Source organism: Mastigoproctus giganteus, chromosome 10 (assembly GCF_048544385.1).
Source record: "Mastigoproctus giganteus isolate SK-2022 chromosome 10, ASM4854438v1, whole genome shotgun sequence".
In the NCBI taxonomy this organism is placed as follows: Eukaryota; Metazoa; Arthropoda; class Arachnida; order Uropygi; family Thelyphonidae; genus Mastigoproctus; species Mastigoproctus giganteus.
In genome coordinates this window covers 163,397,825-163,686,182 of record NC_143584.1, presented here as the reverse complement: position 1 = coordinate 163,686,182, position 288,358 = coordinate 163,397,825, and the positions used below count along the sequence as shown (strand labels likewise).

Sequence of the window (288,358 nt, the reverse complement as noted above, 5' to 3'; positions counted from 1 at the left end):
TTAGAACTTCCCTTGATTGATGTAACAACATTTTTACCCTTTTGTTTCTTACAGGGTTCTGGTTTTTCCCCAGACTCGCCAGAGAACACCCCTTCTGCATCCAAATCCCCAACTATCTCCCTACTAGATTCTGTATCCATAATGTATGTTTTGTTTAAAGAAAACAGTACCAAAATTCTCCTTAATCTCTAATAAGTCCTCTTCTTCCTGTAATAAAATTTCTTTATTTATTTATTAAAGGGATCCTCTTCTTTTTGACTGTCCTGTTATTCCTTACACTTACCTCTCACCTACAAAAAAATCTGGTTCAAAATATATATTTTTTCCAATGTTAACCAATGGGTAAAAATCAACATAAAAGTTTTGATTTTGCCTAAACCCAATTTCTGTATCTCAGCTCCTAATCACCAGATGGGGCTGGAAAAAATCTTGAAAAATAAGTAATTTGTTGGCAGCACCACTCCAGTAGAATCATTCGATTGATTTTTTACAGAAGCGGCTTTCGTATAGGCACATGAATATCAAATTCTTCAACTCCAGCCGCACATTTCGGTTGGAAATGGGTATTTTTTTTTTTTTTTTTACTTAAAATTGAATGTTTCAGTCATTTGCTGCACACTGGACCTTCTATTCAATTTTGACGTGCAGTTCGCTCTAAATTTCTGAGGTCCCATTCTTTTTGCCGCATTTCTTCCTTTTAGAGCTGCATTCTCCTTTCGACTTATGGTCACTGTATATTTATTTTTTGAGAGGGTTGCTTTCGGCATACCAGGATTTCCTTTCTTTTCTCAATTGTGATTCCCGCTAAACGTACTCCAACAATAAGTCCTCTTTGAAAATCGGTAATAAGAAATGTCCTCCCCCATAGTCGGACCGAAGAACTTCAGGAAAGCACACAATATTTATCAGATGCCATGCGGCAACTTACAATTGCATACTGTACGTTTAATTATCTGTTGGCATGAATTGCAAGGTGTTTCTAATTTTTTGGCCAGTGTGTGTATAACGTAATTTTGGAAGGACGATACGTAGTGGCTATCCATAGATTAATTATGTAATAAAACACCCTTATATCACGTGAATAATTTAAAGTTTATTAAGTGCTTATGTCCTAAATTATACTGAACTGTTACAGAGATTGTTTCAAATCTTTGCCGGATCCTATCATCAGACCAATACATGAGCGGATAACAGCTTCTTACTCCAAAGCTATCAAATTAAACTGGTCCATGTCAGTTTGTCAGCTATGGAGTGAGGATCACTTCATGCATTGGTCTAATCGGAGGATCTGGGAAGGGTTTTTAAACGTAATTTTTATAACATTTTAATGTACAGTACTTCATTTATAAGGATTTAATGTGTTTAAAAATGTTTTAGATGTCTCTTTTTATTGAATGGGTGAAAGAGGCAATTTCATGTTTTCATGTTGCAAACAGTTTCCCCACAAACACGCTAACCATACTCATACTCTATGGCCACCTTCCGAATTTTTAATACTAAATAAAAAAAAAAAAAAAAAAAAAAAAAGAAGAAGAAAGAAAGAAAAAGAAGAAGAAAAACAACGAAACCGACTACTCCAATTATGTTCCTTTGTTTTACATCTGGAAATAGCAAACATTATGATATTATTCGAGAATTATCCACAGATTATTCTCAAGGATAATCTTTTGACTGTTTATAATCGCTAATTTGTTTCGCGTAGTAACCCATTCTTTTTGCCGCATTTCTTCCTTTTAGTTTTCAGGTTTTTGTGTACTTACAGAATGCTATTTTTGAACAGTCACACAAAGTATGTATACAAATCATATAGCAGAGACGTTTACCTAAACGTAAGGGTGTGGTTATAGGGTGACATGCTTGGACATAAATCAGCACATACATTTCTAGTTCGAGCCCGTACGCTGCCACAAAAACTGCACAACGGCCCATTATTAAATGCTTCTTTACTGCTGCTGCAATAAAACGGTCACAATGAAATTAAACTCCTCTTGCTTCGATCGCAACAGGGTTATAAATGTGAATTTATTCATTCAGTAGAATTTTAGTAAGTAGTACCAAATTTCTTGGTGCGGGCTCCACACATTGAAAGTATAATCTTTACTCAAAGGAATTTGTATAACAATATCATTGGTTTATTTCTGCAGTTTTCAGAGTGCACTGACTGTTTCCTAGTGGGAATTATTTGTTGTTCAGAGAGATAGAGAGAGAGAGAGCATTAGTTTTTCTAGGGGAACCATAAAATACAAATATTAAAAATAAACTAAAAATAAGTTATTTAACTAACTGTAAAATATTTAGCAAACAAATTCACAAAATCATATGAAGAAAGAAAAAAAAAAAAGAAAAAAGTGGGGAATGAAGGGATCCTCTTACCAAGAGAGGCTTAAGTTGTGCAAATTGTAGTGGCTGGAGACTAGGCACCTGCGCGGTGATCTGATTGAGGTGTATAAGGCCTTGAATGGGTTGAGCACACTGAATTCTGATGGGATCCTTCCACTTGTTCAGATTACGAACCTAAGGGGGCATAAATTCAAATTAAGAAAAGACAGATGTAGAATAGATGTGCGGAAATTTGCCTTTAGCCAGCGGGTGATTAATTGCTGGAGCAAACTTCCATCTGTCGTTGTGGAAGTTGATAGGTTGAATAAATTTAAGGAGGAACTGGACAGGCATTTGGAGGGAATGGTGTGATTTTTTTTTTTTTGGCTGATGCTGCATAAGCTCATACACTTGCTTTCTTGCATCACATGCCACTACTACTACTACTACTTCCGCTCATCTGTGAAGCTATGCGGTACCAAAATTGTGCATAATTTTTTTCTAAATCTTCGTTCATTATTTGACGCATCGTCTCCTTATTCATATTCAGCTGATCATCCATCATTATGAGAGTCAAAAGGGAGATCTCTTGCTTCAAATTTCAAAACTTTTACAACTCTGTCCTGATTTCAAGGGATTGAAGGAAGCCCACTTCTAGAGTAATCACAAACATCCTCATTTCCATTTTTGAATCGTTTATACCATTCAAGGCGCTAGTGGGTGGCACAGTTTGTATACTTACCATCTTCCCCACACCGGGTGGGAAATGTTTGAGTTTGAATCCCGTCAACGGCCTGAGGAATTTTTCTCACCATGTTGCTGCGTTATTTGGTTTCAGGAGAGGGTAACATGAATTTTTCTCCCGTAAACTCAGGTTTTACATCCAGCGAAAAGAAATCGACCACAGAGCACAAGCAAGTTACAGACGCAAAATGGCCTAATATACGGCGCAAAATGGCCTAAGTTGCTGTAGTGCCTAATCCCCTACAAAAACCACCGAGACTATACCATTCAAGCATCCTGATATGACTTAACGTTTTCACACCATAAACAGTTTTATAACATTTTTTACGTGCCCGTTGAAGATTTTCCCAGTTAAAAGCAAAATTTGATATTGGTCCTTTGCTCCATTGCAAAATCGTGACAAGGAAAGTTAACGCTACTAAAGAAACTGGTTGTTTCTTGCAACCCGTCAGCTTATAGACAGTTTGTGTACCACCATCTGTTGGATAAAGTTTGAATTACGACATACCACTTCCGTTTATTTTTAAATTCATCGAACATGACTTCAACAGCACCAATCCGGTTACTTTATCACCATGTGTGCAAGGAAGTTGATGGTAGAGGCTTATAGCCTAGACACCACGGCTGAATTAGGTGGTCTCGGATGAGGGAGGGTTTCACGGTTTTTTCCTGTCAGAAATTTGGATACTTCATCCTACGAAACAAGAATACAAGCAATTTACAAACAGAATAAAGTGCTGTCACATCATGGCTGTAAATTACTTTAGCACAAAAAACAAAACCGTCAATATTCCAGTCAAATCTTGAATCATTTAAATTTATTTGATGTAAATAAATACTGCTACTACTATTTGATTAGATATGCGTCATAAGTAGATTGGCTCCTGAACGTTAGTCATGACCAGATATTCCATTACAATCAGAATTTCTGGTTTGTCTAATATGAAAATTATCAAATCAAGATATACGCGAGTATTGATAAACTGACATTTGAATGACAGTATGAAAACAGTTTTAAAATATACACTGTATATATTCGTACATCAAGCTAGTTCGTGATATTCAATTTTACAATCCACACTGATCCGTGGCAGTATAGCGGCTTCTTCACTTTCATTCGTTATAGAGGACTTTCGATTCGAATCCTATTGAAGAATACATGAGTTTTTAAAGGTTTTTTTTTTTTTTTTTTTTTAAATCAAGTCTACAGTTAGTTGATCTTAGGTGGAGAGTGTAGAGTTTTTAGTCCTTTTAATTTTCGTGATTTCAACTTGAAATAATATACTGATGAAAACCAGACGTTTGGTGGTACATTCCCACCACTTCAATGATTGCTGATGTTGCTTCCCCGTTATTATTATTACTGGCCATATGGTGCAAGGAAGTCTGGGGCTTATGCTGCATCGGCCAAAAAAAAATGTCCCTATCACCTTAAGAGAGAGAGGAATCACCAAGAAAGGAAAGAATGATGATATCCAGCTCAGGACCCTGGGTGTGCCAAGCCCATACTCACCAGTTGTGAGCCCCTCTAAAGAAGGAAGTAGCTAAAGGTTTTACATATGTGATCTGCGATGAAATGGTAACAACGTAGTACGAAAAGTCTGATTTCCATTTGTATATGCACACAAACTGGCCAAAAAAAAAAAAAAAAAGGGACAAAAAACCTTTGTATTAAGAGAGTCATAGGCGGAAGAAACGCAAATTGCGAAAAAATACAAAATGCAAGGAAAGCTGTGACATGGGTTGATGATGTATTATTTCTTTGAGTGCAAAGGCTGTTCGACTATTAATCTAAAGCCAGAATGCAGAAAATGCATGATCTATCAGACTCTGAAAAAGGTCGTATTGTGGCTACAAGTTGAGCAGGAACCACGATTCAAGAAACAAAAGACATAACTGGTTTCTCAAAAGCATCCAACTCAAAGATTTTTAATGGCCAGAAAGCAAGTTCTTCCACATCTCAAAGGTGTAAATATGCAATAGTTCAAGAGCGAAGCCGTTCTACTCTAAGGACTCTACGAAAAAATAGAACATCCGGTGTGCAGCAAATAACATCTAAATTCACCCAAGCCTATAACTGCTCTCGACCGGTGCCAAGCGCAGGGAACTGAAGAAATTGGGCATTGGTGGCAGTCGCCTGCCTATTCAGAAGCCACTTGTTTCAGAGAAAAACAGAAAAACCCGATTGGAGTGGTGCCGACAACGTCGTGATTGGACAATGAAACAATGAGAGAAAGTCATGTGGTCAGTCGAATCATGAACAATCCAACCATTTGGAGGTGGTATCATGGTATGGGGAATGTTTTGTTGGCACGGACTGGGTCCGCTGACACTGGTGGAAGTCGAATTTCATCCAGCGAGTACCTGAACTTTGTATCAGGTATACTGCGACCTTTAATGTTACACTTTTATCCCGAAGGTAAGGGGCATTTATGGGTAAAATGCTGCAGTGCATCATGGCAGAATCATAAAAGAATGGTTCCTATATGCTCCAGAGAGCTATTCGGCAACGAAGTCCTCTTCCTTCAACTTTGTTGCAGCTAAGCAATATTGTGCTGGAGGAACAGTTTCAATTCGACCAAAATGTACTAAAACACCTTGTAGAATCCATGCTGCGCCGCACACTTGTGTTATTTGAAATAAATGCGGCCCGATTCGAGACCGAATATAGATGCGTGTTCTTTTTGGCCAGTGTGTGTAATTTCCTATTGGAAATAAGCAGATATTCAGATTTCACTTATATTAAACGGGCTTTATTCCTTTTAATTTATATCTATGTTACCTATTCAATGATCTACTAGGAACTCTCCTCTCTGTGAGTTATTGCGAAAACATGATACCGGTTCGTGTTTTCGCAATAACTCACAGAGAGGACAGTTCTGTTAACATATATTTATACATACGTTAACATATATTTATACATACAATTATACAATAGACGACAAACCAATAAGAAATAGTTCATATTAGAATTTAAAGTAATATTTTTATTTCTTCTGAAAGAAAATTTCGTATTAGGACCAGCCGAATTACATCTGTGTGTATAATGTCTGTAAATTGCATGTGCTCTCTGGTTGGTTTGCCTGTTTTGCTGGAAAAGCGACCTCGCCTGAAAGCGACTAACTCGGTCAAGGAGTGAAATACGCCCATAACCCCAGGGACTCACATCTGGTTAGTATGGGCTTAGCACACCCAGGGCCCTGAGCTGGACATCATTATTCTTCCCTTCCTTGGTGATTCCCTTTTATCTCTCTCTCTCTCTCTCGGGACAGTTCAGAAATTTTTTTTTGGCTGGTGCAGCATAAGCCTCAGGCTTCCTTGCACCATATGGATGATAATAATAATAATAATAATAATAATAATAATAGTTCCTTGCGTTGGCTGGATTTGAATCCAGTGCCTTTTCCACTCGATGTGGGGAGGACGGTGATTATAACCACTCTTTTGTTCTGTAAAAACACTTGTATTTAGCTACATTGCTTTTTTTCAAAGCCACTAACGTTGAAATTATAAACGAATGTGCTGTGTTTTATCCATGCCTTGAATATTTAACAAACGTACTATAAGTCAGAGATTCTTAAATTTCTGATTCTAGTTTGTAGACCTCGTGGGTAGCACAGTTTATGGGTCTTTTTTATGACGTGGCTGAGTTACTTGGTTTGAGGTGGGAGTAGTATGGTCCCCCCTGGGAAACTCGGGTGTTTCTGCCAGCAAACAGCAAATTAACCACAGAACACACGCAATTTATAGGCATATTATATACGGCAAAAAAAAAAAAATAATAATAAATAAATAAATAAAATATTGGTAAGTTTATTTATTTAATTATCCAGAGAGAATATTGCAGATTATGGGCACAAAAATTAGTACTTAAGTCTTTCAGATGAAATCATATTTGTAATATAAGCACAAACATAAAAGTTTACCTGAGCCTTTATGTTCATCCTTTTTCAGTAATAAACATTTTCCTTCCGAAGTAGCTGTAATCTCTGTTCGTTTTGTCTGCAAAAGGCCATCCATCATTAAAAAACAAGTGAAACGTAAACACTGTGTAGCATATATTTTTTAATTACTTAGCAAAAGTTGTTTTATATATAACAAAATAGCAGAAATTCTACTGATGAGGTAATGAGGTTTATCAAATTTCAAACAGAAGTTTTTATCGGCTATTGGTGATAATATCAACTGATAATTCTAAAATTACCTTGCTATCTGAATACAATTAAAATAAAGCATATAAACAACAAAAAAGTTTCAGATTATTTCATATAAAAGTTTATGACAGAATAAGTAATAAACAGAAGTACACACTTATACTTGCTAAATATCATAAATAGAAGAAAGCTATAAGTGATACTTGGGGTAACATACTTAATCACAAATAACCATACTGCGAAATCGAGCTCGCACGCTGCCACAAAAAATTCGCAGTCTATTTTTTTTTTTGCTGTTGTGAAAAACAGTTGGGAAAAACAGTTACACAGAATATGTAAACTCATTTAACTATCGTATGGCTATTGATGTACAAATTTTTTTTGTATAACAGAAACAAATATTTCACAGTGATTCCAGTATGACAAGTGGTTCCCACCACTTGTCATCTTGCCCTCGAAAGATCTAAATTGAGGGGCCCATCAGGCTCTCAGCTGCCCACATCAACGCCAGAGCTTACACTTGGTCATCACGCAACACAGCGGCAACCCCAAGGCAGAATGCGCTGGTCCCTCAGGGACTAGTAGTTGTTGGTGACTCCATTGTCAGGGAAACGGGAAACATCCTTTGTAAAAAGGATAGGTGGAACAGGACCAGGGTATGTCTGCCAGGGGCAAAGGTTGATGACGTTGTAGAGCAGATATCATCTTTAAGGGGCACAAAAGGTGATATAGTTGTACACGTTGGCACTAATCATATTAAGAGTAGGAGACCGGCAGAATTACTTAACAAGTACAGGTCATTGATGAAAAAAAGCCGTGAATTAGGGTTGAATTTGAAAGTGTCTGCAATTCTGCCCAGACACAATAGGAGGGAGTATATGATGACAGCCTTGTCGATCAATTCGGCCCTGGAAAGACTGTTCAAGGCTCAAGGGATAGAATTTTTTTCAGCCTGGACTGTACATGTTAACTGGAGAGACTGCTTCTACACGGATGGGATACACTTAAATAGAAAGGGTGCAAGAATATTTGCTGATGCTATCGAGGAAGTGTTAGGTGGGTTGGAAAACTGATAGCTTGGGGGGATACAAGGACTAATAGTTTAACAGAAGCCACAGGCAGAGGTGAAGGTGATTCTTGCACAACTTCTATTAGAATAAGTAGCGACCTGGAGCGAGGGGTGTTGGGGGTTTCAGGGACGAATGGCAGACATCGTGAAACAGGTGGGTATATGGGATGTGTTAGAGTAACTAAAACTAAGAATAGGTGCATGTATACTTGCATGTATACCAATGCTAGAAGTATAGTAAATAAATTTGATGAATTTGAAGTGTTGGTCAAGACATCAAAGGCGGATATAGTTGGGATATCAGAGACGTGGTGTCACACAGATATAAGGAATGCCGACCTGGAATCTGGGGAGTACAATGTGTACAGAAAGGATAGACAGGATAGGAAGGGAGGAGGTGTTATGCTGTTAATTAAGAAAAACATAAAATCAAAAGAAGTGCATCCAGTTGATATAGATGAACAGTGCACTGTTGAGTCAGTTTGGTGTGACATAGCACTGCGAAAGCAAAAATAAGAGTAGGAGTGTGTTATAGGCCTAATGACTTGAATGAGTACAATGAACAATTGTACAGAGAAATAGAGTGGGCTAGTAAATCGGAATGTCTTATAATGGGGGATTTTAACTTCCCAGATATTGACTGGAACTTGTGGGTTGGGCACTCACACACTAGTCAGACTTTTGTGGATTTATTGGATGATTGTTTTCTGCAGCAGCATGTTCGAGAGGCAACCAGAGAAAGTAATACTCTTGATCTGGTTATCAGCAGTGATCATTCATGCATTAGGAATTTGCAGATAAAAGAACCACTAGGTGGCAGTGATCACAGTGCACTGACGTGGGATTTACTTAAAGATTTAATTACCATCAGGGGTAAAGGAAAGGGTTTTTGCTTCCGTAAAGGCGAGTACAGTGGTCTCCGACAGTTTTTAAATTCTGTACAGTGGGATCAACTGACGATGTTACCAACAGAAAATTCTATGTGGGAAGCATTCAAGGAATTAATCGTGGAAGCTACTAAAAGTTTCATACCTACTAAGAAATATTGTTCAAGGTTTAGGCCTAAATGGTTGTCAAATGAACTAATGAGACTCGTAACAGAGAAGAAAAATGATGGGATGCATATAAATTATCAAGCGACTCAGAAGCCTATGGCAGATATAAGTTAATCTGTAATCAGGTCACAAAGGAAGTTCGGCAGGCGAAGGCAGATTACGAGAAATCCTTGGAAAAAGATGCTAAGAAAAACAGCAAGGATTTCTTTACTTATATAAACTCTAAAAGGAAGGGGATGAATCAGATTGTTCCACTTGACATCGATGGTTCGACTGTTGATGATCCTGCTCAGATAGCAAACAAACTGAATGAGTATTTTGCATCTACATTCACACATGAGGAATTATTAAGGTTTGAAAATGGCAGAAGGTTATCAAATTGTAGCAGGATACTTAATGATTTTGGAATAACTGAGAGCAAAGTGGAAGAGAAATTGTTGAAGTTAAACGTAAGAAAAGCACCTGGGGTGGATAGGATCTATCCAGTTATATTAAAGGAGGCGGCAAAGCAACTAAGCAAACCCTTAGTCATAATTATGAGAGCGTCATTGGACTCAGGGGAGGTTCCCACGGACTGCAGATGTGCAAATGTATCCCCAATTCAGAAAGGGGGATCGAAGGGTGACACGAGTAATTACAGACCATTATTTTACCCGGAACTTCTGTTCCGGGTAAAATAATGGAGTCACTGGTTAAAGATGCATTGCAGGATCATCTAGACAAGACTGCAGCAATAATTCAAACACAGCATGGGTTTGTTAAGGGAAAGTCTTGGCTGACAAATTTGATAGGATATTATGATGTGGTTACAAAGGAACTGGATGCAAAAAATAATTTTGATATATATTTGGATTTCAGGAAAGCTTTTGACACTGTTGCGCATGAAAGACTATTGTACAAATTGTAGCAGAATGGTATTAAGCGTAAGTTGCTACAATGGATAAAAGGATGGTTAAGTGGGAGAAGACAGAGGGTGGTAATCAATGGGTGCTACTCTTCTTGGACTAATGTTATTAGTGGTGTCCCACAGGGTTCGGTGTTAGGTCCACTGTTGTTTTGTATATTTATCAATGATATTGATGAAGGTATATCAGGCTTAATGTCGAAGTTTGCAGATGATAGAAAGGTTGGCAGGGTTGTTAATGACAGTAATGGCAGTGTGCTACTGCAACGGGATCTGTAAAGGTTGAACAGATGGGCTGAGAGGTGGCAAATGAAGTTTAACATTGACAAATGTAAAGTACTACATATGGGAAACAGTAACCCCAGAGCAACGTATCAACTCTGCGGTACTACACTGACAGCGGTGGAGAATGAAAAGGACCTGGGGGTAATTGTGCAGGCAGATATGAAGTTCTCTGAGCAGTGCAGACGAGCTGCAAGAGTAGCTCATGGTGTCTTGTCAATGATATACAGGAATTTTTCTAGCAGGGATAGAGACAGGAGATTTTCTAGCAGACAATCATCCAATAAATCCACAAAAGCCCTGCTAGTGTGTGAGTGACCAGCCCCCAAATTCCAGTCAATATCTGGGAAATTAAAATCTCCCATTATAAGAGTCTCTGATTTACTGGCCCACTCTATTTCCCTGTACAGTTTCTTATTATACTCATCAGAGTCATTAGGCCTATAGCACACTCCTACTCTCAATTTTGATCTCCCAATGTCACACCAAACTGACTCAACACTGCACTGTTCACCAATGTCAACTGGATGCACTTTCTTAGATTTTATGGGTTTCTTAACTAACAGCAGAACCCCTCCGCACTTCCTTTCCTGTCTATCCTTTCTGTACACCTTGTACTTCCCAAATTCTAGTTCTGAATTCCTTATCTCTGAGTGACACCACGTCTCTGATACCCCAACAATATCTGCCTTTGATGTTTTGAGCAATACCTCAAATTCATCAAATTTATTTACCAAACTCTTAGCATTGGTGTATACGTAAGTATACATGCACCTGTTCCTATTCTTAGATACCCTAACACAACCCATGTGTTTACTTATCGCGCAATGACTCCCAGCAGTTTCCAGGCTGCTGCTAATTCAAATAGAAACAATGCACGAATCACTTTCACCTCTGCCAGTGGATACTGTTAATCTATTAGTCCTTATATCCCCTAAGCTAGCAGTTTTCCGACCCACCTGACACTGGCTGTATAGCACCAGCAAATATTCTTGCACTCTTTCTATTTAAGTGTATCCCATCCCTGTAGAAGCAGTTTCTTCTGTTAACAAGTACAGACCAGGCTGAAAAAAAATTCTATCCCTTGAGCCTTGCACAATCTTTCCAGGGCCGAATTGATCGACAAGACTCTCATCATATACTCCCTTCTATTGTGTCTGAGCAGAATTGCTGACACTTTCAAATTCAACCATAATGCACGGCTTTTTTTCAACAGAGACCTGTACTTGTTAAGTAATTCCACCGGTTTCTTCCTCTTAATATCATTAGTGCCAACGTGTACAACAATATCACCTTTTGTGCCCTTAAAAGATGATATCTGCTCTACCACGTCATCAATCTTTGCCCCTGGCAGACATACCCTGGTCCTGTTCCATCTATCCTTTTTTACATACCATGTTCCCCGTTTCCCTGACAATAGAGTCACCAACGACTACTAGTTCCTGTTGGACCAGCGCATTCTCACTTGGGGGTAGCCATTGTGTTGCGTGATAATCAAGTTCAAGCTCTGGCGTTGATGTGGGCAGCTGAGAGCTTGATGGTCCCCTCAATTTAGATCCTTCGAGGGCATCCACCCTGTTCTTCAAGCTTTCATATAGGCCCATAACAACGTTGAGTTGTCGCCTGATTTCCCCACACTCCTTACATCACGCACACGCAAAGACATTCCCTTTGATAATATATTGTCCAGTACCTGATTGTCCACAAACATCAAGCAAGCATTGCATTTTAAAAGGCTGTGATTCAGAGAGCAACGGCCCCTCCTCAGTTCTTTCCTGAGCCACAGCACTCCCATTAGCTTGAGACTTTTACTTTGCTGCTCTGGTCTGAGTCATGTTTCTCCCCTCAAGATGAAATTAGAACCCAGATCTCTGTCACATGGCGTGAAAGATCAGCAATTATGACAACTGTGCTAAACAGCTGCAAGAATGAGTATAAAAGAAGGATTGCACATTTTATAATGTTTCGCAACAATGGTTCATGAGCTGGATATCATCATTCTTCTCTTTCTTGGTGATTCCGTTCTACTTCTGACTCTTGTTTTCTCTATCTCTTTCTCCAATGGAATTTTTCTGAATTTTTTTTTTTTTTTTTTTTGGCTGGTGCAGCATAAGCCTCGGGCTTCCTTGAACCATATGGCTAATAATAATAATAATAATAATAATAATAATAATAATAATAACTACTTGTACAAGAAGCTCACCTGCATACACAAGCACAAAGTACAACAATAATAATAAACAAAGTGTAACGTACTACAAGTACGAACCCCAGGCAGTACTAGAGACCCCAACCACAAGCTGTACTGGAACCACGCCATAATAACGGATAGGACAATCCCGCACAACAGACCGGACATAACCCTTGTGGAAAAGAAGGAAAAGTGTAACCTATCTGATTGACGTAGAGGTACTCAACACTGGCAACGTGCAGACCCATGGAGAAAAAATCAGGAAGTACACGAACCAGGAAGACAGGAGATCAAAGAGATGTGGCATATGCAACAAGTAACGAACATCCCAATCATCGTGTCAGCCACAGATATGGTGACATAGACCCTACATAACAGCCAACAGCAATGGGTCTCCCGGCGAACACCTACAAGGAACTCCAAAAAGTCGCAATCCTGAAGGCCTGTACAATAGTCAGAGAGTTCCTCGACCAACAGTAACACCTGACAGAACAACCACTCTGTGTACATGGTAGCAATACCCATCACGAGGTGGAACCCCCAATCAGGGAAAAATAATATAAGAGCAATAATAATAATAATAACTAGCACTCAACCCGCTATCCACCATGCTTAACGGCAGCAAGTATGGATATAACCTCAAAAAACGAAGAAAGAACCTGTACACCCTAATCGCCTGATGTACATGGACGACATCAAGCTCTACGCGGGAACCGAGAAGGAACTCCAGCAACTACTACGGATCACCGAACAATTCAGCAAGGATATCGGGATGGAATTTGGTCTAGACAAATGAAAGACCCACGCACTGCACCAGGGAAAATTAGTCGGCCAAAACTACCAGCTGCTGACTGGTAAAGAGATCGAAGCTACGACAGGAGAGATCAACAAATACCTAGGGATGATGCAGGCTCAGCAGTTAGACCACAAGGAAATCAAGAAGTGCTTGACTGATAAATATCATCAGACTCAGAAGCCTGCTGAAAGCAAAATTGAACGGAGGGACACAGTGAAAGCCATAAACACCTATGCAGCTCCAGTACTAACATACTCCTTTGGGGTCACACATTGGACTAACACCGAGCTAGAGGATATCATCCGAAAGATAAGGACAATGATGACCAAGAGCCACCAGCACCATCCGAAGTGAGCAGTAAAGAGACAAACTATAGCTCGGAAAGAGGGAGGATGGGGCCTGATAGAGCAAAAGAAAACAGCGATAGTTAACCTGAAGGATTACTTCGAGAACAACGCAGCACCACTCCACCAGGCCATAAGGAAGATAGATAAGTGGTACACCCCACCCAACCACTGAGAGGAGCCCACTCCCGCCAAGACAGCGCAAGAAACGAAGCTAGAAAGGACAAAGACGACACTCGATACCAGCCACTATAATGACCTCCATCGATATCAGATCGATAACACTGCTTCCAATATATGGCTCACAAGCGGGACGCTCTTCCTCGAGACTGAAGGATTCATTCTCGCCATCCAATATCAGCTAATCAACACCAGAAACTATAGAAAATACATCGCAAAGGCGCCCGGAATGTCACACAACATATGTCGACAATGCCACCTGGCCTCAGGAACGATCCAGCACATCACAGGGGGATTCAAGGTGATCACCCAGACTGAGTAAGCTCGTAGACACGACCAAGTAGCCAGGATAATATATCAGAAAGAAGCTAGCACGGAAATACCTGTTGACCAAAGAAAGTGTACCATACTACAAGTACGAACCCCAGGCAGTAATAGGGACCCCAACCCACAAGCTGTACTGGGACCCCGCCATAATAACGGATAAGACCATCCTGCACAACAGACCGTATATAACCCTTGTGGACAAGATGGAAAAAGCTACCTACTTGATTTACATAACGGTTCCCAACATAAGCAATGTCCAGAAAACTCATGATTAAAAAATTAGAAAGTACACGAACCTGAGACATGAGGTCAAGAAGATGTTGCATATGCAAGAAGAAACGACCATCTCGATCATCGTGTCAACCGGCTATGTTGGGTCTCTGGCACCGGTAGGGTGCCAGAGACCCAACATAGCAGCCTAGGAGCAATAGATCTGCTAGAGAACGCCTATAAGGAACTCCAGAAAGTCGCAATCCTGAACACCTGTAGGATAGTCAGAGAGTTCCTCGACCAAGAGTACCACCAGACATAACAATAACCATGTGTATTTAATAGCATTACCTGTCTGGGGTGGCGCATTATAGCCTTAGTTGCTAATGTGCCAATAAAACCTAACAAACAAACAAACAAAACCTGTCTGGGAGTGTAATCCCCCAATCAGGGAGAAATAATATAAAGCAACAGCAATAATAATAATAATAATAATAATAATTATTATTATTATTATTCTCTGATTTTTTGTCTCGACAAAAAATCAGAGAACAGGAAAGTACTTGGACACATTGAAGCAGAACCTCCTTGCACTCAGCAAGAGACTACGCTGATACAAAGAGAGCTCCCAGAGGAAAATAAACAACCGAATCATCGATGAGGACCAAAGAGGCTTCTACAGGAATTTCGGAGAAGATGGGAAAGAAGGGAACGGACCACCCGAAAAGAAGACGATTGAGGAGTTCTTGTGAAACATATGGAGCAGGGAAATAAGACATATCAGCCGAGCCACCTGGATAGAACTAGAACGCAAGAAAACCAGATCGCCTGTTTTACTTCTTCGGGAAAAGAAGTAAAACAGACGACAAGAATTCTCACAACTAGCGAACTGTAGGAATAGACAACGTCCGCAACTAGTACAAGAAGCTCACTTACACACACAAGCACTTGGCCGAGCAGTTCACTCGGGTGATAAGGCACCCAGAGACAATCCCGAAGTTTCTCACTCAAGGAATCACATATATGAAGCCTAAAGACGAATATACAAGAAATTCGGCGAAATATAGGCCAATCACCTGCCTCCCAACAATGTACAAGATCTTGACCAGCTGCATATCAGACCACTTGGAGAGTCAGAACATAATGGCCGAACAGCAGAAAGGTTGCAAGCGGCTGAGCAAAGGATGCAAGGAACAATTAACCATAGATGCCGCAGTTATGGAAGAAGTCTACAAGAAGCGCCCCAATATGTACACAACTTACATCGATTACCGCAAGGCCTTCGACTCCGTGCCTCATAGCTGGCTAATAGAAGCGCCCCAATATGTACACAACTTACATCGATTACCGCAAGGCCTTCGACTCCGTGCCTCATAGCTGGCTAATAGAAGCGCTGAAAATCTACAAAGTCAATCCGATAGTGACAAACATCTTAGGAGAAACGATGGTACCACCTTTACGGTCGAAAACATCACAACCAGGCCAGTCCCCATCAGGAGAGGAATCTTTCAGGGAGATGCCCTGAGCCCATTGTGGTTCTGTCTAGCACTTAACTTGCTATCCACAATGCTCAACAGTAGCAAGTACAGATACTAGCTACTGTACTTGCTACTGTTGAGCAGTAGCAATTACAGATAAAACCTCAAAGAAGGAAGGAAGAACCTCTACACCCTCAGCCACATGATGTACATGGATGACATCAAGCTCTACGCGAGAACCGAGAAGCACTTCCAGCAACTTCTCCAGATCACCGAAGAATTCAGCAATGATATTACGATGGAATTTAGTCTAGACAAATGCAAGACCCACGGATTGCACCAGGAAAATTAGTCAACCGATACTATCAGCTGCAGAGTGGTAAAGATATCGAATCCATGGCAGAAGGAGAGGTCTACAAATACTTGCGGATAATGCAGGCTCAGCAGTTATAACACAAGGAAATTAAGGCCTGCCTGACTGAAAAATACTATCAGAGACTCAGAAGCCTTCTGAAAGCAAAGCTGAATGGAGGGAACACATTAGGGGAACACGTTCAAGCCATAAACACCTATGCAGTCCCAGTGCTAACATACTCCTTCAGGGTTATAGATTGGATTAACACCGAGCTGGAGGATATCATAAGAAAGGCAAGGACAGTGATGACCAAGAGCCGCCAACATCACCCGAAATCTGTCGTTGAAAAACTGACAATTGCCCGGAAAGAAGGAGGAAGGGGCCTAATAGACCTCATTTGGCAACGGAAGACAGCGATAATTAACCTGAAGGATTACTCTCATAAACACACAGTAGTATTGCACCAGGCCATAAGGAAGATAGACAAGCGGTATACCCACTCAACCTAAGCGAGGAGTCCCCCCAACCAGGAGGAACAAACGAAGCTAGAAAGATGAGCAGAGAATACACTTCATGGAAGACACTACAATGATCTCCATCAAGATCACATAGATAAAGTTGCTTCCAATGCATGGCTCACGAGCGGGACGCTCTTCCCCGAGACTGAAGGATTCATGCAGACCGTCCAAGACCAGGTAACGAACATCAGGAACTATAGAAAATACATAGCCAAGGAGCCCAGAGTGTTCGATGACACATGCCGAAAAAACGATCCAACAAAAAACGACCTGGCCTCAAAAACGATCCAGCACATCACCGCGGGATGCAAGGTGATCACCGAGACTGAGTACAATCATAGACACGACCAGGTAGCCAGGATAATACATCAGAAGCTAGCAAGAAAGTACCAGTTGTTCGAAGAAAGTGTACCGTACTACAAGTAAGAACCCCAGGCAGTACTAGAGACCCCAACCCACAAGCTGTACTGGGACCGCGCCATAATAACGGATATCACAATCCCACACAACAGACCGGACATAACCCTTGTGGACAAGAAGGCAAAGGCTACGTATCTGATTGACATAGCGGTACCCAACACTGGCAACCTGCAGAAAACCCATGGGGAAAAAATCAGGAAGTAGATGAACGTAAAGCAGGAGATCAAATAGATGTGGCATATGCAAGAAGTAACGACCATCCCGATCATCGTGTCAACCACATTTGTGGTGCCAAAGACCCTAAGTAACAGCCTAGCAGCAATAGGTCGCCCAGCGAACACCTACAAGGAACTCCAGAAAGTCGCAAACTGGAAAACCTGTAGGATATTCAGAGAGTTCTTCGACCAACAGTAACACCAGACATAACAACAACCACCCTGTGTACTTGGTAGCAATACCCGTCACGAGGTAGAACCCCAATCAAGGAAAAATAATATATGAGCAATAATAATAGTAATAATAACAATAAATGTGCAAGTGAAGATGTTCAAGTGAAGTCTTTTTATTGTTCATGATGTATAAATTCCAAGAATGGTTTCACTTGAGAAGAATAAGAAAAAAAAAAAATATAATAAATAAAGAAATAAAAATGGAGGAACCCGTTGAAGAAATTCGCGAATGGCATATGACGTCCATCTCAGTATTAGTTCTTTGGAGAACATTATGAGTCGGCTCGCTCAGGAGTTTTTTGTATAACTGAAAAAAATGAGAAGTTTCACAAGAAAAACTGTTCCAACGACTCTCGAGAACGACTATCAAGGCGTGAAAAAAAACAGTAATAGTTCTTTTCATCCTGATGGGAAGTACATAACCCGGCCGAAAAAAAAACAAAAAGAAGATACGAACCTTTATTCAGTATCGAATCTGGTCACCTTTGTTTCGAATAACAGCAAATGTGCGGCGCGTCATGGATTATATAAAGTGTTTTAATGCATTTTTGTCTAACTGCAACCATTCTTCCAGCAAAATATTGTGTGGCTGCGACGAAGTTGAAGGAAGAGGACTTCGTTGCCGAATAGTTCTCTTGAGCATGTCCCATACATTCTTAATAGGACTGAGATCAGTGAATGTGGTGGTCGGGAAAAATTGGAAATCCGTATCATTTTCGGAACCATTCTCGCACGATTAAGCCACGATGTACTATTGCATTATTACCCATAAATACCCATCACCTTCGGAATAAAAGAGTTACATTGGAGGGTTCAGTAGATCTGATACATAATTCAGCTCCTCCTTGGATCACATTCGACCTTCCACCGTTATCACGGTTCCAGTCTGTGGCAACAAAACGTTCCAATTACCATGATACTACTTCCAAGAACTTGGGTTGTCTTAACAAAAGCAAGCATGGTTCATCACTTCTTGAAATTCTACTGCACTATCTGCTTACCATCAGTGCTTAGCATCACTGCACTCTCTGCATATCATTCCTGTAATTGTGATTCGTCTGACCACGTGACTTTCTTTCATTGTTTCACTGTCGATTCATGACGTTTTTATCACCACTGCAAGAGGTTTTCTGTTTTTTATGAAACAAATGATAGTCATAGTCTCTCATGACGTTCCTCGTAGGTGTTAGCAATAAATACAATGCGAATCCCTCAATTCACTCTGATTCTTGCAATTGATGCTTACTATAGTTATAGTAGCTTATTATTACTCACTGCAGTTGCAATTGTTGCTTAGTGCAGTTAGGGGTTGGACTGCAATATGTGCCTGTAACAGGTGCCACAGTCCAACTTTAGAAATCGCTAGCTAAAAGTGAAAGAAAGGGCCCAAAGTATTTTAGACGTACCTATATACAAAGGTGTAAAGTGGAAGTCCTGCCTCCATTATACATGAACTTGTGTATTGAATGCGGGACTTGCTATTTTCATATTTTCCCGAACCATTTCGCAATGACTTGTGTATTGCATGCAGGAAAGTCAATGATTAATCAGTTAATGTAGCCAATGTAGCAACTAAATTGAATAGGTAATTTTCATCGATCTTTACAGATGAAAGTCCTTTAGTAGCGAGAAGCAATTGAATCAGTCAATCTGTACGCTCTGAAATTAGGGATGTGGAAATTACAGAGGCCAGTTTACTAGACCTTTTGAGCTTAAAGATAAGTAAGGGCCTTGGGACAGTTACATACAAATTATTTTAAAGGAAGCAGCGAGGTTATGCAACGAACTATTAAGGCTTCATAAGGGCTTCATTATGTTCAAAGGTCATTCCCAAGGATTGAAGAAGCGCTAACATATTGCCAATCCATAAACGAACACTTTGTTCGTTCCACGAACAAAGTGAATTACTACACTTCACTGAGCATTTCACTTATTTACTGATCATATACAGTAAATAAGTGAAATGCTTATTTACTGTATATGAGTAAATAAGTGAAATGAAAACTAGTGTCAGAGTCACTAGTTTTCATGTACTAGGGTTACTCAATAAATAAGTTTTCAGGTATCTCGTAAATCACACTAATTTATTCACATAAATGAGAGCTATATTGAAAATTAGTGACATTCTTCTATTTCTCCTGATAATCCTAGTAGTGATGTGAGTTATTGGTCATTCGCAGCAACTGCACAAGGCCTGTGAGGATGAAGTGCCATCCAGAGTAAGCTGATGGAAATGTATAAAGAAGACATCATGTCAGAGGAAATGGTGTAAAGACCTTGTGAGCTGTTCAGTGAAGAAGGGTGAACCAATCTGTGCGATAAACATGGAAATGGCCGACCATCTGCCGCTAGACAAATGCCAATGAATCGTATGATTCAAGACAACAGGCAGCTTAAAGGGCTGCTGCTGTTGTTGTTGTTGTTGTTGTTGTTGTTGTAGGGCTTTAGGAGCATTTGCGACTAAGGCCACGTTACTCCGTATATACCGTCTTTAAATTGCGTGCGTGCGTTCTGTGGCCAGTTTTCTGTTTACTGGAAGAAAACCCTGAGTTTCTGAGAGAAAAAAACCATGCTACTCTCGCCTGAGACGGACTACCTAAGCTACGTTGTGAAAAAGGCTCATACAAATTCCTCACGTCATCAACAGAACTCAAACTCAGGTTTTTCCACCCGGTGAGGGGAGGACGGCGATGCTATCAACTGTTACCAACGAGAGCACTTAAAGTGTGTGAAGTGGCCAAACAAATGGGGATGTCCATTAACAGTGCCCATATCATCGTCCCTGATGTTCTGGACTAGACGAAAGAGTTAACAGGATAGGTGCCTCTTCACCCAACTCAGCCCTCATTATTGCAGTAGAAAAACCCCTCAGCATCGCAGTAGGAAAATCCCTCAGCATCGCAGTAGGAGGATTGAATGGAACCTGAAACACCTCATATGGTTATTCAAGGATGATAACGCCTTTCTGCACACTGTTCTTAACAGGTGATGAGAGCTCGTGCCACACTTCACTTTTGGATCCACGGCCTTGTCCAGGTGGTGGAAGGATACGGGGTCTCCAGGGAGAAAAAGATTTTAAGATGAACCACTCTCAAGGAAACATCATGCTGACTATCTTTGGGGACAGTCCTTGTGGTTAGCAAAGTGGTTATAATCAACATCTCTCTCTCTCTCACACTGAATGTAAAAGGCTTGGATTACTGACCCGTCAATAACTCGAGGAACTTTTATGGGGATTTTTGACTACGTGGCTGAGTTAGTCGGTCTTAGGTAAGGGGGACAAGGTGTTCCCTCCCGGACACTTGAGTTTTTCGTCCAGCAAAACATGTAAACCGAACAGAGAAAATATGCAATTACCAAAATAACACACACATGGATGGGTAGGATAAAGTGTTCATTGGGTCCTAGGGGGTTTCCCTCATCTCCTCGTTGTGTACTCTGCGTCATAGTACTCTGTGAAGGTTATAGGTTTAAAAAGTGTAAAATGAATGTTAGTGCTGTGCAGTGTGATATGTTGTCCCTCTGACCATTTAGCCATTGGGCCCCTGGTATAACCGCCCGTTGCCCATCCTTAGCCACGTGGAGGCAGGTCAGGCAGTAGAGGGATCGCAAAAATACTAATAGTACTCTGGCAGGCCATGCTGCCAAATTTCAGGTTTAAGCGGCAACGACCTAAGTATAAAAAAAAAAAAAAACGCGCATTAGGTAGGGGTTGTAGACTGGAAAAGGGGGGGAGACAGGTAGAGATATGGGAATGATAGGGAAGGCAATCCCAAAAGTAAATGGAGACAGGCGCCACCAGGCGAAAGAGGGTGGATAGGAACGGGAGGAGTTAGATACCATGCAATAGAGCATGATATAGACCGCCATATGGTGAACAGATAGCAATGCTGCAGTTTTCAGCCAGTACCAGTGGTTGTTGTCATTCATGGGACATGGTCCCGTCTGAGATGACCCATGGATGGATAACGTTTTCTCCAGTAATTCAATGCTGATGGGATTCTTCCTCTTGCTCAAACGTCCTCGTGGGTAGCACGTTGGTAGAATCGCTGCCCTCCCCACACCGGGTGGAAAAGACTTGAGTTCGAGTCTGGTTGAAGATGTGGGGAAGTTTTACGGGCTTTTGTGACAATGGGGCTGAGGTAGTCGGTGCCAGGCTAGGGGAGAAACTCGCGTTTTTCTCCACGTTAAGGAGGTTATAATTCCATTATATAAGGCAATTGTGAAGATACACTTGGAATACTTTTGCAGCCTCATTGCAGTGTTTATATCTGTGTGCAAGAACAGAAGAAGAACCTTAAAAAGATATTGAGCTTTTTGAAGAGGACCAAAGAGAGGCAAGGAGCTGGTTTGATTGGTTAAAGGGCCTCCATATGAAAAGGGACATCGAATATCGGGACTACAGAGCTTCTAACCATGAGAAGAAATTGAGATTTATGAAGCTGTGAGAAGAGACATTATAATGAAGGATGATGAAAATTTCACAGTATGAAGCGAAAACCAGGAAAAAGGAGCTAGGGTGTATGAATCCAAACGAGAAAGAATTGTGCATTGGAAGATTGCAAGAGTTTTCCTTTAAACTCATGATATGATATATAAACTCACTTAAGATGAAGAAAATATTTAAGAAAAATTTCCACCGCAGTCAGCACCATTCCTTGTCTTCTTAAACGAGTAGAATGAAAACAGGATAATGCCGCCTTCACCATGATAACACAACTCTGATAACAGGTTCTTTGAAATCGGTAAATTTTATTTTTTAATGAACAATATTCCACAGAAGAATTAGAATAAAGTGTTACCACTTTTATTTCACACTCGTCTTTCTGAGCTTCTTTCTTACCGTCGAATTGTCCCAATGTGGAAATGAATTCTACATGAAAAAACGCAGGACAAAAGAGTAAGAAATTGAATGGAAGTAAGTCTCTACACTGGAAGCACGTGATTATAAATTGGCATGCCTGGAATTTTGTAATCTTGTTATGAAAAAAAAAAAATGTTTGTTATAAACAAAATGAGATCTGTGAAACATAACTGAATTTTTAAACTTTCACTTGGTCAGAAATGGAATCGTCGCTACGCACCACTTTCAACCGAATATGAACGTGCACCAATGTAATGGAAGTACAGTTGGTCGTCGACTTACGACCGACTTCCGTTCTGACTGACAGGTCGTAAGTCGATGTGGTCGTATGTCGGCCATATATTTATTAACAGTATTTTTTAACCTTTCTAATCTTTTTATCATCTTTATGATTTATTTTTATAATCTTTTATTTTTCATTTTAAGTACAGTAATGTTTTTATCTTTTACTTAGCGATACTGAATATACCTTCGTTTCTACACCCAGGCTCTCTCTCTCTCTCTCTCTCTCTCTCTCTCTCTCTCTCTCTATGAGGTTAAATTCAAACGTACTCTACATTTTAATTGGTTTATTATTCATACTGTTTATAAAAAAACAAAACTACAATCTATAATTATATTGTACATAATGTACTGTAAACACAAAAATACAATCTAAAATTAATGTAAAAATTAATACAAATGAAATTTACAAAATCAATTTTCAATCTTTGCTTGTGCTGGGTTGTGCATCGTCAGGGCCATGTTCTTGGGTTGAGGTAGGAAATGTTTATTTATAGAGACATTATGCAAAGAAAATCTTTTTTTAAAAACGCTTCAACCACCCCGTACTAGCCTGAAAATCTTCTGTGTAATCGTCTCCGGCGCGTGATTTTAAACTGAAACAAACTTCTAGCCTTTGCTTGCACTGTGTGAAGGCTCATGGGTGTATTTTTTTATATTAAATCTTCCATCCACATAAACAACAATTTCTCCATTTCATGGATGGATTCCTGTCGTTGTTTGGTTAAAATTGTAGACTTAATAAGTGCAGATCCTTTCACAGCTTCCCGAATTCTTTCTTTGTCCTTAAGTATCGTCAATACCGTGGAATGTGATAACTTCAAGTCACGTGCTATCGTATTCACTTTCTTTCCGCCTTCATACTGCTGGATAATTTTCATTTTACACTCTAAATCAATAGTTTTCCTTGACTTTTTAGCTGGCGTATATGTAGATGAAGTCATTTTCCTTTTACTAAACATTTTATGCGTATTTCAGTAGAATTTTAATTAATACACCACACGCAACAGATACTTGAAAGCGACTGGGTGTATGTGAGAGAGAGTGACTGGGTGTATGTGCCTGGTGCTGTCTTCAGGCCTCCCGTCATCGATTAATTAATTTATTATTATTATTATTTTTTTTTTTTTGTGGTCGTAAGTGCGGCCGGTCGTAAGTCGCATAGGTCGTAAGTCGACGACCAGGTGTATTCTAGTTTATCCTGAACAATGAAGTTTAAGGCAGTGTCATCAGTTGTCCTTGAGGTTGTCACAGACATTCTCTCAGATATGCCAGACAAGCTGTCTGGCATATCCTGACATATACTTGCTACCTGGGAGTCTAAAACACTGATGGAACTGATATTCGGGTGACACTCAAGTCAAGTGGACCAAATTTCGGAGAAGTCCGGAAAGTCTGTGACAGCCAAATCCTCTGCTTGCACCTTCATGATGGTGGGACTGTTAGTAATCCTGAGTATAACCTCCATGCACAAGTACATGGTGGGTGACCACCAAGGTGTGAACCAACGTAAGCAGAGGTCGAGGTGTGGCGCCCAAATCACATGGAGGAACGCCGCCCCTCTATGTTACCAGGCAGTACTGGGTGGTAGATGACTCTCATCAACCGGTGCAATACCACCACTGTGCTTATTGGAGGCTTGAAGCCGTGGAACCCATGTTTAATCTCTAGAGCTAAGTTCCATTCAACCCTTCCCTATCTCTTCCATCATGCAGTATGATTGATGACTTTTGAGGTTATGATGAACATCGTGGCGAGATCCAATATTCCTTACATTTCCAGGGTACAGCTCTAAAACGGTGTTCGCAGGCCGACCGCTAGTTAGTACACCAGACCGAACCTATTGGTAACTCTCTAGGAGGCTTCCGGATCAGTTAGTGTATAATCTTGCTACCTCTACTCTGCCAGATAGTGACCGGAGGGAGTCCGAGTAGTGTGTATGAGGGGAGCATTGACGAGGCCACGTTATGTCAAGGATCTGGGTATATTCTTACCATGTGTACGCCATTTCCAAAAATTTCATTACTTACTACAGCATGTCCCACCCACTTTTTTCTTACTATTGAATACACCATGAATTGTCAAACTAATAGAGCAGATCTTATCTGCCAAAAGATCTAAACCTCCCAAGAACTTCCTAATTCATTTCACAAATATACGTGGTCTCAATTCTAATCTCAACGATGTCCATTTCGACATGCAGTCTGTCAAACCCCATGTACTTTTTCTGACAGAATCTCAGTTATCGGTTGATTCAACTACTGCTCATCTCAGACGCCCAAATCATTCACTGTATGATTCCTTTCGCCTCAAAGGTAATACTTGTGCATATGTCCGTTCTGATATTCCCTGTCAGAGACTTGGCAATTTGGAATCTCCTCTCTTTGATCTTCTCTGGCTTAAAATCCCTCTACCTCATTGTGTCAAATTCATCTGTTGTCTCTACCGTTCTCCCAACTCCACTAATCACTTGGAGCTCTTTGACTTCCTCTCTTTGCAACTTGACTTTCTCCAGTCCAACTTTCCTAACAGTGAGGTAATTTTCCTCGGTGATTTTAATGTTCACAACTCCAGCTGGCTTCCGTTTTCTAGTCCCACCGACCCAGTTGGTCGAGATGCTGAGGCTTTTGCAATTACTAATGACTTTGCACAGATTGTTCATTTACCTACAAGAATACCGGACAATCCTAATCATCCAGCCAATACGCTTGATCTTTTTCTCACAGACAACTCTTCTAAGTATATGGCCGAAGTGAGAGGTCCTTTAGGCACTTCAGATCACAACTTGGTGATTGTCTCTTCTCCAATGGAACCTTTATCTCATGGCTATTCCCAACCTCTTGTTGTTTGGCATTACAAGAATGCAAAAAACGGATGACCTGCGAGACTTCTTTTCTTCTTTTCCTTGGTCAGATTACTGTTTCAAAACTTCTGATTTCAACGTTTGCTCAGATCGTGTCAGTGAAATTATTCTTGCAGGAATGGAATCCTTTATCCCACACTCCACTTTAAAATCTCGTCCTTTATCTAAACCTTGGTTTTCCAATAAATGTGCTAAGGCTGTTCAAGAGAAGAATGTTGCATATCGTAATTGGATTGTTTCTAATACTTCAGTTTCATTTTCTGCCTACACCAAAGCTCGCAACAATTGTAAAGCAGTTATTAATCAGTCACAACTAGAGTTTGAACAGGTTAAGAGTAGAAAACTTGCTTCTTGCCCTAATGGTAGCTGAGCATTCTGGTCTCTTCCCAAAGCTATTGGCCGCAACTTTTGCCCATCTCTGCTCCCACCTCTGTCCAAACCAGATGGTTCTGTTGTCACTTCAACCAAGGATAAAGCTGACCTGCTAGCATTGCATTTTTCTTCCAGCTCATGTATTAATGATCTTGGTAAAACACCTCCCATCATTCCCAACACGCTCCATTCAATGCCTCCTGTGGTCTTCCGTCAAAAGGATGTCAGAAGGATTTTGACGAATCTTGATGCTAAGAAAGCTCCAGGTCCTGATGGTATTTCTCCGCTTGTTCTCAAAACCTGTGCTCCTGAACTTACTCCTATTCTTTGCCGCCTTTTTTCACTTTCTAATTCCAAAGGTGTTTTTCCTTCTGCTTGGAAATTTGCTCATATCCAGCCAGTTCCTAAAAATGGTGACAAATCCCTGCCATCCAATTATCGTCCCATTGCAATTACTTCTCCTCTTTCTAAAGTAATGGAGAAATCAATTAACCGCCAACTCTTAAACTACCTAGAAACCTTCCGTCTGATCAACGATCGCCAGTATGGATTCTGTCAGTGTCGATCCACTGGTGATATTCTAGCTCATGTTACCTATTTATGGACTAATTCAATGGAAAGGTTCGGTGAAACACAAGTAGTTGCTCTTCACATCTCAAAGGCTTTCGATCGTGTTTGGCATAAAGGTCTTCTAAAAAAGCGTCCATCTTATGGTTTGCCAACTGTTTTTAGTAATTGGTTATCCAGTTTTCTCTCTAATCGCCCACTGAGGGTGATGGTAGATGGCTCTCTGTCTTTTAACGTCTCCACTAATGCCGGTGTCCCCCAAGGTTCAGTTCTTTCCCCCACTCTTTTCGTCTTGTATATTAATGATCTTCGTCCATTGACTGGAAATCCTATCCACAGTTTTGCCGATTATAGCACATTGCTTTCCACTTTCCATTTTGAGAAACCTCTTCCTGCTCAATCAGCTTCAACTTATCGAAAATCTGCTACCAATTTCTTAAATGCCGATCTTCAGGTAATTTTCCAGTGGGGCAAAGACAACTTAGTTGATTTCAACCCTTCTAAAACTCAGTCTTGTCTTATATCTCGCAAAAAGGATTCTTCTGCTCCTATGCTTATCTTTAGTGACACTCAGATTTCTAGGCAAAATGATAAATCTCTTTTGGGGATTATTCTGACTTCTAATCTCTCTTGGCACAAGCACATTACAAATATCGCTTCCTCTGCATCTAAAAAACTTGGTTTTTTTCTCTTTCGCTCTCGGCGTTACTTTTCTTCCAAATAGCTGCTCACTCTGTATAAATCGCAAATCCGCCTTGGCATGTAATATTTTTCCGAAAAACCCCTCTCAGGCTTCTTGATTCCATTCAGAAAAGGGCAGTTAGGTTAATTAATGATTCATCTTTAATAGAGTCTCTCCACTCGCTGTCTCATAGACGTACTGTTTCTGCTGCATGCCTCTTCTACAGATTCTTCAATAGGCACTGTTCTTCTGAATTAGCTTCTATAATTCCCGCTCTCTCTTTCAAAACAGTCCGAACACGTGCCACCACTACCAGCCAACATCCATTTACTGTCTAACTTCAAACTGACAGAACCAACTTTTCATCTTCCTCGTTTATTCATTCAATTGCCGTTTTCTGGAACAACCTTCCTTCATACGTATTTCCTGAAAATTACAGTCTACAGAAGTTCAAGTCCAATGTCAACAAATATCTTCTTTCGTCTTCTCAACCTCCCACTCAAGCACGGTACTAAGTACTACAGGTTCTAATACCTCTCGTGTTTGGGGTTTACACAAAAAAAAAAAAGTAGGGAAGATAATGATGACTGTTTTCTTGAACTTTCTTCTTCATTTTCTTTGTGAATTTTCAATAATTTGGAGATAACGTAAATGTCGCATAGTATTGAATATTTCTGAAAGAGCTTGTGGACTTAGTTTGCAGAAACGGTCTGAGCGACTGACATGTGGGGTACTGATGTTGCATGTCAATGCCAAAGGTTGCATACAGCGAGTGCAACCCAAGAGATCATTCTGATTTCGGTTGGGAACTTTACCATTCTCTTTACAAGATCTGACCACGTACCTAGAGATTTTCATTTTTTTTGGTCCTCTAAACAACAGTCTGGCACACATTTATCTGATATGAATATTGAGAATGATGCACATTACCGGTCACGACAGGATCACCTTACCAGACCAGATTTATCAGGATGCAGTGGCACCGTTTCTCTGAGGCCCAAGGTCATAAAAGGTAAACTGCAGCCATTATCTGCACTGCAGCCATTATCTGCATTAGCCATTATTTGCACCTCCAGTTGTATTCTTTTTGATAAAATCTATCTAAATATTTGATAAAATATTTAGATAATATTATTTCTTTATTTAGAAATAATTATTACCTTATTTAATTTAAATAATTATTTTTTTAACCACTAATAAAAATTACATTTTGTTGAAATGCGCCCCTAGGACCGTTGCGCCCTAAGCAACCGTGCACCCTAAGCGACCGCCTCGGTTCGCCTAATGGATGAGCCGGCTCTGCCGAGGTGACTCCTTGTATACGAGTTTGCTGAGTTGTGATTTCATCACATTTCAGCTGTTCATTTCTTATTCGATGGGGCTGGAAATCCAATCATTGCAGAAATCTGTTCTCAGGACCGTACTTACACTTTTCGGAGCCCGAGGCGCTAAACTCTTGCGGGGAAACCTTTTTTTTTGTAGACCACAGTCTACAAAAAAAAACAACAAAAAAACAAAAAAACTTGCATATATAAATATAATTAGAAAAAACAATTATTTTTACTGATCTGTTTAAACAGAAACGTTGTGATACTGCGAAATATAAAGAACAGTACTGAACTCTGAGTACTCTGTGTCACGCATTTAGGTAATAGAGCTGCTGCTGTAGAATGCATGAATTAAAAACTAAAGGGACATTCCACGATTTACCATATCCGTAACACATTTACAACTGACTCCCACATACTGTACCGAGAAGTCGCGCTGGTCAACTTCTTTCTTGTATTATCCCGCCCTGTGTTCTACTGTTACACCCTATTAGAGAATTAGGGGAGAGAGAGAGAGAGAGAGAGAGAGAGAGAGAGAGAGAGAGAGAGAGAGAGAGAGACTTCTTTCCTTTGTTCTGGAAATTATTAATCTGTAGGTTCCCAGAAATGAGTCATCCACTCATCCACACTTTCAGTAAATTTGATGTCTCTGTTAACTGTTTACATGGTAGGTACAAATGAGCCCCAGAGCGTTAAAAAAAAGAGAAAGAAATCGCTTTCTTTTTTTAACAAGATTATTTTAATTTAGATTACAGAGGCCATGCGAGCCCACCCCCCCCCCCCGTCTCATATTCCTGTTCAGAACCCTGTCTGTTCTGCTTCTTTGAAAAGGGAGAATAATAAGGTTCCGTTTTTAGTTCCTTTTCACAACAAGAAAACAGTATCTCTTCCTTGCTATGTAAAACTTTACTTTTAACGTTTGACACGCTAACCTTTTTACAGACTATACAGTAGTTCCAAAACAAAATTATCATACTTTCGGCTTCCAATATAATCTTTTATATTGGAAAGCTTATATTGGAATTAAAGAATTAAGAATTTTAATATAATCTTTTTACATAATGTATTACGCGTCACCTACAACTGTCGCCAACTTTCTAAGCATAAAAAGTTGGCGAGAGCAGTAATTTTGAAAGCACATAATTTTTATCGCAAATAAAACTTATTGTCTAAACTTGAAAACATTACAACCGAAGTTAAATAGATTAAAATACACTTTTCGAACAATAAAGCTTTTAAACTCTTCTAAACTTATAAAAAATGTTTCAGTTCAGATCGAAAATTCTATTACAGTACTGTACAGTATTCTTATTTTATTGTTATCGAACCATTATTACTAGATATTCTATCATTTTCACAATTTATCTGCCAAGTGCAAAACTTCTCACAGTTCCAACAACTTTTAGGTAACGATAATTCAGCAGATGTATATAGCAAGTTATCGCGTGCATGAGAAGGTTTTTAGGTTATTGCATGCATCCGGGGATGGAACTTGTCACGGTGCCCAGTAAAATTGATCGTGGACGGAAGAGGGGAAGAAGTGAAGGGTGGAAAGAGTTTAGTCGGAAGGCATTGCTGTTATTCCGTGACATACTGTTACTGGTAGTCACTTATATTTTCCTCTTTGAGCGAAGAAAAAGAATTAGGCCAATTAGGTTTCGGCCAAAATCGTTAATGAGGTCTTCATAATCACGAGCGTATGTTTTCCACATTAATTTTATAAAGCGTACAATAAATCGAAAGGGTTTCTTTTTAAGCATTCCGAAAGGTTAATAGCAGAAGTTTGTGTGTAGTGGAAGGGATGGGAAAGTGAATGAGAAAACTCATGTTTAATTTATGACATTTTCCGACAATATCCTGCTTACCCATGATGCCTTGGACCTTCTTAGAATTTAAATAAACCTCCTTTCCACGTTTTTTCTTCTTTTTTTTTTTTATATATTCCGTACCCAACGGTTGATTACTTGCGTCACGAATGATAAGAGGGTGTTTCATGAAGTTTTGATATACGAGTAGCTCCATTATTTTCTGAACAAATTACAGGTCGATAATTTTTGTAACTTTTACAGATTTACTTTCTTCTGTTATCTTGTTTTGTATAGATGGAAGATTAACGAACGAATTTCTAGAGGAAGTATTTCACAGTGCTAGTCGGAGAATTTGGTGTATATATTTCATCATTGTTTTTTTTTTTTTTTAATTTTTATGACGAAATTTCGCTTGCAGTCATATTGTTCCACTTTCTTGACCACTGCTCCCATCGTTCAAAATATCTTCCGGTAAGCACCCACTAATTCAGAACAAGAGACAGTGCAGCAGTAAGAGGTGATAAATCAAACACGAGAAAGTTGCGTAGACAGAAAGAATAAATTCATATAAATAGAAACCATTATACATTTTTTAGGAATTTTTCTGATTTTCTTTCAAAATAAAACATCCAAAATACGGATAAATCGGTGGAAACGAAATTTATAATTATTATATTTAAATAGAAGTCTTCTTACTGATAAGATTAAAGATATACATTAAATAACAGTAATTTTCTTAACTCAGAAACTGACAATCGTTATACTGCATATTAGCTGGATCAAAATTAGCAAAATTCCACAAACGGCTAGTTGTACTCCTGAAATTTGTGCAAGGGTTTATAATTCGTCGATGAAGTGCAGGGTACATGCGTCTTCTTGTAGACGCTACAACTCCTCTTTGCAATTTAGCCTAAATGTGTATTAAAAAAAGATTATTATTTCTCCCTGATTAGGGTCTCGCGTCGGGTATTGCTTTCAAGTACACGGGGTGGTTGATGTCTGGTGTTACTGTTGGTCGAGGAACTCTATGACTATCCTATAGGTGTTCAGAATTGCTACTTTCTGGAGTTCCTTGTAGGTGTTCGCAAGGAGACCTATTTCTGCTAGGCTGTTATGTAGTAACAACCATCCCGATCATCTTGGCATATGACATATTGTTGCATATGACACATCTCTTTGATCTCTTAGGTTCGTGTACTTCCTGTTTTTATTATTATTAATAATAAAAAAATTATTATTATCAGCCATATGGTGCAAGAAAGCCTGAGGCTTTTGCTGCAACTTAAAAAAAAAAAAAAAAAATTCAGAGTTACCCTGAGAAAGAGAGAGGGGAAAATGAAAATTAATTTCATTCAACATTTCAAATACATGAGAGAGAGAGAGAGAGGGGAAGGAAAACAAGTGTTAGAAATATAAGGGAATCACCAAGAAAGAGAAGAATCATGATATCCAGCTCAGGACCGTGGGTGTGCCAAGCCCATACTCACCAGATGTGAGCCACTGGGGTTATATATGCATTCAATATCAAATGGTGATTGAGTGGTATCCTGCATTCTTGGTCGTACACGACCCATTACTACCATAATTATTCGAAACTAACAATGCAAAATAATGTGGCATTCCGATGGATTTAAAATGATTTTAGAAATATATTGAAATTACAGGTTAAATAATCCTATTTTTTCTTATAGATATCGACAGCATGTACAAGCTTCACAAACATTTTTTTTTAACCAAGTTAAATGTAAATATCATTTGATTAGAGAGTTAGCATTAGCACTGGTATGGGCACATGGCGCAAGAAAGCAAGCTTATACAGCATCAGCCAAAGAAAAAAAAAAAACAAAAAAACTTCCCATTTCACTGATCCATTCATTCCAAATGTTTGTCTAGTTCTGCCTTGAATTTATTTAAGCTATCAACTCAAGGTGTGGCCTGACCATTGCCTTATACAAGGGGATAATCACCTCCTTATCCCTGCTAGAAAAATTCCTGTATATCATTGACAAGACCCCATGACCTACTCTGGCAACCTGTCTAGAAAATTACCACCAGGTCTCTTTCATTCACCACTATCCTGAGTGTAACGCCACCCAGTTAGTACATTTCTCTAGGGTTACTGCTACCCATATGCAGTACTTTGCATTTGTCAATGTTAAACTTCAGTTGCCACTTCTCAGCCCATCTACCCAACTTTTCCAGATCCTGTGGCAGCAGCATACTGTCATTACTGTTATTAACAACCCTGCCAACCTTTGTATCATCTGCAAACTTTGACATTAAGCTTGATATACCTCATCAATATCATTGATAAATATACAAAACAGCAATGGGCCCAACATCGAACCCTGAGGGTCACCACTAATAATATTAGTCCACGTAGAGCAGTATCCATTGATTACCACTCTTTGTTTTCTCCCACTCAACCATCCTCTTATCCATTGTAGCAACTTGCCCTTAATGCCATACAGTTCCAATTTGTACAGTAGTCTTCCATGTGCAACAGTATCGAAAGCAGAGTTAACTAATTAATATAATTTATTTTATTGTGATTTTTTTTCTATTAAGATATGACGTGCTGTTTCATCTAGATATTAAATTATGATATTGTACTCTATTATTATGATGTTTCATTTTATGATATTTCAATATGATTATTTTATTATTGATGTGCAGTATTCGTAATCTAATCCAGAATTTTGCCGAATTTAGTGTAAGTTTGCGTTGTGTGGTGTTGGGTTATGTTGGTCTGTTGTACCTTCGGAATTTGGTCACCAGGGCCCCTAGTGGGACTCTGCGTTTCCGTCCACCGCCTCGGGGAGGCAGCCGGGTAGAATAGGAAAGAGTTCTCTGGCAGGGGCGAACCCTGGACTGTGCCTGAGCTTCCCAGAGAGGGCCTTAGTAAAAAAAAAAAATAAATAATAATAATAATAACACGCTAGAGGTAGAAGATGTGAAGAGGGGTGACCGTGAAGGGAAAGGAACAGAGCAAGAAGATTAGGATGGGCGATAGGAAGGCATTTCGCCACATGATAAAGGAACAGAAGGGTACCCCTGTGGAACTAGCCAATCCTTCACGGGGGGGGGGGACTGTTAAGGAGGAGTGAAAGGTTTGTGGTAGTAGTCCACCAAGCGAAAAGTGAGGGTGGGAGGTGGAGGGAAAAGAAGATAGGTGTTTGGGGATTAAAAGCATAGGGGTGCGTTATGTGGGAGGAGATCGCACTGAGGGCAGTGTTTCTCTGTGTATTTTCCCACAACGTCTAGATCAACTGTAGCAGTGTAAGTATATCCCACGCCATGCTACAATAGAAGCACATAACGTCACAAGGCAGGGTGCCCTCCACTGCAGTCCGATTCGGGAGGGAACCTGCCAGAACAACACACACAAACCATTTATTCCTCTCAAGTATACAGCAATCATATTAACAGTTACACACTTTTTTTATATACAGTATACTTATTTAGGGGAAGATTGGTTACTAACAGTACACAACACTCAATCACTCATTTAACTTTTCATCACCCACTCAGACAGGATACAGGTGCCACCTAAATGAGGATAACTATCAAGACAAGCGTTTTTTTTTTTTTTTTTTTTTAATCGCAAAACGTTCTCTCAGCCACCGCATAGTTTATTCAGGTGACCACTGCTTTTATTCACGTTTGTGTAGCTTAACATGAGGAAATTTAACGCAATTTTTTATAGCATACTTATTTAGTACAACAGTCGGCATATATCCGACATTCTAATTCAGTCATCATTCACACACAGCTTATTCCTTTCATACTAACAATACCCTGAATAGCACTTGGCACACACACTTCATAATTTTTTTTTTCAGGTTAAGTAGACTTATTTCCCGCCCCGCGAGCTACACAAATTTAAAACTAGAATCAAGCTGATGTGCATACATACATACACCTACTAACATCATACATACAAGCATATCTGCGTGCAACACACGTACACCCACACCCACACCCACATTCATACTAACACACAAATATGTATATATGCACATTGCATGCATATATATATATATATATATATATACATATATATATATATATATATACATATATATATATATATATATATATATATATATACATATATATATATATATATATATATATATATATACATATATATATATATATATATATACATATATATATATATATATATATATATATATATACATAGGAATCTCACATACATATAATTTACTCATATACAATTTACATGCATACCCACACGCACATATACAATTTACATACAAACACCCATACATTCATACAAACATGTATATATGCAGAGTACATACATACAATTTACATGCATATTCACACATATATACAATTTACACACATACTCACATGTCCATACAATTTAGGGGGGTCCCCGGTATCCGAATATTCATTATCCGAGTCCCCGCAGTTACGAGAATTTGAAAATTAAAGAATTAAAACCTTTTCCCCTTGAGAAAATTGACCAAGCACTTGAATATTTTTTGTGAGAACGATCTTCTTCATGATCGTGCAACAAATGTTAAGCACGAAGTTAAAGATATTACTAAATGCTACGACACAATTTTATCTGAAAAAAAAAAAAAAAAAAAAAAAGACCAACAAACAAAAAACGACCAACTCTGGATTTATTCTTTATACGTACAACTGAACAATAGTGTGACTTCAATAAACTTTACTTAACCTTACAATTGTGTAACATATTATAATAAAAAATGTCTAATAAAATAATTTTCTCATTTTTCAGTTCCTTCATCCATATTTTACTATGTGCATTTGTACAAGTACATAATAAACATTACTATATAATATCGGTGTAGATACACCATATCTACTCATCCTTCACAACGAGTTGTCTATGTATTGCACTACCTCGAATAAGTAACGCTTCACTTGCAATACCAGGGTACCTGCCCACCTACCGATGAAAAGCCAACTGGCTTTGAAACGGTGCCGTCTGGGTGGTGGCGCCCACCGAGAATAAGTAACAATAGTCTTCTCTATTAGTGAAGCGTTACTTATTGGAGGTAGTGCAATACATCGGCAACTCGTTGTGAAGGAAGAGTACAATATGAGATACAGATGAAATGATGCTTTTCACACTTCTATCATAGTTTTTCTTTAGGAGTTGTCTATGGTGTATCTACACCGATATCATACAGATACAGAATCTTAAACTCTTAAAATATTATGCCTAGTTGCATTTAATTTTATTTAAATAATAAACACTAGGAGGCTCTGCCCACTGCTCGCTTTGCTCGCCAACACCCGCGCACGCTTTTCTATGTAATATGTAGAGTTATGAGAGTAAGTCAAATCTTTTCTACCTAAAAGACACACCTGTCGAAATGCACTGATCGATATCTAATCTAATCTAATATATAAAAGAAAATAGAAAGTGTGTAAAAAAAACTATAAAAAGGAAAATTGTGTAAATGTTGAGTGAATGAGAGTTATTAATAATTGCATGTTCTATCTTAGCCACTTGACTGGACAGACTGATGGCTATGCAGGCCCTCAGGGGCCTCATGATTATCCAAGCTGACACCATGCTGTAGCTTTTTCTAGCTGGCATAGTGTGGGATGCTGACACTGGCTATTTGGGTAACCGCCAGGCCATGTGGGATAGAGCTGCAAAAAGCACTCTCCACCATAGGATCTCTTTCCCTATGTTCTTTTATTCCTACCACCTGGGGTGGTTGAGTCTCTCCAACTTTCAACTCTGTTGCTGATGAATCCCTAATAGATTTGACGAAACAATTTAAGGTAGATTTTTTTTTCTATATCTATGATGTAGTGATCATGTCCTAGAGGAAAAAGTTATGCACTTGCATAACACAATAACTTATTATTCAATTTTATATAGCAGGAGTGGCCTACTTAATTTGTGATGTGATCTATTTTTTCCTTCAAAATGTGCCGCGATCTACCATCTCAAAAATTACATTGCACAAGGTGCACAAATCGAGGGATGATTGTATATTTAAAATTCGTCGTGATCGACCGAAATTAAATCCGCGATCGACTCGTTGGCCACCCCTGTTCTATAGGATGTGCACAACATTAAAAACCTTTCCAAAGATGAACTTTTAAGAAAATGCTTGGATCTACAAGAAACGCTGACAAACTCAAATGACATCAAGCAAATAGCAGCACTTTCTCCTTTAATAAATTCGGACTGGACACCATTAGATGTGTTGCGATTTATTTTACCTAATGATTTTGCTCCGGATATGGCAGTTGCATTGAGAATTATGTTAACTCTCACAGTATCTGAAGCGGCTTGTGAAAGAAGTTTATCTAAATTGAAAATTATAAAAAAATTATTTGAGATCAACTATGTCTCAAAAACGACTGACTGGACTGGCAACTATCTCCAAAGGGCACGATGTTTAAAAAAAGATCAAATTTGAAGACCTACTTCGCAGGGGCGGCTCGTAACTCTGATGTTTGGGGATGCTGCGTCTTTAAGTTACATTAAATTGCCTTGGTTATAAGATATGTAGACATATACAGTAATAATAATAACAAGCAAGTTAAAAATACTACAAAGCATTAACTAAACATTTACCATTAACAGACTTGAACTTTTATTTAAAAACAAAATCCATTCTTCGGTTTTTATTTAATTTTATTTGTTGAAAATAGATTAATAACTTTTTCATTCAAGTGCACTGTTGACCAAGCATTTCTCTATTGAAAGCATTGCTTGAGCATTTAGCCTTTCCTGATTCATAGTGCTCCTTAAAATTTTTTTTATTCTTTTTAATGTCGAATGGCAACGTTCGGGCTTTGAAGTAGTCATCGGAATGGTCAAAAGAACTTTTATGAGTTTTGTAAGTTCACCAAGAACGTCAACTAGATTATTTTCTGAGATAAATTTCAGCAAGGCAGTTAATTTGCAATAATTGTATAGATCATGTCTGCCATAGAAAACTTGTAATTCCATAAGAAGTTTTTCTCTTTCAATCATGGGATATGCCTCAGTAGTCTCCCGTACCTCTTCCATGGGCATTTTCGTACGAAAAATAACAAAGTTCTCCTTGTTAAACAATTTAGCAGCAATTAATTGCTTTGTAAAAGAATATCTCTCACCTATGTCAACACTTATATAGTCGCATACTTCCTTCGCTTCTATCAAGAGTGTTTTTGAAGGATTTTCACAGTACACTGAATTCCTGATTTTTAGAATGGCATTCTTAAAGTTTCTTATATATTCATGTATTTTAACTGCCTCAATTTCTTGAGATTGCATTTGATTATAAATAACTTCCACGTGAGGCATTATCTGATGGAAGAGTTCTAACCAGAATTCGAATTTTTCATTACTCAAGATGTGCAAAATTCCAATTGCTTCTGAAATCGTCTTATCTGCGTTTGCTGTCGCCTGTAGCTCCTCCATGCACTTTTTAAGGATTCAAAATTTTCATAAACGCTGTTCACGGTGCGTATATTGAAGGTCCATCTTGTAGGGGAAGGTCGGGCAACACGGCTGTCCATATGCTTTCTGAGAACGGAGAGACGCTGTGATGATCTCGAGAAAAAAGTTGGTATCGACATGAGGTTCGCAAAGAATATTCTTAAATCCCGTCGGTTACTATTTGCTGCATTTCTCATCATCAGATTCAGTTGGTGTGCATAGCAGGGAATAAAATGTACATTTTTGAACACTTCTTTTGTTTTAGCCTAAACTCCTCCTTTCTTGCCTTTCATCACACTTGCGCAATCAAATGTCTGAGCAACCAGTTTTTGAGTATTTCCTTCGAGGATTATGTCTAACTGATCTAGAATGCACTTCGATATTCACTCTGCCGTTTGGTTTTCCGGAGTGAAAAAATCCAAAAAAAACGCTCAAAAATGTCTCCGTTCATTCATATCTCGGAACAATTACCATTTGTATATGTTCTGATGATTTGTATATCATCCGTTGTGTCATCATCCATGACAGCTACGAATGAAGCTTCTTTAATTTCTCTTTTTATTTCATCCCGGCATATTTGCAGAAAATAGTCAAGAATATCATTCTGAATAGTTTTTGAAATGTCTTTAAATGCTGCATTACTTTCTAAATGGTTATTTAAATTGGAATCTAATGTACAAGCGATATTTATTAATCCTTTCAATACTCCTGGATTTTTCGAATCGTCTTTTTCGTCATGTCCACGTAAAGGAATTTCAAATTGTCCACAAATTTAATGCAGTTTATTATTTTAGATACCTCACGATTCTTGGTAACTTTTCTGTTATGTTTGCAGATCTAAAGTCTGTAGGCCTCACTAAGCTTTTCTTTAATATTTACGCTTCCTAAAAGCGATAGTGAAATTACATTATCAATATGTTTCTTCGAACTCTCATGTTTTAGAGTTTTTTCTTTCATTCTGTTTATGTTTGTAAACCCACTTTTTGTCCACGTTAAGTCACCTCCGAACAGTAAACATGGAATATAAAACAATGCATTTTTACCTTCGCAATCACAAAGCCAACTTTTCCTTTGGTACCATTCAGTTTTAAAACTGCATATATATATTTCTTATTATTACTTATTCCCCGCTGAGAAATTTTAATCTTTGGTGTGGGGCAGCCTTCATTTTTAATCGCATTTTTTTCTTGGAGAGATAATTGTGAAAAACTAAGTTGCTGAAGTTTATTCAGTCACATGATTTATTTCATGGGGAAGCATGGAGGCCATGATCTAATCAAATTTCACAAAATCGTGTGTCGTAGAAATAATGTTTACTTACACATCATCTCATAATATATATCTTCAACTTACCAAGTTCAAGCTCAATTCGCAATTAAGCTGTAATCACATAATTACACTGTTGAATGTTAAGAATTGGCTTAACACTGATATTATTTAGTTACTTAATGGTAATTCGGGCGAATAACAAAAAGACACCAACATTGTGGCTACACACCCATCATGGTCAACGATGAAATCTTTTTTTTTTTTTTTTTTTTATGTAAACCCCAAATACGAGAGGTATTGGTGGAACCTATAGTACTTAGTACCGTGCTTGAGTTGGAGGTTGAGAGGACGAAAGAAGATATTTGTTGACATTGGACATGAACTTCTGTAGACTGTAATTTTCAGGAAATACGTATGAAGGAAGGTTGTTCCAGAAAACGGCAATTGAATGAATAAACGAGGAAGATGAAAAGTTGGTTCTGTCAGTTTGAAGTTGGACAGTAAATGGATGTTGGCTGGTGGTGGCACGTGTTCAGACTGTTTTGAAAGAAAGAGTGGGAATTATAGAAGCCAATTCAGAAGAACAGTGCCCATTGAAGTATCTGTAGAAGAGGCATTCAGCAGAAACAGTACGTCTATGAGAAAGCGAGTGGAGATACTCTGTTAGAGATGAATCATAAATTAACCTAACTGACATCTTCTGAATGAAATCAAGAAACCTGAGAGAGGTTTTGGGGGGCACTACCACAGATGTGGGAACAATATTCCAAGGCAGGGCGGATTTGCGATTTATACAGAGTAAGCAGCTGTTTGGAAGAAAAGTAACGCCGAGGGCGAAAGAGAAAACCAAGTTTTTTAGATGCAGACGAAGCAAAATTTGTAATGTGCTTGTGCCAAGAGAGATTAGAAGTCAGGGTAATCCCCAAAAGAGATTTATAATTTTGCCTAGAAATCGGAGTGTCACTAAAGATAAGCATAGGAGCAGAAGAATCCTTTTTGCGAGATATAAGACAAGACTGAGTTTTAGAACGGTTGAAATAAACTAAGTTGTCTTTGCCCCACTGGAGAATTACCTGAATATCGGCATTTAAGGAATTGGTAGTAGATTTTCGAGAAGTTGAAGCTGATTGAGTAGGGCAAGGTTTCTCAAAATGGAAAGTAGAATGCAATGTGCTACCATCGGCAAAATTATGGATAGGATTTCCAGTCAATGGACGAAGATCATTAATATACAAGAAGAAAAGAGTGGGAGAGAGAACTGAACCTTGGGGGACACCAACATTAGTGGAGAAGTTAGAAGACAGAGAGCCATCTAGCATCACCCTCAGTGAGCGATCAGAGAGAAAAACTGGATAACCAATTACTAAAAACAGTTGGCAAACCATAAGATGGAAGCTTGTTTAGAAGACTTTTATGCCAAACACGATCGAAAGCCTTTGAGATGTGAAGAGCAACTACTTGTGTTTCACCGAACCTTTCCATTGAATTAGTCCTTAAATGGGTAACATAAGCCAGAATATCACCCGTGGATCGACACTGACGGAATCCATACTGGCGATCGTTGATCAGACGGAAGGTTTCTAGGTAATTTAAGAGTTGGCGGTTAATTGATTTCTCCATTACTTTAGAAAGAGTAGAAGTAATTGCAATGGGACGATAATTGGATGGGAGGGATTTGTCACCCTTTTAAGAACTGGCTGGATATGAGCAAATTTCCAAGCAGAAGGAAAAACACCTTTGGAATAAGAAAGTGAAAAAAGGCGGAAAGAATAGGGGTAAGTTCAGAAGCACGGGTTTTGAGAACAAATGGAGAAATACCATCGGGACCTGGAGCTTTCTTAGCATCAAGATTTGTCAAAATCCTTCTGACATCCTCTTGATGAAAGACCACAGGCGGCATTGGGTGGAGCATGTTGGGAATGGTGGAAGGAGTTTTACGAAGATCATTAATACTGACACAATATAATAGCGTAGCTTAATTTAATTTATTAAATTAATATCCTAACTATTTTAAACGCACCTTCATCTGCTCCGCCTTTTAACCTACGTTCCTCACTATTATATTGTGTCCGTTATAAATGGTACTTTAAAAGATCTACAGTTTTCGAATGATCATTAATACATGAGTTGGAAGAAAAATGGGATGCTAGCAGGTCAGCTTTATCCTTGGCTGGAGTGACAACAGAACCATCTGGTATGGACAGACGTGGGAGAAGAGATGAAGAAAAGTTGCGGCCAATAGCCTTGGCAAGAGACCAGAATGCTCGGTTACCATTAGGGCAAGAAGCAAGCTTTCTACGCTTAGCCTGTTCAAACTCTAGTTTGGACTGATTAATAACTGCTTTACAATTGTTGCAAGCTTTGGTGTAGGCAGAAAATGAAACTAAAGAATTAGAAACAAGCCAATTACGATATGCAACATTCTTCTTTTGAACAGCCTCAGCACATTTATTGGAAAACCAAGGTTTAGATAAAGGACGCGATTTTAAAGTGGAGTGTGTGATAAAGGATTCTATTCCTGCAAAGAATAATTTCACTGACAAGATCTGAGCAAACGTTGACATCAGAAGTTTTGAAACAGTAATCCGACCAAGGAAAAGAAATCTCGCAGGTCACCCCATTTTGCTTTCTTGTAATGCCAAACAACACGAGGTTGTGAATAGCCATGAGATAAAGACTCCTTTGGAGAAGAGACAATCACCAAGTTGTCATCTGAAGTGCCTAAAGGACTACTCACTTCGACCGTGTACTTTTTTTACTGACACCACTTCGAAGGGTTGTCTGTGAAGAAAAGATCAAGCGTGTTGGCTGTATGATTAGGATTGTCCGGTATTCTGGTAGGTAAATGGAATCTGTGCGAGGACATTAGTAATTGCAAAAGCCTCAGCATCTCAACCAGCTGGGTCAGTGTGACTAGAAAACAGAAGCCAGCTGGAGTTGTAAACATTAAAATCAAGGAAAATTACCTCATTGTTAGGAAAGTTAGACTGGAGAAAGTCAAGTTGCAAAGAAAGGAAGTCAAAGAGCTCCAAGTGATTAGTAGAGTTGAGAGAACGGTCGAGGCAACGGATGAGTTAGTTAGTTAGTTATTTGGTTTTTAGGAGCATTAGCAACTAAGGCCATATTGCTCCGGGATATGCGGTGGTCATTCTCTGACCTTTCCGCATCCTACGTATTTGGTGGTGACGGGCTCGAACCTCGGTCTAATCAAGAAGCGTGTGCTACGCACTGCTGCTCCTTCCCACCTGGCTACTGAGGCGCCACACAACAGATGAATTTGACACAATGAGGTAGAGAGATTTTCAGCCAAAGAAGATCAAAGAGAGGAGATTCCAAATTGCCATGTCTCTGACAGGGAATATCAGAACGGACATGTGCACAAGTATCACCTTTGAGGCGAAAGGAATCATACAGCGAATAATTTGGGCATCTGAGATGAGCAGTAGTTGAATCAACCGATAACTGAGATTTTGTCAGAAAAAGTACATGGGGTTTGGCAGACTGCAAGTTGAAATGGACATCGTTGACATTAGAATTGAGACCACGTATATTTGTGAAATGAATTAGGAAGTTCTTGGGAGGTTTAGATCTTTTCGCAGATAAGCTTGCTCTATTACTTTGACAATTCATGGTGTATTTAATAGTAAGAAAAAGTGGGTGGGAAATGCTGTATGAAGTAATGAAATTTTTGAATATGGCGTACACGTGGTAATAATATACCCAGATCCTTGACATAACGTGACCTCGACAATGCCCCCCCCCCACATACACACTACTCGAACTCCCTCCAGTCACTATCTGGCAGAGTAGAGGTAGCAAGATTATACACTAGCTGATCCAGAAGCTTCCTAAAGAGTTACCAATAGGTTCGGTCCGGTGTACTAACTAGCGGCTGGCCTGCGAACACCGTTTTAGAGCTGTACCCTCGAAATGTAAGGAATATTGGATCTCGCCACGATGTTCATCATAACCTCAAAAAAGTCATCAATCATACTGCATGATGGAAGAGATAGGGAAGGGTTGATCGGAACTTAGCTCTAGAGACTAAAAATGGGTTCCACCACTTCAAACCTCCAATAAGCAGAGTGGTGGTATTGCACCGTTTGATAAGAGTCGTTTACCACCTAGTGATCTGCACCGTCCGCTTTACAGTGACTTTAATTCGTTTCGCCTATATCTGGTAATTGGTTGCCAATGGCAACTAACTACCAGATATTCACTGGAATGCAAAATGTGTGACTGCCTGGCGCACAGTGAAGCCTACGGTTAATTAAACTTCAAAGTTGGAAACGATTTCATGTTTTCATTCGTTTATTATTGAACTGATTACTGGAAATAGAGGATATGCATACTATATGCGGGCCCTGTTAATAAAAATATTCATTGCGTTCTATTGTTTTTCACAAAATTTATATAACCCCGTTCACCGTACAGTATATCTAAATTTAAATATCTGGGGGTGCTGCAGTGCCTATGAACGAGGTGCCCCTGCTACTTCATGATTTTGCCTCTGTAATAGCTCGAAAACAGAAATTTTGTAAAGATTTGCGTGACTTTTACATTAAGTTTAATGTAAATATATTTCAATTTTTGCTAAACTTAAATAAACTGCTATATTTCAATTTTTGCAAATGATAAAATTTTTTTATCATTTGTGACATTTAATCTTATTATTCTATGTATTACAAAATGGTTACATCAAGCCTTTTAATTATTACTTACATGAAAATTCAACACAAATTTGAAGATTTACATCAATGAAAATTTATATAAACTTCATATTAAATTATCTGTAAATATATTCGCTCTTTTACTTTCGCGTGTAGTTTTAGTAATATTATTATAAAATTATGTATAAGGTAAATAATAATTTATTCAATCCACCCCTAAGTTAAGGTGAGGTTAAGCGAACGTTTTCCCCTGTTAATCCAACCTCAAAACGTTCACCTGACTTTAAAATAACTAAACTAACCTATAAAGAAGAATATATATTCTTCGTTTGCCCTAGGCACTGAGCCTATGGTGATTAATAGGAAATCCGGTCCTGTCTCCAGGTGCCGCTGGAGAGATTTTACTGAGTGGTTCGTTGGACAGGTAGTGAAATATTAAAAAAATGTAGGATTATTTTGATTCACTGCCTCTTCGAACTAATGGGTGAAAAGTCATTTCCAGTTGGATACACATCTTTGAATGCCAGACTGTGCAAAATTTTCAAAGTTCATAATACTCCATTAGCCCTTGGAGGAGTAAGATCTTTTTCCCTAGGTTTCAGATTCTTCTTAGGAGGCAGATAAGTAATTGCAAGCTTGTTAGGCCTAACTATAAATAGTAAAATCAAAATAACGAAATATACTCATCTGTGGATGGATGTTTGACACCACTAGTACTTTGAGTTAGTTAACTATGGTTTACAAACACTATTCGTGATAAAACTACTTGTTTCACTGAAATAAATAAAATTTACACCAGAACAAAATCCACCAAAAGTTGATCACAGCACTTCCGAAGCGCCCTCTTGTCGAGTAGTCATACTGCAATAGAACACCTTTTCACAGCAAACCTCTGTATTAACTGCAACTAGTAGATTTAAATAAAAGAACTTCACAAAATACTGAAGTACCAAACTGACAAAAAATTGGCGTTTGGTACATCGTTGTTTTGTGGTGATGCACTGGAGGATTACAATCATTGGAGGAGGAGTAAACATACACAAAATGTGATTATCAGAGTATTAGTAAAAAAATAAATTCTAAATCCTGCGGTGCCGTGTTTTAATTTCAGGTGGCTTGATCAGGATAACCTGTGCACATGCCTGTTAAACTCTTAGTAGGTTTAAATTTCACTTCCAACATTGCATCAATATCTTGTATTATTCACGGTCTTTCAACTTTTCTGATAATGCTCGGGAATCGGCTTGCTGAAATACAGAAACATTAACAGGAAGAAGAATCCACACTGCTGAATTTTTTGGTTGTTGGGATTTTTCCACTCCTTGCTTTGGGGCTTGTAGTGAGACATCGTTTTATCTCCCACAACAATTCGCCATATGAATGCCTTTTCAATGACACCACTTCAAAAATTGATTGAAAATCGCAATCGATTCCATTTCTGTATATCTGTGAGAAATCTGGGGAGCCACAGCGCAAACATTCTGTGATAGCTGAAGTGTAATCTTCCAGCAACAGCAGCAAATAATCCGATTTTTTTTGAATAGGCTTTAACTCGATCAACACTGTGCACTGTTGTTAAAGTCGTTGGATGAACTGAATTGTCTTCGCGAACTATGTGTTCTGCTACTTTAAACCTTTCTCTCCTTATATGAGGTGTGTTAAAGTCTTCAAATTTATTTCTCATAAAGTACACAAGAGGTGACACTTGCCTCACTTTTGAACATAGTCTCCTAGAAGCTGAACACATTTTTCACAGCTGTTCTTCCAAGCAGTGAAAGCCGCGCCGAAGCTTTCTTTGGCACATTGGTAAATGGCAGATGCAGCTGCTCGTCGGCCAGGAAATCTTCCACGAAAAGCATCCTTCATCGTTGGGTTGCCCCATCTAGCGATGACCGACGTACATCTTTTACGAATCTGTCAAATTTACAACAGAAAGGCGAAGTTCTGCCAAATCTTGATATAAGTCCACCACTGTGGACAGTGAGTCTCTCCCCCTCTAGCCTTGCATGAAAGTCTACATATGGTAATGTCTTGGTAGGACGTCCATATCCGGTGTGAAGTGGTTTCTCCATCAAGACAATGCCAGGCCCCATATGCTAATATTGTGCAGGCAGCGATCACTGCCATAGGTAAAGTTTTGCCATATCCTCCTTATTCACCACTTAGCTGTGATTTCTTCCCATTTCCACGTCTGAAGAAAGCCCTGAAAGGCAAGTGTTTTGCATCTGACACAATGCTTGCAGAGCCACAACAGAAGCACTTGTTTTCAAAAAAATGGTCTGCAAGCATTTAATGCATGGGTATGACTATAGCAAAAGTGCGTAAAGTTCAAGGGGGAGTATTTCAAGAAATCCACAGAAGGTTCAGACAATGACAGTTAAGATAAGATCTTGCACCCGTCCACAAATTAAATTATCATTCCAAGTGTATTGTTTAGGGTGCTGCAATCAATGTGGCATACTGCATGTGCTGCCACGCTAGCTCCAAAAACATTCAGAATTGGCAGTTCCACACATACCTATACTGTGATTATTGATACCCTATAACTTGAATGCACTTTTGAACCCTTACCCTGCTTATCACCAAAATCTGATTTCATTGTTCACTGACAGAAAACAGCTAGCCTTTTTAGGAGCATTAGCAACTAAGGCCATATTGCTTGGGGGACATGCAGTGGTCATTCCCTGACCTTTCCGCATCCTCCGTATTTGGTCAAGGGCTCGAACCCCGGTCTAGTCAAGAAGCGTGCTACGCACTGCTACAGAGTTGCCAGGCAACACACCGTGGATTTTATCTAACAGTGCAGTAGATATGGCTTAGGAGCACATACTGATGTGGAATAGCTTCAGAGGCAAGACAGTGGCCTCAGATAGTAAAAACTTGTGAAAATAAAAATACATGAAAACATTCATAAAATTTTGTTCTTTAACAAAATCTCTATGATTTAATAAAAGATACATATTTTGGTCATTTTTGTTAACAAAATTATACTGAAGTAAATGAATAACAGATGGCAGTTCTCAGCACCTACGAGTTATGAGCACATGCAAGTTCAGCAAATTCCAGGGGTGCCTTGGACAAGAAAATACCTGGATCTAGGGCAATATAGAGAAAATTCCACCCCCCAAGTGAGCATTGAATTTACAAATCACTTGTTTCTACAGCAGACTGAGGAGTGTATGTTATTGTATGCTAACCACATATATTATGGGAGAATTTAATCCTGTTGCTGGATCAAAAACAGGTTTCTGAGGGGAGGAGGAAAATAAACAGTGCAAAAGAACCAGCAGCAAATAGTCGATTCCGGTTATTTGGGACACATCGGGACTAGTGCATTTTGGCCCAATTAAGCAGCTGCCCCAATTACCTGAATTTTCACGTAAAAATACAATGGACCCCCGCTTTACAACTGGTTTCACTGTAGAAATTACGTTACGATGGAGTCACCACAGTCAAGTACCGTTCACTATACGATGCGTAGTAAGCCCGTCATTGTGATCACGTTTGTGAATTGAATTTTAATTTTATTAAACAGCAATTCTAATTAGCGAAAATAGGAGGAATATTATACACAGGCAATAAAAGTAAAGATACATTAATCACAAATTTACCCTTTATTACCTTACCAATTAAAAAATTAAACATGTAAAAATCGGAATAATTAATACGTACGGTAATATGTACATACTATCCAGTTGACATTTCTGGTCACTGACATTTGTGGGTGGGGGTTAAAATTTAAAACAGTAAAAAGATAAGCAATCAATAACAAAGAACACAGTACAAATTGCAAGTAACACATGTGCAAGTGAGAACGGAGTAACAAGTTACAAAGCTTTAAAAATAGAAATATGAAGAGATTCTGAAAATTAATTTTTTATATGATTGAAGATTCCATGGAAGTGTAAGCACATTGCACCATAATTCACAGAATTCCAGCTATCAGTATTATCGCAAATTCAATAAGATCGAGTTTACTATCCGTTTATGATAGATTGCCCTTACAGAAAAACTCAGTAAACAGGTGACTGCTAATTGTTTTATGGTTGTGACCTCCAGAAATCCGACTGAACGGTCGGAGACAATCGTAGGGTCATTTTCAGTGCTGCGGTCTCCTACCCCAATCAAGCGAAGTAAATCCAGGCTATTTTTTTGATTGGGTTCTGTTTTTTAAGATTTTCCCCGATTAACCGATGGCCCAAATAACCGGAATCCGCTGTATACGAATATTCCATGTGCTCTTTAACAACCAATACAAACCACCATCCTGTGATGACAGACCTGGAGGTATGGCCCTCATTGTGCTACTTAACTCCCTTCCATTTCTCCTCATAATAATACCTTACTAACCTTTATTTTTCCAAAATTTAGTTATTGCTTTTAATGATACAAACATTTTCAATTAGACTATCTTCTTGGAGAAAAAAAAAGTTTTACAGTATAATATATATATTTTTTATCTTTCAAGTGATTTTGCTACATGCTTTTCGAAGATCATAATAAGGACAAAGGAAGAATCCAGTCTACCACTGTTAATTGAAAATCTTCAAAATTTTTTTTGCAAAGGTAAAGAAACTAAAAAAAAAAAAAAAAAAACAACAATTTATAAATTACTAGAACCCTATTGGCAAATTGCTTTCCATTAAGTACTTACTTTACTGATCTGAATCATTACATCAATACTTAAACGTATCATGTTATAGTCTCTTATGCCAGCACACCATCAGTTTATCATTTGTTACTTGCATATCACGCAATCATTCGTTATTACAACATACAATGTTTTTATGCAGCCCTCGTGTGAACTGTATATATTACCAAAGTGAACATTTGGTTTGGGGCTTTTCTTCAATTTTTCAGTCAGACATTCGAACATTCCTGATGGGCAGTTAGTTGCATCAAGTGCCGAACACTGTTAAATGTTACCCAAAAAGCATAGAAGATATGTAGCTTTTAACTTTGCATTCAGCAGAATGCAAAGTTAAAAGTTACATATCTAGGTATTGGGGACTTGCTTGATATCATACTTGGTACTTCATTTACAATTAATTGTGTAAGTGAATCACGGTTCCTGACTTTTATACAATAGGATATGGGAGGAGTGCTACCCTCCCTTTGCCCTTGTATAAGTCTGGAACTGCAATTCATTTAACAGTATAAGTTTTGTAAGTGAATCACAGTTCCCAAACTTACCATATCTTGCTGCTAAAATGAAAATATACATGTTATAAGTACTAAATATAATATGAAGCAAGTCCTGATACCTGACATTCCCCCATGGGGCCATATTTCTTGGTAAAATTTTGCAGTCACTGTATTCAAAGGTAAAAACAAACTGATCATACTGCAATTGTTCTCTAATGCCTCATGATGATCAGAATACCCAACATCCTGCACTATCCTCATTCCACAATGCTGTAGGTTATCTGCTGTGCTGATAGTCTTCCAAAGATTCGTGAACCTGTGATGTCATTTTAATATCTTCGGCCAGGACACTGTCACACACCATACGAAGTACCTACAATGTTTCCATTACCAACTTTCTTAATTGCTGGCTAGTGTAATGGCAACCAAAGGAACAAGTTTGCTGACTAACACAACCAAATGTTACTGTACAGTAAGTCCCTGACCTACGTAAATTTTTTTTCACTCAATTTTTTTTAGGATCGTAAAATTTAAAACAGTAAAAAAGAAAAAAAAAAGCAATCAATAACAATGAACACGGCACACACAAATTGCACAAGTGAGAGACTGAGTAAGAAAGCAGGAATGAAGGGGGACACATATTTCACCATAATAATGTAAAAAAACCCACAGAATTCCAACTATCAGTATTAACACAAATGCAATAAGATAGAGTTTACTACCTGTTAACTAACAGAAGATATATCATGAATGATGTTACCATCCTGAACAAGGTAAATATTGGAAGGTGGTTTTTTTTTTTTTTTTTTTTTTTAAGGAGCATTAGCAACTAAGGCCATATTGCTCTGGGAATATGCGGTGGTCATTCCCTGACCTTTCCGTATTTGGTGGTCACGGGCTCGAACCCCGGTCTAATCAAGAAGTGTGTGCTACGCACTGCCGTTACTGCCCACCTGGCTACGGAGGCGCCTGTAAATATTGGAAGTGATCACAGAATGGTAAGATGCACACTTGATATAGATGTAAGAAAAGAAAGGAAAAAACTGACTCAAGTAAATAATACAAAGGTCTTTCAGATAACGGAAGAGGAGAAAAAGTAATATGTACTGGAACTTAAGAACAAGTTTGAGCTTCTGCACTGTTCAGGAAGAAGATATCGACGAGGAATATTACAACTCTCTGAAAGTGATAAAGCCCAAGAAACCTGTAGGTAAAAAGAAATCCAAAGAAGAAAAGATTAGTCAAGAAACACTTTTCATGATTAAACGAAGAGTAAGATAAACACTTAACAAGGAGAAAATTGAGTATACTGACTTATGCAAAGCCATTAGAAAGAGACTCAAAGAGGACATAAGAAGATTTAACACAAGAAAAGTAGAATAAGCATTAAGGGAAAACAAAGGACTTAAATCAGCAGCCACTGGCAGTAACACAGAAAGACAAATGATACTGAAAGTGAAGAATAGCGATGGTGTACTTATAAATAGCAGAGAAGGCATAATTCAAGCAGCAGAAGACTACTATAGAGAATTATACAAGGAGTGAGGGAATGATGCCAGCAGTGGGGAAGATGGATCGCAAATTAGTAACACATATGACATACCTGATATGCTGGGGTGGAACATGCATTGAAGAAAATGAAGAATCAGAAAGCCACAGGGGAAATGAAGTTACTGTAGAGTTGTTAAAATTGGAAGAGACATAGCACAAAAACTGGCAAGACTCTTCACAAAATGCATTAGAAAACGTGTGATGCCTAAGGAGTGGAATAATGCAATCATAGTTTTGCTGCATAAGAAAGGAGATAAATCAGAAATTGAAAATTATAGACAAATTAGCTTGTTATCCCATATCTACAAGTTGTTCACAAAGGTCATTACTAACACATTAGAAAGAATACTTGATGAGAATCAACCGAAAGAGCAAGCTGGCTTTAGGACGGGATTCTCAACTATGGATCACCTACACGTAATATCACAGCTAAAGGAGAAAGCAAATGAATATAAAACACCATTATGCCTGGCATTTGTGGATTATGAAAAGGCATAGATACCTCATATATTATGATTTTGAAGAAAATATATGAGAATGCTACCTCCTTTATTAGACTAGACAAAGACAGTAGAAAATTTAAAATTGAGAAAGGAGTTCGACAAGGAGACACAATATCTCCGAAGTTGTTTACTACTGCCCTTGAGGAAGCTTTCAGAAGATTAGACTGGTTGCAGAAAGGAGTCAATATGAATGGAGAGTACCTAAACCATTTACAATTTGCAGATGACATTATAATCATAAGCCACGATCCCAAAGAATTAGAGGAAAATCTTAATCAGTTATGCAGAGTGTAAGGATTTTAGACTAAAGATGAAGGCTAAAACAAAAGTAATGATGAACAAGTATTCCATAGAAAGGGATATAATGATTGAAGGAGCAGTAATTGAAAAGGTGGAGTCATATACTTATCTGGGACAAGTTATTAGCTGTAATAACGATAAACGGCTGGAAGTCAAGAGAAGAATAAATTTTGGATGGACAGCATTCAGGAAATATGGTCACATACTGAGGAGCAATATCCCAATTTGTCTGAAATGTAAAATAATGAACCAATGTATACTACCCACCATGACTTATAGAAGTGCAACTTGGGCACTCACCAAAAGAATGGAAGAGAAGCTGAGAACTACACAGCGAAGAATGGAACAAATTATATCGGGAATCAGACTGTTAGATAAGAGACACACATGGATTAGGCAGCAAACTCAAGTAAAGGACATTCTTATCAAAACTAAAGAACTAAAATGGTCTTAGGCAGGATACATAGCTCGAAGACATGAGGACAGATGGACTAAGAGAATAACAGAATGGTACCCAAGAGGAGCTAGAAGAAAACGACAGAGATGGACAGAAGAAATTCATGAGTTTGTGGTTAGTAAATGGATGGCCATTGCACAAAACAGAAGGAACTGGAAAGTTACTGGGGAGGCCTTCATCCTGCAGTGGATTGAAAATGGCTGATGATGATGATGACCTGTTTATAATAGAGTGTACTAACAGAAAAGCCCAATAAACCGGAAACTGCAAATTGTCTTTATTGTTTTATGATACACAGAGTAATACTACTTTGTGTTTGATAGTGACCTCCACAAATGTGCTTTAGTAAAATGTGAGCTCGTGTGTTTTCACCTTAACCCTGTGAAGTTCTTTATAGAAAATTTCATTTTGACTGTTATCATGGTACCAATTAAGAGTATAAGTGACAGCGGTATAGTAAATACCAAGAAAAGAAAAGCAACTGATTTGGATCAGAAAATTAAAATAATAAGGATGTATGAAAATGGTCAAACACTAACAAGTATTGCATGGAATTTAAATTTGTCGGTGTCAACAGTGAACACAATCATAAAGGACAAAGACAGAATAGGAGAAGCGGTGAAGGGATCGGCACCAATGAAATCAACTATAATAACAAGGCTACAAAACATATCAGTTTTTACAGTACAATAACATGCATTTTTTCCTTCTTCTAGGTTTTCTTTTCTTTTCTTATGTGCCACTCCAGCTACTTCATTCCTGTCCCCAGATAAAGTTTTTAATAGAACTAATTAAAAATATATAACTATTTTTCTTCATTCTTCTGAGGATATTATGTGGTTTTTGTAATTTTGGCATATCAGGGAGTTACATAAAACTTGACTTATGTAAGAACTTTTTGGGGCTAGATTTCCATTACCAAATTTCTTAATTGCTAGCTAGTGTAATGGCAACCAAAGGAACAAATTTGCTGACTAGCTAACCTGGCACAATGCCTCTGTATTTGCTTCTTTCATGGAGCTTTTTGGAGCTATATAAGCCTTTTAGAATGCTGGCAAGCTCAATTAAAATAACTGTCTGAAAGTTACAAAAAAAAAAAAAAAAAAAAAGTTTTTGCCGTATTCTAGAAATGAATGTGTGTCTTACTAATTCAGCAATTAAATTTTAAAAAAATACAATAACTATAATCTATATTACAAATTTCAATTTACAAGAATACATTGCTATTAAAATTAGACTGCTATGGCTTCATAAACTTGAGAAACTTAAAATTTAACTAAGGATCTGGACATATAGATACAGAGAAAAAACTTAATACTGTATAACAATTAATTTTCATGTCCCTTGTTAATGTTAGTAAGTTATGAACTGCAAAGTTATAGTGCAAATTATACAACAAGTGAAGGTCCACATTTCATGGATTTATAAAATGAAATGCATTTGTGGAAAGGACTGCTAAATATTTACTTCACTTTTTACTTTTTAATTCAAATATACATTCATAAGATCACAACAGATTTTAATAACAAATACTCTTTTATTTGCAACCAAAGCAACAGAATCACAATGTATTCAAGTCACAAATGCAAATATCTGCCTCTCCCTTCCTAAAACAATGATATATGATTAAAGGCATGAAAAAATTATTCAGACAAAAATGATGACTCATGCTATTATTCTCAGCATTTTGTTATGTATATGGAAACACACAAATGAGAATGAGGTTTATAGACAAATGAAGAAACCACGGGGAAGGAAAAGCTAAATATCATATTACACTAGATATTTCTTTCCTGCCTTGATACACATATATACATACACACACGCACATGCGTGTGTGTGTATGTGTGTGTGTGTGTGTGTGTGTGTATATATATGTGCATATATAGCCATTTCATACACTGGTAAATTAAAAGTTTTTTAATTTTTTTTTTCTTTCTTTTTTTCTTCTTTTTTTTTTTTTTTTTTTACTAAAAGATATGATACAAATTTTGTAGCACTGAAATACTGCCACAAAAAAGAAAGAGTGCTCTGCTTCTTCCAAAACTGGATTTCACATCAGGCACATGGCTGTTCACGTTTTGTTCACTTTTGGTTATTGACTTTTAAACAAAGTACTTACCCCAGAGTTTAGTGGTTTGGCTAATGTGAAATATATGACACATGAAATACAAAAATGAACATTTAACTACAAGGGCAATAAAAACTATGTTACATTTTTTTTTTTAAAAGTCTTTAACACCACTGCTATCTTACATTAATTTTTGTCCTTAGTCACCTTTTTGTTTTTCCAAACAAAACAGTGCAACTTCTGAAGTATATTTAATTCCAGTTGGGAGGTCCAGTCCTGTTTAATGTTACTTTTTTCCAGGAGTTAAAATTTTCAAAATCCTGGTTGTTGCTAATTTTACAACATTATGTAGCAGTACCAAGAAGTTCAACATCTATTTTTAATTTTTCTTATCCATCTCTCATTATAAATATAAAAGATATATATAAGCTTGTCTATGACAGAGGTCTCGGATGTTTTAGTTTGCAGATTAAATAGTACAAAATCCATTATTAATAGTAATTCTGACTTCTTAATATCCTGACTGCTTTCTTTTGTTATATCTGCTAATACATATCATCAGGAAAAATAACAAGTACAGATTTAACTCAACCAGCCATCCCAACAAAGGAGACAGCTGGAGCATATTTTTCTTGAAACAATCTGCTGTCACATAGGGGAAAGGGGAGAAAAGAGCAGCATGTTTCATACTAAAAGTAGGAAAGGAAGTTTTTGTAGGACCTCACTTTTGTGTAAGAATCTTCATTTAATTTAGGTGGCAGATGGCAATGTATTTGTTTCAACTGTTCCTTGTGAGAGACAGATTCCAGGAGATGTAGAGATAGTCAGTGTATCACTTTGTGTTTCTGTAACTTCACCGGCACTCCGTAACAGACTTTCAACACCCACTCCCACTTGTCCCTCTGGCATGATAGGAAGTGTAAGATATGTATGCCTAACTTCACCACCTTCTTGAGAAGTGTGGGCATTTAATGCCACTGCCATGCTGGTGTCACCACCTGTAGAGTCCTCTGAGGTCAGAGTGATTCCTCGTGGAAGAGTTAAAACTGTATTACCCCCTTCTGTTGCACCAATAGGAATGAGCAACACTTGATGTCTACCATCTGATGTTGGAACATTTAAAACTGCTGCACTGGCATATTGTTGATCTCCTGAGAGTTCGACAGGAATGGACTGGCCATCACCACACTGCTCATCTGTTACCATCATTACAATTGGAACTTGATCTTGAGAGTCTTCAGTTTCCATAGAAACCATGCTATTTCCTTGCCTGATCTCTATAGGTTGGGATGAACCGCTCACATCTGTTCCCATATGTACCGTTGTATTAACAGGATCTTGATCAGTTGTCATAGAAACTATTTGTGTTACAAATTCCTGTGGTGCTGTTTGTTGAACAATACCATCCACTGAAAATGGATCATTTTGCTGAATGCCAAGATTACTGTTAGTTGCATCTGCTTCTGTTCCCATAATAATGGCTTGATCATTTTGTCCAGGCATAAGTATAGTGTGTTCAGTGGGCGTTTGTGCTACAATCTGATCAGCAGATCCTTGTATAACAATTGTTTGTTCAGGCAAAGTCTGGTCTGATATCTGTGAAGTCTGTATATGCTGAAACTGCTCTTGGCTAACAACTTCAGTTAGGTTATGTGCCGTTAATCCTCCACTGTTATCACATTCACTTGTAAGTTCATGCTGCTGGGAGGAATCATGTAAAACAGGTACTGACATTCCTTCTACATTCATTTGAGAACTAGGAGTTATGGAAACTGTAACCCTGCCTGGACCAGCTGCTTCAGCCACAACTCTTGCCAACTGTTCAGCAAGATCCTGTGAAGATACAGATACTGAGTTGGCTAATGTCTGTTGTGCAGAACTCACAAGTTGAGCTGTGTCAATAGCCATCTCATCTGCTGTTCCTTGAGGAGCTGTCTGTACTATAATTTGATGGTCTTGTCCTAATACTGTTGTTCCAGTTGTAACAACAACTTGACCTTGTGAATGAGTACTGTAAAAAAAAAAAAAAAAAAAAAAAGAGAGAGAGAAAAAGAAAAACATTATAAAAGAGCATATCTGAAGTTATACTGTTATCAAAACTACAGAGCTAGAAAACTATGCTTTTAGATATTATTAAAGAGGCCTGTGCGCTCTGGATTCATTATTACTATTGTTCATTATTGTTCAAACAAGTTTAATATTAATTGGAAAACACACATATATTAAATTAAATACATACAAAAGCTTTCAGTTAGTTTGTCAACCTTTATCAGTCAAACTGACAGTTAAGAGTGTGGAACATGAGGAAGTGTACTGCCAGTCATGTATATGAACTGCGTGATGTGATGGTTAATTGTTGAATGTTGAAGCCTGTGGCTGTGACGCACATGAACGTTGCCAACGTTTGTCATTCATCAAAATGGTTGCTTAAATGATAGGATGGACACAACATCCACTGCTCCTGTTGACTGAGGTATTAGAGCAAGTGATGTTCAATGACTCCAACCAGGCGCATCGTTGGTAGTGGTGGGACCTATCTACAATCACGACATCGCAGTGCGGGTCAATGTCTGGTGGGTTGACCAGAATTGTTTGGCAATGGCCGAGTGTTCTATATCCGCTAATCAGATGGCTCTTTTGTGTTCCGAAAGATGTTTTCCAAGCCATCTCCCAGTTTCTCCAATGTAGCAGCTAGTGAGTCACTGCAAGAGTTGCGGTAGACTAGACCACTTTGTAGTAAAGTGGAAACTGGTGTTTTCACTTTAGAGATGAGGGGTTATAACTTTCTGCCTGGGAGTTGTACGCATTTTATCTCATGTGATTTTAGGACTCTAGAAACCTGTTGTGATAGGTTTGGGTAGTATGGGATAAAGGTACTTGTGGTTGAGTCATTACCTTGGATGTTCCTGTTGGTCGCTACGTGGTCATGTGTCTGTAGGTCACACCTGTCAAGGGTACTGGTGGGGTAGCCACACCTCGCAAGATCCACCTTGACTTTAGAAATCTCGGTGCACCTCTGATCTACAGAACTAGAATGGGTCCAGGCATGGGTTAACAAGGTTCGTGCAGTGGGAGGAAGATTGCTGCGTGCATGTGCTGACGATATTTGATCATCAGCACACGCGCGATATTTGCCATGACTGAACTAACTGGGGAACCCATGGCTGTGCCGTGCACCTGATGGTAAATAGAGTCGTTGAACATAAGAAGTATTAGAGGGTCATGCATTTACGAATGTACCAGATCCCATTAACTTTTGGTGTAACAAACTGAACCTCCTTGGCATCACAGATAATCCCACGTGTGCGTGTGGTTCCCTGGAGACATGGGATCACATAATGCATGAATGTGAGCACTATGAAGATCTACGTGGACACCTGATCACACAGATACAATTCAACCCCAAAAACCAGGAGCATTATCTACTGGAGAATGAAGTAAATTACAAGCTATTCTCTAAATTTGCCCAGAGCCTCTATGGCAGACAGCAAACCCTGAGCAACCAGAACCAACATAGCTCACTGCTTGTACGACCACAACAAGCCGTATTGACCTGCGGAATAACCAGCACAACAAAAACAGGAGTCTGAAATCCCTATTTCCCCATTGTGACTGAATCCAAACATCCCGACTTTCACTCCTAGACAGGCCATAGGGCCTGTGGAGAAACCACGACTACCAAAGCCAAGTCCAACCTATAGCGTGCAAATCACTGTACACACCCAGGATGGGTCCAAAGCACAGAAACGAACATGTAAAGACCGCCACTATGATGAGAACACATCCCACAGCTGGGGTGTTGCCCAATCTATAAAGACTAACGACCAAGCAGCTGTCGCGCCGCATAGACACCAAATGGACACGATTGGACCTTCAACCCTGATAAAAATCCTTCCCAACTGACACATGGACGGGACTCAGTCCCATGAGCAACTCTCTCACCAAAAGATGAAGGAGAACCTGCACAGTTGTTGTAAGGACATGACAAGAAAGCCTGAATGAATTCCATTAGCCCTGGATGGTAGGCCACTGATGATAGATGACCACATCGCAGCCACAGGCATTTATGCCCTATGGGCCATCTGGGTCAGCTCCCTTGTCTGGCCCACTATTCCTCCCCTTCCCTGGTGGGGGGAAGAGGGAGACGGCTTGCCATCTCCTGCAACCCCCACCACCCTTCTCTTCTTTCTGGTGGGGCACGGGCATGCCCCACTGCAAGCTGGAGCTACCTTCCCTATCGGCTCCTTATTTTTGACTATACCCCCCCCCCCCCAATATTGTCTCTCTCCCCCCACTCTAACTATACGCAAGCGAGAGTCCCACACAATTCAAATTTAACCATCAAAATAAATTTTGCCCAAAACTCTCGGTTTCTCATTCTAGCGCCTTCACCACGCGAAGTAACCTATACCAATTGATATGTGTGTATATGCATTTTTTTGTATGTATGTATATGTGCACTCTCTCTTTTTTTAAAATTTTTTTTAAATTTTAGGTCCTAGCCACTGAAATCTCAGGAAATTAGATGGCAGGACCTTCCAGAGTAAATAATTATAATAATGGTGTACCTGGTCTGCCTCCACGGGGCAAAAGTGGGCACATAGACAATATCCACACACTTTTAAATCTCTGGCATTTCCAGCAAACTGGCACACCCATCACAATGTAAACAATGCAGAGATGGGGGAAACCCCTGGTGTTGTATGACCCTAAATACACTTTACCTTTTGGTGTGGATTAGCTCTGGTTAGATGCACGTATCCTTGGTGCTCGGTTTTATGAAAAATTTTAGTGCTCCAAAGTTCTCAGATTGGATTAAAATTGTGTCTACTGTGTTCCCATAACAGAATGCAGTCTACTGATGTTAAAGGTTTGAAAATTGGCAAAGGTAATAGAAATTCACGACCATTTTTAGTTTTACCAATACTGGTGTACTCTGCCGGTAGTCAGGATTGTATAGAGATACTTTGTTTCAAATTTATCTAGTGTTTATACTGTTAAAAATGGAACAGAAATACATATGATTGACTTAGTTAGACTCTAGACTAGTAGTACAGAAGATTGGTATAACTTTTTAAAAATTTTTGAATATTCCTTGAGGTTTTCAACCTGCCTTAGTTATATTGTGAATCAATGTCGTCTATTAATTACGTTGGTAACTAGTTGCTATTGCTTGTTCCCCAGCAAGACGAACAAAGGCCTTTGTTCTTGTTGTTTTGATCACGTGACAATAGCAGCGTGCCAGATTGGTGGTGGAAGGCAACTGAGTCTGGCCATCGATACACATCCAATATCATATAATTTTATAAATAATTAATGATCAATATGGTAAATTATAGGAGGCCAAGATGGCTGCTTTCCAGCACGGATGCACGTTGTATTGCTTCTGCCCCCCACCCCCCTGCATTCCCAATGGAGGATAGCCCAAACCTTCTAGTGCGGACGCACATTGTATTGCCCCCCTTGCCCCCCGCATTTAGTGGTGGACAGCCCAAACTTTGATAGTGTAGTTCTTAAATTCCCTACATGTGAGAGATTTACCCCAACTTTGGGATAACCCCGATAAACCGAATATGTTGGAATTAGAAACTATTGATCTAGAACCTACTACAACTGAACTACAGAGTCAAATGGAAATCACACAGTGTGATCAAAGGACGGACGTGACAAATAAAGGATCGACCGGGGACCAGAAACTCACCTCCACGATTAAGAGGAAAGGTAAGTTACCTGTTCCTAGATCTGACATGAGCATGAGGAGTGCCAATGAATCATGAAGGCAAGGTCCTACAGGAGCTGTCAGCTATGTGGCAGGACAAGATAGAACAACAGCCAAAATCTAATGAACCAGCCCAATTGGATCCGATGCAACCGGATGGGTCTGTGCTGGAGCAGACCCTTACCCTGCACACAGTCCTAGAAAACTTAATGAAGGACTCAAATAATAGTCACTACAAATCTGAGAGTTGACATCGTAAGTCTCTGGTTAAAGCTGGAGACCATACTCCTCCAGACTTACATCCAGCACGATAAAGCGGTTGCAACAATCGAGGCCCTAAACCTTGATGGGAGAAATAAAATTCCACAGTGCACCCCATCTTTTGCTGACGCGCTGAAGATGACCAAACCAAGCCCTAAGACACTATAGTCACAGCGACGGAAGACTCTGCTGCCCACTCCAAATCTAGTGATACTCAAGCCTGCAACAGCTGAGGCACCCAAGTCAAGCGAAGAAATAAAGAGGACGGTAATGGCCACTCTTTCAGATGACCTGAAGCATACCAGAATCAAATCAATAAGAAAGACCCACAACACTGGAATAATAATTAAAACTGATACAAAAGAGGATGCAGAAAAAAATCACAACAAATGCCAAAATACCTACCATGGGCTTACTTGCTGAGCACCCCACGAAAGAGAGGACCATTGATCGTAATTTTCGATGTGCAGAAAGATCTGGATCCAATCTCCGAAAGGGATGAAATTTACAGGTGCAACCTGCTATGTGCATTCCCAGATAGACCTCATAATTCCCAAGTTCCAAGCTACATCCAGATCGGGTGACTCTGCCAACTGGGTGGTGGAACTACTTACTCCAACAGCCTGGCAGGTGCTGTTGGAGTGGACACACCAAAATCATATATATATACACTGGGGCTCACACCGCTTCAAGGAATATGTTGCAGTGCAGATAAGGGGGAAAAATAGAGAGAAAACAATCCCGATCTTCGAGGGGTATTTTTACACCTGGCTGTTCCCCCCCCAAATTGTCAGTGGGGGATAGCCCAAAACTTCAAAAGCTTGTTAGAAACCCAAATTACACCACAGACTTGTGGAAAACACCATTTGTCAACATTCCCAAAGCCCAATCCTGACATAGAGGTGTAACCACGATAATCCGAACTGTTCTCGATTGATCGGCTTACACTAAAAATGGAAGGTAAAAATGGCGATAACCAGTTGCAGAGGCAGAAAGATGATCCTGTCATCGTTGACCTGCAGGAGGAAGGGGAGGACATTCCATCCGGGCTCCCCCCAAGTAAATGCTTCCGGTGTTGTCGATTCAGCCACACTACCCACACGTGTGCCCAACAGGACCCAACCTGCGGACACTGTGCCGAGAAGGAGCACAACATGCTAACTGCCCGAACAAAGGAAAAGAACCAGCCTGCTCAAACTGCAAGTGGCAGAAGCTTCCCCACACGCACTTTGTTTGAGACAAATGCCTGGTATACGTAAAAGCAAGAAGTGCACAACAAATAAGAATAAATTATGGGAACTCTCCCTAAAAGGTACAATAACAACTGTATCAAATTTCTTCAACTGAATAAGCAGCGGGCTATTGCCGTAGCTGGTCAAATTAGACAAAAAGCTGAAGAAGAGAATCTGGACATCCTCCTGCTGCAGGAGCCCTACACCTGTGTGGGTGCTGTCTGGGGTTACCCATTCAGCTACAAAATTGTTCAGGTAGAGGGAGCTACCCCCCCTGGGCTGCGGTGGCTGCCAGGAATCCCGACATAACTGTGACAAGAATAATACACCTGTACTCGGAGTGGGCAGCCTGCACTCACATTGTTACTCCATTGGGAGAGCTATATATCATCTCTCTGTACTGCCGCCCAGGAGCAGACATCTAATCACCCATCCAATACCTAAATTAAGTACAAACAGAACTTGTGGGTTCCAGGATCCTCGTATATGCGGACCTAAACTGTCGTTCGCCACTGTGGCATAGTGAGACTCCTGAACGTCGAGGAACCAGGAATGGCCAATATGTGGAGGAATTCCTGGCTAACAGCAGCTTTGTTGTCCTAAATCGACCAAACAATCTTCCCACATTTAGTTCCACTCCCTGGGAGGCCATTCTAGATGCAACAATGGCTACCAGATCCCTTTCTGGGCACCTAAATGATTGGACGGTGCAGGAAGACTGGACCTCCTCAGACCACAGGGCTATCACCTTCACGGTGCACAGATCGCTTCACCAGGCTCCAACAAACTCAACAGATATGCTGTTGACAAGGCCAACTGGAACAACTTTCAAGAAGCCATAATTAGGAACACAGAGAACCTGTCTTCCAATAACCTCCACAACCAAACCCAAGATAAACACCAGCGTGCTGTCACTAACGCCCAGTGGACCAGTCGATCCGGAGAAGGGTCCCCGGCCAGGCGCTGTACTGTGGTGGTCGCAGGAACTTGACCTACTTAGGAGATATGAACAGGAAAAGACGTGCCTTCTAAAGAGCCAGATGGTCCTGGCCTCCTGAGGTTGAACCCCTCAGACAACAATACAGGGAGGCCAGGAATAACTACACTGCGATGATCAGTCAGCGGAAGAAACTGTCCTGGGAGTATCTGGTTTCCACAGTCAACAATACAGACCCATGGAGCATCATATATAGAATAACCACAAACAAGTTACCAAGGGGAGAGGTCACACCCTCCACCATCCCCCCACGAGGCACCATGACCAACAACTGGCATGACACCGTCAACAACATTCTCAATGCCACCTTCAAACCCATTGAAGAGGACAACACACCTCAACAGCAACAGCTGTGCCACACCAACAAAACCTACCAATCGGCGTGAGTGGAACAATCATTCACTCTGCAAGATTTACAAACTGCCATGCAAAAAATAAAAAAACAAAAGAACCCTGGGACTGGACATGCTTGAACCAGAACTGGTAAAAAAGGTGGCCGAGTATGCCCCAAACTTGCTGTTACACTTATATAACTACTGTCTTCGTCAGGGCTGGTTCCCCTCAGATTGGAAGGTATCATAAAAAACCCATCAAAGCAGCCACATATACCGGATTCCTACTGACCTATAGCAGTCCTGTCTGTACTAGCAAAGTCCTGGAACAACATCTTAGACAGAGGCTTGAAGTACATTACACTGCAGCAAATTTAACAACCGACAAACAATTCAGATTCACAATGGAGAAATCCACTCTGGATGCACTAGAATATATCATGAATGCTGCATCAAACTGCCAACGAAAGTACCTTCTCACCTCTGGCAGAGCATCCTCGCAAGACTAAAAGCTGCTAATCTGCCAACAAATCTATATGGATGCATTCAGAGCTACCTGAACAATAGGAGGGTCCTAGTGCAGGCACCATACTGCAAGGTTGAGTGCCAGGTACACAGGGGCTGCCCTCAGGGCTCTGTCCTGGTCCCCCCCACACGGAACTACGTGCTGGATGAGTTCCTCTCCCCGGAACTGGGGGGCGTGCAAATGCTCGCATACGCAGATGACCTTTCCTTAATCCTCTCTGCTGATTCAAGAGTACAACTGGAAAAGCTTGCTAACTTAGCACTTTCTACACTAAGAGAGTGGACTGAAACTCATCACCTTAATATCTCTGCTACCAAAATCCAATCTATCCTACTAAAGGGATATCTAACTCCTACCAGACCACCACAGATAAAAATCTACAACAGAACGATCAAGTTGGCCACAGAACTCAAGTACCTAGGAGTGATCCTGGACCAAAATTTATCGTTTACACCCCACTTAAAATAGATCCAGAAGAAAATGAAAAACTACACTGCCATGCTTGCCAGGATTACCCACTGCAACTGGGGGCTGAATAAAAAAGAACCCTAGCAATACTTTACAAAGCAGCCATCATCCCTGCGATTGCATATGTTTCTGGTGTCTGGCACCATAAGGCCCCTACGGCAGTAAATCTTCAGCTACTCAACATCATTCACTGACCGATTTTATTAACCCTCACCAGAGCGTGTAGCACTGTATCTACTCATGCGCTGCAAGTACTCAATGGGACCCTCCCCCTTGATCTTGAAGTGATTTACCTAGGCATGTTACAGCAGCTTAGATGCGGAAATCCAACTACCTTCCAGGATCACAACACAGACCCAACTGCAAATCGGACAGTGCAGAAGAAAAGACTCCAGATTTATTTGCGATCAATATAGCAGCAACGCTGGACGACCTCCACAAAAGGGGAAGTTATGCGTAGGTTCCTCCCTGATCTACGGCAAATATACCCACAGTATCCGGCATGGCTTTGCCCTGGATTGTATGGCACATATATCCTATCTCCAGGACACAGAGCGATCTGCCACAAATTACACCTTCTCAGACTCAAAATACACCCCAAAGTGTGCGTGTGGCTCTGTGGAGACTTGGGGACACCAGATGCCTGTCTGCGAACTTTATGAAGATCTTCGTGTTCAGTTAATCATCCAGTACGCCTTAATCCCACCAGGAACACTACTTACTGGAAGACGAAGCCTCATATATAGCATTCACCAAGTTTGCCCAGAACCTGTATGCCAGATGATTGACCATTCCTCTGCCTGCAAACCTCGAATAGATGTGTCAAACAAAGCTTCTCAGAGACCACCAACCAGACGTCAGGTTTGACTGTTTGATCCATCATGCAGGACAAAACTGGAACTCTTCCAAGAAGTGACGAAACTCCACTTCCCAGAATATTGACTACTGGATGGGACAACAGTCCCATGAGTGACTCTGAACTATGACATTTTGCACAATCTACTCAGCCAAACCAACATTGGATCGCCTCTGCTGGGCCTCAAGTTTTTCTGGATGGTGTGGACCTGACCCCGTGGTCTGGTTTGCTCCCACCCATGCACACAGGCCACATTGGCAACCTGAGCCTTGTCTGGCTCACTATCTCACATTTTCTTGGTGGGGAGGGGGGGAGGGGCCAGTTTGCTGTCTCCTCCCCTCCCTGCCACTCTATTTCTTCCCTCTGGTGGGGCATGGGCACGCCCCACTGTAAACTGGAGTTGTTGTTCCTGTTGTTATTTTGGTTTTTAGGAGCATTAGCAACTAAGGCCATATTGCTCCGGTGCGGTGGTCAATCCCTGACCTTTCCGCATCCTCTGTATTTGGTGGTGACGGGCTCGAACGCCGGTCTAACCAAGAAGTGTGTGCTACGCACTGCTGCTCCTTCCCACCTGGCTACGGAGGCGCCTAAACTGGAGTTGCCTTCCCTTTCGGCTCCATATTTCTGTCTATCACACCCCACACAATCTAAATTAATTTTGGCCAACGTTTTGGACTTCTCTTAGTACTTCCTGCAACGTGATCTTTTTTTTTTTTAGCCACTGGAATCTCAGGAAATTAGGTGGCAGGACCTGCCAGAGTGAACTATATACTAGTGGGTACCTGGTCTGCCTCCATGGGCCTAAAGTGGGGCCCCAGTAGGGGTCTGAACGGTACACAACACTACATGTGTAGTGTTGTGTACACAACACTACACATGTACAACATCCATACACTTTTAAATCTATGGCTTTTCCAGTCAACTGGTTCACCCACAATGTAAACTACGTGGAGATGGGGGAAACCCCTGGTGCTGTTTGACCCAAAATACACTTTACACTTTACCTTTTGGTGTTGCTATGTGGATAATGTGTTTGTGGTTATCCCCAGAAATTCGGGTGACTGACTCTTAGACCACCTTAATTCTCTGTCGCCTTTCATAAAATTCACCATTGAGCTAGAATTGGACAATACCATACCACAATCAGATACCCTTGTCCGACGCGAGAGGCACATGCTTGAGGACAACTGTCTATCATAAACCAATGTGTGCTGGCAATTTACCAACTTCCAGTCAGCACATGCACGCAGCCATCTTCTTGCCACTGCATGAACCTTGTTAACTCGTGCCTTCATTAGACCCAGGAGAGATTCCATTGGAATGGAGACATGCCAACGTACAGTAATACCTCGGTTAACGAATCCTCTGGTAATGAAGTCGGCAAAAAATGCCCTACAGCGCATGCGAAAGTCTGAAGTAGGGATTTTTGACATATCTAGAACTCACTTTGTGATATACGGAGCAGTGGTTAATTGTCATTGATATCGTGTGTAACTACTGTAATTGTTTTAATATATTTTATTAAATACGTAATTAAATAATAATTTCCCAGTATGTCACGAAAACATAAAACAATATCTTTAGAAACCAAAATGCAGATTATAAGGAGGATGGAAGCTGGAGAAAAGAAATGCCACATAGTGCAGTCACAATCAACTTTAAAAACAATTTTAAATCAAGCTGATAAAGTTAAGCAGTCTGTGCTAAATTGTAGTGACATTAATGCATCCAAATTAACACGGCGATAATTCAACACAAAGCATTAAACTGATTTAACTATTTAAAGGCCTAGGAAGCTGAGGAAACCACCGAGACTTTTGTTGCTTCTCGTAGTTGGTTTGAGAAATACAAAAAAAGAAGTGTAAGAATTCATAGCAAGGCTAAGAATTCATAGCAAAACTGACAGGCAAGGCTGCAAGTGCCGACATCCAGGCAGCAGAATTTCTTGCACAAATGCAAGCCATAGCAGAACAAGGAAAATACCCACAGAATTTGGTATTCAATGTGGATGAAAGTGGGCTATTCTGGAGAAACGCTTGCCTTTCAAAAATTTCATCCGAGATGAGAAAAGAGCTTCTGGGTTTAAAGCAGCCAGAGACTGATTAACACCGCTGTGTGCAAATGCATCTGGGGATATGAAGCTAAAACCAATGCTTGTTTAGCATTCCAAAACACCTCGAGCTATGAAAGGATTCTCCAAACGTAATTTGCCGGTAATATGGAAATTGAATAGAAAGGCCTGGGTGACAATGGACTTGTTTACGGATTGGTTTGTCAACTATTTTTGTCCCGCATTCCAACGTTATTGTGAACAAAATAATTTAGAACCCAAGACACTTTTGCTACTGGACAATGCACCAGGTCATCCTTCAAATCTTGGCTCACTTCAAACATGCATTTCTGTTGAAGTGCCATTTCTCCTGCCAAACACAACTTCACTGCTACAACCAATGGTCAGGGCATTATAGCAGCCTTTAAAGCCTACTATCTGAGATGCACTTTTAGTCAACTGATTGGGGCTAATGATGAAACACACAGTCGATCAATGATTTCTGGAAAAATTACAACATTATGAAAACAATCAGTATTATCAGACACCTGGGATAAAGTGACAGATCAGTGTTTCAATGGTGTTTGGTGACAAATATGGCCCAATGTTGTTACAGAACGTGATGGAGTAGAATGTGAAATTCCTGCAATTAGCACAGAAGTTATTCGAATGGCACATGCAATAGGTTTTGCAGAAGTGACATAGCTGATATTTATTAAGTGGTCATGGTGAGACACTAACAAATGAGGAACTCCCAGAGAGGATATTAACAACAGACCTTGTCTAATTGTTTAAATGAAGTGACTCACACCTCAGATGTCTTATCAGAAAATGATCCTGATTTTCAACAAAGCTGCATTGTGAAGAGGTCCATTTGAAATGCTTTAACTTGTTATAGTGAGATGCTAAGTGATTGTAAGAAAAAAGCAAGACAGTTGACCCTAGATGCAATTTTTGAAAAAGTTAAACACTAGTCAGCACTAGTGTTGTTTTGTGTTATTTTTTCATAAACAGATTTTAAGTTTACTGTTCTACTTGACTGCTGTGAAGTTTTCTTTAATATTTTATAATATAATATGTATGTTCTCATTTCAAATAAATTTATTTTGAAACAATTTATACCTCCGACAACGAAGTTTCTTATAATGAACTAAAGTACTGGAATGCATCTACTTTGTTAAGTGAAGTATTTGTTTTTCCTTTTGTTGTTTTTAGGAGCATTAGAAACTAAGGCCATATCGCTCCGGGGATATGCGGTGGTCATTCCCTGACCTTTCCGCATCCACTGTATTTGGTGGTCACAGGCTCGAACCATGGTCTAATCAAGAAGCGTGTGCTACACACTGCTGCTCCTGCCCACGGAGGTGCCTAAGTGAGGTATTACTGTATAACCAATACACAAAAGCGGTTCTAAGAGTGAAGTAGGTAACTACAGTGGTTATTGTGATTTCAGTAGTAAGGAAAATTTCGGAGGAAATGATTATGAGTGCAATCCAGAGATATTTAAATAGAAATGGCATCCTGAAAGACATGTAACATGGTTTTGTTGTGTGTCTTTCATGCAACAAAACCATGTGGTTCATGCTTAACTAAACTGGTTAGCTATTTAGACACAATTACTCATGAGCTGGATGTAGGGAAGAATTTTGACATAGTTATTTGGATTTTAGAAATGCATCTGACTCCATCTTTCGTGAGAAGTTACTGTATAAGCCAAAACACATTGGGATCATGGGGAAAATTATAAGATGGATCACAGAGTGGCTATATGACAGGAGGCATTAATGGGCATTCTTAAGAATTGTAACATCAGAAGTGGGGTCACTGAGGATTGATTCTTAGGCTACTGTTTTATTTGATTTTCATAAAAGACATTGACAAGGGGATAGTGGCGGGATGTCAAAATTTCCAGATGATGTAAAGATTGGGAGAGTCATTAATGATCATAAAAGTGGCAGTTATGTTTTAATGCAACAAAAAAGCAAGGAAACAGCAAATCCAAAATAAGTGCAGAGGAAGAAAGGAATCCAAGAGTTATGATACAGGCAGCCCGTGGTGTCTTATCAATGATTTATGTAATAGCCATATAGTACAAGGAAGCCACAGGCTTGTGCTGCACTGGCTGGAGAGAGAGGAAAATTATCCAGTTTACCTTTTTGAATTCAAACTGTCAGCCTCAATTACTTGTGTCTTGTGAAGGAACCCATTCCCGCAACCAAAGACTGTAATAAGAGCCTATACAGATAGGGACATTGTGATCCCATGTATATGGCAATTGTAAGACCACCCTTGGAATTCTGTCTCAAAGTATGTAGACCTCATACAAATATAAAGATACCTAGATTCTTGAAATGGTCTCAAGATGGGCAACTCACATGGCATGATTGCAAAAGGGTGACTGTACGAGTAAAGACTTTGAATATGTAACTGTTTAATTTTCTGAGCATAAAAGACTGATACAAAGACTCTAGAAGTTTTGTATTACACATGTTAGCCAAAAAAAATATGAATCTTTGTATTAAGACAGTAACAGACAGAAGAAATGGAAATAAATGTGAATAAATGCAAATAGATACAAAGAAAACTGTGATGTGGGGTACCTCACTGAGTATAAAAACTGCACAGGCTGTTTGACTGCAGTAATCTGAACCCAGAATGGAAAACACGTGATCTATCAGACTTTGAAAAAAGTCTTATTGGGATGCACGTTCATCAGGAGCCATGATTCAAGAAATGAAAACTGATGGTAAGCAGAGAGCGTGGCAAGAACCTCACAAAGTGATGGACCCTGCTTGCCTTGTAATTTAAGACAACCCAAGCATCCGAAGGTGGTATCACGGTATGGAGAATGTTTTGTCGGCATGGATTGGGTCCGTTGATACTGATGGAAGGTCGAATGTCATCCAGGTAGTACCCGAATTTGGTATCAGATTTACTGCACCCAACAATTTATACTTTTATCCTGAAGGGGCAGCCATTTTACGGATGACAATGGAACAGTGCATTGTGACAAAACTGTACATAGTTTGGAGAACATGGGCATTTCCACCATTTTCCTTGGCCACCTGTCTCAATCCTATTGAGAATGTGGGGGATGTGCTGGAGGGACATATTCGGCAACAAAATCCTTTTCCTTCCCCTAGTCACGGCTGCATGATATTTTGCTGGAAGAATGGTTACAATTAGACCAAAATGCACTAAAACACCTTATAGAACTCATGCCATGCTGCACACTTGCCGTTATTAGAAACAAATGCAGCCTGATTCGATACTGAATAAAGGTTTGTATTTTTTTGCCCATTGTAGGTAGCTTTACAATAATAAAAGTTACTGGTAATTCTGCTAATTAAACAGTGTTCATCTGACTTTATAGTTTAGGTATTATGTAATTTTAGACTTAATTAAACATTAATGATAATATGCCAAATGATGTAGTGGCTGACGATGGAACTGCCAATGGGAATTCTCCTGTGTATTATGACCTTTCTGCAACCTGTATACTCAGCTTTTACTAGCTGATGGAAGGTGGAAGGTAATTTCTTTATGCAATTACTGGCAGTGTGATGAACTGAATTCAAAACTCCACATAGTGTCAGGTATACTCGAGTCACAAAGGGAGCAAGCTGATGCCCTTGAGGAAATTCAATCTGGGGGGGGGGAGCTATCGGAGACTCGAATTTCTGATGCTATGTCAGGCAACATTCTCCCAAACCCAACCCCAGAAATCAATCAATCAGTACAGAATGTTTTGGATCCACAGGAGATAGTCTTAACTCAAATGTAAGGGAAACAGAGAACATATTCTGTAAGAAAGACAGACAGCAGAGAGCCAGATTATGTCTACTGGATGCAAAAATTTACAATGTAACAAACAGTTTATCAGCTCCTAACGGTTTTAGTTGGTGCATGGTCATTTTGACCGTTTGCCTACTTAAAATTTTTGCAGCTTTGCAGAACTTTTAATTACAGAATTGTGAGTCCATGACATTTTCAAACTTTCCATTAACTTACAGAATGCATAACTGTAAATAATTTTGTACACATTTTTCTTTTAAATTTTAGCTATATACTCACAACTGCCAAAGCTTCGACTGTTTGTAAATTTTTGATAAAATTAGCTTATTTTTATATAGTTAATCATGTTTTTGCATTTATTTACCTTGTGACAAACATTTGTGATTTGAATCACTCTGTGGTTTGTGAAAGTACAAGGCTAGGTGTGCAGGGCCTGTGCTAGTGGTGTGCAACTGAGGCATTTGCCACAGATGCTGCTAGATGCGCTGCTGATATATATGCGTGTTAAAATACAATATGAATTAGGTGCCGTTAGGTTTTGCCTCAGGTGCCACAAACACTAGCCACCAGTCATGTAGGTGAGTATGTCTGTGCATGCCACTTCAGATCTGAGCATATGTAGGAGCTGCTAATATATATTGCTAAGCCATGCCATTCTAGTTTAGTTTGGGCAAAACTTTATACAAGGAAAAATATTTTAACAATTTTTACAGTGCTAGTTGGATTGTGTTATTAAAATGTGTAGATCTCGTGGTCTTACCAAAGAGAAATTTAAAAATGTCTAGAGGAATTAGAAAAACTATCTGAAAATGAGTCTAGAGAGGAAGAGTGGAGATAAATTTAGAAACAAAGACAGTGACGAATGGATTTCTAATGAAAAAGGCGAGGTCCAATAGTAGTGAAATAATACTTCTGATCCTTGTACATCAATTATACTGTAGATGATAATACATGATGTCATAATCATTAAAACTATATGTGTCTATCAGTGGACAGCAAACATACTTCAGAATCTGAGCACATATAGGAAGTTAAACAATCTGGTGGCCCATAAGCTGGACATCCACCACAAAGGAACATAATTCACAATAACCCTGGTCCAACTCCTTATGCAAGATGAAATGTGTGTATGGATTCTGTGGTAAGTGCATTTTGTTTATTTGTAGACTTCAATGAAAAAACATATGTAGAACTGCACTGAAATCAAAGCATAAAAACAATTGAAGGATATATTATTGGTCTATTACTAGACTAATTATTATCCTTCAAAACACCCATTCAAGAAAACTTGATGCTTTTATCGCTGTACTTTTAGCTCACAGAGCACATGGTAATAGAAATTTAGAACTAGATAAGTTTGTTGTCAACTGCATGGGGGTCTCAATTTTTGTCATGATACAATGTCACACAACAACTTTCATAAAATTAACCAGTTCATAGGATTCGGTATACGTTATTCAATGAAGGAGCATTTAGGAAATGATAGATTTGCTTTTGCTTCAGAAATATGGTGCAAATTTATTTCCAACTGTAAGTAAAGCTTGCTGTATACCTGGAGCAACCATTACGATAGATGAGCAGCTATTTCCAACTAAAGCTAGAGGCCAATTCATCCAGTATGTGGCCAAATAATGAGACAAATTGGGTATAAAGTTTTGGCTGGCAGCTGACACAACCCCAAAATATATACTGAATAGCTTTCCTTATTTGGGGAAAGACAATATGTGCCCAGCTAGCCAGCCACTTTCTGAATATGTCATCCTAAAACTAATGGAACCATTTTGAATTGAGGTAGAAAGGTAACCACTGATAACTTCATTACCAGGTTTGAATTGGCAAAGAAATTAGTCCAAAAAACTAACCCCTACAGTGGGAACTGTGAATTGTGCTTGTAGAGAAGTTCCAACGTCTATAAAAAAGAAAAGGGCAGAATTATATTCCACATCAGTTTTCAAACTTCATGATTGCACTCTGACGAATTATCAAAGCAAATAAAAATGTCATAATCTTGAGTACACTTCATAAAAGTGTTGTGATAAGCAATGGTACAAAGAAAAAGCCTGACATAGTATTATATTACAATACAATGAACAAAGTACAGGGTTGATGTTTTGGACCAAATGGCTAGAAAATATTCAACAAAATCAGGTTCACATGCGGTTAACATCTTTTATAATATATTAGATCTTGCCAAGGATGGCTTTAGGGTAAGGCCGAGTAGGCACTGGCCTAGGGGGTTCCAATGCTCCTCCACTCCAAAAAACAAACAATATTAAATTCAGAATTAAAACTTTTAGGAATTAGTTTTACATATTTTTAACAATATTTCAAAATGGAATACTGAAAAAACAGGCAGCAACTTAGTAAGCTTCCTCACCTTCAAGTAATTCTATTAAATTTGTAAAAAGCATTGCCCGTAAAATCTAAAATTATTTAAATATTTATAAATTTTTAATAAATGTCATTTAATATTATTTCTTGTTTGCTTTTTTTATTTTTTTTTATTATTATTTTCATTTCATTTTTGTTCATTTAAAAATGAACAAGATTAAAAAAATAATGGATGGGAATTGAAGCCATCCTTCAGAAGGCAAGTCTTACCATTGATTTTATGTTTTTCTAGTGTTGATTAATTACCCAAAAAATGTTTAGAAAAAAGAAACTCTCTGGAGCAGAAAATCGGAAAAAGATGCATTTATGGATAAATACAAAGGCAATCTCACAAAAGTTTAAAAGAAATCAAGTGATGATGATGAATGCAAGCCGACAACAAATCAATCAGCAGAATTCAACCATGGCATTGAAGTTTCTGAAGTTAATGAGCACCATAAAGATTCTGTAGCAACTGTAAATCTAAAAAGTGAGAAAGCAAATGAAAGTAGTGAGAGTTACCAAATAAGTCTCAGTTCAAATATTGAAAGTGCAGATAAATTTGAACAAACTTCTATTCAGCAAGCTTCACAGGATTATGAAGTTTGAAAATGGCCTGAATATATGAAAATCCATGATGGACTTGATAATAAGATCTGGCCTGAAATAAGATGACAAACAGAAAATTCAATCCGACTTACTACTGTCAAATGCTTCCCAATGGTGAAAAATATCATTGTGATTGGTTGGCATATTCCAAATCTAAGGATGCAGTTTACTGCTTTTGCTGCAAATTGTTTTCTGAAATAAAAGGTGCACCAACATATGAAGGTCTGAATGACTGGAAAAATATAAACTACAGGTTAAATGCACATGAAACTAATAAAGAATATTTGAGTGCTTATAGCACCTGGAAAGGGTTCATAAAAAGAATTGATTGCTCTGCAACAATTGATAGCACTCTGCAGAAAAAGATTCATGAAAATATCAAACACTGGAGGAACATATTAGAAAGGATTATTTTGATCATAAAATTGAATGGAACACAAAATGGGAAGTTATGTAGAGATTTGTGAGCATTTTTTAGGATTCGTAAATATTAATGATAGCACTGGTAAAGGAATGACAGACAAAATATTTGAAGTTTTACAAAAGTACGATCTCTCATTGAGCGAATTAAAGAGGTCAAGTGTACAAATACGGCTCAAATATGCATGGAAAGCATAATGGTGTACAGAGTTGCATACTGTCCTCATATCCAAGAGCATTCTTTGCATTCCTTGAATTTAGTAATAAATGACACAGCAAGCTGTTGTGTTAAAGCAGTGTTGTTTTGTGATATTGTACAGCATCTTTACACTTTTTTCTCGTCCCCTCCACAAAGGTAGAATTTTTTAAGCAATATGTTAAAGGGTTAACCTTAAAAGTACTTAGTGATACCAGATGGGCCAGTCAACTGGAAGCACTAAAACCATTGAGATACCAAATGGAAGAAATAATTGAAGTTTTATAAAATTTTTTGAATGTGCAACAACCAATCACAACAACAATAGCAAAAATAAATCTGAAGCAAGCACTTTATTAAAGAATATTGCAAAGTTTAAATTTATTTGTTCATTAATTATTTGGTATGGTGTGTTAGGCAATGTGAATATAACAAGTAAAGTTTTACAAGAAATTGTTTTAGACTTGACAAATGCAAATTTTCACATTACTAACTCATTGAAGTATCTTCAAGATTACAGAGGTGACGACAAGTTTGAAAATGTCATAAAGGAAGCAGAAAAAATTGCAACCAAACTGGAGATTGAAAAAGATTTCGAAAAAACCAGAACTCAAAGGAAATGCTTACATACAAAAACTATGTGATGAAATTATACCTGATGACAAAGAAAATTTTAATTAATTTCTTTTATAATATTCTAGACAATGCAATAAATACTCTAAAGGATCATTTTGATTTAATCACGAAACAACATAAAGATAATTTCAATATATCGTGTAATATAAATAAATGCAAGAAGATGGATGACAATGAACTTTTAAAAAATTGCATGGACTTGGAAATGCTTCTAACAGATGAAAATGAAAAAGATATATCGGGAAGAGATTTAGTTCACAATATGAGATACTTTGTTCTTATCCTTATGAAGAAATATCACCCATGAAAATCCTTGAATTTCTTTGTGAAAAAAATTTTACGTCTTCACTATCTAACTTGTTCACAGCTCTAAGTATTTTGCTGATGTTACCTATTTCTGTGGCTAGCACAGAAAGGGATTTTTCAAAGTTAAAATTAATAAAAGTTCATTTAAGAACAACAATGACTCAAAAAAGCTTGAAAAGGGTTGCTTTAAATGTCTAATTGTCAAAAGTTTACTTGTTAAATAAAAATTTTTCAAATCTTGTTAACCATTGAAAAGTTCCGCTTTAACATGTAGACATTATTTGTATTGTATACCGTGTGCTTGAGAGTTTGATTTTTCTTTTTTCGTTTGAATTAAATGTTTTTATGCAGAGTTTTATTTTTTATTTTAAATTTAGAATTACACTGCATATAATTTACTTTTTTATGAGTGAATAAAATGTAAAATTAATCATTCTAAAATATGAAAATATTTGCATCGGTGGGTGCCATCAGTCAATGTGGCCTAGGGGCAACATATACCCTTGAGCTGGCCCTGGATCTTGCAGTAATCAATGCCTGCCACCAATTTTAAACACACACACTATCCGTTTATGACTGATTGAATAATGAAATAAAATAAAATGAAATGATAGAAAAGACTGTAAAATAATATTTACAAAAAACTTGTAATTATTTACAAAAAACTAAACTATAACAAAAATAAAATAAGTAAATAAGTTAAAATGCATTAAAATATAAATATAAAAGCGATAAAAATACGATAAAAAACACTATTAGAGCTTTTGGAGGTGTCTGCCTCCTTCCTCAGTAATAGTGAGATTTAAGCGACACATCCTTAAATACCAGGTTCACGGCACACGTGGATGACCAGGCGCATACTCAGCATTCGTTGTACCAGAACCGGAAATGGTCTGGAGACGTGGAAAATTAAAATGTTTATCTCTGGCCAAAACCACCGCCTCAAAAAGGGGGTGAAGCCCAACTCCCCTGTCTCTGTTCATACTATTGTTACCAGAGGATCCAATCCACAGACTTTCCAGCCACTTGCGGTCCCAGAATTTATGCGCCCGGTCAAGGATGACAGCGTTGTCGGGGGAGATCTGGTGTTGTTTTTCCCAATAGTGCTCGGCAATGGCAGATTTATTGAGCTCTGCAGTCCGTATCACTTGTGAATGTTCCCCCAGACGGTCCTTGAGACGCCGTCCTGTCTCCCCCACATAACATTCCCCACAATCCGGGCATGTGATCTCATATACGACCCCACTACTAGAATCCACTACTAGGCTCATAAGAGAAATATATAAAAAAAGAATAATAATAATAATAATAATAATAAAAAACAAAAAAAACTCCAGCATTTTAAAATTGTAAATATTTCTAATAACTTACTTAGCTTGTCCAGTACAAATATGAGCTGTAAATTGTTCTTCTGACTCAAATGCATTTAAGCAGCCAGCACAAATGAGCCGAATCAATTCTACATTACTATTGTCAATTTCCTGCTCTTGTTGAACAATATCTTGTATGTCATCCTGGAAAACCTGGCTGTCCAGCGTACTCACAATCTGTGTTATGGAACCTATACATATTATATTATATATATAATTATTATAGAAATTATATATATATATATATATATATATATATATTTTTTTTTTTTTTTTAAACAAATATATATACACACATATATAATAAATTTAGATATGCTCTGATAACTGCATAATCAAAAGTAGCTTTAATCGTATGCAATTCAGAAAACAAAATACAATGAAATAATAAGTGCTAACAAAGAAAACGTAAACTGAGCTAAATACAAGTCAGTTTATTTGAAAAATACATATATAATATTACATGAGTTCTTAAAGTGCACAATCAATTCATTAACTGAATAGTGAATAGTTCTGAATACCATTCAGAATAATCACCTGCAATGGCAAGGTGACTGAGCAGATGGTGAAATGAAAGTTAACTGTTAAAGCATGGGGACCAAACTAGGGAAGTGAAGCAGTGCTCAATGACATCAATAAAACTGAAAACACCTTGATGATAAGATGTCAAACAAGGTTGGGATCTTGGAGATATCTTTCTACTTATTTCTATGACCACCCAGTGATTACATCCTAAGAAGTTAAGTCTTCACTCTTTGAGGCAGTTGATATAAAATCTAATCTAGAAAACATCAATGACTATTGAAGTAGTTTACTGTGTATTACGTTCTTAGCGTTTTTTCACCAACCTTTCATGGAGTAAAATAAAATTAAAATAAAATAGAACAAAACAAATCTTGATAACTATATTTACAATAACCTGTATTTACAAAATTAATATACGTATTACAATATTAAAAGTATTAAAACACAAGATTAAAATGCATTAAAATATACTAAGTTAAAAGCGATAAAATCCCGTAGCTTTCAAAGGCTCCAGCCTTCTTCTTCAGCAGTACTCTCTATTATTCAGTACACCTTTAAATATCAGCAGGGTAATGGTAGGCATCACATGTTTCCATTCTCACGTGTTCCGCTCTCTTGCATTGTGGAACCGGAAGTGGCTCGAACGGAAGTCGTACGGAACCGTTCATCCTTTTTTAGGATAATAGTCTCTAAAAGGGGGTGAATCCGTACACCCCTATCCCTATTAATGTTGGTTGTAGAGCTGATCCGCAAACTCTCGAGCCACTTACGGTCCCAGAACCTATGCGCCCGATCGGTGATAGTGGCATCGTCTGGGGAGATCTGGTGCTGCTTCTCCCAAAAATGTTCGGCCACGGCGGACTTGTCATATTCCGCATTTCTTATTGCTTTTTTGTGTTCCCCCAGACGATCTTTGAGACGACGTTTTGTCTCCCCTACATAACATTCCCCACAATTCGGGCATCTAATATTATATACGACCCCACTAGCATCCTCTTTTTGAATGGGGTCCTTAACTTGAGACACAACTGTGCGCAGTCTTCGTCCCGGAAGCTGCACACAGCGTGTCTGATATTTTTTTAATACTCTAGTTATATAATCCGTCAAGCCCGGATAATAGGGAATGTATGCAGTAGATACTGGTATAAAAGATTCATCTCTCCTCTGATTTTCATTAATAAATTTATCTATAATCCTCTGGGGGTAACCACATTTAGTAAGATCCGCCGTGACACGTTCATACTCTGCTTTCCTATCATCGGAGTTACTGCAATGTGATTTCGCTCTATTAATTAGCGTTCTTATCACACTGTTCCTATGATGGCTGGTCAGGGCTGAATTATAATGCGTATATTGCCCTTTACACATCGTTTTTCTAAAGACTTTTGTCTTTAACTGCTGGTCTTCCCTACAGACCAACACATCCAGGAACGGCAGAACTCCTCCATCTTCAACTTCCGATGTAAATTGTATGAACTGGGAGAAGCCATTTAAGATATTCAACACATGATCTTCACTCCCCTTCCGAACAAATGTAAACGTATCATCCACATACCTTTTCCAGGGGCGCATAGGGAGAACACTAGCATTAAATATTCTGGTCTCGAGCTCCTCCATAGCTAGATTTGCTATAATTGCGCTAATGGGGGAGCCCATAGCTGTACCATTAACCTGCTTATATATAATGTTAGTTTACTGTGTTTCTCCGGTCACCTCCATCTGTTTTGATGACCTTGGCTACTGACTGCTCTCTCTCTCTCTCTCTCTCTCTCTCTCTCTCTCTCTCACACATGCTATTTAGGTTGGCATTTTCTTATGAACTGCCAATTTCAGTTCGACAAATTCTCTTTTCCTGACAAAATACCAGGTCCACTATCAGACTGGATGAAGTCCATACTAGCATTCAAATAATGAAAGAAATGAAAGAAGGAAACAAAACTTCTTTCGTTTCATACTGGGTTATCTGAAATAGAGTGGTATGATGTTTCTCTCAAGTTAACATAAGCAATAATGATACTTACCTTTGTTGTTTGGGCTGTCTTATCTAATGCACATCTTTAAACCTGAAAATTATATTTTTTGTTTCATCACTTGTTACTGTTTGCCTTTGTATTCCAGAATTTATTTGTAGAAGTCAAAGAAACACATTGGTTGAACTTGTCTTTGGGGGTGAACCAAAGCTTTATCACTCCATTCCCAATTTTTCTTTGAATAATATTACATATGAAGCTAAGACTTTGTGTCAGTTTGAATCTTATACAATATAATGGAAAGGATTCAAGGTCATCATTTAAAAAAATCTGATATGTAATTATGTATAAATATTATATTTCTTTAAATGAAAATTGCACTCTGGTCAACCAATAACTGTAAATATGTTTTAACTAGATGAATAACATGTTCCAGATAATTAACAATTTAAATTACAACTTTTATGCAACTGAAACAGAGTTTAGTTAATAGAGGTTAACATAAGTTAATTTACCATAGAACTTACTGAACATGTGTATCCAGGCACAATACAAAATGAATAAAAACTTCCCACCAACAATCGACTAGCAATTTCTACAAGAATGCATGGTACAAAGGGTTGATCAAGGAAGAAATTATCTGATTTTAAGGCACTAGACCTAGATATAAGTTGCTTTTCAGATGAAACTAATGTAGTGCATTTGATTTCATGTCAACAAGGTTTGTGATTCTGCATAGGTTCAAGGCATGCATTTTATAAAATAATTAATCATAATGTTTGCAATTATTATACACAGGACTTCAATAATATCATTATTGGTTGGTATATGGTATGTTTATTTAATCTTCCCCTTTACTGTCTGTTTTTATAAAAACTCATTATAACTCCGTGGATCTGAAAAGATCTGTTACCAATATTCCCGATCTTCGGAGCCTTAAGATTCTTAAAAAAAAAAAAAAAACCCACACTGGAAATGCTAGATAAATTAGTTACTTATTTCTTTTCCCCTTTGCATTGCTTTTCCAATTTTCCTTTATTAATAAAAAGTTGCTACTTCTGGGGCTAGTATTTTTCGAATGGCTTTAGAAGTTTCATTTTTAAGCAAAAATAAAAGTTTTGTTTGCATTATAAACTGTTAAACTATATTTTAGCTTCATTTATATTATTAATTCATTTGCTTATATTATTCCTTCAAATCAGTTTGGATGTTTATTGAGAATGTATTTTAGTGCATGGCTATTTGCGCACCAATTTTAAGTTTTAAGAAGTTTATATCGATGTGTCTAATACATGTTGGGGGGGGGGGCATAAATTAAAATTGAGATAGATGGTTGCAGGATAGATGTGCACAAATTTGCTTTCAACCAGAAGGTAGTTGATGGTTGAATAAACTTCCATCGGTGTTGCAAAAGTGGGTAATTTGAATTAACATAAGGAACTAGATAATTTATTAGAGGGATTGGACAGGTGATGTGGAACGTGTGTTTTTGGCTAATGCTCTGTAAGTTTGCTTTCTTGTATCACTTGCCACTACCAATACAATACTAATTAATTGGATTTATAATATAGTCTCACTAGGTGGTAGATGACTTTCATCACCACTTTGCTTATTGGAGGCTTGAAGTGGTGAAGCCCATGTTTAGTCTCTAGAGCAAAGTTTCCGGCATCCCCCTCTCCCCATACTTCTCCTTCAACCCATGCATGGTACTAAGTACTATAGGTTTTGATACCTTTCGTGTTTGGGGTTCTCTTTAAAAAAAAAAAAAAAAAAAAAAAATTTGGATGAGGTACTCTGTAATAACAAAAATGGGTATGTACTTTTATATCGACAACAATATTTGAAAGTGTATATCTCTGTTAATGTTTATTTATTTATTTTTGTTCTCTGTTATAGGAGGACTGTTTTGGTTGATGTAACTAAAAAAAAAAAATTAATAATAAATAAATAAATAATAATAATAATAAAAAAACACAAACATACACTGCAAAATATTAAACAAGGTTAATATCATAGTGAATCATGTGCAAATTATTCTCATATTTTCAGGAAAAATATATAGCATGTTCCTATTTTCTTATTTTAAAAATTGCTCTTATAAACACAAACCTTTATGTCTATCTTCATGAATTTTCATATGACTTTCCAACGTCTTCTTTTTGAAAAAGCCTAAAAAGAGAAATACAGCTAGAATTTAGAACCCGATTATTCTTTGGAAAGTCACACAAGACAAAAAACTATATTAGTAAGTTATATTAGTTAATAGTAAATGTAGTATTATATTTGTAAAGCTGAATCACTTTACAAATATAATATCAGTCTATTAGTAGCAAACCTTATAAACATAATACAAATAAATAAAACCATTCCAAACAGGCATCTATCTTAAGTAACAGAATGTAAAAAATAAAATACAAACACTACACGATGAAAAATATTTGGACATAAACAGGAAAAAAGAGTTTTTAATTAGCAGAGTCATCTTTGGCCTTTACAAGCCTCAACCCTCCCGGGCATACTTTCTATTAATGTTCAGTACGTTTTGGCCAGAATTCGTCTCTATATCTCCTGCTTTTAGAGATATGTTTGGAAGAAGGACATTTTGGCCACAGCCTATATCTCTAATCCAACACCCCAACTTGTCCCACAGGCATTCAAATGAGATTGAGGCTCTGAGTCAGCCAGTTCAACTTTTCAAGCTGTCCAAAATTAGTTTTGTATGATATCGAGTGTTACAGTGCTGATATTGACAGGGTTCATTTCCACAGTGCTGCTACAGTGCAAGTAGTGCATAATTATCTAAAATTTCCAAATAGGTTGGATTTCATGGTTTAGATGATAAACTCAGAGAGCAAGCACTCTCCAGGCAATCTACATACCAAAATGTGTTCACTGATACAAAAGACTGTGCAACCAGGCTTGTCACTTCTTCCGTTGTTCTAAAGCCCATAAACATTTGGAACAACATTACTTCAGGTGCCCTTTTTCAATTGGTGACTATGGTATTGGGCTTATCGTGCCCAACCCGTGAACTGAAGGCCATGCAGCTCTCTATGGATAGCTCAAATACACTGACAGATGTTCCTGTGACTTTTCAGATGTGCTCTGCAATGCTTTCTACAGATGATATGTATGAAGAACAAACTTTACAGTACACTGAACATAATTCATGAGTTTGTGAGGCTACTCAACCCCTCCTCCCATCAAGGTATCAACTGCAGTCCTCTATCTTTAATCAACATCTGCCACAGTGTATTTTGGAAGTTTCGGATGAGTCATAACTGAGAGCTGCATCACAGAAAATTTACCCATGTCGGGAGTGGAATCCAACCGCAATCCAGTGCTGAAAGCCACTGAGTTCTGATCCATACTAGCTTCTAACATACTGCTGTTGCGAAGACAGACATGATATTTTCATTATGTCTAAGATGATATGCAAGTGCAGAGGGACTTCTTTTTACAGTGCACAATATTTGCTGGGAAGGGGTATTAAAATACTTTTGGTCATATAGCGTAATACTACACTATATGACTAAAATGAATATCATCTTGTCAGTGGTGAGCAATCCATTGCTCTCTTGACTACATGGTGTGAGTCCACAAGTGGTTTCTATAAACTTAACATCATTAATTATTATACTAAAAAAAAAAAAAAAAAAGTTTCTTTTAAAGCAGTAAAGAACAAACAGTGGCATCTCAGTGGGAAGGAGGAAACTTGAAGAAAGCTTTATTTTTATGCAGGAATATTTTTCGAAAATTAAAACTGCAAACACGGTATAGTTTCAAACTATGTGAGAGTTTCCTGGTACCTCTATTTAAGTGAGAATTTCTCTGTTATGATTTCCCCTGTAGCAAACTATTGTACTCACGCAAAACTAGGCAACTCCTATAAATCATGTATCCATACGTGTATATTAAATTTATTTGGTAAATTGAATGTATATAAATCTTAAAGTACAGTCTGTACTAAGTAGACACATTATTGACTTTATTAATCCATAAGGTATCGTCCAGTTTAAGTACAGAATTCTTATTTGTCAGAATTCTTTAAATAAAAAGCCGATACTGTGCCTTCTGTTGTGATGTCGATCTTCTGCTTTCTATTTCTTCCCTTGCCCTCTCACACGTTGCCAACTGCCATCATAAAATGGACAAACTATAGTTATGCATCACAAACAAGTATGAACCAGAGTCAGTTGCATATGAGCAGGGTCATGTACTCTGAGACCATATACTTTGTAAACTGAAAGGACAGAATTCATGGGATACCTCGTTCCTGGGCAGCATGATGCTGTTACCCCTCTCGCTTGTGGACGAATCCATCACTTGGCAGGTATATAGGTACACTGCATTCACATAGATGGTAATTCGATGTCAGTAGGGACAAACGCCTTTAGTTAACTGACTTTGAAAAAGGGATGATAGTGGGTGCCCAACGCATGGGTCACTGTATCATGTAGATAGTACAGAAATTGTACTATCCCCGTTCAACCCTATCAAGAGAGTATTGGGAATACACCATTTCTGGAACAACATCTCATCATGGACAGCACTGTGGGTGGAGAAAGGTGAGCGAACGTGGCCATTGACGTCTGTCTCACATTGTTTCAGCCAACTAGAGAGCGATAGTGGCACAAATCACCGATGACTTCAACGAGTAAGGTGCCAGAAACGTCTCCACCAATACCATCAGGCGATCATTAACTGCAATAGGTTATGGGAGCAGCCGACCCACCAGAGTCCCATTGCTAACACCAAGACACAAGATTCTATGCTTCAGCTGGGCAAAAGAACATTGGCACTGGACCTTGGAAACGGGTCTCCTGGTCCGATGAGTCCCATTTCCAGTTATTTTGAGTGGATGGGAGGGTGCATATCTGGCAGAAACCACACAAAGCTAATGTATCCTGATATATGCTATAACGTTTTGTGGTTTTCCAGCTTAAACAATATAATGGCTTCTTGCTCAGTATAATGGAGATACTTTCCTACTGAATTGGGAGAGGAGGCCCAATTAGTGGGTCTCTCCAGCTTTAACATGTAATCCTGCTAGTTTTACTATTGGGGTTAAGGTAAACTTTGAGTGTACACACATTAGATGAAAACTTTTTGAGGATTTACAGTACACAATTACAATAGGCATACTACAAAAGAACGTGGGAGGAGCTGAGTTACCAATTAGATATTTGATTTGCTATGCATGGAGTACATGATGAAGTGAGATGAAAATCAATGAGAGAAAAAATACAAGGTGAAGATAATGCAATGCAATATTCTTTTAGAATGTAGTGAGCACTGAGGAAAGTTTTGCTTTCTTAAATTGAATATTAACAAACAGTACATATAAAAATGAATTTACCTTTATTGCACACCTGACACTTGAAGTCAGTCTCCCCTCGATGCATCCTAAGGTGGTTATAGAGACCAACTTTGGTGGCCAACTTTCTACTGCATCCTTCCCATGGGCAGGGAGTTGGAGGACTGAAAGAATTACAGATTGATGTTAAAGTGTTAAAACAATTAGAATTTAAAATATTAGAATCTATAAACAGAGTGTAATCTGGCTAGCCTGAAGTTCAACACCTACTGATGATTTAAGCTTAGAATTAGAGGACGGTTGTACAACACCCAGGGACTTATGGTATTGGTGAAATAACTAACAAGAAAGAGAATTAAGCCAAAATAAGCCACGTAAGTAGCCTTGATTCAAAAAGTGGCTTATCATAGTACAATGATGAAACATTTTGTGTACAAAAAAATGGAGAGAGTTTTAAAGTGGTTTAACTAAAATCAGCAGAAAGAATTCCAGTCGCTGCAGAATGCTGAAAAGTGCCAATGAAATGAACAAATTTTTAACTGAAACTGACAATTACTTGTAATGTGAAGTGACGATTGCACTTGATGTGTTCTATACAGATCATGTTTCAGTTCTTGGTTTCAGGGTATTAGTAACTTTTGTCCATATTGTGCAGTGTATTATGTCTATGCAAGTGTGTGTGTGTGTGTGTGTGTGTTGATTTGAATTGTTCAGGCTGAAAACCCTATAACTCACAGGGAGAACCCATTTCTCTCAGCAAGAGATCAACTAACTAGAGCTGCGAATGAAGATGCTTCTAGAAATTCTGTGATGGAATTTGAAGCCTGACTTCTTTAAACAAGTGACAAGTAGTGAAACCACCATATCATCAGAGGACTCATATTTCAGTTTTCCATTTGTTTCCCCTCTCCTGAAAGCCAAATGGCCAATGAGCAGCAAAGCCACTATACAAAGTACAAGACGTGCCATCAATTAATTATGATATTTGCCATGAGATGCAATTAGTTTTGCTGAAATGGGTAATCATGAGTTAATATTTAGCAAAAATTGATTTCTGGATCCTAGCCTGTTCTAACTTTCATGCCTTTATCATTTTCTGATAATAAAAATACCATATAGTAAATCTCAATGTAGCATAAAACTATGTATTTTGATAAACAATGAAACATATGTTTGAATTAAAGCATGTCAACACGAAATTTTTTTTATTTTGAAGTCCATACTACAATAAAAATTAAATTTCATCTACAAAATACACATTTTATATTCAAATACAGCCATAGGATTGTTTACCAGTACAGTGTACTTTTAAAAATTAGCAAACATTTTTCTGTCTGTAGATTTCTCTTTAGATATTCTATTAGGCATCAAATAATTCTGATTGCTTCAACAAAGGCACTTGAAGACTTGGCCCTCTTCAGAAATGTTGAGTCAGTTTTATTCATAACAATGACCCTGCTGTCTAGCTTTTGCACCAGCAGCATTTTCAAAGCTTCACTAAAAAAGAGAATATCTGAACTCAGTTTTTGTTTTTCTAACCTAGCTATATAGTATAGTAGTGGCATGAGCTTATGTAGCAACAGCCAAAAAAAAAAAAAAAATTACAAAACAATTCCCTCTAAATGTTTGTCCAGTTCCTCCTTAAATTTATTTAACCAATCAACTTCCACAATGATGGAAGTTTGTTCCAGCAATTAACCACACGCTGGCTAAAGGCAAATTTCCGCACATCTATTCTACATACATCTGTCTTTCCTCAATTTGAATTTATGCTCCCTTAGGTTCGTAGTCTGAACAAGTGGAAGAATCCTATCAGAATTCAGTGGGCTCAACACATTCAAGGCCTTATACACTTCAATCAGATCACCTCACAGGTGCCTAGTCTCCAGCCACTGCAATTTGCAGAACTTAAGCCTCTCTTGGTAAGAGGATCCCTTCATTCCCCTCACTAATCTTGTTGCCCTTCTCTGTACATGCTCAAGCAAAACTACATCCTTCCTAAAATGAAGCCTCCAGACCTGTACGCAGTACTCAAGGCGTGGCCTGACCATTGTCTTATACAGAGGGACAATTACCTCCTTTTCCCTGCTAGCAAAATTCCTATATATCATTGACAAAACCCCATGACCTGCCCTGGCAGCCTGTCTGCATTGCTCAGAAAACTTCATATCTGACTGCACAATTACTCCCAGGTTTTTTTCATTTTCTACCACCTTAAGTGTAGTACCACATAGTTGGTATGTTTCTCTGGGGTTACTTCTACCCATATGCAGTACTTTGCATTTGTCAATGTTAAACTTCAGTTGCCACTTCTCAGCCCATTTGCCGAAAATTTCTAGATCCTGTCGCAGTAGCACACTGCCATTAACAACCCTGCCAACCTTTGTATCATCTGCGAACTTTGACACTAAGCCTGATATACCCTCATCAATATCATTGATAAATATACAAAACAACAGTAGAACCAACACCGAACCCTGTGGGACTCCACTAATAACACTAGTCCACGAAGAGCAGCACCCACTGATTACCACCCTCTGTCTTCTCTCAGTCAACCATCCTTTTATCCGTTGTAGCAACTTACCCTTAATACCATTCTGCTTCAATTTGTACAGTAGTCTTTCATGCACAACAGTGTCAAAAGCTTTCCTGAAATCCAAGTATATGATATCAAAACTATTTTTTTGCATCCAGTTCCTTTGTAACCACATCATAATATCCTATCAAATTTGTCAGACAAGACTTTCCCTTAACAAACCCATGCTGTGTCTGAATTATTGCTGCAGTCTTGCTTAGATGATCCTGCAATGCATCTTTAACCAGTAACTCCATTATTTTACCCGGAACAGAAGTTAAACTAACTGGTCTGTAATTACTTGTGTCACCCTTTGATCACACTTTGTGAATTGGGGATACATCTGCCCATCTCCAGTCCATGGGGACCTCCCCGGAGTCCAAGGATGCTCTCATAATTATGGCTAAGGGTTTGGTTACTTCCTTTGCCACCTCCTTTAATATAACTGGATAGATCCCATCCACTCCGGGTGCCTTTCTTATGTTTAATTTCAACAATTTCTCCTCCACTTTGCTCTCAGTTATTACAAAATCATTAAGCATCCCGCTACAATATGATAACCTTCTGCCATTTTCAAACCTTAATAACTCCTCATGTGTGAATGTAGATGTTTGTTCATTTGTTTGCTATATGAGCAGGATTATCAACAGTCGAACCATCGATATCAAGTGGACCAATCGGATTCATCCCCTTCCTTTTAGAGTTTATATAAGTAAAGAAATCCTTGCTGTTTTTCTTAGCATCCTTTGCCAAAGATTTCTCGTAATCTGCCTTCGCCTGCCTAACCCCCTTATTCCCTTACAATCAGCACTGCAATGTGGAGTTGTTAAAATGTCAAGCATGGCTTGGGATAATTTGTTATATATCAAGCTATTTCTTGGCACTTGTCAGTTCCACAACCTAGGGTCACTGTACATCAATCCTTTTTTCTTTCATAATAGCATCTGATGGGTTCTCACAATGAAACTGACAGAACTGATGCTACAAAACACTGTTGCTTCATCTATTTCATTACTGTTAATGACACTGTGACGTATTGTCCATAAAAATTGTTCAGAAACTTGCCCAGAAACTTTTAAAATTTTTAAAAATTATTCATTTAGTCTGTCGAGGTAATCAATTTCCAAAATGGAAATGGAAGATAACTGTTGGTAAAATAAATCTGCACATAGCATTCTTTAACATATCTAAAAGTAATCCTTGCAGTACATGGATGTGAGGTACACTGGATTGAAGGGCTATGTTCAGATTTTCAGATACTGGCATAACATTTAAAAGAAACAAACAGACTGCTTTATTTAAAGAAGAGAAGAACACGAAGGACAGAGAAGAAATTTATTTAAAGAAGAGAGGAATATGAGCAAACTTTCAACAAGTGAGGATTAACACTTGTGCTGAAAGTTTGGTTTTTGGGAACATTAGCAACTAAGGCCATATTGCTCTGGGGATACGCGGTGGTCATTCCCTGACCTTTCCGCATTTGGTGGTCACGGGCTCGAACCCTCGTCTAATCAAGAAGCATGTGCTACGCACTGCTGCTCCAGCCCACCTGGCTATGGAGGTGCCTTAACAGCTCAGAATTAACAAATTACTTGGTCTGTTTAGGGCTGCTTCCACCAAAAGTTTGTGATTTGGAAGTTCTCCCGCCCTGAGTTCAATATGTCTCCTTTCAAAATTTTTGGATTATCAACTGGAATCGAACACAAGTCACTGGCTTTCATTAGTGATTGCTTGTTGCACTTTTTAATTTGGCAACTCTGAAAAGTGTTCATATAAATCTGCACATAGCTTTTCTCACTACTTCTAACCTCTTCTTTAAGATGGTGAAAAACTGAGTTTTTGTAAAAAAAAGATGGAGAAGAGTCAAATTGAGTAAAAATAAAGAGATTCTCTGCCACAAATCCAGAGAGTTGGCAACTATGTTTCTACTTTTCTTGTTATGAGGTTTTAAAATCTCCAGTATCTCATTTTCAGAAAACATTTAATCATATGAAAGAATTTCACCTTAACTAATTTTGGAAACCATTCAAAAGGTACTTAGAATTAGATTTAGCTCTTTCCTGCATAGGAGTATTATCAAGAGCCACAAAGGATGTGCTAGCAGTGGAAGTGCTTTTGGCAGTATTTTTCTGTGCATAAATATTTAGTAGACATTGAGAGTGCACTAACAATAGCAGCTCCATTTTATGAATCTGTGCCAAATTCTTCAATGTGAGGTTGATACCTGTTCGTATTAGAAACCGGAGAATCTGAATTATTTTTGCAGTTTTTGGCTTCTGATAATGTCTCTGGTTCTTCCAGGTATTTTATATTACCTGGAAGCTTCCGGGTGCATGTCCTTTGTCCTCTCTCTTATGCTGTGTGTGTGTGTGTGTGTGTGTGTGTGTGTGAGAGAGAGAGAGAGAGAGAGAGAGAGAGAGTAGAATGGAGGAATCACCAAGAAAGAGAGGAATGATGACATCCAGCTCAGGACCCTGGGTGTGCCAAGCCCATACTCACCAGATGTGAGCCCCTGAGGTTTATTTAGGTGTTTCAAATTAGTTTGATATTAGTTTAAAAATGTAGGCAACAATAAATAACTACATTGCATTTTACAATATAAATCACAACCTGAGCTGTAACACGTACCAACTTCCTTTTCTAAGTTGCAAACTACTGCCAGGTGATCTTCACCACTATGGTGATTTAAGCATAATAGCATAAAACTTTTAAAATAATGACAAAAACAGAAAAAAAAAAAAAAAAAAAAAAAAATTTAAATTATCTGTTGATATAATTTTATTAAAAGTCACAAAATTACAGCTATCTAGGAACAGAACTTAAAATTTGGAGCAACTGAAAAATCCGAAATCGTCAAAATTACCAAGTCAGTAGTTCTAACAAGAAATTACAATTTCTTTGGTTTAAAATGTAACCTGCAATAACGTACATAGAGGTGTGCATGTGTGGTATTTTGACTCTCTCTCTGCCCTGCCCCCATGCTTCCTCAATCCAACAATCACAGAATCAATCATATTTTTATAATAAATCAGATTTTTTCCTAAGTCTATCAAACTTACCCATTTGCCTATGTCTGTAAATGTCAGAAATCTGTCCTGCCTTTGTCGACACTTTGACAAATGCAAAGTACTGCATATGGGTAGAAGTAACCCCAGAGAAACGTACCAACTGTGTGGTACTACACTTAAGGTGGTTGAAAATGAAAAAGACCTGGGAGTAATTGTGCAGGCAGATATGAAGTTTTCTGAGCAATGCAGACAGGCTGCCAGGGCAGGTCATGGGGTTTTGTCAATGATATATAGGAATTTTGCTAGCAGGGAAAAGAGGTGATTGTCCCTCTATATAAGGCAATGGTCAGGCCATGCCTTGAGTACAGCGTACAGGTCTGGAGGCCTCATTTTAGGAAGGATGTAGATTTACTTTTACTTGAGCGCGTACAGAGAAGGGCAACAAGATTGGTGAGGGGAATGAAGGGATCCTCTTACCAAGAGAGGCTTAAGTTCTGCAAATTGCAGTGGCTGGAGACTAGGCACCTGTGAGGTGATCTGATTGAGGTGTATAAGGCCTTGAATGGGTTGAGCATGCTGAATGCCGCCTCCGTAGCCAGGTGGGAAGGAGCAGCAGTGCGTAGCACACGCTTCTTGATTAGACCGGGGTTCAAGCCCGTCACCACCAAATACGGAGGATGCGGAAAGGTCGGGGAATGACCACCGTATATCCCGGAGCAATATGGCGTTAGTTGCTAATGCTCCTAAAAACCAAAAAACAACAGCATGCTGAATTCTGATGGGATCCTTCCACTTATTCAGATTACGAACCTAAGGGGGCATAAATTCAAATTAAGAAAGGACAGATGTAGAATAAATGTGCGAAAATTTGCCTTTAGCCAGCGGGTGGTTAATTGCTGGAACAAACTTCCATCTGTTGTTGTGGAAGTTGATAGGTTGAATAAATTTAAGGAGGAACTGGACAGGCATTTGGAGGGAATGGTGTGATTTTTTTTTGGCTGATGCTGCATAAGCTTATACACTTGCTTTCTTGCATCACATGCCACTACTACTACTACTACTACTACTACATTAACCACTAATAACTGATGCGTCTGGGTCACCCTCTCACTTATCTTACTTAAACATTTTCTTTTTTCCCTCCTAATATGGTACAGACTTCTATGTAGCTTCTCGATTCAAATACTTAGAATCTTCTTCTGGTACCACTTAGAAACATTAAACAATCGTTCGTCTTCAAAAGGCAGTTTAACTTGAAAATCTCGTGGTATAAGACCATTAGTCTTACACCGATGAGCAAACCTCAGATGTTGTTCATGCTTAACTTCTCTAACACTATGCTTCTGGAATTCCCTGATGCACTGCACTACTGAATGGCCATAACATCTAATTAATTTCTGAAATAGGCCTCTGGGGTTGGGCATATTCATAATATAAATTTTAGTAGTTTACACCAACCTTGCATTGAAATAATAAAACAAAAAACAAAATTAATAGTTTAATAACTGGTATTACTAATTTACAATAAGTATATAAAAAGAAAAGAAAGAATACCATAAAATACAATAAAATATACAGAATTAAAAGCGCAAAAATCTGAAGCTTTCGAAGGCAGAATTTTAGAATTCTTTAATTCTAAAATCTGAAGCTTTCAAATGCTCTGCCTTCAAAAGCTTCAGATTTTAGCGCTTTTAATTCTGTATATTTTATTATATTTTATGGTATTCTTTCTTTTCTTTTTTGTTTTATTATTTCAACACAAGGTTGGTTTAAACTACTAAAATTTATATCTTGTATAACATGGAAGTCAGTAAAATCTTGTGTAGTGAAAAACCGTGTTATACGGGACTAAGAACTAGTACAAAAAAGGGGATTACGTTCCAAAAGCTAACAAAAAATACACCATTTTTTTATAACTATTGGAAACTTAATTTTTATTAAAAATAGTAATAACTGAACAAATGTCTTACAAACTGTGACACATATATGTCAGATAATGCACGTTCATTTAATTTTCATCCTCTTCATTGCTGCTAAGCACAACTATTGGAAACTTAATTTTTATTAAAAATAGTAATAACTGAACAAATGTCTTACAAACTGTGACACATATATGTCAGATAATGCACGTTCATTTAATTTTCATCCTCTTCATTGCTGCTAAGCACAACCAAATGAGAACGTTTTCTCTGTTGCAGAATATCGTCACCATCTGCTTTCTCTAAAAAATCAGTAATCTGTAAGTTTAACCCTGACAAATGTAAAGAACTTCATATAGGTAGCAGTAACCACAGAGTAACATAACGAACATAACGAAACAGGCCTACGCCTGTTTCGTTATGTTAGTAACATATCAACTGTGTGGTACTACACTGAGGGTGGTAGAGAATGAAAATGACCTGGGGGTAATTGTGTAGTCAGATATGAAGTTTGCTGAGCAGTGCAGACGGTCTATGGCAAAACATGCAAATAAACAGTTGCGGATATTTGCATAATTTTTTAAAAATTCCAATTATTATTATTATTTTTTTTTTGTGAAAAGAAAAATTTCTTTTTGGAAAAAGACATAGAACCTCTTTGTAACCACATTATGACTGTGGTTACAAAGAAATGGAGAAAGGATCAAAAATCGAGCAAAAAGACTGATTCAGCATTATAAATCAACTATCAACTGTGTGGTACTACACTGACAGTGGTAGAGAATGAAAAGGATCTTGGGGGTAATTGTGCAGGCAGATATGAAGTTTTCTGAGCAATGCAGATGGTCTGCAAGAGTAGCTTATGGGGTCTTGTCAATGATATATAGGAATTTTTCTAGAAGGGATAAGGAGGTGATTATCCCCTTGTATAAGGCAATAGCCAGGCCACATTTTAAGAAGGATGTAGAGCTGCTGGAATGAGTACAGAGAAGGGCAACAAGATTGGTGAATGGAACAAAGGGTTGCTCTTACGAAGAAAGGTTTAAGTTTTCAAATTACAGCGTCTGGAGACTAGGCACCTGTGAGGTGATCTGATTGAGGTGTATAAAGTCTTGGATGGTTTGAGCATGCTCAATGCTGATGAGATTCTTCCTGTTACTCAGAATAATCGCCTGAGAGGGCATAAATTCAAATTGAGGAAAGACAGTTGTGGGATAGATGAGCAGAAATTTGCCTTTAGCCAGCGGGTGGTTGATTGCTGGAACAAACTTCCATCTGTCGTTGTAGAAGTTGATAGCTTAAATAGATTCAAGGCAGAACTAGACAAACATTTGGAGTGAGTGGATGGGTGAAATGAGAAGTTTTTTTTCTATGGCTGATGCTATATAAGCTTGCTTTCTTGCATCACGTGCCTTTACTAATGCTAAAATCCAGAGAGTTGGCAGCTATGGCCAATATATCACTAGTGGGTTAATGCCGATTGAAACTGTATTGGTGATCAGTGATCAAGTGGAAGGCTTCGAGTTAGTTTATGAGTTAGCAGTTGATAGATTTCTCCATTACTTTGGAAAGAGCAGAAGTAACTGCAATGGGGATGATAACTAGATGGGGACTGTCACCCTTTTTATGAACTGGTGGAGATTAACAAATTTCCAAGGAAGGAAAACACTAGTGGAATAAGAAAGATAAAAAGGCAGTACAAAACAGAGTACAGGACGGTAAGCCATGTGGTTGTAAGGTATAGTTTATATTCCAACTTTCATATTTTAAAAGCTTATGACAATGTTTTTTTTTATAATGTAAAATGAATGTATTACCAAGCCTGTGATGACATAAATACTATGGTTGGTCAAGATATATCTTCAAAGCAAACATGACCGTTGTTCATTATCAATCAATATTACTACATTAACACAAAAACAGTGACAATAAAAAAATGATGGTATAAGTAATTTGAAATGATGGTATAAGCAATTTGAAGAGCAACTCCACTTTGTATAAATAACTGAGTAACTAAGACAGTGATGAGTAACTATCATCACTGTCCTGTGCAAACCTCTTCCCAGGTAGGATGATTACGAATGACTTTCTCTGAAGGTTTCTTTGAGAGTTTTAGAAGGCTGGCTAAAACAAAATTATGCACACTGAAAGGGAGCTATTGTAGAAGCTGTAAAAGTGTTAACGTGACCTTTGACCCCAACACCATGAACTGTCATCGTGTGTCTAAAAAGTAGACAGGGTTTTAGCAAAACTAATGCTTCTTGAATAAAAATACATTTTTTCGCCCTGAAAAGTAGTTTAAGATTTCAAAATTATCGCAACCATGCATTATTAAACTTCTGCAAATCAATGTAATCAAAAGAAACTCTTTTATATATATATATATATATATATATCAAGCAAACTTACGCATGAACTTCCATGTGGGCCATTAGTTGCTCTCTTTGTAAGAAACGACGATGGCACTTACTGCATTCATGTACAATACTATGCATAGACAGGTGACTCCATAAAGACTGAGAATTTTGTAGCCTAGTCCCACAGATCTATATATATCAAAGTAGTTATGTTTGTCAGAAAAAAAAAAAAAAATGAATAAATAAAAAAAAAAAAAAATAAATTATTAATTTTGAAAATGAGAAAACAATGGAAAAAATACTGATGGGGCTTTAAAGCAATCTGGAAGGGTTGCTTAGATATCTCTAAATAGGCCTACAAGGCTGGGACAATTCATGTCGATGATTAAACTTCACACCAGCCGGAAGATAAATAAATTTTCAATACTGTAACTAAAAACACTTTATTTACAATAAAATAAATATAGAATAGATATCTATTAATAGGGATAGGGGTGTACGTCTACATCCCCTCCTGGAAACCGTCGTTCTTGGACGTGATGAACGGTTTCAGCTAGCGCGCTCCTGAGCCATTTCTGGTTCCGGTGCACAAATGGAAAATTCCAACCGTGGAACCATGTGACGTGTGCCGTGGATCTGCTATTTAAGGATGTGCCGCACTGTAGACATATGCTGCTGAGGAAGGAGACTGCTGCCTCCGAAAGCTACAGCAAATTTTATCGCTTTTAATTTCTAGGTTTTTAGTAATTTTATCAGTGTTATTTATTTTTATTGTAAATATATATCTATTCTATATTTATTTTATTGTAAATAAAGTGTTTTTAGTTGCCGTATTGAAAATTTATTTATCTTCCGGTTGGTGTGAAGTTTAATCATCAACAGGGTTGCTTAGATGTTTCTAGCTTCAATATTTAAAGCCAGAAATAAAGGACCTATGCTAATACCATTAGTTAATAATATGAAATGTGCCTGCCAATGCAGAAATATGAGAACAGAAATATCCTAGACAAAAGTTCCATATTAGCTTCTAATACAACTTCTAAAACAGCAGGCGCTTCCGTATCCAGGTGGGAAGGAGCAGCAGTGCGTAGCACACGCTTCTTGATTAAACCGGGGTTCGAGCCCGCCACCACCAAATACGGAGGATGCGGAAAGGTCAGGGAATGACCACCGCATATCCCGGAGCAATATGGCCTTAGTTGCTAATGCTCCTTAAAAAAAAAAAAAAAAAAAAAACTAAAACAGCAAATTAAATTTTAATCACTTCAATACTTATTTCTTGAACCAATGAGATGATAACTAACTCATTTTTATTTTAATATAACTCTGGAAACACAAGAAATATAATAACAATACTGCCACTGTGCAAAGCTCAATAATTGCCATTTTCTTATTTTTCAAATAGAGAAATGCTAAGCATATTAAATATTCAGGAGCAGGAAAAATCACAGCAAGATATTAAGGGTGGCAGTCTGTCTTCAAAGTCCAAAGATGGAGGAGTGCTAGATGTGGAAGATATGCAGTATATTTAAATGACACTGTGTATTTCCCCCACCCTTTAACATATAGAGACAAAACAATTAAGAATTATCACACACGAGATATAATAATCTGAAGCACACTTCAATACTGTTTGGGAAAAAAAAAAAAAAAAAAAAAACTGCATTAGTGAACAAAGAAACGAAACCTCATCATATTTAAGAATTGTTTGGATACTGTAACAGATACATTAAATTTGTGAATATGATATCACAGAAAGAGGATTACCATGATCTGTTCAACGACTTTCTTTGGTCAAACAAAAAAGCATTATACATTGGAAGATCTGTTAATTGTTACAACTTCTATTACTGGGCATTAAAATGCAATACAGGCCAGAAGTCACTGTTTGGTTTGATTTGATTACAACATACTCTGTTGGCTAGTATCTGTTATGGGATACCATGAATGGCAAGTACAATTTGCAGGTACTCAAAGATGTCATACACTAACCTATTTCGCATTGGGAAAATGTCTAAATGATAAATATTTTAGTAAACAGTTGAACAACTCAGAGCTTAAAAAATACATTTTATTCATGTAAAGAGAGCAAAAAATTAAAATTTAAAATATTTATTAGTGATATTAATGTGAATTGTTCCTTCAGTATAGTTTGATTTTTGTTTTATATTACTATGCATGTTAGAATTCGTAAAGCAAGGCCACAGAAAAATCAATAACAAGTATGCACTCATCATTAATGCATTTTATGAGCTTGAATCCATTTGCAATTTAGCAATCTATGCCTCTTTCAACTAAAGATGAATCTTTCAAGATCATATTGTATGAAAATTGAAATCAATTCCTCCCACCTGGAACCATGAAGAAAAACGTACTGATCATGTGCAATGATCAACTCTGGCTTAGAGCTCGAATGGGTGATGTATCCTTCACTGTTACAGATGGGACTAATTGATTCTTGAAAGGTTCATCTTTAGTTGAAAGAGGTATAAGTAAGGAAAAATACAGATATATAAAAAAATTTAAATAATATTATGAAGTGCATAGCTGCCTTTATTTCAAAATATTTGCTGAAGAGTTATCAGCATCTACTGAATTAAATAAATGCAACTGCATAAAATATAGGTTAACTTAAGACATGCAATCCTTGACAATATTTTCAGTTCTATTTTAATTATCAATTCAGCTTCAATAAATATTAAAAGTGTCCCCTTTCTTCAATGCAAGTCTGAACTCTTTTCACCAAGTTTGATGAGATCTAATGTAGACTCTGAACAGTTATCACCGACTGATATAGACTTTTAATTGTTCCACTGTAGGGTTATATTTAATGTATAGCGGCATCTCTCAAACACTGGCAATTTTCCAGTGGAAGCATGGTAAGCTGCATCATCCTGCTGAAACCTGCATTTACACACATCCACTTTCAGTAATAAAATGAAATGATTTATGAGATCCTAGTATTCACTTAATACACCTTGAAGGGATGTGTATGTAAGGATGAATTGTATACTCAAAGAAAAGGGGGCCACTATGTGGCAGCGTGAAACATCACATCACATCACACCATGCCCCAATTTTCTGAGTGTAAGGAAGTTTATTGAAGATATAGCTCTTTGCTGATCTGGATGATTGCGTAACTTCTTGTAGGGAGGGAGGACCATGCTTTTTCAGTAAAGAGAACATTATCCAGCAGCATGTCCACTCATGCTGGTTGACAAGCTCTTCAAGTTTATGCACATATTATATACTCTAATGTGCTGATGGCTGGCTCTGTGGAGCATTGTTCTTCATGAAATGTTGAAAAAATTGGACAACATCGACTGACAGGTGAGATCTTCTCTAGTTTTAAAAGAAAGCTATTTTCACACTGATATCTATTATAAACTGGGTCTACAATTACCTGAAAATACAGGTAAGAGATGGCAGTCCCTACTGGAACATGTCAAAAAAAGACAAATCGCAATTTGTACAAAACAGACACATTATCTGAAGTGTACTTCAAATGACCTTGAAGAACTAATGTAAATGCAAAAGCTGTAAAAGAAGGCTGTATAAAACTGGTAAGGAACAAGCAAATCTACAGAATACACACAAAACATATTGTCATATAATTTGATAGTATGAACCAGAGCTGTAATGCTTAATACGTTCTACATTGATATCAATATTTGTAAAATAATAAGAGAAGTTTACCTCAATATAATAAGTAGAACACTTCTGTATGATACTCTCCAGCAATTAAAATGAAAAAAATCGAAAATCTTACATTACAGTAAAAAATAATTAAAAATCGATTGAACTCAATTAAAAATCAAATGAACACAATTAAAAATTAAATAAATTAATTAAAAGAAATTTAATGAAAAAAAAATTGCAAGACGATTTTCCTTCCCGAAGCTGACAACACTTTTAGATCGTATATCGTAATCACAGGAACAAAAATTACTGAATAGGGATGAGCATGAAACTTAAATACGGATTATTTGTCTTCGCACATGCATGTAAAAGCCCATGAATTGGAGATTAGAAATGGCTCGTGAACATAACAGAATTCTTATGTAACTTAATTTCAACAGTTTCTGCAATTAATAGTCTGGTATAATTACGTCGGGTGCTAAGTATTTTGGCCTCGTTAAATAAAAAAGTATGTTTTTCATTAACGGCATGAAATGAGAAGCACGAACGAAAATTCAGAGGAAAATGTGTAGAACCTTGGTACGATGAGTTGCAATCTCCGCAAGCAATGTTGCATACCAGGTCATTTATTTGTGTTGTGAACGAGGAAAGGACTGAGCAATTTTTCAGTATAGTGTGTGTAGTTTCTGTATTGGCCTGGCCATAATTTTAAATTCAGTATCTTTAAAGAATCTGTTAAGCTGTTTGTGCCACTGTTCAACATATGGGACAGAAATAAAGTATTTTTTAATATTACGATTGTTGGTTGATGTACTATTTTGTATCCTATCCCCAGCTTGTACCCTATTTCGGTTGATTGTAGCAAGGGGTTAACCCCTGTTTAAGAATCTGCTGGTTAATGTTTGTATTTCTGAGCCCAAAGCAGATTCCGTCGTAGAATATTTATAGGCATTTAGAAATTGATTAAAGATAATACATTTGTAGATCTCTTGTAGGAGAACTGGTGATAGCTGTTATAGTGTAGAAGTACGCCAGTGTTTGTAGGTTTACATTAGATGTTAAATTGGATTTTATTCGTGTCCCGAGTAGCATGAAATTTAGAAAATTTAATGACTTTGTTTCTGTACCCTTCCTTTCCAATGTAAATTTGAGTCTAGAGTGAATATTATTAAATGAATGTAAAATGTCTTGGATAGTACTACTATCAGTAATAACTAGAACATCGTCTAAATACCTCCCATAGTATGTGATACGGGGTAGAAAAGGCGCGAAATGTATACGCTCAATAGGTGAGAGATATACCTTCGATATTAAGCCGCTCAAGCTCAATCCCATCAGAAAACCAAAAATTAGTTTGTATACTTTGTCTCAAGAGGTGATATAGTTGGTCTCAACTAAGAGTTTAATTAAGTGAAAAATTTCTTTAATAGGAAGCTTCATATAATTAATCGGTATGGAATTATTATTTAACATATCCCAAATAATATCTAATGTGTATTCAACGTTTACATTCGTATACAACAAAGTAACATCTAGTGAGAATAAATTATCATTATCGCCAAGTCTACATCCTTAAGGTTATTAAATAATGTATCGTAGTTCTCAATCCCAAATTGTATCACCTGTCTAAAGGGTTTTACAATGCTATATACATGTATGGCCAAGGATGAATATGCCGAGTTTCTGTAGGAAACAATAGGCCGAATAGGATATCCGGTCTTGTGTAATTTTACCTGACCAAAAAGTGCAGGAATATTCCTTTAACTGAGCCATAGTAATGTAGTCATTTTTTCGATACCTGGTTAGCGTTTTATTGTATTGATCAACCAAATTGGTAAATACTGCTAGGTCTACTTCAAGATAAGTGGGGGTATCTGCAACAAGTGAATCTAACTTATTAATAAAGTCATGTTTATCGAGTATTACAACGGTATCTCCTTTATCTGCCCTCTGTATAATAATGTCTTTATTTTCCTGAAGTTCACATAAAGCTGAACTGTCATGTGTATTCAATTTTGGAAGTCGTATTTCTTTTATGTTATTCACCACTAGGTTAACTTGTTGAATAAATAAATATTTTTGTGGAACGTTACAAAGTCCAAATTCAATATCAATTAAGCACTGTTTTTTAGGTAGTTTTCGAGGTGGTAAATTATAATTTAATCCTTTGGACAAAAGTGAAATCTGGTCCTGTGATAGCGTATGCGAGGAAAGATTTGTAACCTGTTGATATGTCAGTTCCTTCTGATGTGTTCTGCGGTAGCACGTTGTGTGTATGCGGGGGGGGGGGGGGTGTCATCACCCAACCCATAGGTACAATTTCGTTTTGCAATTTTTTTGTTAAATTAATTTATTTAATTGTGTTCCATTTAATTTTTAATTATTTTTTACTGTAATGTAAGATTTTCGATTTTTTTCGTTTTAATTGCTGGAGAGTATCATACGGAAGTATTCTATGTATTATATTGAGGTAAACTTCTCTTATTATTTTACAAATATAGTCACATAATGCACAACCTTGGTATTGCTATCAAGGATCAACTACTGTAATTGCGAGAAAAGACAACAATATATAGGTTTTATTCTGCTGTAATCATTATACAAGTAGACAGTAATTAGAATTTTTAGAAAATAAGGAAAGTTAAGGTCAACAACATTTTGAAAGAAAATATTATTGATAACAAACATGTGGTTTATGGTTGACCCAACAGAGGATCAAATAGAATAAGTAAGAACGAATGAAAATAATTAAAAGAACTGTTTCCAAAATCAAACATACATCTATCATTAGTGCCTAAATAATTGATGACTATAATGATCCCAAGTGGATGAAACAGGAAGAATGAATAAATTCTAGAAGGAAACAGATACAAGTGTGTGTTTCTTGTTATGCATTTGTAAAATTAATGGCTCATGAGAAATAAAAAGGAGAATAGAGAAAAGTAAAAAGTAAAGGAAAAAAAAAAGTTAGAAAATCAATTTTTCATATTGGTTACCCAATATTTCTAAAAATGCACACTTCAATTTTATCCTTTACTAATATACCAAGGGCTGCTATTACAATGATACTGAAATTACAGTTAACAATATTAAAAGTTTCATTCTAAGCTAATTGGCAACCTATTTCTTTTGACTTATCTTCGATGTTACTTTTGTAATGCACTGAATATTATCAATCATCAAAAGCTATTATCAGTTTGTGTATATAAAAATCATATTTTTAGTTAGGTCGCCACATCTATTGGTCCACTGATTGGCTATCTCAGTGTACTTGGGGTGGGGGGATTATTCTTATTTATACAAAACTCACTTTAAATTCCTAGTTCATTCTCCCAGATCTCTGGTCAAGGGCCTATCTATAGGAATAGGTACAGCAATCCTGAACAACCTGAGCTGATCTATTTTTATAACTTTTTCCTTTACTTTTTACTTTTCTATATTCTTTTCATTTCTCGTGAACCATTAGTTTTATAAAGATATAATGAGGAGAGATATCCTTCCTTTATTAATTTCTCTCCTTCACAAGGTTTAGCACCCTTTATTTTGCTACTTTGCTCATTCTTTATTTCCTTTTCTATGCTGGCTGTGTGTACTATGAATTTAATTAAACATTAACAACACACAACTATTTCTGTTTTCTTCTAGAATTTGTTGATTCCTCCTATTTTCTGCTTCTGAGATCCCTATGGTTTGCTTTTTAGTTTAGGCGCTAATAATTTCCCACATTTTTTGATGTATGTGTAACATTGGGAATAGTAAGTTCTTTTTTATTTTTTTCATTCATTTTTACTTATTCTATTTAATCCACTATTGGGTCAACCATAAACTGCATGTTTTTTTTATTAAGAATATTTACTTTCAAAATATTGTTGTCCTTAACTTTCCTTATTTGCTAAATTCTAAATTCAAATACTAATTACCGTCTACTTGCATAATGATTACATCAGAATAAAGCCTATATATTGCTGTCTTTTCTCGAAATTTCAATGATTGATCCTTGATAGCAATACCAAGGTTGTGCATCATATGACAATATGGTTTGGCTTTGTTGGGTCAGCCATAAACTATATGCTTGTTATTAATAGCATTTTCTTTCATAAGTATTTCTGGTCTTAACCTTCCTTATTTGTATAATTTTATATCAGAAACAGAGGCCTATATGTTGCTGTCTTTTCTTGCAATTTTGGTAGTTAACCACAACCTTGATAAGGTTGTGCGTTATAAGACAATGTTTTGTGTGCAATGTAGATTTCTTGCTCTTTACCACTTTTATAAAGCCTTTTTTTATTTATATATTCATTATGGTCATAGGGTCTTTTTGCTTTGCGATGGCTCTTGTCCATAAAACTGCTTTTCTCATATGCTTTATTTTTTCACAATACGCGGCTTATTCTTCTATTCCTTATTGTCAGAGAGAGAGAGAGAGAGAGTAAAATTGCTTTAGATTCTAAATTTAAAATATCATTAGCGAGTAATAAAGTGACACATATGATAGTAATACCACAATATGCAAAAAATGGAATGTAAAGACAGGAATCTATGTAAATGTACAAAAATAATTAAAAGTTTAATTACAGTCTTTACTCATTGATAAGCACTTCAACTGGACAATGCACACGGGCAATAACACCTAACAACGTATAAACATTTATGAACTGATAGGTGTTGGTCACATTCTACAGACCTTTAGTGGTCTTTTTAATGTGCATCATATAAGTCTATTTCTAAACTTCTCACACACACCCAACACAAAATATACATATACTTTCTACATGAGAAAAACAATCTATAATGGCAGTCCCCAACTTTTCAGTTTATACACTCCTTGGTCTCAGTGTGAAGTGTCACATAACCTTCCCCCCCCTTCCATACATATTGTTTCTGTGCTCACCACCTTAGGAACAGAACTGAAAAATCACACTGATAAATTCCCAATAATCCCACCATCAAGTTGTGAAGAAAGCAGACTACATATTGATGCAACACTTGCTGGTTTCTGAGTCAGGCAGTGAATCAAAGTGCTAAGCACTTGTATGCCTGCTAAAATGAATACAAGCACCAACTGCAGCTGCCACTTATAGCACATAAGGAAAGTTAATTTATTATAAATGTCATTGTTTAATGCTTATATATAAATGTTAGATGTACAGGTGACCCCCGCGTAATGCTGATAATTCGTTCCAGAAAAACACAGCGCTAAGTGAATACATGCTAAACGAGCGCTGCATTCCCATAAGGTAACATATGTATTTGTGAGTTGTGGTCAGTGCCATAGGATATTTCCTAATCAATAATAAATGGTAGTGAAAAGATGCACAAATGTCAATCAAAATATTTAATATTTAAATATTTGTACATATAAAATATGCTGCATTAAATACGTATATAATTACGTGGTAACTACTTACGTATCAAAATTAAACTTAAAATTCCAATTAAAATCATGAAAAATGTGCTGATTTTGGGTTGAACTTTGGCCCTCTTCCAAATAAACTAAAAGGGGTATTAATTTTAAATCCCCAACAGCTGTTGTTGTTATTTGGTTTTTAGGAGCATTAGCAACTAAGGCCATATTGCTCCGGGATATGCGGTGGTCATTCCCTGAATGACCTTTCGGCATCCTCCGTATTTGGTGGTGACGGGCTCGAACCCCGGTCTAATCAAGAAGCGTGTGCTACGCACTGCTGCTCCTTCCCACCTGGCTACGGAGGCGCCTCCCCAACAGCGTTACCACCCAACAATAAAGTCAACCAATCCTTTGCTGCTTTGAAACCTGGCATGTTTTTTTCTTCTTAAAATATGAAACTTCTTTTAGGCATTCGTTTCCACAAAAGTCCTGCTTCATCTGTTAAAAACTTGTTGAGAAGTATAACACATAATACCCCTCTTCAATAATTTTAACAAGTTCTTTTTTGAAAGTTTCGGCTCCTTGATCTGCACTTGTGGCTTCTCCCTGGATTCCTGGATTTTTAATCTATTCTTACTAGTTTTAAATGGTTCCACATTTTTTTTTTTTTTTTTTTTTTTTTAGGCGTTTTTTTCAGATAATCATATTGGCTAATCTCTCTCTCTCTCTCTCTCTCTCTCTCTCTCTCTTATAATATTTAACTTAACTGAATTCTGCATTGGATATTATCTTCAATAAAATTAGTTAAAGTCTCTCCATTTCAATCCTAATAGCCGGCCTAGTGCAGTGGAACAGGTATCTTTCCCACTGCTAAAATTAATTCTTTATTTTTTTATAATTGTTCTTACAGTTAAACTTGCAAGTCCTAAATTATGGCACACGTCTGCTTGTCGTTGACCAGAATCGATTCACTTCAAAATGTCTAATTTAATTTTTAAATTCAGTCTTTTTCTTACATTTATAGTCCTCGTACTGTGCCCAGACATTGCTTTTTCATTCTTATGGGCCATTATTAACTCTTCGAAAATGTAACTGCATTGGTTGCATTAATTACGATACAACGTTCAAGTAAACTGTCCGTTATGCACAATATCTAATACTGCACTGAGTGATTAATAGACTTCAGATAAATGCATATAACGCAAATATTACAAGCAATATACTTGATCATTTTTGAAAATGTTGATCTCGGAACTACATAACAAGCTGTACTGCAATTAAATTAGTCTGCGATAAAATTTCACTGAGCATGGGAAAATTTCTCAAGTCAGCGTGCGAAATGTTTTAATGCTGTTTTGCTATTCATTTTCAAGCTACTGACTCCATCAAATGAAACGATTTCGTTAAATATGCCAAAAATGCAATCTGTAAAAGAGCATTATAGTCAGATATAGGTTATAATATAAGAACAGTGTTATAGCAAATCAGCGTAAAGCGAACCACGTTATAATGGGGGCCTGCTGTACACTTATTATTGTAATTTTTCACATACCCACTGGTGAGGCTTCGCACACTCTCTGGTGTGGGAAGGGGTATTTACGGATCCTTGGATGGGAACTGCTGGTTATAATATCCAAATTTTATTCAAAGGGCAAGGTTTGAATAAAACAATAATTATTTCTAACCTTTACATATATCAGAAACCACTTGTAAAAAGTAAAAAAAAAAAAAAAAAGAAAAAAAAAAAGCTTAAGATAATAATTACCTCACAAACATTTGCCATTTCTGGATGAACACTCTGAATGTGGTTGCGACGAGGTCCTGGCTGAACAAAAAGAAGACCACAGTGTTGACACTGGTACTGGTGACTTTCAGTTTCCATATGTTTCACAAAAGTAGCATAGAGGCCAAACCAATTATGGCATACCTTACACCGATAGTTTCGTGGTTCAGTTCTATTATATTTTTCCTTAAAATACAAATTAAACTATATATATATATATATATTACACAGATACAGGATGGTTACAAATAAACTTTGTCACATCATAGTGGTTCAGTTATATTATATTTTTCCTTAAAATACAAATTAAACTATATATATATATATATTACACAGATACAGGATGGTTACAAATAAACTTTGTCACATCATAGTGGAATATCTTAGTTATAGTATGTCGTTATAATTTAGTATATGCAAAATTCTGGAAGTAGGTAATAAAAGTGTATCAAGATTCTGAGGTCATGGCTACCACTCTACAGATCTGTTCTTATCCAAATTTTGGAATACAAACCAGAACACTGATAGGAAAGAAATGCTGAGGTGCCATTCATATCAACATTCAGAGGAAAGAAATGAGGTGACACTTAGGGAATATCAGAAATCATATACGTAGGATTTGTTGTGAACCATGCCCAGGTTAAATCTACAGCAGTGAAGGACTAGTGCAAATGGGTGAACACACTCAGGCAATATCTGGCCTTACCGATTGTATAACAGAATTTCACAAGTTTTTAAATAACATGGCCCATCCTGAATAGAATGGAATACAGCTTGTTGTTCCACTACCATGGAGCTATTATGTCACATTACATGCAATAACTCATCTCATAAATCCAGCACTTTCGGAAAATGGTGCATTATATAAATAAAAAAAACTAAACAAAAACAGTAATCTAGAACGTATTCTGTAAGTGCCGTTATTGTTATGTGTTAAGTACAAGGCAGCTAGGGCCAGGAAGCCTCTGTCTTTGTGCATTCTTTGGTTTGTCTGCTTGTTTTCTGGACAAAATGCCAGTTTCTAAAAGATAAAAGCATGCAACCCTCACTTGAAACTGACTAATTTGGCCACAGTATTATGGAGGGGGTGGGGGGACAGAGCCTAAGAAATTTCTCCATCTCATGGCATTCAAATCCAAGCCTTTTCCACATGGCATGGAAGATTTTTTTTTTTTGATTTGGTAGTTGTTGGCGCATCGGCTTCTGTGGCCATATTGCACCTCCCAAGGTTTTTGCAGTACTTTGATCCAAGCCCGAGGCGGGAATCGAACCCGCGACCTTTGGGTTGCCGGGCAGGTACTTTACCCACTCGGCTAGCCCGGTCGGCCTGGCATGGAAGAATGGTGATCATAATCACTATGCTAGTCGTGAGGACACCACTGCTGCACCTTACTGAGTGCTGTTATTTTGACAATTGTAAGTACAGTAGAACCTCAATAAATCCAGACAAACGGCCTATGGTAATATAATTTATAGTAAAGCCCGAGTGTTACTTCAATGTCTGAACTGAAGCTATGATATGATCCCAGAAATTGCTCTGCTCTGGCAAGTATTGTCACTGTGAATGCATTTTTTGATTGCCGGTTTAGCATACTGTTCACCTTAGGACACTTTCCCTTTGCAAAAATTATCTTGAGATAAGGTTGCCAAAGCAAAAAACTTTCTGTTGCCAAGAAAGTTTTTTGAGCCTTAAAATTTTTTGCACCTTAAGTATAAAAAAAAAATAATAATAAATAAAATAAAAATAAGCTCACTTTTCAAGTTTATATGATGCACAGCTTGAATGACTGGTTGTCAGTCATAATTACATTACTTCCAAAGAAAGAAATATATATCAGAGTTTATCAATGAACTGTTCATATCAGAGTATATCAATGAACTGTTCATATCAGAGTATATCAATGAACTGTTCATATCAGAGTATGAGTTTGATTCTGAAGCAGCGTCAAATGTAATTATCCTGTATATGAGGCCAAGGCTGGGGAGAAAATTTCACTCACCAAAATGATGAAAAAAAGTTCATAACGAACAAAAGCCCAGAAATTATTTCCTGCTGAATTATAGTCACTTATGGTGACATCGTCAGCAGGGCTATTCAATTTTATTCAATCTCATTACAGATTTTTATGGATATGACACATTCTTTAAATGCTAAAATGTCAGATATGCATTTCAGCATTTGCTGTATGGCTGTTCAAACGGTAATGGCAGGGAAGTCAGGTGCCTCTATCAGGAAGCATACCCTGTATAACAATGTGCTGACACGAAAATGTTTGAGGCCACTGGTTGTAGTCTCAGAGAAAATGGATCATATGCCCCTGTGAATGCTGATTGGGGGAGGGCTGCCTGAGTACCTGAGTTAGAAGAATGGTTCTGAATCAAACTGAAGAGAATTCAGACACCAGCATGAGAAGTTTAGTGTAAATGTTTCACTGGCAACAGTCTGAAGAATGCTTCATGAGCAGCACTTAGATCCTTATCATCCACACACTCTGTTTCCCAAACAATTTTATAGCATGCATTGCATTCTGATAATGGTTTATGCAGCAATGTGTTGACTCTCAATTCACTTAATTTCATTTGTTATTTTTACGGATAGGGTGCAGTCTGCCAGGGACGGTATTGCTCAATTTTCATAATCAACACTTGTGGGCAGAAGAAAATCTCCAGACTCATTCAATCCCAGCATCAGCAATGATTCACTAACAATATTTGGGTTAGTATCGATGGTGATTATATGATTGGTCCTCATGTATTGCTATGAAGACAAATGTCGTTTATGCATGATTGGGTAGCCCACATTTCAGAATTACCTTGAGAGTTGGTCAATACCTATTTCACTTCATTTCATTCGTTCTCTTTACAGATGAGAAGCAGTTGGCTAAGGAGAGTACAGTCGGTCCTCGTATAACACGTGTTTACATTACACGAATTCGATCATACACGATTTATAAACAGGGGAACGTTATCTTATATAACACGAACCGAATTCGCTTATGCACGATTCGCCTTTGTGTTTACGAGAAATGGCAGTCGAACGTGGAATCACCCCAACTGAACGCAACACGATAGGAATGAAGAAGATTCTGAAATGTATTTATGTGTTTTATATCAGTGAAGGGGAAACACATTTCACCATAATAACATAAAAACCCACACAATTCCAGCTATCGATAATTTGCAATTGCAATTAGATCGAGTTTACGACCAGTTTATTACAGATTCCACTAGCAGAAATGCAACTGGAAATTGTTTTATGGTAGTAATCCCCAGAAATGTGCTTTAGTAAAATGTGAGGTGTTAATAGTGTATCTCGGCCTTTATGGTGTTGTTTATTCAGTTGCTACACGCGCGCAGCTTTGTTTATGTGTATTAAGCGTGCCTCCTCGTTTTGTAATTGTGCTTTAAAAATGAGTAAAATACTTAAAAGGTGTGAAAAGGAAGCGTCCTGGCGAAGACACTGCAGATTCAGAGAGAGAAAAAAAAAAGCAATATCGATAAACAGAGGCGGGACTGGGTCAAAAATTCTTACCCGGGAAAATTTATAGTGGCCTCACACTACGGTTTATGGCCAAAATCACACCGGCCTCCGGCCCACCGGGATTTCCCGGATAAGGCTTATGGCCAGTCTGCCTCTGTCGATAGAGAAAAAATATGAAATTGTGAAACGCTTTGAGCGAAATGAAAGACCATGTGATATTGCAGGTGCTACAGACCTAAATGAGGAAACCCCGAAAATTACAAAGAATGCAGAGAAAATAAAAACAACTCAAAGTGTAATTAAAATCCATTAGATTAAGACACAAGAATTGGAAGAGATGGAACGGCTGTCTTTTCTATCTGTTTTTCGATTTTCTATCTGTTTGGATAGAAAATCAAACAAAAAACTAGTTTGCTTACGATAGAAGCAAAAGCATTAGCAATATTTTATTACATAATAAAATACGCAAGGATTTTATTACGACTTACGTATTATAATTTATACTTACGTATTATAAAATACGTAAGTATTTTATTCGTAAAAAATACTTTTTTAGTATTAAAAAAATACTAAAAATACTTTATTATAATATAATAAATAATAAAAAAATAAATATTTTTTATTATTTATATTATAATAAAAAATATATATATTATTTTTTATTACGTATTTTAATCGTTATAAAATACGTAAGTATTTTATAACGATTAAAATTACCCGATTATTTATTGTGTTTGGTAATGTTTTGGTTCCAAATGTGTGTTCAATCTTGGGTGGTCGGCACCTAACCCCACTTTTCCCATAGGGCCTGTTGTTTATATTGCATGATTTTGCATCACACGAGGGTTTCTAGGAACACAACTATCGTGCTATACGAGGACAGACTGCACTGTTGATTTTCATAATCAACATCTGTTGATAGAAGAAAATCCTCACAGAATCATTCAGTCTCAGCATCAACAATTCACAATCATTATCCTGACTATTGAATAATTCAAGGTAGATCAACTGCATGGTCTCTGTACTCACCAGACCTCGAATCTCGTGGATTTTTATATATATATATAAAATCATGCTACACAAAATGGAATTTACAGATTAAATAAACTAACCACCAAAAGTTAAATTGGAACCTTATTTTTGACATTTATATTACTTGTATCTTCAATTTGGTGATAAAATATTTTTAAAATTTTGACAGTTTTTAAGAATGTGTATTGGTAAATGTTAGGAGTTAGTATTATAATTATAAGTTTAATATTCTTTTTAAAAAAATCCATATGTAAGGCAGGCAGTACTTTAAACCTTATCTGTCAGCATGCTAGGTCAGGTCAACTCGTATACTATCTTTGCTATCGTGCTTTGGAATCCATCAAAAATTGTATAATCTTTCTACAGTAGCTGATGATTTCTATAATTTACCACTAACATTTTTATACAATACCGGGTCTCAGTAATGCAACAAGGGTCATGTCCCTGTCTTTCCAGATTTAGAGGGTCTACTATACATAGAACCCAGTATATATATATATATATATCTATATATATATATATATCTGATAATTAAAATAAATGATATTTAAAATAAAAAACATCAGCCAGTAGTACGGCAAAAATGCAGAGCGAAACGAAACGCAAAATAATATAAAATAAACTAACAGGGAAGGGAAAGTAGAAATAATAAGACAAAAAGGTAGTCAATAATCCCCTGTATAATTTAGTCATTAAACCCAATTAATAAAAACGATGTAAATTTAAAATAATGCCAATTATATATAATTTAGCGGTACCCCCCTCGAAGGTACCAGTTCCAAAAGACGTGAAATATCACCAAAAAGGGGTTAAAGAAACTACAAAAACTAAAATATCTGTTAGTTTATTTTATATTATTTTGCGTTTCGTTTCGCTCTGCATTTTTGCCGTACTACTGGCTGATGTTTTTTATTTTAAATATCATTTATTTTAATTATCAGATATAATTAGGCTTCATGTGGAGGATGTGCATTTGCTGCCTCTAATGATAGCTGCATATTCATATTTATTTATTTTTATTACTTTTGCCTAACTTTTACATCACATTATATATATATATATATATACAATAAAACCTTAACTATTTCAACCCTTTCTGGGCTATCTGCCTTTTCTATCCTTGAGAAATACTCATTTACTTTGATGAAAGGCTTCACTGAAGCTGACTTAACGGCATATAGATAAAAGTATGCATTATAATTTATTTCTAGCTACATGCAATTATACTCTCAAAATGCACTGACAATGCAAATGAATTAGAGAAATTAACTAGCAGTTCTCTGTGTATATTCCAAGACCACCTGTTGCAAATTCAGACACAATAAAAATTCTGCTACAGCATTACATAATTTAGTTGGATTTAATCTCACTTTAGTTTGAGTAACGCGAGCAGAAAATACTATTATGAACCACGAGCTTTCATGCATAACTACAGTAAAAAATGCACCAGTCATTATTTTATATCAGTAAACTGAAAACAGGAAATTTTTTTTTTTAAAAATACTACTAATATTTTAAAAAAAATACTTAAAAATATCCACAAATTCAAAAAAAATCAGGATTTTTTTTTTTGTCAAGAGGGAAGGAGTGAAAGAAAGAGGAGATGGCTGATCTCATCAATCAATCCATCCATCCATCCACTCCATGTAAGCTATCCACCCCAAATCCCCAAACTAAACCTTATACATCCAAGTGTGGGCCATTCATACTGGTTGAATAGCACTGGCATATATTATTGTAATGAAAAAGTTTAATGTTATATGCCTGAAACTTGTACACAGCCACTTTTATATATATTGTGATAATGAAATTATCCATTAAAACACTTTAAAGCTACTTTCTGGGACCCTCCTCAAATTCTTTCACAAGATCTTGCTCCTAAACAGATATGAACAAAGATAAAATTTTGCCAATCCATGGATACTTAGCACAAAGCTGATCCAAATAATTTCACACTTGTAACAATGGGCAAATCATGGATTCCAATTTGCAGAAAAGCATAACAAAAAACTACCAAAATATCATCAAAAATATATTTCAATCCCTTTCCTTTATAAACAACTGACAGAATTGTCCCTATTCCCACAATGGGATCTACAGCGTTAGGAGAAAATAAAATAATTTTTTTATCAGGCTGGTTTTGCACTAGGCTTTTTTGAACTTCTAATTTGCACATACACAAGCATAATGAGGATATATATATATATATATAGGCTAACTAGTAATTTAAAATAAGTAACCAGATAAAACTAAATGTTGTGGTCACTCTCTGGGAACTTTTGTCAGTGGTCAATTACCAACGATGAAGTTCACAGAGAGGGTGGGCAATGAGTCATTTAATTCCAAAATACTTTCATTAAATACATTAATCAAGAAATTCTCTATAAACTGATGAAAGCAAAGACTAACCTGCACTCGCATATATGTGTTGGCATGTTCTGGACTAATGAGATGATCCCTCATTTCTTCAGCATCACCAAATACCTTATCACACATACTACAAAAGTTGTCAGATTTTTGGTTGTGTCGTTGAGTGTGTCGCTGAAAGGCTAAATGATTTTTAAAAGTATGCTGACAGCTACTCAAAATACACTGAAACCTCTTTTCTTGTTTATGCATGTTATGCATATGAAGATAATAGAGTGCATAATTTTTGATAACTGCATCACAATCAAAGCAAAAATGTCCTAATTTGCTAGGGAAGCCCAATGCAGCTAACTGACTATCAGTAGGTATATCTTCCATAGTTAATTCTTTGGGAATTGCAGTATTTTGTCCATGCTTATTTTGAGTGACAACAGGAATAACTGAAAATTGTTCTAATGGCTGGCTATTACTTTCAACCTTTTCGTGACTCATTTCATGAATGGGATCATTATTTAATCCATTATCTTTTGGATCTTCTGCTGCAATCTTTTGCACAGCAATTTCTTGTTCATTACCTTCTGGGTTTTCAGAATTTTCAATTTCCAAGGGCACAGGTGCATTTTCGTGTGATTCAAATATCTCTGCATTTTGAGATTCTTGGTTGTTTTCTATAATCTGATTTCCTTCATTCTTTACCACAATTTCTGTGTCCTTAATATCACTATTATTTTTTATTGATTGTTCACCTTCAGTGTTAATAAGAATCTGATCATCACTGGGATTTTCTTCAGTTGGTACGATGTCAACATTTTCTATTGATTCAATTTTATCTTCTATAGTGTTATGAATATTTTCTTTCTCCTCTAAGCTTAGCTGCTCTACTTCTTTCACTTTTTCCTGTTGTTGAACTGAATTTGATATCTCTTCAGGTTTTACAATTTCTACACTTTCTGTAATTCCACCTATATCTTCTAAATTTGTTTCTGTTTGCATGATCAGTTGCCCCTGTCTTTCATCACTATTCATAGAGTAGTCATCCTCGATGCTCTCCACAATCACTGCCATTTCTTTCCCATTTTTGATTTCTTCGCCACACGATTCTGTATGAGATGATATCACTACTTGCAAATGACCACTAGAACTAAATTCTTCAATAGCCTTGTCCGATAATTCTTCATCAGCAGAAGGCTCAATAGCTAGTTCTGGAGTAAAAATAAAAGCCCATTGAATTAAAATGAAATTAAAATATGCACATTTATTTAGAAAGAGAATATATAAAGTATAAGAAAATGCAAAACTATATTTAGAATGATATTTTTATTAACAGTATACAATAAAATTAATATTCACTGCAGTGTATATTTATAATATTTGAATATCACGCAAGCATGCACTGTTAGAAATAAGAAATAATATAATGAGTTGTTCAAAAAAAAACAGCTACAAAGTGTTTGTAAAAACCTATAGATAGCAGAAAAACTTAGGACTCATCTGTCGGAAATGAAGGTTGGACTGGCCAAGTAAGAACATAGTAATTTCTATACTGAAACAGAATTCGGTTGGTAAGCAAGAAAATGTATAGTATGTGGATATACAGGTTACTAAAATCTATGTCACTAAAAAGGCTATTCATCAGTTCACCAGATATTTCTGCTGGGAAGTGTCCCGTTTTCTTCAGAGGTGGAAAGGGTTATAAGTAAGAAGAGATTGCTTAGCATTAAGATGATGTTCAAACATGATGTTTTGTCAATGATATACAGGAATTTTTCTAGCAGAGATAAGGAGGTGATTATTCCTTGCCTCATTTTAGGAAGGATGTAGAGCTGCTGGAAGGAGTACAGAGAAGGGTAACAAGACTGGTGAATGAAACAACGGGTTGCTCTTACAGAGAAAGGCTTAAGTTCTGCAAATTGCAGTGCCTGGAGACTAGGCACCTGTGAAGTGATCTGAATGAAGTGTATAAGGCCTTGAATGGTTTGAGCAAGCTCAATGCTGATGGGATTCTTCCTCTTGCTCAGATTAGTTGCCTGAGGGGACATAAATTCAAACTGAAGAAAGACAGTTGTAGAATAGATGTGCGGAAATTTGTCTTTAGCCAGCGGGTGGTTGATTGCTGGAACAAACTTCCATCTGTCACTGTAGAAGTTTACAGCTAAAATAAATTCAAGGCAGAACTGGACAAACATTTGGAGTTAATGGATGAAAAGTGAAGTTTTTTTTTCTTTTCTGGTTGATGCTATATAAGCTTGCTTTCTTGCATCATATGCCTTTGCTAATATCAGTTTAAACCCTCACATCCTCCACCACCAATATTAAGAAAATGCCAGGGGCTGGGACTCAAATTATCTAGTCTTTCCCAGTCATGATAAAAGAATTTCCTTAAGAATAAACCCTGCTAATCGACAGAACAATATTAAACCAGGTTATGAAAAGATGACTATTAACCACATTATCAATACAAAATGTAATTTTCAGACAGCTGTTTTGGCAATTGTTGTCACCTCATCAAGATTATATATATGATTACATATATTATATTTATTATATATAACATCTCACAATGTTGTGAAGGAGTTCACATTATTGTGAAAATGTCTCTATCACACACTTCATAATATGAGATATTAGAGACATTTTCTACACAATGAGAAATCAGTTAATATAATTATCACACAAGATTGCAATTCCTGCAAAAATTGCAAGTCTTTGGAATAATACTGGAGTAAGCCAACAACTTTTTATGAATTTTATTTTGGGCAATGAAGCAGCAAATTCAACCTCTGATTAAAAATAAATAAATAAATAAAATAAATTAACATAAAGGTAATTTGTTTCTTTCTCATAAACAAAGCATAAATGATTAGGGGAAGTTGAAGAAAGGAAAGTATTAAATGATAAAAGTACTAAAAGCCTGTCAATAACAGCTAATAGGTTTTTGTTATTGCAGGAAATGACTTTGGAGATTTTGATCTTTCTCCTCTTGTATTTTATTTTATTTTAATTTAATTTTATTTTAATTGATTTAACATTGATAAATGAACTGAAGCATTAAACTTAGCATCCACTGGAAACCCACAAAACATTTATGAGAGAGATACAGGATACAAGGAAATATATACAGCAGTATAAATGAATCGAGAAAACATATGTACATACAAGCAATGGAATACTTACATGGTTAAAAATTTTTCATTTTAGCAGCCACTCTCTTTTTCGATTACTATGAAACAGAATATACTAAAATGTCCAAATAATAATATAATAGTGTATAGAACACTGATTTACTTTCAGTTAATATTAATTTTGAAGAAATCAGCGTAACCAAAATAAACAAGGACGACAGAAATTAGATTATATCATAAAGAGAAAATTACTGTTTTGAAGTCATACATTTGATTCAGTAAAAAACTAATATACCTTACTCAACAAGTAAGTCAATGTTGAAAAAAAGTCGTGAGTTAGGGTTGAATGTGAAAGTGTCTGCAATTCTGCCCAGACACGATAGAAGGGAGTATATGATGAGAGCCTTGTCGATCAATTCGGCACTGGAGAGATTGTGCAAGGCTCAAGGGGTAAAATTTTTTTCAGCCTGGTCTGTGCTTGTTGACATGAGAGAGTGCTTCTACAGTGATGGGGTACAATTAAATAGAAAGGGTGCAAGTATATTTGCTGATGTTATCGAGGCAGCATTAGGGTTGGAAATCTGCTGGCTTGGGGGGGGGGGGGTGCACAGACTAAAAGGTTAACAGTGGCAGAGGCAAAAGTGATTCTTGCACTGCTTCTATTAGAATGAACAGCAGCCTGGAAAGCAAGGTAATGGAGATTTCCAGGACTGCTGGGAGTAAGTGGAACAAGTAAATGCATGGGCTATGTTAGGGTAACTAAGAGTAGGAACAGGTGCATGTATACTTGCATGTACACCAATGCTAGGAGTCTAGTTTGATGAGTTTAATTTTGATATTTTTAAGTTTAAGTTTAATAAATTTGATGAGCTTGAAGTGCTAGTCAAGACATCAAAGGCAGATATTGTTGGGATATCAGAGATGTGGTGTCACACAGATATAAGCAGTGCAGAATTGGGATTTGGGGAGTACAATGTGTGCAGGAAAGACAGACAAGACAGAACAGGACAGGACAGGAAGGGAGGAGGGGTTATGCTGTTAGTTAAGAAACACATAAAATCTAAGGAAGTGCATCCAATTGATGTTTGTGGACAATGCAATGTTGAGTCTGTGTAGTGTGAAATAAGCACTGGCAAAGGAAAATTGAGAGTAGGTGTGTGTTATAGGCCTAATGAATCTGATAAGTATAATGAACAATTGTGCGGAGAAATAGAGTGGGCCAGTAAATCAGAATGTCTTATAATAGGGGATTCTAACTTTCCAGATATTGACTAGAACTTGTGGATTGGTCACTCGCATACTAGCAAGACTTTTGTGGATTTATTAATGACGGTTTTCAACAGCAACATGTTCAAGAGGCAACCAGAGGGAGTAATACTTGATCTGATTATCAGCAGTGTTTATTCATGCATTAAGAATTTGCAGAATTAAGAATTCATGCATTAAGAATTTGAATTAATGAGACTGAGTGACAGTGATGACAATGTACTGATGTGGGAATTACTTAAAAATGTAACTACCATCAAGGCTAAAGGGAAGGGCTTTTGCTTTCGTAAAGGTGACTACAGTGGACTCAGACTAGTTTTTAAATTCTGTATAGTGAGATCAACTGATGATATTACCAACGTTGAATTCTAAATGGGAAGCCTTCAGGGACTTAATTTTGGAGGCTACTAGGTTTTTCATTCCAACTAAGAAATACTGTTCAAGATTTAGCCCTAAATGGATGTCAGATGAATTAATGAGACATAGCAGAGAAGAAGAATGTATGGGATGCATATAAAGTATCAGATGACACAGAAGCCTATGGCAGGTATAAACTAGTCTGTAATCAAGTCACAAAGGAGGATAGGCAGGCGAAGGCAGATTACGAGAAATCTTTGGCAAAGGATGCAAAGAAAAACAGCAAAGAGTTCTTTACTTATATAAACACTAGAAGGAAAGGGATGAATCAGATTGGACCACTTAACATAGATGGATTCGTTATTGATGATCATGCTCAGGTAGCTGACAAACTGAATGATGTTTTGCATCTACATTCACACATGAGGAGTCATTCAGTGAGGGCAGTGCCAGAAGTTTATCAAATGCTAACAGGGAGCTAAGTGATTTTGTAATAACTGAGAGCAAAGTGGAGGAGAAATTGCTTCAGTTAAACATAAGGAAGGGAACTGGGGTGGACAGGATCTATCCAGTTATATTAAAGCAGGCAGCAAAAGAAGTAAGCAAACCCTTAGCCATAATTACGAGAGCTTCCTTGGATTCAGGGGAGGTCCCCATGTACTGGAGCTGTGCAAATGTATCAACAATTCACAAAGGGGGTTCAAAAGGTGACACAACTAACTACAGACCCATTAGTTTAACTTGTGTTCTGGGGAAAATAATGGAATCACTGGTTAAAGGAGCACTGCAGGATCATCTAGACAAGACTGCAGTAATAGTAAAGACACAGCATGAATTTGTTAAAGGGAAGTCTTGTCTGACTAATTTGATTGGATACTATGATGTGGTCACAAAGGAACTGAATGCCAAAAATAATTTTGATATCATATACTTGGATTTCAGTATCAAAGGAAAGCTTTTGATACTGTTGCACATGGAAGAATGCTGTACAAATTGGAAAGGTATGGCATTAAGGGTAAGTTGTTACAATGGATAAAGGGATGGTTGAGTGGGAGACGACAGAGAGTGGTAATCAATGGACACTGCTCTTCGTGGACAAATGTTGTTAGTGGAGTTCCCCAGGGGTTGGTGTTGGGCCCATTGTTGTTTTGTATATTTATCAATGATATTGATGAAGGTATAATGTGCAAATTTGTAGAAGATACAAAGGTTGGCAGGGTTGTTAACGACAGTAAAGACAGTAACTGGATCTAGATAAGTTGGGAAAGTGGGCTGAGAAGTGGCAACTGAAGTTTTAACATTGACAAATGCAAAGTACTGCATATGGGTAGGGATAACCAACTCTGTGGTACTACACTCAGGGAAGTGGAAAGTGAAAAATACCTGGGGGTAATTGTGCAGTCAAATATGAAATTTTCTGAGCAGTGCAGATGGCTACTAGGGCAGGTCATGGAGTCTTGTCAATGATATATAGGAATTTTGCTAGCAGGGACAGGAAGGTGATTATCCTGTTATACAAGGCAATGATCAGGCTACACCTAGTACTGTGTAAAGGTCCGGAGACCTCATTTTAGGAAGGATATAGAGTTGCTAGAATGAGTACAAAGAAGGGCAACAAGATTGGTAAGGGGAACAAATGGGTGCTCTTACCAAGAAAGGCTTAAGTTCTGCAAATTGCAGTGCCTGGAGAGAGTAGGCACCTGCGAGATGATCTGATTGAGGTGTATAAAGCCTTGAATGGGTTGAGCAAGCCGAATGCTGATGTGATTCTTCCTCTTGCTCAGATTAAGAACCTGAGGGGACACAGATTCAAATTGAAGAAAGGCAGTTGTAGAATAGATGTTCTTAAATTTGTCTTTAGCCAGCGGGTAGTTGATTGGTGGAACAGGCTTCCATCTTTTGTTGTGGAAGCTAATAGCCTAAATAAATTTAAGGCTGAGTAAATAAATTTATAAGGAAGCTAATAGCCTAAATAAATACAGCCATTTGGAACGAATGGAGGGGTGAAATGGGAATGTTTTTTTTTTTTTTGGCTGATGTTGCATAAGCTTGCTTTCTTGCATCATATGCCTCTACTAATGCTAATGAGAATGTAATGTAACGTTCCGGCAATGGACATTTGATTTATCAACTTGTATTTCAACTTTAGGAATTTTTCCGAATTCATAATGCCCTGCCTTTTGAAAGTGAAATGGATAAAAATGGAATACTTACAGCTTTTATTCCATATTTAGCAATTTAAATCAGTACATAGAAGTTGTTAAATTAGCGCACTATTTACAGTACATTTTTAGTGAAATGCACAATGAAACATGTGACAAGTGTAAATTATTAACAGTATCTCCTCTTAGATAAAAGTAATTTCTATTTAGAACGGTGTAATCAATTTATTGCCCAGTAAAACTGTTTTGTATTCTTTTTGAAGTCATGCCATTTCATGTTTCCAATGAATATACAAGCAACTTTTTTGATAATTTTATTGCAGCTGTATAAGGTGCAAGAGTTTCCATTAGAGTTACACTGTACACCGAAAGGACAGAATTCTGGGCAACGTGATGCTGTCACCCCTCTCACTTGTGGATGAACCCATCACTTGGCAGGTATACAGGTACACTGCATCACTGCATTCATGTAGACGGTAATTCAATGTCAGTATGGATAAATGTCATGAGTGAAAGAGGGATGAAAGTGGGTGTCTGACACATGGGTCACCCTATCGTGGAGATGGTACAGAAATTGCACTATCCCTGTTGAACAATATCAAGAGTGTATCTGGAATATGCCATTTCCAGAATAATATCTCATTGTGGATAGTGCCGTGGGCAAACATGGCACAAATCACCACTGACTTCAATGAAGGAGGTGCCAGAAACATCTCCACCAAGACCATTAGGCAATCATTAGCCACAATAGGTTATGGGAGCAGCTGACCCACTAGAGTCCCATTGCTAACACCACGACACAGGACTCTACGGCTCAACTGGGCGAAAGGACATTGGCACTGGACCTTGGAGACGGGTCTCCTGGTCCAATGAGTCCTGTTTCCAGTTATATCTAGTGGATGGGAGGCTGCATATATGGCAGAAACCACATGAAACTATGCACCCGTCATGTCAACAAGCAACCGCTCAGGCAGGTGGACAGTCAGTAATGGTCTGGGGCGTGTTCAACTGGCACACGTTGGGACCTCTCGTGAATCTAGACTCATCTCTGAATGGTCCAGGTTACGTGTCCATCTTTGCAGACCATCTGCATTCCTTCATCATTATGCACCCCCAATGCAATGGACTCTTCCAGCAGCACGGTTTTGAAGGGGCAAATTGATTTCACTACCATGGAACGGTGGTAAAGTCAATTCATCTACTCTGTTCACAGAATTGAAACTCTTAATGGCTGTTTTTGAAAATGTTTTCTTTGATTTCTCCACCAAAAATTCCAGAAATCTCTGTTAATTATCGCACAATTAGGAAAAATTCATGAATTGAGTTAAACCAAATTATATGCATGTGTTGACTGGCATGTGTTATTTTCAGTTATTGATAGCAAGTTGTGTTTACTACCACACAGTTTTCTCCAATCGGTAATGCTCTCTAGCTTTGCGACACTGAAACATTGTATCTGATATAGTCCATTTGAACAATCTGTGGGCATGGGCAGTTTGGTGCTTGGATCAAGTACCATTGTAGGGTTGTTAAAATTAAAGTATCCCTATGTAGAGGGCTCTGGAGTGAGTTCTAAGGCTTGTACTGAAGAGAAATTGGGACAACAGGTACAATAAAGAATGCACTCACCATTTATTGGGAAAAAAGAAATTAGTTACAAAATTTGTCACTGTATGGTGCGTAACTATCTTAGTTACGTAATTAATAATCATAAGTTATTGCCACAGCACCACTACTCGGTTCTACTGTACTGTATAAAAGCAAAGCAGTCTCTTCAAAATCATACAGTAGATGTTTGCCTGCACTACAGCAGTGAAGTTGTACTATCAGAACAGCAACAATCCAGCTGTGGCTATCAGAGAATTCCGGCATCAGAAGCGCATAAGGTGTGGACCTATGACTATTTGTGCTGTCTGGCAAAATGACTGCAAAATTTGAAGCGACAGGACATCTTGGCATTCAACCAGGTAGAGGTTGAAAATGAGTGGACTCCTCTCTTGTTGAAGATCTCGCTATGGCTGTCGTGGATTTATCAAGTCAATCTCCATGTGGTAGCGCAAGTGTGTCAGCTGTTTCTCATGAAGTGGACATGCCACATTCCACTGTAAGGCTAGTAATGCGTCAGGTGTTGCGGTACTATCCTTACAAGATGAACATGCTACAGCAGATAAAGCATGGTGATGCAGATATTCGTTTCACATATGCACTTCAGTTTCTGGTGCAAATGACTTTGGATATCACTTGGCCATGGAACATCCTTTGGAGTGATGAAGCCCACTTCTGCTTAAATGGACAAAAGAATATGCACAACTGTCGCATTTGGGCAACAGAAAACCCATGAGTTATCCAAGAGGTCCCATTGCATTTTCCAAAAGTGACAGTGTGGTGTGGATTTACGGCCACATTTTTTTGAACAGGTAACACCGACTAGATCCTGCACCTGTTCCGCCACTGGACAGTGATATTATGAAATGTTGGCAAATTTCGCAATACCAGAGCTGCAACAACATGGGTGCCTTCAGGATACCATATTCATGCAAGATGGTGCGCCACCATCTTGCATGTTAAAAGATGGTGGTGACACAACGGTGGTATACACCGTTGTGTCCAAAGATTGCTAAGGCAACACTTTACAGATGAACGGGTCAACAACAGCTGTTTCCAGACACCTTGGCCATCCCCACCCCGATCACTGGATTTCACCCCATGCGACCTCTGGTTGTGGGGTTTTTTTTGAAGAACCAGGTGCACCGGGAAGGATGTCAAACTCTGGCAGATCTGAAGGACAGCATTAGACTTCATGTGCTGATTATTCCAGTTGACATGTTACGTTCTGCTGTAGAAAATGCTGTTCTTCGAATGGAAACTGTTGTCAACCAAAATGAAGAACACATTGAACAATTTTAGTGCTGTTCAAGTGATTTGCATTGCCACAGCACCATGCAGTGACAATTTCGTAACTAATTTTTTTTCCCAATAAATGCTGAGTGCATTCTTTATTGTACCTGTTGTCCAAATTTCTCTTCAGTATGAGTCTTAGAACTCGCTCCAGAGCCCTCTACAGAGGGATACGGCAGTATACAACTGCCAGTTATACAGGGTTGTTATAATTAAATATAACAACCCTGTATAACTGGCAGTTGTATACTGCTGTGAGGTTGGGTTGCCATACATGAGAACATCCTCTAGCACTTAGTGAGGCCAATGCTTCAATGTATCCAGGCTATGCTGTATGCTAAAGGTTGTGCAACCAGATACTAGACAGATGTTCCTAATGTAAAACAGTGTATATAAATTTTCCCCCCACTCAAATCCATAAACAATTTCTAGGACTTTAACCTAACTTGTCATCATACTACTGGAATACATGGAATACTTAAACTAAAGCTCCTTTCTTTGTAAACTTTTAACTGACTAATACCTAATATTTCCAGCACTCTGAGATATTATAGTAAATCAAGGGCAGGAGTGTATTGTTTATTTCTATCATAAATTCTAGTTTTTCACCAATATCTAATAACAATCTTTATGACCCAGCCAATTTCTTTAATTAACATACCTAGTCACCAGGGCTCTCACTAGTATGGGCAGGTTGCAAGGAATACAAACTCTAAATTTCTTAGTGTTACCTAGAAATTTAAGGTTAAGTACAATATGTGACTCATCAGTTTAGTGTATGCAACTTGATATAACTAGTTTTAACAGAACTAAATTTTAATTTTATTTAACATATTGTAGCATTAGTCTAATTTAATTTTTAACTGGGACATTTTTAAAGATAACTAACTGATCAAGGTAAATTTTTTGCATTTACTCTGCTCCAAGCCTGAGGTGGGATTCGAACCCATGACCTTTAGGTTTCCAGGCAGGCACTTTACCCACCCGGCTAGCCCGTTTGGCATTGTTTCAACTAAAAAAAAAAAAGAGGGAAAAAAAAAAAGCACATGCATAACGTATCTGTGGATGTTATAACTCATTGAGGAATTATAATGATGATTGGCCCACAAGTCATACCCATTTCACTTGAACTTGCTGCCACATACACATAGAACTTTCTCTAGTGATAGAGATTCATTCCTGTGTGCAAAATACAGGGAGTGCAATGACTTGAAATTAAAACATGATAAAGTATTTGATGGGAGTGAGTCTCTGAGGAAACAAGATGAAGCCCTACAGAAAAATCAAACTGGTGGCTTGACTGAGAAACAGGACTGGATCATTATCTGGTTCCAAGAGGTAGTCATACTGGGAGATTCAATTATAAGGGAACAGTCATGTTTGAATTAATGACTTGGTTAAGAAATATAATGTCATGCAATAAAAATCACAAAACAGAGCAAAATGTTCTTATGTCTGGAACATTTTACGCAGAAATGACAGGAGGGATTATATAATGGAAGCCTTGTGGATTAACTCTAGACTTAGGGACTCTACAAGGCGTTTAGGAAGAAGTTTTTCTCGGCCAGCCCTGCTCTAGTTAGTATAAGGAATTGGTTTTGTAAAGCTGGAATTCATGGCAGCCGTAGCCTAGTGGTCAGGCGTGCAGGTGCATAAGTACACGTGCCTTGAGTGACTGGGGTTTAAGCCCGTGATTGCTGAATACGGTGCCGTTTCTTGTATTCTGTCTATCTTGTGAACTCCTCTGACCGTTTGGTCGTCCCGGAGTATAAACAGAAAATTTATTTTATTTATTATTTAAACAAGTGGAGTAAGGGTTTTTCTAATGCTATTTGAAGTCTTAACGATTTGGGGGGGGGGGAGCTGCAGAATTGCACCACAGATCAGTGGCATAGGTAAAAAAAAAAAAAATCACACTTGCACCCACTTTGTGGGCCCCTAATTAATAAGCACAAAAAAGATGACATGAGTACAAACCATCAGCAGTCACAATGGAATTCACAGAAAAAATATGCTTAAATAAATATAAGGGATGTCAGGGTTTTAAAAAGCTATAAAATATAAAAATTTAATTTAAATAAATAAATTAAACAAATTTGGGCTATTGATTAAGCCAACCAATGCTGACATAGTAGGGCTAGTACAAAATGGTGACTATAGTGTGTTCAGAGGTGATAAGGAGAGTTGAAGGGGGTGGATTGAGCATCATGCTTCTATCGAAGAAATTAAGTGTTTCATACAAGCGATTTCTGAGTCAGATCACATTTAAGTGGACATTGAGTCTGCATGGTGTGAGATGACTTGTAATAAAGGAAAGATGATAGTGGGAGTATGTATGTATGTATGCCACATAATTCTGAGGAATATGATAAAAATCTCTTTAAGCAACTTGAATGAGCAAGTGTGATTTGCATCATTACGGGTGATTTCAAAACATATTAAATTGAAAATTATGGATGGTCAATACAACATGTGAAGACAGTTCCAAATTATCAATCAAATCTGGATAACTGTTATTTATTCCATTACAGAGCAAGTAGAACAGGCTTTAACATCCTTGATTGGCTCTCACTAAGGATACAAACTTTATCATAAATTCGAAAGAAGAGTGCAAGAACCAATAACAGGTAGTCATCACAATGCTATAAAATGGGCAGTAACCAAAGAGATTTCTGTGACCAAAGGAAAACATGATAGTTTCAATTTCAAGAGAGGTAATTATGGTGCACTGAGGTACTTCTTGGGATCTATTAACATCAAAGAAAACTATATGATGTTGGATATAAGTTAATTATGGGAAGTATTCAATTAATGTTCTTCAGTGCTCTTTCCACTTCCTCCCACTAATGAAGATAAAGGAACTAATGAGAAATATTTGGTCTGCTATCTTTGATCTTCCTAATAACAGAGCAAGGAAGCAGTTTTTTCCCTATCAACTGTTCGATGCTTCAAGAGAGATGTATCCCTTGCAAAGATATCTAAAGCTTTCCATCCAACAATCATTAATCAATGTTAGAATTAATAATAATAATGCAGATTTTTTATTGCCATTTTATGTATTTTTTATTACTACTTTATGTTATATTTGCTGCGTGTATTAGTTTTATAACCCCTAGCATTTTTGCAGTTATGGGCATTGCATCATGCATCCATGTAAAATTTGCCTATTTTTTCTGATTGCATATATTTTTTCTGATAATATAAAGATATTATATTATAACAATATTGTATCCTTTACAGATTTCTAGTAATAACAGTAGACATCCATAAAGAAATCTATAAAGAATCATAAAAGCAGTCAAGTACAGGAAACGCTTCTTATAATTTAATATCTAATTGTAAGTATTTAAATAAAAAAAGAGGAAGCTAAAAGTGTATTTACCAGGCATTTCTTCAGCTGAATAGTCCTTAACATCTCTTTTTACCCAACGCATGTGAACATGGTGAAGGTGCAATCCGCATAATGCACTGCTAGTAAATCGCATGCAACACAAAAAGCAGGTACCACTTTCCATGCCGGAACCTTCAAGTCTTCCTGCCATTGCTTCTAACCCAGAGGCTAAATCAGCACACTCTGGCATATGTTTCTGGAGTTAAAAAAATAATAATAAAAATAAAAAATCATCCAATACAAATAAAAAACTAGATATTCTAACTTAAACACTAATTAAAAATTCATTTATGCAATAACTGCAGCCATATCTAGGGATGTATTTTGATTGTTGCTGTTATGAGGGTTTGATGGCACATAAGCTACTTTGGTTATAATGCAATGTATCTCGAGCTAAGGTATGCAAAAAGTATAATTACAAAGATGTTCAATGTCTAAGTTTAGCACCCAAATCAAACAGTGTATATATAAAAACATGTGACTATCAACCTACAAAAGAAATTACATCCCATTACAGAACTCCGGGGGCTCACATCTGGTGAGTATGGGCTTGGCAAACCCAGGGTCCTGAGCTGGATATCACTATTCTTCTCTTTCTTGGTGATTCCTTTCTACTTCTCTCTCTCTCAGGGTAACTTGGGAATTTTTTTTTTTTTTTGGCTGGTGCAGCATAAGCCTCAGGCTTCCTTGTACCATATGGCTATTAATATTAATATTAATAATAATAATAATAATAATAATAATTTTGAGAAAAATTCCTAAAATTCAACAAAAATCCCTATAATATAAAGAAAACAAAAATGATGTAGGAAGTTGGGCCACTGTTGAAAGGTTCAGCTATCCAGTAGACCATGCTGTTTGGGAATAGAGATAAAATTAAAAAGGTGAAGGTTACTAATTAGCTTTATATTGAGCAGTTCTAAATTACAATCATTACGATTGTAATTTGGTTTGATGATGGGTATTGGCAAGATACCCGAAATGTCACACTATTGTATATATTAGTTTAGGCTATGCTTAATAAAATATATATTAAAAGTATTAAAAGAATGGTTAATTATACATATTAATAATTCTTAATGGATAACAACCACGTAACTTCCTTCCCCAATTATATTATATGAGGTCATTATAGAAAATGAATAGCTGACGACTGCCAATGCTCAACTCCAACAAACCCCTATTGAAGTAACCAAGAATCCAATTATAGCAGCTCTGAATACCAGACCCCCACTCCAGCCAGGCTTTTGATGAAGGGATCCAGCACCAGTTGTCTTATGCAGCCACGCTGAAACTACCTCAGATCTCCACTACAAAGAACAAGCACGTGCTGATTATAAAGGTTAGAAAAGGTTGCGACACCCCAGACAGTGATGGAGTAAAGCACACCGTCCTAAAGAAGATAAAACCAAAACTAGAAAATTTCAAATCAAAAGCATTCGCAAAATTCACGACAAAGGGATAATATTGGAAGCAGCCACTAAGACAGATCCAGAACAGTTAAGTCTTGTAGTACACAGCTGAAGACCTAAATCTCTCCTTTGAAACCCCCAAACTCAGGGGACCAAGTTTAATTGTGTTTGATGTAGATGGCTCAATCCAAAAAGATGACCTGTTGGAGGAGGTGTATAACAGAAATCTCTTTGAATCCATGAGCAAGTAAGAAGCCCTTAAGGAGATGAAAATTCAATTTTCCACCAATACAGGGACCCGTGGTTGACTTAACTGGGTTATAGAAGAGTCTCTAGGATCAGGAGATTCCTACACTGCCAGGATAGAATTTTTCTGGGCTGGTCATCTCACAGATTCAGAGAATTTACACCAGTCCTGAAGTGCTACAAATGTCTTGGATATGGGAACACCTCTGCTAAGTCTCTTAAAAAGCAGCCAATATGTGAGCATTGTGCTGAGGCAGAGCATCTCAACAAAGATTATTCCAACAAGGCCTCACCTTCTAATGCTCAAATTGCAAAGCAATTAACAAACCATAAGATCACTCTGTGAAGACCGGAGCTTGCCTTGTATATAGAAGAGCAGCAGATATAGTATGCAATAAGACTAACTATGGATAATAGGATTATCAACCCCCCCCCCCACTCCCAGACTTTGTACAGCTCAGGTCAATAGCCAAAAATCCATCTCAGTAACAACACAGTTTCATCCTCTAATGCTCGAGTAAATCTATATATTCTTCTCTTTCAGGAACCTTACTGTGTCCATGGAAGGGTCTCTGGTTACCCCATGGCTTTCAGGAAAATCCAGACCACAAACCAACTGTGTCTTGCTGCAATCATTGTCTGCAATCCAGACCTAGTAGTAATACAGATAAAATCACTTTGCACTTCCCATCTAGCTGGAGCTACAATAGAAGGCAGCTTTGGCCGTATTGTGGTGTGAACAGCCTACCTCCAATTTGGTACTGACACCCTACCACACACAGCTTGACCTCCTGGAGAACATTGATGTCATTATAGCAGTAGATTTGGATGCCTGGTCGACACAATGGTTCAACACCTCTACCGACACAAGAGGAGACATTTTAGATGAATTAATTGCCTCACGTGGCCCTAAAATCATCAATAGACTAGGAGAACCAATCACCTACTCTTCAGGAACTGGAGTCTATCCTGGACATCACACTCCTTCAATGGCAGGTGCATGACACTACCACTACAGGTGACCATTGCCTCATCACTTAGTGTCACCGATTCTGTCATCCCTTGTCAAGTATCTATCCAGGATATTGCAAGATTCTCTACTAAAACAGCGAACTGGGATCGGTTTGGATCATGAAGAACTCGTAGATTTATGAGTTCTTCATGATCCAGCAAGCAACTCCTACCAATCAATGAAGTGTGCAGAAAACAGACTTTGTGTAGAGTCTGCTTTTAAAAGCTTGAGAGGCTTCCATGGAAACAAAAAAATGTTCCAGGAACCAGAAATCTGTATCATGGTGGTCGCAGGAGCTCACTAACCTGTGCAATTCTCTGAAGCATGCCCGCAAAGAGTATACCAAAGCAAGCGAAGGAGTGCTCATATCGCAGAACAGTACAGAAATTGATTTAAAGCAGTCCACCGTGAATATACTAACAAAATTTACCATGCCAAGCAGAGTTCCCATGTTGAGACTGAGGGGTTTAGTCCACAAACTCATGAGGAATAAGTTGGGATTCACGGATGTCACAAACTCTGTCTGCTCTGATGACTCATCTGAGTCTACACACTGGGAAGATAGAATCAACCAGATTTTGGATGAACTAATATATCAGGACAACACCAACTGTGACACTGATATCCACAGGAAGATTGCAGTAGAAAATCCCACCTTTCAGCCAGCCAGATATTATGGAGGAACCATTCACAGAGGAAGAAGTGGATGCAGCAATTAACAAAATCAAAAAAGGCAAAGCTCTTGGTCTGGATTTTATTGAGGGCGAGACTATGCAGCATCTCATCTCCAGGCCATAGCTCAAATGATGCTTCTTCAGCTCTCCAACACCTGCCCGAGCGAGGGCAACTTTCCATCACTATGGAAGCATGCTAACCTGAGGCTCTTACCCAAGGAGCCCAGAGGTACCTCCAAGGCATACTGTCCCATTGCACTGCTTCCCATTCTCGGCAAGGTTTTTGAGAGACTAGTGCTGTCCCGCTTCCAACCCCAATATGAAGTCAATGGTTTGGCATCCCTTTTCAATTTGGATTCAAACCAGGTGCTCCACAATTGATGCCCTATCTAAAACTCTCAAAGTGGCAGAACAGTTGGATGCAACTTATGTACTGGCAATCTTCATTGACTTCAAAGGAGATTTCGACATAGTGTGGTGGCTGGGCATTCTCCAGAGGGCCAGAGTTTCTAACTGTACCTGGAAGATCTACCACTGCCTCAAAAGCTACTTTTCTAACCACATGTCAGCATCAAAACAGAATATCACTGCATTACCTGACATCTAATCAGAGGCTCCCCCCAGGGCTCCATCCTGGGGCAAGCTGTTTGGAATACGACACTCGATGACTGGCTCCTGAGGGGCCACACACCACTCAGCTTTCTTATGCTTTTTTTTTTTTTTTTATGAGAACCCCAAACACAAAAAGTATCAAAACCTATAGTACTTGGTACCGTGCATGGGTTGAAGGAGAAGTATGGGGAGAGGGAGATGCCGGAAACTTTGCTCTAGAGACTAAACATGGGTTTCACCACTTCAAGCCTCCAGTAAGCAAAGTGGTGGTATTTCACCGGTTGATGAAAGTCATCTACCACCTGCATTGACATGCTGACATGAGGATCCCCTCCCCCCTTCCTGTGACACCACAGAAACCTGCGCTGCAGTTGTTCTCTCTGCCCTGTCTGTATGGGCCATGGAAAATAAACTTACAGTCTCCACTGAGAAGAGCAGAACCCTGCTATTGAAAGGCAAACTGCACTTCTCCAGACCTCCTTCCATACGTTTTAATGGCTGCCCACTGAAAAATTACCAATTGGTGAAGTACTAGGAGCAATTTTGGACGACCGGAAAAATCTCCCATATTCCAGTTATCAAAGAAAAGATAAAAAATTACATCATTATGGTAGCATGCTTTACCCACAAGGACTGGGTCTAAAAGGACCGCTCTACACCTTCTATATTCAGCAGTATTTATACTAATTGTCACATATGGAGCTGCAGTATGGTACCACCAAATGACTATTGTGCATGCATGTCAAATTCAGCAAATTCAATGACTTATGCTACTACAAATGACCTGCGTGTGTAGAAGACATCAACTGCCACCCTACAGGTACTAACAGGCTACGTCACCTTGGACCTCAACGCTGCTTTTATCAGACTCTCACATACCATTAAGAAGAATAAGGAAACAAAATTCCTTGCTATTCAAACCCATACTGATATACAAAAGGAACACAAACGTGTGTGGCTAGAACTGATAGCTTATGGCAAACCTGGAATAACTCAACAACTGGTGCAACTACTAAACTTTTCCTCCCTGAGGTAACATACATCAACAGACAACGTTCCACTTGGTTTTTCCTTAACGTCTGTGTTTCCTTCCTATTAACTGGCCACAGGTTCTTCAAGAGATTTCTAGGCAAAATGATATATCTCTTCTGGGGGTTACCCTGACTTCTAATCTCTCTTGGCACAAGCACATTACAACTATTGCTTCCTATGCATCTAAAAAACTTGGTTTTCTCTTTCGCTCTCAGTGTTACTTTTCTTCCAAACAGCTGCTCACCCTGTATAAATCGCAAATCTGCCCTACCATGGAATATTGTTCCCACATCTGGAGTGGTGCCCCCAAAACCTCTCACAGGCTTCTTGATTCCATTCAGAAGAGGGCAGTTAGGTTAATTAATGATTAATCTGTAACAGAGTCTCTCCACTCGCTGTCTCGTAGATGTACTGTTTCTGCTGCATGCCTCTTCTACAGATATTTCCATGGGCACTGTTCTTCTGAATTGGCTTCTATAATTCTCGCTCTCTCTTTCAAAACAGTCTGAACACATGCCGCCACCAGCCAACATACATTAACTGACCAAATCCAAACTCACAGAACCAACTTTTCATCTTCCTCATTTACTCATTCACCTTTTGTTTTCTGGAACAACCTTCCTTCATACGTATTTCCTGAAAATTACAGTCCACAGAAGTTCAAGTTTAATATCAACAGATAAATATCAAAAAGTCTAATATCAAAAAAAGAAAAAAAAAAAAGAAAGAAAAGAGAGAGATGCCTTCTAAAGTTCGGCCTAGTCGAGGATGCCCTCTGTACCTGTGGAGAACCTGAAGACTGGGACCACGTAATGCACTCATGCAACATATACTTAGATCTAAGAACCCAACTACTCCTAAACATCCACACTATGTGATTTTGGCCAGAAACCAAGTTATTGGAGTCTAACAATGCCTGCCATGCACTGACCAGTTATGCCAACGAGGTCTTTCATCATCACTAGCATCACCTGCAACTTTCTAACACTACTCTTGGATGATTTCCTCCACACAGCAACTGATACCCAGCACCAGAAACTCCCAGTCATGAAACTGCAAATTGGGCTCCTAACCCACTCTTAATGCTGGCCTAGGGCACACTCCTTGGCCGGATGATCCTCAGGACAGCTAGGTGCCCTGCCGATGCTGCCCTGTGGTTTCGCCATTGTGGCAATCTCTGACTCTTTAATTTGAACTTTACCCCTTCTCTTCTTACTCATAGTCCTCTCCCTCAACTGCACCCAGCACTCTTCTTGCTCCTTCTGGCCCGGGGAAGATGCTACACTCTGCCATCCCTGCTGTCTCTTCTCTGCTCTTTTCTTGGCCCCTCCCCACTCTCAACTTCTGCAAGAGTGTGGCAGTCCTGTCAGATGTTTTTCTACTCCCTGGCCCGGCTCCTCATGCCAGTGGATGGATGCTGGGAGACTCCTTCCTTGTAATTGCCCCTCCCAATAATGAAGAGGCCAGTCAAACAGCACACTACTCACACAACCCACATCGGCTGGCTTTGCCATGGTTTGCAGCATCACAGAGTACTTAATGCAGATTTGTGGGAAACCACAGGAACCACATAACAATAACACTATATCTACTATGTTTAATTTTCAAGAACTGAAATTCCTAATAAAGTGAAGCAGATATCTACCAATCTTTTTTTATATTTTTCCAAGTGAATATATAGAAATAATTAAATCAGCTCTCACTGATGGCTTCCCATCACTGCATTATGAGACATTCTTTATTTGTTGCTAACAATAAGTTATCATACTGAATTGTTCTGCAGATTCACTTAAAAAAATTTATTTAAAATTTCAAAACAAGCAAGAGCTATTTGTGAAGTAAACCATAAAGGCCAGTAAAAAACTGCAGTCATTATCAACCCACTGCAGGATGGAAGCTTCCTCAACAATTCATGTTGAGATAACTGTCTATTAATTTATGGGGAGAAAGAAAGACAAATAAATAGGCTAAGGTACCAGGAAAAAAATGTATGTGTAATAGCAGCTTTCAGTACTCCAACGGTACAATAATAATGAATTACATAATGAGAGTAACTGGCATGCAAATGAAAAGTTATAGACTACAGATAAAGAAATAATGCTAAAATAATTTAAGAATTGGCAATAAGAGCCATTAGAACAAACATACCTTAATGTCTTCTTCTGAAGGAAATGTCAATGAGCACTGGTTACATTTATAGAAAAGGTTTTTTAGAGTAGTATGTGATTCTTCCTCTCCAGCTAATGAATTATCTGCATGAAGTAGGGGACAACTAGGAATGTGTTTCATCAAATCAACAGAGTTCTTAAATGGACTAAAGCACTTAGCACAAGACCATGTTTCCTCACCTAAAACATAACAATTAATGTTTTGCCATCAGTTAACCTTGAATTTATAATATTACAAAAAAGCAAATGGAAACATTTTTTAAGATAAAAGACAAATCGTTGTTTGCAGTTTAAACCTTTATTTATTATTATTTTGATTACTTTATTATTATTGTTGTTGTTGCTGCTGCTCTTATATTATTTCTTCCTGATTGGGGGGGGGGGTTCCACCCTGTGACAGGTACTGCTCCCAAGTACACAGGGTGGTTGCTATGTCTGGTGTTACTGTTGGTCGAGGAACTCTCTGACTATCCTACAAGTGTTCAGGATTGCAACTTTCTGGAGTTCCTTGTAGGTGTTCTCTAGGAGACTTATTGCTGCTAGGCTGTTATGTAGGTTCTTCGGCACTATACCAGTGGTTGACACGATGATCAGGATGTCATTACTTATGCATATGCCACATCTCTTTGATCTCCTGTCTTGGGTTTGTGTACTTCCTGATATTTTCCTCACGGGTTTTCCGGAGGTTGCCAGTGTTGGGCACAGCTATGTCAATCAGATAGGTAGCCTTTTCCTTTTTGTCAACAAGGGTTATGGTTATGTCTGATCTGTTGTGCAGGATTGTCTTGTCCATTACTATGGCACAGCCCCAGTACAGCTTGTGGGTTTGGGGTCTCTAATACTGCCTGGGGTTTGTACTTGTAATACAGTACACTTTCTTTGATTAATTGGTATTTCTTTGCTAGCTTCTACTGGGTGATCATCTTGCATCCTGTGGTGATGTGTTGGAATGTTTCTGAAGCCAGATGGCATCGTTGACATGTATCATCTGACAATCTGGGCTCCTTAGCAATGCATTTTCTATAGTTTCTGTTGTTGATTACCTGGTCTCGGATGGTGAGCATGAATCCTTTAGTCTCGGGGAAGAGCATCCTGCTCGTGAGCCATGCATCGGAAGCCATTTTATCTATGTGTTCTTGATGGAGGTTATTATAATGCCTGTTGTGGAGTGTCTTCTTTGTCCATCTTTTTAGCTTCGTTTGTGCCGTCTAGGTGGGAGCCGCCTATCCATCTTCCTTATGGCCTGGTTAAAGTGCTGCTGTGCTTTTCTGGAAGTAATCTTCAGGTTAGCTATTGCTGTTTTCTGTTGCTCGATGAGGTCTATCAGGCCCTTTTCTTCCTCTTTTCGAGCTATTGTCAATCTCTCTATGGCTGACTTCGGGTGTTGTTGGCGGTTCTTGGTCATCATTGTCCTTGTCTTTCTCATATCCTCCAGCTCAGCATTAGCCCAATCTATGATCCTGAAGGAGTATGTTAACACTGGGACTGCATAGGGTATTTATGGCTTTAACTGTGTTCCCTCCGATCAGCTTTGCTTTCAGCAGGCTTCTGAGTCTCTGATGGTATTTTTTGGTCAGGCAGGCCTTGATTTCCTTGTGCTCTAATTGCTGAGCCTGCATCATCCCCAGGTATTTGTAAGTCTCTCCACCTGTGATGGCTTTGATTTCTTTACCAGTCTGCAGCTGGTAGTTTCAGCTGACTAATTTCCCCTAATGCAATCTACGGGTCTTGCATTTGTCTAGACCAAATTCCATCCTGATATCATTAATGAATTCTTTGGTGACCAGAGTAGGTACTTCTTGGTTGCCATGTAGAGCTTGATGTCATCTGTAATATCAAGTGGAAGAGGGTGTACAGGTTTTTCCTTCCTTCTTTGAGGTTTTTATTATTATTATCTGTAGAAACCACTTAAATAAATTTTAAGTCCAAACACTTTGAAGAAAATCTGTTTTAGGATGAAACAAAGATTTAACTAGAAATATTATGCTCTCCGTTTTAACATTCCTGACAACTGAAGAAAAAGACAAAACTGTTTTCATATAAACTTAGTTCTCACATACAAACGTATTTTATAATAAGTCACCTTGGAACAGCACTAATTTCGAATAAACATTGCATTTCAAAAAAGAAGTATCTGGTATTTCTTTAAGAGAGTAGGTGTTACTGACCTGATGGCAGTAGCAACAGTAGCCAGTACTGTACTGTTGCCCAAACCCCAGATTGGGCAACAGTAGCCAGATGCATAACTACTGAGTGAAGTTTTAGATGAAAGATAAAATAAAAATATTACAATGATGCTCTCCTTCTTAATATTCTTGCCCTTTGCCAAACGAAGAATTATAATGACAGAATTCTTTATATGGACTTAATTACTATATATCAGAACTGTACATTGAGCTGCTTGGTGTATTGTCCTAGATATAGTTTTGACTGTCTTGCCCACCAAAATTTTACAGATTTTTTAATCTTTTAAAATTAAGTTTTTAGAAACAAAATCAAATATTATATCTGTCCTCTATATGCAAACCTGTGAAATATTCTCATGTTACAATAAGCACTTTATATATGATAGTTACTAAAATTGCATGCAGAATTGCCACCATTAGAAGAATTCGGTTAATTTCAGGTCTGTGTTAATTGAAGTAAACAGCTAATTGATAAATTAAAAAAAAGAAAAAGTACTTAAAAAAAATGAAACACATCATAACTACTTCATAAATACAGACATATACTCCCAAATTACTGAGCAGTCTGTAGCGTTATTTCAACAATTAGGTTTACTTTCCTGCCACTACACACCTGTATTTAATAATTTGTTAGGTACACATAATTAACAATTAAATAAATGGAAACAAAAAATTACAGGAACTAATCTCTGAACTGATTTATCAATTAGGTAAAAATTAAAATAGAATAAACTGTTTAAAATAATCACATAGAGAAAGGTGAACCTTTTGAATGTACATCTATAATGATTTGAAACACAAAAACCAAGAGCCTGACAGAGGTTTTCACGATCATCATCAGTTGGTTAATGAGGCCAGAATGAAGAAGGGTGATTATGTGTGTTTTGATTCCCATGATGTAGTCTGTCTGGATATGGAAGTCTGATGTTACTTAAAATCCAAATTGGTGAGAAAGCTGAGGGTAGTTTGGCATTAAGAATTAAATATTGTGTGTTATGTTTAAACCATTCTATTGCAAGTGATTCTATAGTAGTCAATTTGCAGCTGGAGGGGAGTTTTGTTAAAACTATTGCCAAATAAATTTTAGGTTAGTGGTTCAAAGAGTGAACCACGGGTACTGAGTTCAGTGGTATGACGTGATGCCTTGAAACTTGCATTATGGTAATACGCTCTGGTGTTTGATGTGCCATATCTTACTGTGGTACTTCAAATGTAACATGCATTGCAATCTTGTTGACAGGGAATTAAATACGCTATATTATTGCTATCTGCGATGTCATATTAGAAAATTAAAGATATGTCAATACCTAAGAATAGATTATTAAGTTGTCTGGCAAATTTGCTATGATATGGAAGAATTATGGTGATGTTTCTAGTTAGTTGTTCATTTGTTGTAGGCTGAATTTCTAGTCTATTTTTACTTCATGTACAGTTTTTTTTCCATGAGGTTATAAGGATATTTCCTCCTTAGGAATATTTCTGTTAGATATTCTAATTCTGTTTTTAAGTCATTTTCATAATGACAGTACTTTATTGCATTTTTATGTATTAACTGAGATAATACATAATGCAGGGGAATGTCAGGTTTATAATAGAGTTGGTAGCATACATAATTCTTTTTTATTGGGGCGACTGTTAAGTTTTACTTGTAATTCAACTACAAACTCATTTATGGGGTATTGGATACTTCTTAAGGCAAATTTAAAACCGTAACCTAAAACTGAGAGTTCATTATTTGTAAATTTTTTATAAGATTAATCACAGCCGGGTCGTTAATTTTGGCATACTTGTTTGAGAGAATGTTCCATTTTTTCTCATGCCTGTTTGTAATATTGTGGAGCACTGCATTAATGAAGTGCTCCACAATAAGATGGTCTGTTGTTTGTAATATTAACAATCATACTGATAAAATTAGAATTTAAGGAACAAGTAGGCAGTGTTTTTTTAGTAAATGGATTTCCCCTATAAATAATCATCACTCCAAGTAATGCCAGCATCTGTTGTTTGTAGCATTTTAACACCAGTAGATGCATTTGAACAAGACTCAGAATTTGCATCACTTGAACAGAATTCTATTTCTGTATCAAATAACATGTTATAAACAGTTGACTTAATGTCATCAGCTCCAACATACTGTCCATCTCAGTTTCTTTTCAGTCCTGATGTCCCAGGCTGTGAATCTGCTATAACAACCCTTTATGGTAAAATTTTAGAGGAAAACACACTTTTTACTCAAAATTTTATTAGTAGACATCCACTAAGAATGATGTTTTTTTCACAAACCAAAGAATTAAAATTACAATTAAATTCTCTTGGAATTTAAAAATCCAAGCAGAATTCTTTAAAAAAATATATATAAAAAAATAAAAATAAATAAAGGTCACCTTGTCAGTTACCACACTACATAACCTTTTCTGTTATGCTTGGGACATAAATACCACCAAGCTGAACCTATTCTCAGATATGAGTACTAGAGAACAGAGGGTGTACAACAATTATATGCAAGAATTACAGAAGCTAAAAAGGCAAGTGTAATTTTAAATCAGTACATCTATTTTATCAAATAAACTCATATTTGTGATATTTTAGCTGTTATATAGCCTATTTGGTAACTTGGTTAAGTAGGATGGAAAACAATAGGTTACAAATTCTGTAAGATGACATTATTCCTCAGTAATCAATTTGTATAATAGACTAATTTTGTTGCAAGCAATAATCATACCATACACACTTTGCGCTCCTTTTTTTTCTCTTACCATCATCTTGATAATGTATATTCAAAGCTGGATCCAAACTTCGACAAGAATGATATATTATTTAGTACAGCAGCCATGCTTTTTGATAGAAAACAGGACTAACTTACTTTGGGGACTCAGTAAACCATTTAAAGTTGCATAAATATAATAAATATAACATGGAGCCAAGTGTTTAACTTTTAATAAATTTTGAATTCATATCACAAAATGTCTTTCATGTTGCATAACAATATTTGTAAAAACTAAAGCTATAATAAAGCTGAAGTGAATCCAACACCACCTTGATAGCAGATATTCTATGATTTACGAGAAAGCATATACAAGTATCAATACTTACCAGTTTGAACTGCATGAGATAAAAGGATATGCTTGGTCAACCTCTCCTTTCCATGAACATAAACAGAACAAACAGAACATTGAAGATGTGGTCCAGGTTGATCTTGCATATGGCGTTGTTTTACGTGATGACGGAGACGACTTGGCCGAGATGAGCAATATGTACAAAAACGGCAACCATAGGTTTGCATTCGGTGAGCTGATTTCATATGCTGATGATGTGAGGCAAAGTCTGAAGAGGCATTTGAACAGACACTACAATAAAAAAAATTTCCTATTTCTGTTACAGCAGACTCAGGAACCAATCTCACTGTTTTACTGTGGGCATTAGGATAATGGTCTCTAACTTCTGAAAGAGTTTTTAAAGTGATGTCACAAAACCTGCAAGCAGAGTTCAAAGCAGTATCTTCTGTTACATCAGCTGGAACACAAACAAACACAATATTTTCACTAAATTCTGCCTTGCTAGTGTAAACTGCAAGCTCATGAATAACATGATAATGCTTTTCAAGATCAATGGGAAATCGAAGTGTATATTTATTGCGACAAAAGAGGCACTGTAAAGATGGATCATATGAAGAATAAATTTGACGAAATAAGAACATGCCCATTAGTTTCTCTGTATTCTCTGCTTCACTAAGAGGTAATTCACTTTCTACCAATTGAACAGTATTCGGCAACATAAGGATGTTGTTATCATCTGTAGCATCATTTGTACACTCTTCAAGAGGAGGACGTGTATCACCTCGTCGTTTAATACCCTGAAATAACAGAAATCAACTGTAAATTAGAGAGAGAGAGAGAGAAATAAAAAATAAAGTGAAGACAAAGATATTCTTCAAACTATGTTATTATCAAAATAAGTATGAATTTGGTTACATATAAAAATTGGGATAATTATTTTAATTAATTAAAAATAGAATTAAAATTCTTAAAAAAATTTATAAGATGAGAAATTAATAAGATATGATACAATGCCTTAATTTATTTCAGTATAATTTCTTTTGGTTGAATAATGTAATATTCCAACAGATTGCACTGTTTTTACAAAATTTTATGACTAAAACAAAAATAGATAACTGTTATGTAATTCTGATAAAAATAAAATAAAAATAAACGAATAATTAAATAAAATCTTAAAAAAATTTCAGTATTTTTCTTAGATTTTTTAAAATAATTATTATCAGCATTATTAATTTATTAATAATACTGATAATAAAGTACAGTTAATTCCGGTTATTTGGGACACAACGGGACTAGTGCATTTTGGCCTGATTAAGTGGCTGCCCTGATTATCCGAAGTTTCACGTAAATAGTTAAAAATACAATGGACCGCCGCTTTACAATTGGTTCACTGTACAATCAAATCACGTTACGATGGAGTCACCATAGTAAAGTACCGTTCACTATATGACGTGTAGTAAGCGCTGATCATTGTGATCACGTTTGTGAATTGAATTTTAATTCTATTAAACAGCGATTCTAATTGGTCAAAATAGGAGACATATTACCCACAGGCTATAAAAGTAAAGATATATTAAGCACAAATTTACCCTTTATTACCTTGCCAATTAAAAAATTAAATGATACGTGAAAATCGGAATAATTAATACCTACTGTAATATGTGCATACTAACTAGTTGATATTTCTGTTCGCTGACACTTGTGGGTGGGGTTAAAATTTAAAACAGTAAGCAATCAATAACAAAGAACACAGCATACACAAATTGCAAGTAACACGATACGTGCAAGCGAGAACGGAGTAACACGTTACGAAGCTTTAAAAATAGGAATGAAGAGAAGATTCTGAAAATTAATTTTTTTATATGATTGAAGATTCCATGGAAGTTCTAAACTCATTTCACCATAATAACCCACAGAATTCCAGCTGTTGGTATGGTCAGAGACAATCGTAGGGTATTCTCCAGTACTGTGGTCTCCTGCCCCGATTAAACGGCGTGTTGTCCCAATTAAGTGGAGTAAACCCTGGCTATTTTCTCGATTGGGTTCTGTTTTTTAAGATTTGCCCCGATTAACCGGTGGCCCAAATAACCGGAATCCACTATTATCAATAAATTCTTTCTATGCAGCTGCTAATGAAGAGCTGCATAGGAAGAGTTGTAGGCTAGAAGGGTGCTGTTACATGTTAAGTTTATTTCACAGAATGCCTAAAAGGCTTATATATACATAGCAATATCATACATTTCATTTATACAAATCATATATCAAAAGTATACATTAAGATGATGAGTACCAGATATTAGACATTTCAAGTTACATTATTTTCACTCATTCCAACTAATTCAGATGTGGGTGGGTGGGAGAGACAGATTTATTAATATACAATATTTCAGTATAATAATAATAGATACTCTAACCAGGTTATTAGCATTAAAATTATTTTTACTTTATATGTCTAATTACCCAAGTCTATTAACATGTTTACTGCTTTTCATCCCTATGTGCCTTGGAACACTAGGCAGTCCTTTTTAGTATATTGATTTCATCTGTGAAGAGTCATCACTTCGAGTAATGGCAGCATCTGTTGTTTGTAGCAAACAGATGCATTTGAATTCTAAAGATACAAAATCCACATCACTTGAATAGAATTCTATTTCTGTATCAGATGACATATTATCAATGGCTGATATAATGCCATCAGTTCCAACATACTGTCTGTCCCTGTTCCTTTTTAGTCCAGCTGTGGATCCATTATAATAACCCTTTATGGTAAAATTTTATAGGAAATCATTTTTTTACACAAAATTTTATCAGGAGACACTCACTAAGGATGATGTTTTGTTTTACGCAAACTAAAGAATTAAAATTCAGCAAGCAAAATCTTCAAAATATTTTACCCTTTCTTCTTGTGGAAAATACTAAATTATATAAAATAACTTCAGCATAAGCAAAGAATATATGAAACTAAAAACCCCAGCCATTACGCAATAGCCCATGATTCAACAAGAGTGCTGATATTGCTCAGATGTTCATTTCATGTGCCATTCCTTTTACAGTGCTCACTTACTGACAGCAACTGAATGGAAGCATATCTGCACTGAGGCACAAAAATTGGTTTGTTTGGATGCGTTTGAGTTTGGGCAGCAAATATGCTAACAGATATTTTGATGAGGCTAGTGGGAAAGTTGAGTAATGTTGCTGGTAAAATAGGTGATTTTGTTTGGTTTTAAAGGCATCAGCAACTTAGACCATATTGTGCCATTGCATATTATGTCTGTAGAGGTGTGCATTTTCATTGGCTGATTAACAGGCTGAAAAACCTGAAATAACTCATGGGGAACTACCTAAGATTGGCTACCTACAGCCTCAACTGAGGAGGATTTTAGAAATTCCTCTAATCATTAATGGGAACCCAAAAACCACTATACTGCCATACAGGCCATTAAAGGTGTGAACAAATATAAATCTGAAATGGCACAAGGCAAAGAACAAATGAAGAACTTTGCTGTGTATAAATTCTGAATATATCTGTTGTATAGATAGAGTCAGAATTTTTAACTCTATAATTCCAATGTTTCAGGTTTTTTTTTTTTTTTTTGTAGTTGTTGGCGCATAGGCTTCTGTGGCCATAATGCACCTCCCAAGATTTTTACAGTACTTTGATCCAAGCCCGAGGCGGGAATCGAACCCGCGACCTTTGGGTTGCCAGGCAGGCACTTTACCCACCCGGCTAGCCCGGTCGGCTGTTTCAGGGTTATCTATCCTCTTTTATTTACAGTACTCACTTCATAAATGCCAACAAGATATTGTCTTGTTAGTGTTCATGAAGGCGATACAGTCAAAGGTAGTAATCATTGAAGAAGAGGAGGAGGAAGAATGTTTTAAAAATGCCTATGTACTTGTATAGAGCTTGTTTATAAGAAATGGATTCAGAATTTACATAAGACATTAAAAATGTTTTTTTCTTTCTATGTCTAATTAACCAAAGTTTAGTCTGCTAACAGATCTCTAATTTGCAAAAATGCAAAACACCTTACTACTATTTTTTACTATTATTATTTATTATATTAGGTGATCCCAGTCAATTTTTTTGGCAACCCTGCCAACTATTTACAATATTATAGATAATATCATACAAATACAGATTAATAGTATCATTGATTATTGCGATTGGACACCTCAGTTAGCCAGCAGCACAAGGAGATGTGTCATCACGACACTGTAGTAGTTCAGTCACAAGCAGCAAAAAAGAGATGCAAGATCCATCCTGTTCTGTTCTCTTTTCATGCTTGTACTGAAAGCTGCAACCTAGTTTGTTCTCAGGTCATTAGCACAAACAATAAGTTCCTTGATCATGCAGTAGTTCAGTCAGTCAGTAGCACAAGGAGCCGCATTATGACACTGTAGTAACTCACACTGAAGCAATAGTTCAGGTGTCATGTGGCAGTTGCTGTTGTTGGTATAGAGCTTAACGACACAAGGGCCACTGAGGCCAAACTGTGTCTGTTCCTGTTTATTTACAGGCAACATATAGTTATAGATGTTAAATTATATGCTCCTGTACAGGTCAATATATTTTAAGAACATCAAAAGTTCTTCTATGTTTGCTTCATTTCCTACGAAGTGCGATAAATCATAAGAGATGTTCAATGTGTAGAGAGATTTGAAAGTGTTAGAGCGGATGGTTGAATGTAAGGGACAATCAACCCGAAAATGATGGACCGTAAATTGCGTCTGACAGGATGAACACCGAGGTGCATTTTCTCCCAACAGCAGGAAGAGATGTGTATGATAAGTGTGTCCAATTCTGAGTCATGCCAATACCACTTCCCCTCTTCTGTTTGGTTGGAAGCTAGAGAGCCACAGCTTTGGATCTTGTTTTATCTGGTAAAGCTTATTGTTTGTGTTACTTTTCCAGATCTGTGACCAGTTGTCGTAGCATGCTTTGCAAATGATAGGCTTATAGTCGCTGTAAAGAACCCGAGGGTGTTGTGTGAGAGAGAGAGAGGGTTGAGGATGTTTAGCGGCAAAGTTAGCACTTTCATTTCCTGGAATGCCAGAATGACCAGATATCCAGCAAAAACTGAGTGACTGATTGGACACGTTGCAGGAGATTAACTGGGAATGAATGTATTTCAAGACTGGATGAGAAGATGGGAAATTCTTTCTTATGGCAGACACAGCACTGAGGGAGTCTGTGTAAATTATGGCAGGTGAGATGGATAGCTCAATAATTTTACCAAGTGCTAATTTGATAGTGTATAATTCAGTAGTGAAGATGCTGCAGGCTAATGGTAGTGAGGCTGTGGTATAAATGAAGGAAAAACTGCAGCAGCACCTACTGTACTCACAGTTTTCAATCCGTCAGTATAGATTTTACAGGCACGGGAGTTCAGAGTAGCGTGAGATGAGTGCAACTGCCTGATATCGCAAAGGTGGTATGACATTTTTCCCCCACTGAAGTATATCGCAAGATGCAGAAACATATGTCCAAGGTGGAACAAGAGCAACTGTGTCCTGAAAGATATCACTTAAATCAATATCCCAATTCTGAACCAACTCTTTAATTCTGAGTGAAGCAGGTCTTTTTTTCATTTGGTTTGCTCTTGTAGAACAAATCCCACCGAGCATTATAAAGATACCCCACTGGGGTGAGATGGTATACTCTGATTTTAGCAGTGTATTGGAGCAACAATGTTTTCCTACCAAGATGTAATGGGGATCATGCGCTTTGATATAAAGACTTTGGATTGAAGAAGTCCTCAGAGCACTGTGCTAAATGATATTTAGACGTTGTAAAGTAGTGCTTCTAGCAGAGTCACATACTAGACAACCATAATCTAAGTGTGAACGGATTAAAGTTCTGTAAAGTGAAGTAAAGTATATCGATCGGCTCCCCAAGACATGGACGAGACTGACCGAAGTATGTTCATACGTTTTAGACAGACATTTCTTAATTGATTGATGTGAGCTTGGAAATTAAGCTTGCTGTCTAATATCAGACCAAAAAATCTGACATTAGTAGCAAGTGGGATTGAAATATTGTTGATATGTAATTCAGGATCAGGATGGAGAGCCAGACGCTTGCAAAAGTGGGTAGCAGTGCATTTCTTTTCTGATAGTCAATAACCATTCCTCGAAGTCCATAATTCAATTTTGTTTATGGCAAGTTGGAGATTAGCATTAGCATTAGTAGAGGCATTTGATGCAAGAAAGCAAGCTTATGAAGCATCAGCCAAAAAAAATAAAAATAAAATAAAAATAAAAAATTAATAAATAAAAAATAACCACTTCCACTTCACCCCTCTGTTCGTTCGAAATACCTGTCCAGCTGAGCCTTAAACTTATTTAGGCTATCAACTTCCACGACAAGGGATGGAAGTCTATTCCACTGACCAACCACCTGCTGGCTAAAGGCAAATTTCCTCACGTTTATCCTACATCTGTCTTTCCTCAATTTGAATTTATGCCCTCTCAGCTGATTATTCTGAGCAAGAGGAAGAATCCCATCAGCATTGAGCATGCTCAAACCATTCAAGGCTTTATACACCTCAATCAGATCACCTCGCTGGTGCCTAGTCCCTAGACACTGTAATTTGCAAAACTTAAGCCTTTCTTCGTAAGAGCAACCCCTTTGTTCCATTCACTAATCTTGTTGCCCTTCTCTGTACTCGTTCCAGCATCTCTACATCCTTCTTGAAATGAGGTTTCCAGACCTGTATACAGTACTCTAGGTGTGGCCTGACCATTGCCTTATACAAGGGAATAATCACCTCCTTATCCCTGCTAGAAAAATTCCTATATATCATCGACAATACACCATGAGCTACTCTTGCAGCCTGTCTGCATTGCTCAGAAAACTTCATATCTGCCTGCACAACCACCCCCAGGTCCCTTTCATTCTCTACCACTGTCAGTGTAGTACCAGAGTTGATACGTTGCTCTGGGGTTGCTGTTTCCCATATGTAGTACTTTACATTTGTCAATGTTAAACTTCATTTGCCACCTCTCAGCCCATCTGCTCAACCTTTCCACATCCTGTTGCAGTAGCATAGTGTCAGTAGTGTCCTTGATAACTCTGCCAACCTTCGTATCGTCTGCAAACTTGGACATTAAGCTTGATATACCATCATGAATATCATTTATAAATACAGAAAACAACAATGGACCAAACACTGAACCCTGAGAGACTTCACTAATAACATTAGTCCACGATGAGCAGTGTCCATTAATTACCACTCTCTGTCTTCTCCCCCTCAACCACCCCTTTATCCATAGCAGCATTTTGCCTCCAATGCCACACTGCTCCAGTTTGTGCAGCAGTCTTCCATGTGCAACAGTATCAAAAGCCTTTCTAAGATCCAAGTATATAATATCAAAGTTATTCCCTGCATCCAGTTCTTTTGTGACTGCATCATAGTATCCAATCAAATTGGTCAGGCAAGACTTCCCCCTATGATGGCATTCAACGGTATTGATACTTTTGACTCTGATAGGAAATGGTAAGATCGTCTGCATACATATAAGTTTCGACAGTTTTTGGGATATCACGTGTCATGGTGCTGACTCTAACTGCAAAAAGTGTTGAACTAATTATCGATCCCTGCGGGACTTCTTCCTGAATGTGAGAATGAGAGAGTATGCTTTTATACCGACCTGAAAAGTGCAATTGCAGGAAATTTTTAATTATTATTTAAGGCAAATGGCCCTTAAATCCCAGATGGTAAAGATCCATAAGAATACCATGACACCAGGTAGTGTCATATGCATTTTCAAGATCTAAGTTGACCATAACTAGATGTTGTTTCCTAACCAAGGCATTGCAGATATTAGATTTGGCTTTGATGAGCACATCTAGGGTTGATTTATTTTTTCGAAAGCCATACTGATGATCTGGGAGGAGATTCTGTGACTCCAAGATGTAGGTGAGCCTACTTTGAACCATCCTTTCGAAAATTTTACCCAAGCAGCTCGTGAGAGATATGGGCCTATAATTTTGAACCAGGGTAGGATTCTTTTCCTGGTTTTGGTATGGTAGTAATAAAAGAATGGTGCCAGGAAGAAGGATAAGCATTTTCATAGAAAATTTGATAGTAGAAGATCAACAAAGTTAGCAATTCCTTTTCAGGTAAATGCTTCAGCATAATGTAATAGATACCATCTGGGCCTACTGCACTATTGGATGATCTATTTAATGATTCTTTGAGTTCTGTTAATGTAAAAGATTCGTTGTGCGGGAAAAAGCGGCATGTGAAGAAGTTAATTTTATACCGTTCTGCAGCTACTTTGATGTTTTGGAAAGTGGAAGCAAAAGAAGTAGAAGCAGAGATTGTGGCAAACGATTCTGCTAGATTAGCAACTTCTTCAGGAGTAGACACGTCTTTCCCGTTCCAATTAAGTATTGGAGAGGGCAGCCGAGCAAATTTGCCATTTAGGGCCTGTATCTTTCTCCAGATGAGCCGGGTGTCGGTGTCTTTGGTGATGGTTGAAGCAAAGGCAATCCACGACACACATTTTGCTATCCATCTAATTTGCCTTGCTTTAGCTTTAAGACTCATACAAGTGATTAAGTTAGTTGTGGTAGGATACTTTCGGAAATTATTCCTGCACGGTTTTTCTCCTTTTTTTGGCATGAAGGCAGTCTGTATTCCACCAGTGATTCCGGTTAATGCGATATGCCTTGGATTTTGGAATAGATCCATCGGATGCTGTCAGAATCTGATTGGTTATGTATGCAGTTACATCATTAATGGGTTGTTTTTGAACATAAAGTCTGTTTAGATATATTTGGGCAGAATAGCCATCCCAGTTCGCCTTTCTAAACTTCCAAGTGGATCGTTGGTCTGGATTTATAGTTACCTCTCTTTGTAATGTGCAAATAATAGGAAAATGATCGCTATTAAAGGGATCGGTTAACACCGACCATGTCATGATTAATGTAGCCGAGTGGGCAGGAGCAGGAGTGCAGTAGCACACGCTCTTTGAGTAGACCAGGGTTCAAGCCTCTGACTGCTGAATACGGTCGATCTGCCAACCCGCACTGGACCAGCGTGGCAGATTATGGTCCATTTCCCTCAACATGAATTGTTGAGGAGGCTTCCATCCTACAGTGGGTTGATAATGGCTGCACTTTACTTTACTTTTTACTTTATGTCATGATTTGAAAAATTGACAGTGAGCATTTTGACAAGTCAATTACCGAAGTGGATCCTGTAGGTAGGTGGATGCATGTGGGAGATCCAGAGTTTAGTAAATTTAGATCATTGTTATTCAAAAACCCCTCAATCAATTTGCCTCTTGCGCCCATTGTAGTGGATCCCACAATGAATGGTGGCCATTAAAATGACCAAAAAGGCAAATTGGTTTTGGGAGTTGTGTGAGGAGATTATCCATTTCTGAATGAGGAAATGGCAGAGATGGTGGAATGTAAATAGAAACAAGGGTAATTGAATTACTAACTTCAATACGAGCTGCCACAACTTCTAGGGACGTTTGTAACTAGATGCACCTCGATGGAATATTGGAATTAATAAGAATAGCTACTCCTCCACATGCAGGAGATTCTGATATTCTATTTCGTTTGTATATGACATAATTTGAAAATTTTGGTGAGATTTGTGGTAACAGGAACATTTCCTGTAGGCATATGCCTACGGGATTAAATTGCATGAGTAAATCCTTCAAGTCATCTGAATGGCTTCTTAGTCCTCTGCAGTTCCATTGTATGATGTTTTGCATTATTTGGGTTGAGTTGAGGAAGATTCATCTGATTGTTTTTTTTGTACGGAGCATTTCTTCAGGTCTTTTTTTTTTGGGAACATGGGGCGTCCAGTATCCATTGTGTCATTGGCATTAAGTTCCAGGACGGTTTCCTCATAACCTTGGTAATCATCCACTTTCATACTATTTGTGGGTACTTCAGCTTTCTTAGAGTCTTTAGGAGTTTTCAATTTTTCTTTGTCTTTCGAGACCGTTGGAATACTGATTGGAGTGTTAGTGGCTTCACTGGTTTTAGTTTTAGGGGTGTTTTTTCCAGATGGGTAGCTTTAACCCAGTTAGCAAGAGAAGTGCTGGGTGTAATTGACACATCTGTTTGAACTGCAGCTGACGAATAGCTCCGGGTGTAAGACACATATGTTCAACTATGCATGGTAAACATAATCTGTCTGCATTCCTCAGGATATGTGACTTTATGTTCAATTTTGTATTTTTGGATTTTTTTTTCCAGTTTCCAGTTGGGGTAAATGGGAGTTGAGGCTGCACAATCTGTTTGTGTATGGTCCTTTGATCCACAAATTGGACAGATGGCATCCCCTCTGTATGCCTGCTGAGAGGGTCCATATTTCTGGCATTTAAAACATTGAATCGGGTTTGGGATGTAAGGGCGAATTCGGCAATTTAAATAGCCAGCTTTTACTGTGGATGGCAATTCTGGAGTGCTAAATGTTAAGATGATGGATCTAGTAGGAACGAGATTTCCATCTTTTTTTGTCATTATTCGTTTGGCACTGATCACTTTTCGACTGCTAAGTTCTTGAACTTTTTTTTTTTTTTTTTAATGGAAACCCCAAACACGAAAGGTGTCAAAACCTATAGTACTTAGTACCGTGCATGGGTTGAAAGAGAAGTATGGGGGGACCCACTCTGTGATAACACCTTTAGATGAATTTAAGGAATTGTGGGGAGTGACAGATACTGGTAGTCAGCCAAACGTTTTAGTTTTTAGTAGCCATTCAGAATGTTTAGAGGAAGATGTTTCAATCAGGTCTCCCGACTGCAGTCATTTCACCATTTTTGGTAATCCGGCGATGGATTCCAAATAACTTTGGATTAGAAATGGTGATAACTTTCCCACAGGCTGGGTGGATAGGGAGTGAATTACCAAAAAATTTTCTTTGGTAATTCACTCAGGTGATCCCTCTAGCCTTGAGCTTGAGGGCTCTAAAGGTGTATTCATTTATATCCATGGTTGCTCCTTTTTCCCCCAGAGGATACCTTTCACCCAGGTTGCCGCCCCCATCACGTAGAGGCAGGAGCGGTGCCACTTAGTGACCAAGAGGATGGAAAAATTAGTTTGTTAGTGAAAATTGATATATATATATATATATATATATATATATATATATATATATATATATATATATATATATATATATATATATATATACACTAAGAAAAAGAAAGGTGATTTTCCTTTCTGGGTTCTTACTTAATATCTGTAAAGTACAGAACCATTTATAATAAACTGAAAATTTGAAAAGCACTAGAAATTAAACAGAATGCGATTGCTGGGAAAATCACTCAATATATCGCTCAGGAAAAATCGCTTGGACACCAACGCTTGGCACTTGGGGCCATGCGGCAGTTGCAGAGCAATACTCACAGTGAAGTCATCACATCACATCATAGCATAAAGTTGTATACACAATTTGAAAATTAATCAAGCTGATTTGCCCTGCAGCAGCACAGGTTTCATGGAGTGATCCTGCAGCATAGTCACAGTGCAGCAATACAGAGAGCTGCAACAGAAAGAGTTTGGCAACATAACAATAAGATCATGATTTAGCAAGTCAGGAGGGAGCTGGAGATTAGTCTACCTATAGGCCCTAACAGTGCTGTCGTGTGGAATTGGACACCCATCATTGTACAAGAACAGATTATCATACATCCATTCCCACCTCCACTTATAACATGATCCGTCCCTAGGAACCTCCCCCTGTTTTCTCATAAGCAGGCCAATTCCACTGCAGTTTTTTTTAATCAACTAATGCTTTAGTACATCATATTAAGTTCCAGGACCATTAGAGATTCCACAAACTGTTGAATACTATGATCTTTACCTTCCAACAACATGGTCATCTTTCATTTGGAGTAAGTTTCCCACTGAAGTTTCAAAACATATCCATATGATTGCATTAGGGATTAGAATGGAAAAGCACTACAATGATTGTTTTTCCATTCTAATCCCCCCAACAATCCTGCTTTAGGTTCATGTATTCTTGAAAGTAGTAATGACATGCTTCCTCTAGTGCACAATAACATGTAGTTCTATCAAAATCACACAACTTGTCAAGTTTTGCATTAATGAGCCATGTCCAGTTAGCAAGAACGTACAATGCAAATTAGGTTTAAATTATCTTGTCCTATTATATGCTATACTTCTTACATGTGAAAAATTTCTGAGTAATAGTACCTTTTGTACTTTCAGTCCAAATCCACTGTCATCTATCCATTAACTGATCTCAAAGCTTTTCTTTCTCCTTCCATGGATCATTAGCTATATCAAGGCCTTGAAAGCTTTGTATGTCCAACGCATGTAGTAGGGTAGATCTCTAAAGATTACATAAAGATGTAATGGCATTTTACTGCCTATTACCTGAAGTGCCTGCAATGCCACTGTCTTACAAGCCATAGTAATTCTTAGCAGCATTTCCCGGAGGACAATCCTGTCTAGACATGTGATTGTCGCATGCTGTAATTCGACCACGAATCCAATCAAACTGCATGAGAATTCCATCAATGTACATTGCCCATTTCTCATATCAGATTCGTGGTCGTTTGCACACATGCACCAAGATATAAAATAATCTCGAAGGGTTTAAGAAATTCCCATTATGTTACTTCTATCCTGTGACCAAGACAGCCTGTTGAAAAGCCCCGGTCTGCTTTAGGAAGAGAAGTTATTCAAAATTAGGTTGAATTATTTTAGCTAATTTAAAGATTTTAACTTATATACGCCATGATCATTTTAATGGTTTTAATGATTTTATTATTACACAAGACGTCTTCTGAATCTCAGGGTTATGTGGTGGTGGTCGTTGGGTTGGGAGATTTTGACTATCGATCGCGTATATGTCGGACCATTCATATGCCTGTGAGGGAAGGAAGCCATTGTGAGGGAAGGTGCTGTAGTAAAGCTTTGCACAAAAAAACATTGAGGTAAATTTCCCTTTATTTCTATATATTAGTTATATTTTGAAACACTGATTGGATACTACGATGCAGTAACCAAAGAACTGGATGAAAAAAATAATTTTGATATCACATACTTGGATTTTGGGAAGGCTTTTGATATTTTGATTTTGTTGCACATAAAAGACTATTGTGCAATCTGGAGCAATGTGGCATTAAGGGCAAGTTACTGCTATGGATAAAGGGATGGTTGAGTGGAAGTTATCAATGGGCTCTGCTCTTCGTGGACTAATGTTATTAGTGGAATCCCTCAGGGTTCAGTGCTGGGCCGATCACTGTTTTCAATACTTATTAATGATATTGATGAAGGCCTTGAAATTGTGCATTCAGATACGAAGTTCTCTGAGCAGTGTAAACAGGCTGCCAAGACTAACATATGGGGTTTTGTCAATGATATACAGAAACTTTGCCAGCATGGATAAGGTGATTATCCTCTGTACAGCACCACATTGGTGAAGAGAACAAAAGGGTACTCTTACCAAGAAAGGCTTCAGTTTCAGTTCTGTAAATTGCATCATCTGGAACTAGGCACCTATGGAAGATCTGATTGAGGTGTTTAAGACCTTGAATGAATCAAGTAAGCTAAATGTTGATGGCATTCTTCCTCTTGCAGAGACCACACACGAGGGGTTTTAGTTCAAATTGAGAAAAGATGGTTGTAGGATAGATGTGTGTGAGTTTGCTTTCAGCCAGTGGGTGGTTTGAATAAATTCAAGGAAAAACTAGACAAATCCATGGAGGGTATGGACGAGTGAAGTGCGTTGGTGTTTTTTTTTTTTTTTTTTTTTTTTTTTTGGGGGTTGATGTTTTATAATTTTGCTTTCTTGCATTATTTGCCACTACTAATACTACATAACGTGTTTATTAATAATTCAGATGTGATGATCAACATTTATTTAAAGTTTACTGATAATTTTATTTATTTTTTGTGATTGAAAGTAATAACACAGTAATAAATAAACAATCAATGCAGTAACTGTTAGCTAAAGCATATGTGGAAATATCTACTCAGTCATTTTTTTAGTTTCCAATATGTTCCACAAGTTTGTACCAATATGGAAGTAACACTGTCTGAAAGAAAGTTTCGGATGAATGAACACATGTCATTCACTTGTTATCAACTTTATCAATCCACAAATGCAAACAATACAAAAATCTTCAGCGTAACATGTACGTGCATGATGGTGCACAACCACATATCACTTGACCTGTAACACTTACTCTAAAGATTAATTTCTTAAACAAAAGAGTGATATTTCTTTTCAACAGCAGTATCTCACAAGTGCCATTCGCTGAACTGAATCTGATATCAGCAATGAACCTATTTGATAGCTTGTGTTTATCAAAACTGCATTAGATAAGAGTGGGATTAATATTTTTTATAGTTTGACCAAGAGGATTGGAGCCCGCAATGCAAACTGGTTTTTTAACAGAATCTTGACCTTGTCTACTTTTATTTTACAGTAGGCCCTCAATTTAATGGAATTCGGATTTAACAGACAAAAAATTTCTGTCCTAAAGTCAAAATTTAGAACCTATTTATATCTGATAGCATCACACATCAGACAGCACATCTGTCTGATATGCGACGCTATCAGAGAGATGTGCTGAAAATTCCTTCTCATGAAATAAAGGCTGGTTTATTGCTAGATAATGCACCTACTCACCCTAATGCTGAGAGGTTATTTAGCAGGGATGGGAGAATTAAATGTGTTTTTCTGCCTCCTAACACTTCTTTGTCTGTCTTCCTGATGGATCAGGTGTAATCGTTGCATGTAAAAGGTTGTATAAGAAGTTTTTGGAAGAGGTGATGGTTGTTTTGGAAGACTCAGAAGAAGCTGAATGCTGATGGGATTCTTCCTCTTGCTCAGATTAAGAACCTGAGGGGGCACAGATTCAAACTGAGGAAAGACAGTTGTAGAATAGATGTGCAGAAATTTGCCTTTAACCAGCAGGTAGTTGATTGGTGGAACAGACTTCTATCTTTTGTTGTGAAAGTTGATAGCCTAAATAAATTTAAGGCTCAGCTGGACAGGCATTTGGAACAAATGGGAGGGTATTTTTTTTGGCTGATGATACATAAGCTTGCTTTTTTGCATCATATGCCTCTACTAATGCTAAGCTACAAGAGGCACCAGGACACTGCAAAATTTTCATGCATACAGCGTCAGATCTGCTGTCTTCAACTTAACAGCTGTGTGGAAAGATATGAAGATTACTACCTTGGCTTGGAAGAAGTTGTTGTATGACGTAGAATCTAAAATGGGCTTTGAGGGAGTTGAGGCATCTAATTTTCAGGACACTCTTCTGAGGGATGGCAACAAAAATGCAACTGAGAATGATCCGGGCTATCAAATTTTTTGTAGGGTAGAGATTGCAGAAAATGTTCTTCATGGAGAACAAGAGGATGATGATGATGACAAAGGCGAAGAATCAGCTGCACCTCATCCTAAATTGTCTGTTATAAGACAATATATGTTGTTGTTGTTGTTGTTTGTTTGTTATTTGGTTTTTAGGAGCATTAGCAACTAAGGCCATATTGCTCCTGGGATATGCGGTGGTCATTCCCTGACCTTTCCGCAACCTCCGTATTTGGCGGGCACGGGCTCCAACCCCGGTCTAATCAAGAAGTGTGTGCTACGCACTGCTGCTCAAGGCAATATATGGATGACATCATACATTATATTGAATCATCATCAGACCCTGATGTGTTTCCTTATTATGAACATTTTAGGGAATTTCGATATACAGTAATAAGGAAGTGGCACCAAGGTGTAAGGTAACTGAAGCTTGATGATTTCTTCAAGACCACTCCATCAACTGGACCTGTTTCACCAGAACCCTCTACCAGCAAGGAATTAGCACCTCTCCCTCCAAATGACAGCTGTTTTTGACTCTGAAAATTGTGATTCTTTCAATTAAGTTAATATTAATATTGAATATTATGGAACTTTTTTTTTTAATGCTTTTTGTATTTTTTTATTCAATGGGGTTTAAGAATTTTAAAGTTTTTTCCCCCTCTAAAATGGATTTAAATGAAAAAAAACTAATGTTCACATTGAAAACAACTTTCTGTTGCTTTAAGTAAAAAAGTAAAAAAAAGAGTGGTGGAAACACTCCATTAGTTACATTGTATAGTTTTTGATGCGTTTAATTAAAATAAAGTTTGGTTCCTGTCGTAAATTTATTTATTTTTAATAGATGTTTTTAGTGGCGTGTATAAATTACTCAATGTACATTATAATATTTTATTCATACTTATACATTATAATAACATTTTAATACATCATGTACATTGTAAATTCCTTATAATATATCTTTTTAAAACACATTCAATTTAATGGACTTTCGGTAATAGCAGACACCCCTTTCCCCATTTAGTCCATTAAATTGAGGGCCTACTGTATTTGTTAGTATCAGATGGCAGAAATCACATGAATAAGAACACCTACTTTTAAGTCTTTGACACCCAGCTCTGACGATGCCTGGGCAAAATGAACATTTACATAACTATGGTAGCAGAATGCCATAACACTTCCCACTCAATTTTAATTGACAAAGCACTGTCTGTTATAAAAATTTCTACCCAAATTAAAGTTCTAGACAAAAGGCTTTCTTATTCAGTGTTCATATATTTTTAAAAAATTCCACCCTGAACTTTTTGATTCTATGTTATATAAACTGAAATGTAATTTTGGAGGGCGATTCACATCCCAAAACTATGCTTAACGAAAAAAAAAAAAAAAAAAAAAGAAAGAAAGAAAAAAAGTGATATTAAATTCATACAATGAACTGTCAAATTTTCACAAAGGTGATAACAGTATTTATATAGACATCTCTATGCTAATTATATATACTTAATCATAAAACAGATAACTTTTATATTAGATAGGAGGGGAGACAAAACTTACCCCCAACAAACTTCTCATTGTTGGCCTCCTTCCATCATCTAGCAGAAAATCAGGATCATCTTGATCTTCTAAATCTCCAATATTACCCTCTTTTGTTCTCCTTGCTATATTTCGTCGAATTGTTTCCATTTTAGCAGAAGCACGGATAACTGCCTTCTGACAGTCATTGCCACTTACCTCCACTACAGAACCATCAGGCATAACAACAAATACTCTGTTTTTTTTTTGTCTGTCTTCCCTTTCCTCTCTAATTTTCCTGACTGCTATTGCAGTTCGTTTTGCAATAAGTGGATCACATGGTGACCCACCATTTTCAAGTGCCAGTGAATAAGCCAACTGTTCTTCTTTACGGGGTCGCCCTGGTCTTCGTTTTATAAAAAATGGTGGGGTACCATTCACATTTGGCCCTGTCGATATCATTTTTGGTGGTCGGCCAGGTTTTCTTTGCATGCCAGGTAACAAAGGATATTTTGGTGGACGCCCTGGACCTCTTTTAACTATAGTTACAACTCCTTCTTGTATTGCAGGCGAGTTTACTGTTTTTTTAATTATCTCTACAACCCCAGAGCTGCCAAGCCTTCCCTGTAGTATTACATTACTTTCATCCTTGCGTGGGCGGCCTCTTTTTCTTTTTCCAAGTGCAGAAATTTCCTGATTCAATGGGGTATTTTTTGGTTCTCTTTGTTTATCGTTATCTTTTTCAAGGTTATTAGGTAATAGAACTGTGTTTTCACCATCATTTTCTTTATTTTCAACATTTGTTTCCGTACCCTTGTCACTTAATCTTTTTTCTTTATTTATTTCATCCTCATCTTCACCTTTCTCTGTCTGCTCTGAGACATCTAAAACTTCTTTTGTTTTTGTTGTTTCACCATTATTAGTTTCCTCTAATTTCTCATTATTATCTTGTTTGTTTTCATCAGTATTTAACTGGTTTTGCTGGATCACAACTATATTCAAATCCGTTGGAGGTAAAGGAGGAGGTGGTAACATGGGCTCTCCTGATAAAGGTATTACAACTGGCCTTTGAATTTTAGCCGGTCGGCTCTGTTTTTTTTTTATAATTCTTTTTACAATAATATCAGATGATGATAAACTATCTTCTGGTGTCTCAACAAATTCTTCAAAATCACTTTCTTCATGAATGTCCTTTTCAGAATCTGAATATTTTGATTGTACTTTAAGAGCAGATGATATAGCCTCATCAAATTTATCTAATATAAAGTCTTTCCATTTTGATGGTATTTTTCCAGTTCTTCTTCTTCCTGGTGTTATCAAACTATCTTCCTTTGATATATCATTCTTCTCTAATAAATTTTCATTTTCTTCGGATATAGTTTTTATTAAGTCCTTTGACTTTGGTGGCCTGCCTGGTTTTCTTTTCATTTCTAGTGCCATGCTTTCAACTGCAGCACTCACTGAATTACTAAGTTCTGGAGACACTTCATTGTTACTACTGACAGGTAGTGCATCCAGGGTTTCTTTTGGTTGCCAAGACAAAGGTGATGTTTTCAGTAGCAATCCTGGTTTCAAAGGCTTCATTACTTTTTTCTTCAAAGGAAATTTTACTAACTTTTTCTTTAGAGGAATTTTTAATACCTTTTTCTTCAATGGAAGATGCACAATTTTTTTCTTTATTGGAACATTCACTATTGCCTTCTGCACTGGAAGCTTTTTAGGTGATGATTTTCCATCTTTAAATGGTGACACAATAACATTTTTAAGACCTGATGATGATGACTGTTTATTTTTTGTTGGGGAGCATTCTCTCTCCACTAAATTTGGTGAAGATTGCAATTTCTTATTTTTCTTCAGAGGTGATAATGATAGCTCTGACACAGGCAGGGGTGAAGATGCTAGTGATGATGACGATGATTTTTCAGGGACTGACAGTGGCATTATTATTGGAGAAAACACTGATGTTGATGGAGAAAATAAGTCACTATTAACTGTATCAGATAGTGTTCCACTTTCAAGAGAAGAAACAGATTGTGTTGCTCTAGATTCCAGAATAACTTTTGGATTCAGATCTGACTGTTCAAGAAGACTTATTTGACTCTGTTCACCCATGACAAGAATATATTTACCAGGTTCATCAGGATTTGGGATATATATTGTAGATGTGTCTTCAAGACTCTCATCTTCACTAAAATGCTCAGCTTCAAATGGTGGTATTTTGTCTAGTATTTCCCACATTTTCTCTTGATTGATCTTTCTTTTGGGTTTACTGCACACAGTTTTTATCCATTCCATTGCAGCATTTTTGCTAGATCTTCCTTTTCTTTGTTCAACAAAGGTGGGCACTGGGGTTGGCAATGGCTGTTTTTCTGTTTCACTAAGTTGAGTATGCAGACTAAGTGCTTCTAAGAGAGGATCTTTAGTATCAGATGCTGGTTGTATGACATGTTCAAACTTCTTAATGGAAAAAGGAACCTAATAAGAGAATTTTGTTTTGTATGAAAAATGTGATTCAAAGAACTATCACATATTCTGATATAAAGCTTTTTAATTCATTTAAAAATATTTCTATTAAACTAAATTTTTTTATAAAAGATTAATTATAATTAAATTTAATTATAATTTTTCTCAGTGCAAGAAAATTATCCAAATCAATTACTTGAAAATGGGCATCTTTTTCACAAAAGCTGAATACCAGTCATTAGGGAAAGCAAATTTACAAGGGTAAAAGTGCCATCCTGGAACTACTAGCAATCTCTCTCTCCAATTTTTTTTAAAATTCTTTTTCTTTTTTGTATTTACTGACTGATATACTATTTAATTTAAAATTATTCATAAAAATTTTCACATTCTGAGTTTATCAAAAATATAAGCATCCGAGTGGTCAGGAGCGGGAGTGCAGCAGCACACGCTCTTTGAGTAGACCGGGGTTCAAGCCCTGACTGCTGAATACGGTCGATCTGCCAACCCGCACTGGACCAGCATGGCAGATTGTGGTCCATTTCCCTCAGCATGAATTGTTGAGGAGGCTTCCATCCTGCAGTGGGTTGATAATGGCTGCACTTTACTTTTTTTTTTATAAGCATTTTATGTTTCGCAAAATTTATATTTCCTCTGACCGAAGTATGCTTATCCATAATACTATCCAAAAATTATTAAAACTACATATTTGAGTATGATAAAATACTTAGTATATCAAATTATCTTTACAAGTTCACTACTAAACTGCAAAAATAAATAAGATAAAGACAGTGAATGATTTTTGTGTTTAGAGAAACTCAAAGTGATATAAAAACATTTATATGCACCTGAATTGCATATAACTCATAACTGATTTCAGGTGAGGCTTGTGTGAACATCATAGAGCCAAAAGCTTAAACTTTGCAATTTTTTTTAGATGATGACCACCAACCTTGAAACATATCAGGACCTAGAATATTCTAGTACAGGCGACCCCCGCTTAATGCTGATAATTCGTTCTGGAAAAACAGAGCGCTAAGTGATTCACTTAGTGCTAAGTGAATCAGCACCAAGCGAGTGCCATATTCCCATAATGCAACATATGTATTTGCGAGTCACAGTCTATACCATCGCGACTCACAAATAATAAACGGTAGTGAAAAGATGCCAAATGTTGGTCAAAATATTTCACATTAAAAATCTGTACATATAAAATATTCTCCATTACATACGTATATAGTTATGTGGTAAGTATGTGGTAAATTAAAATCATGAATTTATTAATCCGATGGTCCTTGGCTGTCGAGTTTTTGTATATTTGGTCGATTTTGGGTTGTACTGTCCCTCTTCCTGGTAAACTAAAAGGGGTTTTACTTTAAATTTCCCCGAATTGTTACCACTCAGCAATAAAGTCAACCGATCCTTCACCGCTTTGAAGCCTGGCATGCTTTATAATTCTTTCGCTATGAAACTTCTTTTAGGCATTCGTTTCCAAAAAAAGTCCTGTTTCATCTATGTTAAAAATTTCTTGAGAAGTATAACACCTCTTTCAATAATTTTAAGAGTTCTTTTTTGAGTGTCGATTTCATTGTGGATCACAGTGTTATAATGAAGAAGCATACCAGTGTATGCTTCTGCATAATAACAGCTATCACCTGTTCACCTACAAAAGATCAATTATCTTTAATCAATTTCTCAATGCTTATAAATATTCAATGACAGAATCTGCTTTGGGTTCAGAAATACAAATATTAACCAGCAGATTCTTAAACAAGGGTTAACCCCTTGTTTAAGAATCTACAATCAACCAAATTAGGAATAGGATACAAAATACTACATCAACCAACAACTGTAATATTAAAAAATACTTTATTTCTGTCCTTTTTGTCCCATATGTTGAAAAGTGGCACAAACAACTTAACAGATTCTTTAAAGATACAGAATTTAAAATTGTACCAGGCCAATATGGAAATTACACACTATAGTGAACAATCGCTCAGTCCTTTCCTCGTTCGCAACACAAATAAATGATCCGGTATAGAACATTTCTTGCAGTGATTGCAACTCAGCTTATCAGGGTTCTACGTGGTTTCCCCTGAATTTTCGTGTTAATCAACATGCGGCCTCAATTTGTGCTTCTCGTTCAGCAGCATCAGAATTAGCCTTTCATGCATTTAATGAAAAACATATTTTTTTATTTAACGAGGCCAAAATACTTAGTATCCAACGTAATTATACAAGACTATTAATTGTAGAAACCGTTGAAATTAAGTTGCACGAGAATTCTGTTAATGTTCGCCGGCCATATCTAATCTCCAACTCGTGATCCTTTACACGCATGCGTGAAGACAAACAATCCCTATTTAAGTTCCATGCTCAGCCCTATTTGGTAATTTTCATTCCTGTGATCACTATATATGGTCGAAAAGCATTGTCATCTTCAGGAAGGAAAATTGTTTTGCATTTTTTTTGTTAAATTAATTTTTTATTTACAAGAAGTGGAATTTTTAATTGCGTTAAATTTATTTTTAATTTTGTTCATTTGATTTTTAATTATTGTCAATTATTTCTTACTGTAATGTAAGATTTTCGATTTTTTAATTGCTTTCATTTTAATTTCTGGAGAGTATCATACGGAGGCTTCCTCGCACCATATGGCTAATAATAATAATAATAATAAGTGTTCTATGTATCATATTCAGGTAAACTTCTCTTGTTCTTTTACAAATATTGATATCAACGTAGAATGCATTGAGCATTATAGCTCTGGTTCATACTATCAAATAATTTTATAAGAAATAAAGTAGAAGGAAAGTTGTTCCCAAAAAGCAGAAGTGTATAAATGAGAAAGACAAAAAAAAAAAAAAAAAAAGTTATTTGAGAAAGTTTGGAATTGAACTGCAATTGGATTTTAGGCAGGTTCAGGAGAAGTGGAATTAAAGTTACTAATTCAGAGAATTAGTAACTTATCCATAGAAAAGGCATGCAGCAGAAACCAAATGTCTGCGTGACAGGGAGTATAGTGAGTTTTAAAGTGAGGGTTAATTTCCTCAGATACAGAAATACATCCTACCACTCCATAACAGAGTCAGGAAATGTTCAGAAGAAAAGTTGGGATTATCCACAGTAAAAATATGTGATCTAGTCTAGAAATCTCAATGTTGTTGAATATGAGAACAGCAGGACTATTTTTTCTGTGGGAATTAAGATAGCACTGAAGTTAACTAAGTTTCTTCTCCTCACTGAAAAAGGAACTGGTGGTTGTGGATATATGAAAAGTTGTAACAGTTTGTTGTTGTTATTTGGTTTTTAGGAGCATTAGCAACTAAGGCCATATTGCTCTGGGAATATGCGGTGGTCATTCCCTGACCTTTCTGCATCTTCCGTATTTGGTGGTGACAGGCTCGAACCCAGGTCTAATCAAGAAGCGCATGCTACGCACTGCTGCTTCTTCCCACCTGGCTATGGCGGCACTTAACAGTTTGCGCAGGGCAGGATTTCTTGAACTATAATGTGGATCACGGTGCACTATCAACTGCATAGCTATGAATAAGATTTCTGATAAATAGAGGGTCATTAATATGCACGAGGAAAATACTGGGTGAAAGAACAGAACTCAGGAAACTAGCTTCAGTTAAGAAGAGGTAGTATGAGAGAGAGAGCTATCACCACAAGTGATGAACAGTCAAGGAACAAAGTGACTACTTAATGGCTGAACCATCAAAATCAGCTCCCCAATAGCATTGCTGTGTTCCTTTACCTTATTGTTAATATGATTTTGATTGTTTGGCCATTGTGGTGCATGTATGCGAGGAAGGCCACTGGGTCTGCCCTGAGGATGTGCTAACTGTTGACTGTGCATTGGCCGAGAATCTTCATATAGCAACAACACAAAGGTTTATGAACCATGGACAGGATGGCACATGCATCCCACTACTGAATCTGTAGTTCTTAGGCAGGATGTTTTCTGGCAACCATCCAGAAGAAGAGACACCTCTGTGCCATGTACTTATGTGGAGCATATAATGTATGTCACAATGTATAAATCTATTGTATAACATACAAGCTCTGGAGTTTGTATTATATTATATTTTATTTTACGTTACTTTTTGTTGTATTGTTTTGATGTAACTTTATTTTAAATATACAGGTATATTAAACACTAGTTCAGTTTTGTGTTTAATAATCCTTCTTATTACAATAGTATTGGTGTATTTTAGAAATTGATGCAAGAAGCCTTTCTGCTAGTGATATTTCATATTATCAGATGAGAACAACAATTCCAGAAAATGTACTTGTCACGATTCGCCACTGCTAAAATTTTTAAATACATACAGTGCTATTTTCTAGCATCTAAAGTATGAATGGTTCATATATGGTCAATTCATAAAAAAATTCCACTGATTTCTTAACAGTAAAGTCTTGCCTACAGTCGTGACCTCAGCATGAAATTACCGAAATACTCATACATGTCTGAATTCACCATGGTTTTGTGTGTGTGGCAGTCCAAGAATTTTTAAAATTCTTGGACTGCCAGATAGGTTAAGTTATTTTCAGAATATGAATGAGTTACAAGAATTTACTGTATTCATGTATCACATAGCTGTATACGGAGTTACTCTGTACACACACTAACCACTCAACCACAATTGTAGCTTACTGGTTATGTGCATTCTGTGTAATATTTTTTACAGCACAGTGCAATATGCTTTCAATATAAAACTACTATGCCAAGGTCACCACTATGCTATGAGTAAATAATGATGAAAATATGTCAGAAAAGTTGGAAATTAGCTACAATAATGAGGGCATCCTTGGATTTAGAGGAAGCCCCTAAAGACCGAAGATGGATGGAACCAATAGTTAAAGAAGTACTGAAAAATCATCTTGACAAGAATGAAATTAAACAGAATGGATTGTAAAGTTCCTTTGTGATGATCTTTTAGAAGCTAATTACACTGTTCATGCCTGATTAATCTGATTAGCTACTATGAATTACGCAAAGCAACTGGATGCAGAGGATAATTTTGACATCACACTTAAATTTCACTAAAGATTTTAATATCACAGAAAACAATTCTATATATGAAATTAATATTTGATTCATATAGTTATGGTTAGTAGATAATCGTACAGAGCAAAATTATGTTAATCTAAATTAATATTCTTTATCTTGCAAAATATAATATATTTTCTGTTCATTAATTTGTAATTGTTAGTTACATGGTTTGTTTCAGAATGGTATGCTTACCAAACACTAAATCCTGAGGTAACAAACGCGAGTGACAAGCTACTGGATCGAGAGTAAACAGCAGGATAACTGACAAGAAGAGAATTTATGGAAGACAAATATATATGTAGGGAAAATACCTGGAATTGGTATTGCATTAAAATAAACTTAACTAACTTATAGTGTTAACAATTTACTAAGCAAGTTAAAATGATTTAGCATTAGTAGAGGCATATGATGCAAGAAAACAAGCTTATATAGCATCAGCCAAAAAAAAAAAAAAAATTTTTTTTCCTTCCATTCACTCCAAATGTTTGTCTAGTTATACCTTGAACTCATTTAAGTTATTGACCTCCACTATAACAGATGGAAGTTTTTTCCAACAATCAACCACCCACTGACTAAAGGCAAATTTCTGCACATCTATTCTACAATTGTCTTTCCGCAATTTGAATTTATGTCTCCTTAGGTGAGTAATCTGAGCAAGAGGAAGAATCCCACCAGCACTGAGCTTGCTCAAACCATTCAAGACCTCATACACCTCGATTAGATCACCTTGCAGGTGCTTAGTCTTCAGACACTGCAATTTGCAGAACTTAAGTCTTTCTTTGTAAGAACAACCCTTTGTTCCATTCACCAATCTAGTCACCCTTCTTTGTACTTGTTCAAGCAGCTCTACATCCTTCCTAAAATGAGGCTTCCAGATCTGTATACAGTATTCAAGGTGTGGCCTGACCATTGCCTTATACAAGGGGATAATCATCTCCTTATCCCTGCAGACTGTCTGCACTGCTCAGAAAACTTCACGTCTGACTGCACAATTATCTCTAGGTCTTTTCCATTCTCTACCACTCTGAGTGTAGTACCACACAGAGATGGACAGATGAAATTCAAGAGTTTGTGGGTAGTAAATGGATGGCTACTGCAAAAACAGAACAGAAGGAACTGGAAAGTTGATGGAGAGGCCTTCATCCTGCAGTGGACTGAAAACAGCTGCTGATGATGATAATAATAATAAAGCAATATTGCACTGTGTGTATTATGTCTTTGCAAGTATGTTGTTGTTATTTGGTTTTTAGGAGCATTAGCAGCTAAGGCCATATTGCTCCGGGAATATGCGGTGGTCATTTCCTGACCTTTCCGCATCTTCCGTATTTGGTGGTGACGGGCTCGAATCCCGGTCTAATCAAGAAGTGTGTGCTAGCACTGCTGCTCCTTCCCACCTGGCTACGGAGGCGCCTTGCAAGTATGTATTCATGGGCCAATCACCATATCGTGCAGGCTGATAAACCTGAAAACAGAGGAAACTACTCTACCTGAGATCAGCTAACTGCAGTCCAGATCGAAGAGACTTTTAAGAATTCATCCAGTCACTGACAGAATGAATGTTATTTGGTTTTTAGGAGCATTAGCAACTAAGGCCATATTGCTCCGGGATATGCGGTGGTAATTCCCTGACCTTTCCGCATCCTCCGTATTTGGTGGTGACGGGCTCGAACCCCGGTCTAATCAAGAAGCGTGTGCTACGCACTGCTGCTCCTTCCCACCTGGCTACGGAGGCGCCTCACTGACAGAAGATAAAGAAAAAAGAACTAGAGGTAACTTTACAATCTGACATAACATTCTATGAGTAATGCAGGCTGCTAGAACAGCTAATGAGGTTCTGCCACACCTACAAGAAAAAGTTGGCCAGGATGGACAAAGAGGTGATTATTACATTGTATAAAGCAATCATTAGGCCACACCTTGAAATTTAGGAAGGATATAGATCTGGAAATAAGGTTACAGAGATGAAGAAGATTATATGGGAGGCACAAAAGGTATACCTACCACGAAAGACTAGTGTTCTGTAATATGCAGAATCTAGAAACCAGGCACCTATGTGATGGTCTAATTGGAGTGACTTTAAAGGGAACAAATAAAATAAATGCTGATGGTATCTTTACTCATTGACAGATAACACATACGCACAATGGGGACATAGATTTAAATTGTAAAAAGGTTGCATTAGCATTAGTAGTAGAGGCTCATGATGCAAGAAAGCAAGCTTATATAGCATCAGCCAAAAAAAAAAAAAAAAAACCCTGCCCATTTCATTGATCCATTCATTCAAAATGTTTGTCTAATTCTGCCTTGAATTTATTTAAGCTATCAACTTCCACAACAACAGATGAAAGTTTGTTCCAGCAATCAACTACATGCTGGCTAAAGGCAAACTTCTGCACATCTGTTCTACTATTGTCTTTCCTCAGTTTGAATCTATGCCCCCTCAGGTTTGTAATCTGAGCAAGAGGAAGAATCCCATCAGTATTGAGCCTACTCAATCCATTCAAGGCCTTATACACCTCAATCAGATTGCCTTGCAGGTGCTTAATCTCCAGAAGATTCAATTTGCAGAACTTAAGCCTTTCTTCGGAGGAGTACCCCCTTTGTTCCCTTCACCAGTCTTGTTAAATCTCAGTTGCCCTTCTCTGTACTTGTTCCAGCAACTTTACATCCTTTCTAAAATGAGGCTACCAGACCTGTATGCAGTACTCGAGGTGTGGCCTAACCATTGCCTTATATAAGGGGCAGAAGCATAGCTACCACATAGGCAGGCAAGGCAATTGCCTCTGGGGCCTTGCATTTTTGGCTGTCTCCTGTTTTTGGAATTTTCATTAATTAAGTAGGGGCCTGAATGTGTTCTTTGCCTCCGGGCCTGAAAAAGGGTAGCTATGCTACCGACAAGGAAATAATCACCTCTTTATCCCTGCTCGCAAAATTCTTGTATATCACTGAAAAGGTCCCATGACCTACTCTGGCAGCCTGTCTGCACTGCTTAGAAAACTTCATATCTGACTGCAATTACCCCCAGGTCTATTTCATTCTCCACTATCCTGAGTGTAATGCCATATAGTTGGTGCATTTCTCTTTGGTTGCTACTATCCATATGCAATACTTTGCATTTGTCAATGTTAAACCTCGGTTGCCACTTCTCAGCCCATCTACCCAACTTTTCCAGATCCTGTTGCATCAGCATACTGTCATTAACAACCCTGTCAACCTTTGTATCATCTGCGAACTTTGACATTAAGCTTGACATACCTTTATCAATATCATTGATAAATATACAATACACAACAACAATGGTCCCAACACCGAACACTGAGGAACACCACTAATAACATTAGTCCACGTAGAGAAGTAACCATTGATTACCACTCTGTCTTCTCCTACTCAACCATCCTTTTATCTGTTGTAGCAACTTGCCCTTAATGCCACACTGCTCCAATTTGTACAGTAGTCTTCCATGTGCAACAGTATCAAAAGCTTTCCTGAAATCCAAGAATATGATATCAAAATTACTTTTTGCATCCAGTTCCTTTGTGACCACATCATAGTATTCAATCAAATTGGTCAGACAAGACCTCCCTTTAACAAACCCATGCTGTGTCCTAACTATTACTGCAGTCTTGTCTAAATGATCCTGCAATGCTTCTTTAACCAGTGATTCCATTATTTTCCCCAGAACATAAGTTAAACTAACAGGTCTGTAGTTACTTGTGTCACCCTTTGAATTCCCCTTGTGAATTGGTGATACATTTGCACACCTCCAGTCCAGGGGACCTCCCTGAGTCCAACGAAGCTCTCATAATTATGGCTAAGGGTTTGCTTACTTCCTTAGCTGCCTCCCTTAATATAACTGCATAGATCCCATCTATCTCAAGTATCTGTTTTATGTTTAACTTCAACAATTTCTCGTCCACTTTGCTCTCAGTTATTACAAAATCACTTAGCTCCCTGTTAGAGTTTGATAAACTTCTGGCCCTCTCCTCCTCCTCCTCCTCCTCGAATAACTCCTCACGTGTGAATGTAGATGAAAAATACTCATTTAGTTCAGCAGCTATCTGAGAATGATCACCTACAGTCAAACCATTGATATCAAGTGGACCAATCTGATTCATTCCCTTCCTTTTAGAGTTTATATAAGTAAAGAAGTCTTTGCTGTTTTTCTTTGCATTCTTTGCCAAAGATTTTTCATAATCTGCCTTTGCTTGCCTAACCTCCTTTGTGGCATGATTACAGACTAGCTTGTATCTACCACAGGCTTCTGTGTCGCCTGAAAATATATGTGCATCCCATGTACTTTTCTTCTCTGCCATGAGTCTAATTAGTTAATCTGACATTCATTTGAGCCTAAACCTAGAGCAGTATTTCTTAGTTTGAACAAAAAGCCTAGTAGCATCCAAAATTACTTCCTTGAATGCTTCCCATTTAGAATTTGCTGTTGGTAACATCATCAGTTGGTCCCACCGTATAGAACCTAAAAAATCTCCACTGTAGTCACCTTTACAAAAGCAAAAACCATCCCTTTACCCCTGATGGTAGTTACATCTTTAAGTAAATCCCACATCAGTACACTGTGATCACTGCCACCTAGTGGTTCCTTTATCTGTAAATTCTTAATGCATGAGTAATCACTGCTGTTAATCAGATCAAGAGTGTTACTTTCTCTTGTTACGTTAATCTCTCTAATATGATGCTGTAGAAAACAATCATCCAATAAATCCACAAAAGCCTTGCTAGTGTGCGATTGACCAGCCCACAAGTTCAAGTCTATATCTGGAAAGTTAATATCCCTCATTATAAGACACTGATTTACTGGCCCACTGTATTTTTCTGTATAATTGTTCATTGTACTCACCAGAGTCATTAGGCCTACAACAAACTCCTACCCTAATTTTTGCTTTCCCAGTGCTTATGTTACATCAAATTGATTCAACATTGCACTGTCCATCTATGTCAACTGAATGCACTTCTCAACTAACAGTATAATCCATCCTCCCTTCCTATCCTGTTTATCCTTTCTGTACACATTGTACTCCTTGAATTCCAATTCTGCATCCCTTATAGCTGAGTGACACCACGTCTCTGATATTCCAACAATATCTGCCTTGGATGTCTTAACTAGCACTTCAAATTCATCAAATTTATTTACTATACTCTTAGAAATGGTGTACATGTAGGTATACATGCTACTGTTCTTACTGTTTGTTACTCTAACACAGCCCATGTATTTACTTGTTTCATGGCTCCCAGCAGTTCCTGAAATCCCCATCAACTGGCTTTCTGGGCTGCTGCTCATTCCAATGGAAGCAGTGAAAGCAGTTGCAGAATAGATGTGTAAAATTTGCCTTCAGCAAGGGTATGACTGTTGGAATAAATTTAATTTAGAGTTGTGGAAGCAGTTAGTTTGAATAAGTTTAAAGAAGGAATGGACAAATTTTATTTTATTGTTATTGCTGTATAAGCTTGTTCCTATGCATCATTTTTTAATACTAATACTGGAAACAAACAAAAATAAGGGCAGTGGGAGAAACAGGATGTGGTAAGATAATTCCTACTTAAGTGTGGAGGCTACATGTAAAGTGATAAAAAAATATATACTGTAATTAAAATATAATAGTGCATCTAGACATTAATTATATTAAGAATAAAATTAAAGGCCTGTATAGCAAGCTCAGATGTGGCAATCAAAAATCATTTCTTATTAAGCACAGATAACAAATGATGAGTTTCTTGCAATGCTCTACATGTTTTTATTAGAAAGATACCAACTAACTTGCTTGTTATTTGGGCAGCTATTATATATTTTTCTAAGCTGAGCATCTCCTAGGAGGTGCCCTGCTTATCAAGATATGTAATGCCTCCTGAACATGTCCTGGCAGTCAGATCATGTCCAGGTGGTGAAATCAGTCCTGATGATTCTCAGATCAACCAGAATAAGAGCTGTTTAAATGATGAACTGATTCATATACAGCAAGAATGCTGGGACAATTTTGATAAGGGAAGAGAGATTTATTCCTTTTCTGTGTGTAGTGACACCACTCAATTATAACAGAAAAATAATGGTTACAGTTTAGGGTGCATGGCTGTACTGTAACATTACATGGAGCTAAGAGCAAGCCTAGAGGGAGACTTCTCTAGCAATTGCGATAATATCATATAAATATAATATTAATAAGGTAATATGAACAAGAAATTGACTTAAACTTGAAATGTATTTGTTATTTGTTTTTTTTTAGGAGCATTAGCAACTAAGGCCATATTGCTCCGTGGGATATGCGGTGGTCATTCCCTGACCTTTCTGCATCCTCCGTATTTGGTGGTCACGGGCTCAAACCCAGGTCTAATCAAGAAGTGTGTGCTAAGCACTGCTGCTCCTGCCCACCCGGCTACGGAGGCACCCTTGAAATGTATAAATTATTCCTTATTAAATGACATATGGTCCACTGTGTAGTTTGCAAGCCCAATAAACAATACATTATTTATTTATACAAAAAAATCCCAATTATGTAATCTACTTGATGGACCCATCTAAAGGTGCATTATGGAGAAGGGGATCTTTTAGTAGATTTTGATTTTTAATTAATATATAAATTTCCATTCTTGTTACTTCGGAAAGCTTAAGCCAGAAGAGTTTACGTTTTTCTAACTCTTTCGACTCATCTCAAGCTTCAAAATATCAGTATATTCCTGTTTCTGAAAGAGTTAATTATAAATAAAGATTGAATTTAAACTATATTTAATCACAGAATATTAAACTCCTAACAGATTCTATGTTTATGTGTTTATTATTGGCTGAATTTAAGCCATACACATTATAAATTATAATAATCAGGAAAGTAAAGGTGAAGTAGTGACTATTATTTTAAGAAGGATGTACAAATATTTGTAACTGGAAGAAATCAGGACAATGTTTTCTTCCAGTTACTTTCATTGTTTTTCCTTCTCTCATCACCTCAGCCCATGCATGGGATAAGGTGATGAGAGAAGAAACTGTATATTTGGCTTAGGGCATAGCAATAGAAAGACTTATCAGTCCAGGAAGCAGAAAATAATTTTAACCATCTGGTTAAATATGATATAAGAAATTTAATTTTTTCTCCCCAGATACTCCATCTTCTTTGATTGAGAACATGAAAACATAAAGAAACTGTAAGCAGTTTATTAATAATTTATAAACTGATTTTAACCACTGCATAATTAGTTTGATAAACATATAGTTGAACCTGTGGATAAAGTAGTACAGTAGACTCTCAATTTTCCGAGATAGAGGTTAAAAATAAAATCCTGGATAATCCAAAAATATTGAAAAATGTTCAGCAACGTACCTAAAAATTATGGTGATAGATAAAAATCTAAAAAACTTACCACGCCGTTTTCAAACTTTTGAATAATTTAAAGTTTTTGTTCAATTGAAAGCACAACTCTCTTGCATTTACCCATCATTTTCGCGATTTCTAAAAAAAAAAATAAAAAAAAAATATTTACTATTAAAAAAATTTTGACATTCCTGTCTATCATAAATAACAAAACAAAATTTGTCTTTTTGCAGTGCGTTGGAGCACAACAATCCATGTGACGCACTAAAACAAACTAAATATTTGTTCTGTTTCTACTGTTTTTTTTGAACGACAGGTGTGAAGACGGCGGGGATTGCGGAATAATAGGTGCATCCATCTCCCAATCACAACTTATAATGCCACTTGTTGTCGTTTATTTATGACTTGCAAAACATCTGTGTATACTTATTCTGTTTATTACTTGAATTTTATGATTTCCGGTGGATATATATACATTTTTTACTTTGGAATCATGAAGTATCCTGGTTAATCCGATCCCGGTAAATCAAGAGTCTACTGTTGTTTATAAAGAGTACAAATGCCATCGGTGTAACTGGATGGGATAAAAATGTTGCCAGAAGGTAAAGATTGAAAAACATAATGCAGAGTAATATTATTTTCTGAAATGAAGTAATACAGCATTTATAATTTCAAATGATATTGTTTATGTAAGTAGACAATGGATTGGGGGACAAAGAATTACTACAGCCATCATTTGAAATGATGGCAGGAGGCTACTACTGCAAATGGATAAACCTGAAATAAATAAATCTGAGCGAAGAATGGGTAACTTGCCAATATTTTATAAGAATTTTTTATGCTTATTATGTCACTGAAATATAAATATACATAAAAAAGGCACACAATGAAGACTAATATATTTTTAAAGAGGCCAAGAAAAAAAAAAAAAAAAAGCAACATAGAACCTTTGAAACGAATTGATAAAAATTTGTTAACACAGAAAAAGCCCAGCTATGCAGCATCCATCCTTCCAGAAAGCTCATGCAGATGGCAGATTTGAAAAATCACACATATATTAAAAAAAAAAAAGAACAGTTATACCTCCTAGTGTGAACCAAAAGTTAAAGATTATAAAATATTAAATAACAAAATTAACTCCAAAATTTTTTTAGAAAGTTAGAAGAAATTAATGTTTTCAGTAGAAATTAATATTTAAGAATATACAAAGGAATTTTTCTTTATTCTATCTCATAGAAGATAGAAAAATAGAATTATAGGAGAGTAGGATAGGAATACTTCCTATCCTACTCTCCTATAATACCGATGAATTAACAAATGACAATTTAAAACTCAAAATGTGTTCCTCACCTTCAGTCCACAAATGATTCAATATCCCAGGATCGCAGCCGAAGGCCTCAACCTGACCCAGAAATATCAAACCCTATGCAACTTCAAGTCAAAAAATGTGGAATTAAAATATACATTAGAATACAATAAAATTATAATCCACTAAATTATTTTTTTAGGGCCCTCAGCTGCGATCCTGTGGTATTGAATCATTTGTGGGCTGAGGGAGAGGAACATATTTTGAGTTTTAAATTGTCATTTGTTTTCATCGGTATTATAGGAGAGTAGGATAAGAAGTATTCCCATGAGACAGAATAAAGGTAAATTCCTTTGTATGTTCTTAAATGTTAATATAACATAGGATATATTGAGCCTTTGGAAGGTCTTACTTACACAGTAAAAATTAATGTATTTACTGTTCACATTATAAAAGTGGCCACAAAGGTTCTGAAATTTGTCTTTCCTCTAGCTGCATAATTAAAGTATTGGTTACTTGAGTAAGCATATTTACATTGTCATGCCTGAGCCCATCCATCTATTATGGTATCCGAAAAAGATACAGAAAGCTGGTGAAAAACATAAACTTGTTATATACACCTTAAAAGAAAAACTAGATATTTGTAGAAGGCTAGAAATTGTCAAAAATTAATGTACAGGAACTCCCCGACTTACGCAAATTCGAATTTACATAAGTTTTAGCCAGCCGGTGCAAACTGAAAAAATATGGAAAAGTATTTTGCATCTGTAGGAATAAATATTGTGAAAATATTGTAATGTGAACCCAATAACACATTGTTATTATTATTTTTTTTTGTAATTCGTTCCAAGCCCTTGGAAATTGAAAATTTCGCTATATTACTAAGCTATTTATCTCTCTAAAAGGTCATATTTATAATGGAAATTGCGCTACCCTTGTTATCATATGTTCCCATTATAAGAATCAATTTTGAATGCCATTGTGATATTTTTCTAAAGCACATTTCTGGAGGTCACAAGCATAAAACAATAAAAACTATTTGCACTTTCCAGTTTATCAGGCTTTTCTGTTAGTGCATCTAATTATAAACGGGTAGTAAACTCATTCTTATTGCATTTGCAATAATACCGAAAACTGCAATTGAGTGGGTTTTTACGTTATTACAGTGAGTTCCCCTTCACTGAAATCTTCAATTATATAAAAAACAAATTTTCAGAAACTCCTCTTCATTCCTATTTATGTATTACAATGATGAAGGGAAAGTGACCAACGGAAAGCACAAGTGGTGGTAGTGCCAGGAAATGAAACAAAATTGATTTAGAAATGAAGATGAAAATGATTAAGAAGTACGAAGCAGGACAAAGTTGGTCATCTATTGCAAGGAATTAGGTCTTGCTGCTTCAACAGTGAATACTATTTTAAAGGACAGTGCGTGTATAAAAGAACACATTAAAGGATCAACGCATTCAACAGTGATCACAAAACAGCGTTCAGGTGCTATATCGAAGATGGAACAGCTGTTAATAATATGGATGGAAAATCAGATTCAGAAGCAAGTGCCCCTGAGTCTAATGACCATTCAAGCAAAAGCAACAAGTATTTATGAAGATATTAAGGATAAGTACGGCGAACCCCAACCCAAGTTTGTGGCAAGCAACAGGTGGTTTAATAGATTCAAGCTTCATGCTGGTATCCACAACATTAAAGTATGCGGTGAAGTCGCCAGTGCTGATTCTGCAGCTGCAGAGAAATTTTGTGATGTGTTGGAAAAAATTATTGATGAAGGTGGCTATTCAATGCAGAAAAATTTTAACATTGATGAGACTGCTCTGTATTGGAAAAAAAAAAAAAAAAAATGCTGGATCGAACATACATTGCCAAAGAGGAAAATACGATGCCAGGTTTCAAGGCTTCTAAAGATAGGCCACGCTCTTGCTTGGGGCTAATGCAGCAGGAGATTACAGATTAAAGCCACTGCTTGTGTATGCATTTAAGGGCATCAATAAAGCCACCCTACCCGTGCATTTCCGATCAAACCAGAGAGTATGGATAACAATGTCTCTCTTTGAGGAGTCGCTTAAATGCTGCTTCATTCCTGAGGTTGAAAAATATTGTAAAGACAAATGACGTTCCTTTTACGATTTTGCTTCTATTAGATAGTGCTCCTGGACATCCTATGTATCTAGATGATTTCAATTCGAACGTGAAAGTCATATCTCTACAGCCAAACATGACTTAACTCATCCAACCTATGGATCAGGGTGTTATTTCGAATTTCAAAGCATACTATTTACGCACAAGATTTGCTCAGGCATTGTCTGCAGTAGAAGATGAGAAAAATTTTACATTAAGAGATGTTTGGAAATATTACAATATTTACCCAAGCCATCTTAAACATTAATAAGGCCTGGGCAGAAATTACTAAAAGTTGTTTAAATGGCACATGGAAGAAAATATGCCCATGGCACGTAAAAGGCTTTGAAGGATTTGAAAAGGACGAATCATACGAAGAGGTTACAAATAAGATTGTAAAGGTTGCAGAGCTACTTCAGTTGGAGGTCAATGCCAAAGACGTGGAGGAGTTAATAGAAGAAGAAGAGAAGGAATTATCTAACGAAGAACTTATTGACTTGCAGGCAGCGATAGTGAAAGAAAATGCTGACAAAGCTCAAGATGAAACAAATGAGGAGCCAAGACGCTTCATCGCCAGAGAGATGGCAATGGCATTTCGAGAAATTGCATCGGCAATGGTGAGGTTTGAGAAGATGGATCCTGACAGTGAACAATTCTTAAAAGTTAACAGAGGGGAGAATGATATGTTTGCTTGCCACATAGAAATCTACAATGAAAAGAAAAAAGCCACTGTCCAGTCATCCATTAATATGTTCTTTCGTAAGGTTGAGCAGCCAACCCCTACTAAATCTCCACAGCCCGCAACCTCTGAGGCGGCGTACTTATCAGCTGAAGATGTTGATTCTGGCAATTATGCTCAAGAGGTAAAACTTACTGATGTTATGCTTGTTTCCTCTCTTTTTTTGTAATTTTATAATTTTGAAATTTTTTAAAATTGCACGCTTCTGTAATTTTTCCTGAGCATGAGATAAAAAATTGAATAAAATAAATAATTCTATTTACATGTTCATCGAACATTTCTTTTTTGATTCAATCAATTCAGTGAGCACAGCTGTGAGTGCTGCACAAGGGTGGGGGAAATTCCGACTTACGTAGAGTTCCGCGGAACGCAACCCTTACATAAGTCAGGGAGTTGCTGTACTTATGATGGAGTATGACCTTGACTTTTCAACAACTTATTATATAAAATGACAACTAACTGGTCATAAGTTTTAATATTAATCCAAAGGAAATAAAGAATGCATCGGTGAGACTAAGAAGATACTTCACATTATGGCATTTCACTGTATAGTGTAGGTACCTATAAGTATAATGCTCCTGCAACCCTGGCAACTGCATCTCCCCATAGATACTGGATAACTGCATTTATACTGTATGTATATTATACACACCCTACATATACGTGTGCGTGCGTATATGTAGGGTGTGTATAATATACATATGTGTAGAGCTCACTATGTTCTGAATAGACAAATGAAATTTTGACTGTACCTTATTGACTTTCAGCCTTTTAACAAGAATATACGGAGAAAACATTTCAAGATCATAATCCGGAGACAGATACTTTTCAAGAAGAGCTAACTGTTGCTTTCTTTCAAATTCTTCAATCAAGCCTTTACTCAAAATGTTTTCTGGAGGTTCCCAACAATTTTCAGATCTTTAAAAAAGACAGAGAAAAATATATAAGAAGTTAAATAAATTCATCAAAATTTAAATTTTAAAACATGCAGTTGAGTACTGCCCATAAAATTACATCTTAAGAGAATGTATAACTATAAAAAAAAAAAAAAAAAAAAAAAATACCATGCTTATCCATGCATTTTTCATTGTTTCTTAGATATTTCATAACCTACTATTTCAGTATAGAACTGTAGAAGTATGAAACAATACGCTCAAATGATATGCGGGGAAAAAAAAAAAGAAAGAATTACTGATTTTTATGGAAATTCATTATCGGTACTGTGGTACAGGAACATAAAAGCTTTATTCTGGATAATAGGTATGGAATACATTAAGGATGGACAAACCAACATTCTTAACTACTCATTTATATGGAAAATAAGTTTGAATAAACAATATAATAAAGAAAAGAATAAAGGAAGAAAGCATAAAAAGAGAGCAAGTCAAGTATCAGTAGCTGCAATGTATTATCAATCAAATGTTTCTAGAATACAGAGAATTTAGTTACTTTTTTTATAGTGATATTTCATGTAATTCAGCCATGGGTACCACTGGTTGGGGGGGGGGGGAAGATTCTGCTAAATTTATCTCAAATGGCGATCAATTTAAAAATTATTGTAGGAGCATACTACCTCTACAACACACCCTTATTCTAAAATTACTTCTCCCCCATAGTAAAATACTGAATTTCTTTGTATTTGCTTCTTACTTTGCTTGGCCATTCCACTAAGTTTTTCTTAATTTATGTATTTTAATTTAATTATATATATATATATATATATATATATACAGCCAGGCCTCACATAACGCGAGTTTGATTAATGCGATTTTCAGTTAACGCTATTTGAAAAATTATACCACTTTTCACTTTACACGATGCAAATTTCCAGTTAACGTGATTTTTTTTTTGAATGCGATAGTTGAAAAATATTTTAATCGCGCGTTAAGCTTACCGCGAGTTGTACGGTCAATAAACAAACGTTTGCCTGCTGCCCACCTCGGTGTTCCATCAACCGTCAGAAGAAGATGTGTTACTTGTTTGTCTTCTGCTAATAAAGTCAATGCACACTTGCATAAAAATTCAATTTTTTTAATGAGCCAGATGAAAATGTTACCGCGAAGGAGGTAACGGTAAAAGAATTAGATGAAATCTTTCGTATCGCATAGAACCTCAAACAAAAGGTTTGAGGTTCTCTGCGATATTTATTTCGCCAGGGCCCAGAGAAGATTGTTGTCGGCTATCGGAAATTGATTGATGAAAAGAGGAAGCCAACACTGTTCAAATATTTCGGCAACAGTCATTTCTTCATTGTGTATTTTATGTCAGAGGTTCCCAAACTTTCTTGGTTCACGGCACCCTTAGTGTCTCAGTAATTTTTTCACAGCGCACCCACACCAAAAGAAATACCTAACAGTTCCATTTAGTAATTAGGTCCAAACAACTTAATAAGAAATGTTGAAACTGTGAACTACCTCGAGTGAGTAGTTTGCATGGTGTCCAACAGATGTCGAGTATCGCTGTGTTTCCCTCGAAAATTTAAAATATTCCGCGGTGCACAGTTTGGGAACTGCTGTTTTATGCAATAAACATTTAATTCCATAATTATTTTCATTATCTTTTACATTGTATGCAGTTAAAAAGTTATTTTTAAAATTCTTTATGGACATTCCAGAAGGTCAAGGACCAATTATAATTTTTCCTATTGATTATTATATTTGATTAACGCGTTTCTGTTTTGCGCGATGCGCTCACAGGACGAATTAATCGAGGCCAGCCTGTCCATCCATCATATCCATCACATAGGGGGCACCACATATTATTTTGATCTTGACGACTATTGTTGTTACTACATTATGTCCTGGATACGGTAGATATGCATTATACTATATATAACGGTTAGAGATAGTGCTGTGAAAATCGATGGGTATGGGGGTATGGGGGAAGCGATTTGTAGAAGAAAAAAATTAGTTAAATTTCCTCCACCAGGGGAGAAATTAACACTGTAAACACGACATGGAATACTTAACTTAGTATTAGATTTTAATATCAGAACTTATAAATTTACAGATTCTATGTGCTTTCCTTCACTTGAGACATTGGGAAAATGGAAGTCTGCACGTGACAGTTTCGCACAGCATCTCATTGGGGATGTTGGCTACATGCTGTTTAATGCTTGTTTTCAAATTGACAAGCATCTGTATGCTGCCACGGTAAACTCTGTCTTTCAGGTATCCCCATAGCCAGAAATCACAGGGATTGAGATCTGTAATCAGGCTGGCCAGAAGAACTGTGGAAATTCTGAAGAAATGATGCGATCATTTCCGAATGATGAGCGGAGCAGTTCCTTCGCTTGTTGACAAACGTGGGGAAGGGCACCATCTTGCATGAACACTACGGTCTCCAAGCATTGCCTTTTTTGGAGAAAGGGAATAACGTGATCTCTTAGAAGAGTGCAGCACCATGCACTAGTTACTACACACCTTATGTGGCCATGAGGTGTAGACTCTTCAAAGAAAAATGGTCGGATTATAAACTCTGCTGGAATCCACACCATACTGTAACATATGGACTTTGCAGTAGCCTTTCATGCACAGCAGATGGATGAGAAGTTCCCATATTTGGCAGTTTTGTGTATTTACAACCCCATGAAGAGTGAAACGTGCCTCATCAGACCACAAGATCATTCGAGCCTATGTATCATCAAGTTCCATGTGAGCCAGAAATCGTAGAGCAAAGTCTATTCATTGTTGCTGATCACAAGACCTGAATCTTGAAGGGAGCCCAGCGTAAAATTATTATAAGCACTTTATGCACAGTAGACTAAGGAAGGTTCAAGTCTCTTGGCACACCTCTGGCACTACTGACTGGTACTGTTTCGCATTCTGACCTGAAGGCCATTGCAACCGCCACTTCATCCACTACCTCCGTTCTGATCCCTGCCTGGAATTACACCTAACTCCCTGGTCGCTTCAAATTTCTTTATTAGTTTTTGAAGCCCCACTGACATCAAAGGCGCCTCCGTAGCCAGGTGGGAAGGAGCAGCAGTGCGTAGCACACGCTTCTTGATTAGACCGGGGTTCGAGCCCGTCACCACCAAATACGGAGGATGCGGAAAGGTCAGGGAACGACCACCGCATATCCCGGAGCAATATGGCCTTAGTTGCTAATGCTCCTAAAAACCAAATAACATAACATAACATAATATAACACAAACCTTTAAGTTTCCGATATTCACGTAGTGCTGCATTAGCGTTACTATTATTCTGGTAGAACAGTTTTACTAAAAGAGCACGTTTCTTTTTTTGCAAGAGCCATAATGGTTATTGACGGTGGCATTGGCTTTTCTGCTTTTATCTAACAGGATGTCATTTGTGTAAGCAGCATGTCTTGAAGTAAATGACAACTTTATATGTGCAGCGCCGTTTCACCCCTGGTGTCAGAAATTTGAACTAATTTTTTTTCGTCTACACATCCCTTCCCCATACTCTAAATGACACATCCACTGATTTTCACAGTGCTGACTAACCGTTTTGACACTAGGGTCTCCTGAATAGGGAAATTTATTGTTTAACCACCCAGTATATATATATATATACATACACTGTCCAGTCAAAACATTATCATCATCCCCCTTTTCTTAGCAATTGGCTGGTCCTCCTCAGCTATTTGCTTGAGCATCAGAGTGAGAAACAGTAAATATGATACTGCAGATTCATGGCATGCAGCCCCACAAAATATTTGATTGACATGGGCAAGGGACATGATCTGACAGACTTCAAAAAAAAAGGGACATTCGGGGTGCTATGTACCAGATGAAGGATGATAGTATTAAAGAAACTGCTAATCTTGTGGAGCTGCCTGCAGAGATCTATAGTTGAGATGTTCCAAGAGTGGACGGATAGTGGACAGAGCAGTAGATGCCAGGCCAATGGCAAGTGCCCACGACTCATCAATAGTCATGGTGAATATAGGCTATCCCACCTTGTGCAAGCCAACAGATGGAAAACGGTGGACAACCAGCAGTGTTACTAAGACTACAATCCAATGAATCTGCTCTGTATGAGCCTGTGGAGCAGTCAAGGTACCCATGCTTATGGCTACCCTTCACAAAAGACAACTAAAGCTTGCCAGGCCAATGGCAGGTGTCGACTCATCAATAGTCATGGTGAATGTAGGCTGACCATGGACTTTAATCAATGGACAACTAGCAGCATTACGTATTTTACGATCCAAAGACTACGATCCAAAGGACATCCTCTGTTTTATGAATCTCTGGAGCAGGTGCCTGGTCAGGGTACCCATGCTTATGGCCACCCATCACAAAAGATGCCCAAAGTTTGCACCCGAATGGGAGCATTTCACTACCAGCAACTGGAAAAGAGATGCCTTTTTCTGATGAATTGTGTTTCCTGCTATGCCATGTGGCTGGTAGATGAAGGGTATGGTGACAAATGCAGAGAGGAATCATTCTGAAGCTGATCACAAAACAGGGCAGGTGGTGGCAGTGTTTTAATATGGAGGATGTTTTCCTAGAAATCTCTTGGAGCCCTCATACCACTAGACCAAACTGCAAATGCTAAAAAAATACCTTCAATGTGGCTGATCAGGTTCACTCCTGCATGGTGTCTGTATTCCTGGATGACAGCAGGATAATGCACCCTGCCAAGTTGCCAATATCGTCTGACAGTGGTTCGCTGAACAGGAAAGTGACTTTCAGGCACTACCCTGGCCACTGAATTTGCTAGATACGAATCCCACAAAACATTTCTGGGATTACACAGTTCTAGCATTTGGATCGTCCACCATGGACTATTGCCTATCTACAGGACACATTCCTGGCGACATTGTACAGCATACCTTCTGCAACATTCAGAAGACTTATGGAGTCCATGCCTTGCCCTGCAGCGGTGGGTACTGGCTGCAAGAGGAGGGTATACCCACCATTAGGTAGCTGGTCTTAATGTTTTGATTGGTGTATGTATTTTAATGAAAGTAAATTAGAGAAAAGGCTTTGGATGAAAGCTGTTGAAAAAGAATGTAAAGGTATATGCATTATAGGTGGATGAAACATGAAAATGTTAGATGACTGGTCACTGCATAAATTAACAAACTATAAGAAACAGAGCACAGAAGAGCTTACTTCTTACTCTTCTAGCACCTACTAGAAGAGTAAGAATGAAAGTATAAAGAATTTGAAGACCTAAGTGGGTCTTCAAAGGTCAACTGGATAGTTGCCTTCATGAGGAGGGAAGTGTATAATTTGGTGGGGTTTTTTTTTTTTTTTTTTTTTTGCTAATGCATCAAAAGCCTGTGGCTAATACTAATATCCTGTATAGAAAGGGATTTGGTTTGGTTTTTTTTTTTTTTTTTTTTTCAGGGGCATTAGCAACTAAGGCCATATTGCTCTGGGGATATGCGGAAAGGTCATTCCCTGACCTTTCCGCATCCTCCATATTTGGTGGCTCACGGGCTCAAACCCTGGTCTAATCAAGAAGCATGTGCTATGCACTGCTGCTCCTGCCCACCTGGCTACAGAGGCGCTGTAGAGAAAGGGAAGTCATGATGAAGAGATGGGAAGTCAACTGAGCTTCTTGAAAGGGCCTAAAGATGGGCAACCTGCATGTGAGACTGATAAAAGGGTGACTGTAAGAGGAAAGACTTTGAATATGTGGGTTACAGAGCTTAGCAACTAGGCACCTTAGAGGGGACCTGACTGAATTTTATAAGGCTCTCAGAGGAATTAGAAAAATGAACAAAGACAAAATTTCACTATTATCAAGAATTAGTGGCCATAAATTCAGGATACAGGGGAGAGGTTTAGACCAGATTGTAGGAAGTTTTCTTTTAGCCAGTGAATTGTTGATTACTGGAACAAGCTGCCCCCACAAGTAGTTAAGGTTGACAGTTTGAAGAAATTAAAAGGTTAACTGGATAGTTACCTATGCATGGAGGGAACCACATGATTAGTCCATTTTTTTACTACTATTTATTATTATTTTTTTTGCAGTTGCTGTTGCAGCCTGTGGAACTATATGGCTAATAGTAATACTAAAGAAGTATTTCGTAGCAAAGTGCAAATAGTACAGATTTGAAAAATAAAAAGAAACAGTATGGAGTGAAGTCCAAGTGGATTGAAGTATGTATTAAGTATTGACTAAGATGATAAAGTATAGAAGTTCAAATCAGATTGTGATTAATTATGAAAATTAGCCTTGGCATTAGGAATGAATAGTGTAAGGGTGGAAATTTCAGTGTATAGGTGCATGGAAAAGGTATAGAGAAGCTTGGTGAATAAGAAAGTACGAAGGAATAATTATAAGCATGAAGAGAAAATAAAAGAAAAAAAGATAGAAATAGTGCCAAAGTGAGCCCTTGAGTAATCAAATAGATGGCTTGGCAGGAAACAGAGATTATGAAAGTTTACAGTAAAGTGAAGAAAAGCATGCAAATACTCTGGCAAGCTAGGAGCATAAAATCCAACCTCACAGTAGAGGTTTTTTTTTTTTTTTTTATGAAAACCCCAAACACGAAAGGTATCAAAACCTATAGTACTTAGTACCGTGCATGAGTTGAAGGAGAAGTATTGGGGGAGGGGGGTGCCGGAACCTTTGCTCTAGACACTAAACATGGGTTTCACCACTTCAAGCCTCCAATAAGCAAAGTGGTGGTATTTCACCAGTTGATGAGTTTGAGAGAAGTATTACTAGAAATGGCAAGATTACTACCATACCCTAGTTGTTGTGTAAGAAGCAGTAGTAACAATAGTAATAATAAAAAAAATTAAGAGAGATATATATAGGAAATAGAACTGTAATGTCATTAAGATCGCAAAGACAAACCTGTTTTTTTTTTTCTTTTTTGTTTTGGTTTTTAGGAGCATTAGCAACTAAGGCCATATTGCTCCGGGATATGCGGTGGTCATTCCCTGACCTTTCCGCATCCTCCATATTTGGTGGTGACGGGCTCGAACCCTGGTCTAATCAAGAAGTGTGTGCTATGCACTGCTGCTCCTTCCCACCTGGCTACGGAGTTGCCAAAAGACCAACCTACCAATCACAAGAAGACTAATAGGTAACTGGACATAACTAACCAACAAAGAATAGACAGGCCTGGAGGAATTGCCAAGTTAAGTGAAAACAATAAAATTGATAAAAATTGAAAAACCAAATTTAGTTAATACATCATAGATAATTTAGCAAGGAACAGATTATGAGGAAGGAGTATTTTAAAAATAAGCAACAGAAGCAGGGGTGCAGAGCACCCTCATCACACAGAGAAATGAACAACTCTATGTCATCAGGCAATAAATACTACGTGGTGAATGATTCATTACATAATGCAGTACCATCACTTTGCTTATTGGAGGCTGAAAGTGGCAAAAACATGTTAGAATTCATAGCAAATCCCAGCAACCCCAACTGCATCTCTTCTATCATACAGAATGAGCCATGTCTTTTGAAATACTGATGGATGCCACAGCAACATCCATCTGGCATCTGGAGGCCTTCTAGAGAGTTACCATCAACTATCTAGCAATCAGCCAGAAAAAACCTTGCTGCCTCTACTCTGCCAACTATTGACAGGAGGGAGTCCCAAGTAATGCATGTATGTGGTGTGCATGCAGGAGGAAACATTATGTCAAGAAGTTTGGTGTATTCTTGTAGTATGTATGTATGCCACATCCAAAATTTTCATTAATTTTCTTCTCTCTCTGCCTTTACCTTATTTGCTCATATAGTCAAACTAACAGAACAAACTTATCTGCAAAACAAAACAAAAAAAAAAAAAAAAAAAAAAAAACATTTCTTATTCATTTTGCAAATATTTGTTCAATGTATTATGCAATAAGGTGTCAGGTTCAATCTCAATGATTTCCATTTACACCTACAATCTTTCAAGCCCCACTGACAGCCTCTATTCATCTCACTTGCACTGACTATTTGCTGTATGATTACTTAACTGATGCTTCAAACCTATTTCTTGAGCATATGTCTGCTCTGACATTCCTTGTTAGAGACTTCCTAAACTGCAATCCTTTTTTGTTTTTGGTATCCTCTGGCTTAAAATTTCTTTAACCCACTCTGTTAAATTCATTTGTTGCCTCTATCATTCTCCAAACTCTAAGAATCATTCAGAACTTTTTGACTCCTATTTAGTGAAACTCAACTCCAATCTAATCTTCTTGGCAGTGAGGAAATTTTCCTTAGCGAGCTGGCATCAATTTTATAGTTACACTGCCCCAGCTGGTTAAGATTCTGAGGCTTTTGGTGATTACTAATGCCCTACATATATTTTACCAGTCTTCTAGAATTATTCTAGCAGCCTTCCAATCCCTCTCTACTAATGCACTTGTTCATTTACCAACTAGAATGCCAAACTATCTTAACTAAACACCTAACATTCCTGACATTTTCCTTACCAACAATGGTCTCTTCTCAAATGGAGCCTCTCTCTTATGGCCATTCTCAGCCTGATATCATTTGGCATTATAAGACTGCAACATGGCACAATCTGAGTAATTTGCGTTACTTTCCTTGGCTCATTTTTTTTATATCTTATGATTCCAATTATTCTCACAGGGATGAAATCCTTTATTCTGTATTTCAACCTAAAATCTTGTCCCTTATCTAAACTGGCTTTCCAAGATAAGAATGTAGCATATCACAATTGACTTGTATTCAAATCTCCAGCTTCATTATGTGCCGAATGAAAGCACTCTTATGGTCATTCTCAGCAACTGTAAGACAATTATTAATCAACCTAAACTTCAAATTGAACTCGCTAAGAGCAGGAAACTTCTTTCTTGTATAAACATTAGTTGTGTATTCTTGTCTCTTGCTGAAGCTATTATCTGCAACCTCTACACATTTATAATTCCACAAATGGTTCTACCGTATCCTAAGCTAAAGATAAAGTTGACTTATTAGTATTCCATTTTTCTTCTAATTCTTATATTGATAATAATTTGATAAATCACTTCCTACCACGTTAAGCAAACTCCATTCAATGCTTTCCATATGGTCTTTTGTTACAAAAAATTTGAACAATTCTGATGCTACGAAAGCTCCAAGTCCTAATGGCATTTTTTAACTTTTTCTCAAAATCTATGCTCCTGCTCTGTATCACTCTTTTTCACTTTCTTATTCTACTGGTGATTTTCCACCTGTATGGAAATTTGTTCACATCCAGCCAGCTCCTAAAAAAATCAATGATTAATCCCTCCTTAGAAAATTATTGTCCCATTACACTTACTTCTGTCCCTTACCTTAATGAAGAAATCCAAACTAAAAGTTTAGTGAAACTCAAGCAGTTGCTCTTGGCATTTCTAAGGCTTTTGATTGTGTTTGACATAAAGGTCTTCTAAACAAACCATCTTACGGATTTCCAGTTGTTCTGAGTGACCAGAAACTGGGTACTGGCTACCCAGTTTTCTTTCTGGTTGCTCACTGCGAGTGTTGGTAGATGTCTTCCTGTCTTTGAACGTCTCCACTAATGTTGGCGTTTCCCAAGATTCAATTCTTTCTCCCATTCTTTTTCTCTTGTATATTAATGACTTTCTACCACTGACCGACAATCATAATAATAGTTTTGCTGATTATAGCACACTACATTCCATCTTCTAGTTTGAGAAACCTTGCCCTGTACATAGCTCTCAAATTACTTGAATATCCATCACTACCTATTCTTCAAATGCTGATCCTCAAACAATTCTCCAACAGGGCAAAGAAAACTTAGTTAATTTCAATCCTTCTAAAAACTCAGTCATGTCTTACTTCTCACAAAAAGATTCCACTGCTCCTATACTCATCTTCAATGACATGATCACATTCTCCATTAGGGCTTGCCCTGACTTCTAATCTCTGTTGACAAAAGCACATCACAAATACTACTTCCTCTGCATAAAAAAAAAAAAATAAAAAAAAAAAATTTTTTTTTCTTTTTTCACTCTTGACATACTTTTCTTCTAAACAACTATTTACTGTGTACAAATCTCAAATTTGCCGTCTCAACTGTTCCCATATGGTGGTGCACCCAAAACTTGTCTCAATCTTCTAGACAATTTCAAAAGGGCCAATCAGATTAATTAATGACTAGTCTCTAACAAGGTCTTTCCACATTCTGCCTCACTGAAATCTGCTTACGTGGTGTACAGCTTATTCTAGACATTGTGGAGAGCATGTGCATTCATACCCTTTGTTCTCATTATCTTGATAAATCTGTATTATGTATAGTGTGGACTTTCATATAGCCATCTGATGTGGCATGGATTCAACAAGATGTCAGAAGCGTTCAGGAGGTATGGAGGTGATTGGTGTATCCAGATGCATGATATGCCTTTGAATAGTGTTCCACAAGTGCTCTATGGGATTGATATCGGGAGCCAGTCGATATGCTGTAAGTCAGAACTGTGTTCCTCAAACCATTCCTGTACAAGTGCCCAATGGCTTGGCACATTGTCAGCTTGGAAGACACCATCGTCATTTGAGAAAAAGTGTAACGTAGCGGGGAGTACACAGTCAGCAAACAGTTGACGATATCGGAGACCACTGATACGTTGTTCCACATGCACCAGGGGGTCCAAGTTCCTGCACTTTAGATACCATGCATGATGGTTGAAGAGCCTCATGTTGTTGATGCCAAATCCGTACACGACCACCCACGATGTGGAGTAAATAACGTGACTCATCCAACCAGCACACCTTCTTCCACTCTTCTAATGTCCAACTCTTGTATGCTCTTTGCATCAAGCTAATCTTTTACGCCAATTAACTTTGGTTAGGAGAGGATGCCACCATAGGGGTTGTCTGCTGGTACAGCCCATACATGCGACACATGGTCATGCCAGATATTGTTCCGGGTTGGCCCATGTTGTATTGGGTAGTCAACTCTTCAACAGTGCTGCATCTGTTCGAGTCGTCACACCCAGTGCTCACCTCTAACCATCAACCTTTCGCTGACCTTTGTAGTTTTGCTGCTGGTAATTGTTTGACCATTCTGATGCCAGTCCTGGGACACTTGAACTATGGCAGCTCTCGAACACCCCATCAGTTCAGCCCTTTTGGGAAATCAAGGCACCAGCTCGTTGAGCACCCACAATCTGTCCTTTATCAAAGTCCGATAAATCCTTCCTTTTACTCACCACAGTTGGAATTTTACTACCTACTGAACCACTGACACCTTATCTATGGTACGTAGGTTGAATAACTGTGCACTCTCGTACCTCACGTGGTCAACGGGTCGCATTCAGTTTTCATAGGGGTGGTCATAATTCAGTGATCACTCAGTGTATGTATTGGGAATAATTTTTTGGCCAACCGTTCTGAAAACATGCAAACCAGAAATAAAACAGTTTACCGGGACTCTTGTTGCACATTTTCATAAAATTAAATATTCATGCAAATTAAGGAAAATATAATTCACAGGATCTTTAATAGTGTAATTGTTTAACTTGCTAAAAACAGTAAAAAAGATTTCGTATATTTTAAGAAAATGTTCCATACAATACTAAATATTGAACAATGGGCCTGGAAAGTTAAGATCCCCATTATGAGAAGTGTTGTAAAGTTTAACTATTTCTAAAACACATAAACTAATTGAAATAGTTTTAAAAAATGAACAGCACAGCAAGTAATAATACTCAGCATCACGAGTCTCAATTTCATCTTAAAATAAGAACGCAAAAACAGGAGAACAAGAAAATGGGGTTGTATACATACTCAGGATATCCTTTCCATTTCAGAAGGTATTCTATTCTCCCATCACTATCATATCGTTTATCAAGTACTTTTTCCACTTGAAATACTTTTCCAGTCTAAGTGGAAGGGTAAAAAAAAAAAAAAAAAAAAAAATTAAAACCTGCAATAATATTTCCATTAATATGTGCAAACAAAATAAGGATACTTCCAAAAATATTTCAAAATTCAGTTACAGTCAATTTACAAAACAGTATATTTTATAGGGTATTCCTAAATAATGTATATTGGACATTCACTGAACATGCCAAGAATATCTAAAGTGCCAAGTGATATCTAAAGGTAATTTAGAATAATGCAGCGAGACTGTATCAGTATTTTCTTAAGTGTTGTTAATACACATACTAGTTTTAGTTTTTATTGTTGCTACTAGATAGCATTCTCTGGTTGATCAAAATGGCAGATATTCATTTGACATCACTTAACATAAGTGGATTTTTAAATACTACAGGAAAACTAATTAATGCGAATGGGATAAAATGGAGAAATTAAAGCAATTATAGTGACAAATTTAAAGTTTGCATGATAAGTTTCAGGCATAAAGAACAGCACAAGATAATGAATCTGCTAACTGCTGCTGATGAATCTTATGAAGCTTTTTGAACAATCACCTTGGTCTCCAATAGTGTTGCTATTATAGACTTTCTAAGACTAATAAAAAGTGTCATTTTCTAGCTGTCACTTTCAGAAAGATGGCATATCGCCACCCCAACAAAGCAGTGTGGCATTTTTTAAATGGTATCTACTTGTTATCTTAGATGGGCTCTTCTATTGAGCCCATCTAAGATTTAACTAGCCTCTACGGCTATTTCATCAAAAACACAATAACAAGTGTGTTGGAATGTACACCGTTGTCAATAATGCACTGATACCGATGGCAGACACTTTGAAAAGTTGTGATTTTAAGGTGAATTTCACACTAATGGACTTATATTTATGTGCATGTGTTATTTGGGAAAACCATAAATTACTAAACTAAATTTTAAAATAAATTTTCATTATAATTTATGGAATTTTTCATCTTGTAATTTATATATTTAATATATACTAGGAAAAATGCAGATAAGAAAAGAGATTAACTGTTTGCTTCCTTCCTCACATAAGTAATACGAGTTAACCTTTGAACTTCTTCAAACTGTCAGTCTCACTACCTGCAGAGGCAATTTGTTCCGACAATCAACACCTTGCTGACTAAAAGAAAAAGTTCTACAATATACTCCAAATCTGATAATTTCAATTGATGGCAGCAATCATTCTGGAATCTTTTATAACAGTGAAAATTTTGAGTTCAATCATTTTATTATCCCCTCTTAGAGCCTTATACACCTCAATCTGGTTCCCTCTATGGTGTCTGGTTGCAAAGCTCTGTAGCCCACATATTCACACTTCCCTTGTACAGTTGCCCTTTTGTCAATCTCACCATGTAGGTAGGCTGTTTTTGGACCGTTCAGAAACTCAATTTTTTTTTTTTTTTTTTTTTTTTATAAGTTGCCTTATATAGTAGGATTAGGACTTCCATATCCCTACTAGCTACAAACTAAAGGTAATAATGATTTATGCACCAACATCGAGCCATGATGATGAAGAGGTTGAAGAAATGCACACTGAAATTGAGAGTCTTCTAGATGAGCAGAAAACCCACTACACTATTATTATGGGGGACTTCAATGCTAAGGTTGGAAAAAGACAAAACAGCACAGAAAGGGGAACTATAGGAAATTTTGGAATTGGTGAAAGAAATGAAAGAGGCGAAAGACTTGTGGAATTTGCAGAATCTCAAGGATTGTCAGCAATGAACACTTTTTTTCAAGAAAAGGGCGAACAGAAAATGGACATGGAAGAGTCCAAATGGATTAACAACTAATGAAATCGACTTAATCCTCACTAACAGAAGATATATTGTGAATGATGTTACTGTCCTGAATAAGGTAAATGTGTTGGAAGTGATCACAGAATGGTAAAATGTACACTTGATATAGATGTAGGAAAGGAAAGGAAAAAACTGACTCGAGTAAATAATACAAAGGTCTTTGAGATAACAGAAGAGGAGAAAAAGCAGTATGTACTGGAATTTAAGAACAAGTTCGAGCTTCTGCAGACTGCTCAGGACCAAGATTTCAACAAGGAATATTACAACTTTCTGAAAGTGATAAAGCCCAAGAAACCTATAGGGAAAAAGAAATCCAAATAAGAAAAAATTAGTCAAGAAACATTTGTTATGATGAACCGAAGGCGAAAAATGAAGAGCAAGATAAACACTGACAAGGAGAAAATTGAGTATACTGAGTTATGCAAAGCCATTAGAAAGAGACTCAGAGAGGACATAAGAAGATTTAACACAAGAAATGTAGAACAAGCATTAAGGGAAAACAAAGGATTTAAATCAGCAGCCATGAGCAGTAATACAGAAAGACAAATGATACTGAAAGTGAAGAATAGCGATGGTGTACTTATAAAGAGCAGAGAAGGCATAATTCAAATAGCAGAAGACTACTATAGAGAATTATACAAGGAGCAAGGGAATGATGCCAGCAATGGGGGAAGATGGATTGCAAATTAGCAACACATACGACATACCCGATATTCTTCCTGATGAGGTACAACATGCATTGAAGAAAATGAAGAATCAGAAAGCCCCGGGGGAAGATGAAGTTACTGTAGAGTTGTTAAAATTGGGAGGAAGAGACATAACACAAAAACTGGCAAGGCTCTTCAAAAAGTGCATTAGAAAAGGTGTGACGCCTAAGCAGTGGAATAATGCAATCATAATTTTGCTGCATAAGAAAGGAGATAAATCAAAAATTTGAAATTATAGACCAATTAGCTTGTTATCCCACATCTACAAGTTGTTCACAAGGGTCATTACTAACAGATTAGAAAGAATACTTGATGAGAATCAATCGAAAGAGCAAGCTGGCTTTAGGACAGGATTCTCAACTATGGATCACCTTCATGTAATATCACAGCTAATGGCATTTGTGGATTATGAAAAGGCATTTGACTCCATACAGCATAAGGCAATGTTTCGGGCACTGGAAAGACAAGGCATAGATACCCCACATATTATGATTTTGAAGAAAATATATGAGAATGCTACCTCCTTTATTAGTCTAGACAAAGACAGTAGGAAATTTAAAATCGAGAAAGGAGTTTGACAAGGGGAGACAATATCTCCGAAGCTGTTTACTGCTGCCTTTGAGCAAGCTTTCAGAAGATTAGACTGGTCGCAGAAAGGAGCCAATGTTTGTTTTGTTGTTATTTGTTTTTAGGAGCATTAGCAACTAAGGCCATATTGCTCCAGGCGGTGGTCATTCCCTGATCTTTCTGCATCCTCCGTATTTGGTGGTGAAGGGCTCGAACTCCAGTCTAATCAAGAAGAGTGTGCTACGCACTGCTGCTCCTTCCCACCTGGCTACGGAGGTGCTGCAAAGGAGTTGATGTGAACGGAGAGTACCTAAACCATTTGCGATTTGCAGATGACATTGTGGTCATAAGTCACGATCCCAAAGAATTAGAGGAAAATCTTAATCAGTCATGCACAGTTAGTAAGGATTTTGGACTAAAGATGAATATGACTAAAACAAAAGTAATGATGAACAAGTATGCCACAGAAAGGGAAATAATGATTGAAGGAGCAGTAATTGAAAAGGTGGAGTCATATACTTATCTGGGACAAGTTATTAGCTGTAATAATGATAAATGGCTGGAAGTCAAGAGAAGAATAAATTTTGGATGGATAGCATTCAGGAAATATAGTCACATACTGAAGAGCAATATCCCAGTTTGTCTGAAACGTAAAATAATGAACCAATATATACTCCCCACCATGACTTATGGAAGTGAAACTTGGGCACTCACCAAAAGAATGGAAGAGAAGCTGAGAACTACACAGCGAAGAATGGAACAAATTATATCGGGAATCAGACTGTTAGATAAGAGACACACATGGATTAGGCAGCAAACTCAAGTAAAGGACATTCTTATCAAAACTAAAGAACTAAAATGGTCTTGGGCAGGACACATAGCTTGAAGACATGATGACAGAAGGACTAAGAAAATAACAGAATGATACCCAAGAGGAGCTAGAAGAAAACCTGGAAGACAAAGGCGGAGATGGATAGATGAAATTTATGAGTTTGTGGGTAGTAAATGGATGGCCAGTGCTCAAAACAGAAGGAACTGGAAGGTTGCTGGAGAGGCCTTCGTCCTGCAGTGGATTTAAAATGGCTGATGATGATCCCTACTGGCTATTGTTTGACAGCTTAAATAGATTCAAGGCAGAACTAGACAAACGTTTGGAGCGAGTGGATGGGTGAAATGAGAAGGGTTTTTTTTTTTTTTTTTGGGCTGATGCTGTATAAGCTTGCTTTCTTGCATGTATGCCTTTACTAATGCTAATGCTAAATGGATAGGACACCATGGGCATTCCTGGCTGCCCATGTTTACTGCAGAGAAATTCATAAACACTTGTATCATAATTCCAGGTACCTTTCGTCGTAGACATTTTTAATTTAACTCCACCAAGTGCATGTGTTATTTTGGGGTTGCTACTCTCCAAGTATAAGAAGAACATGCAATTTTCTGCATTAAATCAATAGCTATTTAACACATTTAAACAATTAAAACAAGGAATAAAATGGGGGGGACCATTAAGCTCTCGGCTGCCCAACTCAACACCAGATTTCACACTTGTGCATTAGGCAACACGCAGCACTTCCCAAGGCAGAATGCACTGGTCCCACAGGAGCTAGTTGTTGTTGGTGACTCTACTGTCAGGGAAATGGGAAATATATTGTACAAAAAGGATAGGTGGAATAGGACCAGAGTATATCTGCCAGGAGCAGAAGTTGATGATGTTGTAAAGCAGACATCATCTTTTAAGGGCACAAAAGTGATACTGTTGTACTCATTGGCACTAATGACATTAACAGTAAGAGATTTGCGGACTTACTTAACAAGTACAGGTTAATGTTTAAAAAAAAAAAAAGCGAGTTAGGGTTAAATTTGAAAGTGTCTGCAATTCTGCCAGGATACAATAGGAGAGAGTATATGATAAGAGCCTTGTTCAGCCCCGAAGGGATTGTGCAAGGCTCACTGGGTAGAAATTTTCTCTGTGTGGTCTGTGCTTATTAACAGGAGAGACTGCTTCTATAGGGATGGGATTCACTCAAATAGAGAGGGTGCAAGAATATATGTGGTTGATGCTATCGAGGCAGTACTAGGTAGGTCGGAAAACTGCTAGCTTCGGGGAGGGATACACAGACAAATAGAATAACTACAGCTGCAGGCAGAAGTGAAACCGATTCTTGCAGTCCTTCTATTCCAACACACAGCAGCAAGGAAAGCAAGGTGCCAGGGATTTCAAGCCCTGCTCTGGGTAGTCACGGAACAAGTAAATACATAGGGTTATCGGAGACATGGTGCACTCAAACATAAGTGATGCTGAATATGGGAGTACAATGTGTACAGAAAGGACAGGAGGGATGGGGGTTATTAATATAGACATATAATGTAAGGAAGTAATAGGCTTTTGATGCATGCATAGTATTAGGGACCCACAGAATTCCAGCTATCGGTATTATTGCAAATGCAATAAGATCGAGTTAACTACCCATTTATAATAAATTGGACTAACAGAAAAGCCCAATAAACCAGAAATGTGCTTTAGTAAAATGTGAGCTTGTGTGGGGTAATAATAGTGAGTTTTCACCTTAATCCTGTAAAGTTTTTTATAGAAAATTTCATTTTGAATGTTATCGCAGTGCAAACTAAGAAAATAAGTGACAGCATACTAGTAAATCCATCAAGATAAGGAGAGCGATCGAGTTGGATCAGAAAATTAAAACAATAAAGATGTATGAAAATGGTAAAACATTAACACATATCGAGCAGAATTTAGATTTGTCAGTGTCAACAGTGAACACAATAATAAAGGAGAAAGATAGAATATGAGAAGCGATGAAGGGATTGGCACCAATGAAGTCAACTATAATAGCCAAGACTATGAAATACATATCACTTTTCACAGTACAATAACATCCGTTTTTTCTTCCTTTTATGTTTTCTTTTCTTATGTGCCACTCTGGCTACTTCACCGCTGTCCGTCCCCAGATAAAGTTTTTAATTGAACCAATTAAAAATATAGAACTATTTTTCTATATATATAACTAATATATATAAAAAAAATATATAAATATTTTTTCTTCATTCTTCTGAGGATATTATGTGGTTTTTGTAATTTTGGCATAACAGGGATATAGTAGCAATATTTTATTAGTCATTCCCGAGTTACGCAAAACTTGACTTACTGTAAGAAGTCCTGGAACGTATCGCTTACATATGTTGGGGATTTACTGTATTTTTGGATTAATCGGGAAATCGATTATCTGGGATTTTTTTACCATCTATCCAGGAAAATCGAGTCTTCTGTATTTGTATAGTTTGTAAATATTTCAGTCCTGCTCTTTCAGGAGCAACAACATTCCTCAAGCATTATGGAACCCGAAGCAAAAGGTCTTTTCCTAAGTGACCTATGTAAACATAGGTAAATAATTACATAGTGCATTTATTCAACCTTGAGAATGCTGCGTGGTGGGGTAGCCAATGGGAGAAGAGGGATGCTGGTCACATGGGCGGGGCAATTACGTCGCTACAAATGCACAGGTAAATAATTACATAGGTCATTTCCTGATTAGATATCGATCAGTATGTTTCAACAGGAGTGTCTTTTACGTAGAAAAGCGTGCACGGAGGTTGATGAGCAAAGCAAGCAGGGGCAGAGTCCCCTAGTTATTATAAAAAAATTATGCAAGAAAGCAAGCTTATACAGCATCAAAAAAAAAAAAAAAAAAAAAACACAACACCCTGAAAGCCAATTTTCACACATCTATTCTGCAACCATCCTTTTCCCATTTAATGTACCATTGTATGTGTCTTCTGAAAAAGAGTAAGAATGTTATCAGCATTTAATGTACTCAGTCTATTTAAAAACTTAAAGGCTTCAGTCAGGTCAACTTTTAGGTACTTAGTTAACAGATGCTGCAATTTACAGAATTGAAGGCTATCTTGGTAAAAGTACATGTCTGTTCACTAACTAATCTTGTTGTTCTTCCCTGTACCCAATCCAACAAATTCATATTCTTCCTGAAATGAGGCTTCCAAACCTATATGCAGTACTCAAGATGCAGCCTAGCATTGCTCTATAAAATGGAATAATCACCTTCTTGAATCTGATCTTAGATTTTCTCCCAAGACAACTTCAACTGGATTTAAATCTGCATGGTATGGCAGACATCTATAAACAATATCTCAATGAACCCTAAAAATTTTGACCAATTTATATGATGGTATTTAATACATTATTTTTACCAATTCTGGGCGTTCTGATTTACTCAGTTCATTGGTACATATGGTGTTCTCCTCATTTATGCATTAAAAGATTAAAATGAAATTTCTTTCAGGGAAAACAAAATTATTTTCAAGAATTAAATGGTATTCACAATGAAAATAAACATATTAACATTTATTTTGTTTACAAAAATAAACCACAATGTATGATACCAGGTAAAAATGCACAGCATGTGTTTTGAGGAATATGGTTTGTGTATATGCTAAAACATGTGTCTCAAATTTAATGTAATTTTAAAGCGTTCCTTGAGTGGCATGGTGCATAGGTAAATTGTGTTGTTTAAAAATAATAGAGCACTTAAACCTATGTTGGTATAATTATGTTTATTTCCAAATTGGAAATATGTATATAATGGAGTCAAACATTTCATGTTATTTTCTTACCACTTCTTATCCCCTCTTTAAAACAAAGAATCAAAATTTCCATATATTAAAACTCCATATATGAACATTACTTACTGTAATTAATTCACAGTATCTTAAGAGACATTTCCGCTGTCTTCTGTTTGTTCTGCTTAATTTTCTCTTGACCTATGATGAAAACAACAAACTGTAAGAGGTATGCAAATATCAAATTGTAAAGCTACAGTACTTTAGATATTGGTTAGGTTACTTTAAATATTATTTTTTGCTAGTATATCAAAAGCAAATCAAAACTTTCAGACAATATAAAATTATTCCCTTATAATTCCCAATGCATTTCCCATGTTTAGTAATGTGACTTCGGTGGTCACACTGAAGTCACATCTACTATAAGCACCAAAATTTGGATTATAAATTTTATTATTAGTATAAGAAAAATAATGGTTGGAGATTTAACTCTGAATTAGCTGTACCCTATTAACAAACATGAGTAGCTGCATACACTGGGTCTGACAAACCCAGATATAAAAGTGATGAAAGTAAAAATATAAGCCATGACTGAAAAATCTGTTATGCTCATATGGTAATGCACATTAGTGGCAAAACATAGTGCTAGGGCAAAACTGTTCCTTTAACAGTTTTTATAAAAAAGCATGAATGCATCTGAGGGGAAAAAATTGTAGATCTGAAAGTGGAGCTAAACAGACAAATTCCTTGATTAATTTTAATCATAACTGTATCCAAAAATATTCAAAAAGATTAAAAGGCAAATGTGTACTGTGTTAAATGTATCTGAGCTACAGAGAAGTTTGTTCTGGATTGCTGCTTTGCACCAGCATTCAAAAAAGGACATTCAGAAACAGATTCTGCATTCTCAATAAAATGCATCATGTGTTTTCTTCTCTGGAGTGACTGCTATTTTGCTATGATTCTGGGGCAACCGAAGTATGTTCTGATGATTGCAAAACATTTTCCCCAAAAGTAATGGGGAAGTATTCTGTGTGAATCACAAATAACAATCTAAACAATCTAACAGATTTTATTGTATGTTCATTCCTATATGCAGGGGTGTTGATGAAAATATCTTGTGCAGTATTTAAATTTCTGCTTGTTGTTTTACCTCATTATTTTCTTTTCTTTCTTTTTTTTTTTTTTAAATAGAACATTACCAGAGGAATTTTATAGGTAACTGCTTCAAGTAATGTAATCAGTAACTTCACTGTGTCCGGGTTTCTTGTTTCCAAATTTTGACTGTAAGCCCAAAGGACTAAAAGAATAAAATATATATTTTTTTATGGTTAATAAAATTAATAAATAAAAAGTTAATCACATAAAGAAATTGGTAAAACATCAGAAACCCAGCTCAGCTGTAGATGTGTTTTCCATTCATCTGCACTAGGATTTTGACAATTCCTGCTTGATTACCTTACTGTCCGTTTATTGACATCATCCAGATTCTGGGGTTGCCAATTTTCAGACAAAATACAGATGCATTGCCTGAAAGCTGACAACCTACAGGGCCTAAGGCTGCCAGTTTTCAGATGTTGCACCTGTACAATTTTCACTGTGAAATGATTCATCTATTTTTCCATTTCTTTCTACACAGTACACATTGCTCTTATGCTTAATATCTTGTGAATGTCTGATTACAATGTGTTTCTTGCCACTTGAAATTGAAAAATGACATCTATCTACAGTACACAAAACAAACTTGTTACCTTTTTGAGATTTACAATATATATGGAAAATCTTGCATGTATGTCTTCAGAAATTATGTTGTACTTCTTTGGCATCTTGGTGAGAAAGCTATTAATTTGCACCAAATCTACACCCCCCCCCCACCCACACACAATTTTTAAGTGTTTCTCACATTCCAACTTCAACATAATTCTCATGCATATGTTGAAGTTCAGCCATCAGGTGCACATAGGCTAGCACATCTGATTACCAACCGGTTAATCAAAAGAAGTAAATATTCACATAATTTTTTTTAAAATGCTCAACATAGTTTTATTACTGTTTTTTTCAAAAAAGACAGAGGAAAAAATGTCATGAAGGTGAGACGAGAATGGGTCAAAATGAGTGATCCTCCATTATTAATATGGAAAGTGTGCAGTATGATAAAACCATAGGAATCAAGATTGCTGTAGTATTTATCATACTGCCATTAAAAGAAAGAAAGAGCAAAATCTTTATTATCTGGGAAACCATATCACATATAAGCTGGATAAAACTGTACAGCATATGGATTTATAATAGAAAAGTATACAGAAATGTCTGGTACCAATACAAAAATAAAATTCCTAATATATTTTACAATAAATGACATCCAAACAAAAATAAATATATTCCTAAATGGAAGAAATAAAAATCAATTATACTATTTAATTTTATTATTCTTGCAGAAACACATTTAACAGAAAGTGACATTTTTGTTTTTTAAGCTTATTTTATATATGTTTTAAATCACTTTTTTTCATGAAAATCAAAAACTGCACATAGTGACTACCTGCTAAAGTGATCACTTTTGAGTAGTTGTGTAAAGATTGGTAAAGTAATTAATAATCACCACCAAGCAGAGCTTCTTCAGAGTAATCTAGACAGACTTCAGTAATGGTCAGAAAAATGGCAGCTATGCTTTAATCCAGAAAAGTGTAAGATATTATACCTGGGGAACAGTAATGCCAAAATAACTTATAAACTTGGTGGAGTTGAACTAAAGCCGGTAGTGGAAGAAAGGGACTTAGGTGTTATGATACGGTCAGACATGAAGTTCTCTGAACATTGTAGACAGGTTGCAAGGAAGGCCCATGGTGGCTTATCGAACAATTCCTAGTAGAGATAAGGACGTCATAATACCATTACATAAGGATATTTTTAGACCACACTTGGAATACTGTGTACAAGTATAGAGACTGCACCTAAAAAAAGGCATTGTGCTTTTTGCAAGGGTCCCAAAACACCTGGTGAAATCGGCAAAAGGGCATCCATATGAGGAGACTTTGAATATGTGGGTTGCAGAGCTTGGAAACTAGGCACCTTAGAGGAGACTTGATTGGGGTGTTTAGGCTCTGAGAGGCATAAGTAAAATGAATGAGGCCAAAATTTTCACAGTTATGAATGAGTCTAGAACAAGGGGCCATAATTTCATGTTACAGGGGAAGATGTTTAGACTGGATTGCAGAAATTTTATTTTTTCAAGCGAGTTATAAATTACTGGAATAAGTTACCTACATGGGTGGTAGAGGCTGACAGTTTTGGGAAATTCAAAGGTCAGCTGGATAATTACCTATGGGAGGAGGGAAACATATAATGTCTATTTCCTTTTCTCTTATCATTATTATTATTTTTGGCTGGTGCAGCATAAGCCATAGGCTTCCTTGCACCATGTGGCCATTGCTAATAATAATACTCTTTGAGTGGTCACTTTAGGTGGTGAGTCAGGTGAGCATGCATATGTGTGCAAGTGTGAATACACTAATAAGAGGGCTTCTGCTATACAGTATTCTCTGTTTTCATTTCAATATATTATGGATTGCAAAAATTTTTTTGTTTGTTTGCTGTTTAACATGCCAGGAAAGCAGTGATGCACCTCTCTTATAGGCAACTCCCACTTCCATGTGGCATCCATAAAACACCAGAGACAATTCTCTAATCCCGCCATAGTGATTTGTTTGTTATTAATAGTGGCATACGAAGCAAGAAAACAAGCTTATACTTGCTTTCATCAACAAAAAAAAAAAAAAAAAACCCCTCCCATTTTACCTATCCATCTGCTCCAACAGTTTGCTTATTTCTTCCTTGAATTTATTCAAGCTATCCACTTCCACGACATCAGATGGAAGTTTGTTCCAGCAACCAACTACCCACTAGCTAAAGGCAAATTTCTACACAACTATTCTGCAACCATTCTTACACAATTTCAATTTATGTCCCACAGGTGCATAGTCTGAGCAAGAAGAATCCCATCAGCACTGAGCTTTCTCAATACATTCAAAGTCTTACACACCTCAATCAGATCATCTCACTAAGCAATTTGCAGAACTGAAGCCTTTTTTGATCCTTCCTAAAATGAGGCCTCCAGACTTCTTGGCAAAAGATGCTAAGAAAAACAGCAAGGATTTCTTTACTTATATAAACTCTAAAAGGAAGGGGATGAATCTGATTGATCCACTTGACATCGATGGTTCGACTGTTGATGATCCTGCTCAGATAGCAAACAAACTGAATGAGTATTTTGCATCTACATTCACACATGAAGAATTATTAAGGTTTGAAAATGGCAGAAGGTTATCAAATTGTAGCAGGATACTTAATGATTTTGTAATAACTGAGAGCAAAGTGGAGGAGAAATTATTGAAGTTAAACATAAGAAAAGCACCTGGGGTGGATGGGATCTATCCAGTTATATTAAAGAAGGCGGCAAAGCAACTAAGCAAACCCTTAGCCATAATTATGAAAGCATCCTTGGACTCAGGGGAGGTTCCCACGGACTGGAGATGTGCAAATGTATCCCCAATTCACAAAGGGGGATCGAAGGGTGACACGAGTAATTACAGACCAGTTAGTTTAACTTTTGTTCCGAGTAAAATAATGGAGTCACTGGTTAAAGATGCATTGCAGGATCATCTAGACAAGACTGCAGCAATAATTCAGACACAGCATGGGTTTGTTAAGGGAAAGTCTTGTCTGACAAATTTGTTAGGATATTATGATGTGGTTACAAAGGAATTGGATGCAAAAAATAATATTGATATCATATATTTGGATTTCAGGAAAGCTTTTGACACTGTTGCGCATGGAAGACTATTGTACAAATTGGAGCAGAATGGTATTAAGGGTAAGTTGCTACAATGGATAAAAGGATGGTTAAGTGGGAGAAGCAGAGGGTGGTAATCAATGGGTGCTGCTCTTCGTGGACTAATGTTATTAGTGGAGTCCCACAGGGTTCGGTGCTGGGTCCACTGTTGTTTTGTATATTTATCAATGATATTGATGAAGGTATATCAGGCTTAATGTCGAAGTTTGCAGATGATAGAAAGGTTGGCAGGGTTGTTAATGACAGTAATGGCAGTGTGCTACTGCAACAGGATCTAGATAATTTGGGCAGATGGGCTAAGAAGTGGCAACTGAAGTTTAACCTTGACAAATGCAAAGTACTGCATATGGGTAGAAGTAACCCCAGAGAAACGTAAAAACTGTGTGGTACTACACTTAAGGTGGTAGAAAATGAAAAAGACCTGGGAGTAATTGTGTAGTCAGATATGACGTTTTCTGAGCAATGCAGACAGGCTGCCAGGGCAGGTCATGGGGTTTTGTCAATGATATATAGGAATTTTGCTAGCAGGGAAAAGGAGGTGATTATCCCTCTGTATAAGGCAATGGTCAAGCCACGCCTTGAGTACTGCGTACAGGTCTGGAGGCCTCATTTTAGGAAGGATGTAGATTTACTTGAGCATGTACAGAGAAGGGCAACAAGATTGGCGAGGGGAATGAAGGGATCCTCTTACCAAGAGAGGCTTAAGTTCTGCAAATTGCAGTAGCTGGAGACTAGGCACATGCACGGTGATCTGATTGAGGTGTATAAGGCCTTGAATGGGTTGAGAACGCTGAATTCTGATGGGATCCTTCCACTTGTTCAGATTACGAACCTAAGGGGGCATAAATTCAAATTAAGAAAGGACAGAGGTAGAATAGATGTGCGGAAATTTGCCTTAAGCCAGCGGGTGGTTAATTGCTGGAACAAACTCCCATCTGTCATTGTGGAAGTTGATAGGTTGAATAAATTTAAGGAGGAACTGGACAGGCATTTGGAGGGAATGGTGTGATTTTTTTTTTTTTTTGGCTGATGCTGCATAAGCTCATACACTTGCTTTCTTGCCACATACAATGGAAAAATCACCTTCCTTATCCCTGCTAGCAAAATTCCTGTATATCACTGACAAAATCCCATGTCCTGTCAAGGCAGCCTGTCTCTGCTGCTCAGAGAACTTCATATCTGACTGCACAATTATCCCCAGATCTTTTTCATTTTCCACTACCCTGAATGTAGTACTACACAGCTGGCATGTTAATTTGGGATTATGAGGAATGCTGAAGAAATTTTTAAAGAAGCTACAGAGGGATGTACAGAAGGGATAAAGTTTAATGGCAATACTGTAAATGTGATCAGATATGCAGATGATACTATTTAGCTAGCCAGTCCTATGATTGATTTACAATCATTAGTGGATAGAGTAAATAGAATAAGTGAAAATTTTTGTTGTTGTTGTTGTTTGGTTTTTTTTTTAGGAGCATTAGCAACTAAGGCCATATTGCTCCGGGATATGTGGTGGTCATTCCCTGACCTTTCCGCATCCTCCTATTTGGTGGTGATGGGCTCGAACTCCAGTCTAATCAAAAAGCGTGTGCTACGCACTGCTGCTTCTTCCCACCTGGCTACGGAGGCGCCAAAAATTTTGGTTTGAAGTTAAACATCACAAAAACAAAATTCGCGGTGATCAGTAAGAAAGAACTACGAACAAAAATTACAATTAATAATGAAGAAATTTAAAAGGTTAAAAAGTTATTGTTATCTTGGATGTATGCTGAGCGAGGACTGAGACCATTCTATTGAGGTTTGCTCAAGAAATGAACAAGCACGTGCTGCCTTCCTTAAAATGAAGAATCTTCTATGCTGCAGTGATCTTAAGCTTCCTATAAGAACAAGAATACTGAGATGTTGTCTTTTCTGTCCTCCTTTATAGAGCAGAAGCCTGGACACTGACAAAAAAGACCCAGAATAAGTTAAATGCTTTTGAGATGTGGTGCTACAGACGAATGTTAAGTGTCATGGACTGATAAGATAAAGAATGATGAGATAAAGAGATGAATGAAGAAAAAGACAGAAATAACTAAGGAGAGGAAACTAAAATATTTAGGAGATATGATGAGGAATGACAAATATAAGATGTTGCAAATGATAATCCAGGGTAAGATCAATGGAAAAAAAGAAGGAAATCTTGGTTGGCATACCTCAGAGAGTGGTTTTATCAGAGTAACGAGGACTTGTTTAAGGACTCTACCTCATGTAAGTCCATCAAAGATGACAGCCAACCTCTGCAAAGAGACAGCACACTGAAGAAGAAGATACCCATATGTAGTGCTTTACATTTATCGAACCTGCATTTGAGGTTTAAGAAATGCATTTGCATTTGTTAAACCTCAATTGCCATTTTTAATTCCAACTGCTAATTTTTCTAGATTTGTTGCTGTAACATACCATCATTACTATCAATCACCTTGCCAACCTTTGCATCATATGCAAACTTAGACATTAAGCCTGATATACCATCATCAATATCATATCATCAATAGCTTTAATAAATACAGAAAACATCAATGGGCTCAGCACCAAACCCCGGAAGACTCCACTAATAACATTAATCAACAAAGAGCACTTTCCATTAATAACCACTCTCCCACTCAACCGTCCCTTTATCCATAGCATTAAATTGCCCGTAATGCAACACTGCTCCAATTTGCACAGCAGTCTATCATGTCTAACAGTATCAAAAGTGTTCCTGAAATACAAGTATATGATATGAAAATTATTTTGTGCATCCAACTCTTTGTGACTGCATCATAGTATCCAATCAAATTGGTCACACAAGATTACTCCTTGACCAACCCATAAGGTGAATGTAGAATAACTGCGCTCTTGACTACTAGATGGTCCTGCATTACTTCTCTACCAGCGACTCCATTATTTTCCCTGGAACAGAATTTAAGCTAACAGGTCTGTAATTAATCGTGTCACTCTTTGATCCCCTTTTTGAATTGGGGATACATTTGCACATCTCCAGTCTACAGAGACTTCCCTCAAAGATACTCTCATAATTATGGCTAAGGGTTTGCTAAGGGTGGGCATCTTTCTCATCTCTGATACGAATGTGCTAATTGCTGATTGATTCAGATTGTCCTAAATCACGTGAACAGTGCATGATATATAATACAGTATGATGCCGATAAATTTTGTTTGACGATTTTAAACTTTCAATTTATAAAAAAAAAAATAAAAAAGCAAAAATAAATAAATAAAAATGGCATCGTGGTTAGTGATCGGCGCTATTGTGAATGGGCACAAATCTGACCAGCACAAAATGAGGGCTACCAGTAGTTTGTAAGGACTGTCCCAAAATGACAGCAAAATTTTCAGCATCTGTTACATGATTCAGAGTGAAAATATTCTAGTTTTGAAAATACATTATTCAACTGCTATTCTATTGCTTTTAAAAATTTAAACCAGTTGAATAAGAAATTTTTCTGTATCAGGGGTAAAAAAAAAGTATCAACAAAACTCATTATGAAATGCTCTCCAGGTAACTTTAGCTTTCTGTACTAGCCTAATAAGAGCCAGATATGATTGGTTGAGCTATTATTCTTTGTTATGTACCTTAAACAATAATATTTGTTCTGTAAGAGAAGGCTGTCAGTAGTTTAGCATCTGTATTAAAAGCCCATTGTATTTTAGGTTTGTTGAAAGTAATGCCAATCCTTGGAAAGATGCAAGTCTCAATGATCATAAAACAAAGAACTTGCAATTTAACCTCATAGCTGATAGATTCATTTTTAAAATACTGTGCCAGATTTCTTACTCACCAAGGTGATTTTATTTGTTGGGTCCTGCATTAGTCCCACCACTACATCAATCAATGATCATTTAGGTTATCTGTCTTTCTAAATTTCTTTATCAACTTTGTGCCTTTGCTGTGTGCAATTTGCATTTAAATTGTTTCTATATACTAATGAACACAATGTTGATTGAAAATAGCTCTCCAGAAACAGTTCTGTACTAATGTAAATGCCATTGTACACATCTGGACAAACATCTACACTTGCTGCTTGGCACCATCTATACTTCATTAATGCAGGTACCTATATATTTAATATATTTCCTAGTGGTGTTTATGTTTTCACATATACATAAGAATTTTATTTTCAGTATTTTTATATCAGTGTGGCTGGTATGATATAGAAGTCAAATGGATGTAATTAGTACTTTGTAATTACATGACCATTTATTCCCAAACCAAAGGTTCCTTATTGCATTAAAATTTTAATGGAAGCACACTGTTTGTCATTTTCTAAATTACTGATGTGCAAAAGTGAAATATTTTACCGAGGAATATTAACAGTACAGTTTTTCCAGATAATCAACAACTCTGAATCGCATAGAACACTTCTATATAGGAAGAAACCTATGTTGCAGTATGAAATGATTACTTGCTGATATTAAAATTAATGATTCATTAAGTTTAGATATCTATTTAATATTGCATGATGGATGCACTCACATCATTATAACATTATGTTTTCTGAGATAATAACTTCAGATTTTTAATGTGATCACTGTAGCCACTGTTTACCGAGGTATATTAAAACACAGCTTATAACAACTATCACTAATATTATGTTTGAGTGGCATGTTGTACAAATTATTTTCATAAAACTAACTGAAATTAAAGCTCTTCACCTGTGTATTAACAATAAACATTCTAAACTTTAAGGGTTTTCAGTTTGATCTTTTGGTGTTTTTGTGACAGTATAACAGAAAGATTACAAACACTGAAGAAGCAGGGGAGAAAACATCTGTGAAACATATGAATGTTAGATTATTTTTGTAATAAACAGATTGTAAACTTTACACTGGTGAAGTGCTTTCATTTTGAATGTTTTGAGCTATAAATATATGTAATATTTTAAAATAAAATTGAAAACATACCAAACAAGACTCGCAATTCCCACAATCTTCTTCCCTGAGACAGCCATCACAATCACCACATGTCTCTTTGTTTTTTTCTTCATCATCTTCATCTTCTTCTTCTTCTTCTTCATCTTCCTCATCATCTTCTTCATTCTCCTGCTGATCCTGGAATTCTTGGACATATTTTAATTCTTGAAGCTTTATTCTCTGTTCTGCACATTTTATTTCTTGTTTCTGTCGTTGTTCACGAATGTGTTTTAAAGCCTGAAATTTTTCTCTTTGTTGCTCTTGGGCATGTTTCAATTTCTCTTGTTTTTGTTTCTGTTGCTCTTGTGCACATTTCAAATTTTCTTGTTTTTGTCTTTGTTCTCGGATGTGTTTTAAAGCCTGCAATTTTTGTCTTTGTTGCTCTTGTGCACGTTTCAAGTTATCCTGCTTTTGCCTTTGTTCACGGATATGTTTTAAAGCTTGTAATTTTTTTCTCTGCTGCTCTTGCGCACGTTTCAGGTTCTCTTGTTTTTGCCTTTGTTCACGGATATGAGTTAATTCTTGTAATTTTTGCCTTTCTTCTTCTTGTAGTCGTTTCAAAGTTTGCCTCTGCTTTTGCTGTTCATTTAACTGTTTCAATGCCTGTTGTTTATGTTTGTGCTGTTCCTGCACACGTTTAAGAGGATGCAGTTTCTGCTTATGTCGCTCTTGTAAACGTTTTAATTCATATGTGTGTCTTAGGCTTTGCTGTTTTTGACTTTTTGCTTCCTGAACACATTTCTCATTCAGTCGTTTCTGTCTCTGTCGTTCTGATTTACGCTTTAGGTCCTGTATACGTGTTAATACCAGAGGCTTTTGATTTTGAGATTTACGATTTAATTCTTGTTTTAATTTCTGCTGTTTAAGGTTCAGCCGTTGAGAAGTACGATGTAGTCCATGCATATATTTAAATTCATGTAAATGACTCAATTCAGAATTGTCTTGCTGTTTTCTTATTTTTTGTTGAAGATGTTTCTGAAAAATACAATTAAGATTACATATATATTTAGGATGTAAGAAAATATTTTGCAATTTCTTGTAATTAATTTATTTTCATTCATGTATAATTATTCAGAAAGAGCTTTAAGGACCACAAATTATGCAATACACAATAAAATAAGCTAGATCTCTTGTTATTGTTTTTTCTGAGCTAATAACCAAACGTTCTATATAAGAAAATGATTAAAATATTCAGGTTTACTATTTAATGAATCAAAACCAGTATTCTACATAAGGAATGAACCATGCTTCAATAAGTTATTTGAATGGATAACAGTGGTTATAAATTATTATGTAAAACTTGACATGAATTCTCATGCATCTATCATAAGATGCATGAGATAAAGGAATATCACATCTCTTTATCTCATGTGCCATGAGATAAAGATATGTGATACATGTTAGAATGTATTTTCAACATCAACTAACTATCCAAGCAAAATTAAATTCTGCTGTTATTATCACTTTTTTAACAAGGTAACAATTTATAAAGTAGGATTGAATAATTAGTTCCTCTATGGGAATCTGTCACCAGGTCAACTAAAAAGAGTAAAGAGATAATAAAATAAAGAAAGGGAATTAAATGAAAGAATAGAGATCACAATTAATTAGAATTAGTAAAGGCCAGAAGATGCAGGAAGCAAGGCTTTTGTGGCATCAGAGAAAAAAAAAAAAAAAAACCATTACACCTATATTCACTCTTATCATAATCTTTTCACTGCAGGAGCCTCCATTCCAGGTACCCTTAAATTTTATTAAACTGTCAATCTTGATTATCATGGGAGGCAGTTTATTCCAGTGATTAACAATATGCTAACTAACGGTAAACTTCATAAGGTCTATTCTACTTGTTTTCCTCAATAGTTTGTATTATGTCACCTGGATTTTTTATCATCAAAATTTCCACTGTCATTCATTTCACTCCCTCATTAACCCTGTCTTGACGTGTAATCTCAGCAACCTCCCATGTGATCACTGTTCCACCTTTAAGCTTCCCGCTATTTGTGGACTGTGGCATTCCTCCAATCCACATGGATTACGAGTCAAACAATGACTTCATGTTAATCCTCATGGTTTAGCACAAGGGAGTGTCCCTTTGTATGACTGGGTAAATATAATCAATAATCTGGAATTTTATCTATTTTCAGACCCAATAATTTTTTTTCTATTAGACTCTACTCCATAAATATTAGTTATCCTACTGCACTTAGGAATAATACACAATGTATGTCAGCATAAAAAAGAATTTTCTACAATTAAGATTAATACAAAGTATCTACTCAGCTCACAAGACACATTTGTAGAATTATTTACGATTTTACCATTTCCATCATACAAAGAGCTCATTTGATTTACTCTTTTCCTCTTCATATTTAAGTATGCAATGAACTTCTTGTTCCCATTCTTTATTCCCTCTCTCTCTCTTTCAGCTAGTGATTTCTCGTATTCAGGCTTCATCTGCCTATAGCTTTATTACAAAAAAAGTTAACACCTGCCCTTATCCTTGACTACTGAAGTTTCATTTATCGTTCACTTTTGCTGCTAATGGTTTCTGCACCATCACATTTGTGATATTACCCAGGTCAGACACTAGAGACAGGATATTATGGTTAATTGCTGTTAACATTTCCTGCACCATCATATTTGTGATATTACCTAGATTGCTGACAGAATACTGGTATTCCTTGTATTCTCTACCTTATAAGTTGATACAGATAAGTCATCAAGATTGAATCAAAATATTTATCTAACAGGTCAAATAAAGAGTCTACGATTTCAAACCTATGAGTATTACACTGAAATCTCCCATAACAAAATATACTCAGCTTAGTTTTACTTTCTCACTCAAGTTACACACCAAGACTCTTATCATACTCACTCCACCATCTTTCACTGCATAGGCAAGATGGTTAGTGGCAAAGAACCCTGATTCTGAACAATCTCACATTCTCATGAGATTGTTCAGAATCAAGGGCTCCTGCTATTCTTCTTATACACATTGCATATTTCAGAATGAAACACGCCATCCCCTATATCAGGATGCCACGAAGTCTCAGCTAAAACTCTATTATTTAATCAGGAAGTGGGGGTACAGTTTCAATGCAGTATTTATTTGAAGAAGTTTGAGAAAATAATGCTACTCAGCATTGTCTTTACTGTGTGGGAACACTATTTATCTCCTGTGGTAGAGCTTGGGCTTATCTTACTTCAGAAACAACTACATTTATCCATGAATTGGCCTAAAGTTACTAATATAGTAAGTTCCCATTATAACACTCCTGCCTATAGCATTAATTCTCTTTTCTTCGTTCCACAGAACTCCCCCACTGATATCACTTTTTCCTAAAGTCCCAAGAAGGAATAACTCCCCACCTTGATTTTTGAGTTTTGGAAAAGGGATGAGAGTGACTAAATTCTAGGAATTGTTTATGGTGCAATTTGTCAATTTCATATTTAACCCAAATAATCTTCAGTGCTTTGGGTTAATCTTGTGATTAACCCAAAGCACTGAAGATAGATAGAAATGCCACTCTTTATGACTTAAGTGTCTGGTCATTTATCACCGCCTTTGCCCTTGTTGGTACTGTAATTAGTACTTTTTTGTGTTTTCAACACAAAATCACTGATCAATTAATTAACGACAGCATTATTATTATTATTATTGTGTTAATACTACTATATTTATGAAGTTTTTAAAGAGATATTTAGTTTAGTTTAATTTAATTTAATAAAATTTTCATTCTTATTAATAGAATGCAACAGGTTGAAGGTGCCAAAAAAAAAAAAAAAAAAGCAAGTGCAAGCATACAGGTTTTTAATTTACAAATCAACAGCTGCTTCAGAAACACTACAAAAAATTCCTTTAAATATTTATGAAATATTAAAAGTATTCCCAAGGGATTAAAAATTAAAAATTCATTCAATTAAAAACTACTTCACTGTAGTTTTTAATTGAATATCATGAAAAAGGTGAATCTGTTGTTCATCAAAAACTTATACACTACTGTGACCACTTTCAGAGCTATCTGGTTCCATCAAGAAAACAGATAGCCTCAATTAGCAACCTTACATCAAATGGTGAATACATGTATAGAATCTAAGCGAGCAACCGAGTGGTGAGTGTGTGTAAGAATAAACTTCTGTGTAACAACTGAAAATTTCTGATTTATCTTCTTGTGAAAATATCTGATTAAAATATTAGTATCCTTTAGGTCAATTCAAGGATAAATTTTGTCATTTCTAAAGTGAGCAAAGCCCTCTGCCACTGGATGGTTAACAGTGTCCTAAGAGAGTAAAGAGAGAGAAGCAACATGCAGAGTAGCATTATTTTGTCAAAACCTATTATATCAGTTAGCGGACCCAGTCAGTATATCAACTTCATTTAGCATCTATTCCATTGATAGTACACTCAGTCCTCGTATAACACGTGTTTACACTACACGAATTCGATCATACACGATTTATAAATAGGGGAACGATATCTTTTATAACACGACCGAATTCGCTTATGCACGATTCGCCTTTGTGTTTACAAGAAATGGCAGTCGAATGCGGAATCACCCCAACTGAACGCAACACGATAGGAATGAAGAGAAGATTCTGAAAATGTATTTATGTTTTTTATATCAGTGAAGGGGAAACACATTTCACCATAATAACGTAAAAACCAACACAATTCCAGCTATCGGTATAATCGCAAATGCAATTAGATCGAGTTTACTACCAGTTTAAAACAGATTCCACTAGCAGAAATGCAACTGGAAATTGTTTTTATTGTTTTATGGTAGTAACACCCAGAAATGTGCTTTAGTAAAATGTGAGGTGTTAATAGTGTATGTCTGCCTTTACGGTGTTGTTTATTCAGTTGCTACAGCTTTGTTTATGTGTATCAAGCGTGCCTCCTCGTTTTGTAATTGTGCTTTATTCCCTAAATGAGTAAAATACTTAAAAGGTGTGAAAAGGAAGCGTCCTGGTGAAGACACTGCAGATTCAGAGAGAAAAAGAAAAGCAATATCGATAAACAGAGGTGGACTGGGTCAAAAATTCTTACCCGGGAAAATTTGTAGTGGCCTGACATTAGCGTTTATGGCCAAAATCACACCGACCTCTGGCCCACCGGGGTTTCCCCGGTAAGGCTTATAGCCAGTCCTCTGTCGAAAGAGAAAAAATATGAAATTGTGAAACACTTTGAGCGGATAAAACACTTTTATGGATATAAAAATATCCATGGAACACTTGAATTAAAATACTAGTCAAAAATTTTTGATTTCAGAATACAAAACTGAACGACTCAAATACATCTAAAATATATTACAGTTTGAGTGCTTGGTAAAATTTTAAGCATATAAAATTGAACTAGAAATTAACAAAAATTGAACATCTAAAGCTTTTAATATTAATGAGATGGGCTTCTCTTGAAAATAGAACTACAGTAGAACGCCAAAAATTTTAATGTCAATAACCCAAGTGAGCCAGCTTTTATTTATTTATTTATTTTTCATGCTGGTGCCATACAATAATTGCAATAAGCGAAGGTTATTGTGATCACGTTTGTGAACTGAATTTTGATTCTATTAAACAGCAATTGTAATAAGCGAAAATCGGAGGAATATTATCAACAGGCTATAAAAATGAAGATATAAAGCAGAAATTTATACCTTTATTTTACCTTACCAATTAATAAATTAAATGATAAGTGAAAATCAGAAGAATATTATCAACAGGTTATCAAAATAAAAATAAATTTACTCTTACATTCATAGCTTAATTAATACACACACTACTAACTAAACATAACACTGTGTAATCTGATATTTCTGTTCACTGACATTTTTTTTTTTTTTTTTGGGTGATGCTACATAAGCTTATATGCTTGCTTTCTTGCATTACATTCCACGATTAGTATTACTATAGGTCTAAATTAGACTGATTTAAAAATCAAAGTTTTCTTCAAAAAAAAAGTGTAAACTTCTTTAGATACAACTGCATTTATAAATTCCATTTCTTTTAGCCCAAGAAAACTAATTTTAAAACAACAATCTACCTCTTTAGACTGGAATACACGTGACAGAAAGACTATATGGCTACAGGTTTTTGAACAAACTGGATGACTGCTACGTATCCCAGCATGTTTAAGGGTGTACAAGGGGCTGTAATATCCTAGAAATACTGATGAGCAAAAACATTATGACCAACTACCTAATATGATGTTGGTCCTCCGCGTGCAAACAAAACAGCTCATATCCGGCGAGGCATGGACTACAAGATTTCTAAATGTGTCTTGTAGTATCTGGTACCAACACATAACCAGAAGATCCTTTAACTCCTGTAAGGTTTGTGGTTGAGACGCCACAGATCGGAGTTGCTGTTCCAACACAAACCACAAATGCTCGATGGGACTGATGTCTGCAGAATTTCGAGACATGGACAATATCTAGAAGTCTTCCTCATGTTCCACAAACCAGTCTCAAACAATCTGGGCAGTGTGGCATTACGCATTATCCTGCTGAAAGACAGCACCACCAGAGGGGAAGACCATTGCCATGAAAGGGTGTACCTGGTCAGCAATATGTTCAGGTAGGTGGTAGACATCAGAGTGCCCGGCATATGGATGATTGGACCCAGGGTATCCTAGCAGAACATCGCCCAAAGCATGATACCACTGCCACCGGCTTGTTTTCTTCTCACGGCGCATCCAGGCCCTATCACTTCCCCAGGTAAATGACATACACATACCCAGCCATCCACATGGCGCAACAGGAAACATGATTCATCGGACCAGACGACCTACTTCAAATCACTTAAGATCCCGTTTCGATGCTTGCGTGCCTATTGTAGGTGCTTTCGCTGGTGAACCATGGTTAGCATGGGAACTCAGTGCAGCCTGCGGCTACGCAGCCCCATTTTCAACAGGGTTCATTGTACTGTGTGTTGTGACACATTACTCCTGTCACCAGCATTCCAATTACCGGCGAGTTGTGCCACATACCATCCAGAAAAGCCTTTGCTCACCTGGAGCATCGATGATGCAGTGATCATCCAACACCTCGCTGGCGGTTGTTGGGTTTTCCCTCCTCAGACCACTTTGGGTAAGTACTAACCATGGCTGACCGTGAGAACCCCACCAGCCGTGCCTTTTCGGATACGCTCTGACCCAGTCATCTGGCCATTACAATTTGGCCTTTGTCAAACTCACTTAAGTCTGCTGTCTTTACCATCTGAAGAAAAAGAGTAACACTGATTAATGGAGCTCAGCATAAGATGCTTTTTATACTGTGTCCCGATCCATGTCGTAGTTCACCTGCAGTTGCTTTGATTTGCATAACGACTAACTGGTCATAATGTTTTGATTCATCGGTGTAGTTCTCCCTAAGGAGCCTATCTGTATCAAAAACTTGACAGTTGGGGAAACCAATTACAGGCAGTGACCACTGGAAATGGATTGTGTCTAAAAAACCTATGTAGACAAATTCAGTTTTAAAAGGGGACCATAATGGAATGAGATTTTTCTTGGGTTCAGTTAACTGGCGTGATAATGTATGGTGTAGGATACGAATATGCTATGGGAAATGTTCAAGGGATTTATCCTCAAAGCCACAAACACATTCATATAAGTGGTCAAATTCCATAAATGCAAGGTGCCAAAATGGATGAAAAGCGAAGTTAAAAGAGTTTGACTGAACAAGAGAAGCAAGAATGGGAAAATTACAGACAGTCATGTAATTTCAATTTGTATGGATATTATAAGAGAATATGGAACAAAGCCAAAGATTGGGTAAGACAGGCAAATGCTGATTATGAGAAACACTAGCCAAGAAAGTTAAGAAGATTGGGAAAAGCAGTAAATACAATAGGTCCTTTAATTTGTGCAGGAAGAACCACAGAAAGCCCAGCAGAAATGACATATGAGTTGTTGTTGTAGTAGTAGTAGTAGTAGCAGGGTTTTAGGCACATCAGCAACAAAAGCCAAAGTGTGCTGTTTATATTGTCTGTAAATAGTATTTAAATTCTATACAGTGGAACCAACTGATGATGTTACCAACAGCAAATTCAAAATGGGAAGCATTCAAAGAATTAATCTTGGAAGCTACAAGGCTTTACATACCAACTAAGAAATATTGTTCAAGGTTTAGGCCTAAATGGATGTCAGATGAACTAATGAGACATGTGGCAGAGAAGAAAAATGCATGGGATACATATAAATTAATGGATGACATGGAAGTCTATGATAGGTATAAGCTGGTCTGTAACCAAGTCACAAAGGAGATGAGGCAGGCAAAGGCAGATTATGAGAAATCTTTGGCAAAGGATGCAAAGAAAAACAGCAAAGAGTTCTTTACTTATGTAAATTCTAGAAGGAAAGTGATGAATCAGATTGATCCACTGGATATTGATGGTTCAACTGCTGATGATCCTGCTAAGGTGGCTAACAAACTGTGGTGATCAATGAGAAGTTATTCAGGGAGCAGAATTCCAGAGGTGAATTAAACTCTGGCAGTGAGCTAAATGATTTTGTAATAACTGAGAGGAGAGTGGAGGAGAAATTATTGAAAATAAACTTAAAAAAGGTACCAGGGGTGGATGTGATCTATCCCATTATATTAAAGGAGGCAGCAAAAGAAGTAAGAAAACCCTTAGCCATAATTATGAGAGCTTCCTTGGACTCAGGGAAGGTACCCATGGGCTGGGGATGTGCAAATGTGACCCCAATTCACAAAGGAGGATCAAAGGGCAAGGCAATACAAGTAATTATAGACCTATTTGTTTAACTTCTTTTCCAGGGAAATTAATGGAGGCATTGGTTAAAGAAGCACTGCAGGATCATCTAGACAAAACTTTAGTTATAGCTCAGACACAGCATGGGTACGTTAAGGGGAAGTCTTATCTGACTAATTTGATTGGATACTATGATGTAGTCACAAAGGAACTGGATGCAGGGAATAACATTGATATCCCATATTTGGATCTTAGAAAGGCTTTTGATACCACTGTACATGGAAGACTGCTGCACAAATTGGAGCAGTGCGGCATTAGAGGCAAATTGCTGCTATGGATAAAGGGATGGTTGAGTGAAAGAAGACAGAGAGTGGTGATCAATGGACACTGCTCTTTGTGGACTAATGTTATTAGTGGAGTCCCTCGGGGTTCAGCGTTGGGTCCACTGTTGTTTTCTGTATTTATAAATGATATTGATGATGGTATATCAGGCTTAATGTCCAAGTTTGCAGATGATACAAAGGTTAGCAGGGTTGTTAACGACACTAATCACAGTACGCTGCTGCAACAGGATCTAGAAAAGTTGAGCAGATGGGCTGAGAGGCGGCAAATGAAGTTTAACATTGACAAATGTAAAGTACTACATATGGGAAGCAGGAACTCCAGAGTAATGTATCAACTCTGTGGTACTACACTGATAGTGGTAGAGAATGAAAAGGACCTCAGGGTAATTGTGCAGACAGATATGAAGTTTTCTGAGCAGTGCAGACGGTCTGCAAGAGTAGCTCATGGTGTCTTGTCAATGATATTCAGGAATTTTTCTAGCAAGGATAAGGAGGTGATTATCCCCTTGTATAAAGCAATGGTCAGGCCACACCTTGAGTACTGTATACAAGTTTGGAGGCCTCGTTTTAAGAATGATGTAAAGCTCTTGGAATGAATACAGAGAAGGGCAACAAGATTAGTGAATGGAACGAAGGGTTGTTCTTATGAAGAAAGGCTTAAGTTTTGCAGATTACAGCATCTGGAGACTAGGCACCTGTGAAGTGATCTGATTGAGGTGTATAAAGTCTTGAATAGTTTGAGCATGCTCAATGCTGATGGGATTCTTTCTCTTGCTCAGAATAATCACCTGAGACGGCATAAATTCAAATTGAGGAAAGGCAGTTGTAAGAGATGTGTGGAAGTTTGCCTTTAGCCAGTGGGTAGTTGATTGGTGGAACAGACTTCCATCTTTTGTTGTGGAAGTTGATAGCCTAAATAAATTTAAGGCTGAGCTGGACAGGTATTTGGAATGAATGGAGGGGTGAATTGGGAGAGAGTTTTTTTTTTTTTTTTTTTTTGGCTGATGCTGCATAAGCTTGCTTTCTTCAGTGTGTTCTTTGATCAATTTTCTGTTTTGCTGGATGAAAAATCCGAGTTTCCAGGAGAGAAAAAAACCATAATACCCTCCCTCACCCGACACCAACTAACTCAGCCACACTGCGAAAAGGGCCTGTGAAAATTGCTCACATCATCAATGGGACTTGAACCCAGGTCTTTTTTACCCAGTTGTTAAAAACTCCCTTGTGGTTAACAACTGTGTTACCCACAAGGGAGGCACATGAGCTGAATAGATATTTCTCATCAATATTTACAGTTGCAAGTAAGCCAAATCCCGGGAAATGTTAAGGTACCAGACTGCTCAAAAATAAGTAATATGATAATCTCAGATAACCATTTGGTAGAAAAACTACTGAGATTAAAGGAGGGGAAGGCAGTATATATTCAAAAATATAATATAATATAGTAATTAAAAAAGCTGCGTAAGAGCATATCAAACCACTGGAAATGTTAATGAGAGTGCCACTGAACTCCACGAAGATTCCCTTGGATTGGAGAAGTGATAATATCACTTCTCCAACCCACAAAGGTGGCGCTAAAGAGTAGGCAGCTAATCTGGTAAATTACTATGATTCAGCTAACAATTTTGACATTATCTAGACTTTTTAGTAAAGTTTTTGATGTGGTCCCTCATGGAAGGCTGCTATACAGACTGGAATACGTTGGAGTTACTGGTAAAATCCTATGCTGGATTGTAGGCTGGTTAAAATATAGGAGATAGAGGGTTGTTAAAAATTTCCAGTCTTCACAGTGGACTAGGGTAACAAGTGGGAATCCCTTAGGGATCAGTGTTGGGTTCCCAAGGTAAGCTGTCAAAGTCTGCCAATGCTTTAAAGATGGAAAGGGTGGTAAACAATCAGAGTGACGCCATGTTGCACATCAAGAGCTGAAAGTGGTTCAAGACTTAAAAATACTTAGGTGTTATGATTCAATCTAGCATTAAATTTTCATGCGATGTAAACAGGTGGCTAGGGAGGCACGTGGTGTCCTGTCCATGATTTATAGGACCTATGCTAGTAGAGAGAGAGAGAAGGACATCATTATCCCTCTTTACAAGATAATGGTCAGACAACATTTAGAATATTATATTCAGGTCTAGGGGACTGCACCCTAAAAAAAGATTAGAACTTCTGTAGAGAGTTCAGAAGGGCCAGATTGGTGACAAGTGAAAAAGTGATGCACATATGAAGAACAGCTTAGAATGTGTGAACTGCAAAGTTTGACAAGACATCTAAGGGGGGATCTAATTGAGATGTAACTGAGGCACTGCAGGAACTGAGTAAAATGTATGAGAAAATAACAGGAGATTGGATCTCATGAAGTTCAGCTACGAGGAATGGGTTGTCAAATGCTGGAATAAGTTGCCACCCAAAGTGGCAGAGATAGTGAGTCTAAGTTTGAAATAGAAATGGATTTCAGTATTAACTTGTATGAATATTCTGTTTTATTTGAATTTTTATTATTATTTTATCTATTTATTTTTGACTAAGGCAGAGGTTTCCTTTCTTACAGCATTTAGCCTTACTGATACAATACTAATTTTCTAGGATAAATTATCTACAGAAATACTAAAATCCTGAACATTTTTTTTTTTTTTTTTGCATTGTATTTCCACAAACATTGAAAAATAAATTACTCATTACCTTCAAAAGATTCACTGCCAAGCCTTTATACTTGCTTGGCTGAATTTGTACTTTCTTCTTAGCTACCTGTTTGGATGCAGTTGCATTGTTACCCTTATTAACTGGAGATTTGGAAAGCCTTTTAAAAGCAACTTCTCCTGAGGAAGATATAAAAAGTAATCAATAAACATTTATTAAGTGAACAATACCTAATTTAACACAATTAAATTTAAAGCCTCATATATTTTCATATTTGCAAAATATTTATTTCTCAACTAATGCATTTCAATAAAGAGAACAGTTAATCCTCCTTGACAATCACAGTTTAACTTATATGTGATTTCCTTTCAATTCTGTTTCAGATGAATTTGTCAGCTAAGCTTTACTTCTATCCAATGTGCTGACAATATTTATTACTGCCTTATATTTTTATTAAGTACTGTAATCAATATACTGCAATTGTAAAATTTAAATTCTGTATTTACCTGTATATTTAAAATTTAAATAAATACACAAGTACATACACTATACATGCATATAAAGTTATTTTTAATATACAGTTGTCCACTGCCAATAGTGTAGTTCACTCAGAGCTTGCACACTACAGCACTCTGTATATTTTGACACCCTCCCTCAGAGTTGTGCTCTGTTCCCCAGAATAGCACTATTCACTTCAAATGCCTTGGAAGGAGTTACCCAGTGGTAACTCCTTGGAAGGAGTTACCACTGGGTAACTTAACAGGTGTCTGGTTATAGAGAGATCCCTGTTGAAAAAAACTTTAATACTCTTTAATCTGATTTTCCAATCAGCTAATTAACAATGATGCCTTCAAAGGGGTATTCTTTGATTTTGCTATTAAAAATTGACTATTAACATATACTGTAATTAATGAAAAAACTACTGAATTGCAGGCCAAACTGAAAATGTAAAACATTTCCAATTTATAACAGGGAGAAACTTTGAAAGTGTCTGTTTATCGTCCAAAAAGTAATTTTTCATTCCCTCAAGTAATTTACATTTCTGTGTTAATTTTCTGTACCTGTTGTTGTTTGTTATTTGGTTTTTAGGAGCATTAGCAACTAAGGCCATATTGCTCCGGGATGTGCGGTGGTCATTCCCTGACCCTTCCGCATCCTGTGTATTTGGTGGCGACGGGCTCGAATCCCGGTCAATCAAGAAGCGTGTGCTACGCACTGCTGCTCCTTCCCACCTGGCTATGGAGGCACCCGTACCTGTTTGTCTGGCACAAATTTCCTGTGTCCATGGCTGTAAAATACTATGGTCAAATGTACTATTTCTTGCATATTACAAAAATGTACATTTTATACATCCTCCTTTCTACCAGTGCTATTAGAAAGGGAGCATCCACTCAAGTTATAATTAACTGAAGTATACTGAAGTGTTGTTTATAAAACACCTCTTTAGAAACTGCTGTAGCCTGACTGGGAGTTCTTTTTAATGGCACATGCAATACCAACACTCATCAATGCTGTTTCAGTTTACTTTTGGTTTTTCAGTCAGTTCTGTCATTTGGTTTTTTTTTTTTTTTTTTTTTTTTTTTAAGGAGCATTAGCAACTAAGGCCATATTGCTGTGGGGATAATGTGGTGGTTATTCCCTGACCTCTCCGCATCCTCCGTATTTGGTGGTCACAGGCTTGAACCCCGGTCTAATCAAGAAGTATGTGTGCTACGCACTGCTGCTCCTGCCCACCTGGCTATGGAGGCACCTTCAATCAGTTCTAGTTTATGTCCACTTTGTGCCACATGATTGATTTTAGTTTAATGTTCAGGTAGTTCAAACCCACCCCTCTCTCTCTCTCTAATAGCCTCAAAGAGATCAAATGAGTTAGCTAGTGCTAATAATCCAAAGAAGGCAAAAAGCTATTATAAAAAATTGTCACCAGAAACTAAACTGAACAATGTAAAGACTGGATTTGAGAGCATCTAGATTTACACTACATTTAGTGATTTTGAGCAATCTGAAAATTAAGAGTAAGATGGATGTTATTGTAAATAATGCAAATACATACAAGGTTTCATAATTTTAAGGTAGGTTTAGTTGCATTTTCTTGAACATTTAGTTTTTATAGTCCCAATTACAAGCACTAATCAAGGGATACCTATACATATGCAAAACTACTGCATAAAATTTATTCTGATAAGTTATTTGTACATACAAATGTACATAAAATACAAATCACAAATACAGGTAAAAAAAATTTTTTTTGGTTGTTAGTGAGACAAAAATCAAGTTTTATCTGTGTGATTGAAAGGTATTTCAGTAGGTAAACAAGTTGTGCAATTATGCTAGTAACTGCCAATAGAGAAAACTGTAACCCACTGGAATTATACATATTAAAATCACAAAGGAAAATTACTTCTCTGTTAGGAAAACTAAACTGGAAAGAGTCAAGTCTCAAAGAACTTTAAAAAGTTTTGGATGTAGAGGGAATTTTAGCCAAAAGATGAGGCTACATGTAAGGAAATCCTGGCAAAGGGGGAAATAAATATTTGAAGTTTTTCTGACCTGTGAAATAGGAGTTCAAGTTGTATCTTCTGGCAATGGTTTTGCATGCTGTGTGTATATAAGTCATATCCATGTACCTGATTTGGTTCTTCAGGCCTATGCTAGGGGGCATGGCAAGCAGAACTACCACAGTGTAAGAATTAGCAAGGGCCCATGATGATGTGGGGTGGGGAGGAGTATGTCCTGATAATTTTTTTTATGAATATTATAGAAAGAAAACTAAAATACATTAAGGGCTTTAGCCTCAGGCTACGAGAGATTTAGACAACCTACAAGTTAGTGCAAATGCACTAACTTGTAGAATTGAATTTTGCTAATTCAGAGTTTAGTACGCAGCTAAACTCTGAATTAGCAAAAATATGCAAAGGCGGCATCGTTTAAGTTATAACTCATATTGTGAATACCTTCACACTGAGTTGCCATGATATTGCACTACTTCGAATAAGTAACGCTTCACCAAAGGAGAAAACCGTTGTTACACTTCATAACTGTTTTGTCATCATTGCATCACTAGGGTACCTACCTCCCCACAGAAGAAGGGCCAAATACAAATAGCACTGAAACCGTGCCGTCTGGGTGGTGGTATCCACTGAGAATAAGTAACAACAGTCTTCTCCTTTGGTGAAGCGTTACTTATTTGAAGTAGTGCAATATCATGGCAACTTGTTGTGAAGGTATTCACAATATGAGATATAACTTAAACAATGCCGCCTTTGCATATTTTTGGTAATTCAAAGTTTAGCTGTGCACTAATAGAAAGAAAACTATTATTATTATTATTATAGTAATAATAAAAAATATAAAAAGGGGCACGATGGCCCAGTGGTTACGACACTGGACTAGCAGCCTGATGGACCCGGTGTACCAGATTGGCGGAAGTGAACGCGGCTCCATCACGCTGGGAGACCGGTATAATAATAGTAATAAATTAGAATAATAAATAAATTAATAGTAATAAAAATGAATAAATAAATAAAAACACTGTGAAAGTTGCTCCAGGGGACCTACCTACCCCAAGGTCGGAGTGGCAGCTAAGGCAGACTGTGGTGCCATCTGGCATCGCTCACAAGAACTACCGCTGGACATAAGCTGAAGCTAAACAGGTCCACCTCCATAGATGGATGATGTCATAAAGAAATATTAATCATACTGCATTGAGTGTTGAGCAGGATAACGTCACTTGCATTCAGGCCTTAGGCAGAAGGATGGATGATGTCATAAAGAAATATTAATCATACTGCATTGAGTGTTGAGCAGGATAACGTCACTTGCATTCAGGCCTTAGGCAGAAGGGGTCAGTTTGAAAAATCAGAGACGGTCTCCCAAGGAAGACAGTGGAGCAAGTGGCACTGTCACCTGTATGGCTACCACAAGAGAAGGGCAAGACCACCCAGCCCCACCAACTGGAAGTGCTTCCTGCACAATTGCGCTAGTGACCACCCAGGAAGGGAGAAAACGTCAATGCATGAAGCAGAGCATCGAAATGAATACATACATCATGCAAGCATACTACAAAATAATGAAGCTAGAGACCAATATGACAACTTATAGGGCAAGACTACATACCAAGTGGCTGGAACGATTCCCAGATATTCAGGTCACTGAACAGTAGACCAGAGAAAGACCATTGTCACAAAGAACCTGATAGCTCCAGCAATCTTGGAAAAAATCAAGCAGGAGGTGCGCGATCAACTACAAAGGATAAGGAATATGGAACCAGAGGAGGAAGAACATACCATCACTGAACCAGAGGAGGAAGAGCAAGAAGAAATACAACCCATAGCAGCCGAAGTGGAAAGAGATGAGGTCATGATATCCAGAATAGAGGATGAGTGGAAGAAGGTCCTAACAGAATTCGAAGGAATGAACCCCACAAAGACTCATGTGATACTAAAGCAGATGCCGAATAGAACCTTGTGGAGAGTCACAGACCACCTCAATCAGCACATAATACCATATTACCTTGACATCAATGGTGCAACACTGGAGGCCATCCACACAGCCGTGTATTGTGCTGCAGTAGCAGCCCCGAGGATTAATGGAAGAGAAACAAGAGACCAGCAGCAGAAGAACTGAAAACAGAAGGAACTGCCTTTGGATTCGGTTAAACCGATCCTGATAAATCGAGTCTGCTGTATTTACAATTTTTTGAATTTTTATCGTGCAAGAACATGTTTTAATATATCAAATTTTAACTTGAAAAATTTATAGCACAAAACTGCACATTAAAAAAAAAAAAAAAAAATTTCTTAAACTTAAGTGATCACAAGTAAGAAAAGTACATAAATTTGTCAGCATATACAAATGCAGTAAAGCATTTTTACTGCATTGAAACAAGTTTAAAAAAACAAAACAAAACAAAAAACAGTCAACTACTGAGTGCCGGGCACTCAGGATGAAGGTAGTCATGGATGGTCATTAGTGTTGGTTGTTGTTATTTGGTTTTTATGAGCATTAGCAACTAAGGCCATACTGCTCCGGGGATATGCGGTGGTCATTCCCTGACCTTTCCACATCCTCCGTATTTGGTGGTTACAGGCTCGAACCCTGGTCTAATCAAGAAGTGTGTGCTACGCACTGCTGCTGCTCCTGCTCACCTGGCTACGGAGGTGCCTTAGTTTTGGTCATTGTATGTCAAATAGAGAGCTTTATGGTAACTGAAAAAAAAAAGTTTCTAGTACCCCGGCTTGGCCTAAAACTGAGGAACTAACGAAAACGTTGTCTATTTGAGTTTTTCCAGTTGTTGTGAATGACAAGGATGGGAGAAGTGACTCAACTTCTTCCTGGAGAAGCAACTGGCAGGTGAGGGCAGTGCAAGACTCCGCACAGGCACCTCCCCACCACCACTGCCTCAACACTGGCTCTCTGAGTACCCCCTTGCCAGGACAACTCCAACTTTGAAAATTGTTAAAAAATACTTCTCGTTGCAAAATTTATAAATGATCTTAATATAATTATTAATTAACTATTTAGCGACCTTTTTGTCACCAAAAGGAGAGTTACTTAGTACAAAGAAGTATGCTATCGAAGTGCAATAAAAAATTGGCTTTTTAATTTTAACACAAAAAGTAAATGATAGATTTCAATCGGAATAGTTTTCCCTTGATAAGCATGGAATAACGCATAGCTAATGTGATTTTTAAATTTTTAGCTCCATTAGCAACGGAAATAGAGGGGGTGGGGCGAACGAAAATTACTCACATTTTCCTGTCTGGCACCGCCATTTTTAATTTAAAAATTATATTTTAAACCTACTCGCTGAGCTTTCTCCAACGGTGTATAATAAGCTATAGGTTGTCGCCAACATTTTTGCTCCCCCCCCATTTCTCAGACAAATTTTTATCAACAACGATCAATATGGCGTTATGTTGGCCCACATGATGTACAAACCCATGCAAAATTTAGGTTGAGTGGTTCCAGAGATCAGACGGATGGACAGATAGACAACCGAGTGACATTATAAGGGTGCTTCGTTAGTGGGGTCATATATGAAATTGAGTGTCCTGATTGTGGGGGAAACGAAACACAGACTGCAGGATCGCCTGGAGGAACACAATAGAGCCCTTAAGACTGCAAATGGAGGTTCAGCTCTAGTGGAACATGCCAGGGAAACTGGGCATGGTATTACTGCTAAAGAAGCCATGATCATGAATAAGGCACATGGCTTTTGGAACCGGAGAGTTTAAGAATATGTTTGTCCGAGCGCTACAGTCTTAATAGGGATAAGGGCTGTTGCATTCATCCACTCTTTGAAGCCCTTATCCTACAAAGAGACTAACAGTTTAGAGTGGCCCGTCCACTTTCCGGTTCCACGAGAAGTGAACCGTGGCAGATGCCACAGTTCATGTCGCAGACCTGCTCAGATGTATGTGGTACATATAGATTGTCGGTCATCCTGCAACCACCACAGCTGATGAAGGTAGCCGTTGTTGCCGAAAGCTCCTGTGTTATTGGTTTTAAACAACTTTTATCGCTTTTAATTTTATATATTTTATTCTTGTTATACAACATTTGTTTTATTTTGTTTTAATATTTTAATATACAGTAATACGATCAGTACGCATGTATTTTATTTTATCATGATAAAAATGTTTTACAGTTTCCAGTCAGTGTTATTTAGTAGCATTACAGATGAATTACTTTGTTAGACTACGGACCCTAAAAACTCATTTCAATGTAGCTTGTTTCAATCTGCTTTTAACTATTATATTTTGTTATTATTACATTGTTATACATATGAGTAATATTTTAACGGTACGAAGAACTCACCAAATTTCTTTTTAGCAGGAGATGTAGATGAAGAAGCCAGACGTTTTGGTGCACTTCTCTGTAGACAGGAACTGTCTGTCTTATGTTCAATGAATGCATTTAGGCTGTGGAATACTTCTTCACATTGGCCACATTTTAAAATATCTGTATCTAACAATATAAATTTAAAAAAAAAATCTTGAAAGGTATAATAATAATAACATAAAATAATGAAATTTTATTCAGATTCAAAATGCAATTACATACCTGTTATTGATTTAATTAATTATTTATTAATCAAAATCACTAATGATATAAATGTAAGGTATAAAGAATGCATAAGTTGTCACATTTTTTATTACTCGCATGTAATGTAGGTTTACAGCATCAGCAGCTGTTGTTCTTAACCACTGTGTTGACAATAAGTTACTCTTACTGTGATTATTATGGTGGGAAGAAAAAAAAAAAAACAACCTAAAAGAAATTGAAGGAAAAATGTGCTTTTTCCCCAAATTCTTTTAGGCTACAGCCTAAAACAATATACAATAAAATAAGATTTGTGTTTTAAATTTTACTTTATCACCGAGGTGTGCATGTGTTTGTTGGTAACAAAAGTATTAGTGAGACAAAAAAGGAGAAAGAACATTTTATTAGTATTAGTATTAGTAACGGCCGTATGGTGCAAGAAAGCCTATGGCTTATGCTGCACCAGCCAAAAAAAAAAAAAAAAAAAAAAATCCGAACAAAACAATGATAAAAACAAAAATTAAATAAATAAATAATAATAATTAATAAAGAAATAAAAATAATAAAATGAAATTAAAAATTAAATAAAAAGGAAATTAATCCTATCATCCTATGCGCTTCCCTTACCCGAAAGTACTATCCAGATGACCTTTGAATTTCCCCAAACTGTCGGCCTCTACCACCCATGAAGGCAACTTATTCCAGTAATTTATAACTCGCTGGCTAAAATAAAACTTCCTGCAGTCCAATCTAAACATTTCCCCGCGTAACTTGAATTTATGTCCCCTAGTTCTAGCATCATTTATAATCTTGAAAATTTTGTCCTCATTCAGTTTACTGATGCCTCTCAGAGCCTTAAACACCTCAATCAAATCTCCTCTAAGGTGTCTAGTTTCCAAACTCTGCAACCCACATATTCGAAGTCTTTCTTCATAAGGACGCCCTTTTGCCGATCTCACCAGGCGAGTTACCCTTCTTTGCACCCTTTCAAGAAGCTCGATGTCTTTCTTTAGGTGCGGTCTCCATACTTGAACACAGTATTCCAAGTGTGGTCTAACATAGGCCTTATATAATGGGATTATCACGTCCCTATCTCTACTTGCAAAAGTTCGATAGATCATCGATAGGACACCATGGGCCTTCCTTGCAACCTGTTTACAATGCTCAGAGAATTTCATGTCCGACCGTATCGTAACACCCAAGTCCCTTTCCTCCAGTACTGGGTTTAGTTGAACTCCACCAAGTGAATAAGTTATTTTGGGATTACTGTTTCCCAGGTGTAATACCTTACACTTTGTTGGATTAAAGCACAGCTGCCATTTTTCTGACCATTCTTGAAGTATATCTAGGTCTCTCTGAAGAAGCTCAGCTTGACAGTGATCATTAACTACTCTACCAATTTTAACATCATCTGCAAATTTAGACATCACGCCCTTTATCCCTTCATCAATGTCGTTTATGAAAATTAAAAACAACAGTGGTCCTAATACTGATCCTTGGGGAACCCCACTTCTTACATCAACCCAATCTGAGGAATAGTCATTTATCACAACCCTCTGCCTCCTGCCCTGAAGCCATCCTTCTATCCATCTAAGGATTTTCCCAGTGATTCCAACCTGTTCCAGCTTATAAAGCAACCGCTCATGTGGGACTGAGTCAAAAGCTTTGCTGAAATCTAAATAAACAATGTCAAAATTATTCCCTAAATCCAGCTCGTGAGTGACCCTTTCGAAATAGCGAACCAGATTTGTTAAACATGATTTTCCCTTTACAAAACCATGCTGAGTATCCTTGAGAATTTCAATTCTATCCAAATGATCCTGAATTCCACCCTTGATCAATGCCTCCATGATTTTCCCTACTACTGAAGTCAGACTGACAGGTCGATAATTTCCCACTTCACTTTTAGAGCCACCCTTATGTATGGGAGATACATTTGCACTTTTCCAATCCAAGGGAATCTCCCCAGAGTCTAGTGATGCTCGCATAACCAGCCTCAGTGGTTCAATGCACTCGCTTGCCGCCTCTCTCAAGATTATAGGGTATATTCCATCAACTCCAGGAGCCTTACTAGTCTGTAGGCTTGAAAGTTTTTTCATTAAATAATCTTGCGAAATTTCAATATCATTAATTACATATTTTTTAACTTTGCTCCCACAATTTCCCATTGCCACAAAAGGCTTTTCATTTGTAAATATCGATGCAAAATAACTGTTGAGTTCATCTGCAACGGCAGCTGGTGTATTTATTACTATCCCCAAACTGTTGACTGTATTATGCAAACTGTTGACTGTGCAATTACAGTGAAACCTTAATTGTCTGTGTAAATGATGGGGAGTGGGATTGCAGTTGATTGAAAAATGCAGTTAACCAATTTATTCATAGGAAATTCATAATTTATATATAGTACAAGTAAATAAAAATCCATTTATTCACAGGAGAAATTTATCTGTGTATGTAATTTGATATTAGCTTTTTTTTTTTTTTTTATCTGTTGAAACTATTTTTGCATATAGTATATTGATTTAATTTTCTCTAAATATAAAATACATTCACATTTGGCCAATGTTTTATAATGAAAATATCTACACAGCATAGAAAAATATCTAACACTTGACTGTCATTTCAACAAAATCAAGCATATGAAGTGTAGGGAGTTCATGCACCTCAGAACAATGATAAATTTATTTTCTAAACACAGATAAATATTGTAATCTATGTTGTTTGACCTTTTTGGCAAGCCAATATTCAAATGCTCATTAGCTTCAAAGAATAAATAAATAAATAAAATAAATAATGATGCTGTTAAAGCAAAAAAAAAAAAAAAAAAAGGTACATAACAAAATATAACACCAACAATCAAGGTTCCACTATATTGTAGAAGATGTAATGTACAATCTGAATGCCAGTGAAAACTTGCTTAGCAAATTTAAACATGATCAGTGTTGGAATGATGTACAGAGCAGGAATTAGTGAAAAACAGATTCCAGTGCTTCTCAACATTCTCAATAGTACTGCCAGCTTCCCTCCACTTGTATACAGTGCTCCTTTAGGAAGAGAGCTGACAATCCCAAAGGTGAACAATGACCAGGAATATTGCATATTTTGATAAAAAGAGATCTCCAAATGGTTGGCCATGGTTTGCAGAAAAATCGCATCCAAAATTTTCAGTGAATTACCAAGAAAATCTGGTACTATAAGAGCAGTTATCAGTGTGCATATTGCAAGCAGTGCTACATTAAGAGGGGTTCCATGTATGGGCTACTATCTTCAAACATGTCATCAGTAAATGCACAGTAATAGGTGCAATGGTGTCATACTTGGAGGAACTAGTCACAGAAGAGTGATGACTTGATTTGGGAAAATGATGGTATGATGAACTGGCCTGCTCAGAACCCAACAGGCCTACTGTAGGACCTTACATTTGTGGTAAAAGGGAGGGGATAGGGCCTAATCCATGGAGGGCTACATCACTTATCCAATTAACTACCGTTTTATTGGCCAAATATATTCATTAGCATATCATAAACAGGCAGAAAATGTTCCTTAAAGAAAACATACTATATATCAGATGCCCTAATAATGTATTAAAATCTGATTTTATAAATAACTGTCTTTTCTATTAATGTCTCCCGATACTTCTGTACCGTTGGTAACACAGTGCTTGTAAATATAGGGAGTGTTTTGGAATAAGGTACTAAAATTCCTAGGTGGTAAGAGGATATCAAAAGAGGGGACTGAAAATGATCTTCCCTAAACGTGCCTCTGAAAATACATTTGCAATGAGTTTTGCATTCCAATTACTTATACATCCAGAAGGCAGAAAGCATCCAGGAAAATACAGGTATCTGAGCTCTTAATTCATGGAGCTGCACATATTCCTGATGACAAGCAATTTTTTTAATGGTGTTATATTTCCAACCATGTACCCCGCATTTAACTGTACTAAACCATTTGTCTCTGTTTCATAGTCCCTTCTCATTTCACATATCTCTATGCAAACTGATGTCTAATTCCTAAGGATGTATTTTTGGGATTATAATTCCTTAAATGATAAAATTAAGGTAAAATTAAAAAAAAAAAAAAAAGCCATTAAGTAATAAAGATACATCTTTGGTTATTCTAATTCATAAAGTGAAATTTAAGATGTAAAAAAATAAAATAAAACTATAAAATCCACAGTCGACAGCTAATCCTTAGCTTTTGCAATTATTGCATCATCAGTCAGTCAAAGACAACTATTTTTTAAATATAAACTTTTCCCCTGGGGGCAACAGACACTGTTGTCTCAACAGGGGAAAAATTGTTGAGCAAATAATTCTGAATAAAAGTCTCAAATTTTTCTCCCTACACAAAGCAATTTACCACACATTTATTTTTGTTTCAACTTTTATTCTAGTTTTCAGAATATCTAGGATCAAGGAATGAAAGATTTTATCCATTGATATTCTCATATATAAAAAAAAAGAATAATTATTAGCTATTATTTAAACATAAGAATAGCTCTTCATAACTGACAAGCTGATCTGTCTATTCATATTTCATAAGATGACAGAAAGGACTCGGGATATGACTCTAGACAGTGATCATTACCTACAAAAAAAAAAAGTGCAAACTATTCTGCTGGATTCCAACACCTACAACAATCTTTAAAAAATTCCTACAAAACAGATAGAAGGGAGTATAAAAATAAAATTGCACACTTCTTGATAATAAAGAGACTAACAAAGCTCTTTTGAGCTGCCACATATTTTTGGAGGTATCAAAGACACACAGGGAAAAATTCCTTCCATGTCCCTTAGTCACTAGTGTATATGATGCTAGACTAGAATTTACTAAATAATTAGTGAAATAACTTACTTCCTCCAGTTCTATTCCTCTTAAGAATTTCACACAACTCTTTTAAGAACTCATAGTGTGAATTTACATACTGGGGCTGTACTGGTTAGCACTGATTTTATTTCAACTTTACTAGTAGCTCTAAGGTGCTAGTAAAGTTGAAATAAAGTTTTTACTAGTACCTCTAAGGTGCATCAGCCTTAGATAAGTTCTTGACAAAAGGCAAATGTTTTCATTAGGGAACTTTATTGGTTGACGATTTTGCAAGGGGAACTCTATTGTCAGGGAAAAGGACAACAATTTTTGCAATAAAATTAGGTGAACTATAATCAGGATGTCAGCCAGGAGCTCAAATTGACGACATTAACAATATGTTATTAGTTTATAAGGAGGATAAAGAGAACATCACTATTCATGTGGGAACTAATGACACTAGTTGCATATGTACTGATGATTTGCTGGATACAAAAAAGGAATACTAAGAAAAGACCACAGGTTAGGTCACAATGTATTTGTTTCTGCAGTTCTATTCAGAAATGATAGGAGGGATTTTATGCTGGAAAGCTTTGAAGATTAACTCAAGATAATGTTCACACACATCTCAAGAAGTTTTGAATGAGGTCTCAAAGGAAAAAGAGATGCCCTGTAATGGAAAGATGCAGTGATCACAGCAATATTTTAAATTAATAGGTACCTAAATCAACAGGAAAAATTCCTAATACCACAGTAAGCAACTACATAGGATGTGTTTGAGTCACAATAAATATAAAAAGGTAGATCTTGTGAATGCCAGGAGTGCAGTTAATAAATTTGATGTTTCAGTTATTGGTAAGTTAAAAAATGTGAACATTACAGGGTTACCACAAACATGGTGGTATTCTGATTTGCCAGGTGAATTTAAATAAGAATATGACAAACAGATTTGAATATACAAACAAATAAATGCTGGGCTGTGTTAGGGTAAATAAGGGTAAGAACAGGTGCATGTATACTTGCATGTACATCAATGCTAGGAGTACAGTAAATAAATTCGATGAATTTGAGGTGCTGGTCAAGGACTTAAAGGCAGATATTGTTGGGATATCAGAGATGTGGTGTTACACAGATAAAAGGAATGCAGAATTTGAATTTGGGAAGTACAATGCATACAGAAAGGATAGGAAGGGTTAGGCTATTAGTTAGGAAACATAAAAATCTAAGGCAGTGCAACCAGTTGACATGAGTGACCATTGCAATGTTGAGTCAATTTGGTGTGACATAAACACCGGGAAAGCAAAAATGAGAGGAGTGTCATAGGCCTAATGACTCTTATGAATACAACAAACAACTGTACAGAGAAATACAATGGGCCAGTAAATCAGAATGTCTTATATAATGGGGGATTTTAACTTTCCAGATATTGACTGGAATTTGTGGATTTTGATCACACACAAACTAGCAAGACTTTTGTGGATTTATTGGATGGCCGTTTTCTACAGCAACACATTCGAAAGGCAACCAGAGGAAGTAATGCTCTTGATCTGAGTATCAGCAGTGATTATTCATGCATTAAGAATCTGCAAAGGAACCACGAGGTGGCAGTGATCACAGGGTAATGATGTGGTATTTACTTTAGACGTAACTACCATCAGGGGTAAAGGAAAGGTTTTTTCTTTCGTAAAGGTGACTCTCATAGCCGAGTGGTCAGAGTGTGCAGTTCCACATGCTCTATGAGTAGACTGGGATACAAGCCCCTAACTGCTAAATACGTCGATCTATAAACCCTCACTGCACCAGTGTGGCAGGTTATGATCCATTTCCCTCAATATGATGTGTTGAGGTGAATTGATAATGGCCACAAATTTATTTATTTATTTATTTTAAAGGTGACTATGGTGATCTCAGACAGTTTTTAAATTCTATGTTGTGGGACCAACTGATGATGTTACCAACAGCAAATTCTAATTGGGAAGCCAAGGAATTAATCTTGGGAGCTACTAGGCTTTTCATACCAACTAAGAAATACTGATCAAGGTTTAGGCCTAAATGGATGTAAGATGAACTAATGAGACTCGTGGCAGAGAATACCTTATAGCTTCTGTGTCACCCAATAATTTATATGCATGGATGCATATAAATTATCAGGCAACACAGTAACCCATGGTAGATATAAGCTAGCCTGTAATCAAGTCACAAAGGAGTTTAGGCAAGCAAAAGCTAATCACAAGAAATCTTTGGCAAAGGATGCAAAGAAAAACAGCAAAATCTTCATATGTAAATTCTTGAAGAAGTAAGGGGATGAATCAGAATGGACCACTTAATATCAATGGTTCGACTGTTGAAGATCCTGCTCAGGTAGCTGACAAACTTGATGAGTACTTTGCATCTACATTCACACATGAGAATTCTTTAGGAAGTGGAGGGCACATGTTTATCAAACTCTAAGAGGAAGCTAAATGATTTGGTAATAACTGAGAGGAAAGTGGAAGAGATATTGCTGAAGTTAAACATAAGAAATGCACTTAGGGTGGATGGGATGTATCCATTTAAATAAATATGATCTTTATTGTAAGGTGCAAAGGTACATGCAAGTGCTCTGACTTTACAAAACCCTTCACGACACTAAGCCAGGGGTAAAAATTATATTAAGAGAGACAGCGAAGGAAGTAAGCAAACCTCTAGCCATAATTATGAGAATATCCTTGGATTCAGGGAGAACCAAGCAGACTTGATATGTGCAAATGTATCCCCAATTCATAAAGGGGATCAAAGGGTAACATGAGTAATTACAGACCTGTTTTATTAACTTCTGTTCTGGGGAAAATAATGGAGTCACTGATTAAAGAAGCAATGGGTTATTACTGACTGGATATTACGATGTTTGTTTGTTATTTGGTTTTTAGGAGCATTAGCAACTAAGGCCATATTGCTCCGGGATATGCGGTGGTCATTCCCTGACCTTTCCGCATCCTCCGTATTTGGTGGTCACGGGCTAGAACCCCGGTCTAATATTACGATGTGGTCACAAAGGAACTGGAGTAAAAAAATAATTTTGATATCATATACACGGATTTTAGGAAGGTTTTTTTACTTTTGTACATAAAAGACTGCTGTACAAATTGGAGCAGTATGGCATTAAGGGCAAGTTGCTGCTAGGGATAAAGGGATGGTTGAGTGAGAGAAGACAGAGTGGTAATCAATGGACACTTCTATGTGGGCTAATGTTATAATTGTTGTGGTATTTTTTGGCACAAGGGCTACTTAGGCCATATTGCGCCTCACATATTAAATGAGTCACTTATGATAAGTGCATGGGGAGCAGTTAGAAACAGTCATACATTTGAGTTTGTTTTAAACAGAGAAAGAATTCAGAGATTTGCTTCTTTACCAATGATGCTATTAAGAGACAGAGGTTTTTTTTATGAAAACCCCAAACATGAGAGGTATTAGAACCTATAGTACTTAGTACCGTGCTTGAGAAGACAAAAAAAGATATTTGTTGACATTAGACTTGAACTTCTGAAGGCTGCAATTTTCAGGAAATACGTATGAAGGAAGGTTGTTCCAGAAAATGGCAGTTGTATGAATAAATGAGGAAGATGAAAAGTTGGTTCTGTGAGTTTGAAGTTGGACAATAAATGGATGTTGGCAGCAAGTGTTCGGACTGTTTTGAAAGAGACAGCGGAAATTATAGAAGCCAATTCAGAAGAACAGTGCCCACGGAACTATCTGCAGAAAAGGCATGCAGCAGAAACAGTACGTCTATGAAACAGCGAGTGGAGGGACTCTGTTAGAGATGAGTGATTAATTCATTTGGTAGATCTGCAGGAACTGTAGTTTGATAGCTGGACACCAGCTACCAAACCATAGTTACTGCAGGTTCCACTGTGAGGAAAGTGGATCTGACAATTTGATTTGAAGACATTCCAGGATAACATTATAAGTTAGAGAAAATACATTTTAACAGGTGATAAATGTTAAATTATATTTATTGGTTGGTTGGTTGGTATAACATTTTACAAATTTTTGATCCTATCAGTCCCAATATCTAAATTAAAATGGTGAAATTTCTGAACTCACTGAGTTCTGTCATTGGGCTAGCATTTGGATTCTGAGAATTTCTGTTTGGAGTAATGGACAACACTGAAAACTATAGAATGCAACTAAAATTACAGAAATTTATGTTCATTCCACAAAATGTATAGCAGTAGCCATTTCAGTCAGTTTCACCATTTGGATTGGTTTGTTTTATTGATTTTTTTATGTCTTTGAGACACAACATCTGAACAATTGTGTAACTATTCTGAACTGAAGCTGGTGTCATGGTATGAATATATAAAAATATCTTCATACTATGACAGCAGCTTTTAGTGTTCTTGATTGTTTGTATGTTTGGAAACAAGGGGTACAGGGACACACTGCTTCAAAAAAGAAAATTAATGGCATTATCCTAACATAAATGGAACTTAGATTTAAGTATAACAAATAAACTTAACATGAACAAGTAACAAAATTATCTTAATGAAATATAACACTTGGAAATCACAATACAATCCAAATCTAAAATATGTGAATAAAAAATATCAGATTGTGTTTAATCAAATTTCGGATTTTTAAATGTTAAAGCTTTTATGTCATAATTAAAATAAAAAAATTATCTAGTACCTTTGGAACAATCTTCATTTTTACTCTTTTGGGCACTTAATTTCTTCTTGGGATGGTGTGAACTATTTTGTTTTCCCACCATTGTGACCAAAGGTTCATTACTATGAAAAGAAGGCATAAATGGTATTACATAAAAATTTAAAATATAACTAAAATAGTTTTTCAAAATTATTCTAGAATTTTAGTATAGTGGGACATTGGTCATGCAAATCACTCAAAAAACAAGTAAACAGTGCAACCCACATGTCCTGTAAAATAAAAGTTTATTTTATATCAATTAAAATATTTTAACAATAAAACAAATTTAACTTGTTTAAGAAAGTCTGATTTGCTTTCATTTAGCAATATCATACAGAAAAATCTATATGTTAATTGTTTTATTCCCATTTAAGACAAGAGATATAATCATTTCTGATATACTGGTGTTTGACCAGAAACCCTTAAACAAGACAAGAAATTTTGCTCTTTTTGGCTTAGAATAATGTATTCAGTTAGAATAATATATTCAAAATAAAAATTCAGTCACCAGAGGAGCAGTATATCAAATCTCCTTTTTGAATGCGTCCAACACACAAACTGATCAATTGTGGGTGGGGGAAGTGTATTGAGGAGTGTGACAAAGACATCAGACTGGGCGACAAAGTGGAGAGGGAATTCTCCTGAAACCATTGTTTTGACCTTAAAACATCTGTAATCTCCCCCGAAAATATAATCACTAAAACAGAGAATTTTTAAAAAAGTTACACAATACACTTAATCATCCCCCCCCCCCACGACAGTAATTGACAGGAATAATAAGGAATATATACATTAGACCACTGGCTATTTCTATTCAAAAATAAAATATATAGGGAACTTAAATCAACCCCCATACATAATTCTGTGATAAGAGGTTTTTATCCAAACAGACTGCAAGCTCCACATAAAATCCAGTATCCTGGAATCAGGAATGTAATGCAGAACATGTCAGGAGTAATCAGGGTAATACCATTCAATCAATTCCACAGAGACTGATTAGTATGGCAACTAAGAAATGCAATACCATCTCCTCATTCCAAGAAAAACATGTAACATTTAGTACCCAACCAACCAACTTACAGAATCACAGCTTATTCTTCCTGAAGAAGTAAGAATAAGCTGTGATTCGAAATGAAATCCTTTTCTTGTCTGCCACTTATCAAGGCTCTTAATTTTCTTATTTATCACAATTTTCCTGTAATATACACTGAGTTGCCACTATATTTAAGTACACTCCTTTTCATGAAATGGAGTGCTTTTTCAGTAACAGCATCATCTGTTTATACCATGCGATAAAAAGCAGGTGGGCAGATATACAGGGATGCTGTATTTGTGTAATTCAGTGCAAGATGAAAGATTCAAGTGACTTTGAAATGGCGTCGTAACTGGCAACAGATGTACCATAATGAGCATCTTGGAAACTCCTTTTGAGATTTTCACATATAACTGTGTCTAGAGTGTATTAGGATTGGTCCAATAACCAAATAACATCCGGCCAATGACAATCCTGTGGTCGGAAACAGCTCAATGCAAGAGACCAACAAGCTGAAGACTTGTGCAGAGTAACAGCAAGGTTACAGTCAGTCAAATAACCCAGTACAACAATGATAACAAAAGAGGCATTTCAGAATGTGCAACTCATTGTACCCTATCATGGATGGAGTATTGAAACTAACAACTGAACTGGGTTCCACTCCTGTTAGCAAAAAATAAGAAGGTACAGTTATACTGGAGGAGTGAAAAAAACTTTCCCAGGTCTTATGAATTGTGGTTCTTACTGCTTTGTGCTGATGGGAAGAACAGAATATATAGAAAACAGCAAGAGTCCATGGACTCGCCCTGCCAGGTGGCAACAATGCAAGTTGGTGGGGGGCAGTGTTTTTGTGGTGCACATTGGACTCTCTTGACACCGGTGGAACAACATTTGGATGCTACAGGTTATCTGTAAATTGTTTCCAACCAGGCACATCTCTTCATGACAAACTAACCAACTTGAATTTGAAACAGCTGTGGAAAGCAGTTATGTCAACATGACCAGCACACTTTTAACACCCCTTTTGGTTCACGCCACAATAAATCTGGACTGTTTTGGATTCTGAGCAGCCGAAAAGAAGACTGGTGTCTTTTTTTTTTTTTTAGGTATGTATGCTCTCCATACATGAACATATTATTCCAAGTGCAGTCCCACAAATGACTTATACAATAAGTTATAACTCCCATATCTCTACGAGAAATTATTTGATAGCATCGATAGGCAGCATGGACCTGCTTGTTGCATTAATATTTTACAGCACGAAAACACAGCTGATACTTATCCGACCATCCTTGAAGACAATCCAAGTCATTACAAAGGAGGACTGCCTGCCATTAATCACCTTCTCAATCTTCACATCTACAATTTTGACACTGTGCCATATCCCTTTGTCAATACCATTTAAGAAAATCAGAAACAGGGATGGTCTCACCACCAATCCCAGAGAGATTCCACTCCTAATCCTAGCCCATTCCAAAGATTAAACATTAATCAAATCTTTGCCTCCTGTCCTATAGTCATCATGTGGAACTGAGTGTCAGCTGTGGCTTTGCTAAAGTTCAAATAAATTATGTGAAATTGTATTTCCCACACGCAACTCATTAAAGACACAATTATAATAATTTATTAGGTTAGCTGACCTCTGAACTTGCGTGGGGCACTTACACACTAGCAATTTTCGTACTCTTCAACCATCTATCCACACAACTAAACTCAATATAACTTCAAAAGCGAAGTGTTTTCTTTCATTTCAGTGTTGAAAATTTGAGCAATCTCCATTAATTGCTGAGCAAAAAAGGATCAGCTATAAAAAATAGCCCAGCTAAAAATTATCTAAAAACATGTTGGGTCATCTATGAAATGCCAACAAGCTTAACTAACAGTAAGGTAATAATGTTTTCTGGATGAAAAATAGAGGAGCAGAAAAAAATATCATCCATTACCCAATAGTTTCAAATAACTTTTTCTTTTTCTTTTTTTTTTTTTGAAATTGTGATGTGTGAAATTTTTTACATTGAAAATACTGAAAATACATTGAAACTTTTTTGGTTTACCATGCAACTAGATTTCAGGTACCTCTGGAATGCAAGACCTTTCAATGTTCAAATGTTGCTAGTTTAATGTGTTATATGTGTATGTCACAGTTAAAACTGCATGCTCATAATGAATTATTTCTTGAATAGACATTTTCATAGTATCCCAGTATTTTGTAGTATTGAAGATACTATGAAAATCTGCTATTCAAAAAATAATCTGATATTTTGTGCTTGATCTGATAAAAAATTTTCAAGAAAAGCTATTAGTAGTAGCCACAATATAAGTATTAAAAATGTGTCAAACAAATGTCTATCCTAAAGGGTTTAAAAGATTTGTGTCTTTTTTTTTTGAAATACTGTACATATTCCATAACACTTCTTTAACATGATTTGAACTAAAAACTAAATTTCTAGGGAAATTATCTATCTATTCCATTACCTAATTTGCATTACCTTATAAGCATCACAAACTTTTGCCAATTCTATTTCACACTGAGGAATACAAATACGTCTGACTGACATATTTGTATTCCTCAAATGTATATGTGCATATGTGGGTCAGATGAACCCAATATGAATTTTAAGGGATAGTCAAGTACTCTTTGCTGACAAAATTATGGAAAAAATTTGGCTCGTATTTCCTCACTAATATATACAAAAATTAACTTGGAGAAATTAAAAAACATATTACTTAGTCTTAAGATAATTCATAATAACAATAGACCAATTTTCATCCTAGCATACAGCAGATCACCTCCTCCTAACCTAAAGTGGTGCAGTTCCAAAAATGTGACTAATCTTGAGGGACAGAGATAAGTCAGTCAAACCAGTAATCATACTGTTGTTTTTTGAAAAATATAGTAATAAAACTTTATATTAAATATTATTTTATGTAATATCTGATCCAATTTTATATGGATACAAATTCACTTATCTGTAATATCTAAATTTATTTAATTATTATTTTTATTTAATGCACTTCTCATTAGTTTTATGTTAATGTTAATTTAAAAGTGGCTAGCAGTAGTGCTCACTTACCCTCAGTGTTATTACATGCATCATGTCAATTGGTGGTCTCATATATCAAGTATTATTTCAACAGGTGAAATACTCTGTTTATATAGCATAATGCTTACCCAATTCACCAAGTATGTGAAACAAATGCATGCAGTACTAATGACCACCTAAAAACTCTCAAAAGAATATAATGTCTGTTTATCCACAACTGTGATATTATGGCATAGCCACAAGAGTTACAATGAAATTTGCTTGCTTCCAACTCCAATATATAAAAGATAATAATAATAGGCGCCTCCGTAGCCAGGTGGGCAGGAGCACCAGGGCATAGCACACGCTTCTTGATAAGACCGGGGTTCGAGCCCGTGCCCACCAAATACGGAGGATGCAGAAAGGTCAGGGAATGACCACCGCATATCCCCGGAGCAATATGGCCTTAGTTGCTAATGCTCCTAAAAACCAAATAACAATAACAACAACAACAACATAATAATAATAATAAAAAAAGACAACCCTTTTCATAAGGCATATGCAAACCCTGGCTAGATAACTTGGATAAGGTTTTACAGGAATAATTTAAGATCAAATCTTTAGAAGGTGCATCGAGCTTGGTCCAAAGCTAACAGAGAGGGGCTAAGGACTTTTCTTTAAATAAAAATGGAACTCACCGAGTCTTACGACTTTTTGGTTAGTTGGCTTACATGCTTGAAAACATGAAATAATATGCAAGGGTTAGATGTGGCAGTTGAATCAAAATCAGATGATGAGTTTGTGAACACCTTGAATATATAGATATACAGATCCAGACCATTTGCACAATGCTAATGAAACCAGTTTGCTATGCCGATGTTTACCAAGTTCAGCACTGATACCCGAGGAAAGGGATACAAGTGCATTTAAGAAGCAGAACAAAGATAAGATTAGTTGATGGTATTCACACACATACCAATTCAGCTAATAATGGCATACGATGAACCATGCGATTTTGGACAAGTCTGATGCACATCCATGTGAAAGTAAATTGAATCCTAATAATATTTCCATAGTTTTAATCATCATTTGCAATAAGAAATGTAATTCATTTAGCAGCTTCTTCTTGAGACATGGTTAACCCTCCTGCTTGCAATGTTAAATGAAAAAAAAAAAAAAAAAAAAAAAAACACTGCTGTGTGGCTCTGACATAAACTGATTTTTTTTTGGTAAAAATTTTATTTTTTTGACTCTGTTGAACTGAAAATGATGTTTTATTAATTAGGATTTATATAATTTATCCCACTTTTTGTTGTTTAAAATTTCTTGACTTGTATGCATTTTCCCCACTTATCTTCCATTATAAACTCTTCCCCTCAATTTCAGGCTTTACATATGGAAAAACTCCCCTTGAAAAAAAAAGAATTTTCTGAAAAATACACAAAACTGGTAAAAACAGCCAAATTATAACATACAGGGTGAATGAATTATAGCTATTGGTTACAGGGTGTTTGTACATGCCTGCTAATTATGAAGATAAAATAAATTTATTTGTCCATGTCACGTTGAACAAACAATTAAGTTCTCACACTAACGAAAAGTGATGAGCATAATAGTAACAGTAGTAATAGTATTTGCCAACAGTGCAAGGAAGGCACAGGATTTTGCTGCAATGGACGGATGGACAGACAGACAAGAAAATACAAAATATATGATTCCTTCCTCACACAAGTAACTATGAGGTTGACCTTTGAATTTATTCAAACTGTTAGCCTCAGTTACCTACGAGGGCAACTTGTTCCAGCAATCAACAACTCACTGGCTAAAAGAAAACGTCCTACAATCTAATCTAAACCACAACCCCTGTAATTTGAATTTATGACCACTAGTTCTGGAATTTTGCTAACAGTGAGAATTCCACCTTCATTCATTTTACTAATTTCTCTCAAAGCCTTAAACCCAAATCAGGTCATCTCTGAGGTGCCTAGTTGGCAAGCTCTGTATCACATGGTAATACAGAGCTTGGCGACCAGGTGAAGGATAACCATATTAGGAAAGACACCAACTGGTGTCTTTCCTCATATGTTACCCTTCTGCCAATCTCAGCATTTGGCTTGCCTGCACCCTTTCAAGAAACTCAATGTCTTTTTTCAGATGAGGTCTCCATACTTGAACACAGTATTCCAAATGTGGTCTTACAATTGCCTCATACAGTGAGATTATGACTTCTCTATCTCTACAGGATAATGTTTGATAAATCATCGATAGGACACCATGTGCTTTCCTAGCTGCCTGTACTGTAACTTCCAGATTCCTTTCCTCCTCCATTATTTTTAATTCAACTCCACAAAGTGTATGTGGGTTGCTATTCCCCAAGTGTAAGACCTTGCATTTAGCAGCATTAAAACGCAGCTGTCACTTCTCTGACCATCTTTGAAGTCTGTTCAAGTCATTCTTATGGAATGTTGCCTGGCAACGATCATTAACAACTCTGTCAATCTTTACATCAACTGCAAATTTTGACATCATGCCTTCTATCCCGTCATCAATGTCATTTATGAAAATGAGAAACAAGTGTTCCACAAACCGATCCTTGAGGGACACTACTCCTAACGTTACAGGGACATTTAGATAGACATGATCACTGCCTTATAGATATGATCACTCTTAATCACTGCCTCTAAGATTTTTCCTACCACTGAAGTAAGTCTGACCAAGTGGTCTGTAGTCACCAACTTCACTCTTAGAACAGCTTTCATGTATTGGTGATACGCTGGCACTTCTCCAATCCAAAGGAATCTCCGGAGTCCAAAGATCACCTCAAAATTAACCTCAATAATTCAATATACTCGCTCATGCTCTCCCCCAAAAACTACAGGGTATATGCCATCAACTATGGGAGCCTTACTTGCCTTTACGATCAAAAGTTTTTCTAATAATCAATCATCTGTAATTACAACATCACTAATTTCATATCGCTCAGCCTCACTCAAAAAGCCTCTTCTTAGCATGAAGCGACTTTCGCCAGTAAAAATGGATGCAAAGTACCTATTGAATTCATCCGCAACATAAGCTGGGTTATCTAAGACTTTCCTACACCAAGTGCATAAGGGACTGATCTCATTAGCTTTCTTCTTTGTTGTATTCACTTACATTAGCATTAGTAGTGGCATATGATGCAAGAAGGCAAGCTCATAGAGCATAAGCAAAAAAACCGCTTCCCATTCACTTATCCATTCGCACCAGAAGTTTGTCCATTTCTTCCTCGAATTTATTTAAGCTATCAACTTCCACGACAGATGGAAGTTGATAGCTTAAATAAATTGTTACAGCAATCAAACACCCATTAGCTAAAGGCAAACATCCACACATCCATTCTACAACTATCTTTCCTCAATCTGAATTTATGACTCCCCCCCCCCAAGTGCAAAGGAAGAAAGAAAGAGGAAGAAACTCATCAGCACTGAGCTTGCCCAAACCATTCAAAAACCTCAATCAGATCACTCCACAAGTGCCTAGTCTCCAGATTCTGAGTTTATTATTCATAGTCTAATTCATCTGGCTACCAACTACCCCTTCCAGTTTATCATGGTAAGAGCACCCCTTTGTTCCCCTCACCAATCTTGCCCTTCTCTGTACTTGTTCTAGCAACTCTACATCCTTTCTAAAATTAGGCTTCCAAACTTGCACACAGTACTCAAGGTGTGGCCTAACCATTGTCTGATACAAAGGGATAATCAACTCCTTATCCCCGCTAGCACAAGTTTCTATATATCATTGACAAGACTCCCATGAGCAGCTCTGGCAGCCTGTCTGCACTGCTCTGAAAACTTCTAATCCGAGGGCACAATTACACCCAGGTCTTTTTCATTCTTCACTATCCTGAATGTAGTACTGCACAGTTGGTACATTACTCTGGGGTTACTGCTACCCATATGCAGTACTTTCCATTTGTCAATGTTAAACTTCAGTTGCCACATCTGCCTAACTTTTCTAGATCCTGTTGCAGCTGCATACTGTCATTGACAACCCTACTAATCTTTGTATCATCTGCAAATTTGGACATTTAGTCTGTTTCACCTACATCAATATCATTGATAGATATAGAAAACAACAATAGTCCCAACACAGAACCATGGGGGGAACTTCACTAATAACATCAGTCCATGAAGAGCAGTGTCCATTGATTACCACTTACTGTCTTTCTTCCACTCAACCATCCTTTTATCCATAGAAGCAACTTTCCCTTAATGCCATACTGCTCCAATTTATATAGAAGTCTTCTATGTATATGATAGTGTATATCATATACATACACTATGTATATTATATACACTATATAAAGGCTCCTATGTATATGATAAATCAAAGTATATGATATCAAAATTATTTTTTACATCTAGTTCCTTTGTGACCACATCATAGTATCCAATAAAATTGGTCAGACAAGGTTTTCTCTTAACAAACCTATGCTGTGTCTGAACTATAACTGCAGTCTTGTCTAGATGATCCTGCATTGCTTCTTTAACATGAAAAATCCCTCGTCCTCATTCTCTGCTCTCTTAGCTAATGCTGTATCATATGCAGCCTTGGCCTTCCTGCCTTATTTGTGATACTATTACAGATCAACTTGTACCTGTTGTAGGCTTCAATAAATTTCATTACTCCGCAACTGTCCCATGCAATCTTTTTCTGCTCTATCTGACCAGCCAGTTCTGCAGTCATCTATTTTGGCATCCTCCTGCAATATTTTCTTAAAGGTATGTATGTGTTTGTGGCTTCTGTGATTTTTGCTTTAAAAGCATTCCATAATTCGAATGTATTAGCCATCCCTAGTCAATCCAACCAATTCATAGATGCCACATAGTGCCTTAAACTGTCAAAGTCCCCTCTTCCGAAGTTAAAATCAGTGCTGTTACCTTTAACTATTGCAACACCTTTCTTCATCTTCCATATGATGAGTGTATTATCACTTCCTGACAATGGTTCTCATACTTTGAGCCCTGTGATGTCATCTGATTCATTAGTAATGACGAGGTCAAGAATATCATCTAGTTTATTTTAAAAAGTTTTTTCTCCTATTGTGAGTTTCCCCCCCACTTATTCCAATCAATCTGGAGCAGATTAAAGTCAACCATAATAAGACACAGACACTTGCTTGCCCATCCCATCTGCATGTAAAGACTCTCGTCATATTCTTCACAATCTTCTGGTCTCTAGATTACTCCCAGTCTCATTGTTCCTTTGCTTCCAACTAACTAGCACCACACAGATTCTATGCCAGTGGATGTAACTTCAGACTCAGCAAAAGCTCTTTTTGAACTAGGACTGTTTTTGAGAAGCATGATGCCTTCAACCCTTCTATCTAACCTGAATATGTTACGTAGTGGAACTCGTCATCACCTGTCTTTTACATCAATTAATCCTCAATCATTAATAAACACATGTTATTTTTTCATAGTCACCATCAATTTCTGTGCACTTCCATCATCTCTGAGCCAGATGCTGTATTCCAATCCTGTAAAAGTCTCTTGCTCTGGAGGGCTTTGTGAACAATGTGCATGAGCCATTCATCATCCGGAAAATGGGTTCCACAGAGTGCATCCTTCAGCAGGCCGAAGAGGTGATAGTCAGAAAGTGCAAGATCTGGGCTACGAAAAGGGTGAGGAAGAACAGTGCACCCCAGTTTTGCAATGGCCTCCATTGTGTGCAGAATGGTGTGGGGTCATGCATTGTCATGGAGAAGAACCTCATTAAGGTTTTTGTCCGGTCAAACTCGGCAGATGCAGGTTTCAACTTTTCAATGTTTCCACATATCGATCTGAGTTGATTGTCATGCCATGCTCCAAGAAGTCCACAACAAGATCCCATCTTTGTCCCAAAACAATGTCGCTATGACTTTACCAGCAGAAGGCTGTCTTTTGAACTTCTTCAAGGCACCTCCGTAGCCAGGTGGGAAGGAGCAGCAGTGCGTAGCACACGCTTCTTGATTAGACCAGGGTTTGAGCCCATCACTACCAAATATGGAGGATGCGGAAAGGTCAGGGAATTACCACTGCATATCCCTGGAGCAATATGGCCTTAGTTGCTAATGCGCCTAAAAACCAAAAATAACAATAACTTCTTGTGTGGTGAATTTTGATGGTGCCACTCCATCGACTGTCTCTTCGTTTCAGGGTCATAATGGTGGACCCAGGTTTTGTCATTTGTGACTATGTGTGAAAGAAAAACCTCTCCTTCACTCTTGTAGTGCTGGAGAAGTTCTGTACAGATGAATTTTCAGGCTTCTTTGTGCTCATGTGTCAGCATTTTTGGGCCCCACCAGGCACAAATCACAGCAAGTTTCTCTATACTTACTGCATTGCACAATTCGCATGTTGTGATGTGGTGGTCTTCTTTGATCAGCACATCAATCTGGCTATTGTTGTATGTTGTCACTGGCCAGTCGCTTTGGGGCTCGCCAACAATGTTACTTCCCCCACTCTTAACCAATATCTAACTGTACTCACATCTACAGTATTGTCACCATAAACATTTTTGAGACACGTATACATTTCAACAGGTGTCACTTCTTCATTGGTAAGAAATTCAATTACCACTCTTTGTATGGTAAGTATATCTGTAACATCCACCACTTTGAACTATCTGTGTGTGCTACACTCATAAGACCTCCAGTGACCACTCAGTGACATGCGAAATGATCCACGGCACCAAATTTAGCATTAGCAAAGGTACGTGATGCAAGAAAGCAAGCTTATATAGCATCAGCCAAAAAAAAAAAAAAAAAAAAAACGTTATTTCGCCCATCCACTCACTCCAAATGTTTGCCAAGTTCTGTCTTGAATCTATTTAAGCTACCAACTTCTACAATGACCGATGGAAATTTGTTTCAGCAATCAACCGCCCGCTGGCTAAAGGTAAACTCACGCACATCCATCCTACAACCGTCTTTCCTCAATTTGAATTTATGCCATCTCAGGTGATTATTCTGAGCAAGAGGAAGAATCCCATCAGCATTGAGCATGCTCAAACCATTCAAGGCTTTATACACCTCAATCAGATCACCTCGCTGGTGACTAGCCTCCAGACACTGTAATTTGCAAAACTTAATCCTTCCTTCGTAAGAGCAACCCTTTGTTCCATTCACTAATCTTGTTGCCCTTCTCTGTACTCGTTCCAACAGCTCTACATCCTTCTTAAAACGAGGCCCATAGACCGGTATACAGTACTCAAGGTGTGGTCTGACCATTGCCTTATACAAGGGGATAATCAACTCCTTATCCCTGCTAGAAAAATTCCTGTATATCATTGACAAGACACCATGAGCTACTCTTGCAGACCGTCTGCACTTACTTGCATTACTTTTGTACTAGTCCTCATATCAGTGGAGTGGAGTCCCCAGAGTTCAGTGCTGGCAAATGATGTTTTTAATATTTATTAATGATACAGATGAAGGTATATCAGGTTAATGTCAAAGTTTGAGATGATACAAAGGTTGGCAACGTGGTTAACAGGTTAACAGTAATCAGGGTAAGCTACTGCAACATGATCTAAGAAAATTGGGTCAATAAGAGAAATGGCAGTTGAAGTTTTAACATTGACAAATGCAAGGTACTGCATCTGGATAGCAGTAATCCCAGAGTAACTTATCAACTGTGTAGTACTACACTTAGGATTGTGAAAAATGAAAGACACCTGCAGGTAATTGTGCAGTCATACATGCAATTCTCTGAGCACTTCAGTCATGCTGCCAGAATAGCTCATGTGATTTTGCCAATATTATACAGAAATTTTGCTAGCAAGGATAAGGTAATTATCCCTTTGTGCAAGGCCATGGTTAGGTCACATCTTGAGAATTATATACATGTCTAGAGGCCTCACTTCAGGAAAGATGTAGATGTGCTGGAAAGAGTGCAGAGAAGGGCCACTGGATTGGTGAAGGGAACAAAAGGGTACTCTTACCTAGAAAGGCTTTAGTAATGCAAATTGCAGTGTTTCAAGACTAGGCATCTGTGGGGTGATCTGATTGAGGTGTTTAAGTCCTTGAATGGCATGCTTCCTCTTTCTGAGACTACACACAAGAAGGGCATAAATTTAAGTAGGGAGGATAGCTGCAGGATAGATATGTGGAAGTTTGCCCCCAGTTAGCAGTTGGTTGGAACAGGCTTCCATCTGTTGTTCTGGAAGTGGATAGTTTGAATAGATTCAATGAAGAACTAGAGAAATTCTAGGAGGGTATGGATGGGTGAAGTGTGTAGTATTTTTTTTTTGTCAATGCTATATAAGCTTGCTTTCTTGCATCATTTTCCACTACTACTAAACAATTTCATCTGAAACTGACAGTTTTAAATCCACTAGACTTTGCTTTCTAGAGCTATGTCAAGTCACTGGTTTATACAGTTCATTCAGGTACATCACACCAGAGACAGCAAATTCACTTACATAAATATGATATGAAGAGTTTAGTAATGGCAATATGATGCAAGGAAATAAAACTTACACAGCAATAATAATAATAATTAAAAAAAATTCTTTCAATTCATTCACTGTTAAACCCCAATTGGCATTTTCCAGCCCATCTGCTCAGTTTATCTAGATCCCCTTAAGTATCATACTGTGATTCCTGTCATTAACCACTGTGTCAATATCAATAGTAAATATTAAAAACACTAAGGGATCCAAAAATGACCCACGTGGAACCATACTTATCACATTAGTCCAGTGGTGGCCAACCAACGGCCTGGATATGGTCTGCATGGAAATTGAACTAAAACAGTATTTTAAATTTTCTCATTAAATGTTAAGTTTTCTTCAGTAAATGTGTATTGTACTTAATAAATTTTTTGAATATTTTCAATTTTAGGTGTATCATTATATTTATTTATTCATCTTACCATTGAAAAGCAGTGATTCTTTTCAGGTTGTAAATTTTCTAAAGGGAGCATTTAAAAGCAAAAGTAACTTATTTTTAAAAAAAGACAAAAGTAAGTAATATTTTATAATTTAATAAAATCTTAAAAATAAATGACTGACATATCTTTGTTGAACATAAAAGTGTTTGGAATTTTCATTTTTTATATATAGCCTGAAAATAAAAAATGGTAACATGAAAATAGGAACTTCCTTTTAGACGTAACAAGATATGAAAAATGTAACACATTAATTTTTCTCGAATCACTCGGTGCAGCCAGCGAAACAAATCTAACGTTTTCCTGCACAGGGGCCATCCCTGTACAGGAAAACGTTGGGCACCACTGCATTAGTCCATATATAACAACTCTTTGTCTCCTATGACTTAGCAATCCCTTTATCCATAGTAGTAATTTTCCCCTAATGCCATGTGGCCCCAATTTATACAATTGAACATGAAGAACAATATCAAAGGCTTTACTGAAATCAAAGTATATAATGATAAAACTATTCTTTGCATCTAGTCCTCTGCAATGAATCCATGCTGTTATTGTCTCATGGCCCCACTCCTGTCAAGATGATTTGCATTAACTTTTGAACTTTTGATTCAATTATTTTCTCTGACATAGATGTTAAACTTACATTTCTGTAATTACTCCAAATTGCAGGTGGTATTCCTGAATCTAAGAATGTCATTACAATGGCTAACAGTTTAACCAACATCTTTGAAGCTTCTTTAGCATTAGCATTAAAAGAGGAATATATGGTGCAAGACAGCAAGTTTATACAGCATCAGCCCAAAAAAAAGCTTTTCCCATTTCAACCACCCATTCACTCCAAAGGTTTGTCAAAATCACAAACCCTTGGAATGAAACGGAAGCTTGTTCCAACAAACAACCACGCATTGGCTAAAGGCAAATTTCTGCACATCTATTCTGCAATTGACTCTTCAAATTGAATGAACACCCTCTCAGGTGCATAATCTGGGCAAGAGGAAGAATCCCATCAGCATTGAGCTTGCTCAAAACCATTCAAGGCCTTATACACCTCAATCAGATTCATCTTGCTGGTGTCTAGTCATCAGACACTGCACTGCAATTTGTAGAGCTTTAGCCTTTCTAGTTAAGAGAAACTCTTTGTTCCACTCATCAATCTTGTTGCCCTCTTCTGTACTTGTTCTAGCAGCCCTACATCCTTCGTAAAATGAGGCTTTCAGACCTGTATACAACACTCAAGGTGTGGCCTGACCATTTACTTATACAAGGGGATAATCATCTCCTTATCCTTCCGGCAAAATTCCTGTATATCATTGACAAAACCTCATTAGCTACTCTTGCAGCTGGTCTACACTGCTCTGAAAACTTCATATATGGCTGCATAATTACCCCCAAGTCTTTTTTACTCTCCACTTCCCTGAGCATAGTACCACACAGTTGGTACATTTCTCTGGGGTTACTTCTACCCATATGCAGTACTTTGCATTTGTCAATGTTAAACTTCAGTTGCCACTTCTCAGCCCATCTGCCCAGCTTTTCTAGATCCTGTTGCAGTAGCATACTGTCATTAACAACCCTGCAAACCTTTGTATCATCTGTAAACTTGGACATTCAGCCTGATATACCTTCATCAATATCATTGATAAATACACAAAACAACAATGGGCCCAACAGCAAATCCTAGAGGACTCAACTAATATGATTAGTCCATGAAGAGTAGTGTCCATTGATTATCACTCTCTATCGTCTCCCACTCAGCCACCCTTTCATCCATTGTAGCAACTTGCCCTTAATGCCATACTGCTCCAATTTGTACAGCAATCTTCCATGTGCAACAGTATCAAAAGCTTTCCTGAAATCCAAGTATACGATATCAAAATTATTTTTTGTATCCAGTTCCTTTGTGACCACATCATAGCATCCAATCAAATTGCTCAGATAAGACTTCCCCTTAACAAACTCGTGATGTGTCTGAATTATTACTGCAGTCTTGTCGTGATCCTGCAATGCTTCTTTAACCAGTGACTCCATTATTTTCTCCAGAACAGAAGTTAAACTAACAGGTCTGTAATTACACGTGTCACCTTTGATCCCCCTTATTGAATTGGGGATACATTTGCACATCTCCAGTCCGTGGGTAACTTCCCTGAGTGCAAGGATGCTATGATAATTATGGCCAAGGGTTTGCTTACTTCTTTTGCCGCCTCCTTTAATATTAACTGGACAGATCCCATCTACCCCAGGTGCCTTTATTATGTTTAACTTCAACAATTTCTCCTCCACTTTGCTCTCAATTATTACAAAATCAGAGTTTAATAAGCTTCTGTCCTCCAGTACCTTACAGATTTCCTCAAGTGTGAATGTAGATACCAAATACTCGTTCAGTTTGTCAGTTATCTGAGCAGAATCATCAACACTTGAACCATCGATATCAAGTGGACCAACCTGATTCATCCCCTTCCTTCTGGAGTTTATATAAGTAAAGAAGTCTTTGCTTTTTTCTTTGCATCCTTTGCCAAAGATTTCTCATAATCTGTCTTCGCCTGCCTAATCGACTTTGTGACTTGATTATGGACTAGCTTATATCTACCATAGGCTTCGGTATCACCTGATAATTTATATGAATCCCATGCATTTTTCTTCTCTGCCACGAGTCTCATTAGTTCACCTGATGTCCATAGGCCTAAACTTTGAACAGTATTTCTTAGCTGGTATGAAAAGCCTATTAGCTTTCAAGATTAATTCCTTGAATGCTTCCCATTTAAAATTTTCTGTTGGTAACATCATCAACCAACAACTCCCATTATTTTCCCTGGAACAGAAGTTAAGCTAACAGGCCTGTAATTAATCATGTCACCCTTTATGAATAGGGGGTACATTTGCACAACTCCAGTACACAGATGCCTATCCTCAATCGAAATATGTCTCATAATTATGGCTCTGGCCTTGCTTTCGTCCTTTGCTGCCACCTTTAACATAAATGGTTAAATGCCATCCACTCTATGTGCCTTTTTTTTATGTTTAAATTTATCTTCCACTTTACTCTCAGTTAATTATAAAATCATTTAGCTCCCTGTTAGAGTTTGATAAACTTTTGGCATTCCTCGTGTGTGAATGTAGATGCAAAATACTCATTTAGTTTGTCAGCAATCCGAGCAGAAAGATCTACAATCGAACCATCAATATCAAGTGGACCAATTTGATTTATTCCCTTCCTTTTGTTGTAGTTGTTGTGGTATTTTCTGGCGCAAAAGCTACTTAGGCCATATTGCACCTCCCTTCCTTTTAGTGTCAACAGAAGTAAAGAAGTCTTTGTTGTTTTTCTTTGCATCGTTTACCAGATTTCTCATAATTTGCCTTCAATTGCCTAACCTCCTATATCACTTGATACAAATCATACATATCCCATGCATTTTTCTTCTCTGCCACATGTCTCAATAGTTCATCTAACATCCATTTCAATCTAAGCCTTCAACAGAATTTCTTGGTTGATATTAAAAGCCTAGTAGCTTCTATGATTATTTCGCTGAATGCATCACACGTAGGATTTTTTTGTTGGTAACATTAGTTGGTCCCACTCTATAAAATTTAAAAACTGTCTGAGACCATTGTAATGTCCTTTACAAAAGCAAAAACCATTCTCTTTACCCTCGATGGTAGTTACATCTGTGTAGTAATACAGATGTAACTACCATCCCACATCAACACACTGTGAACACTATTCCCATAGTAGTTCTTTTGTCTGCAGAATCTTGATACACGAAGAAACAATGCTCATAATCAGATCAAGAATATTGCTCTCGCTCGCTCTCTCTCTCTCTCCTGTTGCCTCTCTAACATGCTGCAGTAGAAAACAGTCATCCAATAAATCCATAAAAGTCTTGTAGATGTTTGAGTGGCCAATCACAAGTTGCAGTCAATATCTGAAAGTTAAAATCCCTCATTATAAGACATTCTGATTTAATGGCACACTATTTCTCTGGATAATTGTTCATTGTATTCATCACAGACATTAGGCCTATAACACACTACTCTTATCATTTTTGTTTTCCCAGTGCTTAAGTCACACCAAACTGATTCAACATTGCACTGGCTATCCATGTCAACTGGATACACTGCCTTAGATTTTATATGCTTCTTAAGAGATTAGACTATGTGTATTTTAGTGCAATTGCATCATTTATACACAGCTAAATATAGAATAGCAAATTTGCAATAGTGGCATCATTTAAGTTACATCTCATATTGTGAATACCTTCACAACGAGTTGCCATGACATTGCACTACTTCGAATAAGTAACGCTTCACCTGAAGGAGAAGACTGTTGTTACTTATTCTCAGACGGCACCGTTTCAGGGCTATTTTGTATTTGTGAGATAATAACTCGACTATCCATTTGTCCCTATTAGACTTAGAAAAGCAAAAAGGTAGAGGGAAAGTAATAGTAGGAGTGGAAGAGGAAAAGAAACGGTGTAGAAGAATGAAAGGGAAAGTAACTCCTCGAATAGGCAACGCTTCCCCAGTGGAGAAGGCTGTTGTTACCTATTCTTGGAAACTCCGGACATCATCAGGCTCCCCCTGGTGCCGTTTCAGGGCTATCTGGCATTTCTTCGGTGGGTGGGTAGGTACCCGAGTGATGTAATAATGGCAAAACAGTTGTGAAGTATATCTTCACAATATGAAAGATGACTGATGGTGTATGATATAAGTTAAGACTCTAATGCATTAGGGCTTAAAGCCTCAAGCTGCGAAAGAGATTAGACTATGTGTATTTTAGTGCAACTGCATCATTTATACACAGCTAAATATAGATTAGCAAATTTGCAATAGCGGCATCGTTTAAGTTACATCTCATATTGTGAATACCTTCACGACGAGTTGCCATGACATTGCACTAAAATACACATAGTTTAATCTCTTTCGCAGCTTGAGGCTTTAAGCCCTAATGCATTAGAGTCTTAATTTATATCATACACCATCAGACATCAAGTTGTGAAGATATACTTCACAACTTTTTTTGCCATCATTACATCACTTGGGTACCTACCCACCCACTGAAGAAGGGCCAAATAGCCCTTAACTGTCTTCCTTCTACGGCATTTCCTTCCTCTACCTCTCCTACTATCACCTTCCTACATCTTTATTGCTTTTCTTAGTCTAATAGGGATAGTATGAGGATAACGAGAACTATTATCCCATACCATATTTCAAAAAGGTACTGTCTGGGTGGTGGTATCCACTGAGAATAAGTAACAACAGTCTTCTCCTTCGGGTGAAGCCTTACTTATTCAAAGTAGTGCAATGTCATGGCAACGTCGTGGAGGTATTCCCAATATGAGATGTAACTTAAACAATGCCGCTATTGCAAATTTGCTAATCTATATTTAGCTGTGTATAAATGATGCAATTGCACTAAAATACACATATGCTTCTTAACTAAGAGCATAACCTCCCCCTCGTCTCTCTTTTCTGTATATATTGTACTCCCCCATTCAAATTCTGCATCCCTTATACTGAGTGACACCACATCTCTGATATTTCTACAACATCTGCATTGATGACTCGACCAGCACTTGGGTTTAAACTCACAACTGTTAAAACCATTGGGTTTTAACAGTGGCGAGAGTAGAGATGGGCAAAAGTTATGGTCAATAGCTTCAGCATGACCAGAATGCTCAGCTACCATTTGGACAAGAAGCATGTTTTCTACCCTTAGCATGTTGAAAATCTAATTTGGACTGATTAATAACTACTTTACAATTGTTGCAAGCTTTGGTGTAGGCAGAAAATGAACTCGAGAGATTTGGATGCAAAGCCAACTGCAATATGCAACATTGTTATCTGCCTTAGCACATTTATTGGAAAACCTAGGTTTAGATAAAGAACAAGAGTTTAAGGTAGAGTGTGGAATAAAGGATTTCACCTCTATAAGAATAATTTTACTGACACAATCTGTGCAAACATTGACATCAGTTGACTTAAAAAAGTAATCCAACCAAGGAAAAGAAGAACAGAAATCTTGCAGATCATTCCATTTTGCATTCTTGTAACACCAGACAACACAAGGTTAAAAATGGCTATGAGATAAAGGCTCCATTAATCTGAGGTGCCTAGAAGACCACTCACCTCGACTGTGTACTTGGAAGGATTGTTTGTGAGAAAAAGATCAAGAGTGTTTGCTGTGTGGTTAGGATTGTTTGGTATGTAAATGAAAAATCTATGCAAAGTCATTTGTAATTGCAAAAGACTCAGCATCTTGACCAGCTTGGTCCATGAGACTAGAAAATGGGAGCCAGATGGAGTTGTGAATGTTAAATTGCCAAGTAAAATTACCTCACTCTTAGGAAAGTTGGACTGGAGAAAGTCAAGAGTTCCAAGTGATGGAGTTGGGAGAATGACAGAGGCAATAGATGAATTTGACAGAATAGGGGAAGAGAGATTTTAAGCCAGAAAAGAGATTCCAAATTACTAAGTCTCTAACAGGAAATACCCGAGCAGATATATGCACAAGTACCACCTTTGAAGCAAAAGGAATTAATACAACAAATAATTAGTATCTGTACAACTGAGATGAGCAGTTGTTGAATGAACTGATAATTGGGGTTCTGCCAGAAAAAAGTGGGGCTTGGCAGACTGTAAGTGGAAATGGACATAATTGAGCTCACGTATATTTGTGAAACGAACAAGGAAGTGTTTAGGAGGTTTAGATCTTTTCGCTGATAAGTTTGTTCTATTAGTTTGACAATTCATGATGTATTCAGTAGTAACATAAAGTGGGGAGGACATGTTGTATGAAGTAATGAAATTTTTGGATATTGCATGCACACCGCAAGAACATACCCAGCTCCTTATAACTTGGCTTCAATAATGTCCCCCACATATACACTACTCGTACTCTCTCCGGTCACTATCTAACAGAGTAGAGTCGGCAAGATTACACACTAGCTGATCCAGATGCCTCCTAGAGAGTTATCAACAGTATTACAGCTATACCCTCAAAATGTAAGGAAGATTGGATGTTATGATGATATCCATCATAACTTCAAAACACAGCAATGACACTGCATGATGGAGGAGATAGAGGTTGCCAGACCTTTTCTCTGGAGGGAAGCTTGAAGTGGTGAAACATGGGTTTCACCACTTCAAGCTTCCAATAAACAAAGTGGTGGCATTGCACCGGTTGATGACAGTTATCTACCACCTAGTATTGCCTGGTAACACAGAGGGGCAGCATTCTTCTGTGTAGTGTGGACATCACAAGGTGTGATGTCTACACTACACAGCTTGTCATACTCGAGAGAATGTCAGTCTCGTGACTTAGTGATCTAATTATTATTAGGTGTGTGTGAAGGCCTCCGTAGCCAAGTGGTCAGGAGCGGAAGTGCAGTAGCACATGCTCCTTGAGTAGACTGGGGTTAAAGCCCCTAACTGCTAAATACGGTCGATCTGCCAACCCGCACTCGACCGGCGTAGTAGATTATGGTCCATTTCCCTCAACATGAATTGTTGAGGAGGCTTCCATCCTGCAGTGGGTTGATAATGACTGCAGTTTACTTTTTTTTTTTTTTCTCACATTAATTAATCATACTGGCTTGCCCACCACCACCACCATGTTCTGAGTATGATCATAAAATTTAATTTTTCACAAGTTTCATACAATAAACTAATCACTTGCACTTTAACTTAATGAAGATGCAATCAAAAATCACTTACTTCACTTTAAATAATATTATAGTATTATTATTCTTCTATCAACTTTATGATCTTAAAGAAAGTGTTCATAACAATATGATTAAAACTGATGGGAGTGGCTTAAGCACATTTTTAAAATTATGAATGTCATTACTGTTGTTAGAGGTGTTACAGCACAATGGTAACCTAGGGCCAAAACAAAGGTGGAAATAACAGGTGTTATCAGAAGTCAAACATATAGGTTATGTTTTAGCATCAGACACTGCATAGTACTATACCTTTTTTTTAAGAAAGTGAACACTGCATCTACATCAGATCAAGATTATCGTTAATCATTCAAGATTAACTTCAAAGTAGGGCCAGTTTAGGCTGCATTCTTTAATCAAAATGTGGTCTGCCATGCTCTATTGTAAAACCAATAATCAATTATGATATGACAGATTGGGTTGAATATGACAATTAGAACAAAAAGGTGGATCTGAAGCAGAAGGAGGTATAAGTTAGTAAGGTGTGTATGACCTAATGGCCTTGTAATGGTGATCGCTTCCCTTAGATTAGACTGCAATCTGAATGGCCAAGACTGGAGATTCTTTTAATCCAAAGAAGTTTGTTGCTTGTTGGTCTGAATCAGTGGTAGAGCATCTGAGTGCAGATTGGAGGCCTCAGTTGAATTCTGGATATCCGCCTTATGAATTTATTTTGGGCCAGCTGTGGTCCAGCGGTAAGGGTTTGTGGCCACAAGTAAGGCTGTGGGTTTGGGCTTGTATGCTGCCACAAAAAATGCATGGTCAACTCTGAATTGTGGCATGGAAAATTCAGCTATCCCTAGTAATAATTAAATATGCACACAGTCACAAAGAATTTGTACTCCTCTAACGTTGACTGACTACAGAATAAATGGAAATTTATTATTTATTAAAGAGGAGACAAGTTGCATTTCTCAGTGAGATGATTTAGCATGTTTTTTTTTTTTTTTTTTTGTTAGTTGTTGGCGCATCGACTTCTGTGGCCGTAATGCACCTCCCAAAGGGGGTGCATTATGGCCTTAGTTGTTGTAAAGAGAGATTGGTATAGTACTGAGACAGTGAATGTGATAACATCGGAAAAAAGATGTTACCCAGTAAAGATGCTACATTCTGCAATATCAGACGAGAGTTTGTTCCAACAATTGACCACTCACTAGCTGATGGCAAATTTCCAAACATCTACCTGCAACCACCGTCCTTCAGCTTGAATTTATGCCCTGTATGTGTAGTTGTCTGAGCACACGGAAGGCTCCATCAGTACAGAGCTTACACAATTCATTTGAAACCTTAAATCTCAGTCAGATCTCCAAACAGGTTCCTAGTCTTGGGCAACACAGTTTGCAGAACTGAAGCTGTTCCTGGTAGGAGTACCCTTTTTTCCTCTCATTAATCTTTTACTACTCTTCCATGCACCCATTCCAACAGATCCACATCATTTCTAAAATAACACCACAGATGTGTATACAGTACCCAAGATGTGGCCTGACCATTGCCTTATACACCCCTGATGGCAAAATAGCAGCCCATCTGAAACAAGCTCACAGATGTTAATGTCCGACTGCATAATTACCTGGGTTTTTTTCATTCTCCAATACCCTGAGTTTGGGGACACAGTTGTACATTAATCTGGGATTACTGCTCCCCCATACACTTTGCATTTGTCAATATTAAACTTCAACTGCCACTTCTCAGCCAAATTTCCAGGATCTTGTTGCAGTAGCATAGCCTGATCATTGTGGTTAACTACTCTGTCAACCTTTGTATTATCTGCAAACTTAGACATAACACCTGATATGCCTTCATCAAATATTGTTAATAAATATAGAAAACAACAATGGGCTCAGCACTGAAACCTAGAGGACTCTGCTAATAATATTATTCCAAGAAGAGCATACTCACTGATAATCACTCTCTGTATTCTTCCACACAATCATCCCTTTATCCATAGCAGCAAACTGCCCTTAACGTCACACTGTTCCAATTTTTATAGCAGTCTTTTATGTGAACCAGTAGCAAAAGCTTTTCTGAAATCTAAGTACTGGGTGGTTATAAAATAAGTTTCCCTATTCAGGAGACCCTAGTGTCAAAACGGTTAGTATGTCATTTAGGGTATGGGGAAACAATCTGTAGAAGAAAAAATTAGTTTAAAATTCTGCCACCAGGTGAGAAATTGGCACTGAAACATCAGATGGAACACTTAACTTGGGATTAGATTTTAATATCAGACTTAGAAATCTACAGATATTGTTCTATGCGATTTCCTTCACTTGAGATGACATTCTGAAAATGGAGAACTGTGCGAGACATAGTTTTGCATAGCATCTCACTGGGGATGTTGGCTACATGCTAGTTAATGCTTGCTTTCAAGGGGCACCTCCATAGCTAGGTGGGAAGGAGCAGCAGTGCGTAGCACACGCTTCTTGATTAGACCGGGGTTCGAGCCCGTCAAAACCAAATACGGAAAGGTCAGGGAATGACCACTGCATATTCCCGGAGCAATATGGCCTTAGTTGCTAATGCTCCTAAAAACCAAATAATAACAACAACAACTTGCTTTCAAACAGACAAGCGTCTGTATGCCACCATGGTAAACTCTGTCTTTCAGGTATCCCCATAGCCAGAAATCACAGGGATTAAGATCTGTAATCGGGCTGGCCAGAACTGTGGAAAGTCTCTAGAAATAATGTGATTATTTCTGTATGTTGAACGGAGCAGTTCCTTCACTTGTCAACCAATGCGGGAAGAGACACCATCTTGCATGAAGACTATGTCTCCAAGCATTGCCTTTCTTGCAGAATGGAAACAATGTGATCTCTTAGTAGAGTGCAGTACTGTGCACTAGTTACCATACACCTTACAGGGCCACGAATGTATACTCTTCAAAGAAAAATGGTCCAATTACAAACTCTGCTGTGAATCCACACTATACTGTAACATATGGACTTTGTATTAGTCTTTCATGCATAGCAGATGGATGAGAAGGTCCCCATATTCAGCAGTTTTGTGCATTTACAGCCCCATGAAGAGTAAAATGTGCCTCATCAGACCACAAGGTCATTCAAGCCCATTCAGCGTCAAGATCCATATGAGCCAGAAATCATAGGGCAAAGTCTATTCGTTGTTGCTGTCACAAGACTTTAGTTCTTGCACTACGTGAATCTTGTATGGGAACCAGAGTAAAATTATTCAAAGCACTTTACGTAGACCAAGGAAGGTTCAAGTCTCTTGACACACCCCTGGAACTACTGACTGGCAGTGTTTCGCATTCTGACCTGGAGGCCATTGCAACCGCCACTCCATCCACTACCTCCATTCCGATACATGGTCATTATACCTAACTTCCAGGGTCACTTCAAATTTCTTTATTAGTTTTCGAAGCCCTGCTGACATCAAAGGTCTTTTACACAAACCTTTAAGTTTTCAATATTCACGTAGTGCTACATTAGTGTTCCTATTATTCTGGCAGAACAGTTTTACTAGAAGAGCATGTCCCTTTTTTGTAAGAGCCATAATGGTTATTGACGGTGGTGTTGGCCTTTCTGCTTTTATCTAACAGGATGTCATTTGCGTAAGCAGCATATCTTGAAGTAAATGACAACTTTTATATATGTGCTGCGCCATTTTCCTTGGTGGCAGAAATTTGAACTAATTTTTTTTCCTTCTACAAATCGCTTCCCCATACCCTAAATGACACCCCCACCAATTTACACAGTGCTAACTCTAACTGTTTTGACACTAGGGTCTCTTGAACAGGGAAACTTATTTTATAACCACCCAGTATATGATATTGAAATTTTTTTTGCATCCAGTTTATTTGTTACTGTGTCAGTGTATCCAATAAGACTGGTCAGACAAGATAACCTCTTAACAAATCCATGCTGTGACTGTAGTATAACTGCATTCCTGTCTAGATGGTCCTGCATTACTTATTTTAACCAGTGACTCCATTAATTCCCATCCTTGAAGAGAAAGAGCACATGCTAGGGAAGGGGGGGGGATTCATTAACATTCATTAATATATAAGCATAAATCCTTACGGTCTGGAGTAGATAAATATTTTCAAGCTGAATGAGTGGTTGATAGTATAATTCAATAACAGAGTTTGTCATCAGAGAGAGAGAGAGATCTACACTTCATTGATAATCATATCAATGAAGCGCTATATGAAGTGTAGAGAGAGATCTTCCCTTCATATGGCGCAATATAAAGAAGAAGCATATGATGATCCGAACTCTACAATGGAGCCAATAATACCCTCAAGATGTCTAATTTTTTGAACTTCTAAATCACCTGTTCCAAATTATCTAACCTTCAAAGGAAAATTGACATCAAGGGAAAAGAGACATGACAGTCATCACATAACCACCCAATTTTAGAAATGAGTCAGTATGGACCCCTAAATGCAACTGTGTGGCATTTAGGGGCCCAAGTGACAGAGGGTTAATAGGAGCAAATATAAAACCTTAATGTATATAAATATTTGGTACATCCACAATCTGCCATTAAAGCTGGTGAATCCTAGCTTCTATTAAAATAGAACTAGTGTAATAAATACATTAATGCAGTCACCATTTGTTCAACAGTGTTTGGTTTTGTTTTTTTTTTTTTTTTTAGGAGCATTAGCAACTAAGGCCATATTGCTCCGGGATATGCGGTGGTCATTCCCGGACCTTTCCGCATCCTCCGTATTTGGTGGTGACGGGCTCGAACCCCGGTCTAATCAAGAAGCGTGTGCCACGCACTACTGCTCCTTCCCACCTGGCTACGGAGGCGCCTGTTCAACAGTGTACTCTCACCATCTTTATATCAGATAATTCGATGCAAATGTTACAAAGAATTGTTTAAATGCAGTGTACCAAACCAAAAAATAAATAAAAATTATGAAGATAGATACATTTTTACATCTATAGTTTTAGTCTATAAATTATTAAAAAATTAATTCTCCATGGTAATGATGCTAACCTTAAGACTGGCTGGCCTGGAGTGCAAATCTGTTCTTAACAACTGATAATTCAAAAAAGGCATTATTTAAAGAACTGTCCATCACCTTAAAATGCTGTAAACTGTTAATTCTTCAAGGCTTCATATTTTTTATTGTTGAACTGTAAATGAAAAAAAAAAAAAAAAATCATTTGATACAAATGATTTCAATAAAAATGAATATTAATCACATCTAAAGATAATAAAATTCTGGTTTGTTTATCAGGCACTCATTTTCAACCTGTTTTCTGTGGAACCATGAAGTTCTGAAAGTGTTCTGTGAAGTTTTTATTACTTTTTTTTTTCATTTGCATATCATATTATCATTGTAGAGATTAGCATTAGCAAAGGTACATGATGCAAGAAAGCAAGCTTATTTAGCATTAGCCAAAAAACCCCCCTTATTTCACCCATCCACTCGCTCCAAATGTTTGTCAAGTTCTGCCTTCAATCTATTTAAGCTATCAACTTCTATGACAGATGGAAGTTTATTCCACCAATCAACCACCCGCTGGCTAAAGGCAAACTTCCGCACATCTATCCTACAACCGTCTTTCCTCAATTTGAATTTATGCCCTCTCAGGCGATTATTCTGAGCAGGAGGAAGAATCCCATCAACATTGAGAATGCTCAAACCGTTCAAGGCTTTATATACCTCAATCAGATCACCTCGCAGGTGCCTAGTCTCCAGACACTGTACTTTGCAAAACTTAAGCCTTTCTTCGTAAGAGCAACCCTTTGTTCCATTCACTAATCTTGTTGCCCTTCTCTGTACTCGTTCCAACAGCTCTACAATCTTCTTATAATGAGGCCTTCAGACCTATATACAGTACTCAAGGTGTGGCCTGACCACTGCCTTATATAAGGGAATAATCACCTCCTTATCCCTGCTAGAAAAATTCCTGTATATCGTTGACAAGACACCATGAGCTACTCTTGCAGACCGTCTCCACTGCTCAGAAAACTTCATATCTGCCTGCACAATTACCACCAGGTCCTTTTCATTCTCTACCACTGTCAGTGTGGTACCACAGAGTTGATACGTTACTCTGGGATTACTGCTTCCCATATGTAGTACTTTACATTTGTCAATGTTAAACTTCATTTGCCACCTCTCAGCCTATCTGCTCAATCTTTCTAGATCCTGTTGCTGCAGTGTACTGTTATTAGTGTCATTCACAACCCTGCCAACCTTTGTATCGTCTGCAAACTTGGACATTAAGCCTGATATACCATCATCAGTATCATTTATAAATACAGAAAACAACAATGGACCCAACACTGAACCCTGAGAGACTCCACTAATAACATTAGTCCAAGAATAGCAGTGTCCATTGATCCACTCTCTATCTTCTCCCACTCAACCATCCCTTTATCCATAGCAGCAATTTGCCTCCAATGCCACACTACTCCAATCTGTGCAGCAGTCTTCCATGTGCAACAGTATCAAAGGCTTTTCTAAGATCCAAATATATGATATCAAAGTTATTCTTTGGATCCAGTTCCTTTGTGACTACATCATAGTATCCAATCAAATTAGTCAGATAAGACTTCCCCTTAACAAACCCATGCTGTGTCCGAGCTATAACTGAAGTCTTGTCTAGATGATCCTGCAATGCTTCTTTAACCAGTGCCTCCATTAATTTCCCTGGAACAGAAGTTAAACAAATAAGTCTATAATTATTTGTGTTGCCCTTTGATCCTCCTTTGTGGAATTGGGTCACATTTGCACATCTCCAGTCCATGGGTACCTCCCCTGAGTCCAGGGAAGCTCTCATAATTATGGCTAAGGGTTTGCTTACTTCCTTTGCCACCTCCTTTAATATAACTGGATAGATTCCATCCACCCCAGGTGCCTTTGTTTATCTTCAACAATTTCTTCTCCACCTTACTCTCAGTTAAGAGATAGAGTTCCACAGAAAATTTGAATTTGCAAAAGGATTCAGCAGTCAAACAAGGTTTGAACACACATTGTTGTAGAGCAAGCTTCTCAACCAGGGGGGAATTTTAGGGTTTCGGGAGAGACCACAGATTGATAGACTCAAACTGCTGGAATATCGATCTTTCTACAAACTACAATTCTACAGATTGTACATAATCTACAGGACATCACACTTTATTGGATGTCACATATTAAATTAAAAATAAAGCTATATAATATTTGTGTAAATACACCATAGAAAAATCTTAAACGAAAAAACTACGTTTGTAGTTTAAAGGGGCATCATTTTATCTGATCTCATATTGTGCTCCTCCTTCACAACGAGTTCCCATGTATTGCACTACCTCGAATAAGTAATGCTTCACCACCACCCAGACAGCACAGTTTCAAGGCTTGTTGGACCTTCATCGGTGGGTGGGCAGGCACCCTGGTATTGCAGATATGACAATCCAGTTGTGATTATCTTTACAACTGGATTGTCATGTCTGCAATACCAGGGTGCCTGCCCACCCACCGATGGCAACTCGTGAAGGAGGAGCACAATATGAGATACAGATAAAATGATGCCCCTTCAAACTACAAACATAGTTTTTTCATTTAAGATTTCTATGGTGTATTTACACCAATATTATGTAGAATATTTACACTCTTAAACATATGACGCTTTATTGCATCAATCTTCATATTAACATTAAAAATAAAGATAAATATTTCACTTTTTTATCTTTTTGGAATGCACCTTTTGAGTCAGACAATCTTGGAAAGGGGGAAATGACATCTGACATAATGGGAAAAGGGTACAATGGGGCAAAAAAAGTTAAGAACCACTGCTGTAGAGCATATCGCTACTGCAGCATAAAGTGATAAATCTTTTTCTTTTTTCAAATTTGATCTGAAAATCTGTTCCCTTTCAGCTCAGCACCAATTTACACACAATTGAAAACATTGAAAAGTGAATACACTTACTGCATGTTAAAAAAAAAAAAAAAACTATCATAAAACCTGATTAGCATACCATACAAATTAAATGACATTAGCAAGAGAAAAAATAAAGATTGTGTACTGATAGTAATCTTTTCACAGTTTTTTTTTTTTGTGAAACCCCAGTAGGTGGTAGATGACTTTGATCAACCAGTGAAATACCACCACTTTGCTTATTGGAGGCTTGAAGTGGTGAAACCCATGTTTAGTCTCTAGAGCAAAGTTTCCAGCACCACCCCCCCATACTTCTACTTCAACCCATGCACGGTACTAAGTACTATAGGTTTTGATACCTTTCGTGTTTGGGGTTTTCATAAAAAAAAAATATATATATATATATTAAAAAGCAATAAAACATCTGCAGAACCCATGAGATTCCTTTTGAGAACTGCAAGATTCTGTAGAACACAGTTTGAAAACTTCTACTTTTAAAACAATTCTATATAAGAGAATATTAATGTAGTTGGGCAAACTTACTACTGAAGGTAATGATAATAAAAACACTCATGTAAATCAATATCTGTATTGATATCTTCTTCAGTGAGAAAAATTACTTAAATAATTTTATTTATACTGAAAGTATAAAGAAAAATTTGCATATTTTTCATTCTGTCAGTTAGACCTGGTACATATAGCACTAATAAATACTACTATGCAGAGTGAGTGATTGTCCTTACATATCTGGAAACTGTTCTAACTTAGTCTATTAAAGCCTATATACAGTACAGTAGAACCTCAAAATTTTTTTAACTTTTTGAATATTTCTCCAAGGGTAGTCAACCAAAAAAAAGGTAAAGGGAAAACAGGCTCGCTGGACTTAATATATATATATACAGGCATACCTCGGTTAACGAAGCTTCGCTATAACGAAGTCGGCAATTTCAAGCCCCATTTAACATAAAAAAAATATTCCACTTTAATCACCCGAAATCTAAACAAACTGAAGAAATTACGGAAACCTTTGGGGCTTCTCGTGGTTGGTTCGAGAAATTTAAAAAACGGGCCAGGATTCATAGTGTAAAATTAACAGGAGAAGCTGCAAATAAGTTTCCAGAAAAACTAAACGAAATAATTGAACGTGAAAATTTCCCCCCAAATTTGGTGTTCAGTGTTGACGAAAGCGGTTTGTTCTGGAAACGGCTACCAACAAAAAGCTTCATTTCTATTGAAGAAAAATCAGCTGCTGGGTTCAAAGCAGCCAAAGACCGTTTAACGTTACTCTTTGGATCAAATGCCTCTGGCGATTATAAATTAAAATTGTTATTAGTTTACCATTCAGAAAATCCGAGGGCGTTAAAAGGTAACATAAAAATGAATTTACCTGTAATATGGAAAGCAAATAGAAAAGCGTGGGTTACCAAGGAGTTATTTACTGATTGGTTTGTTAACCACTTTTGTCCTGAAGTAAAACGGTATTGTCAAAAAAAAAAACAACTTTGAAGAAAAAGCTCTTTTGTTGTTAGACATTGCTCTGGGACATCCTACTGATCTTAACACGTTGGACACATGCATTCCTGTCAAAGTTGTGTTTCTTCCAGCAAACACAACTTCCCTGATTCCACCATTGGATCAGGGAGTAATAGCATCATTTAAAGCTTATTATCTGCGTCGAGCATTAAGCAGTTTAACTGAACTAGAGGATAAAGAGTTTGTTGTTTGATTTTTTTTTTAAGGAGCATTAGCAACTAAGGCCATATTGCTCCGGGATATGCGGTGGTCATTCCCTGACCTTTCCGCATCCTCCGTATTTGGTGGTGACGGGCTCGAACCCCGGTTTAATCAAGAAGCGTGTGCTACGCACTGCTGCTCCTTCCCACCTGGCTACGGAAGCGCCAGGATAAAGAGGAAATGACAGTTAAAACTTTTTGGAAAAACTACACCATTAAAAACGCAATTGAAAACATTGATAGTTCTTGGAAAGAAGGCACTAAGAAATGCTTAAATGGAGTTTGGTGCAAAATATAGCCAGAAGTTGTACTAAAAGAAGAAAATAACATCCAAGAAATTAGAAATGAAGTTATCCAGATGGCTCAATCAATAGGTTTCGAAAATGTCGATGAAGAGGATGTTAGAAATTTATTGAATGCAGAAGATGATGGTTTTTCAGTGGAAGATTTAGAAAACCTTGTTAGCAATGAAGACAAAGATAATGAAGACGAAGTAAAAGTAGTTCCCGCCGAAAAAGTGTTAACAACCAAAGATTTAAAAAGGTGCTTAAATGACATTGAAAACGTTTAAAATTTTTTTAGTGAAAATGATCCTGATTTAGGAAGAAGTGTTATTTTTTAAGCGATCAGTGTTAAATGCAATAACTCCGTATAGGCAATTGTTAAATGAAAGAGAAAAAGAGCATAAACAATCAACTTTAGACTCATATTTGATTACTAATGATATTAAGAGTAGTACTCATATTACTAATGATATTAAGAGTAGGAGACCAGCGGAATTACTTAACAAGTACAGGTCACTGTTGAAAAAAAGCCGTGAAGTAGGGTTGAATTTGAAAGTGTCTGCAATTCTGCCCAGACACGATAGGAGGGAGTATATGATGAGAGCCTTGTCGATCAATTCGGCCCTGGAAAGATTGTGCAAGGCTGAAGGGGTAGAATTTTTTTCAGCCTGGACTGTACTTGTTAACAGGAGAGATTGCTTCTACAGGGATGGGATACACTTAAATAGAAAGGGTGCAAGAATATTTGCTGATGCTATCGAGGCAGTGTTAGGTGGGTCGGAAAACTGCTAGCTTGGGGGGAGACAAAGACTAATGGATTAACAGTAGCCACTGGCATAGGTGAAAGAGATTCTTGCACTGCTTCTATTGGAATGAGCAGAAGCCTGAAAAACAAGATGCAGGATATTTCAGAGACTGCTGGATGTCATTGCGGTACAAGTAAACACATGGGTTGTGTTAGGGTAGCTAAGAATAGAAACAGGTGCATGTATACTTGCGTGTACACTAATGCTAGGAGTTTAGTAAATAAATTTGATGAATTTGAGGTATTACTCAAAACATCAAAGGCAGATATTGTTGGGATATCAGAGACGTGGTGTCACACAGATATAAGGAATGCAGAACTGGAATTTGGGGAGTACAACGTCTACAGAAAGGATAGACAGGATAGGAAGGGAGGAGGGGTTATGCTATTAGTTAAAAAAACACATAAAATCCAAGGAAGTGAAGCCAGTTGACATCGCTGGACAGTGCAGTGTTGAGTCAGTTTGGTGTGACATAAGCATAGGTAAATCAAAATTGAGAGTAGGAGTGTGCTATAGGCCTAATGACTCTGATGAGTATAATAAGATACTGTACAGGGAAATAGAATGGGCCAGTAAATCAGAGAGTCTTATAATGGGGGATTTTAATTTCCCAGATATTGACTGGAATTTGTGGGTTGGTCACTCACACACTAGCAAGGCTTTTGTGGATTTATTGGATGACTGTTTTCTAAATGAGCATGTTCGGGAGGCAACTAGAGGGAGTAATATTCTTGATCTGATTATCAGTAGTGATTCTTCATGCATTAGGAATCTGCAGATAAATGAACCACTGGGTGGCAGTGATCACAGTGTGCTGAAGTGGGATTTACTCAAGGAGGTAACTACCATCAGAGGTAAAGGGAAGGGTTTTTGCTTTCGTAAAGGCGACTATGATGGTCTGAGACAGTATTTAAATTCTATACAGTGGGACCAACTGATGATGTTACCAACAGCAAATTCAAAATGGGAAGCATTCAAGGAACTAATCTTGGAAGCTACCAGGCTTTACATACCAACCAAGAAATATTGTTCAAGGTTCAGGCCTAAATGGTTGTCAGATGAACTAATGAGACATATGGCAGAGAAGCAAAATGCATGGGATACATACAAATTAATGGGTGACGTGGAAGCCTATGAGAGATATAAGTTGGTCTGTAACCAAGTCACAAAGGAGATTAGGCAGGCAAAGGCAGATTATGAGAAATCCTTGGCAAAGGATGCAAAGAAAAACAGAAAAGAGTTCTTTACCTATTTAAACTCAAGAAGGAAAGGGATGAATCAGATTGGTCCACTGGATGTTGATGGTTCAACAGTTGAGGATCCAGCTCAGGTGGCTAACAATCTAAACGAGTATTTTGCATCTACATTCACACATGAGGAGTTATTCAGGAAGGGGAATGTCGTAGGTGAAGTAAACATTGGCAGTGAGCTAGATGATTTTCTAATAACTGAGAGGAAAGTGGAGGAGAAATTGTTGAGGATAAACATAAAAAAGGCACCCGGGGTGGATGGGATCTATCCAGTTATATTAAAGGAGGCAGCAAAGGAAGTAAGCAAACCCCTAGCCATAATTATGAGAGCTTCTTTGGACTCAGGGGAGGTACCCATGGACTGGAGATGTGCAAATGTAACCCCAATTCACAAAGGAGGATCAAAGGCTGACACAAGTAATTATAGACCTGTTAGTTTAACTTCGGTTCCAGGAAAATTAATGGAGGCACTGGTTAAAGAAGCACTGCAGGATCATCTGGACAAGAATTCAGTTATAGCTCAGACACAGCATGGGTTTGTTAAGGGCAGGTCTTGTCTGACCAATTTGATTGGATACTATGATGTAGTCACAAAAGAACTGGATGCAGGGAATAACTTTGATATTATATATTTGGATCTTAGAAAGGCTTTTGATACTGTTGCGCATGGAAGACTGCTGCACAAATTGGAGAAGTGTGGCATTCGAGGCAAATTGCTGCTATGGATAAAGGGATGGTTGAGTGGCAGAAGACAGAGAGTGGTAATCAATGGACCCTGCTCAACGTGGACTAATGTTATTAGTGGAGTTCCTCAGGGTTCAGTGTTGGGTCCATTGTTGTTTTCTGTATTTATAAATGATATTGATGATGGTGTATCAGGCTTAATGTCCAAGTTTGCAGACGATACAAAGGTTGGCAGGGTTGTTAAGGACACTACTGATACTATGCTGCTGCAACAGGATCTGGAAAGGTTGAGCAGATGGGCTGAGAGGTGGCAAATGAAGTTTAACATTGACAAATGTAAAGTACTACATATGGGAAACAGTAACCCAAGATCAACGTATCAACTCTGTGGTACTACGCTGACAGTGGTAGAGAATGAAAAGGACCTGGGGGTAATTGTGCAGGCAGATATGAAGTTCTCTGAGCAGTGCAGACGAGCTGCAAGAGTAGCTCATGGTGTCTTGTCAATGATATACAGGAATTTTTCTAGCAGGGACAGGGATGTGATTATTCCCTTGTATAAGGCATTGGTCAGGCCACACCTTGAGTACTGTATACAGGTCTGGAGGCCTCATTTCAAGAAGGATGTAGAGCTGCTGGAACGAGTACAGAGAAGGGCAACAAGATTAGTGAATGGAACAAAGGGTTGCTCTTACGAAGAAAGGCTTAAGTTTTGCAAATTACAGAGCCTGGAGACTAGGCATCGCCGAGGTGATCTGATAGAGGTGTACAAGGCTTTGAATGGCTTGAGCATGCTCAATGCCGATGGGATTCTTCCTCTTGCTCAGAATAATCACCTGAGAGGGCATAAATTCAAATTGAGGAAGGACGGATGTCGGATAGATGTGCGGAAATTCGCCTTTAGCCAGTTGGTTTGTGGAATAGACTTCCATCGCTTGTTGTTGAAGTTGATAGCCTAAACAAATTTAAGGCTCAGTTGGACAGGTATTTCGAACGAATTGAGGGGTGAAATGGGAGTAGTGGTTGTTTTTTTTTTTTTTTTTTTTTTTGGCTGATGCTGAATAAGCTTGCTTTCTTGCATCATATGCCTCTACTAATGCTAATGCTAATATTTTAAAATGTGATTTCACTTTGTATGTAAGTTGACTGTTTATTTAATAAAACTTTTCTTTGTTCGAAAAAAAAGCTTTTCATTTTCTTTACGTAGGAACGTATCCGTATTCTGGCCATAGTATTTTTACCTCTGAAAACGAAGTTTCGCTTAATGAAGTAATTTCGTGGAACGCATCCTATTCGTTATTCGAGGTATGCCTGTATATATAAAAAGCACTGCAATTGCCAAATTTATGCACCATTCCATTAATAATTTCCAAACATAAATTTCTTTCCATAATTCCTAGATAAATTGTATATCACTGTTACTATATATTTGCAATGTATAAAATCATTCAATTTTATACATTGCAAATTTCTTTTCATTTTTTTTTACTAAAATTTCACAATTTTTGTTCACAGTATAGTACTTAATAGTACAGTAGTATGTATTGAGTTTTTAAAGCAATTCAATTGCTGAAATCATATTACACTATTTATACAATGTACTAAAAAATATTGGCCAATAGCAACTCTCATACTAGAGGCTGCATTCAAACCTGCAACCTTTATTTCTTAGGCAAGTACATTACCCACTGGACTAACTGTCAGTATGGGTTAACATTTCGGCATAATGTAGTGATATCATTCTGTAGTGATTATAGAGATCAGAACAAATTACCCCTAAATACTTTCACTATTAGCATAACCCTCCAAAAGACCATCATTTTTCAAAAATCTCAAATGTGCTATATCTGCAAGGATGCTGAATTTACAAGGTTCTATTTTAGTTTCATATACTACTAGCATTTTTGGAATGCCTAGCATGATAAGTAACCTATTATGTGAACTGTAACAACCTAACCTTTCTTTCCCTTTTAAAGAGACCTTTCTTTCTTTCTGAATTATATTCAAACTAGATGGATTTTTCCACCACGTTTGAAGAATGCATCAATAGAAGTGGCATGTTAGGTGGATGAATAAGGAACTAGCTGGTATGGAACAAGAAAGATAAGAGAAATCACTAGCTCAGAAAAGGGGAGGCAAGGAGTTCTACAGGTATGTAAATACAAAGAATAAAAGAGCTAATGATCCCTTAAACAATACTTGTGGGAAATGTCTACTCTGTAATCCTTTCAACAGCAAGTCTGCAGCATGTGGATACCCCCAGTGAATTTTTTTTAAGTGGTTACTTCTGCAGTGATTTTTTGGCATTTTGATATTTGTAAAAATTTTAATTTTTAAATAAAATTGTCCTTACAAAATTTTAAGGTGTTCTTATTCTGACTCTATTGACCAACATTAGAGTAAAATTACTATCAAAAATCATATTAGAATTTTGAAAAAAATTAATAAATAAAACCCATCATTACTTTTTTGATGCAATAATATTCTCTATATCTATGTATTACTTAATTCAGATTTATTAAATTCTGGATCTGAATTCCACAGAGATTCTTTAATTTTGGCTCTTGCTCAAATCAGACAATCGATGTCAAAGGTGTGATCTCCAATTTTCAAAGATATTTCAGTGTTGCCATCTATTATAAATTTGAATCTAAAATTAGCTAGAAACTGGGATAAGAGGTGGCAGTATGTACTAGAAAAATTTTAAGATAATTCATACAGCAACAGAGACATTTTTTGAAGTAACCTTCAAAACATGGAACTAAGTATGAACTCTGCAAGTCCACACAAAAAAAAAAAAAAAAAATGAAGATCTACATATGTACTCCTAAATGGGTTCAGAAATTCCCATAGAACAAAAAAAACTATGAGTTAAGCAGTCTTGCAAACTATAAGGTGTGTCTGAAAAGTTTCAGGACTGATTTTTTTAAAACTACTAGCACCATACAATGGCAACTGTTGAAACTATTCACTATCAAGTCTAAACTGGCTCTGTGCCAAGTTTCGTTAGCGTGCACAAAGGTGTTCTACTGGAAAGTTGTGTTTAAATTGGCACAGTAAAATTAGTCATGGATTCAAGGACTGAACAAACAGTGGCAATAAAATAACTGAAACAGTTGCAAGCATGGGGGTCCGCAGAGGGGGGGGGGGGGCAAACAGGGCACTTGAACCTCCCTGGGATCGAGTAAAAAATTCAACACAAATTATAATCGTAAAAGTGATTGAGATGTATAACCTTACACCCTCGACAATGGGAAGCTTTGTCTACCTTAAAATTTTATTACGGGTTGGCCGGTTTCGGCTCTTGGCGGGATAACCATAGAACACGTGTTTCATCTATTGCAGCAATAAAACAGAGTTCCTGTTTTTGGTTCATTGACTGATATTCCCCAAACTTTACCATAAGGTTTGGATCATTGTGACTATGTATTTGTGTCTATTAATTTCTATTTGGCAATAACTATTGGTATGACATTACCTGTTATGACCTGTATCATTGAGAGAAGTTTCAGTACCTTGAAACATGTGAAAACATGGCTAATGTGTCCACTATCTCAGAAACTCGCCTATAAGGTTTATGTATGATTAGTGTGCACAGGAAGAAACTAGAAGAGGAAGTGGTAAAGAAGAAATTTATTGAAAATGTCATCAATAAGTTTGCAAGCGATTGATGGAGAATTCAATTCTTATACGATACGTGATTATTGAAATTATTATTATCTTTATATATATGAAGTTATGTAAAAGAATATAAGAAATAGAAAAGGAGAAAGAGTGACAGAACAGATTAATGCCATCAAATTTATGATTGTACATTACATCTGTCTGTATATAACAATTTTTTAGTTAATTGTAATACCAACTAGATAAACTGGAGAATTTAGCATAAATGTATTAGGGGTGCAAACTATACTCATTAGTTCAAAGGGCCAAGTTTAGGTAACCTAAGTTGGAGTTCTTTGTTGTACCCTATAAATAAACACAAAATAAAATATAAAATAGTAAAATTAAAATGATAATACAGCTAATTATAGATATATGGATACATTGAATGGAACGTTAAGGCTAGCTCCACTCAATATATCCCATCAATAATTAGCTGAAGCTATCTGTTTCTGTTTACCATCTGGCAAACAGAAATGAGTATAGTTTGCATTCCTAATACTTTTATGCTAAATTCTCCAATTTATCTAGTTGGTATTATAATTAACTAAAAAAAACTGTTATATATATATACATTAATTCTTGTTTCCTTATATTGTGAATTTATATACATTATGTATGTGTTTTTGTATTGATGCAATACTGTATTTTATAATCTACTTGTTTAATTAAATAATTATTTAAAAAATTAAATAAAAATTTATTGATGTAATTATTTGTCTACAAGCTTTGCCCCCCATGGAAAATTTTCTGTGGACGCCCATGGTTGCAATGGTGAGTGCAGCTTATGGATATGAAGCATTATCATGATCCAACAGTTTTTGCTGGCATGGACAGTTGTATGAAGGGTGGAAACATGCAAAGGGCGATGTGCGGAGTGGTCACCCACAACTGTCTTGTATGGACTCAACCATCAAAAAAGTTCAGCAGCTGTTAATGGACGATTGTTGCTTGTCCCTCTGAATGATAGCAGACCAGCTTCACATCAGCAAGGATACCAGGCATTCCACTATTGTCGAAGACTTGAAAAAAAAAAAAAAAAAAAAAAGGGGGGGGGGGGGAAGTGTGCTTGAAGATGATGCAACCAAGTGCATTTTGGCAAGTATATTCTCCAGAGAATGTGGAAAAGAATTGTGCGTGCGCGCACACACACACACACAAAAAAAAAAAAAAAAATCACCAGCAGGAAATGTTTTGTGAGCAGTTAATATGTTATATGATTTGTGCATGCAATTAAAATGAAGCACACTCCAATAATGCTAGTACAGTTACACTGCCACTTTAATGGCATTTTTGTGTAACAGCTTTGTTGACAATGTACATAATGTAGTTACACTTATTGAGCACATCACCGTGACATTACCAGTACAGCATTTCCTGTTCTAAGTGGCAACACTGAATCCAAGAATCATACATCTCAGTGCAACCACTATTGAGTAATAAATAAATAAATAAATTCTTTATTGCTGATAAGTACAGAACATGTACTGGAGACAATAATACTCATCACGGCGACATGGCCAGGAGTTTTACATTATAATGCCATAATCAACTACAGAACATAAAACATATTGGCAATGATGTTTTCAACATGGTGTGTAGTGCTATCGTTTAGGACTACCTGAAGGACAGTGCCGCGCACACTGTCCTTCAGGTAGTCCCCCGGAGCTAGAAGTCACAAAGAATGAGACTGAGGTTACCACGAGTGGTAAAATGCTATATAGTAGTTCTTGTACAGATCTCGTGATATGTGGAGGCTCTAACTTGTAAACACTGTTGTTTCCAGGCATCCTCACTGCTGTAGCTGTGGAATGGCAAGTCACTAATGTATGCCTTGATATATTTGGTGGTGACTGCTACATTAATAGCACAGTTTGGTACCATCCAGAAGGATAGCCTTTTTGGAAAAAATGGACTGATAATGAAGATAGGCATGAATCACAACATACAGTGACCTAGTTGCTCTAAGGAGATTTCTGCATTGCATGGGGAATGTGTAGAAGATCCATTGCCACTGGGTGCAGATGTATCCTCATTTACAAAGGAGGATCAAAGGGTGAAGTGTAATTAGATCGACCAAGGTCTAGCAATAATTCCTGATTGGATACTGTGACATAGTAACTGGATGCAAAAATATAATTTTGACATCATATACTTAGATTTCAGAAATTTTTTTTTACCGTTTCTCATAAAAGCCTGCTATAAAATTGGAGCAGTGTCATATTACAGATAAGTTACTACTATGGATAAAGGGATGGGGCGAGTCGGAGAAGGCAGAGTAGTTATCAGTGAGTACTGCTCTTCTTGCACGCTTATTAGTAGAGTCTGCCAGGATTCAGGGTTAGGTTCACTGTTGTTTTCATATTTATTAAAGATACTGATAAAGGTATAGCAGGCTTAATGTCTAAGTTTGCTGATGATACAAAGTTTGACAAGGTGGTTAATGATAGTAATCAGGAAATGCTACTGCAACAAGATCTAGAAAGATTAAAGATTAAGATCTAGAAAGATTTTGAAAGGGAGCCATTAACAATGCAAACTTCTCAACCAATTCTTGGTTGAGAAGTTTGCATTGTTAATGGCTCCATTTCAAAACTTACTGTCTCCTCAAACCATGCAATCATTTTTCTGATGCCACCAGATGTTACTGGGCCTCATTGCTGGTGCTCACAATGCTTGCAATCCTAAACTGCTGCTGTTGCATTGCTTCCATTCCAGTATTGGAACTTCACAAACAACTTTTGGTAAGGTGAGATGTGCTCTACTCCTAACATTACAGTATTGTCATCTGCGGAAAGCATCTCACACCTTCCTGGGATGTATAAATTGTTCACTGCACAACTTTCAGCTGGTAATAAATTCTCTTCTGCATCCTCCAATGAATATACTGCCAAATTTGGTTTCCTTTATTATATCGCACTCTGGACAGCTCTTAACTGGAATACTGTAATTGTAGATACCTGGTATACAAGTGCATAGGTGTTGGAAAACAGAAATGAGACAATTTAACTCAAATAATATCCTCTAACCAATCAAAAGGATTCAGTAGCTGCTTAGCATGGTTTTTCCTGGTTCTAACAATCACTAACATGTTCAAATTGGCTCAATGGTGTTTCTGTTATGCAAGTTTGTGTAAAATGTATTTTGTCACCCTCAGCAGAAAATGTGATTTTGAAATTTACAGTGACACATCAGCATCAAATTTTGGTTGTGGTTTTGCTAAATCTGGCAACACTGGAACCAAGAGTTACAGTACATTAATCCTCCATTACTCTAGCCCTAAATGAAATGCTTGTGCAGTGTCTGTGAGACACTGTCTATTGTTTTAATTATAAAAAAAATTATTTTTTTTTTACTAAATTGAAAGTGGTGTGCTCTTAATCAGTATTATAATGGCTGAATAATGCAACGAAGTAAGCTTTTTTCTGTATCTGCCAAAAAAAAAATCTATCATTCATGCATGCCTATCCAATTTCGATTTGACCATGACCAAACTAGACCACCAACTACAGACAATTTGTTCCAATGGTCTACGACATGACATGCTGCCCGAAAGAAAATTTCATGTGATCCAGCCTTCTTTATTCCCAAAAATTTTGTATTTGTGCCTCTCTGGTTGTACTCACTTTTGCCAGTAAAAAGATACTTCCCTCATTCATTTTACTGATTTCCTTCAGGATCTTATATACCTCCACCAGGTCACCCCAGATGTCTAGTTGCCAAACTTTTCATTCTGCAATTGTTAAGCCATTTTCCATATGGACATTTATTAGTATCCCTCACCAATCTGGATACCCTTTAAATTCTTTCTAGAAGTTAGTAGTAGTAATGTAGGCAAGTGATGGAAGAAAGCAAGCGTATGAGCTTATGCAGCATCAGCCAAAAAAAAAAAAAAAAAAAATTTCACACATCCATTCCCTCTAAATGTTTGTCCATTTCCTCCTTGAATTTATTTAAGCTATAAACTTCCACAACAACAGATGGAAGTTTGTTCCAGCAATTAACCACCACCCACTGGCTAAAAAGGCAAATTTCTGCATATCTATTCTATAATTGTTCCTTCCTTCCAGACTTCAACCTGAATGTGATAACAACATTGTCTTCTATTTTTCATTTGCTAAACTCAATTACAAAATTAAAACACAAATAAACAAGAGAAACCAATAATAATAAAGTTTTAATCATATTTTCAAGGGTGCTCATCCTCCAAGTCAAAACAGAGATTCTTGTGTGAAATCTGGCACAAGCAACATGAATGGCTTTATTTTTGTGAGCTGTTCACATTATTTAGCCTGTGAAACCAAAGCCCTATGACAAAGGTTAGACAGTTCACACTGGCCTCTCAGATTCCACATGGGAATGTCAGTTGCCTGAAAGGAAAATATATGCTTTTGCTTGCTTGGTGTCTGTTAAACACCAAATAAAAAATTAATAACTCATAATTCATAGTATGGCATCTGGATCCGCATGCATTAATGCTCTTCAATGGGCACATGATGCTATGTCAGGAATGTACGTATGTGTGTGCGGATGCCACCCAAAAAACTGTGCAACTCTGGTTGCCACAATGTGTTTGTTTGTACAGTGTGATAAGATTGCTGGAAGTGGGGAGTAGGAATTCATGTTGGCAATCCTGGTTAGACAGTTCACACTGGCCTCTCAGATTCCACATGGGAATGTCAGTTGCCTGAAAGGAAAATAGATGCTTTTGCTTGCTTGGTGTCTGTTAAACACCAAATAAAAAATTAATATCTCATAATTCATAGTTGTTGCCACAATGTGTTTGTTTGTACAGTATGATAAGTTTGCTGGAAGTGGGAATTTGTGTTGGCAATCCAGTAACACCTCAGTTTTTTCAAAGACATGGCCAAAGAGAAAATGTTAACAGTTCTACAATCAAAGAAAGAACAAGAGGAAAGGATATTTACCAAGTATTTAAGAATTTTGTTTCTATGACATATGTGCCTTAAATAAGTTGTCCTCAATTACAACTGATGGAGCTCCAGCTATTCTTGGCAACAAGAGTGGATTTATTGCATCATGTAAGGATGATAAATCATTTCCTGTATTAATTTCATATCAGTGTTATACACCAAGAAGTTCTCTACACTAAAGTTCTTCCATTTAAGCATATTAGGGATACTGTGACAAAAACAGTAAATTCTATACGAGCCGTGGCATTGCAGCAAAGGCTTCTCAAAACAGCTTTTGCAAGATGATAATGCCAGGTATTCTGATTTCATAAAGTATACTGCAGTAAGGTAGCTTAGTAAATTCAAAGTATCATTTTATTAACCTGATTGATGATGTCGAAAAATTTCTCAAATCAAAGAATAAAGTTATTGATCTGGTTGGTCCTTGAGGTTGTCACAGACATTCCCTCAGATAGGCCAGACAAGTTGTACTTGCTACCTGGGAGTCTAAAACACCGATGGAACTGATATTCAGGTGGCACTCAAGTCAAGTGGACCCAATTCTGGCAGAATTGGGATGGTCTGTGACAGCCAAATCCTCTGCTTGCACCTTAACGATGGTGGGACTTTTAGCAACCCTGGGAATAACCCCATGCACAAGCACACTGTGGGTGACCACCCAGGTGTGAACCAACGTAAGCAGGGGTCAAGGTGCAGCACCCACACCAAATGGAGGAATGCCGCCCCTCTGTGTTATTAGGCAATATTAGGTGGTAGATGACTCTCATCAACCGGTGCAATACCACCACTTTGCTTATTGGAGGCTTGAAGTGGTGGAACCCATGTTTAGTCTCCAGAGCTAAGTTCCGGTCAACCCTTCCCCATCTCTTCCATCATGCAGTATGACTGATGACTTTATGATGGACATCATGGCGAGATCCAATCTTCCTTACATTTCAAGGGCACAGCTCTAAAACAGTATTCACAGGCAGCCACTAGTTAGTACACGGGACCAAACCTATTGGTAACTCTTTAGGAGGCTTCCAGATCAGCTAGTGTATAATCTTGCTACCTCTACTCTGCTGGATAGTGACTGGAGGGAGTTCGAGTAGTGTATATGCGGGAGGCATTGTCGAGGCCACACTATGTCAAGGATCTGGGTATATTCTTACCATGTGTACACCATATCCAAAAATTTCATTACTTCATACAGCATGTTCCCCCACTTTTTCTTACTATTGAATACACCATGAATTGTCAAACTAATAGAGTAAGTTTATCTGCGAAAAGAACCGCCCAAACACTTCCTAGTTCATTTTACAAATATACGTGGTCTCAATTCTAATCACAACGATGTCCATTTCCACTTGCAGTCTACCAAATCCCATGTACCTTTTCTGACAGAATCTCAAATTATCGGTTGATTCAACTACTGCTCATCTCACTTGGCCAAATTATTCGTTGTATGATTCCTTTTGCCTCAAAGGTAGTACTTGTGCATATGTCTGTTCCGATATTCTCGATCAGAGACTTGGTAATTTGGAATCTCCTCTTTTCAATCTTCTCTGCCTTAAAATCTCTCTACCTCATTCTGTCAAATTCATCTACTGTCTCTACCATTCTCCCAACTCCACTAATCACTTGGAGCTCTTTGACTTCCTCGCTTTGCAACTTGACTTTCTCCAGTCCAACTTTCTTAACAGTGAAGATTTAATGATGAGTTTGTCTTCTTGTCTTACAAGGCTTAAAACATACACCAATCTTCTCCCTTAAGGTGCAGTCATACCTCAGAAATGCTGGCATTACAGTGTTGGACTGGTCCAGCACAGTCCACATTTGAACCCTATTGAAAATTGCTGGTACATAATATCATCTAAAATTGCTCAGAAGAAGCCAACAAGTAAGACTCAGCTGCAGGAGAGCACTGTAAGGGTGTGGTACCACGAAATTTGGCAAACCGTATATCCAGAAGTTGATTACCTCCATGCCAGATCGTTGCAAGGCTGTAATTGCAGCTTGAGGAGGAACAACAAAATATTGAGGACTTATTTTGCTGATTTATAGTACATAATACTATTACGTTAACTAGTCATTTCAGTTTGTACATGTAAATGCAATAAAATGTATGTTTGGTTGTCATGATTGCCATTTGCATGATTTCTCATATTACCATTAATTATGCATTTTACCTTTTGGGATTTTTTCATTCACAGAGATATATATCCCATCTAACAAATGCATTTCAAACATTTCTGCAACCCACAATACATTATTTGCAAAATTCACAAGTGATGCAGTTTTTTTGTCCATCACTGTACATATCAGCACCATGCCAAAACCATGAATGTGCAAATTTGGCACTTTTTACCTAAATGCAATCTTGAGGTTGTTTCTTAATGAACTACACCCTGCCAGTCACGTATGTATATTTCAAGACCAAGTGGTTGAAAATGTTACATGCATTTTCACTTATCTGTGAAAAAAAAAAAAAAAAACACTTCTCACCATGCAGATTCATGAATGTGGCATTTTCATTAGTTTGGCAATTTGCAAAAGTGCCCCTTTCATATTTTTGGCATGTATAGTTGAAAGCCAGTCTGTGCATGCTGTTACATATACGGGTTTGTCTGTTTGCCAATCAGTATTACTGTTTAGTTGTCCTTTGTAACAACTCATTTTTGCAGTCAAAAGTAAAATTTGGAATAGAGTACAAGAACACAAAAAATTCTTGCAATGTGTTCCTCACTTCAAATGGAATCTGATTTAGAAGACGAAGATTGCGACCCCTTGAATGCCTTTGAAGTTTCAGACGACGATAAAAATTATGTATCCTCCAATGACAATAGTGACTTGTCACTTATGGCTTCGATGTGCATGTATTTTCTGATTATGATTTTCTCACCAAAAAACTTAAAGGCACTGTTCCTTGGAGAAATGTCTGCTGCCTTGAATTCCAAAAAAGGACAGGATGGGCATGTCACAATGTTTTACAAAACAAACTACAAAGATGAATTTATAACAGTAAACTTAAAAAGACCTAGCAATGAGCAACCTAACTTTCCCAAAGCCTATAAGGAGGAACTTTGTCTATCTCAAGCAAATCTTAATGATTTAATGAAAATGTGCCAAGATTTGACAACACCAAAGAAGTATCACAAATTCTATTTAAAAGCATCAGTAGAATTAGGGGATAATTTACCAGCACCGGATTTAAGTGAAGAATCAGAATATGATGAAAATATTGAAAATTAATTTATACCAACTTGTATGTTATTCATAAATTTTTCATTTATTTTTATGTAAATGTTATTCTAACCTTGTTTTATTAATAAATTATTCATTTGTGCCCAACAAAAGTGTTCAAAAAATTTTTTTCCCCACCTTTTCCATTCTTTATGAATCTAACAAAAATTTCAAACTTCACAGCACTAAAACTGCAAAGTGCTTTTTAAGCCCCTACATAATGGCAATCTTAAATTACCAATATGGATTAAAAACAGCATCTCTGGAAGGTACTTATAAAACAAACATTTAGTTAAAAAAACTTGATTTTTCCAGTCAAAAAATCTTTAAATTGTTTGGCAAGAAATATAAAAGTCATCGTATTGCATGATATTTACACAGAATGGTGTAAGTTTTAATCTTGGGCCTTTAACCCCAGGAGTTCACATCTGGTGAGCACGGGCTTGGTACATCCAGGGTCCTGAGCTGGATATCATCATTCTTACCTTTCTTAGTGTTCTACTTCTGACTCGTGTTTTCGTTCTCTCACTCTCTGGGTAACTCAGAAAAAAAATTTGACTGGTGCAAACAAGCCCCAGGCTTCCTTGCACCATATGGCTAATAATAATAATAATAAATGCATTTTTCTTAAAACATCTTTTTGCAGATTTGTGGTTCTGGTGCAGGATCAACAATATGTTGGCTATGTTTGCACATGCCTTTTAGTAATTTCTAAATTTTATATTTGTTGTTGTCCACAAATGTAAAAAAAAAAAAATTCTAGTTACAGTAAACCCACACTAATCTGGATTAATTGGGGTAAGAGGCCATCCAGATTAAGCGATAATCCGGATTCGTGAAGCAAAAGATAGTCTTCAAAGAATAACAAAAACTTAGAACACAAATAAATGGAAAATTTAATAAATAAAATAGAGGTAGTTCTGATGAAAATAAATAAAAAATATCACTGTAAAGTCTCTATTTAAAAACTATAGCCACTTGATTGTTGCTGTGAATACCACTTAAATACAGCTTCTTCTAGCAACACTTTTTTAATGTCTCTCTCTATTTGATAACTACTTTTATCACTTCCCACATTGAATTTTAAAGAAAATTCATATTTATCAATTTTTTGTTTTTTAATATCTAACACAGTCTATTAGTCAATACCAAATTCTTCAGCACTTTCTTTTCTAGAAACACAATTTTCAAGTTGTTCTATCACTTTGAGCTTGTTAATGATAGTTAAAGTAACGTGTTTTCTTTTTTTTCACTTTTCAAATCTTTAGAACTCATATGCATGGTCCATCTCTCTGCACAGTCAAGAGTGACTCGTCTGCCTTCCTAAATTCCATGTCTTTCAAAGTATTCCACTATGAACAGAATTTTTCATATTTCTATCCGGATTAACTGTAACCAGATTAGCGAGGGTTTACTGTAATATATTTCTCCAAGTGCATACGCTTCACATGCATTAATAGCAATAAAATCATCTAACTCTTACACTGATACCCCAATCACTGTTTTAAAGTTATTAGCATTGGCATTAGTAGAGTCATATGATGCAAGAAAGCAAGCATATACAAGATCAGCCAAAACAAAAAATCCACTTCCCTCATCCATTCGCTCCAAAAGTCTATCCAGTTCTTCCTTGAATTTAAGCTATCAACAACAAACAGAAGTTTGTTCCAGCAATCAAACACCCATTGGCTAATGACAAACATCTACACATCCATTCTACAACTATCTTTCTTCAATTTGAATTTATGCTTCCTCAGGTGCATAATCTGAGCAAGAGGAATAATCCCATTAGCATTGAGCTTGCTCAAACCATTCAAGGCCTTGTACACCTCAATCAGATCACCTCACAGGTGCCCAGTCCCCAGATGCTGAAACATGCAGAACTTTCCTTTCTTGGTAAGAGCAACCCTTTGTTCCCCTCACCAATCTTGCTGCCCTTCTCTGTACTTGTTCCAGCAGCTCTATATCCTTCCTAAAATGAGGCCTCCAGACTTGTATGCAGTACTTAGGGAGGTGTGCCCTGACGCATTATACAAAGGGATAATCATATCCTTATCCCTGCTAGCAAAATTTCTGCATATCATTGACAAGACTCCATGAGCTGTTCTGGAAGGCTGTCTGCACTGCCCAGAAAACTTCATATCGGACTGTACAATTACCCCCAGATCTTTTTCATTCTCCACTACCCTGAGTGTAGTACCACACAGTTGGTACATGCTTCTACTTCACCAGTGCGGTATTTGAACACTGTGATACTTTTTCCAGAAGAATTAACAGCTAAGGTAAAGAAAGCCTGCAAAAGTTTGATGAAAATTTAACGGTAAAAGTACTTTGCCATAACGGCATTTGTATTGTTGCTCGCTCAGTAAACAGACGGTGGGTGTTATCAGTCTGGAGTAGAAGTTGAATCCCAAGGGAGCTTGAAACCCTCCCGAAGTGGAGGTAACCTGACCTTTTCCCTTTAGAATCACGAAGTTTTTAAAGTGTGCTAGCTGCTTAAATGCTTTTAGTAGTATTTTATTTATGTAAAGAGTTACTAGACATCTAGGATGTTTCAAAACCATTTTGACTTCCTGAATCTATGCCATATTCTTCAACTTGAGATTGATATTTATAATTTATATTAGAAATCAAAGGTTACAATTAATTTCAGAGTTTCTGATAACTGCTGTAGTTTTTTGGGTAGAAATTTTTTGGATACAGTGTTAAATTGAACTGATCTGAAGATGTTGCCTTGGCAGTTACATGAAGTATTGTATTACCGTCAAAATGTGAGTGAGAAGAAGCAATTGTGTAACATTTAACTCAAAACTTGAACTAAACATATACCAATTTGCTTGTCTATATTGTAAATCATCCCAGTTTTAGGAATGATAGCATCTAACTTTTAAAATAATGATGAAATAATTTATGTATTGATATAATCATTTCATTAAAAGTCATAAAATAACAGCTATCTAAGACCAGAATTCAAAAAACCTAGAGCAACTGAAAATTTTAACTATCAAAATTTGGCAATTCTAGCATTAATGAATGATCTCAAGTTTTTTTATTTATTACAGTTAAGCTAAAATTATTTACACTGTATTTTGAGAAAAGGGGGGAAAAACTATTTACAAAGTAATATTTATTTCTTTTATCAAAGCCAGTCATGAAAACACAGATTTCAACACTATACAAAAGAATAACATCTTACTAATAAAAAAGGGGGGGGGGGGTTGATTCATTTTATGGTGTTATATAATGTGATTTGACAGTCTACTGAAAATGTCCCAGACCACTTATGTTAAAAATTGCCAATATTTTAGTTTCTTCACTAAATTTCTGACTTACTCCACTATCACTGGAAAATATTCTAATACATCTTCAAGTCTACTCACTATCTGCACATGCATAAACCTTTACATCTGTTTTTTGAGAGCATCATTCTTTCCCTTCAAAAAGATAAAAGTTCTGATCTTAAAGTAGTTATTGCCATTCCTTTGTCAAAAAATGTACCATTTCTTAAGTGAGTATACTTGTAAATGCAATAAACAGACATGTTAATACTAAAGCAACAGTGATACCAACTACTAATTAGCAAGCTGCACTGCCATCACTACAATTAAAATTATGTGAAAAGCATCATTAAAGTTCTTTCAGAACTATGTATAAATATAGTGCAAGTACATCAGAAATACATAGCTTATCTGGATAAATCAGAATATTAGTCTAGACTCTCAAAATGATGTAATTTTCTGTTTTTATTTACTATTGATTAGGAGAAATTAATTTTTAGCCTAAGTCAAAACAAGACATGTAAGTGTTGTCATATAAGTTTTCAAACTGTTTTAATGTACATAGTCTAGACTCCCCCATAGCTTGAGGCTTATGCCCTAAATGCTTTAGAGTGCTTTCAGAACTAATTTTTTTTTTAGTAAGATGGCTGATTTTAGGTTATTAATAACACATTTAAAAATCACTGGATTGTTGGGTAAGCCACATCACAGATGAGAAAGCAATGTTAGTGTACCACTGCTCTTTCAGTGGGGTTAAAATTTCAACTTTGGTTCTAGGAAGTCAAAAGGTACATCATCAATCTGCCATCTAACAAACTGAAGTTTTTTTTTTTTTTTGCCACTATTCTTGTAAAATTCAAGAATGGGATCATATATTCTCTCATGCATCTTTACCCATTGCTGTTGTACCTCAAAATTATGGCATTTTCTGTTTTTATTTACTATTGATTAGGAGAAATTAATTTTTAGCCTAAGTCAATAAAACACATGTAAGTGTTGTCATATAAGTTTTCAAACTGTTTTAATGTGAATGCTTACTGATGAGTGGATGGATGAATATACAACTGCACACTATACTCAGTTGTGTATTTTTTTTCTGAAAATTACACTATGCCCCTCTGGTTCGAACTAGAGAGAAGAAAAAAAAATTACAAAGTTTTTCAAATGATGAGGAATACAGAATAAACTTTGAAAATCATAATTAATAAAATGCAATTTGCATTTTATTAATTATTAAAATATTTAATAAATAGAAACAGTTACATCTTATAATAAAAAACACTTCAGTGTAACAGATACATTAACTTTTTGATGTTTTTCAATTGTTCAGCTGATGCCACTTTATGAAATCTCCTCCCTCGGCACTATATTTAAATATTAACGAAATTTCTACAATAAGGTCCTTTACCAATTAAATGTAGCATGATGGCTACATTTAATTCAAAGTTTAACCGATTGGCATATATATCATCAATGTGGATTCACTTAATTTCTCTAATGAGAATTTATCAGGATAATTCTGGTTTTCCAGAAAACTTCTTTTCAGGAAACATTAGAAAACGGAATTTTCAAAAGGAAAAGCATCAGCTTCTGCCGCGATATAAGAAAGGTCACTGACCATTATATGGTATTACAATGTAAACGAAGCAAGCAACTGGGGAGAGAACAAGTTATAGTATAAACTATAATACATACAAGTGAATATAAACAGATTATACATTGCACACAGTAAATAGCACCTAACTTTAGTTACAGCACTTTGAGATATTTCGAATTTATTAGCAATTTTCAGGGTCTAGGCCGATAAAGTGTTTTGACCCTACCTCTTTTAACCAACTAATTCAAACACAAAATGTAAACATGGCCAACTTCAGAAAAAATAATTACTACTGGAGTCCAATAACAATGTATCTGCAACCTAGTGAAACTATGCAACGCTATATTTCTATGCCAAAAAATGTGTTAAGTTTTCGGAATAAGGTTCACTTCTTTATTACGAATACTACACTGCTCTCTGGACAACTAATATCGATCTGTAAGCGGTTTACATCTTGTATACTCAGTTTTTATCACACAAGAGTAGAATAAATGACAAGCTGACTTTTCGCTTATTATGAGCAACGTAACCAATAATCGCCATGTTAGGCTTAGAATAACCCAAACGAAGTTTACGCGCCATGACGACAAAATTCTAATGTATAAAATTTTAAGTTCGACAGCACAATTTCAGCTTTGTCTTATCACTGCTTGCTCTTTGTTCCCACTTGTTTAATGTAACAGATATTAAACCAAAGTGTATACATCTGTTGTCATATTAACTTTTCGAATTTATAACACAAATTACAAATTAACTTCAAGCACAACCGCCACAAAAGGGCAAAAACACTCCGCGAAGTCCCCTCCACACATTAGTGGCGCCCTCATCGCCACACTGAAAAACGAAAAGAAAGCGCCTTCAATTACGGTTATCAACGTTTCATTTTACTTTGTTAGGGTTGGCATCACTCATGATTTTCATTATTTTCCTAAAAAAATCGCATTTAAAATCCGTTCAAAACGATCCTCCGATAATTAACATTTATGTAGATGTTCCAGATACGTGATTTATAAATTGAAGTAATCAAAATTAATAAAATGAAAATCACGTAAAATACATACCGTACACTGTTATTCACCATACACTGAAAACAAAATGTCTCACAAGAGGTCTCTCTCTGTCGTGATAAATTCTTTACTGTTAGGTGGCGCGGCAGTACCGCTGCGCAAATTAGGAAATTTTATTATGGTTATGCGCACAAATCTACTTAACATTTACAACACTTGGTGCTGAAATATTGAACTAGTATGATGGAGTAGTTGGCTGAGAAGTGTTACACTTAATTTTGATTAAACTTTTTAATTTCAGATTTGAAACAATGAAAATATTAATTAATGGAGAAGATTCGTATGAAAATATTCCCTAGAAGCATAGAGTAATTTTTTTGTCTCGCTTTTAATACTGATTTTCTTCCTGTAATGTTCCGTCCAGTGAAACGTTTACGTTCTGGTCCTATAATATGTTAAATATAAACATTTCTAAAAGAGCAAAAACATGCATGCGAAAACGATATCGACGGTAAGGTGCAGTAATATGCGTAATTCAAGTGTGTTAGATCTTCTCCCTTGGATTTACGTGCAGCAATAGAAGTTTCTAACTTCATTAAAATGTTACTGATTTAGTAGTCGGATTCCGATGTGCGTGTCTCTGAAAAGTAGGGTAGGAGAGTAGGCGTATCAAGAGTACCTGTAATTGTATCGATTTTTGTGAAGTGGTAATGTCTTAGATGTATGGGTATGAAACCCCACCCTGTTCTGTGAATCAGTTATTAGCCCACATTTTGCTAGCGTGAGAGAATGAGACTGTTTTACTGTAACGCGAACAGTTAGACCTAGTTGCCTCACTCTTATCAAGTCTCACCACTAGTGATCAGATTTGTTCGTGTCCTGGTCTTGTACTGATACCCCGGTGTATATTAATTGTTATAAGTTATCACTTATTTACTGCCTGTTGGTTTAGACGATATTATACAGGTTTGTGTATGTTATATACCATTTTAGATTACTTTAATAGTTTAAAAATTGTGTTCATTATTCCATGACGCTATCGGAATATGAGATAAATGTGAATCTCATTGTATATTAGCTCTATCCCTTTTTCCATATGCGAAACATTGAGATTATTGAAATTCACTCAAATATCATGGTTTTTTGATTCAAAGATAAAATATTATTTTAATTTGAGTTAATTAGAATTACAACGTACTTCTTTCAAGTGTTTGAGGTAGTGATTATTACAAGGTGATTTTGAAGTATGTTCAAGGAAAACTGTTCACATTGCTGCTTGCAGTTACGGGTAGTAATAAATATTTCGTAAACTGGTCCATGTGTCGTTATTATATCGAGCTGATAGCGATGTTATGAACTTCTTTGAGACCTTATTCATTTTTTCTTAAAAGCATAAGTCTTTCTTTTATTATTTCATTAAAATAAATAGGTTAGTGTAACGTTTATGAAACTCTCACTTAAACTATTATTTACCATGTCCAGTTATTGAAGTTATTTATTGAACTTTTGGGATGCTTAATTTAATATTGAGATATCCACGCTTGATATGATTGTCGTGTGCTTTAATTAAATTATGCCACTGTGTTATAATTGCCGGCTTAGTTGCGCGAAAAAAGTGTGTGCGCGCGTGTGTATATATTCCAATTTCAATTGTATTTTTGACGCCGAATATGCCCTGACTTTTTTGTTGTTGGTGATATTACCATGATTGTTAGGAGCTTTGCAATGAAGTGGGAAGGTCTTGGTTTGAATCCACTGAGTGGTTGCAGTTTATAGACACTATACACATTCATTATGGTGCCAGATGCCTCTGTGCTAATTTAAAAAAGCTTAACTTGTTTTTTTGCTATTAGCTTGGCATTGTTAAATCAACATTTGCACAGGAATTTAGATTTCTGTGCTTAGACTGGAGGATAATTTCCGGCTTGATTATAATTCTAACTATTAAGCAACCCTTATATTACTAATAAGTTTAAATAATATTTTTTGAATTTTCATTATTTTTAAGTGACAAAAAAGATCATTCATTGGCATTATGGCTGTGCATTTCACATACACTGTAAAGAACTTGGATAAACCCCAGGGGCTTACATCTGGTGAGTATGGGCTTGGCATGCTCAGGGTCCTGAGCTGGATATCATCATTCTTCTCTTTCTTGACGATTCCCTTTTGACTCTCTCTTAGGGTAACTCGGGAATTTTTTTTTGGCTGGTGCAGCATAAGCCTCGGGCTTCCTTGCACCTATAGCTAATATTAATATTTGATGCCTACTTTCATTAGTGGGCATCAGATATTTTTTAACTAAATTTTTTCTCCTGCCTTACTCAGCAATAACTCGGACCCGCCAAGAAAAGTTTTTCTTCAGATAGACAGAATGTTCTTTATTTGAAAATTAGAAAATCCCTCAATAAAACTTAATTTGTTTCTTAACAGGTTAAAATTTACTTGTTAGAGCTGTTTTCAGATTTTTTTTTTTTTTTTTTTATATTTTAAAAAATGTCAGCCATTTCAATACAGAAGATGAAATCTTATTGTTCTTAGGCCAAATTTAGCCCTAGATCAGGTTTTCTCAGCCCTTCAGGGGTGATATGACAAGTTAATTCAGGCATTGGAACTTTGGGAGAGGAGCTGTGTGTTAAGTTGTTGCTATCCAACTGTCAGTTAAATTTGTGCACAAGCATGCCTTGGCCAACCGGGCTAGCCGGGTGGGTAAAGTGCCTTCCTGGCAACCCAAAGGTCGCGGGTTCGATTCCCGCCTCGGGCTTGGATCAAAGTACTGCAAAAACCTTGGGAGGTGCATTATGGCCACAGAAGCCTATGCGCCAACAACTACCAAAAAAAAAAAAAAAAAAAAGCATGCCTTGTTAGGATGATTAAATGAAAAAGAAATATATAATCCCATAATTGCCATTTGGGACAGCCTTTGACACCAGTACCATAGTTTGTCAACTTACCTGTATTTAGTGGTGGCCATAATCGATTATGGCCATCACTAAATCAAAAGCAGAAACCCTTCCCTTTGTCCTTCATGATAGTTACTTCTTTAAGAAAATTGCACATCACTACGGTGTGATCACTGCCACCTAGTGGTTTTTTTGTCTGCAGATTCTTAATGTGTGATGAATCACTGCTGATAATCAGATCAAGAATACTGCTCTCTCTAACATGCTGCTGTAGAAAACAGTTGTCCAGTATATCCTCAAAAGTCTTGCTAGTGTGCAAGTGACTACCCCACAAGTCAATATCTGGAAAGTTAAAATCGCCCATTATAAGACATTCCAGTTTACTGGCCCACTATTTCTCTCTACAGTTATTCATTGCAAGCATTAGGTCTATAACACACTTCTGTTCTCATTTTTGTTTTCAAAGTGCTTATGTCTCACCAAACTGACTCAACATTGCATTGCCCACTCATATGGATTGGATGGACTGTATTTGATTTTATACACTTAACTAAGGGCATGACTTTTCTCCCCTCCTGTCCTTTCTGTATACCTTATATTCAAATTCTGCATCGTGCATATCCTAGTGACATTACCTGTCTGCTATCCCTATGATATCTGCATGATGACGACTTGACCAGCACTTCAAATTCATCAACTTTACTCTGCTCCTAGCTTTGGTGTATATGCAAGTATACGTACATATGATCTTAATTGTAGTAATAGAGGCATGTGATGAAAGCGTATGAGCTTATCTAGCATCAGCAAAAAAAAAATAATAAAAAATTCACACAACCACTCTCTCTAAATGTTTGTCCAGTTCATCCTTGAATTTATTTAAGCTATAAACTTCCACAATGACAGATGGAAGTTTTTTCCAGCAATTCGTCCTTGAGGCTGTCACAGACATAAGCTAGCTGGGAGTCTAAAACTCTGATGGAACTGATATTCGGGTGACACTCAAGTCAAGTGGACCCTATTTCGGTGAAGTCTGGATGGTCTGTGACAGCCAAATCCTCTGCTTGCACCTTCACGATGGTGGGACTGTTAGTAATCCTGGGTATAACCTCCATGCACAAGTACGTGGTGGGTGACCACCCAGGTGTGAACCAACGTAAGCAGGGGTCGAGGTGTGGCACCCACACCACATGGAGGAACGCCACCCCTCTATGTTACCAGGCAGTACTAGGTGGTAGATGACTCTCATCAACCGGTGAAATACCACCACTTTGCTTATTGGAGGCTTGAAGTGGTGGAATCCATGTTTAGTCTCTAGAGCTAAGTTCCGGTCAACCCTTCCCTATCTCTTCCATCATGCAGTATGATTGATGACTTTTGAGGTTAGGATGAACGTCATGGCGAGATCCAATATTCCTTACATTTCGAGGGTACAGCTCTAAAATGGTGTTCGCAGGCCGGCCGCTAGTTAGTACACCGGACCGAACCTATTGGTAACTCTCTAGGAGGCTTCCGGATCAGCTAGTGTATAATCTTGCTACCTCTACTCTGCCAGATAGTGACTGGAGGGAGTCCGAGTAGTGTGTATGCGGGGAGCATTGTCGAGGCCATGTTATGTCAAGGATCTGGGTATATTCTTACCACGTGTACGCCATATCCAAAAATTTCATTACTTCATACAGTATGTCCCACCCACTTACTATTGAATACACCATGAATTGTCAAACTAATAGAGCAAGCTTATCTGCGAAAAGATCTAAACCTCCCAAGCACTTCCTAATTCATTTCACAAATATACGTGGTCTCAATTCTAATCTCAACGATGTCCATTACCACTTGCAGTCTGCCAAACCCCATGTACTTTTTCGACAGAATCTCAGTTATCGGTTGATTCCACCACTGCTCATCTTAGATGCCCAAATTATTTGCTGTATGATTCCTTTTGCCTCAAAGGTGGTACTTGTGCATATGTCCATTCTGATATTCCCTGTTAGAGACTTGGCAATTTGGAATCTCCTCTCTTTGATCTTCTCTGGCTTAAAATCTCTCTATCTCATTGTCTCAGATTCATCTGTTGTCTCTACCGTTCTCCCAACTCCACTAATCACTTGGAGCTCTTTGACTTCCTCTCTTTGCAACTTGACTTTCTCCAATCCAACTTTCCTAACAGTGAGGTAATTTTCCTTGGTGATTTTAATGTTCACAACTCCAGCTGGCTTCCGTTTTCTAGTTACACCGGCCCAGCAGGTCAGGATGCTGAAGCTTTTGCAATTACTAATGACCTAGCACAGATTGTTCATTTACCTACAAGAATACCAGACAATCCTAATCATATAGCCAATACGCTTGATCTTTTTCCCACAAACAATCCTAAGTACATGGTCGAAGTGAGAGGTCCTTTTGGGCACTTCAGATCACAACTTTATGATTGTCTCTTCTCCAATGGAATCTTTATCTCATAGCTATTCACAACCTCGTGTTGTTTGGCATTACAAGAATGCAAAATGGGATGACCTGCGAGACTTCTTTTATTCTTTTCCATGGTCGGATTACTGTTTCAAAACTTCTGATGTCAATGTTTGCTGAGATCGTGTCAGTGAAATTATTGTTGCAGGAATGGAATCCTTTATCCCACACTCCACTTTAAAATCTCATCCTTTATCTAAACCTTGGTTTTCCAATAAATGTGCTAAGGCTGTTCAAGAGAAGAATGTTGCATATCGTAATTGGTTTGTTTCTAATTCTTCAGTTTCATTTTCTGGCTACACAAAAGCTCGTAACAATTGTAAAGCAGTTATTAATCAGTCCAAACTAGAGTTTGAACAGGCTAAGAGTAGAAAACTTGCTTCTTGCCCTAATGGTAGCCGAGCATTCTGGTCTCTTGCCAAAGCTATTGGCCGCAACTTTTGCCCATCTCTGCTCCCACCTCTGTCCAAACCAGATGGTTCTGTTGTCACTTCAGCCAAGGATAAAGCTGACCTGCTAGCATCCCATTTTTCTTCCAGCTCATGTATTAATGATCTTGGTAAAACACCTCCTGCCATTCCCAACACGCTCCATTCAGTGCCTCCTGTGGTCTTCCATCATAACCCCGGGGCTCACATCTGGTGAGTATGG

General features: G+C 37.2%; 1 protein-coding gene across 1 annotated transcript; it reads right to left on the bottom strand.

The window, feature by feature from the left end:
* Positions 1-54,519: 54,519 nt before the first annotated feature.
* Positions 54,520-282,430, bottom strand: LOC150079443 (uncharacterized). The gene is made up of 21 exons (XM_090383422.1): positions 282,396-282,430; positions 280,776-280,865; positions 257,009-257,148; positions 231,349-231,449; positions 221,641-221,790; positions 214,864-215,000; positions 203,114-204,097; positions 193,447-193,518; positions 185,545-185,639; positions 173,638-173,803; positions 153,915-156,347; positions 137,072-137,831; positions 131,773-131,972; positions 124,628-124,832; positions 111,483-112,642; positions 104,543-104,746; positions 93,844-93,980; positions 83,975-84,096; positions 80,725-80,784; positions 76,122-76,311; positions 54,520-55,988 (listed from the first exon to the last, which is right to left on the bottom strand). The coding sequence occupies exons 4-21, from the start codon at positions 231,428-231,430 to the stop codon at positions 54,728-54,730; spliced, it is 8,418 nt and encodes a 2,805-aa protein (XP_090239548.1). The 5' UTR covers positions 231,431-231,449; positions 257,009-257,148; positions 280,776-280,865; positions 282,396-282,430; the 3' UTR covers positions 54,520-54,727.
* Between the last annotated feature and the right edge of the window lie 5,928 nt (positions 282,431-288,358).

Coding starts and splice junctions, on each gene's coding strand:
- LOC150079443 (XM_090383422.1), bottom strand. CDS start 231,430: ATGGTGGGAAAACAAAATAGTTCACACCATCCCAAGAAGAAATTAAGT. Junction 173,804..185,544: donor AAATGGAAAGGATATCCTGA/GTATGTATACAA, acceptor TCTTTTTTAAAG/ATCTGAAAATTGTTGGGAAC. Junction 156,348..173,637: donor AAAGGCTGAAAGTCAATAAG/GTACAGTCAAAA, acceptor TTCTCTTATTAG/GTTCCTTTTTCCATTAAGAA.